At 39.0% G+C, this 288,358-nt stretch overlaps 1 non-coding gene and 1 pseudogene across 1 annotated transcript; both read right to left on the bottom strand.

Moving 5' to 3' along the window:
* Positions 1–124,746: 124,746 nt before the first annotated feature.
* LOC121972396 lies at positions 124,747–125,508 on the bottom strand (annotated as a pseudogene).
* A 138,658-nt stretch (positions 125,509–264,166) lies between these two features.
* Positions 264,167–264,272, bottom strand: LOC121973893. The gene has a single exon (XR_006109802.1). It is a non-coding gene; the product is annotated as a small nucleolar RNA R71 (small nucleolar RNA).
* Positions 264,273–288,358: the final 24,086 nt, after the last annotated feature.

Below are 288,358 nucleotides of genomic sequence, written 5' to 3'. Positions count from 1 at the left end.
TTGTAGGAAAAAGAAGGAGAAAAAAATATATTCGATACTTTACATATGGTGAGTGAGGTCACTACCACACAAAGTGCCCAAGAAGAGGAGAGCTCAAGAAATTGATGTACTTAAAGAAGTGGGAGAAGAAGAGAGCTTCAAGGGTAAGGGAGGTAAACCCTAACTTGAATTCAAGTTCAAATTCAAATTCCTCCATGCATGTTAGAAATAATATGAATTATTTGCCCATGCATATTTATGGTTTTAGATAAAATGATAGGAATAAAGTTAATATAGGTGATAACCCTATGAAATTATTTTCAAATGTTAAACCTAAAAGGAAACAACCTATCTTGCCTAAGGAGAAGAAGGTGGTTGAAAACCTAGGCATTAATCCCAAGAAGGGGAGACACATGCCTAGGAAGGGAAGTGTAGGAATGTCCATGATGGACATGTTGATTCTAGGGTTAGAACCCTAGAATTGAAAAATCAAGCCTTGAAGACAAATCTTGAGGAAATGGAGAAAGTCCTAGAGAGGTTCATTATTGGGCCTAAAGGACTTGACATGTATTTGGATGGTCAAATATCCAAAAATATCAAATTGGGTCCCTCCAAGATCAAAAGGAGGTCAAGTGCTAAGGTGACACATGACATTGGTAAAGGAGGAGTGACCAAGGACAAGGGAAAGTCATCCAAGGCCAATAAAAAGGAAAATGCTAGGGTGACATATAATTATGGCAAGGATGAGGTGCCCAAGGTTAAGTACAAGAAGAAATTAACCAAAGACAAGATGTCTAAGGTTAAGAAGGTGAGTTTTGTAGGCCAAGTGTCACTCGAGGTACACCAAAGTGGCCTAGCCATAGTGGATGAGTCACCTAGAGAGGTGGCTAAGACTAAGTGCTCTAGAAGATCAAGAGGTTTTTCTACAAGGTATAACTAGTAAATTTTATTTCCGCATCATGCTAGTTATTTATGGAAATAATACCAAATACAAGAGGCTTACGTTCTAGTATTTCGAATATGTTTTTTCGAAGTTGTGTTCTTTTGTTTCTTTCTTTTCCTTGTGATTTGATTGTTCTCTTTGGTTAACCTAAAGTTATTTTAGGAAATTAAATATTAGCTTTCTATTAAAGGTTTTGTCTAGTCGGTGGTGGTTGCTCCCATATCCAAGAAGGCCATGTGCCTCGCCACGTCAGTACTGGGAACCTTTCATGGAAATTAATATTTAATGGAATTAGTAACTTAAGGAGACTTGGGTCGAACGTGTTAAGTTCCGCAGGAGATCCAAGTCAAAAACCTAAAAGAACAAATAGGTTAAGTTTTGGATCAAACGTGTTAAGTTCCGCAGGCGATCCAAAATTTAATTTAAAAGAACACATGGTAGCTAGGAAAAGGTTCAGACCTTTGTACAAAATTTTTGTACAGTGGAACCTATAGGTTTTCCGAGTAGCAACCAACAATTGGTATCAGAGCTAGGGTTTTGCCTCTGTGTATTTGGTATTTAGTTTAATTATGCACATGTCATACATAATTTAGGCAGGATAATAGTAGGATGTGCTAACTTTGTGGATGCAGGATCCAACTATTATGGCTTTTAGTTAATTATGTGTGTGATTGGACCCTTGGACATGTCAAGGGCAATTTATATGTGTGTGCATGATTGTATTAAAATACAGTGGAGCTGTATTTAGTTTTATTAGGATTTTATTTTTGATCTAGATACATGTACATTCCTTTTATGGAATATAGGATCAAAATGTAAAATTCTATTTATGTCGTGGATCAAATCTTGCATGGCGTGGAACCTTTTGAGGACCAGAGGCGGTGGCCAATTATGGTAGCAGCTTGGGATGACAACACACGGAGGACAAGCAAAGATAAAAGCCATAATAGTTGAAAATTAGATTTTCTATTTATTGCTTTTATATTGTGCTGTGTGTGCATGTTAGTACACATGTTTAGTAGGCTAACATAGTTAAAATTCCTCATTTATAAATAACTAAGTGGGAGAGGGATTTTAAATAAATTCCATGGTCTCCATTATTGGTTTGTAAGTGATGCAAACAAGCTTGCGCGTTGGCTCTGAGTGCCTTCCTCCATAACGGATGAGCTTGTTTGCGGATCACTAGAACAGACTTCTATTTTTGGATGACTATAGGAAGTTAATTAAGAGCGTGTGATCTTCCCCAACGGAAGGGGCATAATCTTATTAATGGACTTAGTGTCAAGTAATGGTATACACTTAGACACATCTAATAATATCCTCCCAAATGCTATTATTTGTGTGACCAAATGATACCAACTATTATTTTTATTTGTCAAAAGTTAGGTTGACAAGATAATAAAATTAATGGGTTAAAACCCTCCTTTTACAAATGTTGAATTTGTATACGTCCACACTAACGTGGCATACAAAATTCACGGTGTTATGAGGTGTTGGTTAATTTAAAATAGTATTGTTTGAGGAATCAATATTATTCTAAATTTAGAGTTCTGACCAAAAGTTATTTGTGATTCTTAGGATGTCTTTCAACCCACTGTCCATCATACTTCAACAAAATAGACTTACTGGACCTAACTACATAGATTGGAAAAGAAACCTGGACATTGTTCTTACTGCTGAAAGCTATAAATTTGTACTGACTGAGCAGTGCCCTGATGCACCTACTGGTGAATCTACCCAAGAGGAGATTGAATATCATAGGAAATGGATAAAAGCAGATGAGATGGCGCGGTGTTACATTTTGGCTTCAATGTCAAATGTATTGCAACATCAGCATCAAGATTTACCAACAGCCTATGATATTATGAACAATCTCAAGGAACTCTTTGGTCATCAGGATAGGGCTTCTAGGCAAGAAGCCATGAGAAAGATAATGACAGCCACCATGCAAGAGGGTACTCCTGTGAAGGATCAGATCCTAAAGATGATGGTTTATCTGAACGAGATACAGATCCTTGGAGGAGAAATTGATGGGGAAACCCAGATCGATATGATCCTCCAAACGCTACCTAGAAGTTTTGAGCAGTTCCGCCTGAACTATAATATAAATAAGAGGATTTATTCATTAGCGGAACTACTGACAGAACTTCAAGCAGCAGAAGGATTATTTCGTCACAATGCTCAAATTCACTATGCTGAAAATGGTTCTACTTCTAAACCGAAAGGAAAGAAGAAGAAGAAACAAACTGGTTCAGCAAAGAAAGTGAATAAATCTCAGAGTACGGGATTTAAAGCTGGAATGAAGAAGCCGAAGGGCAAGTGCTTCATCTGTAAGCAGGCAGGACATTGGAAGGCGGACTGTCCTCGTAGGAACCAAAACAAAGGTATATCTCATACTCTAGTTGTTGAAACATGTTTAGCGGTGTTATCTACCAGCACCTGGTGTGTAGATACGGGAGCCACTGATCATGTCTGCAATTCCTTGCAGGGGTTCCAGGAAACCCGACGACTATCTGAAGGAGAAATTACCGTCTACATGGGCAATGCTACTAAGGTGGCAGCTGTTGCAGTGGGAGACGTCTACTTATCTTTTAGTAGAAATAGGAATTTGGTTTTAAGAAATTGTCTTTATGTACCCAGTTTTAGAAAGAATTTAATTTCAGTTTCTAAACTGTTTTTAGATGGATATTCAGTTTCTTTCAGTAACGATGTAGTTATTAAAAGAAATAAAGTGATTATCTGTTCTGGTACATTAGTTGGCAATTTGTATACTTTAAATCCAATTTCTTCCACAAAGCAAAACATGAAAATTTATAACTCATCTTCTAATTCTAATAAGAGAAAAGAACCTTCGCAAATGAACCAAGCATATCTTTGGCATCTAAGACTTGGTCATATTAATTTAAGTAGGATTCAGAGGCTTATAGCCGATGGACTTTTGAGTTCATTAGAGTTGGAAAATTTTCCAACTTGTGAATCTTGCTTAGAAGGTAAAATGACCAAGAGGCCGTTCAAGGCCAAGGGGTATAGAGCCGAAGAAGTGTTAGAGTTGGTTCACTCTGATTTGTGTGGTTCTATGTCTGTCCGGGCAAGAGGAGGTTTTGAATATTTTGTCTCTTTCATAGACGATTATTCAAGATATGGATACATTTACCTAATGCGCCAAAGTCCGAGTGCTTTGACAAGTTCAAAGAATACAAGGCTGATGTGGAGAAGCGATTAGGTAAAGTATCAAGACACTACGATCCGATCGTGGTGGCGAATACCTCTTAGAGAGTTTAGGAATTACTTATCGAAGGTTTCAATCCGCACCTGGAACACCCCAGCAGAATGGTGTAGCAGCAGAAGGAATAGGACTCTTATGGAAATGGTTAGATCGATGATGAGTTATTGAGAATTCAAATTCGTTTTGGGATATGCTCTGGAAACAGAAGCGACATTACGAACTTAGTACCTTCTAAATCAGTTTCTTCTACTCCCATAGAATTGTGGAATGGGCGAAAACCAGTCTAAGACATATTCGGTTGGGGTAGTCCGACATGTCTTTGAAACCAGATCTTGATAAGTTAGAATCTCGAGAAGTTCGTGTGTTTGTAGGATATCCCAAAGGCGAAAGGTGGTTTATTTTATAGTCCTAAAGACGAAGGTCATTGTTAGCACCAATGCCAGTTTTTAGAAGACTATATAATGGATCACAAGCCCGAGTAAAGTTGTTTTAGAAGAACTTAGAGAGGACATGTCTACTTCAGTACCAACAGGACAAGATGAAGTATCACAAGAGACTGCAACACGTGTCACACACGATACACAACCACAGATAATGCCTCGTCGTAGTGGGAGGGTTGTGAGGCACTGAAAGATTCATGTTTTGGGAGAGTCTTGGACTTGATCCTGGTAAACATGAATGGACATATGATGAAGCACTCCAAGATATAGATGCGATCTTGGCAAAAGGCAATGAATTCAAATAGAGTCCATGTACTCTAATAAGGTCCGTTGTAGAACCACACGTGGTGTAAAAGTCGTTGGATGCAAGTGGATCTACAAAGGAAAAGAGGGGACGGAAGGTAGAAACCTTCAAAGCTAGGCTTGTTGCGAAAGGGTACACTCAGAAGAGGAATCGATTATGAGGAAACCTTTTCACCGTAGCCATGCTTAAGTCTATCCGGATACTCTTATCCATTCTTTGCTCATATGGATTATGAGATTTGGCAAATGGATGTCAAGACTTTCCTTAATGGAAGTCTTGAAGAGAACATCCATATGAAGCAACGGAAGGATTTATTGAAAAGGCAAAGAGCATCTAGTATGCAAGCTCAATCGGTCCATTTATGGTCAGGCAAGCTTCAAGGTCTTGGAACATCCGGTTTAATGAAGTAATCCAGTCATATGGATTTATTCAAAGTCCAGATGAGTCTTGTGTATATAAGAAGTAGTAACGGAAGCGTGGTGGTATTTCTTGTACTATCGTAGATGATATTTTGTTAATTGACAACAATATCAAGGTATTATCGACGTAAGGGTATGGTTGTCCAAACAATTTGATATGAAGGACTTAGGAGAATGTGCACATTCTTGGGATCAAAGTTATAAGGGATCGCAAGAAAAGAATGTTGTGTCTATCCCAAGCTTCATATATAGATACAATCCTTGCTCGTTTTAGCATGCAAAGAAAGGTTTCTTACCTTTAGACATGGAGTAGCTCTATCTAAAGAGATGTCTCCAAAGACATCAAAGAGATAGAGGACATGAAAGCAGTTCCTTATGCTTGGTGTAGGAAGCCTAATGTATGCAATGCTATGTACGAGACACGATATCTGTTTTGCCGTGGGCATGGTCAGCAGATATCGGAGTAACCTGGACAAGGACATTGGATCGCGGTAAAGCATATATTAAAGTACCGAGAAGGACTAGAGATTATATGCTAGTTTACCAGCAGATGATCCGCTCCCTGTGGGTTATATGGATTGATTTCCAATCGGATAACAGGAAGTCTACATCAGGCTATGTGTTTACTTTAGGAGGTGGAGCCATTTCATGGAGGTGTGTTAAGCGAAATGCGTTTCGGACTCAACCATGGAAGCTGAGTGTAGCAGCCTCTGAGGCGGCTAAAGAAGCAGTATGGCTCAGGAACTTTCTAATGGACTTAGATGTGATTCTGGTTTGCCCAAAATCATCACAATTTATTGTGATAATAGCGGTGCAGTTGTTGCAAACTCGAAGGAACCACGAGCTCATAAGGCAAGTAAACATATAGGCGCAAGTACCACGATACGAGATATTGTGAAGCGAGGAGAAGTTGTCATCGCCAAGATTGCATCACGAATAACCTGGCGGATCCTTTCACTAAGGCCCTTCGTGAAAGCTTTCGCGGCATGTGGAGGAATGGGAATCGGATGTATGGTAGAAGATATGGCGACTTAGTCATTAGTATAAGTGGGAGATTGTTGGGTGTATCTCGAAAGCCTAAGCTTTGTAAACATTCATTATGAATAAAGAATCACATTTGGTCTAATTATCTACATTTGTTTGTAGTTGTTCATTTAATTTATATTGTAGATAACATAGTATGTGGTGTCACATACAGAAGATGATGTTATCAGTACCTTATAAATTATAAACAGTAGCTCACGACCAGAATGGAAAGGAACAAACCATTAGAAGGTCGTAGTGTAATTAGGTATTAGTTTATCTTGACTATATAATTACACTAGTACACTCAGAGTGTATTGAGTAGGACCATTTGAGGTCGTTTCTTTTATACTGACTTTATAGAGGAACAAAGACCTCGGTTATTATGTAAGTGTGTGCTCTTAATCCTAATATAATAACAAGCACATATATTTGATATTTATTTCTTTAATTTATCAATGGGTGAGATTTAGTTCGATGAATCAATAAGCCCGATAAATTGGGAAATGATATCACTTATAGTGTGTGTTGTTGATTATAGAAGGAAAGCGTGTCCTAGAGATACTAGGTTGATAATGTCCCCAAGAGGAGCTCATAAGGATTGTCATGTTAAACCCTGCAGGTGGACTTAGTCCGACATGACGATAAGGTTGAGTGGTACTACTCTTGGACTTAGACATTAATTAAATGAGTTGTCAGTAACTCACTTAATTAGTGGACATTCGATATCTTAAACACAGGGAGACTAACACACTCATAATAAGAAGGAGCCCAAAAATATAATTTGGGATTGGTGCGGTAGTTCAATGATAGTTCTCTAGTGGAATGAATTATCATTGATAAAATTAAGTTGTGTGTTCGGGGCGAACACGGGATGCTTAATTTTATCGGGAGACCAAAACCAATTCCTCCTCTCGGTCCCTATCGTAGCCTCTTATTATAGAGTTCTATACCCACCTATACCCACCTTCTATACCCACCCAATAGGGGCCGGCCAAGCTAGCTTGGGATCAAGCTAGGGCCGGCCTAGGTATGAGATTGGGTGGCCGGCCCTAGCTTGAACCCAAGCTAAGTAGGGCCGGCCAAATAAATTTAAAAGGAGATTTAATTTTAATTTTTATTATTATGTGGAAGATATATTTTAAAGAGAATTAAAATTAAAATATCACTCTTGTAAAAGATCTACAAAAGATTAAAGAAAGAGATTAGATCTCTTTCCTTATTTGTAGATTGGAGAGATGTTTTATTTTTATTTTTTTTTTAAATTATTCACATGTTGATAAAATTAAAATTATAGAAATTTCCTTTTATCAACCATGAAGAGATTTTAAAGAGAAATTTTATTTTTTAAAATTTCTGGAAACAAATTAGGAAGTTTTAATTGTTGATTAAAACTTGTCCTCTTTTGTTATCCAATGATGGCCGGCCACTTGAAATTAATTGGGGAAATTTTATTTTATTTCTCTCAATTAAATCATGTCAAGGAAATTAAGGAAAATTTATTGTAATTAAATTTCCTAATTTGCCTAGGCCAAGGAATATAAAAGAAGGGGTGAGGGTGCCTTCACAAGACACAACATCTATTATTCCTCTCCCTCTTTTGTTCCTTGGTGTGGCCGGCCAACCTCTCCCTCTCTTCCTCTTGTGGTGGCCGAACCCTACCCTTCTATTGGAGCTCTTGTGGTGGCCGGATACTACTCGGAGAAGAAGAAGAAGAAGGAGAGAAAGCTAGCATCTCTTGGAGCTTGGTTAGTATTTTGTTTTTCTTCCTTGGTGAAGCTTCCTCTTTGTTGGCCGAACCTAGCTAGGAGGAGAAGAAGGTGATTGGTGGTTTCTCATCTCGGAAGATCGTTGCCCACACAACGTCCGAGGTTAGAAGAGGAATACGGTAGAAGATCAAGAGGTTTTTCTACAAGGTATAACTAGTAAATTTTATTTCCGCATCATGCTAGTTATTTATGGAAATAATACCAAATACAAGAGGCTTACGTTCTAGTATTTCGAATATGTTTTTTCAAAGTTGTGTTCTTTTGTTTCTTTCTTTTCCTTGTGATTTGATTGTTCTCTTTGGTTAACCTAAAGTTATTTTAGGAAATTAAATATTAGCTTTCTATTAAAGGTTTTGTCTAGTCGGTGGTGGTTGCTCCCATATCCAAGAAGGCCATATGCCTCGCCACGTCAGTACTGGGAACCTTTCATGGAAATTAATATTTAATGGAATTAGTAACTTAAGGAGACTTGGGTCGAACGTGTTAAGTTCCGCAGGAGATCCAAGTCAAAAACCTAAAAGAACAAATAGGTTAAGTTTTGGATCAAACGTGTTAAGTTCCGCAGGCGATCCAAAATTTAATTTAAAAGAACACATGGTAGCTAGGAAAAGGTTCAGACCTTTGTACAAAATTTTTGTACAGTAGAACCTATAGGTTTTCCGAGTAGCAACCAACACTTCGTAGGTCTGATAGGGTACGTCGTCAGCCTAAGAGATACTCATTTCTCTTGTCTGACCATGATCATGTTATGCTCGTTGAGAATGAGCCTACTTCTTATCAGGAAGCTGTGATGAGACCAGATTCTGAGAAATAGCTAGAGGCTATGAGATCCGAGATGGAATCCATGTACACCAACCAAGTATGGACTTTGGTTGATCCACCTGAAGGCGTCAAACCCATTGGGTGTAAGTGGGTCTTTAAGAGAAAGACTGACATGGATGGACTTATCTATAAGGGTCGTTTGGTAGCTAAAGGTTTCAAGCAAATTCATGGTATTGACTATGATGAAGCCTTTTCTCCAATAGCGATGTTTAAGTCCATTCAGATCATGCTTGCTATTGCAGCATACGACGATTATAAGATCTGGCAGATGGATGTCAAAACCGCGTTTCTGAATAGAAACTTGCTCGAGGATGTGTACATGACACAACCTGAGGGTTTTGTAGATCCACAGCATACTGGTAGAGTATGCAAGCTGCATAAGTCCATTTATGGACTAAAGCAAGCTTCTCGGAGCTGGAATCTTTGATTTGATGATGCAATCAAATAGTTTGGTTTCATCAAAAATGAAGATGAACCCTGTGTCTACAAGAAGGTTGTTGGGAACACAGTTGTCTTCCTTGTATTGTATGTGGATGACATACTACTCATTGGAAATGACATCCCTTTGCTGCAGTCTGTAAAGACTTGGTTGGGGAATTATTTTCCAATGAAGGACTTAGGTGAAGTAGCCTGTATTCTAGGTATAAAGATCTATAGAGATAGATCTAAGAGATTTCTTGGCCTAAGTTAGAGTGCATATATTGACAAGGTATTACTACGATTTGCCATGCAGAATTCCAATAAAGTATTTCTACCGATGTCACATGGTATGAGTCTTTCGAAGACTCAAAGTCCCTCTTCTAGAGAGGAGAGAGACTGCATGGATAAGATCCCTTATGCTTCAGCCATAGGATCTATCATGTACGCCATGCTATGTACTCGTCCTAATGTCTCGTATGCTTTGAGCATGACGAGAAGATACTAGTCAGATCCAGGTGAGCGCCACTGGATAACGGTCAAGAATATTCTTAAATACTTAAGAAGGACTAAAGAATATTTCTTGATATATGGAGGCGATGATGAGCTAGCTGTAAAGGGTTACAGTGATACCAGCTTCCAAACTGACTAGGATGATTACAGATCACAGTCTGGGTTCGTGTTTTGCTTGAATGGTTGTGCTGTGAGCTGGAAGAGTTCGAAGCAGGACACAGTTGTTGATTCTACAACAGAGGCCGAGTATATTACTGCATCTGAAGCAACAAAGGAGGCAGTTTGGATCCGCAAGTTCATTACTGAGCTTGGGGTGATTCCTAGCATAGCCGATCCTATAGAGCTCTATTGTGACAACAATGGAGCAATTGCGCAGGCTAAGGAACCTCACTCACACTAGCGGACCAAACATATACTACGACGCTTACTGTTAGTTAGAGCCCTAGAGCCAATCATATGATGATCGTTGTATGGACTCGATGTATCATATGTTGGTGCGGGAAACATCCAACGATTGAACATAAGTTTTGATAATGGCAAAGGATTCAAAGTTAAGATGTGTGGTGATCTAATGGTCTGAATGAGATTGCAGGAAAGTCCTAAGTGTACTTAGGCAAAAGCCCTAACTGTGGTTAGGCAAGGTAAAAACCCTAGGGGGTGGTAACCCTAGGTCATAGGGGCCGGTAACCCTATGCGAAAAGTCTTGGTGGGTCGAGTGCTTCAGGAAAAAGTCCTAGGGGGGTAACCCTAGGTGGAAAGTCCTGGTGTCGCGAACCAGGTGAAAGAGTGGACCGGCCGGGAAGCGGAAGTCCAGCAGAAAGTTTGGAAGCATTGAGCGCCGAGCAAAAGTTCATTCGATCTGGAGGATCACAATGGTATCAGGTAAATCTCCTGAGTGGAGTAGGTGAGGACGCGTTCCCCGTAGAGGGAACAGTAGGCGTCGGGTTGACCTAGGGTTTCCGGTAGAAAATCCGAAGTCAGACCCAGACAGTCCGATGACTGTCAATCACTTGATTTACTATATTTTATGTGTGCTAAATTTGTCTTGCAGGGTATGTGTGTGTTTGGTGAACTAACATGCTTTGCAGGGACACATGAGCAACTCACACCTTGGATGAACAGTGTCCGAGGCGCCTCCATGGAGCTTGGAGGCGCCTCGGGTGCAAGCCGAAGCCAACTGTCGAGAGGAGCTGGAGGCGCCTTCATGGGGATTGAAGGCGCCTTGGACCGTGGCTTAGAGGCGCCTTGGAGTGGCATTGGAGGCGCCTTGAGGTGGATAATGAGCAGCGGTTAAAGCTTGATCGACAGCAGATTAATCGGGTTAAAACCTTGGGTTGGAAGTGCCTTGGAGCTTAATGAAGGCACCTTGAACACCCTTTATAAGGGTGTCTCGAAGCAGCAGCCAAAACATCTTCTTCCAATCGAACTTTCTGCTACAAGTTGCCTACGAGACGATCTCGAAGTGCTGCAACGACACCCCGACAACCCGGAGCTTCAGATTTAGTCTTTTGTTGTCGGTATAAGCTTTTATTACTACTTTGAATTGTACTTAGTTTGTAATAGTTTTTACGAACTACAGCTGTTGCCCAACGTAAACGCTCAACGAGCATGGGCCTTCGAGTAGGAGTCGAGATAGGCTCCGAACGAAGTAAATTCTCGTGTCTTCTGTGTGCTTGTGCATTTTACTATTTCCGCTGCGTTATTACTCGTGTTTTACGAATACGAAAAGAGTGAAAGCCACGAGCGCTATTCACCCCCCCCCTCTAGCGCTTCTCAATCCAACAATTGGTATCAGAGCGGGGTCACGTTGATTTGGTGCAACCACCAATTACGCAATTTTTTCGTGGTATTTTCAGTTTTTACGGAGTCAATTAGAATTAGCTTAATAGCTAGATTTCTAATTAATTTTTTGAATCAGATTTTTCTCGAGACTGGTGCAACACCACTCGAGGTCACAAATCTTTAACTCTATTTCTCGCACTACTAATCCAAGACCTTGTGAGATCTCGGAAAAAATTTAATTAATAAGGTTATTTGGAAAATAGCCTTATAGAATTTTTTCGGAATTTTTAGAAATTTTCTGGGAATTTTTCCGAGCTCGTAAGACGGGTTTTGAGGTGATCAATTTCGGGTTCGGATTAAAGCCTGTTTGGGATACCCGTTTAAGTGAGGAAATGTTTTATTATTAATTCAATTTCTTTTTCACTTTATTTCCCAAACGCCGAACCCGAGCCCTCCTTCCCCGATCTCCCCTCTCTTCCCTTCTTCCTTGTTCTCTCCCGGGCGAGTAGAAGCCGGTAGACCTCTGCGACCATCTTTATTCGCTAGAGGAGTACGTCATCGGAGCTCGACTGAAACCAACGGAATCTAGGTCATCTTCGGCCGAGGGATCTCTATTCCTCGTGTGTTTCTGCTCCTGACAAGCGGCAGCCCTTCTCTCTGCTCGGCGTTGCTGGCGCAGATCGGGTCTCGGAGCTAGCTACAACAACCCTTCTCTCCTCTGGTTTCTTACTTCCCGTCGACTTCGGCAAGCGGTAGGATCTCGTCTCCTCGCGTCAACAGCCGATGCCCCTGGATCGAGCTATCTTCGATCGCCGGCGTGAAGGGGAAATTAGGGTTCCACGGGTAAGTGATTGATCCTTCCTCTTTCCTGTTCTTTGATTTATGCCCTAGTTTCGAGTCTTCTTTGTCGATTCTTGCTCTATTCCTCTTTGACCGTCAGCGATTCCAGATCGTATCTTGGATCCCTCGTTTGTTGCTGCTGATTAAGACCTCGATCGAGTGGGGAAGAATTTCCAACAGGGAGGTCTTGCTGTGGTGTTCTGCAATCCAACAACGTCTCCTTCCGGCAGCAACCATCTATGGTTGAGGATGAATTGATTCCAATCTTGATCCGATCAGTGAGGTAAGATTAGGTAATCACTGCTTAATTTCTGTTGTGATCCGTTTGATTCCTGTGAGGATCTGTCTGTGGATTTCAATTTGTGTGCTGTGGATTGTTCTTGATCCAGTAGCTCACCTTCGTCTTGGCAGAACCTCCATCCAGCAACATCTTGGTTGACAGCAGCTCGATCCGGGCAAAGAGGAGGTTCTGTTCCATTCTATTGGGTTCTATGGATTGATGGGTTCCAGCAGTGATGATCTTCAGTGGTGGATTAATGGATGAGGGCTGTGAGATTTCTTGTTCTTGGTTCTGGTAACATTCCCACCTGCAATTTCCCCTAGTTCCAGTAGATCACCTTGTATTCCAGTGGCTGAATTGAGGTACGTATAGAGGTAGTTGATACATGATGTGAATGTATTGAATTAGGCTTATGTGTAGGTATTTGATCCGGGTTGTAGATTTTAGTATAATAGTGATTGCATGATCACGTGTAGGTTGTAATTAATGGTTGATTGTGATTAGATATAATTGTTTGAATTAATCTAATGGGGTAATTAGGGTTAGGGTAATTAACCCTAATTAACTGTTAGATTTAAATTAGGTAGGTTGAGATTGTGGATTAGGGTTTTACCCTAATTTAGTTTTAGAGATTTTATTTATCTATTCATATGGATTTAGCTAAATAAAATATATATATGTTGTTTGACGCAGGATTCTGATTCGAGATGGGCGTCTCGACCTTGGATTGTTTGACTTGTACCTTCTATTTGAGGCGGGTACCCTTTGACTTATCTTTTTGATAATGTCTTATGATATGTGTAGTTTATATATAACTACTAGTGGTAGATGGTAGATTTATCTCTTCCCTGGTCTTAGCTTAGTTGATACCTATCACATATTTTCTCTGTTAGTTGCTTTACTTTAGAACTGGATGCTTTTATCTTTTGCCATGTGTATATATGTTTATGGAGATGGATAGGTACATTTAGTGTTACTTTCCACTGGATTAGTTGCTGTAGGTACTTGTTATATGTTGTTAGATTTATGTTGCTTATATCTCTGTTATATATGCGTTTACCTTTTTGGCACCTACGCATATGGAGGAGGATATGTTCAGGTATGACATACTGTAGCCGCACGCACCATATTGCATGATTGCATGCTGGGCGATTGACGACTCCATTATTGTTGAGCTTGTCGGCCGGCTACATGAGGGCCTGCACACAGCGTGACCACTGCATGGGTAGTGGCACAGCACTCAGGGTGTGTATGGCAGGTTGCTCGGTGGTGCACCGCCGGGGTGCTCATGGGTAGCACAATACAGCGGGGTTGCAGTCGGGATCCCTCCCCGTCATTGTGTACCGGGAGATGAGAGCATTGCGCTCCCTCACTATGTTTGAGGCAGGAGGATAGGTGTACTCCGACAGCATCCCGTCCACTCGGTCACTCATCAGGGGTAGTGACGGCAGAGTGCACGGTTGTCATAGCCCTACCCACTCGGTCTCGCCATCGCGTGTGAGACGGCTGAGCATGACAGTAGGGGTGACCATGTCATTTGCATCATATGCACAGATTGCATTATTTATGATTGATGTATTTTGGTGATTGCATATGATTGACATGCATACAGGTTATTTGCTTTTGCTCTGACTATTTTTATCTGTGTATGTTCACAGTCAGTTGCACAAGCCTCACAGGTGAGTACAGTTTATTTCAGTTATGCATTTTCTTATTATTCTTGTTATAGACTGTACTTTATGCATATTGCTGGTTATTACAGTTTATTTCAGCTATGCATATCTGTTATTCTGTTAGGAGACTGTACCGTAGGTTGTACTGTTAGGAAACTGTACTGTAGGCTCTATGGTTTAGTGTACTGTACCATAGGATGTTACTGGTGGTTATATGTTGCTGTACATATCTATTGGATTACCTGCTGAGTTCTTTGAACTCACCCCGTTGTTACTATTTTTCAGGTTGAGGCCGTCGGGAGATATTCCAGTCGCTAGCCCCATTATCGCGAGGATTTCTTTGTCGGATTATATTTTGCTTTTGCATCTTATATACTTGTATTGTGGGTTTGTATTGTGGACATTGAACATTCGGGTTTGCTACTTTTGTTTTCCGCTGCAGATTTTCTCATTACTTCATGGATTTGTTTTCTTCGTTGTAGTGGAGTAGGATGTTTACATATATCTACGATGTGTCTTCCTTTATATAACTGCGTGGATTGAGTATATGTTGAATTGTGTGGAATGTTGATATAAACTGCGTGGTTTGTTTCTTATTTGTATTGTATTGTTCCGGCCGTGTGTGGCCGAGGTATAGATATATGTATTCTGGATTCATATTGTCACCCGTACAGGGGAGATGCTGCCGAAATTTCTTCGGACAGGGACTACCTGGGGCGTGACAGACCTAGTCTTGGAACATTCTTTATTTTTTTGTTGTTGCATATTACAAATGGCCCAACAGGAAGGTTTCAGCTCCGTTCGCCCCCCACTTTTCTCCGGAGAAGACTTCGGATATTGGAAGGGGCGAATGGAAACCTTCCTGAAGACGCAATTCGATACGTGGATGATGATCAAGACTGGACTACAACTCCCATCCGACGAAGACGGCAAGTCGACACCCTGCGAAAAATGGGAACCGACCACAATCAAGAAGGTGGAAGCTGATGCCAAAGTGACCTGCACCCTCCAGTGCGGACTGACCAAGGAGGAGCTCAATCGAGTTGGCCCGTTCACATCAGCAAAGGAACTCTGGGAGAAGCTGATCGAACTCCACGAGGGCACCTCCGACACTAAGGTAAGCAAGAGAGATCTGTTGCTTAATAAATTGTATAATCTAAAGATGCAGGAAGGTGAGACGGCGAGTTCACTGCACGCAAGAATTCAAGACATCCTCAACTCCCTCCACGGAATCGGGCAGAAGGTAGAAAATAGGGATATCATAAGGTACACTCTTAACTCGTTTCCAAGGAGTACATTGTGGGCATCAATGGTAGATGCCTACAAAGTCTCTAAGGATCTATCTTGTATTAAATTAGATAAATTGTAATCGGAATTCGAACTTCATGAGCAGACTAATGCATAGCCAACCGAGAAGGGGGTTTCTTTGGTTGCAGGTACCAGTCGAACACGAGAACCGAGATCACAACGAAGAACTGAACCAGAGTCGGAAGAAGAATCCGACTCAGATGATGAAGACGATGAATTAACAACCGAGCTCGTAAACCTCGTAAAGAAGCTCTACAAAAAGAAGAAGGGCTTCAACAAGAGAGATCTAAAGAAGGCAGTACAATCCAAGGAGGTTCAACCGAGTTCGAAGGGTAAGTTCGAGGTTATCTGCTATGGATGCAACCAGAAGGGGCACATCAAGGCCAACTGCCCAAGTCTGAAGGATGCAAAGAAGCGAAAGAAGAAGGCCCTGAAGGTGACGTGGGACGAATCCTTAGAAGAAGAAACCGACGACGAACTCGATCAGACGAGTCTCCTCGCACTGATGGCCCGTGACCAGATCGACGTGTCCGAGAGCGAGAGCGAGTCGGAGGCTGAGTCCAGCCACGGATCCGTATTCGTTTCCGAAGGGCCAGACCCCGCTATGAGTATTTCTAGACTTAATAATCTAGTTAATTATTTATTGCGAAAGCTAGCTAAATCAAACCTTAGAGTTAAGTCACTTCTAAAGGAAGTAGAAGTCCTTAAAGAAGTGACTAACTCCGAATCTTTGACTGAACTAGTTCAGACTGGAAACTCAATTCAAGTCCAAAAACTTGAAGAAGATAATTCCAGCCTGAAAACTCAAGTCAAGGATCTGGAGAAAACACTAGAATGGTTTTCTTTAGGTTCCAAGAATATTGACCTAATTTTTGGAACACAAAGAGCCGTTTACAATAGAACTGGTCTAGGATTTAAACCAAAGAATAGATATAAATCTTATTTATCTCTTGTACAAAGAGCAAATAGAAAAACAATCCAAGCATGGGTCCCCAAGTCTAAATTGATTAATCAAGTTGAACTTGGTCAATATTGGGTCCCGAAGGATCAAATACACTATCTCAATAAACTATATCGAGGCTATGATCCAGGGGGAGCAAAAAGAAAAACGATATTAATAAAACGAACATAATTTCAAACACAATTAAAAAACTTGAAATTAAATTAAAAATTTAAAATTAAATTGAAATTCAAAATTCAAAATTAAATTAAAATTCAAAATTTGAAATTAAATTAAAAATTTGAAATTAAATTAAAAATTTGAAATTAAATTAAAAATTTGAAATTAAATTAAAAATTAAAAATTCATTAAAAATTCAAAATTAAATTAAAAATTAAAAATTAAAAATTAAATTAAAATTCAAAATTCAAAATTCAATTCGAAATCAATTCAAATTCAATTTAAATCAAATAAAAAATAGAAGGAGGATCCAGAATAGCTGGCACCTCAACTAAACTACCTGACTGGGTAACCGAACTTAATCTACCCGAAATGGGTAAATAAGAGTAGACTACCCGACAGGGTAATTAAGGTTAGATTAAAAGGAGCTAGGTTTAACTTGACCCACGGTACTAGTGAAGTATTGGATGATAGTATGTTGGGGAAGCTTAATCATGGCATGTCTAGAAAGATATGACTTCGACCTGGTGCATTTGGCTAAGTGGAACTGACCGAAGCTACCCTTTATGGATCCTAACCAGTTAGACCAAGGTTTTGTATTAAGTTCAATGGGTAGGACTATTTGGAAAATCTCGAAGGCATGGTTACCTTAATGATGTCCTTGAGACTCACCATAGCCCAGAAGTTTATCCAAAGAACGCCTGCTTGTTGAACCCAAAGCTAAACCTGAATCTAACACAAAGTTAAACTAAACCCTTAAATTGAACCTCAATTCATCTCACAACAAATGTAGGATTACCTGATTGAAAATTTAGATCGGGTGAGATGACTAAGGAATAGAAATTTAAAAGAGAATCAAATTTGAAATTCAAATTGAAAATTAAATTCGTAATTAATAATATTTTAAAAATCTTTTAAAACTTAATTTCAAAATCTTTTAAAAATTATTTCAAAATTCTTTTAAAAAAAATCTTTTAAAACTTAATTTCAAAATCTTTTAAAAATTATTTCAAAATCTTTTAAAAAACTCTTAAAACTCAATTTCAAAATTATTTTAAAAATCTTTTAAAACTTAATTTCAAAATTAATTCAAAATCAATTTCATAATTATTTGAAAAATCTTTTAAAATTATTTAAAAATCTTTTAAAACTTAATTTCAAAATTATTTGAAAAATCTTTTAAAAATTATTTAAAACTCTTTTAAAACTTAATTTCAAAATTATTTGAAAATGTTTTTAAAAATCATTTTAAAAAAATCTTCTAAAACTTAATTTCAAAATTATTTGAAAAATCTTTTAAAAATTATTTAAAAATCTTTTAAAACATAATTTCAAAATTATTTAAAAAATCTTTTAAAAAAATCTTTTAAAACTTAATTTCAAAATTATTTTAAAATCTTTTAAAACATAATTTCAAAATTATTTGAAAAATCATTTAAAAATCATTTGAAAAATCTTTTAAAACATAATTTCTAAATTATTTTAAAAATCTTTTAAAAATTATTTAAAATCTTTTAAAACTTAATTTAAAAATTATTTGAATTTTTTTAAAAAATCTTTTTAAAAAAATCTTTTAAAATTTAATTTCAAAATTATTTGAAAAATCTTTTAAAAATTATTTTAAAAAACTTTTAAAACTGAATTTCAAAATTCTTTTAATCTTTTAAAACTTAATTTCAAAATTATTTTAAAAATATTTTAAAACTTAATTTCAAAATTATTTAAAAAATATTAAACTCAATTTCAAAATCATTTTAAAAAATATTTTAAAACTTAATTTTAAAATTATTTTCAAAATCCTTTAAAACTTAATTTCAAAATTATTTGAAAAATATTTTAAAAATCATTTTAAAAATATTTTAAAACTTAATTTCAAAATTATTTTAAAAATCTTTTAAAACTTAATTTCTAAATTTTTTCAAAATCAATTTCATAATTATTTGACAAAATCTTTTAAAAATCATTTTTTTTAAAAAAGCTTTTAAAACATAATTTCAAAATTATTTGAAAAATCTTTTAAAAATTATTATAAAAAACTTTTAAAACTGAATTTCAAAAATCTTTTAAAAATTATTTAAAAAATATTTTAAAACTTAATTTCAAAGTTATTTGAAAAATGTTTTAAAAACCATTTTAAAATATCTTTTAAAACTTAATTTCGAAATTATTTGAAAAATGTTTTAAAAATTATTTAAAAATCTTTTAAAACTTAATTTCAAAATTATTTAAAAAATCTTTTAAAAATTATTTAAAAATCTTTTAAAATTTAATTTCAAAATTATTTGGAAATTTTTTTAAAAAATCGTTAAAAAAAAAATTCTTTTAACACTTAATTTCAAAATTATTTGAAAAATCTTTTAAGTCATTTTAAAAAATCTTTTAAATCTTAATTTCAAAATTATTTGAAAAATCTTTTAAAAAAATCTTTTAAAACTTAATTTAAAAATTATTTGAAAAATATTTTAAAACTTAATCTGAAAAAGTCTTTTAAAATTATTTTTCAAATTTATTATTTTTTCAAATTAAAATTATTTTTCAAGTTATAATTATTTTTCAAAAAATTAATTAACTTAAAATATTCAGAATTTAATTAACCTAAACTTAAATTAACTTACCTAGTTCAATTCTAAATAAATAAATAAATAAATAAATAAATTTTAAAAAAAATAGCCCACGTGCCGCCTAAACGAAGGAGCCTCCCACACAAGGGAGGCACCCTCAACAGTGGCGGGAAATTTCCCGCCGACTTGGCAGAGGACTTTTTTGCAGATCCTTCTTCCTCTGCCGGGCCCTCCACATCAGCCGGGCCTTCATCTTCGGCACCACTTTCTGTCGAGGACAGAATCACTCGGCTCGAGATCCAGTCCTCTCAGACGCGACGAGCTGTGCTAGATAGCCATCGCTTCCTTCGATCTATGCGAACCGAGATAGCTGCTGGGTTCGCCTCTCTCCGAGGCGAAATACGGCGTCAGGGACAGCCTCAGTCGGCACCTGAGCAGCCTCTAGCCGATCCTCCAGCTGATGATCCGCCTGCTTGACTCCATCTTTTTAGATTATCTGGATATGTCACTCACTTTTTTGGATCTGGATATCTTACTCACCTTTTGGTTGTATCTTGGAGTGGTTATCTTATGTTTAGCTGACTTATGTGTTAATTCATTACTTATTTGTCACTTTTTCAAAATTATGAGTATAATTTCAAAACTACTTTTAAATTGTTCTTTTTAACATTCTAGGAAAAATAATGATTTTAAAATCCCCTTTTCTTAGAATTTTCAAAAAGTTGGACTTAGTTTAGGCTCTACCCTAGAAATCTTGTTTCCCTAGATTTAAGCCAGAGCATCTCACAAACACCTAGGTATACCTTGCTTGTGTTTGAAAAACATAGAACGGCGTGAGATGCATAGGGTACAGCCTGGACTCAAGAATGCTTACTTCTGTGCATCAATATGAGTCTGGGCGTTAAATACTTTATTAACAGTAATCAAGTCAAGTCTTCCAGCTCTAGTCAAATCTAACTGGACTAAATGACTTAACTGTTGGGGTGTATACTGAAAGCCTAAACTTTGTAAACATTCATTATGAATAAAGAATCACATTTGGTCAAATTGTCTATATTTAGTTGTAGTTGTTCAATTAATTTATACTGTAGATAACATAGTATGTGGTGTCACATGCAGAAGATGATGCTATCAGTACCTTATAAATTATAAACAGTAGCTCACGACCAAAATGGAAAGGAACAAACCATTAGAAGGTCGTAGTGTAATTAGGTATCAGTTTATCTTGACTGTATAATTACACTAGTACACTTAGAGTATATTGAGTAGGACCATTTGAGGTCGTTTCTTTTATACTGACTTTATAAAGAAACAAAGACCTCGGTTATTATGGAAGTGTGTGCTCTTAATCCTAATATAATAACAAGCACATATATTTGATATTTATTTATTTAATTTATCAGTGGGTGAGATTTAGTTCGATGAATCAATAAGCCCGATAAGTTGGGAAATGGTATCACTTATAGTGTGTGTTGTTGATTATAGAAGGAAACTGTGTCCTAGAGATACTAGGTTGATAATGTCCCCAAGAGGAGCTCATAAGGATTGTCATGTTAAACCCTGCAGGTGAACTTAGTCCGACATGACGATAAGGTTGAGTGGTACTACTCTTGAACTAAGATATTAATTAAATGAGTTGTCAGTAACTCACTTAATTAGTGGACATTCGATATCTTAAACACAGGGAGACTAACACACTCATAATAAGAAGGAGCCCAAAAATGTAATTTGGGATTGGTGCAGTAGTTCAATAATAGTTCTCTAGTGGAATGAATTATTATTGATAAAATTAAGTTGTGTGTTCGGGGCGAACACGGGATGCTTAATTTTATCGGGAGACCAAAACCAATTCCTCCTCTCGGTCCCTATCGTAGCCTCTTATTTATAGAGTACTATACCCACCTATACCCACTTTCTATACCCACCTAATGGGGGCCGGCCAAGCTAACTTGGGAACCAAGCTAGGGCCGACCTAGGTATAAATTGGGGTGGCCGGCCCTTGTCACGCCCCCAAAGGAGTCCTTACTGAAAAATTCCAGTAGCATCTCCCCTGTACGGGTGACAATCTGAGACATACATACATACAAAATACATCAGCCACATACGGCTGGAATATATATACACAACCACACAGTTATATAATCAGCCCACTAGGTTGGAACAGAAATAAACACAACGACGCAGTTATATAATATATATATTAATCAGCCCACACGGCTGAACTAAAATCAACACAGCGGAAATCACAAACAACGATCACAAAACACAAATCGACTGACTGCGAGTCGGCTCGGCTTGACACAATAATATCAAACCAAATACAAGAGAATACAAATACATAAACAAGTACAAAACTCACAATACAAATAACGTAAGAAATACCGAAATCGTAAGGTCGTCCTCGAATGTGACATGGGACTGGCGGACAGGATCTCCAGGCGACTCCATAACTCCTTTACCTGTTACCTGGTGAAATTACCAATATGCGGGGTGGTGAGTATAAAAACTCAGCGGGTAATAGACAGATAGTGCATGAGTATGGTAAAGAACTAGAGATGCAAAGGTATACAGTCTCGTATGGAAATAGCAGATACTACAGTGATATCATAATAAGTGTCCATACCTGAAACCATATCCTAGGCTAGTGGTAGAAGGTAAAGTGTAGCAAAGTCCTGCTACAGTACTGCTCATAACTACATGGTATCATGTGAGGTATATACATGTCAACAGTAAGTAGGCCAGTGTCTAAACACATATCACAGGTATAAATCTCAACCTATGTAAGCATAACAGCATAAATAAACAACAGCAGTATAATCTAGCAACAGCAGCATAGATAAGCAACAACAGCATAAGTAAACAACCAGCAGATATAATAACAACAGCGTATGTACGGATGGTCACCCCGCCCACCTCTCTGCACCACGACCCCTGTATGGTCGAGAGGCCGGATCGATGACAAACTGTACCACCCAAAGGCCGCCACTACTCTCGAGTGACCGGATGGACAGGTGCATAGTAGCTGAATAGCTACGTCTGCGACGGGGTCCCTGCTGCCGCAACTCCAGCCGCCACTACCCATAAGTGGCCGAGTGTGGCACGACAGGACAAGCGGCACGCTCCAGCTACCACTACCCATGAGCGGCCGAGCGTGCGGCTCTAGCCAACGATCCTCTCAACCACAAGGGAGACATGGTCGACGGCATGCATGCAATGACATGATGCGAATAATGCAACAGCCATCATATATATATAAACAGAAACAAGTGTGCTACATGAAGCCAGCATGCTCAGCAAGGTGTGTAAATAAACATCAATCAAAGCAGGTAAACATGGTATCAGGTGTCCATATATCCAATACCTTCTATCTAATGTCTGGTATCTGGTATCCAATACCTAGTACTATAGTATCTGCTAAATATCATCGATAGCAACAAGAGACTGTATAGAAACAGACATGAGTAGCTCAAAGATTAAGTGGAAGTATCAAGCGCAGGAAAAATAAGAGTGGAGTCAAGATAGATATAGCAACTATCTGAACATAAAGCTCATGCACTAGGATCAAAATACTAAAGAGATAAAGCAAGAAGTACCCGCCTTTATCCGCCAATCATGCTAAATAGTTCCATGTCGAAACGCTCGTCTCGAGTCAAAATCCTGCAAACCATATGATGTACATTTTAGCAAATTACCCATGCAACACTTAGGTAAACCCAAAGTCCAAACTAATAGAGGAAAAACCCTAATCGCATGATCATTATCCAAATAGATGATAAAATTATCCTTAATCCACCAATCAATCCCTTAATTCTCAACAATTAATCACTAAGCAAATCCCATCATAAACCCTTATAAATCCACTCATCCATCCAATAATCACTCAGATCAACATATCAAGCATCATACCCAACCTACACGGTTCATCCGCGTGATTCGATGAGGTTTAATCATGTCATCTACAAATCCAATGTAAAACTAAATTCAACTATGTAAAACTAATACACAACTTACCCTAGTTTGATCCACAATTACTTATAGAAGCAATCCCATCCATAATAGCAGGTAGAAGTGAAGCTCTCCTAATAACCCACAGCCGAGGGATTGTTACTGCCGGTACGTGGCTCAAGCTATGGATCACCCACAAACAATGCTGGTTGGATCCACAAATGGCTCTAAATCTGTGTTGGTTGGAGCTGTGAAGGCCAAGAATCAATTAAGCGTTACCAACCTGATATAGAGCATGCAACCAGATCCAACTAATCCAAACCTTGCAAGACTTGCCCCAAATTCAGATTCATACATACTTCAATACACTTACCTCCAATCCGATGAAGGTAACTCCCGGTTGCCAGACAACCTCCGTAACGGCGTGTGGCATTTGTGATGGGGCTGCGACATTCAGCACATCGGAATACCGCTGTGATGGCAAGCCAAGGCGGATGATAAGGTGGCACCACAGTTAGGGCACAGATTGGCCAAAGTAGCATGGTCCGATGATCGGAACTGCGATGTGCGGAAGTCCAGCGGCTCTCGTGCCGAGAAGAAGGAGGTGTGCTCGATTTAGGGCACCGGCGGTGTGAAGAGGGCGACGGCAACAGACAGGGACCGCGATGTCGATAGCTGCTAGCAATTGGGCGCTGGCCTCTCACGGATAGGGTTCCACGACAACGAGAGAGGGAGAGGAAGAAGGCGGCTTCCGGTGACGGCGACGATGTTCGGGTGCTGCGGCAAGATCGAGAGGTGAGCTGTGGCGGATGAGGATGAGTAGAAGAGAAGCAACAAAAACTGGAATTCAGGAGGCAGAGAAGAGGAGATCGGCGATCTGGCGGCAGGCGGCGACGTCCGGCATCAGGCTGCGGTGGCCGACGACAGCACGAGGAGGGTGATCGGGAGAAGGCGGCGCGTGAGAGGAAGGGGAGGAATCGGGAAGTGAGGTGGTCGGCGTGAACTTAGGGCACGGGTTAGGTATAGGTGAGGTTTTAAACTTAGGTTCAATCAATTAAACCCTAAGTTGGTTTCCTCAATCAACTCCCACTAAAGGGTATTTCAAACAGGCTTTCTCTAAACCCAATAATTGATCCCCTTAAAATACGTCATACGATCTCCGATTAAATCCCAAAAAATTCCTAAAAATTCTAATAAGATTATTTGTCAAATAACCTTATTATTTAATTATTATTTGGGCACCGTATTTTACATTCTCCCCCTCTAATAAAAATTTGATCCCCAAATTTACTGCTCAACTCAGGGATCCACATCTAAGTGTAACAATCCAACAACATACTCATATACAGCTCCATCTAAATATCCTTAACAAACCTCTAACTGCAAGGGATGACTCTGTGGGTTATGAGCTCATCCTGCTTCCGCTACTCTCACACTGTTGTCTAGCCAACTATGAGAAAATCAATCATCTCCAAAATCCACAACACCTAGTATCAGCAAATCCTCTAACATCCACATTAAGCCCTCAGTCTGTTCATCTATCTAAAGATGTAAAGCGGTTCTAAAATAGAATTTTATACTCATGGTCTGCTGTATAATCTGCCACTATCGTGATGTGAATCACGAATCTCCATCCAATTCAATTCTCAGAGATATACCCTGAGGTTCGGTAACCTCTCTACCATATAATCCTACTACTCGATCTAAAGAATCCATCCTACAAATCGATTGAAAGGAAAACAAATCTAGTCAACCAATCAATGATTTCCCAACACATCCTATCCTCTTTGTGTCTTGGCAATCACACAATAAAATCCATATCGAGGTGTTTTCCTATAGGAACTCCTCCTGGAAAAGAAGTGACTCAGGATCACACCTAACCCCCCACAGATATAAAGTATCTCGTAAGTGTTAAGAAACTAGCTCCACACTTTTCCACGTCAGTGGGGGTCATCTATCCAAATGTACCCTCAAGGTCATCCTACCAGGTACATACAGTCCATGGTCAAAGTCTCCATAGAATAGGATACATCGATCCTCTACAAACTAGTTAAGCCAGCAATGGTATGCAGCTAACTCAGTCAATTCTCCGTCTGTACAAGTCCTGAACTCAAACGTAACTTTTAGGTTATCTAACCAACACACATAACCCGAGGATCAGATTCTCTATAAAATAGAGTGAGTCGGTCTTCTACACCGTACTAATTAGGATAAATCAATCCTCTACTACCCAAGTCAAATAAGAGTAAATCGGTTCTCTACAAACCAAGGCAATACGAGTAAATTGGTTCTTTACGAACCGAAGCAATATGATATTTAGCAGATACTAATCACTACTAAACTAGTGATAACAGAAATTAATAACACTAGTGGTATGATAAAAGAAATCCTATGAGACTGTATTCCTTGATCTCTAGTAAGGTCAACTGTGATCAGTGACTGACCCAACACATGTGATGTATGCTACAAACAACTGGACATGTACTAACAAAAGCATACCAATACATAACATAACTAACATAACAACTATGCATGCACTAACAGAAATGTAAGATAACAATATGCAAACATACCTCCTATAGCTTGGAGAATCCTGTCGCTGCCTGGTCCCAAAACCCGAAAAGTCACATCGAGAAACCAAATCATGAAAACCAAACAAAAATAGACCTCATAAAACCTGAGGCTCTGATACCAATAAATTGTCACGCCCCCAAAGGAGTCCTTACCGAAAAATTCCGGCAGCATCTCCCCTGTACGGGTGACAATCTGAGACATACATACATACAAAATACATCAGCCACATACGGCTGGAATATATATACACAACCACACAGTTATATAATATATATATTAATCAGCCCACACGGCTGAACTAAAATCAACACAGCGGAAATCACAAACAACGATCACAAAACACAAATCAACTGACTGCGAGCCGACTCGGCTTGACACAATAATATCAAACCAAATACAAGAGAATACAAATACATAAACAAGTACAAAACCCACAATACAAATAACGTAAGAAATACCGAAATCGTAAGGTCGTCCTCGAATGTGACATGGGACTGGCGGACAGGATCTCTAGGCGACTCTATAACTCCTTTACCTGTTACCTAGTGAAATTACCAATATGCGGGGTGGTGAGTATAAAAACTCAGCGGGTAATAGACAGATAGTGCATGAGTATGGTAAAGAACTAGAGATGCAAAGGTATACAGTCTCGTATGGAAATAGCAGATACTACAGTGATATCATAATAAGTGTTCATACCTGAAACCATATCCTAGGCTAGTGGTAGAAGGTAAAGTGTAGCAAAGTCCTGCTACAGTACTGCTCATAACTACATGGTATCATGTGAGGTATATACATGTCAACAGTAAGTAGGCCAGTGTCTAAACACATATCACAGGTATAAATCTCAACCTATGTAAGCATAACAGCATAAATAAACAACAACAGTATAATCTAGCAATAGCAGCATAGATAAGCAACAACAGCATAAGTAAACAACCAGCAGATATAATAACAACAGCGTATGTACGGATGGTCACCCCGCTCACCTCTCTGCACCACGACCCCTGTATGGTCGAGAGGCCGGATCGATGACAAACTGTACCACCCAAAGGCCGCCACTACTCTGAGAGTGACCGAAGGCAAAGTAGTAGGAATAGCTCAGCTACGGGTGACTGTCCCCGGCATGACCTCTGCAGGCCTACCCATGAGTTGCCGAGTGTGGCACGACAGACGGCACGCCCAGCTACCACTACCCATGATGGCCGAGCGACCCTCTCAACCACAAGGGAGACATGGTCGACGACATGCAAGCAATGACATGATGCGAATAATGCAACAATCATCATATATATATAAATGTAAAAGTATGCTACATGAGTGTGAGAATGTAACATAAACAAAGAATCAAAGGGTGACATGGATATGGTGATCACCTTCTATCTAATGTCCGTATCCGTATCCAATACCTAGTACTATAGTATCGCTAAATATCATCGATAGCAACAAGAGATTGTATAGAAACAGACATGAAAGATTGAGTGGAAGTATCAAGCGCAGGAAAAATAAGAGTGGAGTCAAGATAGATACAGCAACTATCTGAACATAAAGCTCATGCACTAGGATCAAAATACTAAAGAGATAAAGCAAGAAGTACCCGCCTTTATCCGCCAATCATGCTAAATAGTTCTATGTCGAAACGCTTTTCTCGAGTCAAAATCCTGCAAACATATGATATACATTTTAGCAAATTACCCATGCAACACTTAGCTAAACCCAAAGTCCAAACTAATAGAGGAAAAACCCTAATCGCATGATCATTATCCAAATAGATGATAAACTCATCCTTAATCCACCAAACAATCCCTTAATTCTCAACAATTAATCACTAAGCAAATCCCATCATAAACCCTTATAAATCCACTCATCCATCCAATAATCACTCAGATCAACATATCAAGCATTATACCTAACCTACACGGTTCATCCGCGTGATCCGATGAGGTTTAATCATGTCATCTACAAATCCAATGTAAAACTAAATTCAACTATGTAAAACTAATACACAACTTACCCTAGTTTGATCCACAATTACTTATAGAAGCAATCCCATCCATAATAGCAGGTAGAAGTGAAGCTCTCCTAATAACCCACAGCCGAGGGATTGTTACTGCCGGTACGTGGCTCAAGCTATGGATCACCCACAAACAATGTTGGTTGGATCCACAAATGGCTCTAAATCTGTGTTGGTTGGAGCTGTGAAGGCCAAGAATCAATTAAGCGTTACCAACCTGATATAGAGCATGAAACCAGATCCAACTAATCCAAACCTTGCAAGACTTGCCCCAAATTCAGATTCATACATACTTCAATACACTTACCTCCAATCCGATGAAGGTAACTCCCGGTTGCCAGAAAACCTCCGTAACGGCGTGTGGCATTGGTGATGGGGCTGCGACATTCAGCACATCGGAATACCGCTGTGATGGCAAGCCAAGGCGGATGATAAGGTGACACCACAGTTAGGGCACAGATTGGCCAAAGTAGCATGGTCCGATGATTGGAACTGCGATGTGCGGAAGTCCAGCGGCTCTCGTGCCGAGAAGAAGGAGGTGTGCTCGATTTAGGGCACCGGCGGTGTGAAGATGGCGACGGCAACAGACAGGGACCGCGATGTCGATAGCTGCTAGCAATTGGGCGCTGGCCTCTCACGGATATGTTCGGGTGCTGCGGCAAGATCGAGAGGTGAGCTGTGGTGGATGAGGATGAGCAGAAGAGAAGCAACAAAGACTGGAATTCAGGAGGCAGAGAAGAGGAGATCGGCGATCTGGCGGCAGGCGGCGACGTCCGGCATCAGGCTGCGGTGGCCGACGACAGCACGAGGAGGGTGATCGGGAGAAGGCGGCGCGTGAGAGGAAGGGGAGGAATCGGGAAGTGAGGTGGTCGGCGTGAACTTAGGGCACGGGTTAGGTATAGGTGAGGTTTTAAACTTAGGTTCAATCAATTAAACCCTAAGTTGGTTTCCTCAATCAACTCCCACTAAAGGGTATTTCAAACAGGCTTTCTCTAAACCCAATAATTGATCCCCTTAAAATACGTCATACGAGCTCCGATTAAATCCCAGAAAATTCCTAAAAATTTATAAAAATTCTAATAAGATTATTTGTCAAATAACCTTATTATTTAATTATTATTTGGGCACCATATTTTACAGCCCTTACTTGAACCCAAGCTAGAGGGGCCGGCCAAATTAAATTAAAAAGAATTTTAATTTTAATTTTTATTATGTGGAAGATATAATTTATTAAAGAGAATTAAAATTAAATTATCTCTCTTGTAAAAAATCTACAAAAGATTAAAGAAAGAGATTAAATCTCTTTCCTTATTTATAGATTGGTGAGATATTTTATTTTCTCTTTAAAAATTATTCACATATTGTAAAATTAAAATTATGAAAATTTCTTTTTATCAACCATGAAGAGATTTTGAAGAGAAATTTAATTTTAAAATTTCCGGAAACAAATTAGGAAGTTTTAATTGTTGATTGAAACTTGTCTAATTTGATTTCATGATGTGGCCGGCCATTAGAATTTAATTGGGGAAATTTTATTTTATTTTTCTCAATTAAATCATGTCAAGGAAATTAAGGAAATTTAATTGTAATTAAATTTCCTAATTTGCCTAGGCGAAGGAATATAAAAGAAAGGGTGAGGGTGCCTTCATGACATACAACCTCTATTATTTCTCTCCCTCTTTTGTTCCTTGGTGTGGCCGCCCATCATCATCATCCTCTCCCTCTCTTCCTCTTGTGGTGGCCGAACCTCTCTCTCCCCTTGGAGTTCTTGTGGTGGCCGGATACTACTTGGAGAAGAAGAAGAAGAAGGAGAGAAAGCTTGCATCTCTTGGAGCTTGATTGGAGTTTTGATCTTCTTCCTTGGTGAAGCTTCCTTATTGTTGGCCGAACCTAGCTAGGAGGAGAAGAAGGTGGTTGGTGGTTTCTCATCTTGGAAGATCGTTGCCCACACAACGTCCAAGGTTAGAAGAGGAATACGGTAGAAGATCAAGAGGTCTTTCTAGAATGTATAACTAGTAATTTTTCTTTTCCGCATCATACTAGTTATTTATGGAAATAATACCAAATACAAAAGGCTTACGATTCTAGTATTTCGAATATATTTTTCAATGTTGTGTTCTTTTGTTTTATTTTTCCTTGTGATTTGATTGTTCCTTTCGGTTAACCTAAAGTTATTTTAGGAAATTAAATATTAGCTTTCTATAAAAGGTTTTGTCTAGTCAGTGGTGGTTGCTCCCATATCCAAGAAGGCTATGTGCCTCGCCACGTCAGTACTGGGAACCAATTATGGAAATTAATATTTAATGGAATTAATAACTTAAGGTGATTTGGGTCGAACGTGTTAAGTTCCGCAGGAGACCCAAGTCAAAACCTAAAAGAACGAATAGATTAAGTTTTGGATCAAACATGTTAAGTTCCGCAGGCGATCCAAAATTTAATTTAAAAGAACACATGGTAGCTAGGAAAAGGTTCAGACCTTTGTACAAAATTTTTGTACAGTGGAACCTCTAGGTTTTCTGAGTAGTAACCAACAATTGGTATCAGAGCTAGGGTTTAGCCTCTGTGTATTTGGTATTAGTTTAATTATGCACATGTCATACATAATTTAGGCAGGTTAATAGTAGGATATGCTAACTTTATGGATGCAGGATCCAACTATTATGGCTTTTAGTTATTATGTGTGTGATTGGACCCTTGGACATGTCAAGGGCATTTATTTGTGTGTGTGCATGATTGTATTAAAAATACAGCAGGAGCTGTATTTAGTTTTATTAGGATTTTATGTTTGATCTAGATACATGTACATTCCTTTTATGGAATATAGGATCAAAAATGTAAAATTCTATTTATGTCGCGGATCAAATCTTGCAAAGCGTGGAACCTTCTGAGGACCAGAGGCGCAGCGGAACAAGGAACAAGATGGATGCCCGGTGGCGGTGGCCAAATATGGCAGCAGCTTGGGATGACAACACACGGAGGACAACTATAAAAGCCATAATAGTTGAAAATTAGATTTTCTATTTATTGCTTTTATATTATGCTGTGTGTGCATGTTAGTATACATGACTAGTAGGCTAGCATAGTTAAAATTCCTCGTTTATAAATAACTAAGTGGGAGAGGGATTTTTAAATAAATCCCATGGTCTCCATTACTGGTTTGTAAGTGATGCAAACAAGCTTGCGCGTTGGCTCTGAGTGCCTTCCTCCATAACGGATGAGCTTGTTTGTGGATCACTAGAACAGACTTCCATTTTTGGATGACTATAGGAAGTTAATTAAGAGCGTGTGATCTTCCCCAACGGAAGGGGCATAATCTTATTAATGGACTTAGTGTCAAGTAATGGTATACACTTAGACACACCTAATAGTATCCTCCCCATCGGAGTCACTGCTATTATTTGTGTGACCAACAGATACCAACTATTAATTTTATTTGTCAAAAAGTTAGGTTGACAAGATAATAAAATTAATGGGTTAAAACCCTCCTTTTACAAATGTTGAATTTGTATACGTCCACACTAACGTGGCATACAAAATTCACGGTGTTTTGAGGTGTTGGTTAATTTAAAATAGTATTGTTTGAGGAATCAATATTATTCTAAATTTAGAGTTCTGACCAAAAATTATTTGTGATTCATAGGATGACTTTCAACCCACTGTCCATCATACTTCAACAGAATAGACTTACTGGACCAAACTACATAGATTGGAAAAGAAACCTGGACATTGTTCTTACTGCTGAAAGCTATAAATTTGTACTGACTGAACCTTGCCCTGAAGCACCTACTGGTGAATCTACTCAAGAGGAGATTGAATATCATAGGAAATGGGTAAAAGCTGATGAGATGGCGCGGTGTTACATTTTGGCTTCAATGTCAAATGTATTGCAACATCAGCATCAAGATTTACCAACAACTTATGATATTATGAACAATCTCAAGGAACTCTTTGGTCATCAGGATAGAGCTTCTAGGAAAGATGCCATGAGAAAGATAATGACAGCCACCATGCAAGAGGGTACTCCTACGAGGAATCATATCCTAAAAATGATGGATTATCTAAACGAAATACAGATCCTTGGAGGAGAAATTGATGGGGAAACCCAGATCGATATGATCCTCCAAACGCTACCTAGAAGTTTTGAGCAGTTTCGCCTGAACTATAATATGAATAAGAGAATTTATTCATTAGCGGAACTACTGACAGAACTTCAAGCAGCAGAAGGATTATTTCGTCACAATGCTCATATTCACTATGCTGAAAATGGTTCTACTTCTAAACCGAAAGGAAAGAAGAAGAAGAAACAAGCTGGTTCAGCAAAGAAAGTGAATAAATCTCAGAGTACGGGATTTAAAGCTGGAATGAAGAAGCCGAAGGGCAAGTGCTTCATCTGTAAGCAGGCAGGACATTGGAAGGCGGACTGTCCTCGTAGGAACCAAAACAAAGGTATATCTCATACTCTAGTTGTTGAAACATGTTTAGCGGTGTTATCTACCAGCACCTGGTGTGTAGATACGGAACTGATCATGTCTGCAATTCCTTGCAGGGTTCCAGGAAACCCGACGACTATCCGAAGGAGAAATTACCGTCTACATGGGCAATGCTACTAAGGTGGCATCTGGGAGACGTCTACTTATCTTTTAGTAAAAATAGGAATTTGGTTTTAAGAAATTGTCTTTATGTACCCAGTTTTAGAAAGAATTTAATTTCAGTTTCTAAACTGTTTATAGATGGATATTCAGTTTCTTTCAGTAACGATGTAGTTATTAAAAGAAATAAAGTGATTATCTGTTCTGGTGCATTAGTTGGCAATTTGTATATTTTAAATCCAATTTATTCCACAAAGCAAAACATGGAAATTTATAACTCATCTTCTAACTCTAATAAGAGAAAAGAACCTTCGGAAATGAACCAAGCATATCTTTGGCATCTAAGGCTTGGTCATATTAACTTAAGTAGGATTCAGAGGCTTATAGCCGATGGACTTTTGAGTTCATTAAAGTTGAAAAATTTTCCAACTTGTGAATCTTGCTTGGAAGGTAAAATGACCAAGAGGCCATTCAAGGCCAAGGGGTATAGAGCCAAAGAAGTGTTAGAATTGGTTCATTCTGATTTGTGTGGTCCTATGTCTGTCCAAGCAAGAGGTGGTTTTGAATATTTTATCTCTTTTATAGATGATTATTCAAGATACGGATATATTTACCTAATGCGCCGCAAGTCCGAGTGCTTTGATAAGTTCAAAGAATACAAGGCTGATGTGGAGAAACGATTAGGTAAAAGTATCAAGACACTACAATCTGATCGTGGTGGCGAATACCTCTTAGGAGAGTTTAGGAATTACTTATCAGAGGCCGGGATCCAATCCCAACTATCTGCACCTGGAACACCCCAACAGAATGGTGTAGCAGAACGAAGGAATATGACTCTTATTGAGATGGTTAGATCGATGATGAGTTATTCAGAATTACCAAATTCGTTTTGGGGATATGCTCTGGAAACAGCAGTATACGTTTTGAACTTAGTACCTTCTAAATCAGTTTCTTCTACTCCCATAGAATTGTGGAATGGGCGAAAACCCAGTCTAAGACATATTCGGATTTGGGGTAGTCCAGCACATGTGCTGAAACGAGATATTGACAAGGTTCGCGTGTTTGTGGGATATCCCAAAGGAACGAAAGGTGGTTTATTTTATAGTCCTAAAGACCAGAAGGTCATTGTTAGCACCAATGCCCAGTTTTTAGAAGAAGACTATATAATGGATCACAAGCCCAGTAGTAAAGTTGTTTTAGAAGAACTAAGAGAGGACACATCTACTTTAGTACCAACAGTACAAGATGAAGTACCATAAGAGACTGCAACACGTGATACACAACCACAGACAGTGCTTCGTCATAGTGGGAGGGTTGTGAGGCAGCCTGAGAGATTCATGTTTTTGGGAGAGTCTTCGGACTTGATCCCGGGTAAATATGAACCTGATCCCCGGACATATGACGAAGCACTCCAAGATATAGATGCAGCATCTTGGCAAAAGGCAATGAATTCTGAAATAGAGTCTATGTACTCTAATAAGGTCTGGGAGCTTGTAGAACCACCTGATGGTGTAAAAGCCGTTGGATGTAAGTGGATCTACAAAAGGAAAAGAGGGACAGACGGGAAGGTAGAAACCTTCAAAGCTAGGCTTGTTGCAAAAGGGTACACTCAGAAAGAGGGAATCGATTATGAGGAAACCTTTTCACCGGTAGCCATGCTTAAGTCTATCCGGATACTCTTATCCATTGCTGCTCATATGGATTATGAGATTTGGCAAATGGATGTCAAGACAGCTTTCCTTAATGGAAGTCTTGAAGAAAACATCCATATGAAGCAACCAGAAGGGTTCATTGAAAAAGGCAAAGAGCATCTAGTGTGCAAGCTTAATCGGTCCATTTATGGACTGAAGCAAGCTTCAAGATCTTGGAACATCCAATTTAATGAAGTAATCCAGTCATATGGATGAGTCTTGTGTATATAAGAAGTGTAACGGAAACGTGGTGGTATTTCTTGTACTATACGTAGATGATATTTTGTTAATTGGCAACAATGTCAAGGTATTATCAGACGTAAGGGTATGGTTGTCCAAACAATTTGATATGAAGGACTTAGGAGAGTGTGCACACATTCTTGGGATCAAAGTTATAAGAGATCGCAAGAAAAGAATGTTGTGTCTGTCCCAAGCTTCATACATAGATACAATCCTTGCTTGTTTTAGTATGCAGGATTCCAAGAAAGGTTTCTTACCTTTTAGGCATGGAATAACTCTATCTAAAGAGATGTCTCCAAAGACATCAAAGGAGATAGAAGATATGAAAGCGGTTCCTTATGCTTCGGCTGTAGGAAGCCTTATGTATGCAATGCTATGTACGAGACCTGATATCTATTTTGCCGTAGGCATGGTCAGTAGATATCAGAGTAACCCTGGACAAGGACATTGGACTGTGGTAAAGCATATATTAAAGTACCTGAGAAGGACTAGAGATTATATGCTAGTTTACCAAGCAGACGATTTGCTCCCTGTGGGTTACACGGATTCAGATTTCCAATCAGATAGGGACAGTAGTAAGTCTACATCAGGCTATGTGTTTACTTTAGGAGGTGGAGCCATTTCATGGAGGAGTGTTAAGCAGAAATGCGTTTCGGACTCAACCATGGAAGCTGATGAGGCAGCTAAAGAAGCAGTATGGCTCAGGAACTTTCTAATGGACTTAGATGTGATTCCTGGTTTGCCCAAAATCATCACAATTTATTGTGATAATAGCGGTGCAGTTGCAAACTCGAAGGAACCACGAGCTCATAAGGCAAGTAAACATATAGAGCGCAAGTACCACCTGATACGAGATATCGTGAAGCGAGGAGAAGTTGTCATCGCCAAGATTGCATCAGCGGATAACCTGGCAGATCCTTTCACTAAGGCCCTTCCAGCTAAAGCTTTCGATCGGCATGTGGAGGGAATGAGAATCAGATGTATGGTAGAAGATATGGCAGCTTAGTCATTAGTATAAGTGGGAGATTGTTGGAGTGTATACTGAAAGCCTAAGCTTTGTAAACATTCATTATGAATAAAGAATCACATTTGGTCAAATTGTCTACATTTAGTTGTAGTTGTTCAATTAATTTATACTGTAGATAACATAGTATGCGGTGTCACATGCAGAAGATGATGTTATCAGTACCTTATAAATTATAAACAGTAGCTCACGACCAAAATGGAAAGGAACAAACCATTAGAAGGTCGTAGTGTAATTAGGTATCAGTTTATCTTGACTGTATAATTACACTAGTACACTTAGAGTGTATTGAGTAGGACCATTTGAGGTCGTTTCTTTTATACTGACTTTATAAAGAAATAAAGACCTCGGTTATTATGGAAGTGTGTGCTCTTAATCCTAATATAATAACAAGCACATATATTTGATATTTATTTCTTTAATTTATCAGTGGGTGAGATTTAGTTCGATGAATCAATAAGCCCGATAAGTTGGAAAATGGTATCACTTATAGTGTGTATTGTTGATTATAGAAGGAAACTGTGTCCTAGAGATACTAGGTTGATAATGTCCCCAAGAGGAGCTCATAAGGATTGTCATGTTAAACCCTACAGGTGGACTTAGTCCGACATGACAATAAGGTTGAGTGGTACTACTCTTGGACTAAGATATTAATTAAATGAGTTGTCAGTAACTCACTTAATTAGTGGACATTCGATATCTTAAACACAGGGAGACTAACACACTCATAATAAGAAGGAGCCCAAAAATGTAATTTGGGATTGGTGTGGTAGTTCAATAATAGTTCTCTAGTGGAATGAATTATTATTGATAAAATTAAGTTGTGTGTTCGGGACGAACACGGGATGCTTAATTTTATCGGGAGACCAAAACCAATTCCTCCTCTCGGTCCCTATCGTAACCTCTTATTTATAGAGTACTATACCTACCTATACCCACTTTCTATACCCACCTAATGGGGGCCGGCCAAGCTAGTTTGGGAACCAAGCTAGGGCCGGCCTAGGTATAAATTGGGGTGGCCGACCCTAGCTTGAACCCAAGCTAGAGGGGCCGGCCAAATTAAATTAAAAAGAATTTTAATTTTAATTTTTATTATGTGGAAGATATAATTTATTAAAGTGAATTAAAATTAAATTATCTCTCTTGTAAAAAATCTACAAAAGATTAAAGAAAGAGATTAAATCTCTTTCCTTATTTGTAGATTGGTGAGATATTTTATTTTCTCTTTAAAAATTATTTACATATTGTAAAATTAAAATTATTGAAATTTCTTTTTATCAACCATGAAGAGATTTTGAAGAGAAATTTTAATTTTAAAATTTACGGAAACAAATTAGGAAGTTTTAATTGTTGATTGAAACTTGTCTAATTTGATTTCATGATGTGGCCGGCCATTAGAATTTAATTGGGGAAATTTTATTTTATTTTTCTCAATTAAATCATGTCAAGGAAATTAAGAAAATTTTATTGTAATTAAATTTCCTAATTTGCCTAGGCCAAGGAATATAAAAGAAAGGGTGAGGGTGCCTTCATGACATACAACCTCTATTATTTCTCTCCCTCTTTTGTTCCTTGGTGTGGCCGACCATCATCATCATCCTCTCCCTCTCTTCCTCTTGTGGTGGACGAACCTCTCTCTCCCCTTGGAGCTCTTGTGGTGGCCGGATACTACTTGGAGAAGAAGAAGAAGAAGGAGAGAAAGCTTGCATCTCTTGGAGCTTGGTTGGAGTTTTGATCTTCTTCCTTGGTGAAGCTTCCTTATTGTTGGCCGAACCTAGCTAGGAGGAGAAGAAGGTGGTTGGTGGTTTCTCATCTTGGAAGATCGTTGCCCACACAACGTCCGAGGTTAGAAGAGGAATACGGTAGAAGATCAAGAGGTCTTTCTAGAAGGTATAACTAGTAATTTTTCCTTTCCGCATCATACTAGTTATTTATGGAAATAATACCAAATACAAGAGGCTTACAATTCTAGTATTTCGAATATGTTTTTTGATGTTGTGTTCTTTTGTTTTATTTTTCCTTGTGATTTGATTGTTCTTTTCGGTTAACCTAAAGTTATTTTAGGAAATTAAATATTAGTTTTCTATAAAAGATTTTGTCTAGTCGGTGGTGGTTGCTCCCATATCCAAGAAGGCCATGTGCCTCGCCACGTCAGTACTGGGAACCAATTATGGAAATTAATATTTAATGGAATTAATAACTTAAGGTGATTTGGGTCGAACGTGTTAAGTTCCGCAGGAGACCCAAGTCAAAACCTAAAAGAACGAATAGATTAAGTTTTGGATCAAACATGTTAAGTTCCGCAGGCGATCCAAAATTTAATTTAAAAGAACACATGGTAGCTAGGAAAAGGTTCAGACCTTTGTACAAAATTTTTGTACAGTGGAACCTCTAGGTTTTCCGAATAGCAACCAACATTAACTTGACTAACCAAGTGAAAACTACTGCCCTCTAGGCAATCAGCAAGTAGCTAAAGGTTAGACAGTTAGTGAAGGAAATGGGGATATTAAGGTTAAGCATGCTTGTACTTTAGGGCTCTGATACCTGATCAAGACAAGTTAGATAATTTAAATGCTATTTATCTTGACTCATGCTTGGACTTAAGGACCAATTGAATAAATAACCTAAATTAAATTTTTAGCTACTCCCTCTTCGCCCTAAAAATTGACAAGTTCTTACTCCTAATTTTTCAAAAATAAGTATTATTTTATTCAAATTAAGCTAAGTATCTTTTCACTTAAGCTATATTTTCAAAATTCAATGTTTGCAAAAGGCTTAGCTAAGTGACTCATAAAGCAACTTTCAAATCTTCTCAAACTTAACCACCTTTATAAATTTTAACTCTTAGATTCATTCTATACTTAGATAAAAGTATTAAAAGCATATTTCTTTACTTGCAAAATTTAACTCATGGCTTTCAAAAAGATTGTTGCTAAGTAAAATGAGACTTCAAATTTCTTTAAACATAATTTGGCTTAAAAAATTCTTTAAAATCTAGCTAAGTTTTTTTCTAAATTTAATTAAGTAATTTTTTCTAAAAACAACTAAGTTTAAAAAGAAGCTAAAGTCACCCTTCAAAGTCATCCATATATTAGCCTTTTTAACTTAGGAGAAAAATATTCCTTTTTAAGTCCTCTTCTCCCTTAACTAACAATTTTTTTTCAGTAAAATTTAATTATAAGCTAAGTAATACACAAGCATTTTTTCTTTCAAAGACTAAATCTGTTTTTTCTAAAAACTTAAAACTTGCTTTCAATTGGCTTATTTTTTGATATATGGCAAAGGGGGAGAGTAGAAAATTCAAAAGTAAAAATTCAAAAAGGAAGCCCTATATTAAGGGGGAGCATCACAAAGTTTAAGTGTTGCTTTTATTAAGGGGGAGAGTAGGAAATTCAAAAGTAAAAATTCAACAAGGAAGCCCTGTATTAAGGGGAAGCGCCACAAAGTTTAAGTGTTAGCTTAAGTTTTTCTTTTATTTGAATTTATATACTTAAGCTTGCTCACTTAAAACCTTTTAATATATCTTATGCATTTGTTTTACTTAACTTTGAATTTCGGTTGCCATAATCAAAAAGGGGGAGATTGTTGGTGCGGGAAGCATCCGACGATCGAACCTAAGTTTTGATAATGGTAAAGGATTCAAAGTTATGATGTGTGGTGATCTAATGGTTTGAATGAGATTGCAGGAAAGTCCTAAGTGTACTTAGGCAAAAGCCCTAAGTATGGTTAGGCAAGGTAAAAACCCTAGGGGGTGGTAACCCTAGGTCATAGGGGGCGGTAACCCTATGCGGAAAGTCTTGGTGGGTTGAGTGCTTCAGGCAAAAGTCCTAAGGGGGGTAACCCTAGGTGGAAAGTCCTGGTGTCGCGAACCAGGTGAAAGACTAAACCAGTTGGGAAGCGGAAGTCCAGCAGAAAGTCCGGAAGCATCGAGCACCGAGCAAAAGACCAGTCGATCTGGAGGATCGCACTGGCATCAGGTAAATCTCCTGAGTGGAGTAGGTGAGGACGCGTTCCCCGTAGAGGGAACAGTAGGCGTCGGGTCGACATAGGGTTTTCGGTCGGAAATCCGAAGTCAGACCCGGACAGTCCGATGACTTTCAATCACTTGATTTACTATATTTTATATGTGCTAACTTTGTCTTGCAGGGTATGTGTGTGTTTGGTGAACTAACATGCTTTGCAGGGACAAATGAGCAACTCACACCTCGGATGAACAGTGTCCGAGGCGCCTCCATGGAGCTTGGAGGCGCCTCGAGTGCAAGCCGAAGCCAGCTGTCCATAGGAGCTGGTGGCGCCTTCATGGGGACTGAAGGCACCTTGGACCGTGGCTTGGAGGCACCTTGGAGTGGCATTGGAGGCGCCTTGAGGTGGATAATGAGCAGCGGTCAAAGCTTGATCGACAGCAGATTAATCGGGATAAAACCTTGGGTTGGAGGCGCCTTGGAGCTTAATGAAGGTGCCTTGAAGACCCTTTATAAGGGTGTCTCAAAGCAGCAGCCAAAACATCTTCTTCCAAGTGAACTTTCTGCTACAAGCTACCTACGAGACGATCCCGAAGTGCTGCAACGACACCCGACAACCCGGAGCTTCAGATTTAGTCTTTTGTTGTCGGTATAATCTTTTATTACTGCTTTGAATTGTACTTAGTTTGTTATAGTTTTTACGAACTATAGCTGTTGCCCAACGTAAACGCTCAACGAGCGTGGGCCTTCGAGTAGGAGTCGAGATAGGCTCCGAACGAAGTAAATTCTCGTGTCTTCTGTGTGCTTGTGCATTTTACTATTTCCGCTGCGTTATTACTCGTGTTTTACGAATACGAAAAGAGTGAAAGCCACGAGCGCTATTCACCCCCTCTAGCGCTTCTTGATCCAACATCATATTCCTATATATATTTATAAAGGTATTTCTTTATGGTTATTATACTTACTTGTATTGGTGCCAAATAACTAAGTATAATAGCGTCCTTGAGTAGAAGGTTCTTATCTATATCAATCGATTGGTTGAATTGATAGTGAGATGATATAGAGAACACTACTATTAATCATTCCTAGTCAAGTATTAATATTCAGGGACAATGTTAATGCGATGAGACTAGCATGTAGGTCAACTCGATGACTTGATCTCACAAGTCATGAATATAGAGATATCAAGTTGACACATGGGTATGCATTGGAGATTGTATACTGAATGACCCGCCATGACAAAGTATCATGGATCGTTATATGAGTGTCATATACTTTCTCATGTGACTATTAATATGACTATCAGTCCTTGGACTTGAAGTCACCATGGTTCCCTACATAAGGAGTTACATACTTTGGCTTCGTCAAACGTCACCCGTAACTAGGTGGACTATAAAGGTGATTACTGGGTATGTAACAAATTATGCGGAGGGATGTGAGTGATGTAGATGAGATCTATCCCTCCTATATGACGGGAGTGACATCATGATTCTTGATAGAGTGACACCACTAAGTGCATAACCATGCCCAAATGAGTCAATATGAGATATTGAGCTCATTTGTTTAGAGTGAGTTTACTTGGAATTCAAGATATAGATTGATTAGAGGATGACATGGTCTATGCCTCATTTGATCAATTTAGATGTCAAGGATAGAAGGACATTGTCACATATTGTGAGAGTCACAATTAGTAGTCACAAAGGTGATGTTGGATCTTAACATTCTTGTAACTTGGGTAGTAATGATGTATTGCTAGATACCGCTCATTACTTATGCTTCTAAATGGGTTTAGGAGCATTGTCAACGTTATAAGAACCTATAGGGTCACACACAAAGGGCAATTAGATGGAGAATAGTTTCATATGATGGACCAAGAGGATTAGGTTCATGTGATGAACCAAATTAGATTAAGAGTAATCCAAATTAGAGTAATTGAGTTGGACTCAATTTGATTCATGTGTTGAATGAGTCTAATTTAGATTATGACTCATTGAATCAATTTAATTAAATGAATAGAGATTCATTAAATCAAATTGACTTGAATCAATGGTTAGATTTGATCAACCATGGGAGATAAATGAGTCAAGTTTGTCTTGACTTGAGAGGGAAGATGAAGGGTCAAGTTTGACTTGACCAAATGTCATTTCATTGTGACATGGCATGGGGGCCGGCCAATGATAATGGTTCACATCATCAATGTAACGCCGCAAAAAAAAAAAAAAAAGAAAAAAAAAGAAAGAAGAGTGGTCAAGGCTTGAACCTTGAACCTCTTAACAAATGGCAAGCTTTAAGTGGTATGGAATAACTAATAGCCCAGGAGGAAGTGTTGTTAGAAAGGAAATGGAATTGGTGGTTAAAGGTAGGGAAGGTAACGGGACACCTTTTTCTTTCACCAAGAATAAATGAGAGTGATGAAGAGAGGAAGCAAGAGAATGACAAGTTATGTTCTTCCCCCCCTTCTTCCTTTTAATTAGAATAAATAGGAATAAAAAGGTAAGGGAAAGAAAAGTTCATTCTTTCTTCTTCCTTTCATTTAGAATAAATAGGAATATGAGGGCAAGGGAAATTGGTTTTCTCCTTCCTCCTTCTCCCTCCACCGAAACCCTAAGCTCCTTCTCTCCCATTTCCGAATTCAAGCTAAAGGTTCCTTCCTAGGAAAACTTCACAAAGAGAAGTCCTTAAGACATACTTCTTCTTACAAGCAAAAATAAGCAAAAGGGAGTTCTAGAAGCGAAAGTCTTCTTCTTCTTCTCCACCATGGGTACTTTTCTTAGTAAACCAAGCAAGAGGAGGTAAGTATCTCCCTCACCTGCAGTACAAGTAGTTTACGAGTGTTTTGTCTATGTTTTAATGTTGCTTAAAATCTAGGATTTGGTTTTTTGTAAGTTTTGGCCAAGACATGAAATAAGGTTTGAAGAGAGTTAAAAAACAAAAAAAATTTAACCATGCTTGCTTATGATTTCTCATGATGTGTAAACTATTATGTGATAAAGTTTCATGCTTAAAGTTGCTTAAAAGAACTTAGAATCATGCTTTATAAGTTTCGGCCAAGACTTGAAATTAGGGTTAGAAACTCATCTATGCTTGCTAAAAGTCTCACTTGCTATGCCATGTATTGTGTGATATTAGTCTAAAATTTCATGCTTAAAGTTGCTTAAGAGAAACCTAGAATCATGCTTTATAAGTTTCGGCCAATACTTGAAATTAGGGTTAGAAACTCATCTACGCTTGCTAAAAGTCTCACTTGCTATGCCATGTATTGTGTGATATTAGTCTAAAGTTTCATGCGTCAAGTTGCTTAAGAGAAACCTAGAATCATGCTTTATAAGTTTCGGCCACGACTTGAAATTAGGGTTAGAATCTCATCTATGCTTGCTAAAAGTCTCACTTGCTTGCCATGTATTGTGTGATATTAGTCTAAAGTTTTGTGCTTAAAGTTGCTTAAGAGAAACCTAGAATCATGCTTTATAAGTATCGGCCAAGACTTAAAATTAGGGTTAGAAACTCATCTATGCTTGCTAAAAGTCTCACTTGCTATGCCATGTATTGTGTGATATTAGTTTAAAGTTTCATGATTAAAGTTGCTTAAAAGAAACCTAGAATCATGCTTTATATGTTCGGCCAAGACTTAAATTTAGGGTTAGAAACTCATCTATGCTTAGTAAAAGTCTCACATGTTATGCTATGTATTGTGTGATATTAGTTTAAAGTCTCCATGTTTAATGATGCTCAAAAACCTAGGATTTACCCCTTGGTATATTTCGGCCAAGACAAGAAGTTAGGGTTATGAAGCCCATCTATGGTTGCTAAGTGTCTCACATGTTATACTAAGAATTACGAGATTTTAGTTTAATACTTTCCATGCTTAAAATAGCTTAAAACCTAAGACTATGCCTTGTGTATGTTTCGACCAAACCAAGAAACTAGGGTTAGAAGTCCTTTTATGTTTGCGAAAGGTCTCCCATGTTATGATAAGTACCATGTGATGCTAGTATGATGCTTTCCTTGTTTTAAAGTGGCTTAAGACCTAAGACCATGCCCCTTGGAAGTTTCGGCCAAGACATGAATTAGGGTTTGTAGAAAGTTCAAAACCCCAACTATGCATGATAATGACTCTCTATGATATGCTATGTGATATGTGAACTTTATGTCATCATGTTATGCTTATGCAAGGCTTATGTATGATGAAATGCCTAAGAGTTGCTTCCCTATAAGTTAGGATAAAGAGCACTCTTTATGATATGACAAGTAACATGATATGCTATTTTACTTTTGTATGGCTTGTACCGGACTACATGATAATAACTCCCTATGATATGCTATGTGATATGTGAACTTTATGTCACCATGTTATGCTTATGCAAGGCATATGTATGATGAAATGCCTAAGAGTTGCTTTCCTATAAGTTGGGATTAAGAGCACTCTTTTGTTGGAGTGTATACTAAAAGCCTAGCTTTTGTAAACATTTATTTTTGAAATAAAAGAATCACATTGGTCAATATTTGCATTTATTTGTTAAATGTAATTGTTCAATTAATTTATACAGTAGATAACATGGAGTGTGGTGTCATACTCAGAAGATCATGTTGTCGGTTCTCTATAAATTATAAACAAGTTGCTCACGACTAAGATGGAAAGGAACAAATCATCAGAATAGTTGTAGTGTAATTAAGTATTAGTTTATCTTGACTAATAAATTACACTGATACACTTTAAGTGTATTGAGTAGGACCATTTATGTTAGTTCTTTTTGTACTGACTTAGTAAAAGAACTAGACCTTAGTTATTATGGAAGTGTGTGCTCTTAATCCTAATATAATAACAAGCACATATATTTAATATTTATTTCTTTGACTTATCAAAGGGTGAGGTTTAGCTCGATAAATCAATATGCCCGATAAGTTGGGAAATGATATTACTTATAGTGTGTGTTGTTGATTATAGAAGGAATCTGCGTCCTAGTTATCTAGGTTGAGAATGTCCCCAAGAGGAGCTTATAAGGATTGCCATGTTAAACCTTGCAGGTGGACTTAGTTCGACATGACAATGAAGTTGTGAGATATCAGAAAATTTAAATAATAGGGTTATTTGAGAAATAGCCTTATAAAATTTTTCTGGAATTTATAGAGGTTTTCTGGGAATTTTTCGGAGCTCGTAAGACGGGTTTTGAGGGGACAGATTAACGGGTTCGGATTAAGCCTATTTGGGATACCTGTTTAAGAGAGGAAATGTTTGAATATATAAATTCCTTTATTTTCTATTTTCCTTTCCCAAATCACCGAACCACCCGACCCAAACCCTTCTTCCTCTCTTCCCCGACGCGAAACCCCTTTCTTCCTCTCCTTCTCTGATTTTCCCTTTGCTCGAAGCCGAACCCTTGGTTTCTCTCGCCTTCGTCGCCAATCTTGAGGAGCTCATCGCCGGATCTCGACGGAAACCAGCGGGCTCTAGGTCTTCATCGGCTGAGGAGTCTCTGTTCAATGGATCCGGCGGCCGATCATCGACAATACAGTGTTTAGGGCTACAAGGGTAAGTAATCCGAACCTTATTCCTTCTATTTCTCGGATTTGTGCCCTAGCTTCGAGTTCTTCCTCGATTCTGCGCTCTTTCTCTCTAATGGTCGGTGATCCTAGGTCAGATCTTGGATCCAATCTTCATTCTTGTTGATTTGGGGGCAGAAGAATCCCTGGTACGTTGCTTCATGGATCGGATTAGGCGACGTTTTCTGGAGACAACCGATTGAAGGTAAGGTGTCGTCGGATTTTGGTTGATTGGGTGCTGTTTTGTGTTGAATTGTGATTTCCTCATCTTGATCCGATCTAGGGAGGGGAGGTTCTGTGAAGGTGATCTTGGATCCCTTCTGTGTTGCTGCTGATTGAGGTCTCGGTTGAATTGGGGAAGAACTCCAGCAGAGGTTGCTGTGGGTTCTCTGATCCAGCAAGGAGACAACCTCTTACTGGGTTGACAACAAGGACTTGGATCAGTGAGGTGTTCTTGATTTCAGAAGCAGTCTATCCAGCCAGCTCAGTTGGTTTCCAGCAGCTCACTTTATTCTAGCAGAGGCTGTAAATTAAGTAAGGATTAGGTATGTTTCGATACATGATTAGTTGTAGATCATGTTTCGAATTTGGATATTGTTAGATGGTTATGTGTTAGATGATTAGGTATGATCCTGATACATATTGATAATTTATTCATCTTTAGATTGTGTATATTAATAAGGTTATATGGATTTTAGTTTGATTTGCTAATCTAATGGTTGATTAGGGATTAGGAAACTATCCCTAATTAACCGTTAGAAAGGTTGAGGGATATGATTTAGGGTTTATTCCTAAATTTCTATTTAGGATTTATTTAGCTATTTGTTTGTATTCTAGTTAAATAAAAGTAAATGTATTTGTTTACACAGGACTCTGATTCGAGACGGGCGTCTCGACTTTGTATTTGGACTGACTGTACCTTCTATTTGAGGCGGGTACCCTTTGACTTATCTTTTCGATATTGTCTTATGATATGTGTAGTTTATATATAATTACTAGTAGTAGATGGTAGATTTATCTCTTCCTTGGTCTTAGCTTAATTGATACCTATCACATGCTTCTACTGTTAGATGTTTTACATTAGTCTGGTTTACTTTTATCTCTTGCCATGTGTATATGTGTTCGTGGTTATGGTTACTTGTGGTGCTTATCTACCCATGATTAGTTGCTGGAGATACTGGTTATATATTGTTGGATTTATGTTGTTTATATCTTTGTTATATATGCGTTTATCTTTTGGCACCTACGCATATGGAGGAGGATATGTTCAGGTATGACATTCTGTAGCCGCATGCACCATATCGCATGATTGCATGCTGGGCGATTGACGACTCCATTATTGTTGAGCTCGTCGACCGGCTACATGAGGGCCTGCACACAACGTGTCCACTGCATGGGTAGTGACACAACACTCAGGGTGTGTATGGTAGGTTGCTCTGTCGAGGGCTTCGCTGGTACACTAATGGGTTAGTGTTACGCAGCGTGGTAGCAGGACAAGGATCTCTCCCCGTCATCGCGTACCGGGAGATGAGAGCATTGCACTCCCTCACTATGTTTAAGGTAGGAGGATAGGTGTACTCCGACAACATCCCGTCCACTCGATCACTCATCAGGAGTAGTGATGGCAGAGTGCACGGTGTCACAGCCCTACCCACTCGGTCTCACCATTGCGTGTGAGATGACAGACTGGCGTCAGGGGTGACCAGGGCATGTCATTTGCATCATACGCACAGATTGCATTCTTTGTGATGATGCATTTTAGTGATTTCATATGATTGACATGCATACAGGATACATGCTTTTGCTCTGACTATTTTTATCTGTGTATGTTCACAGTCAGTTGCACAAGCCTCGCAGGTGAGTATAGTTTATTTCAATTATGCATTTTCTTATTATTCTTGCTATAGACTGTACTTTATGCCTATTGTTGGTTATTATAGTTTATTTCAGCTATGCATATCTGTTATACTGTTAGGAGACTGTATCGTAGGTTGTACTGTTAGGAAACTGTACTATAGGCTCTATGGTTTAGTGTACTGTACCATAGGATGTTACTGGTGGTTATATGTTGCTGTACATATCTATTGGATTACCTGCTGAGTTCTTTGAACTCACCCCGTTGTTACTATTTTTCAGGTTGAGGCCGTCGGGAGATATTCCAATCGCTAGCCCCATTATCACGAGGATTTTCTTTGTCGGATTATATTTTGCTTTTGCATCTTATATACTTGTATTATGGGTTTGCTACTTTTGTTTTCCGCTGCGGATTTTCTCATTACTTCGTGGATTTGTTTTCTTCGTTGTAGTGGAGTAGGATGTTTACATATATCTTCGAGGATTCTATATCGTTCTTCCTTATTAAACTGCGTGGATTGATTATATGTTGAACTGTGTGAAATGTTGATATAAACTGTGTGATTTGTTTCTTATTTGTATTGTATTGTTCAGGCCGTGTGGGCCGATGTATAGATATATGTATTCTGGATTCATATTGTCACCCGTACAGGGGAGATGCTGCCGAAATTTCTTCGGACAGGGACTACCTGGGGCGTGACAATTTATTTGGTATCAGAGCAAAGTTTTGCGATACCTACTTGTCGAGTTTCGGATTTTCGATGCTTACTTTCGTGAGCATTTCTCGGTATTTTGGATTTGTACGGATTTTCATTGACTTACTCGTTTCGGAATTCCGAGGTATTTTGATGAGAAGCTATTGGTTTTATTTGGGGGCTAAGCAGTGACAGGATTTCTCCAGACGGCAAATAGGTAAATTAGGTAACTTTATAGTTTTTATACTTGTAGTGATATCTGGGTAACATTTTGCTTACAGATATGACACCTACACGTGTTCCGGTACCGAGACGTGGGCGACCACGTAAGAGGCTGATAGATTCCCCTGAGATAGAGTCTTCAGAGAGGTCTGCTAGGCTTGAGCCTGTCTGTCAGGGGTAGACTTCTCAGGACATTGTGGGTACGTCTGCTTATCAGACCCCGATAGTTCTGACTTCAAAGGTACCTACCTCAACTGTACCACTAGTGGTACCACCGTCGGTATGTTCAGCACCTCCCCCATCAGCTGTACCCGCAGAGTACCCGACACCCTCTCTAGCTGTGCCTGCTACCGCGTACTCGGCACCGCAGACACATGTGTCGATTACTACATATTCGGCACCAATACCGGTAGTACCGGCTATTTCTTACCCGGTACCACCCACTGTACCTTCAGTGGCCCCTACATATGTCTACTCAGTAGTTCCGCCAGCAGTACTACCCATAGGAGCAGTCCCAGTGGTTCTCCCCAGTGCTGCAGCGATTTCCACTGATATAGTTACAGCACGTGCACGGATCCCAGCCTTAGCAGAGTCAGCGAAGAGCCGATTCACATTATTCCACGGGGAGACTGATCCGAGCATAGTTCAGTCCTGGATTGAGACTATGGAGCGGACATTCTTTTACATGGCCTGCTCCGAGTGGGAGAAGGCCGAGCTGACTACTTACCACCTGCGAGATGGGGCAGAGATCTGGTGGGACACACAGCGCTCCATTATAGGCGACCAGCATATTACCTGGACGAGATTTAGGGAGGCATTCGAGAGTCAGTATTTTCCCCGAGCATATCAGATGACTCTTCAGTAGGATTTTCTTAGTATGCGGCAGAATAACCACTCAGTGATGGAGTATAATGCTGAATTTAATCGGTTGGCCAGATTCTGTCCTGAGTTAGTTGCCGATGACAGATCTCGTATGCTTCAGTTTGTCCAGGGACTGGATGGGCATCTTCAGCTGAAGATTTCTGGTTTTGGTACTTCATTATACACCGAGACACTGGATAGAGCTCTCATGATTGAGTCTACTCATCGGAGAGTGAATGCAGATAAGAAGAGGAAGCAGACTGATCGGACTTCCGGACAGAGCCAGCAACCACAGACTACTGAACAACAGCAGGGCAGTCGCACTCAGACGGGTCAGGGTACTTCTGGGTCATCTGGCCGACCCCAGAAGTCAGGAAGGTCTTCCTCAGGACGTTCCCAGTCTTCTTAGCAGAAACGGAAACAGTCCACCGATGACTCGCACTACACCCGATGCGGATCCCGAGATTACATCACCTCTGCATATACTCTGGGACAGTCAGTTTGCTATTATTGCAAACTACCTGGGCACATTAGCCGAGGCTGTTCGTTGAAGGCCCAGCATGTAGCTTCCGGAGTTTCTGTGTCGGGAGGACCACTTGGTCAGTCTGGGACTCAGCGAGGAGGGCCGAAAGCCCAATCTTCGCATTATCAACAGAGGACAGCTGCGGCAGCTGCTTATGGCATTCAGGGTCAGGAGCGTGCTGGCGTCCTTATGGAGTCCCAGAGTTCTATTTCGGGACCTCAGTATCTGACTCAGGAGCAGCATCAGTTGCAGCCTCAGCCATTGGCGCAGTATCAATTACAGCCCCAGCCACCAGTTCAGTATATACTGCAGCCCATTATCCCATCTCTGACTCAGTATCCAGTACCGACTCAGTGGCAGGCTCAGGCTCCTACACAGCAGCCTTTGGCAGTACTACCACCTCTACCACCGTCAGATACTGGACGAGTACACGCGGTCACCAGAGAGGATGCACAGCGGGCCGATGGATCCGTTTTCCATGGTATGATTTCACTTTATGCATTTTCTGCTGATATGTTAATTGATACAGGTAGTTCTCATTCTTTTATATCTTGTGCATTTATGAGAGAGATTAGTAGACTACCTTCTCATAGACCGTGGCGACTGACCGTTTCCTTACCATCTGGTGATACCTTGGATGTCACTCAGGAGGTCAGAGGTTGCCCGTTAGATTTTGGTAGCATTATACTCACTGTAGATTTGTTAGTACTAGAAATGGTCGAGTTCGACATTATCCTTGGCATGGATTGGCTGTCTGTATATCATGCCACAGTTGATTGCCAGAAGAGGGTTGTCACTTTTCGACCTCCGAACCAACCCTCTTGGGATTTCACTAGCATCAGAGACGATGGGATATCGACCATTTCTGCGATACAGGCGTAGAAACTACTATCACATGGATGTCAGGGATTCCTATTATCTTTGATTAGTACTGACGACAGTAGTAGTCCTCAGCTCTCAGACGTTCCGGTGGTCTAAGAGTATCCAGACATTTTTCCAGACGAGTTACCAGGTTTGCCTCCCCGAAGACAAGTGAAGTTTGCTATTAAGTTGATTCCAAGGACTGCACCAACATCAAAAGCTCCTTATCGTATGGCACCGAAAGAGTTGGACGAACTGAAGGTTCAACTCCAGGAGTTATTGGATAGGGGATTTATTCACCCTAGTGTATCTCCGTGGGGTTCTCCTGTACTATTCGTCAAGAAGAAGGATGGTACTCTGAGGTTGTGCATCGATTATAGGCAGCTGAATGCAGTGACTATCAGAAATAAGTACCCCTTGCCACGGATTGAGGATTTATTTGATCATCTTAGAGATACATTAGTGTATTCTAAGATCGATCTGCAGTCTGGATATCATCAGCTGAGAGTTAGAGATTCTGACATTCAGAAGACAACATTTCGTACCAGATACGGACATTACGAGTTTTTGGTAATGCCATTTGGGCTTACCAATGCTCCTGCAGTATTTATGGATCTGATGAACCATATCCGTATCTTTCTGGAGTATCTGGATCAGTTTGTGATTGTATTTATCGATGACATATTGATCTATTCACAATCCGAGGAGGAACACGCGCATCACCTTCGCATAGTCTTGGAGACTCTTCGACGACATCATCTGTATGCGAAGTTCAGCAAGTGTGCATTTTGGCTTCCCTCAGTTGGTTTTCTAGGACATGTGGTTTCTAGCCGAGGTATTTCAGTAGATCCTCAGAAGATCGAGGCTATCACCAGCTGGGAGCAGCCGAAGTCAGTCCAAGAGATTCGTAGTTTCTTGGGCTTGGCTGGATATTACCGACGATTCGTTGAGGGTTTCTCCAGCATTACTATGCCGTTGACACGTCTGACCCGGAAAGGCGTGAAGTTCACGTGGTCAAAGGCTTGTGATACCAGCTTCCAGGAGCTGAAGCGGAGATTAGTATCAGCACCAGTCTTGGTTTTACCTTCTGGTGATGACGAATTCGTACTTTACACAGACGCATCTCTTCAGGGCTTGGGCGCTGTTTTGATGCAGCATGGCAGGGTAGTCTCTTATGCTTCTCGTCAGTTGAAGGAGCATGAGAAAAACTACCCAGTACATGATTTAGAGCTAGCCGCTATTATCTTTGCTTTGAAGATTTGGCGACATCATCTTTATGGTATTACTTTTGAGTTTTACTGATCATAAGAGTCTCAAATATATTTTCACACAGAAGCAACTCAATCTCCGACAGAGGAGATGGATGGAGTTCCTGAAGGATTATGATTGTACTATTAGTTGCCATCCGAGTAAAGCTAATGTGGTTGCTGATGCACTTAGCAGGAAGTCCAGAGGGACTTTAGCTTGTCACCGAGTTTTAGTCATGGACTTGATTCAGGGATTCTCCGAGTTGGGCCTTGAGGAGCAGGGATGGATAGAGCAGGGTATTCTGGTTACCATGGTTGCTCAATCATCGATCAGGATGAGGATTCGAGAGGCCCAGGGCGGAGATCAGCATTTACAGTTCATTAGCAGCCAGATAGCTTCCGGACAGCAGACCGAGTTTACACGAGATGACGAGGGTATTGTTTATTTTCGAGGCAGATTATGTGTACCTCAGTCTCACCCGGTCATGGAGGAATTACTTTAGGAGGCTCATCGCTCTAGATTTGCTATCCACCCAGGTGGAACTCGTATGTATCGTGATTTGAGGCGTTCCTATTGGTGGAACGGTATGAAGAAAGACATCGCGGAGTTTGTTGCTAGATGTCTTATCTGTCAGCAGGTGAAGGCCGAGCATCAGAGACCTGCTGGATTATTTCAGAGGATCCCTATTCCAGAGTGGAAGTGGGAGCATATTACTATGGATTTCGTGGTGGGATTGCCTAGGACTCGACGAGGCCATGATGCGATTTGGGTAATCATTGACCGATTAACCAAATTCGCACATTTTATAGCGATCCGGAAGACAGATTCTTTGGATCGATTAGCAGAGTTATACTGTCGTGAGATTATTAGATTACATGGTGTTCCTTTGAGCATCATATCGGATAGAGACCCACGGTTCACGTCCCGATTCTGGAAGAGTCTGCAGCAGGCCTTGGGCACACAGCTTCGTTTCAGTACGGCATTCCATCCGCAGACAGATGGGCAGTCAGAGTAGACTATTCAGACTTTGGAGGATTTGCTGAGGTCTTGTGTTATGGACTTCGGGGGCAGCTGGGAGGACCACCTGCCATTGGTGGAGTTCGCCTACAACAGCAGCTATCATTCGACTATCCAGATGGCACCGTTTGAGGCGTTGTATGGTAGACCTTGTCGGACACCCACCCTCTGGGAGGAGGTTGGGGAGGTCCAGCTGCTAGGACCTCAGAGAACTCAGCAGGATGCAGAGTTTGTTCGTACTATCAGACGGAGGATGTCAGAGGCTCAGGACCGTCAGAAGAGTTATGCTGATCAGCGACGGAGACCCCTGGAGTTCTCTATTGCCGATCATGTATTTTTGAGAGTTTCACCCACGAAAGGGGTGAAGAGATTTGGTCTTTGAGGTAAGTTAGCTCCATGATATATTGGGCCATTCCAGATCTTGGAGAGGATTGGAGCAGTAGCTTACCGTCTGGCGCTAGCACCATCTTTAGCAGGCATTCACGATGTATTCCATGTATCTATGCTGAGGAGATACGTATCCGATCCTGCACATGTACTATCAGATATATCAGTTCCCATTCAGCCTGACGTTACTTATGAGGAGGTTCTTGTACGGATTCTAGACCATAGAGAGAGTCAGTTGCGGAACAAGACTGTCCGACTGGTTAAAGTCGGATGGCAGCATCATTCTGACGAGGAGGCTACTTGGGAGTTGGAGGATACAATCCGAGCTCGATACCCTCATCTTTTTACTTGAGGTATGTGGGTTAGAGTTTCTTTCAGCATTTATATTATTTGGTTATATTATAGTGTTTGTTGTTGGTTATAGCGAAATTTGGGGACCAAATTTTTATTAGTAGGGGAGAATGTGAGATATCAGAAAATTTAAATAATAGGGTTATTTGAGAAATAGCCTTATAAAATTTTTCTGGAATTTATAGAGGTTTTCTGGGAAATTTTCGGAGCTTGTAAGATGGGTTTTGAGGGGACGGATTAACGGGTTCGGATTAAGCTTGTTTGGGATACCTGTTTAAGAGAGGAAATGTTTGAATATATAAATTCCTTTATTTTCTATTTTCCTTTCCCAAATCGCTGAACCACCCGACCCGAACCCTTCTTCCTCTCTTCCCCGACGCGAAACCCTATTCTTCCTCTCCTTCTCTGATTTTCCCTTTGCTCGAAGACGAACCCTTGGTTTCTCTCGCGTTCGTCGCCAATCCTGAGGAGCTCATCACCAGATCTCGACGGAAACCAGCGGGTTCTAGGTCTTCATCGACTGAGGAGTCTCTGTTCAACGGATCCGGCGGCCGATCATCGGTAATACAGTGTTTAGGGCTTCAAGGGTAAGTAATCCGAACCTTATTCCTTCTATTTCTCAGATTTGTGCCCTAGCTTCGAGTTCTTCCCTGATTCTGCTCTCTTTCTCTCTAATGGTCGGCGATCCTAGGTCAGATCTTGGATCCAATATTCGTTCTTGTTGATTTGGGGACAGAAGAATCCCTGGTACGTTGCTTCATGGATCAGATTGGGTGACGTTTTCTGGAGACAACCGATTGAAGGTAAGGTGTCGTCGGATTTCGGTTGATTGGGTGCTGCTTTGTGTTGAATTGTGATTTCCTCATCTTGATCCGATCTAGGGAGGGGAGGTTCTGTGAAGGTGATCTTGGATCCCTTCTGTGTTGCTGCTGATTGAGGTCTCGGTTGAATTGGGGAAGAACTCCAGCAGAGGTTGCTGTGGGTTCTCTGATCCAGCAAGGAGACTACCTCTCACTGGGTTGACAACAAGGACTTGGATCAGTGAGGTGTTCTTGATTTCGGAAGCAGTCCATCCAGCCAGCTCAGTTGGTTTCCAGCAGCTCACTTTATTCCAGCAGAGGCTGTAAATTAAGTAAGGATTAGGTATGTTTCGATACATGATTAGTTGTAGATCATGTTTCGAATTTGGATATTGTTAGATGGTTATGTGTTAGATGATTAGGTATGATCCTGATACCTATTGATAATTTATTCATCTTTAGATTGTGTATATTAATAAGGTTATATGGATTTTAGTTTGATTTGCTAATCTAATGGTTGATTAGGGATTAGGAAACTATCCCTAATTAACCGTTAGAAAGGTTGAGGGATATGATTTAGGGTTTATTCCTAAATTTCTATTTAGGATTTATTTAGCTATTTGTTTGTATTCTAGCTAAATAAAAGTAAATGTATTTGTTTACACAGGACTCTGATTCGAGACGGGCGTCTCGACTTCGGATTTGGATTGACTGTACCTTCAATTTGAGGCGGGTACCCTTTGACTTATCTTTTCGATATTGTCTTATGATATGTGTAGTTTATATATAATTACTAGTAGTAGATGGTAGATTTATCTCTTCCTTGGTCTTAGCTTAATTGATACCTATTACATGCTTCTACTGTTAGATGTTTTACATTAGTCTGGTTTACTTTTATCTCTTGCCATGTGTATATGTGTTCGTGGTTATGGTTACTTGTGGTGCTTATCTACCCATGATTAGTTGCTGGAGATACTGGTTATATATTGTTGGATTCATGTTGTTTATATCTTTGTTATATATGCATTTATCTTTTGGCACCTACGCATATGGAGGAGGATATGTTCAGGTATGACATTCTGTAGCCGCATGCACCATATCGCATGATTACATTGTTGGGCGATTGACGACTCCATTATTGTTGAGTTTGTCGGCCGGCTACATGAGGGCCTGCACACAACGTGTCCACTGCATGGGTAGTGACACAACACTCAGGGTGTGTATGGTAGGTTGCTCTGTCGAGGGCTCCGCTGGTACACTCATAGGTTAGTGTTACACAGCGTGGTAGCAGGACAGGGATCCCTCCCCGTCATCGCGTACCGGGAGATGAGAGCATTGCGCTCCCTCACTATGTTTGAGGTAGGAGGATAGGTGTACTCCGACAGCATCCCGTCCACTCTGTCACTCATCAGGAGTAGTGATGACAGAGGTGCACGGTGTCACAGCCCTACCCACTCGGTCTCACCATTGCGTGTGAGATGGCAGACTGGCGTCAGGGGTGACCAGGGCATGTAATTTGCATCATACGCACAGATTGCATTCTTTGTGATGATGCATTTTGGTGATTGCATATGATTGACATGCATACAGGATACATGCTTTTGCTCTGACTATTTTTATCTATGTATGTTCACAGTCAGTTGCACAAGCCTCGCATGTGAGTATAGTTTATTTCAGTTATGCATTTTCTTATTATTCTTGCTATAGACTATACTTTATGCCTATTGCTGGTTATTACAGTTTATTTCAGCTATGCATATCTGTTATACTATTTGGAGACTGTACCGTAGGTTGTACTGTTAGGAAACTGTACTGTAGGCTCTATGGTTTAGTGTACTGTACCAATGGATGTTACTGGTGGTTATATGTTGTTGTACATATTTATTGGATTACCTGCTGAGTTTTTTGAACTCACCCCGTTGTTACTATTTTTCAGGTTGAGGCCGTCGGGAGATATTCCAGTCGCTAGCCCCATTATCACGAGGATTTTCTTTGTCGGATTATATTTTGCTTTTGCATCTTATATACTTATATTGTGGGTTTGTAGTGTGGGCATTGAACATTCGGGTTTGCTACTTTTGTTTTCTGCTACGGATTTTCTCATTACTTCATGGATTTGTTTTCTTCGTTGTAGTGGAGTAGGATGTTTACATATATCTTCGAGGATTCTATATCATTCTTCCTTATTAAACTGCGTGGATTGATTATATGTTGAACTATGTGAAATGTTGATATAAACTGCGTGGTTTGTTTCTTATTTGTATTGTATTGTTCCGGCCGTGTGGGCCGATTTATAGATATATGTATTCTGGATTCATATTGTCACCCGTACAGGGAAGATGCTGGCGAAATTTCTTCGAACACGGACTACCTGGGGCGTGACAGAAGTTGAGTGGTACTACTCTTGGAGCTAGATATTAATTAAATGAGTTGTCAGTAACTTATTTAATTAATGAACATTTGTTATCTTAAACATAGAGAGACTAACACACTCATGATAAGAAGGAGCCCATAATGTAATTTAGGATTGGTGTGGTAGTGCGGTAATAACTCTCTAGTGGAATGAGTTATTATCGATGAACTTGAGTTGTGTGTTCGGGGTGAGCACGGGATACTCAAGCTCATCGGAAGGCCAAAACCAATTTCTCCTCTAGGTCCCTATCGTAGCCTCATTATAGCCTCAAGTCCATCCAAATGTAAGACTCTTCTTGGTGTCCAAGAAGTGGGCCGGTCCAATGCTTGATGACCAAACAAGGGCCGACCACATCCTCTTCTATACGGGCCGACCCTTTGCTTGGTGACCAAGCATGAAGGGGCCGACCACAATATTCAAACAAGGAGGGTTGTTTATGAATTTTTAAAATCTTCTCTTTGTAGAAAACTATAAGTTTTAAAAGAGAGATTTTAATTTTAAAAACTTTCCTTATTTGAATTTGGCCACATGTTTGAATAGAGAGTTTTAAAAGTTTTAAAACTTTCCTTTTTTAACCATCCTCATGGTTTAAGAAAAAAAGGAAGATAAGTTTTAAAATTTAAATTTTCTATCATCATGTTAAAAAGGAAATTTTATAAGAGAAGTTTTAAATTTTAAAACATGATTTTAATTTTTTAGAACTTTCCTTTTTTAACTCCTACTTTAGAAAAGAGAGCTTGTAAATTTTATAAGAGGATTATTTCTTGTAAAATTAAAAAAAATATTTTTTCCTTATTCCTCTTGATGAGGTGGCCGGCCACCTTGCTTGGTGCCCAAGCAAGTGGCCAGCCATATTAAAAATAATAAAATCATCATCAATCAAAATTGGTGATTGATTCAATCAAGAGGAAAGAAAAGGAAAAATAAAAAGGGAAAAGGAAAAACTCTTGGATGATTTTATTTTTGTAAAAAATTTTTCCTTATTTGCCTTGGGCAAGTAATATAAAAGAAGGGGTGAGGGGGCTTCATGAGACATAACTCTTATTCTTTTGCTTGGATATCTCAAGTGGCCGACCCCTCTCTCCCTTGTCTTTTCCCTTTTGCTCTTTTCTCCTTGGTGGTGGTGGTGGTCGGATTTTAGAAGAAGAGGAGGAAGCTTTTGGGTGGTGTTCATCTTGGAGGATTGTCGCCCACACGATGTCCAAGGCGAGGCGAGGAATACGGCAGAAGATCTCGAGGTCATTAGCTTACAAAGAGAAGGTATAACTAGTAATTTTTTTCCGCATCATACTAGTTATTTTCTTTGTAAGAATTCTAAATACAAGAGGCAATTAGATCTAGTTTTTCGAATAAGTTTTTTTGAGTTTGTGTTTTCTTCTTTTTCGAATTTGTGATTCGATTGTTCCTTTTGGTTAACCTAGAGTTATTTAAGGAAATTAAATATTATCTTTCCTTAAAAGGCTTTGCCTAGGCGGTGGTGGTTGCTCCCATATCCAAGAAGGCCACGTGCCTCGCCATGCAGTCCTGGAAGTCAATTTTGGAAATTAATATTTAATGGAATTAATAACTTAGGTAGATTTGAATCAATAATGTTAAGTTCCGCTTGCGATTCAAATATAAACCATTAAGAACAGATAAGTTAAATTTGGAATCAATGATGTTAAGTTCTGTCTGCGATTCCTAATTTAACTTCTAAAGAACACAATAGGTTATTTAAGGAAAGGTTCGACACTTAAACAAAATTTTTTTTTACAGTGGAATCGGTACGTTTTCCTAGGACTAACCAACATCTTTATGATATGACAAGTAACATGATATGCTATTTTACTTTTGTATGGCTTGTACCGGACCCTAAGCAAGGTCCAGGGGATGGGCTCCTACGTCGCCCCTAGGTTGAAGCACGGGCCTAGTTCCCTAGTAGGTTCAGGATTAGCTACCTCGGATTTATTTAGGGATGCGCGCAAATCATGTATGTGGTACAATGCCGGACCCTCATGTTGAGATTTATGTTTAAGTACCTATATGATATATGTTTTCAAAAGAACATCTTGCATGTACTTATTTCATGCTATATGATTATTATGCTTCAGAAAGATGCTCTCTTGTGATATGTCTATGATGCCTAGATGAACATGCTACTACCTTATGCTTATGCTCTCGTATGCTAGCCTATATGATATATGTTTTCAAAAGAACATGTTGCATGTACTTATTTCATGCTATATGATTATTATGCTTCAGGAAGATGCTCTCTTGTGATAGGTCTATGATGCCTAGATCAACATGCTACTACCTTATGGTTATGCTCTAGTATGCTAGGTTTATGATTTGCCCAAATGAGTATGACACTACTTTATGCTAGTATGCAAGGTTAAATCTATATGTTGGTTAGATGAACATGTCACTACTCTATATTAATTCATGATGTACATTTTCTTTTGTGAGTAGTAAAGGATCTTACTAAGCCTATGTGCTTATAGTTTTACGTTTCCTTGTACTGCAGAAAAGGGTAAAGAATGGCTAAACTAAAGGGAGCAGCAGGAGGGGCAAAAGATGTGTGTGGCAGTAGCATGGTGGAAGAGATCTGTTTATATTTTGAACTTATGCATGCCCCAAGTTTTGCATGATTACTTGCTTTTCTACTTGATGCTTTTGATGGTTTACACTGAATGTGAAACTATACTCTCTCTTTTTATTATTTCCATGAAATCTTGAACCAATAGGCACTTGGTTTAGTTAAAGAATTGCTAAGAACCTTCTTATCATACTTGAATGTTAAGTAAAAAGTAACTAAACTATGCTTGAATTCTATGTTATGTTTCAGGGGCTAAATATTAAATCAAGTTACACACATGAATGCTAAGCATGCTCACATGTTTATTATGTTTACATGATTATATTGTTCTCTATGTATATTTTAAATTTAAATTCTTCCGCTGCAACGATCGCACATGTATGTATGTTCGCGTAGCGCCACCCTTGCTATTAGTAGGAGAAGGGTGGACGTTACAATCAAGGCTACATCAAGTGTGTACCACATCATGAGGGAGACCAAGAGTCATGACTCTTGGTATTACATGGAGGTTTAAAAGCCTCTAAAAGTGGTCGGCCACTTAATGGTGTGCATTAAGTATTTTTGTGTGCTAATTGAAGTCATCTTCTTCCTCCTCTCTTCTCTACTCTCCCTCTCCTCCTCCATTGCCGAGCCACCCAAGAGTGCTAGCACACTCTAAGTGGTTCTTCTCCACCTTTTGTCTGTGTGGATACTTGTAGAGGAGTGTTCACTTGACACTCTATGAGATCCGACAACTTTTGGACGAGCGAGATAAGAGAAGGGTTTCGCTACAAAGGTATACTTTCTTTTCATGTAGATCTAAGGTAGATCTAGTGTAGAAACATGTACATGATTTAATTTAAATATATCTTCGCATGGATCCGTGGCTAGAATTCGGGGTTTTCACAATGCAAAAAGCGGTTTTTGCCGCTCGAATTGCTAACACTTCCATCTCATTCGAGAGATCATCGATAGAGGAAATGTGAAGATTTGTAGAGTACCCACAGAGGCTAACGTCACTGATCCCTTGATCAAGTCTTTGGCACAGAGAAAGCATGATGGTCACACTAGGTCATTGGGCTTTAGAGCCTACACTGATTGGCACCAGTGCTAGTGGAAGATTGTTAGTTAGAGCCCTAGAACAAATCATATAATGATTGTTGTATGGACTCGATGTATCATATTCCTATATACTTATAAATACATTTCTTTATGGTTATTATACTTACTTGTATTGGTGCCAAATAACTAAGTATAATAGCGCCCTTGAGTAGAAGGTTCTCATTTATATCAATCGATTGGTTGAATTGATAGTGAGATGATCTAGAGAACACTACTCTTAATCATTCCTAGTTAAGTATTAACATTCAGGGACAATGTTAATGCGATGAGACTATCATGTAGGTCAACTCGATGACTTGATCTCACAAGTCATGGATATAGAGATATCAAGTTGACACATGGGTATGCATTGGAGAATGTATACTGAATGACCCACCATGAGAAAGTATCATTGATCGTTATATGAGTGTCATATACTTTCTCATGTGACTATTAGTATGACTATCAGTCCTTGGACCTGAAGTCACCATGGTTCCCTACATAAGGAGTTGCATACTTTGGTTTCGTCAAATGTCACTCGTAACTGGGTGGACTATAAAGTCGATTACTGGGTATTTTAAAGCTGAGTACTTAACTATGCTTTTTTTCTGTTTAAAAGCTAAAGTACTTAATTATCTTTTTATCTAAACCTCTTCAAAAGCTAAGTCCTTAACTATGCCTTTTATCAAAATTCTTTTTCAAAAGCTAGGTACTTGACAAAGTTTCTTAAAAATCTAAGAATTTAGCTAAGTTTTTTTTTTTTTAAAAAAAAAGGGGTGCTACTCTTCAGGGGGAGCTTCAAGTTAAACAGATTAAAAACTAATTTATTTTTACATAGTTCTCTCTACTTATATTCTTTTTGATTTATATCAAAGGGGGAGAGAATATTTAAAGTTAAGTTATGAAAGAATAAGGGGGAATTTTTTTTTATATAAAATGTTATATAAAATTTGTTTTACTTATGCTCTTACTCTTGCTTAAACTACTTTTATTACAGTTATGTTTTACTTAACTTCGAACTAGGTTGCCATAATCAAAAGGGGGGAAATTGTTGGTATAAGGAGCACCAGACGATCGAACCTGAGTTTTGATTATGTCAAAGGGTCCAAAGTTAAGTTGTCTTATGATCTAACAAGTTTGATTGCACTCGTAGGAAAGTCCTAAGTTGTCTTAGGCAAAAGTCTTAGTGGATTCTAGGTAGGTGGAAAACTCTAGGGGGTGGTAACCCTAGATCCTAGGGGGTGATAACCTTAGGTGGTGGAAACCCTAAGGGGTGGTAACCCTAGGTGGTGGAAAATCCTAAGGGGTGGTAACCTTGGGTCCTAGGGGGTGGTAACCCAAGGTGATGGAAAATCCTAAGGGGTGGTAACCTTAGGTCCTAGGGGGTGGTAACCCTAGGAGGAAAGTCCAGTCGATCTGGACGACCGATCTAGCAAATAGGTAAACTCTCCTGAGTAGAGTAGGTGAGGATATGTTCCCCGGTGAGGGAACAGTAGGCGTCGGTTCGGCCTAGGGTTTTCGGAGGTGAAATTCGAAATCAGAATCGGACAATCTGGTGACTATCAAATTCTTATCTTGTTTTATTTGTGCCAACTTTATTTTGTAGGATATGTTTTATATTTTGTACTAACATATTTTGTAGGGAGTGAAGAAGAACTAAAAGCCCGGATAAACAGTGTCCGAGGCACCCTCCATGGAGCTTGGAGGCGCCTCAGGTGCCTTGGCCAAAGTAGCATAGGAAATAGGCCGAGGGCACCCTCGATGGAGCTTAGAGGCACCCTGGACACTGGATGGAGAGTGCCCTCCATGGAGCTTGGAGGCACCCTGGGCACTGACCTGGAGGCACCCTCTATGGAGGTTAGAGGTGAAGGTGCTAGAATTCTGTTCTGTTTAAATTTCTCTGTACCAAAATTGTACACGTATAGAACTATTCCTAGCAACCTGCATGTTGGATCAGACATCTGTTTGATCAATCAAGCAAGTTCTTGATGAATCAAAGTACACCTTGATCGAAGTACAAGATCGTTGGCCTCTTGTGTTGGCATTCAAAATTGATACAAAGAAAACTAAACTAATTATACAGCGGAATCAAAGAACTAGTTGTACCTTTCTTTAAAGATAAAGACCTCTTGATGTTTTACGGTATTCCTCTCCTCTTCTTGGACGTCGTGTGGGTAACGATCTACCAAGACAACAACCACCCTTCCCTTCATTTCTTCCAAACCGTCGGCCACCAAGGAGAGCAAGAGCCGCTGGCCCCTAGCAAGGAAAAGAGGCGCCAACCCTTGTATGGAGGAGGAGGCACTGACCCTTGTATGGAGGAGGAGGCGCTGTTCCTAGGTGGAGGAGGTGTGGCCGACCCTATCAAGGAAGAGATGTGGTGGCGCCGAAAACAAAACAACACCAACCACCTCAAGGATGGGTGGATGAGAGGCTTTATATAGAGGCTACAACAGGGACCTAGAGGAGGAATTAGTTTAGACCTCCTGATGGGCTTGGGCTTCTTGTGTTTGGCCCGAACACCCAACTCAAGTCCATCAATAATAACCCATACCACTAAAGGGTTATTATAGAACTACCGTACTAATTTCATATTACAATATGGACTTCTTCTTATCATGAGTGCGTTAATCTCCTTGTGTTTAAGATATCGTATGTCCGTTAATTAATTGAGTTACTGACAACCCAATTAATTAACATCTGATTCCAAGAATAGTACCACCTAACTTTATTATCATGTCGGACTAAGTCTACCTGCAGGGTTTACATGATAATCCTTACGAGCTCCTTAAGGGGGACATCATTAGCCTAAATAATTAGGGCACATATTCCTTCTATAATCTACAACACATCATATAAACAATACTATCTCCCAACTCATCCGGCCTATTGATTTAATGAATAAATTTCACCCATTGATAAGTTAAAGAAATAAATACTAAGTATACGTGCTTGTTATTATATAGAGATTAAGAGGTCACACATCCATAATAACAGAGTTTCTGTTCTTTTATGTAGTCAGTACAAATTGAACAACCTCAAACGGTCCTGCTCAATACACACATAGTGTACTAGTGTAATTTTATAGTCAAGATAGACTAATACCAAATTACACTATAACTGTTCCAATGGTTTGTCCCAATCCATCTCGGTTGTGAGCTACTATTTATAATTTACAAGGAACCGATAACATGATCTTTTGTGTGGCACCATACACCATGTTATCTATAATATAAATTAAATGGACAACTACATTGACATATATAAAAATATAAAATACAAATATTTGACCAAAGTGTTTCTCATTTCAAAATATTTTAAAATAGATGTTCATACAAAAGCTAGGCTTATAATATACATCCCAACAATCTCCCACTTATACTAAAATACTATGCTGTCATAAATGATGTCATACATTTAATTATCATCCCCTCAACATGCTTATCAAAAACTATCGCCGGAAGGGCCTTAGTGAAAGAATCTGCCAGGTTATCTACTGATGTAATCTTGGCGACAACAACCTCTCCTCATTTTACGATGTCTCGTATCAGGTGGTACTTACGCTCAATGTGTTTACTTGCTTTATGGGCTCATGGTTCCTTCGAGTTTGCTACTGTACCATGTTGGTGCAATTTTCAGTAGGTCAAGGTTGACCTAGTTGATCAAGCGTAAACCTTGGTCATGGTTTTGATGTTTGACAATACAGAAAGACATGTAGACATGGACAATGCAGGTGCAGTTGTCCATGCGGAGAGATACTGATCAGGGTCTGATCAGGTTGGATGAAGAAGAGTCAAGTAGGTTAAGGTTGACCGGATACTTGACTGGGAAGTCCTAACTGGGATGTTAGGCAGTTCGGAAAGTCCTGGTGAGTGAAACCAGGCAGTTCGGAAAGTCCTGGTGAGTGAAACCAGGCAGTTCGGAAAGTCCTGGTGAGTGAAGCCAGGCAGTTCGGAAAGTCCTGGTGAGTGAAACCAGGCAGTTCGGAAAGTCCTGGTGAGTGAAGCCAGGCAGTCGGGAAATCCTGGTGAGTAAAGCCAGGTGAAAATCCTAGTGAGTGAAGCTAGGTGAAAGTGAAAGTCCTGGTGAGTGAAGCCAGGCAGGGGAAAGACCTAGTGAGTGAAGCTAGGCAGTTTGGAAGTCCTGGTGAGTGAAGCCAGGCAGATGGAAAGTCCTGGTGAGTGAAGCCAGGCAGTTGGAAAGTCCTGGTGAGTGAAGCCAGGCAGTTGGAAAGTCCTGGTGAGTGAAGCCAGGCAAGGGAAATCCAGATAGGTCAAGGTTGACCAGACATCTGGTGAAAAGTCCAAGCAGGGAGCTTGGCACGAGAAAAGTCCAAGTATGGAGACTTGGCACGGAAAAGTCCAAGCAGGGAGCTTGGCACGGGAGAAGTCCAAGTATGGAAGCTTGGCATGGGAAGTCAGAGAGGGCTCGGTAGCTCGGTAGCTCGGTAGCTCATTCTCTGGACCGGACGAAGTCGGAGAGGGCTCGGCAGCTCGTTCTCCGGACTAGGTCAGAGAGGGCTCGGTAGCTCGGTAGCTCGGTAGCTCGTCTGACCGGTCAGGTGAGAGGCTCGGCAGCTCGTTCTCCGGACTAGGTCAGAGAGGGCTCGGTAGCTCGGTAGCTCGGCTGATCGGTCTGGTGACCGATCAGTAACCAAACAGAATGCTTCTGTGGATTATCTGATCGGTCTGGAGACCGATCAGAAAGCAAACAGAAGAAGAAGAAGGAGAAAGGCTGATCGGTCCAGGGACCGATCAGACTCCTCCTGGACCGATCAGGACATAGCCTGATCGGTCCAGGCTTAGCCTGATCGGTCCCCAAGACCGATCAGAACACTCCTGGACCGATCAGGAGTGTGCCTGATCGGTCCAGGCCCTAGCCGTTGCGACACAACGGCTAGTTTATGTGTCTTCTTCTTCGCAGGATATATATCGAGGTCTAGGGCCTCTACAAAAATAGTTTTTGCTCTTCCTCCTTACTGCGATTTGAGCTTTGCTGAGCTCTCGGTTTGCTGAAGCTTCGCGTGAGCTTCGTGCTGGTTTTCTAGCTGCTGGAGCCGTGAAGCTGCTGCTTCATCAACGGACTCCGACGAGAAGGCAAGCAAGTGTGTTTACAATTTCTATTGTTCGTGTTTGCTTCCTCTATTGTTGTACTCCTCTGTTTTGCTGTTGCAAAGACTTTGTGGTGAGGTTTCTCCACCCAGAAGGAGTTCATATTAGCCGGTTATCCGGGGTTTCATCCACCGACGGATTGATAGGCTTCGTCCACCTTACGGACACGCCGAGGAGTAGGAGTTTCATCTCCGAACCTCGTTACATCGCTGCGTCTAAGGTTTGATCTTCTCGTTCTCGTTTCTATTATTGTATTTCCGCTGCGCTAACCTGATTTGTAGAAAGAAACGAACGATTTGGGACGGCTATTCACACCCCCCCTCTCTAGCCGCGATCATCGATCCTAACAAGTGGTATCAGAGCGAGGTCGCTCTTCGTTGGATTAACATCCAGGGGAGCACAAGCTAGAGAATGGATGGACTTGGAGAAGACATCACGATTCCACCCTTCTACGATCGCGACGACTTCGCTTTTTGGAAGGTAAGGATGAAGTACTTTCTTATGACTAACCTAGTTCATTGGAGTTGTGTGCAAGTAGGGTTTACCCATCCGGTGGATAAAGACGGAAAAACCCTAGAGAAGAAAAAGTGGACGAAGGAGAAAATCCACCAATCCACAATCAACGATGAGGTAATGAAAATTCTTGAATTTTCATTACCTAATGACATTTTGTGTAAGGTAGGTGGATATAACAATGCCAAGGAGTTGTGGAACAACTTGGCCAAGCTCCATGAGGGAAGCTCCATTTCAAGTCATGAAGAGGAGTCAAGTGAGCCAAGTAGCTCACATCATGGAGGCATGGATTTAGAAGTTGAGGGCTACTCAACATCTAAAGAAGAAGAGGAGGAGAGTTCCTCTTCAAGATCGGAGCAAGAAGAAGAAGCTTCTATCTCCGGAAGGGATGAAGAAGAGAGCTCACATCCATCCTCAACCCTAGGTAACTCAATCCATTTAATTTCAAATAAATTACACATAATGTGCTTTGAGTGTAGGGAATTTGGGCATTACAAGAGTAAGTGTCCAAAGAGGGTTAGGAAGACTCCACCGGCGCCAAAGGTCAAGGAAGCCGGAGTCTCGATACGCAAGGGCAAGGAGCACGTGGTGTGCTTCCAATGCAAGCAAAGGGGACACTATAGGAGTCAATGTCCGAGGGGGAGGCAACCTCACAAGGACAAGAGACCGAGCATGTCAATAGGGGGAGCTAAGGCAAACCCTAAGGTAACATTTAAGTCTCATTCTTGCAATTCTAATAAGACACATGCTAGTAGTTTTATTGCAATTGCTAATAATGATAAGCATGTTAATTATAGGAATCAATATATGTGCTTAGGTGCTAAACATGTTAGCTTGAATAAGGACAACTCTAGAAATGTCAACCCTAGGATTAACTCATCTAAGGTTAAGGGAAACCTAGATAGGAATCCCAAAACTACTAGACATATGCCTAGGAGTACCTCAAAGAACAATGACAAATTAAAACTTGAGGTATTAGAAAAGGAGAATCAAGTCTTGAGGTCAAGACTTGACACTTTAGAAAAGACCCTTAAAAATTTAGAGAAGTCAAATATAGGGTCTAAGGGGCAAAAACCAAAGCCCAAGGACATGAAAGGTTTGGGTCACAAACCTAAGTCCCAAGTGGTCAAGCCCACTTATCACAATGTTCCATTAGATTATGGAACAAAATCTAGGGCAAGGAAGACCATCACCAAGGTCACAAGGGGAGTCACCCCTAGAGTTGATCTTGATGAGTCCCAAATGACCAAGGCTTCAAAGCCTAGGAGGGTCATTAGAAGGGTTGCTAGAGAAGTCATCCCTAGTGAATACTTAGTGAACCCAATGAGCTCCAATAGGTATTGGGTTCCTAGGAGCGTGATTTCATCACGCTAGATGAGTTAGGGTGTGCCAACCTTACTTGAATAGGTAGTTAACCTAATCATTGCAAAAGGTGGCACTTTAGGAATTTTTAAGGTGTAATCAAGCCTTGGAAATGAAATGGAAAATTATTCCTAAGGTGTTTAGGATGTGCCAATCACAATTGAAGAGTTTTCTAGGGTCAATCTAATTGGCACATAGTGATCTAAAAATCCTTAGTATATGATTTTAGGTCTGATACACTTAGGAATATGGATTTTATGGCAAAATGATCAAAAATGGCAACTAAGGCTAGAGTTAGGTATTTTCTATACCTTTACATATTATTTGCCATGTATTGTTTGCCATATGCCATGTCATGACATCATATTTATTTTATGATCATTTAAAATGTCATGATAATGCTTAGGTTAGTTAAATGTCATGCTTTATTTAAGTTTCATACGTTATGCCATGACATCATGACATTGGCACATGTTTTCATTTATGATACAATTATATGCCATGTCATCATCTTGCGCATTAATGATCAATGAAATTGATTTAAGGACTAAAACACAATTTGATATGGAGATCAAATTGTTATTTAGAAAAATGCATGAGAACTTAGCCTAAGATGACCTAAACACATATCTCACATCAAAATTGACTTGGATGTGTTTGATACACCTTAGATGTGTGTGAGATATTAGGATCATGAGTTAGGATCAAGGTGCATAGTTCTTGTACCTAGATGAGCCTAATTCGAAATTGGGGATCATAGGAAAAGCCTTTGTACAAGTCATGTACATTTAGCCCTAAGATTATGATCCTAAATTGAAGGGTTTAAAATCATTTCAAAATTTATTTGAAAAACCTTGATGAAGCTTTTCTAGTGATAGCATTCATCATTGAACAAGGTGATACAAAGATGAGTTAACTTTGAGCTATTTCAAAGACTTGTGAACTTTGTATCAAGATTGAAAAATGGAAGCTATTTTCATAGAAAACTATTTTTCCTTGATAGTATATGTTATGAGGAATGTATCCTCAAAGTTTTATAATTTCTGGAATTTTCTGGAATTTTGTAGGGGTTTCTGAATTTCGGAAGGAAATGTGGACCGATCAGAAGGGAGTCTGATCGGTCCAGGCAGTTGTGGATCGATCACTGTGACTGATCCAGGGAAGACCTGATCGGTCTGGTGACCGATCAGGGCGTGCCAGTTTCGACTGTGCTGTCTGAAATTTCTGAAATTTTAGCAATAAAGTTGGAGTTTTGGATTTCTAAAGGGTTGAAACTCACCAAGACATTCTTGGTGCAATGGTCATGGGGGAGTTGACCTTTAGGGGGAGTTTTACCTATTGGTCAAGGGGAGTTGACCTTTAGGGGGAGTTGTCATGAGTGATATGGGATTATCACTAAATTGACTATTGACATTAGTATCAAGGGGGAAATTAAGAGTTTCAATGAAAGGTATGGGACTTTCATTAGGAAGAAACTCTTGACCTTGATTCACTCTTTTTGATGTGTGTCAAAAGGGGGAGAATGGAGAATGTCTAGAGAATGTTCAAGGAAGAACATTGGAGTTAGTGGGAGAGTTTGTTAATCACAACGAGTGAAGTTGTGAACAACGGTAACTTACTCTTCAGGGGGAGAGTTTGTTGATGTGTGCTAATAGGGGGAGAATGAAGGGTTTAAGTTAGGCCTTCATTATCTAAGAAGGAGGTTGTCTTCTTAGAAGGAGAATGTAAGGTTGTAACTTATGTTTCATTACCTAGTGGCATGAAGAAAGTTGAGGCTATTGGATTGGCCTAACTTAAAGTTATTGTCAAACATCAAAAAGGGGGAGATTGTTGGTGCAATTTCCAGTAGGTCAAGGTTGACCTAGTTGACCAAGCGTAAACCTTGGTCATGGTTTCGATGTTTGACAATACAGAAAGACATGTAGACATGGACAATGCAGGTGCAGTTGTCCATGCGGAGAGATACTGATCAGGGTCTGATCAGGTTGGATGAAGAAGAGTCAAGTAGGTCAAGGTTGACCAGATACTTGACTAGGAAGTCCTAACTGGGATGTTAGGCAGTTCGGAAAGTCCTGGTGAGTGAAACCAGGCCCTAGTGAGTGAAACAAACAGCCTGAAAGTCCCGTGAGTGAAGCCAGCCTGAAAGTCCCGTGAGTGAAACCAAAGTGTTCGAAAGTCCAGTGAGTGAAGCCGAGCAGTGGTGAGCTAGGCAGTTGAAAGTCCCGTGAGTGAAGCTGGGCAATGAAATCGTGAGTAAAGCCTGTGAAAATCCTAGTGAGTGAAGCTAGGTGAAAGTGAAAGTCCCGGTGAGTGCAGGCAGGGAAAGACCTAGTGAGTGAAGCTAGGCATTGAAGTCCCGTGAGTGAAGGCAGATGGAAAGTCCTGGTGAGTGAAGCCAGCTGGGAAAGTCCCGTGAGTGAAGCTTGGAAAGTCCCGGTGAGTGAAGCCAGGCAAGGGAAATCCAGATAGGTCAAGGTTGACCAGACATCTGGTGAAAAGTCCAAGCAGGGAGCTTGGCACGAGAAAAGTCCAAGTATGGAGACTTGGCACGGAAAAGTCCAAGCAGGGAGCTTGGCACGGGAGAAGTCCAAGTATGGAAGCTTGGCATGGGAAGTCAGAGAGGGCTCGGTAGCTCGGTAGCTCGGTAGCTCGTAGCACGGCAGCTCGCTCTTCGGACTAGGTCAGAGAGGGCTCGGTAGCTTGTTCTCTGGACCGGATGGAGTCGGAGAGGGCTCGGTAGCTCGGTAGCTCGGTAGCTCATTCTCTGGACCGGACGAAGTCGGAGAGGACTCTGCAGCTCGTTCTCCGGACTAGGTCAGAGAGGGCTCGGTAGCTCGGTATCTCGGTAGCTCGGTAGCTCGGTAGCTCGGCTGATCGGTCTGGTGACCGATCAGTAACCAAACAGAATGCTTCTGTGGATTATTTGATCGGTCTGGAGATCGATCAGAAAGCAAACAGAAGAAGAAGAAGGAGAAAGGCTGATCGGTCCAGGGACCGATCAGACTCCTCCTGGACCGATCAGGACATAGCCTGATCGGTCCAGGCTTAGCCTGATCGGTCCCCAAGACCGATCAGAACACTCCTAGACTGATCAGGAGTGTGCCTGATCGGTCCAGGCCCTAGCCGTTGCGACACAACGGCTAGTTTATGTGTCTTCTTCTTCGCAGGATATATATCGAGGTCTAGGGCCTCTACAAAAAAAAGTCCTTGCTCTTCCTCCTTACTGGGATTTGAGCTTTGCTGAGCTCTCGGTTTGCTGAAGCTTCGCGTGAGCTTCGTGCTGGTTTTCTAGCTGTTGGAGCCGTGAAGCTGCTGCTTCATCAACGGACTCCGACGAGAAGGCAAGCAAGTGTGTTTACAATTTCTATTGTTCGTGTTTGCTTCCTCTATTGTTGTACTCCTCTGTTTTGCTGTTGCAAAGACTTTGTGGTGAGGTTTCTCCACCCATAAGGAGTTCATATTAGCCGGTTATCCGGGGTTTCATCCACCGACGGATTGATAGGCTTCGTCCACCTTACGGACACGCTGAGGAGTAGGAGTTTCATCTCCGAACCTCGTTACATCGCTGCGTCTAAGGTTTGATCTTCTCGTTCTCGTTTCTATTATTGTATTTCCGCTGCGCTAACCTGATTTGTAGAAAGAAACGAACGATTTGGGACAGTTATTCACACCCCCCCTCTCTAGCCGCGATCATCGATCCTAACATACCACTGTTGTCATAATAAATTATGATAACTTTGGGCAAACCAAGAGTCACATCTAAGTCCATCAAAAAAATTTTGAGCCATACAACTTCTTTGGCTGCCTCAGAGCCTGCTACATACTTAGCTTCCATGGTAGAGTCTGAAACATATTTCTGCTTAACACTCCTCCATGTTATGGCTCGACCTCCCAAAGTAAACACATACCCCAAGGTTGATTTACTACTGTCCCTATCTGATTGGAAGTCCGAATCTGTGTAACCCACAAGGAGCAAATCATCTGCCTAATAAACCAGCATATAATCTCTAGTTCTTTTCAGTTACTTTAATATATGTTTTACGGCAGTCCAATGTCCTTGTCCTGTGTTACTTTGATATCTGCTAACCATGCCCACGGTAAAATCGATATCTGGTCTCATACATAACATCACATACAATAGACTTCCTACAACCGAAGCATAAGGAACTATCTTCATCTCCTCTATCTCCTTTGGTGTCTTAGGACACAATTCTTTAGATAAAGGTACTCCATGCCGAAAAGGTAGAAAACCTTTCTTGGAGTTTTGCATGCTAAAACGAGCTAGGATAGTATCGATGTATGAAGCTTGGGATAAGCATAACATCCTTTTCTTGCGATTCCTTATTACTTTGATCCCAAGAATTAGTCCACATTCTCCCAAGTCCTTCATATCAAACTGCTTGGACATCCATACCCTTACATCTGACAACACTTTGACATTGTTGCCAATGAGCAAAATGTCATCTACGTATAGTACAAGAAATACCACCACATTTCCGTCACTTTTCTTGTATACACAAGACTCATCTGGATACTAAATGAATCCATGAGACTGGATCACTTCATTAAACTGGATGTTCCAAGTGTTAGTTAGAGCTCTAGAGCCAATCATATGATGATTGTTGTACGGACTTGATGTATCATATTTCTATATATTTATAAAGACATTTCTTTATGGTTATTATACTTACTTGTATTGGTGTCAAATAACTAAGTATAATAGCGTCCTTGAGTAGAAGGTTCTTATCTATATCAATCGATTGGTTGAATCGATAGTAAGATGATATAGAGAACACTACTCTTAATCATTCCTAGTCAAGTATTAACATTCAAGGACAATGTTAATGCTACGAGACTAGCATGTGGGTCAACTCGATGACATGATCTCACAAGTCATGGATATAGAGATATCAAGTTGACACATGGATATGCATTGGAGAATGTATACTGAATGACCCGTCATGAGAAAGTATCATGGATCACAATATGAGTGTCATATACTTTCTCATGTGACTATTAGTATGAATATCAGTCCTTGGACCTGAAGTCACCATAGTTCCCTACATAAGGAGTTGCATACTTTGGCTTCGTTAAACGTCACCCGCAACTGGGTGGACTATATAGGCGATTACTGGGTATGTAACAAATTATACGGAGGGATGTGAGTGATGTAGATGGGATCTATCCCTCCTATATGACGGGAGTGACATCATTATTCTTGATAGAGTGAGATCACTAAGTGCATGGCCATTCCCAAATGAGTCAATATGAGATATTGAGCTCATTTGATTAGAGTGAGTACTTGGAGTTCAAGATATAGATTGATTAGAGGATGACACGGTCTATGCCTCAAATTGATCAATCTAGATGTCAAGGATAGAAGGACATTGTCACATATTGTGAGAGTCACAATTATTAGTCACAAGGTGATGTTGGATCTCAACATTCTTGTAACTTGGGTAGTAATGATGTATTGCTAGATACCGCTCATTACTTATGTTTCTAAATGGATTTAGAAACATTGCCAACGTTATAAGAACCTATAGGGTCACACACAAAGGGCAATTAGATGGAGATTAGGTTCATATGATGAACCTAGAGGATTAGGTTCATGTAATGAACCAAATTGGATCAAGAGCAATCGAAATTAAACTAATTGAGTTGAACTCAATTTGATTCATATGTCCAATGAGTCTAATTTAGATTATGACTCATTAAATCAATTTAGTTTAATGAATAGAGATTCATTAAATCAAATTGGCTTGAATCAATGGTTAGATTTGATCAACCATGGGAGAATTTAAGTTAAGTTTGACTTGACTTGAGAGGGAAGATGAAGAGTCAAGTTTGACTTGACCTTGACTTAACCAAATGCCATGTCATGGTGACTTGGCATAGGGCCGGCCAATGATGGTGTTCCACATCATCAAGGCATCTTTACTTGGTCAAGATTGACTTGACCAAGTGCCACCTCATGAGGGAAACCAAGAGTCTTGACTCTTGAGATTCCATGGAGGTTACACACCTCATTGAAGTGGCCGACCACTTTTAGTGTGGGAATGAATTGATTTTTATTCAAGGCATCATCTTCCTCCTCCTCTCTTCTTCTCTCCCTCACTTCCTCCATTGCTGAGAGTCCTTGGGATGCTAGCACACTCTAAGGTTTCTTCTCCATCTCTTGTTCGTGTGGATACTTCTAGAGGTGTGTACACTTGAACACACTTGAGATCCGACGGACCTTGGACGAGCGGGATTTGTGAAGGGCTTCGCTTCAAAGGTATACTCACTTTCTTGTAGATCTAGTGTAGATCTAGGATAGGAAACATGCACATGAAAAATTTTATATGTCTTCGCACGAATCCGTGGCAAGATTTGGGGTTTCCGCAACGCAAAAAGTGATTTTTGCGGCCCAAAAGTCCCAGTAGTGGTATCAGAGCCATGTGCGAAGCATGTACTTGTTTCATTTGTATTTTTATGTAAAATATTAGATCTGTAAGTTTCTGTAAATTTTCTATTTTTTTGTATTTTATGGGTATTTTTCTCGTAGAGGCGAAGCAACAAGTGTTTGGACACTTGTAGGCTTCGACTACCGAGAAAAACCTTCCGAATCGGCAAGGTCTCGCCCAAATTGTTTTGGGACAGCGGCTCAAGGCACTGTAAGATTGTAAATGGATACTCGTGTGACTCATTTCGCGAGAAGGGGCGCTGCCCCTAACCCCGCAAGGGGCATTGTCTAGCAGTCGCGCCCGAAAATCGCTAAACGGGATCGTCGGAAAGTTACGACTCATAAAATCGTAAAATTAGTAGTAAAATAATAGAAATTTATGAAAATTACATAATTTAGAATTATGTAAAATTTTTGTGAAGGTCATGGCCCAAGAACCCAATTTGATTGGACAAATGTATTGTAATTCATAATATGGCCTGCATGCCATTTTTGGATTGTGCGTGTTGTATTTGATATGCGACCTGCGTGTCGTGCCTCCTCTATTTTTATATTCCTGCTGTAACATAGTTTTAGACTCGAATGTAACTTGAGTTTCACCTTTTTGTAATGTACAAAATGAAGTGGTGGAAGGTCCACTCGAGAAGGGACGACGAGGAGGGTGCAAGCAACACATGGTGGTCAAAGGGAGGAGCTTGAAGAAGCTGTTGACCCTACCGTCCTATCTTCTCATTGGCTTGAGAAGATCGTAATAGGGCCATGACCTAATCAAAATTTAATTAATTGCTTGTGTATGTGATGCATGATAATGTAGAGTAATTAATTAGTGCCATAATGCGTATAAGATACGAATCCACCATAAGATTAGATCTAAATCAACTCAACTTGAAATGCCTACCAAGTTTTGATACCCATCACTACCTCGATCACATGTTGTTGTTGAATCTGCCAAAGTAGAGCAATGCATATTATCTTGGTAGGGTGCGGAGGGACAATCTTGGTCCCCCCTATCAAGGCTTGGGTGAGTACAAACTCAATTAGATTGAGTATAACTAGTTAACTCAATTGGATCGGATATAACTATAGACATTTTTCCAACCGTTGGATGATAGGATGAAAATCACATTTATACTAAATCTTGGACGATTTAGCCAAAACTAACTCAAGTTTTAATGTAAATGAGATTTTTTATCCTATAAACAAGAGTTGCATAGAGATGTAATTGATAAATTCGTTATCTACCGATCATACTAAGTCTTGGGCGATGTAGCCAAAGCTAACTCAAGGCATAGTATGATGTGGATCTTGTCCCACAAGAATTATAGCTAGTTGGAAGAATCTAGTAAGTGTGGTTTGACCATATCTATGACTTGATTCTACAAAAGTTCTATAATTCAGTGGGAGCATCATTTAATTAAGGGCCTAATTAAATGCTAGTTGGAATATGATATTTATTTTCTGCATTATTTCTGTTGGAGATTGCCATGTTGACAAACACGAACACCTTCTCTCTGCATTCTGTCCTTGATAAGGACAAGCTCAAAGGAGCTAATTTCCTGGACTAGTACAAGAATCTGAGAATCGTTCTCACACAAGAACGAAAACTGTACGTCATGGAGCAGCCCATTCCCGAGGCACTTCCTGCCACTGCCATGCGAGGTGACCGAGATGCTTATCAGAAGCATTAAGATGACGCATTAGATGTGTCATGCCTCATGCTCGCAACCATAAACTCTGAGCTTCAGAAGCAACATGAGTTGATGGGTGCTTATGATATGATTGAACATCTTCGTTAACTATATCAAGGACAAGCGAGGCACGAGAGATTCGAGATCTCTAAGGCACTGTTTCAGTACGAGATGCAAGATGGGACTCCCGTAGGACCCTATGTGCTCAAGATGATTGGGTACATAGAAAACCTACAGAGGTTGGGATTCCCACTTGGCTAAGAGCTGGCCACTGGCTTGGTCTTGCAATTCTTGCCAGAGAGCTATAGTCAATTCGTCATGAACTACAACATGAACGAAATTGATAAGCCACTACCCGAGCTGCTTAGCATGTTAAGAACTGCTGAGCTCAACCTTAAGAAGGTTAAGCCCAACTCCATTTTGATGGTATAAAAGCATAAGGGCAAGGGTAAGCCTAAAGGCAAAGGAAAGTCTCAAGCCAAGGGCAAAGGCAAGGCACTGAAACCCAAAGGAGGGGTTGCCAAGGATGCTACCTGCTTCCACTACGGTCAAACCGAGCACTGGAAGAGAAACTGCAAAGTTACCTGGAAGATTTTAAGAAGAAGAGAAGTGAGACTTCTACTTCAGGTATATATGTTATAGAAGTTAATCTCTCTATTTCTTCATCATGGGTATTAGATACCAGATGTGCTTCTCACTTTTGTACTAATATGCAGGCGTTGAGAAATAGCAGGGCATTGACTAAGGGCGAGGTGGACCTATGAGTAGGCAATGGTACACGGGTTGCTGCTGTTGCTGTAGGGACTTACTTTCTATCTCTGCCCTCTCGGCTTGTACTAGAATTAGATGAATGTTGTTATGTGCTTGCTCTTACTAAGAACATAATTTCAGTTTCCTGTTTGGACAAGAAAGGCTTTTCGTTTATCATAAAGAACAAATGTTGTTCCGTCTATTTAAATAATATGTTCTATTGTAGTGCACCTCTGATGAACGGACTCTATATTCTAAACTTAGAGAACCCCATCTATAACATAAATACCAAAAGGTTCAAATTAAATAAAATGAACCAAACTTATCTCTGGCATTGTCGCTTAGGTCATATAAATGACAAACGCTTATCCCAACTCCATAAAGATGGTTTGCTGGACTCATTTGATTTTGAATCATATGAGACATGCGAGTCATGCCTACTAGGCAAGATGACCAAGACTCCCTTTAGTTGACACAGCGAAAGAGCGACTGACTTGTTAGGACTTATACATAGTGATGTATGTGGTCCTTTCAATGTCGCTTTCAGAGGTCATTATAGGTACTTCATTACATTTACTGATGACTTCAGTAGATATGGTTATGTGTATTTGATGACACATAAGTCAGAATCCTTTGAAAAGTTCAAAGCATTCAAGAATGAAGTACAAAACCAGCTTGGCAAGAGTATTAAGATACTTCGATCAGATCGAGGTGGTGAATACCTTAGCCACGAGTTTCGTGACTATCTAGCTGAGTGTGGGATTCTATCCCAACTTAGTCCTCTTGGAACACCATAGTGGAATGATGTATTCGAAAGGAGGAATCGTACCCTATTAGATATGGTGCGATCTATGATGAATCACACAGATCTTTCTATTTATCTTTGGGGCTATGCTCTAGACACAACAACCTTCATACTTAACCGTGTTCCATCCAAGGCTGTGATAAAGACACCAATAGGATATGGACTGGGAGAGATGCCCAAGTGTCTTTTATGAGGATTTAGGGTTGTGAGGCTTATGTTCGACATCAAGTCTTGGACAAACTAGGACCCAAATCCGATAAGTGCTATTTCATAGGATATCCCAAGGAAACGAAGGGATATTACTTCTACATTCCCAGTCAACACAAAGTAGTTGTGGCTAAGACTGGGGTATTTCTAGAAAGAGACTTTGTTTCTAGAAAAGCTAGTGGGAGTACGTTCAATTTTGAAGAAGTTCAAGATATGGACCATAGCACTGAAGCCTTGATGGAAGCTGAACTGGATCCACAAAGAGTTGTGGATGATGAGATTGTTCCACAAGGAGTTGAGGAACAACAACCAGTTCAAGTAGACCTACCTCTTTGTAGGTTTGATAGGGTACGTCGTCAGCCTGAGAGATATTCATTTCTCTTGTCTGACCATGATGATGTTATGCTCGTTGAGAATGAGCCTACCTCCTATCAGGAAGCTGTGATGAGACCAGATTCTGAGAAATGGCTAGAGGCCATGAGATCCGAGATGGAATCCATGTACACTAACCAAGTATGGACTTTGGTTGATCCACCAGAAGGGGTTAAACCCATTAGGTGTAAGTGGGTCTTTAAGAGAAAGACTGACATGGATGGACTTATATATAAGGGTCGTCTGGTAGCTAAAGGTTGCAAGCAAATTCATGGTATTGATGTGAAACTTTTTCTCCAGTAGTGATGTTTAAGTCCATTCGGATCATGCTTACTATTGCAGCATACCACGATTATGAGATCTTGCAGATGGATGTCAAAACCATGTTTCTGAATGAAAACTTGCTCGAGGATGTGTACATGACACAACCTGAGGGTTTTGTAGATCCACAACATACTGGTAGAGTATGCAAGCTGCATAAGTCCATTTATGGACTAAAGCAAGCTTCTCAGAGCTGGAATCTTCGATTCGATGATGCAATCAAATAGTTTAGTTTCATCAAGAATGAAGATGAACCCTGTGTCTACAAGAAGGTTGTTGAGAACATAGTTGTCTTCCTTGTATTGTATGTGGATGACATACTACTCATTGGGAATGACATTCCTTTATTGCAGTCTGTCAAGACTTGGCTGTGGAATTGTTTCTCAATGAAGGACTTAGGTGAAGCAGCCTGCATCCTAGGCATAAAGATCTATAGAGATAGATCTAAGAGATTGCTTGGCCTAAGTTAGAGTACATATGTTGACAAGGTATTACTACGGTTTGCCATGCAGAATTCCAAGAAAGGATTTCTGCCGATGTCACATGGTGTGAGTCTTTCGAAGACTTAAAGTCCCTCTTCTAGAGAGGAGAGAGACCGCATGGATAAGACCCCTTATGCTTCAGCCATAGGATTTATCATGTACTCCATGCTATGTACTCGTCCTGATGTTTCATATGACTTGAGCATGACAAGCAGATACCAGTCAGATCTAGGTGAGTGTCACTGGATAGCGGTCAAGAATATTCTTAAGTACTTGAGAAGGACTAAAGAATATTTCTTGATATATGGAGGCGATGATGAGCTAGCTGTAAAGGGTTACAGTGATGTCAGCTTCCAAACTGACCAGGATGACTATAGATCGCAGTCTGGGTTCGTGTTTTGGTTGAATGGTGGTGCTGTGAGCTGGAAGAGTTCGAAGCAGGACACAGTTACTGATTGTATAACAGAGGCCGAGTATATTGCTGCATCAGAGGCAGCAAAGGAGGCAGTTTGGATCCGCAAGTTCATTACTGAGCTTGGGGTGGTTCCTAGCATAACATATCCTATTGAGCTCTATTATGACAATAATGGAGCAATTACGCAGGCTAAGGAACCTCGCTCACACCAACAGACCAAACACATACTACGTCGCTTCCATCTCATTCGAGAGATCATCGATAGAAGAGATGTGAAGATTTGCATAGTACCCAAGAAGCTAACATCGCTGATCCCTTGACCAAGTCTTTGGCATAGAGAAAGCATGATGGTCACACTAGGTCATTGGGCCTTAGAGCCTACACTGATTGGCACTAGTGCTAGTGGGAGATTGTTAGTTAGAGCCCTAGAGCCAATCATATGATGATTGTTGTATGGACTCGATGTATCATATTCCTATATATTTATAAAGGCATTTCTTTATGGTTATTATACTTACTTGTATTGGTGCCAAATAACTAAGTATAATAGCGTCCTTGAGTAGAAGGTTCTTATCTATATCAATCGATTGGTTAAATCGATAGTGAGATGATATAGAGAACACTACTCTTAATCATTCCTAGTCAAGTATTAACATTCAGGGACAATATTAATGCGACGAGACTAGCATGTAGGTCAATTCGATGACTTGATCTCACAAGTCATGGATATAGAGATATCAAGTTGATAAATGGGTATGCATTGGAGAATGTATACTGAATGGCCCGTCATGAGAAAGGATCATGGATCGTTATATGAGTGTCATATACTTTTTCATGTGACTATTAGTATGACTATCAGTCCTTGGACCTGAAGTCACCATAGTTCCCTACATAAGGAGTTGCATGCTTTGGCTTCGTCAAACGTCACCCGTAACTAGGTGTCTATAAAGGCGATTACTGGGTATGTAACAAATTATGCGGAAGGATGTGAGTGATGTAGATGGGATCTATCCCTCCTATATGACAGGAGTGACATCATTATTCTTGATAGAGTGAGATCACTAAGTGCATGGCCATGCCCAAATGAGTCAATATGGGATATTGAGCTCATTTGATTAGAGTGAGTCTACTTGGAGTTCAAGCTATAGATTGATTAGAGGATGACACTGTCTATGCCTCAAATTGATCAATCTAGATGTCAAGGATAGAAGGACATTGTCACATATTGTGAGTCACAATTAGTATTCATAAGGTATTGTTGGACCCCGTGGTAGTTTTGATGTGATCAACCAAGTTGGTTAGGTCCTGCTTTGTGTTTGATCCCTGTGTCTGAGTGTGTAGGAGCTTAGGAGCACAGGAAGTCGAGCGGAAGACGCAGCTAGCGAGAAGGACGACACGGGAAGGGAGCCGACGGGCTTGGTGCGTCCGAAGAACGAGAGAGCTGTGGAAGAGTACTCCGGTGGAGCGAGAAGAATGTGCACGACGTTCGAGGGACGAGAAGCAGGACGGAAGACTGCTCGAGGAGAAGGCCGGGAATTGGGTTCGGGTGAGCCCTATTTCGGTTGGCCGAAATCACCCAAAAGAACGGAGCGTCAGAACCTGAAGAGAGCAAGCTGGAATTCGAGCTGCTAGCTTGGAGGCGCCTCCATCAGGCTTGGAGGCGCCTCCATCTTGAAGGCGCCTTCAACAGGTCAAACTGACCGTTTCGAGTTGCTGATAAAGTTTTATCCGCTCACCCGTTGGAGGTGCCTTGGACCCCTATTAGAGGCGCCTTGGACCCTCGAGATCAGATTTCCAGAGGCTATTTAAAGGCCCCTGGAGCTAGGAATTCATAACAACTTCTACATTCAACTCTGTAAGCATTTCCTAGCAGTAGTTCTGAGCCATTAGAGTGTAAAAGGCTTCTCCGCCATTAGCAAAGGAGAATTTTCTTAGTGTGCTTTCTTACTGCCCTGGATTAACAACCCTCTTGGTTGTAACCAGGTTAAATTCAGTTTCTGTTTTTATTTCTGCCTTTATTTTATTTACTATTGCATTAATTGAGTTGAACGATCGAGGAGGGTAGTTTTATTTTTGTTTATAGCAATTCACCCCCCTCTTGCCGGCCTCCGCTGCACCAACAATTGGTATCAGAGCTAGATCGCCTCAGAAGGACTAACCGCCAACTGAAGCACTACGATCAAGACGATGGCCGGAGCGAACATTCATCCCCCGAAGTTCGACGGAGATTTCGCTACGTGGAAGTGAAAAATGGAGGTATTCTTTAAAACAGACTTTGATATTTTAATTACTATGAAATATGGTTTTGTAGCTCCTAAAGATAAAGAAGAAAACACGTGGAGCAAGAAGGAGCAAGCCGATTTCGTCGCCAACGGAAAAGCTGAATTCCACCTCCTCAGCGTTCTGCCACCTCAGGAGGTAAGTCGGATCGGAAGCTACGACTCAGCGAAAGATCTCTGGGAGAAATTCCTGGAGCTTCACGAAGGTACCTCTGAAGCGAAGCTGGCGCGACGCAACATCCTCCTGACACAACTAACAAACCTCCGGATGAACAACGGCGAGAAGGTAGCGCAACTCCAAGCGAGAATCAAGGAGCTGATAACGCAACTAACGAACCTTGGAGAAGAAGTAACCAACCGGGATTCCATCCGATACGCGCTCAATGCCTTCCCGAGGACTTCAGAATGGGCGTCCTTAGTAGATGCTTACTACATCTCTAAGGACTTTGAGGTAAGTAGTTTAGAAAACTTGTTTTCAACTTTTGAACTTCACGAGTCTCGACTTGCAGAAAAACCAGTAGAGAAGTCGAACCTCAACGTTGCCCTACGAGCTGAAAAGGACGATCCCGACTCCGAAGCGTCAATGGACGAAAACGAAGCTGTGTTAATGGTAAGACATTTTAATAAGTTTTTTAAATCTAACAAGTTTAGATCGTAGTCAAGTAAACATCATCAAAAAGGAAGGACAGTCCGGTGCTACAATTGTAATGAAGAAGGGCACATCAAGGATGATTGCCCAAAATTGAAGAGCCAACAGAAAAATAAGGAAAGAAGCAAGAAGCCAGCTCGACCCAAGCACAAAAACCTGAAGGCGACATGGGACGACTCTTCATCCTCCGAGTCAGAAGTCGAAGAATTCTCAGGATTAGCTCTACTAGCTAACCATTAGCTAGAAGAAACGTCTTGCTCAGAGATGAGCATCGATGAAGGGGGAGGAACATCAGAAGAAGAAAGCAGTAGTGAAGGGGGAGCGTCACCAGATCAAGTAAGTAAGGTACACAATCTAACCCCGTCTCAGTCTTTTCAATTTATTAAATCGCTTTCTAAAGACTTATTCGAATTAGAAAAAGAAAATAAAGAATTGAAAATGAAATTAGCAAAAGCATGTCCACTTGAAATGTACAATAGTATAAAATCAGAAAATGATAAATTAAAATTAGAAATTGTAAAATTGAAATCTGATGCATGCTTAAATAAATTTCCTAAATCAAAATTAAGAACTTATGGAAAATTAAATTGGTACATTAGAAAATACCAGGGTCAACTTAGAAAATTGCCAAAAAATCATGTACCCCCTAAGTTTTTGACCAACCCTGCAGGAAGGAACCTTTATTGGGTTCCAAAATCTTTGTTAGTTTAAATTTCACTTTTAGTTAAAAGCTTACAGTGAGAAAATTAAACATTGAAATTCTTTATGGAAGCTTTGTCTAAGGAAGTGGTTGTTGCTCCAATAACCAAGAAGGCCTAGTGCCTCGCCACGACCTGGAAGTTGAAATATTGAAATAAAATGTTTAATTAACTTTCTGAAAAAGCATTAAAAACTAGAATTAAATAATGCTTTGAAAGTTTATCAAATATTTTTTAAATAAACAAAAATATCTTTTTTTTAGAAAATTTTCTTGAAAATTCTAACTTAAAATTTTTTTTGTTGGAAATTTTTCCTGGAGAAATTCTAAAAAACTTCATTTTAGAATTTTTTTTTGAACATTCAAAAAAATAAAAATTTACTTAGAATTTTTTTAATTAATTGACTTAGAATTTTTTTGGAAAATTCAGTTTAACTTAGAAATTTTTTTTGTAAAATTCTAAAAATTTATTTTTCCTTAGAAAATTTTTCTAAATCCAATTTAACTTAGAAATTTTTTTTTCTAAAAATTCATTTTTGCTCAGAATTTTTTCTACCTTAATAATTTGTTTAATATTCTCTATTATTGGTACCCCATTTTTGCTATGATCAAAGGGGGAGAGAAAGGTACAAGTTTAGGGGGAGTTAGGAAAATTAAAAATTAATTTTTTTTTCTAAACTGTGTTGTAATTTTATTTATTGTAAATTTATGCTTAAATATGTTAGTTTAGTAATTTTTATTTTAAATTATTTTTGTGTGTCTGTTTTCTACCCTAACTTGAACTTGGGTTGATGCACATCAAAAAGGGGGAGATTGTTGGACCCCGTGGTAGTTTTGATGTGATCAACCAAGTTGGTTAGGTCCTGCTTTGTGTTTGATCCCTGTGTCTGAGTGTGCAGGAGCTTAGGAGCACAGGAAGTCGAGCGGAAGACACAGCTAGCGAGAAGGACGGCACGGGAAGGGAGCCGACGGGCTCGGTGCGTCCGAAGGATGAGAGAGCTGCGGAAGAGTACTCCGGTGGAGCGAGAAGAACGTGCGCGGCGTTCGAGGGACGAGAAGCCGGACGGAAGACTGCTTGAGGAGAAGGCCGAGAATTGAGTTCGGGTGAGCCCTATTTCGGTTGGCCGAAATCACCCAAAAGAATGGAGCGTCGGAAGCTGAAGAAAGCAAGCTGGAATTCGAGCTGCCAGCTTGGAGGCACCTCCATCAGGCTTGGAGGCGCCTCCAGCTTGAAGGTGCCTTTAGCCTTGTTGAAGGCGCCTTCAACAGGTCAAACTGACCGTTTCGAGCTGTGGATAATGTTTTATCCGCTCACCCCTTGGAGGCGCCTTGGACCTCTATTAGAGGTGCTTTGGACCCTCGAGATCAGATTTCCAGAGGCTATTTAAAGGCCCCTGGAGCTAGGAATTCATAACAACTTCTACATTCAACTCTGTAAGCATTTCCTAGCAGTAGTTCTGAGCAATTATAGTGTAAAAGGCTTCTTCGCCTTCAGCAAAGGAAAATTTTCTTAGTGTGCTTTCTTTCTGTCCTAGATTAACAACCCTCTTGGTTGTAACCAGGTTAAATTCGGTTTATGCTTTTATTTTTGCCTTTATTTTATTTACTATTGCATTAATTGAGTTGAAAGATCGAGGAGGGTAGTTTTATTTTTGTTTACAGTAATTCACCCCCCCTCTTGCCGGCCTCCGCTGCACCAACAATAAGGTGATGTTGGATCTCAATATTCTTGTGACTTGGGTAGTAATGATGTGTTGCTAGATACTGCTCATTACTTATGTTTCTAAATGGGTTTAGGAACATTGCCAACGTTACAAGAACCTATAGGGTCACACACAAAGGGAAATTAGATGGAGATTAGGTTCATTTGATGAACCTAGAAGATTAGGTTCATGTGATGAACCAAATTGAATCAAGAGTAATCCAAATTAAACTAATTGAGTTGGACTCAATTTGATTCATGTGTCAAATGAGTCTAATTTAGATTATGACTCATTAAATCAATTTAGTTTAATGAATATAGATTCATTAAATCAAATTGGCTTGAATCAATGGTTAGATTTGATCAACCATGGGAGCATTTAAGTTAAGTTTGACTTGACTTGAGAGGGAAGATGAAGAGTTAAGTTTGACTTGACCTTGACTTGAACAAATGCCATGTCATGGTGACTTGGCATAGGGTCGGCCAATGATGGTGTTCCACATCATCAAGGCTTCTTTACTTGGTCAAGATTGACTTGACCAAGTGCCACCTCATGAGGGAAACCAAGAGTCTTGATTCTTGAGATTCCATGGAGGTTACACACCTCATTGAAGTGGTCGACCACTTTTAGTGTGGGAATGAATTGATTTTCATTCAAGGCATCATCTTCTTCCTCCTCTCTTCTTCTCTCCCTCTCTTCCTCCATTGCCGAGAGTCCTTGGGGTGCTAGGACACTCTAAGATTTCTTCATATCTTGTTCGTGTGGATACTTCTAGAGGTGTGTACACTTGAACACACTTGAGATCCGATGGACCTTGGACGAGTGGGATTTGTGAAGGACTTCACTTCAAAGGTATACTCACTTTCTTGTAGATCTAGTGTAGATCTAGGATAGGAAACATGTACATGAAAAATTTTATATGTCTTCGCACGGATCCGTGGCAAGACTTTGGGGTTTCCGTAACGCAAAAAGTGGTTTTTGCGGCCCGAAAGTCCCAACACCTGTAACACCCACTAAGCTTTTAAGAATAAATATGAGAATGATGAATTTTCCTTAGAAAAATAATAAGAAGTGAGTTGAAGTAAAAAGAAATAAAATGAAATAAAAAGAAGTGATGGTCAAGGATTGAACCTTGAACCTCTTATATTATAATTCATAGAATTAATTAGTAGAAACCAATTGGGATAGAGAGAAGATATTGATAGCAAAGGATGGAAACTCATGATAAAGGTGAGAATAAAAGATAGCCAAAAGAAAACAAGAAAAGAGCAAGAGAAAGGCAACTTGCCTTCCTCCCTTTCTCTCCCTCTTCCTCTTTGATCTTGCCAAAATTTTAAAGAGGAGTTAAAAGGATTCATTCCCCCTTATTTTATCATGAAGGGTGAGAATAAATGGAAAATAAGATAAATAAAATAAAAATAGAGAAAAAGGCTAAGGGAGAAGGAAAGCAAAAATCAAGTTTGCTACCTCTTCCCCCTTAACATAAAAGGGAGCAAGAAAAGAGAAAATTATTTTTCTCTCATTTTCTTTCACTCATCCTCTCCCTCACCGAGAACACCACAGTTCCCTCTCCTCCATCTTCGGCCCCAAAGCCAAGTTTGTCCCTAAGAAAGCCTAAGATACAAGGAGGACTTAGCAAAGGAATCAAGGGAAAGGAACTAGAAGAAGAGACTATTTCTTCTTCACTATACCTTAGATCCACAAGCGAAAAGGATGTAAGCTTCCCCTTACCTGTGGTACAAGGCGTTTTATGTACTTTTCGGATTTTATAAGGATTTTAAAACCTAGAAACAAGTTTGAGAAAATTCGGCCAAGAGGAGCTTTCAAAATCTAATGATGTTTAACTAGTCTTCACTATATGATAGATTTTTCTATGCTATGTAGAGGGGTTCTTCTTCATGCTTTTATACCTATATGATGCTTGATCAGAGGAGTACTGAACCCTAGAATTTCGGCCAAAAATATTCTTAAGAGGCTAGGGAAATTTATTGTTTTACCCAACTAGTACAAGGTTCTCCCTATGAAATATTAAGGATTATGTATTGGTTTTTCTTCCTTAGAAGATATTTGAAACTAAAAGAAAACCCACTCATATGTTTCGGCCAAGGAAGGGTTTAGGATTAGGAAGGCCTTTAAATTTAAATAACCATGCTCATGCTATAGAATACAAAGATCTTAAAGGATTTGTATGCTTGAATATTGCTAGAATTTCATGAACTCCTTCTTAGGGTTTTTCGGCCATGATGAGATGGATAGCTTAGAAAGCTTAAACAAAATTTTAAAATGCTCAAGACCTCTGCACTGTTTAGATATGAAAGTTTTTTAATGCCCTCATGCTTAATTAGGGTGCAGAAAAATTAGTAGCATAACATATATCATGTTTGACCACAAGGGGTCCTAGTTTACTCATGAACCAATTTGTATATATGTTTCTTAGTAACTTTTGCCATGAAACTTACTTAGATTTTTCATGCTTTAGGCCACTCAAAAACCTAGCTAAAGAATGGTAGGTTTCGGCCATGGAAAAAAAAAATAAAAGAAAAAGAGAAAAAGAAACCTAGAAAGCCTAAGACACAATTCATATGTATACTCATTAGGCTTGTCTTTACACATGCTATGAAACTCGTATGACTTCACATGTTTTTTTTTTATGTTATTGAAGCAAGTTTAAGCACTGATGAGTTTCGGCCAAGTAGGGTTTAAATGACCTAGAGGCCTTAGAATTTAAACCAAAGGTGTTAAAATGCTTCTTATGAAAATATGATAACCTATTGATTGTGTCACATGCTTGTATAATTTTTCCATGATCTAAAATGACTATTGTAATTCTCGGCCATGGAGGGTTAGACACCCTAGGGACCCTAGGACTTAAATTAAATATTCTCATGTCACCCTACATGAAATGTGATAAGTAGAAAGCCAAGGTTCAATTGCTATATGTTGTTTTATGACCTAAAATGATGCTAGGGTATGTTTCGGCCATAACTATTGTATGATGCTTTGTATGAATTTATACATAATGTTAGTCCAAGTTCACATGCTTGTATGCTTGTTTGTAGCCCTAATGAGAACTTGTTAAATTTCGGCCATGACATATGTTAAGGGCTTAAAGAACTTAGGAACTAATTCAAATATGTCAAATGTGTTTACCTTATTTCTTGGTAAAAATGTTATAAATATGATTTCAAGTTGTCTATGTTTTTATGTCATATGGAACCTTGTTTCACACCTTAAGGTTTCGGCCACATGAAATTAGGGACTTGAAGAACTTAGAAACTAAGTTAATCATGTTTATAATGCTTCCTATGAAAATGTTATGATGATAATTTAGGTATCACATGCTTGGATGTTGTGTTTAGCCTAAATTGAGCTCTAAAGGGTTTCAGCCACAAGGGTTTAGGAAGCTTAGAACCAAGATAAATATGATACCATGTTTCCTATGATAGGATAATCACAAGATACACCCTTATGCTTAATATGTATGCTTGTGATTTATGACTTATGATATGATATGCATGCTTTTATGATATGATATGCTTTGTGCTTAAAATATGCATGCTTTTATGATAAGCTATGTGGATAAAATATGCATGCTTGATGATATGCTTTATGCTTAAGATATGCATGTTTTTATGATCTATGCCTAAGTGATGCATATTGTTATGACATGATGTATGCCTAAGTGATGCATACCTTTATGATATGATGTATGCCTAAGTGATGCATACCTTTATGACATGATGTATGCCTAAGTGATGCATACCTTTATGATATGATGTATGCCTAAGTGATGCATACTTTTATGACATGATGTATGCCTAAGTGATGCATACTTTTATGATGTGTGCCTAAGTGATGCATGCTTTTATGATACATGATATGTATGACATGTACTTTACTTTATGTGTGAGTGGCTTGTACCAAGGGTGGGCTCCATAAGCGCCCCGGGGACTAAGGACCTCGTTAGGGATGGGCTCCTAAGTGCCCCTAGGACTAAGGGCCTAGTATGTTTGCCTCGTAGGGTTCAAGACTTGCTACCTTGGATCTACAAGGTTGCGCGCAATATATAAGTGGTACATAGCCGGGATCCCCCTTATGTTGAGATTATTTTCAAGTATATATACATATAAAAGAGAATGGTTTTAAAGATCATGAGACATACACATGTTTTTCGGATACATGTTTTCCAAAATCATATTGCATACACCTTTTGATTATGCTATGTTTCATGCTATGCTCTTGATTATGATATGCCATGATAAGGTATGTTTATGTTATGTTCATGCTATACCTTATAGACATGTTTCGGCCATGGATATGTTGATGCTTGATATATATAGATTTCGGCCATGGATTTGATGATGCCTTGATGTACATATTCGGCCATAGTTATGATGCTTTGATATACATGTTTCGGCCATGCTTTGATATACCATGATACTTGTTTGTTATGCTATGTCTAGCTATGTTTTATGCAATGCACTATGTATATGTTTCGGCCATGATGATGTTTGATATGCCATGACTAGTTGTGATTATATTATGATGCATGATAAGCTTGAATAGAATGCTATGTTATGCCATGATTAGCTGAGATTATGACTTGTTGATACATTCTTGATTATGTGCTGATTGTTGGCTTTAGTGAGTAGGAAAGGAACTTACTGAGCCATGAGTGCTCATAGCTTACTTTCCTTGTACCACAGATAAAGGAAAAAGCTGGATGAGTTAAAGAAGCAGCAGGAGGGGCAACAAAGATGTGTGTGGCGGTGGCTAGGCAACTAATTAAGAACCTGCTTTAAAACCTTTAAGAACTATGCTTTGGTTTTGTGAAATGTAATACAATATGAGTGTCTTGATACTAAGTTTTTATTTATTTCGTTATCATGTTATGAAACCATGTTAGTGTAGTTCGGTTTTAATTAAGTTAAGAAAAATAAATTTTAAGTCTTCTGCTGTAGTACGTACGTAGAGTTTCGTAGCCCCGTTCCTTAGGGTTAGCAGGGAGGGCGGGCATTACAACACCAAGATCTCGAAACTTGCTTCAGTCCATAAATGGACCAATTGTGCTTACATACAAGATGCTCTTTGCCCTTCTCAGTTAATCCCTCTGGTTGCTTCATATAGATATTTTCTTTAAGACTTCTATTAAGGAAAGCTGTCTAGACATCCATTTTTCAAACCTCATAATCCATATGAGCAACAATAGATAAAAGAGTTTGGATAGACTTAAGAATGACTATTGGCGAAAAGGTTTCCTCATAATCAATGCCCTCTTTCTGAGTATATCCCTTCGCAACAAGCCTCTCTTTAAAGGTTTCCACCTTCTCGTCTGTTCCTCTTTTCTTTTTGTAGACCCATTTACATCCAATAGTTTTAACACCGTTTGGTAGTTCTACAAGCTCCCAGACCTGATTAGAATGCATAGATTATATTTCAGAGTTCATTGCACTTTGCCAAAATGTTGCATCTTTATCATGGAGTGCTTCATCATATGTCCAGGGATCAGCTACATGTTCACTAGGGATCAAGTCCGAAGACTCTCCCAAAAATATGAATCTTTCAAGTTGTTTAACAACCCTCCCACTACGACGAGGCACTACCTGTAATTATGCATCATTTGTGACACGTGTTGCAGTTTCTTGTGGTATCTCATCTTGTACTGTTGGTACTAAAGTAGAAGTGTCCTCTCTTATTTCCTTAAAAACAATTTTACTCATGGGCTTGTGGTTCATTACATAGTCCTCTTCTAAAAATTAAGCATTGGTGCTAACAATGACCTTCTGATCTTCAGGACTATAAAACAAACCACCTTTCGTTCCTCTAGGATATCTCACGAACAAGCGAACTTCTATACGTGATTCCAACTTCTCAGCATCTCCCTTCAGCACATGTGCTGGACTACCCCAAATCCGAATGTGTTTCAAAATAGGCTTACGCTCATTCCACAATTCTGTGGGAGTAGAGGGTACTGACTTAGAAGGTACCAAGTTCAGAATGTACGTCACCATTTCCAGAGCATATCCACAAAATAAATTTGATAATTCTGAATAACTCATCATTGATCTAACCATTTCCATAAGAGTCCTATGCCTTCGTTCCACCAGACCATTCTGTTGGGGTGTACCAGGTGCAGACAATTGAGATTGAATCACGACCTCCGATAAGTAACTCCTAAACTATCCTAAGAGGTACTCTCCACCACGATCAGACCGTAGTGTCTTAATACTTTTACTATGATGTTTCTCCACATCAGTCTTGCACTCTTTGAACTTATCAAAGCACTCAGGCTTACGGCAAATCAAGTAAATATACCCATATCTCGAATAGTCGTCTATAAAAAAGATAAAATATTCGAAACCACCTCTTGCCTGGATAGTCATAGGCCCACACAAATCAGAATGAACTAATTCCAACACTTCTTTTGTAACGCCCACCCTTCTTACCCAACCAAAGGTGGCGCTACGTTCTTATACTACTTACGTACATGCTTTAGTTATAACAGTGGAAGAATAAAAACTTTAAAGAATTTAATTTATTAAGCATAATATCACATATTCTGATTTGTTCAAATGTGCATATGTTGATTCTATAACTAATCATATTAATTTGTCCGGATCGTTCTTTGCCGAGCCACTACCACACACATCACTATCTGCACATTCTTTTCATTACATTCGTACTCTCATTGCCCTTACTTTATCTAGGCTTTCTAGGGGTGTTACAAACTCCCCTACTTATTGAAAGTTCGTCCCCGAACTTAGAATAACAATTTCAGCATATCGGGTTCATCCGTGAACTCGAGGTATTCGCCAAAATATTCTACATCCTCGGGATCGTATTCGAATGGGATATAGTCCATTTCTACAAGATTTTAAAGATTCATTATTCCTCTTATGTTATAGCCTAAGGTTCTTGTATCTAGGCTACCATTCATGCATCCTACTTATCATCATGCACTATTCTCTAGGGTATAGCTTAAGGTATCCTTCCTAGGCTACCATTCATGTATCTTAGAGTATCATACTATTTTGCATACAAATAAATTATGCAACTGTACTTACTTGGAGTGGCAGGAAGGAGCTTGATGTGTGTGTAGTGAGCTGGCAAAACTTCGCTCTGATACCACCTGTAATGCCCACCCTTCTTACCCAACCAAAGGTGGCGCTACGTTCTTATACTACTTACGTACATGCTTTAGTTATAACAGCGGAAGAATAAAAACTTTAAAGAATTTAATTTATTAAGCATAATATCACATATTCTGATTTGTTCAAATGTGCATATGTTGATTCTATAACTAATCATATTAATTTGTCCGGATCGTTCTTTGCCGAGCCACCACCACACACATCACTATCTGCACATTCTTTTCATTACATTCGTACTCTCATTGCCCTTACTTTATCTAGGCTTTCTAGGGGTGTTACATCTTTGGCTCTATGCTCCTTTGCTTTAAAAGGCCTCTTGGTCATTTTTCCTTCCAAGAAAGACTCGCAGGTCGGAAAGTTTTCCACTACCAATGAACCCAAAGGTCTATCGGCTATTAACCTTTGAATCCTACTCAAGTTAATATGACCCAACCTTAGATGCCAAAGATATGTTTGGTTTATTTATGAAGGTTGCTTTCTCTTATTAGAATTAGAAGATGTGTTATTAATTTCCATTTGTTGCATCATGGGAGTTATTGGATTAAGAGTATACAAATTTCCAACCAACTCACCAGAACAGATAACCACCCTATTTTTCTTGACAACCACTTTGTCATCAAAAGAAAGAGAATATCCATCCATAAATAGTTTAGAAATTGAAATCAAGTTCTTTCTAAAACATGGTATGTAAAGACAATTTTTCAAAATCAAAGTTTTATTCCTATCAAAAGATAAATAAACATCTCCCACTGCAACAGTCGCCACTCTCATAGCATTGCCCATGTAGACAGTGATCTCCCCTTCATGTAGCTTTTCCGGAACCCCTACAATGAATTGCAGACATGATCAGTGGCTCCCGTATCTATACACCAGGTACCGATAGATAACACCGCTAAACATGTTTCAACAACTAATGAATAAGATATACCTTTATTGTTCTCTTTTTTGCGAGGGCAGTGCACCTTCCAATGTTCAGACTGCTTGCATGTGAAGCACTTGCCCTTCGGCTTCTTCACACCTGCCTACGACCCAGTCCCTTTAGGTCGAATAACTTTCTTTTCTAAACCAACATGTTTCTTCTTCTTCTTTCTACCTTTTGGCTTAGAGGCAGAAACGTTTTCAGCAATGTAAACTTGAGAACTTTAACGAAATAGCCCTTCTGCCACTTGGAGTTCTGTCAGAAGTTTCGCTAATTAATAAATCCTTTTGTTTATATTGTAGTTCAGGTGGAACTGCTCAAAACTCTTGGGCAACATTTGGAGAATAATATCGACCTGGGTTTCCCCATCGATTTCAACTCGAAGGACTTCCATCTCATTGAAATGAGGCATCATCTTGAGGATAAGATCCCTTACGGGCGTCCCCTCAGTCATGGTGGTCATCATTAAGTTTCTCATTGCCTCCTAACTGGCAGCCCGATTCTGGTGTCCGAAGAGTTTTTTGAGATTGAGCATCAAGTCATAGGCAGTGGGTATGGCCTGATGTTGATGTTGCAGCACATTTGGCATAGAAGTCAAAATGTTGCATTGCGCCATCTCATCTGCCTTGATCCATTTTCTATATCTCTCTATCTCCTCTTCACTAGAATCCTTATCAGGCACGCTAGGACAGACCTCAAGAAGTACGAACTTGTATTCTTCAACAGTTAAGACAATGTACAAGTTCCGTTTCCAATCAATATAATTTGAACCAGTAAGTTTGTTTTCTTTTAAAATAACGGCAAGAGGATTGAAAGCCATTTTGAAATCCTGAGAATCACAAAATAAAATATTTGGTCAAAACTTTAGAATTTAAAATAATATTGATTCCTCAAACAATAAAATTTAAATTCACCAACACTTCAAAACACCGTGAATTTCGTATGCCACGATAGTGTGGACGTATACTAATTCAAACATTTGTAAGAGGAGGATTTACCCATTATTTTATTTTCTTGTCAACCAAACTTTAAGGTTCATCTTCGGTCACACAAATAATAGTAGTGACTCCGATGGGGAGGATACTATTAAATATGCCTAAGTATATACCATTACTTGATACTTAGTCCATTAATTAGGATTGTGCCCCTTCAGATGGAGAATATCACACAAACCTAAATAATTTCCTATAATCATCCATAGAGGAAGTTTGATCTAGTGATCCACAAACAAACTCATTCGATATGGAGGAAGGCTCTTAAAGCCAATGCACAAGTTTGAATGCATCACTTACAAACCAGTAATGGAGATAGTGGAATTTATTTAAATAATCCCTCTCCCACTTAGCTATTTAAATTGAGGAATTTTAAGATGCACATAGCATCACAACACATAAAAATAGCATATAAAGGCAATAAATATGAAAATAAAATTTTCAACTATTATGGCCTCATCCAACGCTGTCCTCCAATATGCCGCCAATGGATCAAGTCGTCGCGTCTATCTCGTTTCCTTCTTCGTCACGCCTCCGGTCCTCAAAATAGCACCACGCATAGCAAGGATACAAGCTGCAACAAAAAGAAATAAAATGTACATTTATCGATCTTATATTCCATAAAGGAATTTACATGTAATCTATATTAAACAAAATGTAAAAAAAATAATATGGCAACCGGCCCTATTTAATTATTACAATCATGCACACACAACACAACCTCGACATGCCCGAGGGTTCAAATCACACACAAACACTAAAAATCCATAATAGTTTGACTTAGGATGCCTGGAACCACAGAGTTAATCTTTCTTGCACATCCTACTATTATCCGGCCTAAACTTATATATGAGCAGTGCATAATTTAACCGAAAACCAATCACATAGAACCAGAAAACTCGCTCTAATACCACTTAAAGGTGCAGGAATTTTGTTCTGTTTAAATTTCCCTGTACAAAAATTGTACAAGTACTGAACTATTTCTAGCAACCCGCATGTTCGATCAGACATGTGTTTGATCAATCAACCAAATTCTTGACGAATAAAAGTACACCTTGATCGAAGTATAAGATCGTTGGCCTCTTGTGTTGGTATTCAAAATCAATACAAAGAAAACTAAACTAATTACATAGCAGAATCAAAGAACAAGTTGTACCTTTCTTCGTAGCTAAAGACCTCTTAATCTTTCTGCTATATTCCTCTCCTCCTCTTGTATGCCATGTGAGCGACGATCTACCAAGACAACAACCATCCTTCCCTTCGTTTCTTCCAAACCATTGGCCACAAAGGAGAGCAAGAGCCGCCAGCCCCTAGCAAGGAGAAGAGGCACCAACCCTTGTATGGAGGAGGAGGCACCGACCCTAGGTGGAGGATGTGTGGTTGGCCCTAGCAAGGAAGAGATGTGGTGGCGCAGAAAACAAAACAACACCAACCACCTCAAGGATGGGTGGATGCGAGGCTTTATATAGAGGATACAACAGGGACCTCGAAGAGGAATTGGTTTAGGCCTCCTAATGGGCTTGGGCTTCCTATGCTCGGCCCGAACACTCAACTCAAGTCCATCAATAATAACCCATACCACTAAAGGGTTATTATTGAACTACTGCACCAATCCCATATTACAATATGAGCTTCTTCTTATCATGAGTGCGTTAATCTCCCTGTGTTTAAGATATCGTATGCCCGTTAATTAATTGAGTTACTGACAACCCAATTAATTAACATCTGATTCCAAGAGTAGTACCACTCAACTTTATTATCATGTCGTACTAAGACCACCTGCAGGATTTACATGATAATCCTTATGAGCTCCTTAAGGGGCCATCATCAGCCTAAATTGTAATGACCCCACCCTTCTCCCTACTAGTCTGTGAGGGTGGGACGCTATTGGACTACTAACTTTACTTAACTAGAGTTACTCACATGTAAACATCAATACTTAAAACTCTAAAAAAATGAGAAACATGCAATTAGTAACAACTGGAACATAATTAACTCATCTTGTCATTCTACTCAAACATATGTTCACAGCTAAAATATATCAATCAGCATATGCATGCAACAGTGATACAACTCAATTAGCGGAACTAATGTGCATAGCAAATAGAAGGAAGAATTCTAAAACATAAAATATTCGATAAGAAAATCCAGCAACATGAAAGAATAGTTCCAACATTCTGAATACAAAATCTTAATGAATTTTTAAACTAAATCCCAAGGCTTCCATAGTCTAGACATCACACATCCATCCACACCTCTTTGTCGCCTTCCTTCGCTATAACTTTTCCTTTCCTTTATCTGCAGTAAGAGGAAAATGTAACTATAAGCAAAATGCTTAGTAAGCGCTATCTAACTCACAAAACTCGAATATGCATGTGAATAGGAAGAAATCTAAAAACTGAATGCTTTAAAAGAAATACTACACATGCTCATCTAATAATAAAGGAATCACACATACTGAAATGCTAAACATGTATAGTTACTCATCTAATAGTAAATAACAGTAAGCAAAACTAAACAACATGTTAGCATAAAAGAAACTAAACTTGCTGATTTTTAAACTTATGTAAAACTTATTTCACTTGTTCAAAAACTTATACTTTTATACTTCAAAATAATAATCTCTTGGGCCCAGGCTTAGTACCATTGCGCGCTCCCTAATAGAAACTGAGGTAGCGAGCCATCAGTCCTACGAGGGTAAAGACCTTGGTCTTACCAGGGCCGAGACCTCGGAAATGGTCACCTGAATTTGTTTAACGACAACATCGAAAGTCGGGTACTAACCTTCTCAAGTAAAATACTTATACTTGTTAATACATCTAATAAAAGGATGCCTCATACAAAACTAAATCTGTAGTGCTGAAACAAATCTAAAACTGAAATACTGGAATAAAATCTAAAACATGTAGCACTTAAACAGATTTAGAAAACTAAAATGCTTGAATAAAATCCAAGACTGTAGTGCTCAAATAGAAAATCTAAAACTGCAAGGGAAAAACCTAGTAACTAAAATAAAACTACTGATTACTCCCAAAACTAAGGTTGTTCATGCCAAAAGCATAGCATAATCAAAACTAAAACCTGCTAAAACTCAAAATCCATGTAAACCTGTTCAAAGCTCATACTTTTACAGAGCAACAGAAATCAAATTTTGTTGAAGCTATCTGCAGTACCACGGCAAGGGAGCAAAAGAAACCAAAATGCTATGTTAGTTAGAGCCCTAGAGCCAATCATTTGATGATTGTTGTATGGACTCATTGTATCATATTCTTGTATATAAATAAAGGTATTTGTTTATGGTTATTATTCTTTCTTGTATTGGTGCCAAATAACTAAGTATAATAGCGTCCTTGAGTAGAAGGTTCTTACCTATATCAATCGGTTAGTTGAATCGATAGTGAGATGATATAGGGAACACTACTCTTAATCATTCCTAGTCAAGTATTAACATTCAGGGACAATGTTAATGCGACGAGACTAGCATGTAGGTCAACTCAATGACTTGATCTCACAAATCATGGATATGGAGATATCAAGTTGACACATGGGTATGCATTGGAGAATGTATACTGAATGACCCGCCATGAGAAAGTATCATGGATCGTTATATGAGTGACATATACTTTCTCATGTGGCTATTAGTATGACTACTAGTCCTTGGACCTGAAGTCACCAAGGTTCCCTACATAAAGAGTTACGTACTTTGGCTTCGTTAAACGTCACCCGTAACTGGGTGGATTATAAAGGCGATTACTGGGTATGTAAGAAATTATGTAGAGGGATGTGAGTGATGTAGATGAGATCTATCCCTCCTATATGACGGGAGTGACATTGATATTCTTGATAGAGTGAGACCACGAAGTGTATGGTCATGCCCAAATGAGTCAATATGAGATATTGAGCTCATTTGATTGAGTGAGTCTACTTGGAGTTCAAGATTTAGATTGATTAGAGGATGACACGGTATATGCCTCATATTGATCAATCTAGATGTCAAGGATAGAAGGACAATGTCATATATTGTGAGGAGTCACAATTAGTAGTCACAAGGTGATGTTGGATCTCAACATTCTTATAACTTGGGTAGTAATGATGTGTTGCTAGATACCGCTCATTACTTATGCTTCTAAATAGGTTTGGAGCATTGCCAACGTTATAAGAACCTATAGGATCACACACAAAGGGAAATTAGATGGAGATTAGGTTCATTTGATGAACCTAAAAGATTAGGTCCATGTGATGAACCAAATTGGATTAAGAGTAATCCAAATTGAGTTAATTGAGTTGGACTCAATTTGGTTCATGTGTTAAGTGAGTCTAATTTGGACTTAGACTCATTTAATTAATTTAATTCAATGAATAGAGATTCATTAAATTAAAATTGACTTGAACCAATGGTCAGATTAGATCAACCAAGGGAGAGAGAAGTGGTCAAGTTTGACTTGACTTGAGAGGAAGATGAAGGGTCAAGTATGACTTGACCATTTGCCACCTCATTGGTGGTTGGCATTAAGTGGCTAAAGGTGATGTGCCATATCATCAAGGCTAGCACATGTGTGTGCCACCTCATGAGGGAGATCAAGAGTTTTTGACTCTTGAAATCCCATGGAGTATATAACCTCCCATGAATAGTGGCCGGCCACTTAATGGTGAAAAGGAGTTTCATTTTGTGTGGTAACTCCATCTTCTTCTTCCTCTCAAGGCTTCTTCTCTCCCTCTCCTCCTCCTTGCCGTGACCATCAAAGGTGCTAGCACACCTTTTGTGTGGTTTTCTCCATCTCTTGCTTGTGTGGATACACATAGAGGAGTATCTACTTTGATACTCTCGAGATCCGGTGAACCTAGGACGAGCGGGTTTACGCGAAGGGCATTGCATCAAGGGTAAACTCTTCTCTTTTGTAGATCTAGTGTAGATCTAGGTTAGAAAACTCATACTCGAAGTTTTACGAAATTTTATTCTTCGCACGGATCCGGTGGCCGATGTTGGGTTTTTCAGGTCGCGAAAACTGCTTTTCGCGTCGCGGAAACCCCGAAACTCCCTAGCCAACGGATCCATGAAAAGAAAAAATTTCGAAAAATTATGAGTACGAGTTTACCTAGATCTACAATTAGATTTACAAGGGAAAAAGGTTATACCTTTGAAGCGAAGCCCTTCGCGTTCCCGCTCGTCCAACGGCTTGCCGGATCTCGAAGTTGTCAACGTAGACAACTCTCTATACGTGTCCACACGAACAACTCAATGGAGAGAGAGCCTTAGAGTGTGATAGCACTCCAAAGGGTCTCGGCAATAGTAGAGGAAGAGAGGGAGAGGAAGAGCTTGAGGATGAGGATGAAGTGAATTGCCTTGAATGAGAAAAATGAATTCTCATTCACAAAAAAAGTGGCCGGCCACTTTCCCAAAGTGTAACCCCCATTTTTGCATTAAGTGTGGCCATTAAGAGATTTGTAACCACCATGAGGTGGCACACACATGTGCTAAACATGATGATGTGGCACCTCATCATTGGCCACTTAATGCCAACTCACCAATGAGGTGACATAAAGTCAAGTCAAACTTGACTCTTCATCTTCCTCTCAAGTCAAGTATAACTTGACTTAATCTCTCTCATGGTTGATCTAATCCCACCATTTAATTCAAGCCAATTTAATATAATGAATCTAATTTATTTAATTAAATTGATTCAATGAGTCGTAATCTAAATTAGACTCATTGAACACAAGAATCAACTTAAGTCCAACTTAATTAGATCAATTAGGATTACTCTTAATCCAATTTGATTCATCAAATGAATCTAATCCTCTTGGTTCATCATATGAACCTAATCTCCATCTAATTGTCCTTAGTGTGTGACCCTATAGGTTCTTGTAACATTGGCAATGCCCCTAAACCCATTTAAGAGCATAAGTAATGAGCGGTATCTAGCAACACATCATTACTACCCAAGTTACAAGAATGTTGAGATCCAACATCACCTTGTGACTACTAATTGTGACTCCTCACAATATACGACAAGTGCTCTTCTATCCTAGACATCTAGATTGATCAATGTGAGGCATAAACTGTATCATCCTCTGATCAATCTAAATCTTGAACTCCAAGTAGACTCACTAAATCAAATGAGCTCAATATCTCATATTGACTCATTTGGGCATGGCCATGCACTTCGTGGTCTCACTCTATCAAGAATATTGATGTCACTCCCATCATATAGGAGGGATAGATCCCATCTACATCACTCACATCCCTCCGCATAATTTGTTACATACCCAGTAATCGCCTTTATAGTCCACCCAGTTACGGGTGACGTTTGACGAAACCAAAGTACATAACTCCTTATGTAGGGAACCATGGTGACTTCAGGTCTAAGGACTAGTAGTCATACTAATACCCACTGAGAAAGTATATGACACTCATATAACGATCCATGATACTTTCTCATGGCGGGTCATTAAGTATACATTCTCTAATGCATACCCATGTGCCAACTTGATATCTCCATATCCATGACTTGTGAGATCAAGTCATCGAGTTGACCTACATGCTAGTCTTATTGCATTAACATTGTCCCTGAATGTTAATACTCGACTAGGAATGATTAAGAGTAGTGTTCCCTATATCATCTCACTATCGATTCAACCAATCGATTGATATAGGTAAGAACCTTCTACTCAAGGACGTTATTATACTTAGTTTATTTGGCACCAATACAAGTAAGTATAATAACCAAAAACCAAATGCCTTTATTTATATAGAATATGATACAACAAGTCCAAAATACAATCATCAAATGATTGACTCTAGGGCTCTAGCTAACAATCTCCTACTAGCACTAGTGCCAATCAGTGTAGGCTCTAAGCCCCAATGACCTAGTGTGACCATCATGCTTCCTCTGTGCCAAAGCCTTGGTCAAGGGATCTGCGATGTTAGCCTCTGTAGGTACTCTGCAAATCTTCACATCTCCTCTCTCGATGATCTCTCGAATGAGATGGAAGCGTCATAGTATGTGTTTGGTCCGCTGGTGTGAGCGAGGTTCCTTCGCCTGTGCTATAGCTCCATTGTTGTCACAATAGAGTTCAATAGGGTCAGCAATACTAGGAACCACTCCAAGTTTAGTGATGAACTTACGGATCCAAACTGTCTCCTTTGCAGTCTCTGATGCAGCAATGTACTCGGCCTCTATCGTAGAATCAACTACTGTGTCCTGCTTCGAACTCTTCCAGCTTACAGCACCAGCATTTATGCAAAACATGAACCCTGATTGCGATCGATAATCATCCTGGTCGGTCTGGAAGCTGGCATCACTGTAACCCTTTACAGCTAGCTCATCATTGCCTCCATATATCAAGAAATAATCTTTAGTCCTTCTTAAGTACTTAAGAATATTCTTGACCACTATCTAGTGACTTTCACCTGAATTTGACTGGTATCTACTCGTCATGCTCAAAGCATACGAGACATCAGGACGAGTACATAGCATGCCGTACATGATAGATCCTATGGCTGAGGCATAAAGGATCTGATCCATGCAGTCTCTCTCCTCTCTAGAAGAGGGACCTTGAGTCTTCGAAAGACTCACGCCATGTGACATCGACAGAAATCCCTTCTTAGAGTTCTGCATGGCAAACCGTAGGAGTACCTTGTCAATATATGTACTCTGACTTAGGCCAAGCAATCTCTTAGATCTATCTCTATAGATCTGTATGCCTAGAATGCGAGATGCTTCACCTAAGTCCTTTATTGAGAAACAACTCCCTATCCAGGTCTTGATTGACTGAAGCAAAGGGATGTCTTTCCCAATGAGTAGTATGTCATCCACATACAATATGAGGAAGATAACTATATCCCCTACAACCTTCTTATTGACACAAGGTTCATCTTCATTCTTGATGAAACCAAACTATTTGATTGCATCATCGAATCGAAGATTCCAGCCTCGAGAAGCTTGCTTTAGTCCATAAATGGACCTATGCAGCTTACATATTCTGCTAGTATGCTGTGGATCTACAAAACCCTCAGGTTGTGTCATGTACACATCCTCGAGCAGGTTTCCATTCAGAAACGCGGTTTTGACATCCATCTGCCATATCTCATAGTCATGGTATGCTGCAATAGCAAGCATGATCTGAATGAACTTAAATATCGCTACTGGAGAAAAGGTTTCATCATAGTCAATACCATGAATTTGCTTGAAACCTTTAGCTACCAAGCGACCCTTATAGATAAGTCCATCCATGTCAATCTTTCTCTTAAAGACCCACGTACACCCAATGGGTTTTACCCCTTCAGGTGGATCAACCAAAGTCCATACTTGGTTGGTGTACATGGATTCCATCTCGGATCTCATGGCCTCTAGCCATTTCTCGGAATCTGGTCTCATCACAGCTTCCTGATAGGTGGTAGTAGGCTCATCCTCTATGAGCACAACGTCATCATGGTCAGACAAGAGAAATGAGTATCTCTCAGGCTGACGACGTACCCTATCAGACCTGCGAAGAGGTATGTCTACTTGAACTGGTTGTTGTTCCTCAACTCCTTGTGGAACAACATCATCCACAACACTTTGTGGTTCCAGTTCAACTTCCATCGAGGCTTCAGTGCTACTGTTCGCATCTTGAACTTCTTCAAGATCGAATGTACTCCCACTAGTCTTTCTAGAAACAAAGTCCCTTTCTAGAAAGACTCCAGTCTTTGCCACAACTACCTTGTGCTGACTAGGAATGTAGAAGTAATATCCCTTAGTTTCTTTGGGATATCCAATGAAATAGCACTTGTCAGATTTGGGTCCTAACTTGTCTGAGATTTGACGTCGAACGTAAGCCTCACAACCCCAAATCCTCATGAAAGACACCTGGGCATCTCTCCCAGTCCATATCCTATATGGTGTCTTTATCACAACCTTGGATGGAACTCAGTTGAGTATAAAAGCTGCCGTGTCTAGAGCATAGCTCCAAAGGTATGTCGGAAGATCTGTGTGACTCATCATAGATCATACCATATCTAATAGGGTATGATTCCTCCTTTCGGATACACCATTCCACTGCGGTGTTCCAGGAGGAGTGAGTTGGGATAGAATCCCACACTCAGCTAGATAGTCACGAAACTCATGGCTATGGTATTCTCCACCTCGATCTGATTGAAGTATCTTAATACTCTTGCCAAGATGGTTCTGTACTTCATTCTTGAATTCTTTGAACTTTTCAAAGGATTCAGACTTATGTGTCATCAAGTACACATAACCATATCTACTGAAGTCATTAGTAAATGTGATGAAGTACCTATAACCGCTTCTAGCAGCGACATTGAAAGGGCCACATACATCACTATGTATAAGAGCTTACAAGTTAGTTGCTCTCCCACTGTGTCCACTAAAAGGAGTCTTGGTCATCTTGCCTAGTAGGCATGACTCGCATGTCTCATATGATTCAAAAATCAAATGAGTCCAGCAAACCATCTTTATGGAGCTGGGATAAGCGTTTGTCATTTATATGACCTAAGCGATAGTGCCAGAGATAGGTTGGGTTCATGTCATTTGACTTGAACATCTTGGTACTTATGTTATAGATAGGGCTCTCAAGGTCTAGAATATAGAGTCCGTTCATCAGAGGTGCACTACAATAGAACATATCTTTTAAATAAACAGAACAACATTTGTCCTTAATTATAAAAGAGAACCCTTTCTTATCCAAACAAGATATTGATATAATGTTCTTAGTTAAGTCAGGCACATAACAACATTCATCTAATTCTAGTACAAGCCCAGAGGGTAGAGAGAGATAGTAAGTTGCTACAGCAACAGCAACAACCCGTGCTCCATTGTCTACTCGTAGGTCTATCTCGCCCTTCGTCAATGCTCTACTATTTCTCAGCACTTGTACATTAGTACAAATGTGAGAAGCACATCCGGTATCTAATACCCACGATGAAGAAATAGAGAGGTTAACTTTTATAACATTTATACCTGAAGTAGAAATCTTATTTCTCTTCTTCTTAAGATCTTCTAGGTATCCTATGCAGTTCCTCTTCCAGTGCCCTGCTTGTCCTTGATATAGTTGACGAAGATGTTCAACCTATTAGTTAGAGCCCTAGAGCCAATCATTTGATGATTGTATGGACTCATGTATATCATATTCTTGTATATATATTAAGGCATTTGGTTTTTTGGTTATTATGCTTATTTGTATTAGTGCCAGATAAAATAAGTATAGTAACGTCCTTGAGTAGAAGGTTCTTACCTATATCAATCGATAGTGAGATGATATAGGGAACACTACTCTAAATCATTCCTAGTCGAGTATTAACATTCAGGGACAATGTTAATACAATAAGACTAGCATGTAGGTCAGCTCGATGACTTGATCTCACAAGTCATGGATATAGAGATATCAAGCTGACACATGGGTATGCATTAGAGAATGTATACTGAATGACCCGCCATGAGAAAGTATCATGGATCGTTATATGAGTGTCATATACTTTCTCATGTGGCTATTAGTATGACTATTAGTCCTTTGACCTGAAGTCACCATGGATCCCTACATAAGGAGTTATGTACTTTGGTTTCGTCAAACGTCACCCGTAACAGGGTGGACTATAAAGGCGATTACTGGGTATGTAACAAATTATGCAGAGGGATGTGAGTGATGTAGATGAGATCTATCCCCCCCATATGACGGAACGACATCAATATTCTTGATAGAGTTAGACCACGAAGTGCATGACCATGCCCAAATGAGTCAACATTAGATGTTGAGCTCATTTGATCGAGTGAGTCTACTTGGAGTTCAAGATTTAGATTGATTAGAGGATGACACGGTCTATGCCTCACATTGATCAATCTAGATGTCTAGGATAGAAGGACAATGTCACATATTGTGAGGAGTCACAATTAGTAGTCACAAGGTGATGTTGGATCTCGACATTTCTTGTAACTTGGGTAGTAATGATGTGTTGCTAGATACCGCTCATTACTTATGCTCCTAAATGGGTTTAGGGCAGTGCCAACATTACAAGAACCTATAGGGTCACACACTTAGGACATTTAGATGGAGATTTGGTTCATATGATGAACCAAGAGGATTAAATTCATTTGATGAATCAAATTGGATTAAGAGTAATCCAAATTGGGCTAATTGAGTTAGACTCAAGTTGATTCATGTATTTAATGAGTCTAATTTAGATTATGACTCATTAGATCAATTTAATTTAATGAATTAGATTCAATATATTAAGTTGGCTTGAATCAAATGGTTAGATTAGATCAACCATGAGAGAGATTGAGTCAAGTTTGACTTGACTAGAGAGGAAGAGTCAAGTTTGACTTGACTCTTTGCCACATCATGAGTGAGGTGGCAAGATGTGGACCAATAGTGTTGTTCCACATCATCTTGTTTTGCCACCTCATGGAGGTTACAAGCCTCCATTGCATTTAATGTGGGTTGGCCTTACATTAAATGAGTGGAGGTTACTCATTTGCCACATCATTGTGAGGTGGCAAGATGTGGACCAATGGTAATGGTCCACATCTTCATGATGTGCCACATCATAGGAGTTACACAACACCTCTTAATGGCTTCACATTAATTGTGATTAATGTGGAATGGGAGTTACACTCCATGGAGTGGCCGACCACACAAAAGTGGTGAATGAAATTTGATTTTATTCAAGGCATTACTTCTTCTTCTTCTTACTCAAGAGAGCTCTCTCCCTTTCCTCCTCTTGCCGTGACCACACAAGGTGCTAGCACACCTTTTGTGTGTTTTCTCCACCTACGTGTTCATGTGGATACTTCTAGAGGAGTATCTATTTTGATACTCTAGAGATCTGGCAATTCCTTGGACAAGCGAGAACGCGAAAGGGCACGCTTCGAAGGTATAACTCTCATCTAGTGTAGATCTAGAGTCCGCTTTTCGCGGCCCGAAAAACCCAACACAACCATATCATAAACGCCCATTAACTCGTGTTGCTTTTGAAGCTCAGAGTTCATGGTCGCGAGCATTAGACAGGACACATCTAATGCGTCATCTTGATGCTTCTTGTAAGCATCTCGGTCAGCTCGCGTGGCAGTGGCAGGAGGAGCCTCCGGAATGGGCTGCTCAAGAACGTACAGTTTACGTTCTTGGGTGAGAACTATTCTCAGGTTCCTGTACCAGTCCAGGAAATTTGCTCCATTGAGCTTGTCCTTCTCAAGGGCAGAACGCAGGGAGAAAGAGTTCGTATTCGACGTCATGGTAATCTACAACAGAAATTAAAGCAGAAAGTAAATATCATATTCCTTTTTATCATTTAATTAGGCCTTTAACTAAATGATGCTCCCACTGAATTATATAATTTTTTGTAGAATCAAGTGAGTGATGTGGTCAAACCACACTTACTAGATTCTAACCAACTAGTTATAATTCGTGTGGGACAAGATCCACATCATACTACGCCTTGAGTTAGCTTTGGTTAAATCGCCCAAGACTTAGTATGATCGGTAGGTAACAATTTACCAATTACATCTCTATGCAACTCTTGTTTATAGGATCATTATTCGCAGTTATATTAAAACTTGAGTTAACTTTGGCTAATATGCCCAAGAATTAATATAAAAGTGATTATGTCCTATATTCCAACCGTTGGAAATATGCTTATAGTTTTACTCGATCCAACCGAGTTAACTAGTTAATCAATCTAATTGAGTTGTACTCACCCATGCATTGATAGACGGGACCAAGATTGTCCCTCCGTACCCTACCAAGATAATATGTGTTGCTCTGCTTTGGCAGATTCAACAACACATGTGATCGAGGTAGTGATAGGTATCACGGCATGGTAGGCATTGTAGAGTTGACGCGATTTAGATCTAATCTAATCGACGATGTGTATCATATACTCGATTTAGATCTAATCTAATCGTAGAGGAGGTGCATCATGTGCGCGACTTAGATCTAATCTAATCGTCGAGATGTATCATATACGCGATTGATCGAATCGAATCGTTAAGGCGCTAATTAATTACTTTACTAGCATGCATCAAATACACACACACAAGCAATTAATTATACTATTTGTGATTAGTCATGGCCCTACTACGATCTTCTCAAGCCAATGAGAAGATCGGATGGTCAACCTAGGGTCAACAGCTTCTCAAGCTCCTCCCTTTGACCACCTTGTGTTGCTTGCGCCCTCCTCGTAACTCCGTCTCGAGTGGACCTTCCACCGCTCCAATTTTGTACATTACAATTTTGAAACTCGAGTTACATTCAAGTCTAAACTAATTTACAACAAGAATAAATGGAGAAAGGCACGACGCGCAGGTCGCGTATCAAGTATACAACACACACAACACAATTGACGGCGCGCAGGCCGTAATATGAATTACAACACATTTCCAATCAGATTGGGTCTTTTTGGGCCATGAATATCATAAAATAATAAAAATAATACATAATTCTAAATTATGTATTTTCTATAATTTTATGTAATTTTTCCTACAATTTTTACAATTTTTACGAGTAAAAATTCCTGACGGTCTCGTTTAGCGATTTTCAGACGCAATCGCGGAACGAATCCCCTTGCGGGGCCAGGGGCAGCGCCCCTACCCGCGATCTAACCATCTCGAGTGTCCCTAAGCGATCCTACAATGCCTTAGCCCGCTGTCCTAAAAAGTTTTTGGGGCGAAACCTTGCCATTTCGGAAAAATCTTCTCGGTAGTCGAAGCCTACAAGTGTCGAAACACTTGTGCTTCGCTTCTACGAGAAAAATACCCATAAAAACCATAAAAACCATAAAATTATAGAACCTATATTTTTCATAAAAAATCAAATTTAATTTGTACTCGCTTCGAACGTGTCTCTGATACCATTGTTGGGTTTTTCGGGCCGCAAAAGCTGCTTTTCGCGTCGCAGAAACCCCGAAACTCTCTAGCCAACGGATCCGTGCAAAGAAAAAATTTCGAAAAACTACGAGTACGAGTTTACCTAGATCTACACTTAGATCTACAAGGGAAAAAGGTTATACCTTCGAAGCGAAGCCCTTCACGTTCTCGCTCGTCCAACGGCTTGCCGGATCTTGAAGTTGTCAACGTAGACAACTCTCTATACGTGTCCACATGAACAACTCAATGGAGAGAGAGCCTTAGAGTGTGCTAGCACTCCAAAGCATCTCGGCAATAGTAAAGGAAGAGAGGGAGAGGGAGAGCTTGAGGAAGAGGATGAAGTGAATTGCCTTGAATGAGAAAAATGAATTCTCATTCACAACAAAAATGGCCGGCCACTTTCCCAAAGTGTAACCCCCATTTTTGCATTAAGTGTGGCCATTTAGAGATTTGTAACCTCTATGAGGTGGCACACACATGTGCTAAACATGATGATGTGACACCTCATCATTGGCCACTTAATGCCAACTCACCAATGAGGTTGCATAAAGTCAAGTCAAACTTGACTTAATCTCTCTCATGGTTGATCTAATCCAACCATTTAATTCAAGCCAATTTAATATAATGAATCTACTTCATTTAATTAAATTGATTCAATGAGTCATAATCTAAATTAGACTCATTGAACACATGAATCAACTTGAGTTCAACTCAATTAGTTCAATTAGGATTACTCTTAATCCAATTTGATTCATCAAATGAATCTAATCCTCTTGGTTCATCATATGAACCTAATTTCCATCTAATTGTCCTTAGTGTGTGACCCTATAGGTTCTTGTAACTTTGGCAATGCCTCTAAACCCATTTAAGAGCATAAGTAATGAGCGGTATCTAGCAACACATCATTACTACCCAAGTTACAAGAATGTTGAGATCCAACATCACCTTGTGACTACTAATTGTGACTCCTCACAATATATGACAAGTGTCCTTCTATCCTAGACATCTAGATTGATCAATGTGAGGCATAGACCATGTCATCCTCTGATCAATCTAAATCCTGAACTCCAAGTAGACTCACTAAATCAAATGAGCTCAATATCTCATATTGACTCATTTGGGTATGGCCATATACTTCGTGGTCTCACTCTATCAAGAATATTGATGTCGCTCCCGTCATATAGGAGGGATAGATCCCACCTACATCACTCACATCCCTCCGCATACTTTGTTACATACCCAATAATCGCCTTTATAGTCCACCCAGTTACGGGTGACGTTTGACGAAACCAAAGTACATAACTCCTTATGTAGGGAACCATTGTGACTTCAGGTCTAAGGACTAGTAGTCATACTAATACCCACATGATAAAGTATATGACACTCATATAATGATCCATGATACTTTCTCATGGTGAGTCATTCAGTATACATTCTCTAATGCATTCCCATGTGTCAACTTGATATCTCTATATCCATGACTTGTGAGATCAAGTCATCGAGTTGACCTATATGCTAGTCTTATTGCATTAACATTGTCCCTGAATGTTAATACTCGACTAGGAATGATTAAGATTAGTGTTCCCTATATCATCTCACTATCGATTTAACCAATCGATTGATATAGGTAAGAACCTTCTACTCAAGGACGTTATTATACTTAGTTTATTTGGCACCAATACAAGTAAGTATAATAACCAAAAACCAAATGCCTTTATTTATATAGAATATGATACAACAAGTCCAAAATACAATCATCAAATGATTGACTCTAGGTGTAACACCCACAAAACTATAAGATAAGTATATGGGTGTTATTTGCTTTAGAGCATAAAAGTAAGAAGAATAAAAAAAAAAAGAAATAAGAGAAATAAAAAGAAGAGGTGAAGGTTTGAACCTTGAACCTCTCACAAAGGATAGAAATAAAATTTATGTATGATAACCACTAGGATAATGAATAACATATGAATGGAAAATGATGGGAATTGTAGTTAAAAGTGAGGATATAATTAAGTGAGGGAACAAGAGAAAATCAAGTAGCTTTCTTCCTCTTGTTTACCTCTTGGTTAAGGAAAAGGAGTAAGCAAAAGACAAGTTGTCTTTTCTATTTTTTTTTCTCTTTATTTTCGTGGGGATTAAGAGAGTGAAGATGAGGAGAATTAAGGGAGGTGAATGAGGACATATTCTCATTAGAAAAGTATATACATGAATTAAGGAGAAAGGGAAGCAAAGTTCATATTTGTTTCTTCCACCCACTTTGCATAAAAAGGAAAGAAAGAAAAGGATTTCATTTTCTTTCTTCTTCCTCACCATTGCCGAAACTAGAGCCCTTCTCCCTCATCACCACAAGCCAAGATTAGGTTTTCTCCCTAAGAGAAAACTAAATTACAAGAAGGAGCCTCCAAGGTGTACCCTTCCAAGCAAGAGAAATCAAAAGGAGTGCTAAAAGAAGAAGCTCTTCTTCCTCTTCACCAAGGGTACCATTTCCTTAAGGATTAACAAGTGAACACTAGGTAAGCTTCCCCTCACCTGTGGTACAATAGCTCATATGATTTTCCATGAAGATAGATTGCTTAAAAACCTAGGGTTGCTTTATGGAAATTTCGGCCAAGACAAAAGGAAGAGTCTAAGAAATTTTAAACTAGATAGGCTTATTATTTTTCTTGTGACATGTATCTTATGTAGGGGGTTAATCTAATGTTTCCATGCTAGAATGACTAATTAGAACTTAGATCCATGAACCTTAGACTCTTGGCCAAGCATGAACAAGAGGACTAGGTAAGCTAAAGACTCAAACTAAACATGCTCCCTTGTTCTTGTGTTATGTACCCTATGATAATGGTGTTGTTAACCTTTTCTCTCACTTGTATGTTGATTGAAACTCTATTTTCATGCTCATGAATATTCGGCCATGGAAGAACTAAAGGCCTAGGAGAGCTTTAAACCTAAAACTAAGCATGCTATGATTTTTCCTAAGACAAGATATGAAGCTAAAATATTATGCCATGATTGTATGTTGGTTTTAAATTCTATTCCATGCTTATGAAGGTTCGGCCATGTTGAGATTTGAGGCCTAGGAAAGTTTAAACCAAGTCTAAGATGCTCATGACCTTCTTGATGAAATGTTATGAAACTAGTTTGATGTTCCTATGGTTGCTTGTTACATAGAAATTTGGTTACATGTAACTTTCGGCCACACTAAGTTTTAGGGCTAGGATGCTTAGATTTTTAAACTAAGTTTTACTCATGTTGTTTCTTGTAATGATGCCATGAAAATTGTATAGGGTTTCCATGCTTTTAAGCTACATGAAAAACATTTCCATGCTCACATGTTTCGGCCACCATGGGTTTAAAGGCCTAGGGGAAATTTAGAACCCAACTTAGATATGCTCATGATGTTTCTTGTGATAAATGCTATGAAATGAAGTTGTGGTTTCCTTGCTCTTATGCCACTAGAAACCTAGTTTCCATGCTTACATGTTTCGGCCACTATTGGTTTAAAGGCCTAGGGAAATTTAGAACCCAACTTAGATATGCTCATGATGTTTCTTATGATAAATGCTATGAAATGTAGTTGTGGTTCCCTTGCTCTTATGCCACTAGAAACCTAGTTTCCATGTTTAATGTGTTTCGGCCACCTTGAGTTAATGGGTTTAGGAAGTTTGGAACTTGAACCAAATGTGCTTATGATGTTCCTCATAAAATGTGTAGAATATTGGCTTAAGGTTCAACATTTTCATGCTACATGTAACCTAGAATAAGACTTGCTAGGGTTCGACCATGATAAGGTTAGAAGCTTAGGGAACTTAGAACCCAAATTAAACATGCTCAAGTTGTTCCTTATGAAATATGATGTGACATGAGTTTAGGGTTTACATGTTTGCATGTTGCTTAGAAATTATTTGCTCTTCATGAAGGTTTCAGCCATGAAAGAATTAGGAACCTAGGAGGGCTTAAAAATTTAGGTTAACATGCTTATGATCTTTCTTATGATAGGATGTGAAGTTATCATGAGTTCTTATGTTTGTATGTTGTCTAGAGTTCATGTCCCTACTCTTGACTTTCGGCCATAAAAGGTTTAGTGACCTAGATGTACCTCACATGCTATGTTATGAATTAGGAGATGTTATTTAAATGATTCCATGTATGATTATGTCTTTCTATGATAAGTGATATGTTCATTATGTATGCTTATGACCCATGCATGTGCTATGTGCCCAATTATGCATGCTTTATGATATGATAAATGACATGTCCATTATGTACGTTTATGATCCATGCATGTGCTGTGTGCCCAAATATGCATGCCTTATGATGTGATAAATGACATGTTCATTATGTATGCTTATGATCCATGCATGTGCTGTGTGCCTAAATATGCATATTTTATGATATGTTAAGAAATAAGATATGTATGAAATGATAAGAACTATGATATGTATGACATGCTACTTTACTTTATGTATGGCTTGTACCAAGGGTGGGCTCCATAAGCGCCCCGGGGTCGATGGACTAAGAAACGGGCCTCGTTAGGGATGGACTCCTAAGTGCCCCTAGGTCGATGGACTAAGAAACGGGCCTAGTATGTATGCCTTGCAGGATTCAAGACTTACTACCTTGGACCTACATAGGACGCGCGCATTTATGTATGTGGTACAAGCCGGGGCTCTAATCATGTTGAGATTATGTTTAAGTATATATATTATAAGTTTTCAAAAGACATGTTGCATAAGTTTCATGATACATGTTTAGGAACTCACCTTGCATATACTTTATGAATATGCCATGATAATTGTGATGATGTTATGCTATGTCTGGATACATTTGATGTTCATGCTAGAATATGCTATGATACTTTATGATGATTATGTTACGACATGCCATGATATGCTGCTTGATATGATAAATTGTTTCTATGCATTTTGACTTGTGTTTTTGATATGCTATACGTTTTTGTGAGTAGGAAAGGAACTAACTGAGCCATGAGTGCTCACAGCTTACTTTCTTGTACCACAGATAAAGGCAAGGAATGGATGTACTAGGGGAGCAGCAGGAGGGGCTAGAAGGATGTGTGTGGTAGTGGCTTGGCTAAAAGGGAAAGACCTGCTTTTGTTAATAAAGAAATATGCCATGTTTATGTTATTTCATTATGACTCCATGACATTAATTATGTGTTTGGGTATTATGACTCAAAAATCACGATAAGTATGCTATGTGGTTTTATATGTCCATAGTGATTTTAAAGTAAGGAAAAGTTTTTAAATTCTCTAAGTAAGAATTCCGCTGTATTAAGTAAGTATGTATGTCCAAGTAACCCCCGTCGCCTTAGCAGGAGGGGCAGGGCGTTACACTAGGGCTCTAGCTAACAGGCGGGGGTTTCGGGGTTTCCGCAACGCAAAAAATGGTTTTTACGGCCCGAAAAATCCAACAGTGGTATCAGAGCTACGTGAGAAGCGAGTTTGAGTTTTAATTTGTATTTTTATGAAAATTATAGATCTGTAAATTTCTGTGAATTTATGATTTTTATAGTTTTTATGGGTATTTTTCTCGTAGAAGTGAAGCACAAGTGTTTAGACACTTGTAGGCTTCGACTACCGAGAAGATTTTTCCATAATGGCAAGGTTTCGCCCCAAATCATTTTGTGACAGCGGACTAAGGTGCTGTAGGATCACTTAGGAACACTCGCGATGGTTATATCGTGGGTAGGGGTGCTGCCCCTGACCCCGTAAGGGGATTCGTTCCGCGATTGCGCCTGAAAATCGCTAAACGGGACCGCCAGGAATTTTTACTCATAAAAATTGTAATAAAATTACAGAAATTTATAGAAATTGCATAATTTAGAATTATGTATTATTTTGTGATGGTCATGGCCCAAAAGACCTAATTAGATTGAAAAATTATGTTGTAATTCATAATATGGTCTGCGTGCCATTTTGTGTTTGTGCGTGTTGTACTTGATTCACGACCTGCGCGTCGTGCCTTCCTTTGTTTTATATTTCCTGTTGTAAATTAGTTTAGACTTGAATGTAACTCAAGTTTCACTTTTGTAATGTACAAAATGGAGCGGTGGAAGGTCCACTCGAGATGGAGTTATGAGGAGGGCGCGAACAGCACAAGGTGGTCAAGGAAGGAGCTTGAGAAGCTATTGACCTTAGGTTGACCATCCGATCTTCTCATTGGCTTGAGAAGATCGTAGTAGGGCCATGACTAATCACAAAATATTTAATTAATTACTTGTGTGTGTCTAGTTGATGCATGCTAGAATAAGTAATTAATTAGCGCCTTAACGATTTGATTCGATCAATCGCGTATATGATACACCTCGACGATTAGATTAGATCTAAATTGCGTACATGATGATCCCTAACGATTAGATTAGATCTAAATCAAGTATATAATACACCTTGTCGATTAGATTAGATCTTAATCACGACAACTCGTAATGCCTACCATGCCGTGATACCTATCACTACCTCGATCACATGTAGTTGTTGAATCTGCCAAAGCAGAGCAACACATATTATCTTGGTAGCGTACGGAGGGACAATCTTGGTCCCGCCTATCAACGCATGGGTGAGTAAAACTCAATTAGATTGAGTAACTAGTTAACTCAATTGGATCGAGTTTAACTATAGGCATTTTCTAATGGTTGGTAGATAGGTCAAAATCACGTTTATATTAACTCTTGGGCGTATTAGCCAAAGCTAACTCGAGTTTTAATATAAATGCGGATCTTGATCCTATAAATAAGAGTTGCATAGAGATGTAATTGGTAATTAGTTACCTACCGATCATACTAAGTCTTGGGCGATTTAGCCAAAGCTAATTCAAGGCGTAGTATGATGTGAATCTTGTCTCACACGAATTATAGATAGTTGGTTAGAATCTAGTTAGTGTGGTTTGACCACATCACTCACTAGATTCTACAAAAATTCTATAATTCAGTGGGAGCATCATTTAATTAAAGGCCTAATTAGATGATTAATAGAATATGATATTTATTTTTCTGCATTTTCTATTGTAGATAACCATGACGTAAAATACAAACTCTTTCTCTCTGTGTTCCGTCCTTAAGAAGGACAAGCTCAACGGAGCTAATTGTAACGCCCGCCCTTCCTGCTAGTAGGGCGGGGTTACTATATGGGGAACATACATGCATATGAAAATTTCTTTTCTAAAGCAGCAGAAGTACTTATTTATATATTTTTGTATACCTCTAAGTGAATGAGGTCATGAAGTCAATTTCTATCATAAACATGAACAAGTGTCAAGTAATCATGCAAAACATTAACATAAGATAGACATAGTTCATATCATGTATAAATTAATATAAGCAGGTCTTTTTCTTAGCCGAGCCACTACCACACACATCTCTTGCCTCTCCTGCTGCTCCCTTAGTTCACCCATCCTTTGCCTTATCTGCGGTACAAGGAAAAGTAAACTATAAGCACATAGGCTTAGTAAGATCCTTTCCTACTCACAAAAATCATATATCATAGCATAATCACATAAGCATATAGCATGTAGACATAATCATCTAAAACATCATATCATGTAAAAGAGCATCATAACATATCATAACATTCTACAAACAAAACATCATATCATATCATATCATAAAAGAGCATCATGTCATGTTATATCATATCGTAAAAGAGTATCATGTCATATCATATCATGTCATAAAAGAGCATCATATCATATCATAAAATATCATAAAAGAGCATCATGTCATATTATATCATATCATAAAAGAGTATCATGTCATATCATATCATGTCATAAAAGAGCATCATATCATATCATACAATATCATAAAAGAGCATCATGTCAATCATATCATATCATAAAAGAGTATCATGTCATATCATATCATGTCAAAAAAGAGCATCATATCATATAATAAAATATCATAAAAGAGCATCATGTCATATTATATCATATCGTAAAAGAGTATCATGTCATATCATATCATATCGTAAAAGAGTATCATGTCATATTATATCATTTCAAAAAAGAGCATCATATCATATCATACAATGTCATAAAAGAGCATCATGTCAATCATATCATATCATAAGAGTATATGCAAGATGTCTTTCAAAAACATGCATCATGTCATGTGCAAGATGTCTTTAAAACAATATCATATAATACTTAAACATAATCTCAACATGAGGGGGCCCGGCTGTGTACCACATATCATAAATGCGCGCAATCCCTAGGACGGGGTAGCTAGCCCCGAACCTACTAGGGAACTAGGCCTGTTTCATAGACCATCGACCTAGGGGCGTACTAAGGAGCCCATCCCTTTTTACTAGGCCCGTTTCATAGACCATCGACCTAGGGGCATTTAGGAGCCCATCCCTGGTATAATCCATACAAAATAAAATAGCATATCATGGTTCATGTCATAACATAACATATCATATCTTGTCATATCATGAAGAGTGCTCTTAGTCCCAACAAGAAGGGAAGCAACTCTTAGGCCTTTACTTGTCATATCATAAAGAGTGCTCTTAGTCCCAACTAATAGGGAAGCAACTCTTAGGCCTTTGCTTGTCATATCATAAAGCATGCATACTTGAGCATATAACACATCATAACAGACATTATCATGCATGGTTCATAAGCATACATAAATGAGCATATTACTTGTCATATCATAAAGCATGCATACTTGAGCATATAGCACATCATAAGAGACATTATCATGCATGGTTCATAAGCATACATAAATGAGCATATTACTTGTCATATCATGAAGCATGCATACTTGAGCATATAGCACATCATAAGAGACATTAACATGTATGGTTCATAAGCATACATAAATGAGTATATAACATATCATATGGAAACATAATCATGCATGGAATCATTAACTAACATCTCTTAATTCATATCATAGCATGTGAGGCACATAATGAATCATAATTGGATCTCAATCACCAAATTACATAGGGAGGCCGAAACATGCAAGGTATTACCCTAGGGTACAAGCAACATAAAAGCATATGAACCCTAAATCAATTTCATAACATTTATCATAAAGAATATCATAAGCATATTTAGTTAGGTTCTAAGCTTCCTAGGTCTTTTAATCTAGTTATGGCTGAAACTTGTAAAGCATGAACCTAGGTTACAAGTGACATAAAAGCATATGAACCCTAAACCAATTTCATATCCTATACTATAAGGAACATCATGAGCATGTTTTGTTTAGGTTCTAAGCTTCCTAGGTATTTCAATCTTGTTATGGCCGAATATTAAGGAGCATGAAACTAGGTTCTAAACAACATACAAGCATAAGAATATCATGTTAACTTCATATCATATCATAAGGAAAGTCATGAGCATGTTAAATCAAATTTTTAAGTTTTCCTAGGCCCTTAATCCCATCATGGCCGAAAGTTCAAGGAGTATGAAACTAAGCTCTAAACAACATACAAGCATAAGAATATCATGTTAACTTCATATCTTATCCTAAGAAAGTCATGAGCATGTTAAATCAAATTTTTAGCTTTCCTAGGCCTTTAATCTCATCATTGCTGAAAGTTCAAGGAGCATGAAACTAAACTCTAAACAACATACAAGCATAAGAATATCATGTTAATTTCATATCATATCATAAGGAAAGTCATAAGCATGTTAAGTCAAATTTTAAGCTTTCCTAGGTCTTTAATTCCATCATGGCCGAAAGTTCAAGGAGCATGAAATTAAGCTCTAAACAACATACAAGCATAAGAATATCATGTTAACTTCATATCTTATCCTAAGAAAGTCATGAGCATGTTAAATCAAATTTTTAGCTTTCCTAGGCCTTAAATCTCATCATGGCCGAAATTTCAAGGAGCATGCAACTAAACTCTAAACAACGTACAAGCATAAGAATATCATGTTAATTTCATATCATATCATAAGGAAAGTCATAAGCATGTTAACTCAAATTTTAAGCTTTCCTAGGTCTTTAATTCCATCATGGCCGAAAGTTCAAGGAGCATGAAATTAATCTCTAAACAACATATAAGCATAAGAATCTCATGTTAACTTTATATCATATCATAAGGAAAGTCATAAGCATGTTAAATCAAGTTTTAAGCTTTCCTAGGTCTTTAATTCCATCATGGCCGAAAGTTCAAGGAGTAACCCTAGGTTTTTAAGCAATCTAACCTCACGGAAAAACACATGAACTACTTGTACCACAGGTGAGGGGATACTTACAAATTTCTTGCTTAGTTTTTCTTAAAATAAGGTACTCTTGTGAAGAGGAAGAAGAAGCTTCTCTTCCTAGTTCTCCCTTTTCTTCTCTTGCTTGTAAGGAGTAGATCTTGAGAACTCCTTCTTGTGAATTAGTTTTCTTAGCAAGAAAACCTTAGCTTGGATTTCAGAAATGAGAGAGGGAGGGGTTTAGGTCTCGGTGGAGGAGGAAGAAAGAGAAAGAAGGAGGAGGAGGAAGAAAGAGAAAGAAGGAGGAGGAAGAAGAAGGAGGAAGAAGTAGCCAAACTTTCTCTCCTTTCTCTTCTCATTCCTATTTATTCTCAATGAGGATAAAACATGTCCCAATTCATCCCCATGACTCCTCTATTCTCTCACCCTCTTCATTCCCACGAAAATAGAGAGAAGAAAGAAAAAAAAACAACTTGTCTTTTGCTTGCTTCTTCTCTTAACCAAGAGGAAGAGGAGGAAAGCCACTTGATTTTCTCTTGCTCACTTTCTTAATCATACTCTTACTTTTAACTACAATTTCTATTCCTTGTTATTCATATATCATTCATTACTCTAGTGGTTATTATACACAAATCTATTATGAGAGATTCATGGTTCAAGCCTTAATTTCTCTTTCTTTTTATTTATTTTTGATTCTATTTCCATTTCCCTTTTTTTCTAAAATAGAATACCCATATGTATAGCTCAAATATTTCATGGGTGTTACACTAATTTCCTGGACTGGTACAGATATCTAAGAATAGTTCTCACTCAGGAAAGAAAACTGTACGTCCTGGAGCTGCCCATTCCCGAGGCACCTCCTGCCACTGCCACCCAAGCTGATCGTGATGCTTATAAGAAGCATCAAGATGACGCATTAGATGTGTCATGTCTTATGCTCGCAACCATAAACTCTGAGCTTCAGAAGCAACATGAGTTGATGACTACTTATTATATGGTTGAACATCTTCGTCAACTGTATCAAGGACAAGCAGGGCACTGGAAGAGGAATTGCACAGGATACTTGGAAGATCTTAAGAAGAAGAGAAATAAGATTTCTACTTCAGGTATACATGTTATAGAAGTCAACCTCTCTATTTCTTCATCGTGGGTATTAGATACCGGATGTGCTTCTCACATTTGTACTAATGTACAAGCGCTGAGAAATAGCAGAGCATTGACGAAGGACGAGAGCAGAGCATTGACGAAGGGCGAGATAGACCTACGAGTAGGCAATAGAGCACGGGTTGCTGCTGTTGCTGTAGGAACTTATTCTCTATCTCTGCCCTCTGGGCTTGTACTAGAATTGGATGATTGTTGTTATGTGCCTGCTTTAACTAAGAACATTATATCAGTTTCTTGTTTGGACAAGAAAGGTTTTTCATTTATTATAAAGAACAAATATTGTTCAGTTTATTAAATGAAATGTTCTATTGTAGTGCACCTCTGATAAACAGACTCTATATTCTAGACCTTGAGAACCTTATCTATAACATTAGTACCAAGAGGTTTAAGTTAAATGACATGATCAAATCTATCTCTGGCAATATCGCTTAGGTCATATAAATGACAAACGCTTATCCCAGCTCCATAAAGATGGTTTGCTGGACTCATTTGATTTTGAATCATATGAGACATGCGAGTCATGCCTTCTAGGCAAGATGACCAAGACTCCCTTTAGTGGACACAGTGAGAGAGCGACTAACTTGTTAGGTTTTATACATAGTGATGTATGTGGCCCTTTCAATGTCACTGCTAGAGGTGGTTATAGGTACTTCATTACATTTACCGATGACTTCAGTAGATATGGTTATGTGTACCTGATGACACATAAGTCAGAATCATTTGAAAAGTTCAAAGAATTCAAGAATGAAGTACAAAACCATCTTGACAAAAGTATTAAGATACTTCGATCAGATCGAGGTGGAGAATACCTTAGCCATGATTTTCGTGACTATCTAGCTGAGTGTGGGATCCTATCCCAACTCACTCCTCCTGGAAGACCACAGTGGAATGGTGTATCCAAAAGGAGGAATCGTACCTTATTAGATATGGTACGATCTATGATGAGTCACACAGATCTTCCTATGTATCTTTGGGGCTATGCTCTAGACATAGCAGCCTTCATTCTCAACCGAGTTCCATCTAAGGCTATAATAAAGACACCATATAGGATATGTACTGGGAGAGATGCGCAGGTGTCTTTTATGAGGATTTGGGGTTGTGAGGCTTACGTTAGACGTCAAGTCTCGGATAAATTAGGACCCAAATCCGACAAGTGCTATTTCTTTGGATATCCCAATGAAACGAAGGGATATTACTTCTACATTCCCAGTCAACACAAGGTAGTTGTGGCTAAGACTGGGGTATTTCTAGAAAGGGACTTTGTTTCTAGAAAGACTAGTGGGAGTACGTTCGATCTTGAAGAAGTTCAAGATGTGGACCATAGCACTGAAGCCTTGATGGAAGGTGAACTGGAACCACAAAGTGTTGTGGATGATGTTGTTCCACAAGGAGTTAAGGAACCACAACTAATTCAAGTAGACATACCTCTTCGTAGGTCTGATAGGGTATGACGTCAGCCTAAGAGATACTCATTTCTCTTATCTGACTATGATGACGTTGTGCTCATAGAGGATGAGCCCACCTCCTATCAGGAAGCTGTGAAGAGACTAGATTCCGAGAAATGGCTAGAGCCCATGAGATTCGAGATGGAATCCATGTACACTAACCAAGTATGGACTTTGGTTGATCCACCTGAAGGGGTCAAACCCATTGAGTGTAAGTGGTTCTTTAAGAGAAACACTGACATGGATAGACTTATCTATAAGGGTCGCTTGGTAGCTAAAGGTTTCAAGCAGATTCATGCTATTGACTATGATGAAACCTTTTCTCTAGTAGCGATGTTTAAGTCCATTCGGATCATGCTTGCTATTGCAATATACCATGACTATGAGATATGGCAGATGGATGTCAAAACTGTGTTTCTGAATGGAAACCTGCTCGAGGATGTGTACATGACACAACCTGAGGGTTTTGTAGATCCATAGCATACTAGCAGAGTATGCAAGCTACATAGGTCCATTTATGGACTAAAGCAAGCTTCTAGGAGCTGGAATCTTCGATTCGATGATGTAATCAAATAGTTTGGTTTCATCAAGAATGAAGATGAACCTTGTGTCTACAAGAAGGTTGTAGGAAAAACAGTTGTCTTCCTTATTATATGTGGATGACATACTACTCATTGGGAAAGACATCCCTTTACTGCAGTCTGTCAAGACTTGGCTAGGTACTTGTTTCTCAATGAAGGACTTAGGTGAAGCATCCCGCATTCTAGGCATACAGATCTATAGAGATAGATCTAAGAGGTTGCTTGGCCTATGTCGGAGTACATATATTGACAAGGTACTCCTACCGTTTGCCATGCAGAACTCCAAGAAGGGATTTCTGTCGATGTCACATAGCGTGAGTCTTTCAAAAACTCAAAGTCCCTCTTCTAGAGAGGAGAGAGACCGCATGGATCAGATCCCTTATGCCTCAGCCATAGGATCTATCATATACGCCATGCTATGCACTCGTCCTGATGTCTCGTATGCTTTAGGCATGACGAGCAGATACCACTCAGATCCAGCTGAAAGTCACTGGATAGCGGTCAAGAATATTCTTAAGTACTTAAGAAGGACTAAAGAATATTTCTTGATATATGGAGGCGATGACGAGCTAGCTGTAAAGGGATACAATGATATCAGCTTCCAGACCGACCAGGATGATTATCGATCATAGTCAGGGTTTGTGTTTTGCATAAATGGTGGTGCTGTGAGCTGGAAGAGTTCGAAGCAAGACACAGTAGCTGATTCTACGACAGAGGCCGATTATATTGCTGCATCAGAAGCAGCAAAGGAGGCAGTTTGGATCCGCAAGTTCATTACCGAGCTTGGGGTGGTTCCTACCATAGCTGATCCCATAGAGCTCTATTGTGACAACAATGGAGCAATAGCACAGGCTAAGGAACCTCGCTCACACCAGCGGACCAAACACATACTATAGCTCTTCCATCTCATTCGAGAGATTATCGAGAGAGGAGATGTGAAGATTTGCAGAGTACCCACAGAGGCTAACATCGCAGATCCCTTGACCAAGGCTTTGGCACAGAGAAAGCATGATGGTCACAATAGGTTATTAGGCCTTAAAGCCTATACTGATTGGCACTAGTGCTAGTGGGAGATTGTTAGTTAGAGCCCTAGAGCCAATCATTTGATGATTGTTGTATGGACTCATTGTATCATATTCTTGTATATAAATAAAGGCATTTGTTTATGGTTATTATGTTTACTTGTATTGGTGCCAAATAACTAAGTATAATAGAGTCGTTGAGTAGAAGGTTCTTACCTATATCAATCGGTTAGTTGAATCGATAGTGAGATGATATAGGGAACACTACTCTTAATCATTCCTAGTCAAGTATTAACATTCAGGGACAATGTTAATGCGATGAGACTAGCATGTAGGTCAACTCGATGACTTGATCTCACAAGTCATGGATATGGAGATATCAAGTTGACACATGGGTATGCATTGGAGAATGTATACTGAATGACCCGCCATGAGATAGTATCATGGATCGTTATATGAGTGTCATATACTTTCTCATGTAGCTATTAGTATGACTACTAGTACTTGGACCTGAAGTCATCATGGTTCCCTACATAAGGAGTTACGTACTTTGGCTTCGTCAAATGTCACCCGTAATTGGGTGGTCTTTAAAGGCGATTACTGAGTATGTAACAAATTATACAGAGGGATATGAGTGATGTAGATGGGATCTATCCCTCCTATATGACAGGAGTGACATCGATATTCTTGATAAAGTGAGACCATGAAGTGCATGGCCATGCCCAAATGAGTCAATATGAGATATTGAGCTCATTTGATTGAGTGAGTCTACTTAGAGTTCAAGATTTAGATTGATTAGAGGATGACACGGTCTATGCCTCATATTGATCAATCTAGATGTCAAGGATAGAAGGACAATGTCATATATTGTGAGCAGTCACAATTAGTAGTCACAAGGTGATGTTGAATCATTACAACAAAAATATTAAAAGGCAACCGTTAAAAACCGTTGTCGTATGCCCTTTAAAACCGTTGTAATTGGCAGTGTTGTTAAAAGTGGCGGGCTACGATAACGGTTTTAAACCGTTGTCTTTGAATGAAAAGACAACGGTTTAAAATCGTTGTTAATTAGAGCATTTTTCTGCAAGTTACAATTGTTTTTGGGGCTACGACAATGATTTTTAACCGTTGTCTTTGAGGGTGATAGACAACAATAATGATTTTAAACCGTTGTCTTTTAAATTATTATCTTTTAATACCAATATATCATATTTCAATTTAAATATATAATAAAGAATCATAATCAAGAAAGAATATTCCCACATCAATATCATTCAAAATGTTAGTTATACAAGAATTACAATCATAAAAGAAGAAACATATCTCATGTTCAAATAAAATTTTTCCCAATACAAATAAATAAATAAACTCTATTTACAACTAATGAACAATAGCCAAAAGACTAGAAACTTTTAATGGTGGTTCATGCCATGTAGGATTGCACTTAATTATTATCAACCCAAGTCCCATCACAATCTTCAACTTGTAGGATTTCATTGGACTCCTCTTTCTCACTTGCTTATTTTTTCATACCAACCTTTTCCAATATGAAGTTGGTGCCGAAGACTTGATAAGGTGCTTGGATGAGAATGTGAAGGGAGACGAGGAGGCAAGCCAAGCCAAACTTGAGGGAAAAGGTCACCCTGTCTGTGTCCTCTCTGGCAAACTCCCACACTTCCATTATCAATTTCCTCATTGGTATCATGGCTTTACCATTATGATCCTTGGTAGACTTCTTCATGCTTTTTGATTGTGGTTTTGCGTTTGGCGGCAAGCAAATGTCGATCTGAATACTGCTACCTTTCTTTCTGTTTATTGTAGTTCTACATGTAAGAAAACAACATTGATAGCACAGGTATAGAAGAAAATTTAAAAAATAAAAGTCTATCTATATATCTTACCTGAAGAATAGGGTGATTGTTGATGTATATGAAGCTAGCTCTTTGTTGGTGCTGAAATGAGTGAATGGAGAGATCGACATCAGAGAGCATTTAAAGAGAATTGGTAGATGAGATCATGGTAGTGCATCATTATTCTATTGATTGACAACAGTTCAAGGGAAAATCTAATATGTAAATATAGTTATATAAAGAAGCTATTGTAAAACTTACTTGAGTCAAATTGCTAACTTGGATATTGAACCTTTGAATGACTGCAATAATGTTCCTCTTTGGCACTATAGTTTCTTCAATAAGGCTACTTGTTATATATCTATTTAAATACATACTTTAAAATTTAAACAATGTTAAATAAGATCCAATACTGCATTATAAACCAAAAATTATAACAAGTATGAGGTCAAAAAAACATTGAACACAAACATAAATCTTAAATGAGTTTTATATGCTAAATAAACTCCATCAAGAAGCTACTACTTGATTAAAGTATAAAGTTTCTAGTCTTAGTGAAAGTGCAGGCTCAACTTGCAACTTTAATCAACTTATTCAAGTAATAGCGGATACAACTTAATCAAGGGCTTCATTAAATTCCCACTAGCGGGTGATTCTTAATCAACAATTATTATCTCAAAGGAGGGATAAGGGATTCTCGGATAAATCTGTTGTAGCATTGCAGAAACTAAGCTCTGATAGGTCTTGTTCCACCATCAAGTTTTTGGAAACAAAATAAAACCATTAGTGTGTTTAAGAAAATAAAGATTTCTAATCTACTTATCTGTCAAGCACCCAAGAGGTATGAGCTTCATCAAGACTAATAATCTGTGAATAAAGTCAATAGGAGATGAAGGACTAAGATTAAGGGCACTTTCAAAGAGAAACAATTATAATGTCAAGCAGAGGGAAAAAGATAGAATTAAGTATTCAAATTATACAGTAGCCCAGCACAAGTGACACAATTGACTCTTCTGAGACAATTAAGATATTAACAGACTTATTTTGCACTCATTTCTATCTCAAGAATATTCCATTAAGAGAGAAAAAGTTAAACTAGATGCAAACTAACCTTTCCATTCGGCATTGCAAGTATTTCTTCGATCTGCTCGATCTCTACGACCGGAAAAATGAGAAGGCAATTAGAAATAATCATAAGAAATTGGATACATAAAGGAGTATAAAGGAATCTGACAATGTTTACTCGCATTGGAAGAATAAATTATATCATTGGATTATAGCACCAGAAAAACATGCTAATTACATCAATTTTCAATCTCTAAAGTCAACACAAGGATGTGCTTACCAACCTGGAAACATAGGTATCAATTCAAAATTAAATTATGAAAAATAAAATAAATGGGGGAAAAATTGATATATGCCAAATATGATCCAATTGATTTAAATTATGTTCTCGGTATCAATTAACCGGATGAGTAAATTGATTATAATCCATTGATATATCATAAGTAGTGATATTTTTTGATATGTGATGTTTTAATGATTAATATTAAATTCCTATTATCCAAATAAGTAAATATAAGTTTTTAAACTAAAGTGTAGTAGGAAAAAAAAACATATTGCAAAAGCTCTAGGAAAGTGTCTACTTTAGAACTTGTATATGAATAGAGAGGCATGCAATCACAAATGAAAGGACAACAGTCAGTTCTATCTCATTTACTTGTGTAGTGCCTGGCCATAATTGAATTATCATGAAAACCTCAAGATCATTCAAGAAGCACACAAGATAAACAAGTCTTACCAACCACATCATTACAGAAAATGGAGCTTTTGCCATAAAATGGTGCATGCAGAGTCAATTTACATCATGAAGGGAGATAAACAGCATTAATTAGCATCCTTTAAATCCACTACTAAAAGGAGATGTTTGATGTTTTTCCCATGAGTGGGACAAGTGAAACAGGAGAACAACAAAGAAAGCACATAGCATATGGTAAGGAACAAAGAACCTGAACATCACTTCCTACCACCACCTCTTAACAAGACACTCAGCAAGTAGAACTACCACATCATGGGGATTGATCCACCAGCAGCCACAATCTGCTACTCCAGCTATCATACAAAATTTTAGTATAAGATTCATGGCATTACCAAGAATACCTCCAACCAAAGCTACATGATCATTACCTTAAATAAAGTTTCCAACTTGTTCTTCACTAGAAAATACTCCTGCTTAAGTTGTTGGAGACATGTGAGGCATCTACACAAACAAATTTTTTGACAGCAAGTCACTAGATGATTCAAATTGAGTGACCATGAAGACAAACTAACCCTTCGTGGTCCATTTCCTCGCAGTAATTGCAGAAGGCCATGCAAACATTTTTAACCCTTTGGGCACCAATGCTGCAAGGCGAAGGAAAAAAAGGGATTTTGAATCAGTTGCAAGTATCATCTTGTTACTAGCTAGTTTCCATGAGCAAAATTCAAATCTTGAGGATCTAAAGCATATCTGCTTTAAAAATGAACAAGGAGGAAGAAAACAAAGAACGAAAACCTGGCACTACTGCCTTTGAATTGGTGAACATGGGCATCCACTTTCTTAAAGTCCACAACCTGCTGATCTCTTGAAAAAGTGTGCAAAATCCAGAAGGGTAAATCCAAAGACCAAGCCATATGTAATGAATGGAACAAGAGTAGGGTTTCAAAGCAGATCACTCACATGGTCCTGGTCTTCTTCGTACGTCATGGAAGAGCGGATATGTGAAGTCAAGATATCTCCTTTGTAGGTTAGTCGACCTGTTATTTAGCCGTCCTTGGGGGGGGGGGTGTCCGCTTGCGTCCTGGCCTCCGTTGCGCACACTCCCATGATCCAGACCCTCGCTGTAACCCTGCGATCGCTCTTCCCGGCTGCTGTTGGTCCTGCGCGACTCTGATGAGCGAGAGATTGTGAGAAAAGAGGGACGGAGATGCTTAGGGATTGAGAAGGTAAAGGGGGGAATGCGGCGGCAAAAAACTTTCGGGGAGAGGGAAAGATAAAAAGCGGCGGCAAAAATTAGCGAAGGGGAAAAATGGAGAAGGAAAAAAACACCGGTATTCAATATCATTTAATAGACAACGGTTTTCAAAAATCATTGTAGTAATTCCAGAAAAGTGCACAAAGACAACAATTTTCAAAAACTGTTGTTGTAGCCTTTAAAAACCGTTGTCGTAGCTCCAAAAAAACATAAATAGACAACGGTTTTTAGAAGCCGTTGTTGTAGGCCAAAAAAACTGCTAAAAGACAATGGTTTTTGTTAAACCAGTTGTTAAAAGGCAAAACAACAACGATTTGGTATAAAATTGTTGTCGTTTCAGTGTTGTTAAATGAGGATTTTGTTGTAGTGGATCTCAACATTCTTATAACTTGGGTAGTAATGATGTGTTGCTAGATACCGCTCATTACTTATGCTTCTAAATGGGTTTAGGAGCATTGCCAACGTTATAAGAACCTATAGGGTCACACACAAAGGGCAATTAGATGGACATTAGGTTCATTTGATGAACCTAAAAGATTAGGTCTATGTGATGAACCAAATTGGATTAAGAGTAATCCAAATTGAGCTAATTGAGTTGGACTCAATTTGGTTCATGTGTTAAGTGAGTCTAATTTGGACTTAGACTCATTTAATTAATTTAATTCAATGAATAGAGATTCATTAAATTAAAATTAACTTGAACCAATGGTTAGATTAGATCAACCAAGGGAGAGAGAAGTGGTCAAGTTTGACTTGACTTGACTTGAGAGGAAGATGAAGGGTCAAGTTTGACTTGACCATTTGCCACCTCATTGGTGAGTTGACATTAAGTGGCTAATGATGATGTGCCACATCATTAAGGCTAGCACATGTGTGTGCCACCTCATGAGGAAGATCAAGAGTTTTTGACTCTTGAAATCCCATGGAGTATATAACCTCCCATGAATAGTGGCCGACCACTTAATGGTGAAAAGGAGTTTCATTTTGTGTGGTAACTCCATCTTCTTCTTCCTCTCAAGGTTTCTTCTCTCCCTCTCCTCCTCCTTGCCGTGACCATCAAAGGTGTAGCACATCTTTTGTATGGTTTTCTCCATCTCTTGCTTGTGTGGATACACATAGAGGAGTATCTACTTTGATACTCTCGAGATCCGGCGAACCTAGGACGAGCGGGATTACGCGAAGGGCTTCTCATCAAGGGTAAACTCTTCTCCTTTGTAGATCTAGTGTAGATCTAGGTTAGAAAACTCATACTCAAAGTTTTACGAAATTTTATTCTTCGCACGGATCCGGTGCCGGGGGGTTTCGGGGTTTCCGCAACGCAATGGTTTTTGCGGCCCGAAAATCCCAACATGCTACACATAGCCATTCAAAAATAAACAATTTGTTCATCTCCAAATCTAAACATTCTGAATTAAGTTTCATGGCAGCAAGTTTCAAAAAAAAAAAACCACAACCATTCCTCGTGTTCTGTACCACGGCAAGGAAACCAAAAGGGACCAAAAATGCAACTAGTAAGGAAAATTGCTACTGAAAACCTAAAACCATAATTGTTCTTCATGTTCAGTGCCACGGCAACAAAAACCGAAAATTGCTAGATTTCATATGTATCGATCCTGCTCATCAAGGTCACAAATAGCTAATCTAACTCAAAAACTGAAATACTAAATTTAAAGCCTCGAGAAACAACCACAAACAAATATATTTCCTTTCTTTGAGATTCACGGAAGCAACATCAAATACATTGCTCCCTACATCATGCTTTGGACAAACAAGAAGAAACAACCTCAAAAAGCTACTCCTACCGCAGGTGAGAAGCACTTACCTTGGTTCTTAGACTCACAACCGTGAAGAGAAGCTTCTAGGGTTTCAGAGAGCTTGAAAATCCAACCTTTCCTTCGTGCCTACGGATTCCCTCGACGAGAAGGTCTCTATTCCGTGAAGAGCTCACGGGATTTGCCCTTCGCCGGCCACCAGAGACGAAGCCCTAGCTTCGGCTTCGTCTTCCACCCAAGCACCGCTGCCGCACGCGAGACAAAGGAGAGGAAGGGGTTTAGGTCACGGCCAAAATTATCCCTAAGTTCTCTCTTAATCTCCCTTTATAACTAGAGTACTCTGTTATCTACTATTGCTTAAATTAATTTCACTATCTATTTTATCAGCACAACCCTGCTGGGTTCTTGGTCATCGCGCTTCATTTAAGTCTTGGATCGGTCAGAGGTCGCGGGTTCGAACCTCGGCCGAACCTCTTTATTTTTTTGCAACTTCTTTCTTTTGGTAAAAATATCAAATAAACTCCAAAAATTACATAAAAATACTCTAAAAATTTCTAAAATTCTCTAGAATATTTCTAAAGCATTTCTAAATATTTTCAAGCACTATTAGGACTCGAAATGAGGAAATTTGGGTTGTTACAATTCCCCATACCTTATAAAAAGTTCGTCCTCGAACTTAGAATAATTCTGGATATTTCTGTCTCATGCTGTCCTCACGCTCCCAAGTAACTTCCTCGTGCTTCTGGTTCTGCCAGATGACCTTCACTAGTGGTACTTCTTTGTTCCTTAGTTTCTTAACTTCTCTGTCCACTATTTGTGTAGGTTTGCTCTCATAGCTAAGATCCTCCTGGATCTGCACTGACTGAGACTGAATCACCTGATTAGGGTCATGGAGACACTTCTTTAGCATGGAGACATGAAATACATTGTGTATTGCTGACATGTCCTATGGTAAGTCCAGCTTGTAAGCTACTTTCCCAATCCTCTCTGTGATCGGATAGGGTCCTACGTAGCGGGGATTTAACTTGCCCTTTTTGCCAAATCTCATCACCCCCTTCATAGGTGCAACTTTGAGAAAAACTGAATCCCCCACTTGGAATTCAAGTGGCCTACGCTGTGTGTCAGCATAACTTTTCTGCCTACTCTGGGTAGTCTTAATTCTCTGTCTGATCTTCTGAATAGCCTGAGTGGTTTCATCTATCATTTCAGTCTGCCTACCTATTTCTGATTCCATCTCTTTTCTTTCTCCAGTCTCCAGCCAGCATATGGGTGATTTACACTTCCGGTCATACAATGTCTCATAAGGTGCCATCTTGACAGTGGCCTGGTAGCTATTGTTGTAGGCGAATTCAGCTAAGTACAGATACTTGCACCAACTGCCTTTAAAATCTAATGCACAAGCCCTGAGCATGTCTTCTAAAATCTGATTTACTCGCTCTGTCTGTCCATCAGTCTAGGGATGGAAGGCTGTGCTGAACCTGAGTTTGGTGCCTAATGTATTTTGAACACACTCCTAAAAATGAGAGGTGAAGCGCCCATCTCTATAAGAAATTATAGACTTCGGGACTCCATGAAGTCTGATCACTTCCTTAACATATAGCTGTGCCAACTGCTCTATAGAGTGGGACACCTTGATGGCTAGAAAATGGGCAGACTTGGTCAATCTGTCCACTATCACCCATATCACATCATATCCATTAGTAGTTCTTAGAAGACCTGTTATAAAGTCCATGGATATTTCTTCCCACTTCCACTCTGGTATTGAGAGAGGCTGTAGAACTCCTCCGGGTCTCTGGTGCTCTTCTTTGACCCTCTGACATGTCAGGCAGGTACTGATATATTTTACAACATCTCTTTTGAGTCCAGACCACCAGAATCTCTGCTTCAAATCTTGATACATCTTGGTGGAATCAGGATGCATAGAGTACGGTGTACTTTGATCTTCTTCTAGAATCTTCCTTCTCAATTCCTCATCATTGGGAACACAAAGGCGGCTCCCTTGATAAAGAACTCCACTGTCTGATACCCGAAACTTTGGATTTTCTTCTTTTTGTATCCCTTGTTTGATCTTCTGGATATCTGGATCTTCACTTTTCTTTCTCTGTATATCCTCAAGCAGGGTTGACTCTAAGGTCAATGCAGAGAGTTGCCCATAAACAATTTCAACTCCAAAATCTAACAGTTCCTTCTGCAGTGGCAGTGCTAATGATGACAAGTGCATCAGAGTTGCACTGGACTTTCGACTTAGTGCATCTGCCACTTTGTTAGCTTTACCTGGGTGGTAGAGGATTTCACAGTCATAATCTTTAACCAACTCTAGCCACCTGTACTGTCTCATGTTTAAATCTTTCTAAGTAAAGAAATACTTCAAGCTCTGATGGTCGGTGAAGATTCTACACTGGACTCCATACAAATAATGTCGCCAGAGTTTTAGTGAAAAAACCACAGCTGTCAGCTCAAGATCATGAGTGAGGTAGTTCTTCTCATAGTCTTTGAGTTGTCTGGAAACATAAGCTATAATTTTCCCTTCCTGCATGAGAACAGCTCCGAGGCCCATCTTGGAAGCATCACTGTATATGTCAAAACTCTTGTCACTCTCTGGAACAGTCAGAATGGGAGCACTAGTCAGTCTTTTCTTCAATACTTGCAAGCTTTGCTCACATTTGTTTGACCATTCAAACTTCTTGTTCTTTTTAGTGAGAGCTATTAGTGGAGAGGCTATCCTGGAAAAGTCCTCCACGAACTTTCTGTAATACCCAGATAAACCAAGGAAACTTCTGATATCCCTAGCGTTCTTGGGTCTACACCAGTTGTTGACCGCTTCTATTTTGGCAGGATCCACTTGGATACCTTATTTAGAAATGATGTGACCTAGAAACGCCACCTGCTCTAACCAGAACTCGTACTTTGAGAATTTAGCATAAAGCTGCTTTTGCTGAAGGGTTTGTAGTACTATTCTCAAGTGCGTGTCATGCTCCTCTGGGGCTCTTGAATAGATCAGAATGTCGTCGATGAACACGATGACAAATTTGTCAAGGTATTCTCTGAACACTCTGTTCATTAAGTCCATGAAGACTGCAGGTGCATTTGTCACACCAAAAGGCATGATTACAAACTCGTAGTGTCCATATCTAGTCCTGAAAGTTGTTCTGAGTATATCACCTTCTTTCACTTTCAACTGATGGTACCCAGAGCGCAGGTCTATCTTAGAGAACACCGTTGCCCCCTTTAACTGATCAAATAAATCATCTATTCTGGGAAGAGGGTACTTGTTCTTAATTGTCACTTTGTTCAACGCTCTATAATCTATTCACATCCGCATAGATCCATCTTTCTTCTTGACGAACAACACTGGAGCTCCCCATGGTGAATGACTAGGGCGAATGAACCTTTGTCAAGCAGCTCCTGAAGTTGTTCTTGTAGCTCTTTCAGTTCTGCTGGAGACATCCGATACGGAGATTTTGAAATAGTACCGGTACCAGGAACCAACTTAATTTCAAACTCCACTTCTCTGTTGGGAGGTGGTCCAGGTAGCTCTTCTGGAAATACCTCTGGATACTCACAGACTACCCGAACATCTTCCTTGACTGAGCTGAGGTCCGTCCAGAGTTGCAGGCATGTAGTGTAACTGAGACTTGTTCCCATATTGCACTGCCTGTTACTGAGGTGCTTTGAGCTTGTTAGGACATGCCTTAGCCAGGTGTCCTTCTTGACCACACGAATAACATCCAGTCATACCCAAAAGACAGGCTCCTGGATGTAGTCTTCCACATTTGGGACAGGGAGGGAGTTTAGCCTTCTTGTCTGTTGGACCTCCCTTTTGGCTACCTCCTATATTCTATCACTTCCTCTTGTTATCTTTGCCCTTCCAGTTCTGCTTACTTGTCTGGGGTTTCCGACTCCCTGTTGCCTTGTCCTCTATCTTGACTGGCTTGAATTTCATTTGTTGTGCCTTGATGTTGTTCAGATAGTGCTCAGCGACTAATGCCCTGCTGACCAGCTCTTCACCAGTCTGTGGTCGGTGAGTTCCACTACTCACGTTAAGTGCTATTTCTGGCCTCAGCATTCGGAGCATCAATCTGACTCGTTCTTTCTCTATACTTACTAGCTCTGGGCAGAGACGAGCTAGCCTATTGAATCTCTTTACTGCTTCTTCCACTGATAGGTCACCTTGTTTGAATTCTATAAACTCCTCATAATGTTTATTGGTAACCGTTGGCAGAAGAATTCTTCGTAAAACTCTGTCTCGAAGTCAGCCCAGCTCATCTGATTGACTACTCTCTTGCTCTTAACTCTCTCCCACCACAAACGAGCATCTCCAGATAGGTAGAAAGAGGCACACTTGACCTTCTCGACTTCTGGCTAGTCAAGAAGCTCCATGATGCTCTCCAGTGTCTTAAACCAAGCCTAAGCATCCCAGGGCTCAGTCGTGCCTGAGAAACTCTCTGGCTTCAGCTTCAGCCACTGTATCAGATATGCTTCTTGTCTTTTAGGTGTTGTGGCGATTTTTAGGGCGGCTGGTGGAACTTCAGTCACCACTGGGGTCTCCACATTGATAGTTGGAGGAGTGGGAGTGACTAGTTGCCGATTAGCCATAAGATTAACGATCACTTGTTGCTGCTCTGCCACTTGTCTCTGGAGTTGAGCAACAACTTCAGAGAGATCAGGTTCAATTGTTCTGGGCTCTTCGTTCTCCTGTGCTGGGTCCTCAGTACGGGCGGTATGGGGATGCCCTCTTCTTAACATCTTATTATGCAGAAAGAGGAAAAAGCCTGAAATCATCCCTATTCTTTCTAGACATATATATACAAGCATAGAAAAACAAAACAAGAACTTTTATCTCACTCAAGCACATATAAGCAAATATTTCTAAGGATTTCTCTATACTACAAATAAGGAAAGGCATACTAAATAAAAATTTAAGTACTTTCTTACTTGAAGACGGCAAGGCTGATGTTGATGTGTGTGTGATGCTAGAGAATGAGAATTGCTTTGATACCAACTTGTAACGACCCCACCCTCCTCCCTACTAGTCTGTGAGGGTGGGACGCTACTGGACTACTAACTTTACTTAACTAGAGTTACTCACATGTAAACATCAAAACTTAAAACTCTCAAAAATGAGAAATATGCAATTAGTAACAACTGAAACATAATTAACTCATCTTGTCATTCTACTCAAGCATATGTTCACAACTAAAATATATCAATCAGTATATGCATGCAACAGTGATACAACTCAATTAGCGGAACTAATGTGCATAGCAAATAGAAGGAAGAATTCTAAAACATAAAATATTCGATAAGAAAATCCAGCAACATGAAAGAATAGTTCCAACATTCTGAATACAAAATTTTAATGAATTTTTAAACTAAATCCCAAGGATTCCATAGTCCAGACATCATACATCCATCCACACCTCCTTGTCGCCTTCCTTCACTATAACTTTTCCTTTCCTTTATCTGCAGTAAGAGGAAAATGCAACTATAAGCAGAATGCTTAGTAAGCGCTATCTAACTCACAAAACTCGAATATGCATGTGAATAGGAAGAAATCTAAAAACTGAATGCTTTAAAAGAAATACTACACATGCTCATCTAATAATAAAGGAATCAAACATACTGAAATGCTAAACATGTATAGCTGCTCATCTAATAGTAAATATATTGGGTTTTTTGGGCCGCGAAAACCACTTTTTCGCGTCGCGGAAACCCCGAAACCCCAAGCCACCGGATCCGTGCGAAGTAAAATAAAACAAAATACGAGTACGAGTTTACTAAAGCCTAGATCTACACTAGGAGAAGAGCCTTTACCCTTGATGCGCGCCCTTCGCGAATCCCGCTCGTCTAAGGTGCCGGATCTCAAGATTGTCAAAGTAGATAATCCTCTAGAAGTATCCACACGAACAAACTAGGTGGAGAAACCTAACACAAAGGTGTGCTAGCACCTTGGTAAGGTTCGACCAAGGTAGGATGAGAGGGAGAGAAGCAAGAGCTCTAGGAGGAAGAAGATAGAATGAATGCCTTGAAATGAAATCAAAATTCCATTCATCACAAAAGTGGCCGGCCACTACATGGAATTGTAACCTCCATTCATATTTAATGTGGCCATTAAAGAGGGGATTTGTAACCTCCATTAGGTGGCACACACATGTGCTAACTATGATGATGTGGCATATCATCATTGGCCACTTAATGCCAACTCACAAATGAGGTGGCAAATGGTCAAGTCAAACTTGACCTTTCATCTTCCTTCTCAAGTCAAGTCAAACTTGACCAAATCTCTCTCATGGTTGATCTAATCTAACCATTTGATTCAAACCAATTTAATATAATGAATCTAATTCATTTAATTAAATTGATTAAATGAGTCATAATCTAGATTAGACTCATTGATCACATGAATCAACTTGAGTCCAACTCAATTAGCCCAATTAGGATTACTCTTAATCCAATTTGATTCATCACATGAATCTAATCCTCTTGGTTCATCATATGAACCTAATCTCCATCTAATTGTCCTTAGTGTGTGACCCTATAGGTTCTTGTAATGTTGGCAATGCCCCTAAACCCATTTAGGAGCATAAGTAATGAGCGGTATCTAGCAACACATCATTACTACCCAAGTTACAAGAATGTTGAGATCCAACATCACCTTGTGACTACTAATTGTGACTCCTCACAAAATATGACAAGTGTCCTTCTATCCTAGACATCTAGATTGATCAATGTGAGGCATAGACCGTGTCATCCTCTGACCAATCTAAATCTTGATCTCCAAGTAGACTCACTAAATCAAATGAGCTCAATATCTCATATTGACTCATTTGGGCATGGCCATGCACTTCGTGGTCTCACTCTATCAAGAATATTGATGTCACTCCCGTCATATAGGAGGGATAATGTTGGTTGCTACTCAGAAAACTTAGAGGTTCCATTGTACAAAAATTTTGTACATAGGTCTGAACTTTTTCCTAGCTAGCATGTGTTCTTTTAAATTAAATTTTGGATCGCCTGCGGAACTTAACACGTTTGATCCAAAACTTAATCTATTTGTTCTTTTAGGTTTAGACTTGGATCTCCTACGGAACTTAACACGTTTGATCCAAATCACCTAAGTTATTAATTCCATTAAATATTAATTTCCATAATTGGTTCCCAGTACTGACATGGCGAGACACATGACCTTCTTGGATATGGGAGCAACCACCACCGACTAGACAAAACCTTTTATGGAAAGTTAATATTTAATTTCCTAAAATAACTTTAGGTTAATCGAAAGGAACAATCAAATCACAAGGAAAAGAAATTAACATAAGAACACTACATCGAAAATAAATTCAAAACACTAGAATCGTAAGCCTCTTGTATTTGGTATTATTTCCAAAAATAACTAGTATGATGCGGAAAGGAAAAATTACTAGTTATACCTTCTAGAAAGACCTCTTGATCTTCTACCGTATTCCTCTTCTAACCTCGGACGTTGTGTGGGCAACGATCTTCCGAGATGAGAAATCACCAACACACCTTCTTCTCCTCCTTGCTAGGTTCGGCCAAATCAAGAGCTTCACCAAGGATGAAGAGAAAACACCAACCAATACTCCAAGGGATACAAGCTTTCTCTCCTTCTTCTTCTTCTTCTCCAAATAGTATCCGACCACCACAAAAGCTCCAAGCAATGGAAGAGTTTCGGCCACCACAAAGAGGAAGAGAGGGAGAGAGGTTGGCCGGCCACAACACCAAGGAAAAGTGGGAGAGAATAATCGAGGTTGTAACCCATGAAGGCACCCCCACCCCTTCTTTTATATTCCTTGGCTTTGGCAAATAAGGAAATTTATTTATAATAAAATTTCCTTAACTTTCCTTGACAACAATTAATTAAGAAAAATTAAATAAAATTTCTTAATCAATTAATCATGGTCGGCCACCTCATGGAGAGCAAATAAGATAATTTTTAATCAACAATTAAAACTTCCTTATTTGTTTTTGGAAATTTTAAAAAATAAAATTTTCCTTTAAAATCCCTTCATGGTTGATAAAAGAAATTTCTATAATTTTAATTTTTTATCATGTGAATAATTTTCAAAGAGAAAAAAATAAAATATCTTTCCAATCTACAAATAAGGAAAGAGATCTAATCTCTTTCTTTAATCTTTTGTAGATCCTTTTAAAAGAGATATTTTAATTTTAATTCTCTTTAATAAATTATATCTTCCACATAATAAAAATTAAAATTAAAACTCCTTTTAATTTAATGGGGGCCGGCCACCTAAGCTTGGGTTCAAGCTAGGGCCGACCACCCATGAACCAAGGCTTGGCCGGCCCTAGCTTGAACCACATGCTAGCTTGGCCGACCCCTATATCATGGGTACGAAGGTGGGTATAGGAGGGTATAGTACTCTATAAATAAGAGGCTACGATAGGGACGGAGAGGAGGAATTGGTTTTGGTCTCCCGATAAAATTAAGCATCCCGTGTTCGCCCCGAACACACAACTTAATTTTATCAATAATAATTCATTCCACTAGAGAACTATTATTGAACTACCGCACCAATCCCAAATTACATTTTTGGGCTCCTTCTTATTATGAGTGTGTTAGTCTCCCTGTGTTTAAGATATCGAATGTCCACTAATTAAGTGAGTTACTGATAACTCATTTAATTAATATCTTCATCCAAGAATAGTACCACTCAACCTTATCGTCATGTCGGACTAAGTCCACCTGCAGGGTTTAACATGACAATCTTTATGAGCTCATCTTAGGGACATTATCAACCTAGATTACTAGGACACACTTTCCTTCTATAATCAACAACACACACTATAAGTGATATCATTTCCCAACTTATCGGGCTTATTGATTTATCGAACTAAATCTCACCCATTGATAAATTAAAGAAATAAATATCAAATATATGTGCTTGTTATTATATTAGGATTAAGGGCACACACTTCTATAATAACTGAGGTATTTGTTCCTTTATAAAGTCAGTATAAAAGAAACAACCTCAAATGGTCCTACTCAATACACTCTAAGTATACTAGTGTAATTATATAGTCAAGATAAACTAATTCCTAATTACACTATGACCTTCCAATGGTTTGTTCCTTTCCATTTTGGTCGTGAGCTATTGTTTATAATTTATAAGGTACTGATAACATCATCTTCTGTATGTAGCACCACATACTATGTTATCTACAATATAAATTAATTGAACAACTACAACTAAATGTAGACAATTTGACCAAATGTGATTCTTTATTCAAAATAAATGTTTACAAAAGCTTAGGCTTTCAGTATACACTCCAACAATCTCCCACTTATACTAATGACTAAGCTGCCATATCTTCTACCATACATCTGATTCCCATTCCCTCCACATTCCGATCGAAAGCTTTCGCCGGAAGGGCCTTAGTGAAAGGATCTGCCAGGTTATCCGCTGATGCAATCTTGGCGATGACAACTTCTCCTCGCTTCATGATATCTCTTATCAGGTGGTACTTGTGCTCTATATGTTTACTTGCCTTATGAGCTCGTGGTTTCTTTGAGTTTGCAACTGCACCGCTATTATCACAATAAATTGTGATGATTTTGGGCAAACCAGGAATCAGATCTAAGTCCATTAGAAAGTTCCTGAGCCATACTACTTCTTTAGCTGCCTCAGAGGCTGCTACATACTCAGCTTCCATGGTTGAGTCCGAAACGCATTTCTACTTAACACTCCTCCATGAAATGGCTCCACCTCCTAAAGTAAACACATAGCCTGATGTAGACTTACTGTTGTCCCTATCTGATTAGAAATCTGAATTCGTGTAACCCACAGGGAGCAAATCGTCTGCTTGGTAAACTAGCATATAATCTCTAGTCCTTCTCAGGTACTTTAATATATGCTTTACCGCAGTCCAATGTCCTTGTCCAGGGTTACTCTGATATCTGCTGACCATGCCCACGACAAAACAAATATCAGGTCTCGTACATAGCATTGCATACATAAGGCTTCCTACAGCCGAAGCATAAGGAACTGCTTTCATGTCTTCTATCTCCTTTGATGTTTGTGGAGACATCTCATTAGATAGAGCTATTCCATGCCTAAAAGGTAAGAAACCTTTCTTGGAATCCTGCATGCTAAAACGAGCAAGTACTGTATCTATATATGAAGCTTGGGAGAGACACAACATTCTTTTCTTACGATCCCTTATAACTTTGATCCCAAGAATGTGTGCACAATCTCCTAAGTCCTTCATATCAAATTGTTTGGACAACCATACCCTTACGTCTGATAATACCTTGACATTGTTGCCAATTAACAAAATATCATCTACGTATAGTACAAGAAATACCACCACGTTTCCGTTACACTTCTTGTATACACAAGACTCATCCTGACTCTGAATAAATCCATATGACTGGATTACTTCATTAAACCAGATGTTCCAAGACCTAGAAGCTTGCTTCAGTCCATAAATGGACCGATTGAGCTTACACACTAGATGCTCTTTGCCTTTTTCAATAAACCCTTCTGGTTGCTTCATATGGATGTTCTCTTCAAGACTTCCATTAAGGAAAGCTGTCTTGACATCCATTTGCCAAATCTCATAATCCATATGAGCAGCAATGGATAAGAGTATCCGGATAGACTTAAGCATGACTACCGGTGAAAAGGTCTCCTCATAATCGATTCCCTCTTTCTGAGTGTACCCTTTCGCAACAAGCCTAGCTTTGAAGGTTTCTACCTTCCCGTCTGTCCCTCTTTTCCTTTTGTAGATCCACTTGCATCCAACGGCTTTTACACCATCAGGTGGTTCTACAAGCTCTTAGACCTTATTAGAGTACATAGACTCTATTTCAGAATTCATTGCCTTTTGCCATGATGCTGCATCTATATCTTGGAGTGCTTCGTCATATGTTCGGGGATCAGGTTCATGTTTACCCGAGATCAAGTCTGAAGACTCTCCCAAAAACATGAATCTTTCAGGCTATCTTACAACCCTCCCACTACGACGAGGCACTGTCTGTGGTTGTGTATCATGTGTGACACATGTTGCAGTCTCTTGTGGTACTTCATCTTGTACTGTTGGTACTGAAGTAGACGTGTCCTCTCTAAGTTCTTCTAAAACAACTTTGCTACTGGGCTTGTGATCCATTATATAGTTTTCTTCTAAAAACTGGGTATTGGTGCTAACAATGACCTTCTGGTCTTTAGGACTATAAAATAAACCACCTTTCGTTCCTCTGGGATACCCCACAAACACATGAACTTCTGTATGAGATTCTAACTTATCAGCATCTGGTTTCAGCACATGTGTTGGACTACCCCAAATCCGAATATGTCTTAGACTGGGCTTTCGCCCATTCCACAATTCTGTGGGAGTAGTAGAAACTGATTTAGAAGGTACTAAGTTCAAAATGTACACTGCTATTTCCAGAGCGTATCCCCAAAACGAATTTGGTAATTCTGAATAACTCATCATCGATCTAACCATTTCCATAAGAGTCCTATTCCTTCTTTCTGCCACACCATTCTGTTGGGGTGTACCAGGTGCGGACAGTTGGGATTGAATCCTGGCCTCTGATAAGTAATTCCTAAACTCTCCTAAGAGGTATTCGCCACCACGATCAGACCGTAGTGTCTTGATACTTTTACCTAGTCATTTCTCCACATCAGCCTTGTACTCTTTGAACTTATCAAAGCACTCGGACTTTCGGCACATTAGGTAAATGTATCCGTATCTTGAATAATCGTCTATGAAAGAGACAAAATATTCAAAACCACCTCTTGCCTGGACAGACATAGGACCACACAAATTAGAGTGAACCAATTCTAACACTTCTTTGGCTCTATACCCCTTGGCCTTAAAAGGCCTCTTAGTCATTTTACCTTCCAAGCAAGATTCACAAGTTGGAAAATTTTCCAACTCTAATGAACCCAAAAGTCCATCGGCTATAAGCCTCTGAATCCTACTTAAGTTAATATGACCAAGCCTTAGATGCCAAAGATATGCTTGGTTCATTTCCGAAGGTTCTTTTCTCTTATTTGAGTTAGAAGATGAGTTATAAATTTTCATGTTTTGCTTTGTGGGAGAAATAGGATTTGAAGTATACAAATTGCCAACTAATGCACCAGAATAGATAATCACTTTATTTTTCTTAATAACTACATCGTTACTAAAAGAAACTGAATATCCATCTAAAAACAGTTTAGAAACTGAAATTAAATTCTTTCTAAAACTGGGTACATAAAGACAATTTCTTAAAACCAAATTTTTTTCTACTAAAAGATACGTAGACGTCTTCCACTGCAACAGCTGCCACCTTAGTAGCATTGCCCATGTAGATGGTAATCTCTCCTTTAGATAGTCGTCGGGTTTCCTGAAACCCCTGCAAGGAATTGCAGACATGATCAGTGGCTCCAGGTGCTGGTAGATAACACCGCTAAACATGTTTCAACAACTAGAGTATGAGATATACCTTTGTTGTTCTGATTCCTACGAGGACAGTCCGCCTTCCAATGCCCTGACTGCTTGCAGATGAAGCACTTGCCCTTCGGCTTCTTCATTCCAGCTTTAGGTCCCGTACTCTAGATTTATTCACTTTCTTTGCTGAACCAACTTGTTTCTTCTTCTTCTTTCCTTTCGGTTTAGAAGTAGAACCATTTTCAGCATAGTGAATATGAGAATTGTGACGAAACAAACCTTCTACTGCCTGAAGTTCTGTCAGTAGTTCCGCCAATGAATATACCCTTTTATTCATATTGTAATTCAGGCGGAATTGCTCAAAACTTCTAGGTAGTGTTTGGAGGATCATATCGATCTGGGTTTCCCCATCAATTTCTCCTCCAAGGATCTGTATCTCATTCAGATAAGCCATCATCTTTAGGATATGATCCCTCACAAGAGTACCCTCTTGCATGGTGGCTGTCATTATCTTTCTCATGGGTTCTTGTCTAGAAGCCCGATCCTGATGACCAAAGAGTTCCTTAAGATTGTTCATAAGCTGTTGGTAAATCTTGATGCTGATGTTGCAATACATTTGACATTGAAGCCAAAATGTAACACCGCGCCATCTCATCTGCCTTTACCCATTTCCTATGATATTCAATCTCCTCTTGGGTAGATTCACCAGTGGGTGCATCAGGACAAGGCTCAGTCAATACAAACTTATAGCTTTCAGAAGTAAAAACAATGTCCAAGTTCCTTTTCCAATCTATGTAGTTAGGACCAGTAAGTCTATTCTGTTGTAGTATGATGGACAGTGGGTTGAAAGTCATCCTAAGAATCACAAATAACTTTTGGTCAGAACTCTAAATTTAGAATAATATTGATTCCTCAAACAATACTATTTTAAATTAACCAACACCTCAAACCACCGTGAATTTTGTATGCCACGATAGTGTGGACGTATACAAATTCAACATTTGTAAAAGGAGGGTTTTAACCCATTTAATTTTATTATCTTGTCAACCTAACTTTTTGACAAATAAAATTAATAGTTGGTATCCTTTGGTCACACAAATAATAGCAGTGACTCCGATGGGGAGGATACTATTAGTTGTGCCTAAGTGCATACCATTACTTGACACTAAGTCCATTAATAAGATTGTGCCCCTTCCGATGGGGAAGATCACACGCTCTTAATTAACTTCCTATAGTCATCCCAAATGGAAGTTTGTTCTAGTGATCCACAAACAAGCTCATCCGATATGGAGGAAGGCACTCAGAGCGAACGCGCAAGCTTGTTTGCATCACTTAAAACCAGTAATGGAGACCATGGGTTTTACTTAAAAATCCCTCTCCCACTTAGTTATTTATAAATGAGGAATTTTAACTATGCTAGCCTACTAAACATGTATACTAACATACACACATAGCACAATATAAAAGCAATAAATAGAAAATCTAATTTTCAACTATTATGACTTTTATCTATGGTTGTCCTCCGTGTGTTGTCATCCCAAGCTGCTGCCATATTTGGCCACCACCACCAGGTCTAGCTGTCGCATCCATCTTACTCCTTATTCCGCTGCGCCTCTGGTCCTCAGAAGGTTCCACGCTTTGCAAGATTCGATCCGCGACATAAATAGAATTTTACAATTTTGATCTTATATTCCATAAAAGGAATGTACATGTATCTAGATCAAAAATAAAATCCTAATAAAACTAAATACAGCTTCTGCTGTATTTTATAATACAATCATGCACATACATATAAATGCCCTTGACATGTCCAAGGGTCCAATCACACACATAAAACTATAAGCCATAATAGTTGGATCCTGCATCCACAAAGTTAGCACATCCTACTATTATCATGCCTAAATTATGTATGACATGTGCATAATTAAACTAATACCAAATATACAGAGGCAAAACCCTAGCTCTGATACCAATTGTTGGTCGCTACTCGGAAAACCTAGAGGTTCCACTGTACAAAAATTTTGTACAAAGGTCTGAACTTTTTCCTAGCTACCCTGTGTTCTTTTAAATTAATTTTTGGATCGCCTGCGGAACTTAACACGTTTGATCAAAAACTTAATCTATTTGTTCTTTTAGGTTTAGACTTGGATCTCCTGCGGAACTTAACACGTTTGATCCAAATCACCTAAGTTATTAATTCCATTAAATATTAATTTCCATAATTTGTTCCCAGTACTGACGTGGCGAGGCACATGGCCTTCTTGGATATGGGAGCAACCACCACCAACCAGACAAAACCTTTTATGGAAAGTTAATATTTAATTTCCTAAAATAACTTTAGGTTAACCGAAAGTAACAATCAAATCACAAGGAAAAGAAATAAAATAAGAACACTACATCGAAAATAAATTCGAAACACTAGAATCGTAAGCCTCTTGTATTTGGTATTATTTCCAAAAATAACTAGTATGATGCGGAAAGGAAAAATTACTAGTTATACCTTCTAGAAAGACCTCTTGATCTTCTACCATATTCCTCTTCTAACCTCGGACGTTGTGTGGGCAACGATCTTCCGAGATGAGAAATCACCAACACACCTTCTTCTCCTCCTTGCTAGGTTCGGCCAAATCAAGAGCTTCACCAAGGATGAAGAGAAAACACCAACCAATACTCCAAGGGATACAAGCTTTCTCTCCTTCTTCTTCTTCTTCTCCAAGTAGTATCCGGCCACCACAAAAGCTCCAAGCAATGGAAGAGTTTCGGCCACCACAAAGAGGAAGAGAGGGAGAGAGGTTGGCCGGCCACAACACCAAGGAAAAGAGGGAGAGAATAATCGAGGTTGTAACCCATGAAGACACCCCCACCCCTTCTTTTATATTCCTTGGCTTTGGCAAATAAGGAAATTTATTTATAATAAAATTTCCTTAACTTTCCTTAACAACAATTAATTAAGAAAAATTAAATAAAATTTATTAATCAATTAATCATGGCCGGCCACCTAATGGAGAGCAAATAAGACAATTTTTAATCAACAATTAAAACTTCTTTATTTGTCTTTGGAAATTTTAAAAAATAAAATTTCCCTTTAAAATCCCTTCATGGTTGATAAAAGAAATTTCTATAATTTTAATTTTTTATCATGTGAATAATTTTCAAAGAGAAAAAATAAAATATCTTTCCAATCTACAAATAAGGAAAGAGATCTAATATCTTTCTTTAATCTTTTATAGATCCTTGTAAAAGAGATATTTTAATTTTAATTCTCTTTAATAAATTATATCTTCCACATAATAAAAATTAAAATTAAAACTCCTTTTAATTTAATGGGGGCCGGCCACCTAAGCTTGGGTTCAAGCTAGGGCCGGCCACCCATGAACCAAGGCTTGGCCGGCCCTAGCTTGAACCACAAGCTAGCTTGGCCGACCCCTATATCATGGGTACGAAGGTGGGTATAGGAGGGTATAGTACTCTATAAATAAGAGGCTACGATAGGGACTGAGAGGAGGAATTGGTTTTGGTCTCCCGATAAAATTAAGCATTCCATGTTCGCCCCGAACACACAACTTAATTTTATCAATAATAATTCATTCCACTAGAGAACTATTATTGAACTACCGCACCAATCCCAAATTACATTTTTGGGCTCCTTATTATGAGTGTGTTAGTCTCCCTGTGTTTAAGATATCGAATGTCCACTAATTAAGTGAGTTACTGACAACTCATTTAATTAATATCTTCATCCATGAATAGTACCACTCAACCTTATCGTCATGTCGGACTAAGTCCACTTGCAGGGTTTAACATGACAATCTTTATGAGCTCATCTTAGGGACATTATCAACCTAGATTACTAGGACATAATTTCCTTCTATAATCAATAACACACACTATAAGTGATATCATTTCCCAACTTATCGGGCTTATTGATTTATCGAACTAAATCTCACCCATTGATAAATTAAAGAAATAAATATCAAATATATGTGCTTGTTATTATATTAGGATTAAGGGCACACACTTCCATAATAACTGAGGTATTTGTTCCTTTATAAAGTCAGTATAAAAGAAACAACCTCAAATGGTTCTACTCAATACACTCTAAGTGTACTAGTGTAATTATATAGTCAAGATAAACTAATTCCTAATTACACTATGACCTTCCAATGGTTTGTTCCTTTCCATTTTGGTCGTGAGCTACTATTTATAATTTATAAGGTACTGATAACATCATCTTCTGTATGTAGAACCACATACTATGTTATCTACAATATAAATTAATTGAACAACTACAACTAAATGTAGACAATTTGACCAAATGTGCTTCTTTATTCAAAATAAATGTTTACAAAAGCTTAGGCTTTCAGTATACACTCCAACAGATAGATCCCATCTACATCACTCACATTCCATTGCATAATTCGTTACGTACCCAGTAATCGCCTTTATAGTCCACCCAGTTATGGGTGACGTTTGACGAAACCAAAGTACATAACTCCTTATGTAGGGATCCATGGTGACTTCAGGTCCAAGGACTAGTAGTCATACTAATAGCCACATGAGAAAGTATATGACACTCATATAACGATCCATGATACTTTCTCATGGCGGGTCATTCAGTATACATTCTCCAATGCATACCCATGTGTCAACTTGATATCTCTATATCCATGACTTGTGAGATCAAGTTATCGAGTTGACCTACATGCTAGTCTTATTGCATTAACATTGTCCCTGAATGTTAATACTCAACTTGGAATGATTAAGAGTAGTGTTCCCTATATCATCTCACTATCGGTTCAACTAACTGATTGATATAGGTGAGAACCTTTTACTCAAGGACGTTATTATACTTAGTTTATTTGGCACCAATACAAGTAAGTATAATAACAAAAAACAAATACCTTTATTTATATAAGAATATGATACAATAAGTCCATAATAAAATCATCAAATGATTGGCTCTAGGGCTCTATCTAACAAAATAACAGTAAGCAAAATTAAACAACATGCTAGCATAAAAGAAATTAAACTTGCTGATTTTTAAACTTATGTGAAACTTATTTCACTTGTTCAAAAACTTATACTTTTATACTTCAAAATAATAATCTCTTGGGCCTAGGCTTAGTACCATTGCACGCTCCCTAATAGAAACTGAGGTAGTGAGCCACCAGTCCTACGAGGGTAAAGACCTTGGTCTTACCAGGGCCGAGACCTCGGAAACGGTCACCTCGATTTGTTTAACGACAACCTCGGATGTCGGGTACTAGTCTTCTCAAGTAAAATACTTATACTTGTTAATACTTCTAATAAAATGATGCCTCATATAAAACTGAATCTGTAGTGCTGAAACAAATCTAAAATTGAAATGCTGGAATAAAATCTAAAACATGCAGCGCTTAAACTGATTTAGAAAACTAAAATACTTGAATAAAATCCAAGACTGTAGTTCTCGAATAGAAAAATCTAAAACTGCAAGGGAAAAACCTAGTAACCAAAATAAAACTACTGATTACTCCCAAAACTAAGGTCGTTCATGTCAAAAGCATAGCACAATCAAAACTAAAACCTGCTGAAACTCAAAATCCATGTAAACCTGTTCAAAGCTCATACTTTTCCAGAGCAACAAAAATCAAATTTTGTTGAAGCTATCTGCAGTACCACAGTGTAACGCCTGAAAATTCTCAAATTATTTTTAGAAATATTCTATAATTTTCTGGAATTTTTAGATATTTTTCCAGAATTTTTCGAGTAGCGGAAGCAGCAAAAATAATTAGAACCGCAAAATAGCTTAGGCGGGAATCGAACCCGAGACCTATGGTTTACGGATAAGTTTAGTAACCGGTGAACCCAGCAGGGCCGTGCTGAAAGAAAGAGGAACCAATTATATTTATATTGGAGTTGGGTTCAATAATCCACTTAATATAAATTAAGAACTTAAGATGAGTTTGGTTTAATTTGGTTCGGCAGCCCTATCCTCACAAACCTCACGCCACTTTTCTCCAAACCCTCACCGACGCCAACCTCTCTTCTCCTTCCTCTCTCGGCGCCAACCACCAAGGAGCCTAAGTTTCCACCCTTAGGGCCCTAGGAGCACCTTCCGGCGATAACTCCGACACGAGGATGCTCTCCTTCGCGAAGGGTACGCTTAGACGCGAGAAGATCGTCGAGGAGTCGTCTCCACCGGAATTTCTAGCGAAAGGAACCGTAAGAAAATTATCAAAAGAGGTAAGAAACCCCTCACCTGCAGTATAATAGCTCCGTTTGGTTTTCTACGCATTAGTTATAGCTATATGCAGGTTTTTCGGCACATAGGGTGTGTTTAAACCCTCCTCGAGGATTAGGGATCTAGTTGAGCACCTCTAGACGGGCCGGACACGTTGGTCTCCTTTAGTTGGAGATTCTAGACGTTGTCGGGTGCCTAGAGGTGATCTCCCTATTAGAGGAGAGAGTTGGAGCACACCAAGTGTTCGGTAAAATGTTAGTGTAGTTAAATACCACCTCAGTTATGTTTAATAGCTCAGTTAAATGCATTAGGAGTATTTAAAATAGTACATTAGTTTAGTTCAGTTTATGGGACTACGGTCCAATGGGTGGGCTCCCACAGTCGCCTCTAGGTTCAGATAACCTAGCTCTAGGTTCAGATAACCTAGAAACAACAAGTTAAAACAGTTAGCTATATTCAGTATTTTATTTTCAGTGGCACTATACTAGATCAGATATCCATTGGGTTGGACTCCCACAGTCGTCCCTAGGTTTAGATAACCTAGTTAACCCTACTAAATTTGGGACTTGCAAACCCGGGTCTAGTTAGGGATGCGCGCACAGCAAGTACAGTTGCCGGGCCCAAACAACATGATTACTATTTTCACTTATTATGATATTAGCTTTCAAACTCTTAATCTAATCCAGTGATTATAGTTTAAGATCAGTTTTAGCGCAGTTCAGTTTCAGTTCAGTATCATGCTCCAGTTTAGTTTTTCCCTGTGAATATGCATGATAACTTTATGTGCAGTTGTTATACATGTTTTTATGTTCAGGTTTAGATATGCCATGATTGTATGCTTATATGCCATGCCATGCTAGTTTACTCAGTATATCCAGCATATGTTTTAAACAGCATGATTTAAAATCATATTTGCATCGTTGCATGTTTTTGTGAGGTAGATGATTTCTTACTAAGCTTTAAGCTTACAGATACTATTTTTCCTTATACTGCAGATAAAGGTAAAGGAAAGATGGATTAGCAGAGGGTGCTAGAGGAAAATGCAAAGGATGATGTGTGTTGAAGGAACCTGGAATAAAGATCCTAGGGATCTAGTTTTATTTTACTACGTATTAGAACTTGTAGCAAGTCTAGTTATTAAAGTCTTGTTCTCTTTTCTCTTATGCTTCGCATTCTAGTATGGTTAATGGTATGAATTAGTGAACATGCATTATATTATGTTTTGAACGTTGCCAGTGTATGATAGAATAGTTATTAGTATATGTTTAGAGTGGTTGCAGGGGGTTTTGGCACGATTAAGTGTCGAAATCAGCATTTCTGATTTCGTATCAGGAAATCAGACGCTGGATCGGTCTGCCGACCGATCCAGTAGCGTACCAGGCTTCTGGATCGGTCAGCACGATACAGTAGCGCACCCAGGGGTTTCGGGTGCCTGGATCGGTCGGCCGACCGATCCAGCCACACCTGGATCGGTCTGCCGACCGATCCAGCCACACATGGATCGATCTGCCCGACTGATCCAGTTGGGAACCGAATGCCCCATAGCTTCGATCGATCTGCGGATCGATCGGTAGGTCTGTAGCTCAGTTGGGAGGTTCAGTTTCCCCTCCTTAGCATATGTACATCAGCAAAGAAGGTCTTTAGACCTTTCTTAGTAATTGTATCCGTCATTAGTAGAGTAAAATTTTAGTTAGCCCAGCTTTCCGCACAGCATTTAGCACAGCATAATGTAGCGATCGGCCTTACAGCTTAGTAGTAGAAGGCGGGTCGTTACAGAGTGGTATCAGAGCAGTGTTCCATACTTCCTACACACACATCAGCATTGTACCTGCAGCTTCCAAGTAAGAATACCTCTACTCTCTTTATTGTTCTTGCTTTCTAGTTACAGTTCATGTTTATATGCCTACTGCTTGTTAGCGTGTGATAGCTTTTAAACATGATATCAGTAGTTATATAACTGTAATTACTTTAGTTATGTTATGTTCTCTATGTCTTTAGAAATGGCACGAGGACGCCCAGCTAGAAGGGCACTAGCTACTGAGCCCCAGCAAGAGGCAGGCAGTGCCTGCTCAGTTACAGAAGCAGCTAGCTGAACAACAACAAGAAATAGCCACCTTAAAGGCTAATCAGTATACCCCACAACACCCCGAACCGAATTTGACTACTCCTAGTCTTGGAGGTTCCACCACCACAAAGATTCAAGATCAAGAACAAGAAAGGAAGCCTATCCGATCCAGTGGCAGCGACCGAGAACTTCTCAGGCACTAGCGAACCATGGGATGCACAAGCCTGGTTCAAAACACTGGAGAGCACGATGGAGCTTCTGGACTGGCCAGAACACGAGAAGGTGAAGTGTGCCTCCTTCTGCCTGACAGGAGACGCACGCATGTGGTGGGAGAGAATCAGAATGAAGCGCCCAGTGAACCAGATGTCATGGGCTAACTTCGAGAAGGAGTTCTTCGAGGAGTTCTTCCACACACGGGTTACGAACCGCCACTACGATGAGTTCACTGATTTCGTCAGGGCAACCTTCCAGTTGAGGAAGCCGTGAAGAAATTCAACAGGATGGCTCGTCTGTGCCCAGAGCTAGTCAGCACAGAGAAGGAACGAATCCGGTTGATGCTCAAGATGCTGAGGCCAGAGATAGCAGTGAACGTGGTTGGTGGCATACATAGGCCACAAACCACAGAGGAGCTAGTGAGCAGTGCCTTGACCACGGAGCATTACCAGAACAGCATAAAGCAGCAAAAGCAAGTCTCCTCAGAGTCCAAAGGCCAAGGAAACTCTCACACTCAAAAACAGCAAGGCCACAGCTCTAACTGGAAAGGGAACTCCAACAGCAAGCGCAAATCAGGGAGTAACCCAAAAGGAGGACCATCTAGCAAGGGACCCAGTTATCCAAAATGTGCTACTTGTGGGAAATTCTACCCAGGGGTTTGTCGCAAGGGCACACGAGGATGCTTCGAATGTGGACAAGAAGGGCACATGGCCCAACAAGACCGGTCTTCCTCACCACAAGCAGATTCTGCAGCTAGCCACCATTATATCGAGCCGCCTAGAAGGTCCACTTATCGCCAGGCGATTAGAAGCCCTCCACTATGGCGAATGCGAGGATCTACTCACTCACCGGAGAGGACGTAGCCAATGCCTCGGCTTGTTACAGTCTTAGCATTTTTCAGCAAGTAGCAACTGTATTATTTGATACTGGGGCAACCCATTCCTATATAGCTAGGGTGTTCGCCGTAAAGTCAGCAATAGCTCCAGAGGTACTCAGTGGTCGGTTTCCGACGACACTACCTTCGGGAGAAGTTATGCCCACGACTGCTCAGTGCTACCATTATAGCGCATGGGAGCTCTTTTGTGATCCGATCCCGCTAGAAATGACCGACTACGACGTCATCCTTGGAATGGATTTCCGATCGATACGTGCTTCCATAGAGTGCCATAAACAGAAAGTCGTGTTCCAACCCGAAGCAGAAGCACAGTTCGAGTACATCGGAGAACCAAAGAGAAAAGTCAGAAAATTTCTCTCAGCTATGAAGGCACTGAAGTTGATGGATTCAGGATGTACGGGGTACCTAGCACATGTAGTCAATACCAGCCAGGACAGGAACCAACAGCTAGCAGAGGTCCGAGTTGTATGTGACTACCCAGCAGTCTTCCCTGAAGAGTTACCAGGCTTAGCACCAGACAGGGAGATCGACTTTGAGATAGAGCTCATTCCCGGTACAAATCCTATCTCCAAAGCGCCTTATCGCATGGCTCCAGCAGAACTGAAGGAACTTCAGGAGCAATTACAGGAGCTGCTCGACAAGGTTTTCATACGCCCGAGTCACTCGCCATGGGGAGCACCTGTGTTGTTCGTGAAGAAGAAGGATGGAAGCATGCGACTGTGCATAGACTACAGATCACTGAACCAGGTCACAATCAAGAACAGGTATCCCCTTCCCCGAATCGATGACCTGTTCGACCAGCTGAAGGGAGCAGCAGTGTTATCTAAGATTAACCTCAGATCAGGATATCACCAAGTCAGAGTCAAGGAGGGTGATATACCGAAGACAGCATTCAGGACCAGATACGGACATTACGAGTTCGTAGTCATGCCTTTTGGCGTGGCAAATGCTCCAGCTACTTTCATGGACCCATGAACAGAGTATTCAGAGAATACTTAGACAAGTTTGTCATCGTATTCATTGATGACATTCTTATCTATTCAGGCACTCAGGAGGACCATGCAGAGCATCTGAAGACAGTTTTGCAGATCCTTCAGCAGAACCAGCTGTACGCCAAATTCACGAAGTGTGAATTTTGGCTAGACCAGGTAGCCTTTCTCGGTCACATCATCTCCAAGGATGGTGTTATGGTAGATCCCAGCAAGATAGAAGCAGTAAGTAACTGAAGACCAGTGAAATCAGAAGCTTTCGGGATTAGCACGCTACTACAGGAAATTCGGAGAGGACTTCTCCAGATAGCCTCCCACCGATGCTCCTCACCGTAAAGAACAAGAAATTTCAAAGGGATGAGGATCGTGAGTGAGCTAAAAGGAGATTGACCAGGCTCCCATTTTGGCTCTACAGCATAACACAGCAGCTTCGACATCTATAGTGATGCCTCTAAGTTGGGACTAGGAGCAGTACTGATGCAAAACGGCAAGGTGATCGCCTATGCCTCCAGACAACTCAAGGATTATGAGAAGAATTATCCTACTCATGACCTTGAGCTTGCAGCAGTAGTGTTCGCCCTCAAAATTTGGAGACATTACTTATATGGAGCTCAGTGCAGAGTGTATACAGATCATCAGAGTCTGAAGTACTTCTTCACTCAGAAGGATCTGAATATGCGACAGCGCAGATGGTTAGAGTTGGTCAAAGACTACAATATAGACATCCTCTACCATCCAGGGAAAGCCAATAAGGTAGCAGACGCACTCAGCAGAAAGTCCAGTGCTACCTTATTATCTCTTACAGCCATGTCACCACCCCTACAGAAGGAGATCGTAGATTTCGGTCTCGAACTCATCGTTGGACAGCTCTCTACTATGACCTTAGAGCCTACCTTGCTTGGTGATATTCAGTCAGCTCAGGATCAGGACCCTGAAATTTAGAAAATCAAGCAAGGACTAACAGAATCAGAAAGTAGAGAATTCAGAGTGTCCGATAGCGGGGTGTTGTATTTTGGTGACAGACTCTGTGTTCCAGATCAGGAGGAGCTACGGAGACAGATTTTAGATGAGGCTCACAGGACTCCCTACAGGTTCCACCAAAATGTATCAAGACCGAAGAAATGCTTTTGGTGGCCCGGATGAAGCGAGACATCGCCAGATATGTTAGCATCTGCCTCACCTGTCAGAGGGAGAACATCAGCGACCAGGAGGAGTTCTGCAGCCTATACAAATTCCAGAATGGAAGTGGGAGGATATCTCTATGGACTTCATAGTGGGACTACCCGAACCACGAATGGTTTTGATGCCATCGTCGACAGGTTGACTAAATCAGCCCACTTTTTAGCTATCAAGATATCCTACTCCATGGAGAAGCTAGCTCAATTGTATCTCCAGGAGATCGCCAGACTTCATGGAGTCCCACGTACCATTATTTCAGACAGAGACAGAGGTTTACATCACACTTCGGGAGTGTGTACAATCAAGATTGGGCACGGTTAAAGTTCAAGACAAGATTCCATCCGCATGATGGTCGGATGCAGCGAGTAAATTAGGTACTTGAAGATATGCTCCGAGCGTGTGCCCTAGACTTCAAGGGAAGTTGGTGCAAATATCCGAGCTTAGCAGAATTTGCATACAACAACAGCTATCAGGCCACTATCGGCATGGCACCTTACGAGGCTCTCTATGGGCGGAGGTGTAGATCTCCAATCTGCTGGTATGAGAGTGGTGAACAGAAAGAACTAGAACTTCAGACAGATCTAGTAGCAGATACCACAGCAGCTATACAGCAGATCCGCCAGAGGATAGAGACAGCTCAGAGCCGCCAGAAATGCTTAGAGTTTTCAGTTGGGGATTCAGTGTTCCTCAGAGTAGCTCCCATGAAGGGAGTAATGCGTTTTGGGAAGAAGGGCAAACTTAGTCCCAGATATGTGGGACCATACCTTATCAGCAGAAGAGTGGGCAAGGTAGCATATGAGCTAGAGCTACCCCAGGAAATGTCAGCTGTCCACAATGTATTTCATGTCTCTATGCTGAAGAAGCATACCCCAGATGCCACCCAGGTGATTGAGCCCCAGTCGGTACAGATCCGCGAAGACCTCAGCTATGATAGTCGGCCTATTCAGATAATAGACCGAGCAGTTAAGAAATTGCGGAACAAGGAAGTACCATTAGTCAAAGTTATTTGGCACAGTCACACAGCAGAAGAGGCAACTTGGGAGACAGAAGTACCCAGAATTATTCTAAGTTCGAGGATGAACTTTTTATAAGGTATGGGGAGTTGTAACGCCCGAAAATTCTCAAATTATTTTTAGAAATATTCTATGATTTTTCTGGAATTTTTAGATATTTTTCCGGAATTTTCCGAGTAGCGGAAGCAGCAAAAATAATTAGAACCGCAAAATAGCTTAGGCAGGAATCGAACCCGAGACCTATGGTTTACGGATAAGTTTAGTAACCGGTGAACCCAGCAGGGCCGTGCTGAAAGAAAGAGGAACCAATTATATATATATTGGAGTTGGGTTCAATAATCCACTTAATATAAATTAAGAACTTAAGATGGGTTTGGTTTAATTTGGTTCGGCAGCCCTATCCTCACAAACCTCACGCCACTTTTCTCCAAACCCTCACCGACGCCAACCTCTCTTCTCCTTCCTCTCTTGGCGCCAACCACCAAGGAGCCTAAGGTTCCACCCTTAGGGCCCTAGGAGCACCTTCCGGCGATAACTCCGACACGAGGACGCTCTCCTTCGCGAAGGGTACGCTTAGACGCGAGAAGATCGTCGAGGAGTCGTCTCCACCGGAAGTTCTAGCGAAAGGAACCGTAAGAAAATTAGCAAAAGAGGTAAGAAACCCCTCACCTGCAGTATAATAGCTCCGCTTGGTTTTCTACGCATTAGTTATAGCTATATGCAGGTTTTTCGGCACATAGGGTGTGTTTAAACCCTCCTCGAGGATTAGGGATCTAGTTGAGCACCTCTAGACGGGCCGGACATGTTGGTCTCCTATAGTTAGAGATTCTAGACGTTGTCGGGTGCCTAGAGGTGATCTCCCTATTAGAGGAGAGAGTTGGAGCACACCAAGTGTTCGGTAAAATGTTAGTGTAGTTAAATACCACCTCAGTTATGTTTAATAGCTCAGTTAAATGCATTAGGAGCATTTAAAACAGCACATTAGTTTAGTTCAGTTTATGGGACTACGGTCCAATGGGTGGGCTCCCACAGTCGCCTCTAGGTTCAGATAACCTAGCTCTAGGTTCAGATAACCTAGAAAAGCAAGAAAGTAAAAATTAGCTATATTCAGTATTTTATTTTCGCAGTGGCATGGATTCGATATCCATTGGGTTGGACTCCAAACGTCCCTAGGTTTAGATAACCTAGTTAACCCTACTAAATTCGACTTGCAAACCCGGTCTAGTTAGGGATGCGCACATAACAAGTACGGCCCAAACAACATGATTACTATTTTCACTTATTATGATATTAGCTTTCAAACTCTTAATCTAATCCAGTGATTATAGTTTAAGATCAGTTTTAGCGCAGTTCAGTTTCAGTTCAGTATCATGCTCCAGTTTAGTTTTTCCCTGTGAATATGCATGATAACTTTATGTGCAGTTGTTATACATGTTTTTATGTTCAGGTTTAGATATGCCATGATTGTATGCTTATATGCCATTCCATGCTAGTTTACTCAGTATATCCAGCATATGTTTTAAACAGCATGATTTAAAATCATATTTGCATCGTTGCATGTTTTTGTGAGGTAGATGGTTTCTTACTAAGCTTTAAGCTTACAGATACTATTTTTCCTTATACTGCAGATAAAGGTAAAGGAAAGATGGACTAGCAGAGGGAGCTGGAGGATAATGCAAAGGATGATGTGTGTGGAAGGAACCTGGAATAAAGATCCTAGGGATCTAGTTTTATTTTACTACGCATTAGAACTTGTAGCAAGTCTAGTTATTAAAGTCTTGTTCTCTTTTCTCTTATGCTTCGCATTCTAGTATGGTTAATGGTATGAATTAGTGAACATGCATTATATTATGTTTTGAACGTTGCCAGTGTATGATAGAATAGTTATTAGTATATGTTTAGAGTGGTTGCAGGGGGTTTTGGCACGATTAAGTGTCGAAATCAGCATTTCTGATTTCGTATCAGGAAATCAGACGCTGGATCGGTCTGCCGACCGATCCAGTAGCGTACCAGGCTTCTGGATCGGTCAGACAGATACAGTATGCTACTGTATCCTCCTGGATCGGTCAGCCGACCGATCCAGCATGATACAGTAGCGTTCCAGGGGTTTCGTGTGCCTGGATCGGTCTGCCGACCGATCCAGCCACACATGGATCGGTCTGCCCGACCGATCCAGTTGGGAACCGAATGCCCCATAGCTTCGATCGATCTGCGGATCGATCGGCAGGTCTGTAGCTCAGTTGGGAGGTTCAGTTTCCCCTCCTTAGCATATGTACATCAGCAAAGAAGGTCTTTAGACCTTTCTTAGTAATTGTATCCGTCATTAGTAGAGTAAAATTTTAGTTAGCCCAGCTTTCCGCACAGCATTTAGCACAGCATAATGTAGCGATCGGCCTTACAGCTTAGTAGTAGAAGGCGGGTCGTTACACACAGCAAGGGAGCAAAAGAAACCAAAATGCTACACATAGCCATTCAATACTAAACAATTTGTTCATCTCCAAATCTAAACATTCTGAATTAAGTTTCATGGCAGCAAGTTTCAAAAACAAACCAAAACCACAACCATTCCTCCTATTCTATACCACGGCAAGGAAACCAAAAGGGACCAAAAATGCAACTAGTAAGGAAAATTTCTACTGAAAACCTAAAACCATAATTGTTCTTCATGTTCAGTGCCACGGCAACAAAAACCGAAAATTGCTAGATTTCATATGTACCGATCCTGCTCATCAAGGTCACAAACAACTAATCTAACTCAAAAACTGAAATACTAAATTCAAAGCCTCGAGAAACAACCACAAACAAATCTATTTCCTTTCTTTGAGATTCACGGTAGCAACATCAAATACATTGCTCCCTACATCATGCTTTGGACAAACAAGAAGAAACAACCTCCAAAAGCTACTCCTACCGTAGGTGAGAAGCACTTACCTTGGTTCTTGGACTCACAACCGAGAAGAGAAGCTTCTAGGGTTTCAGAGAGCTTGAAAATCCAACCTTTCCTTCGTGCCTACGGATTCCCTCGACGAGAAGGTCTCTATTCTGTGAAGAGCTCATGGGATTTGCCCTTCGCCGGGCACCGGAGACAAAGCCCTAGCTTCGGCTTTGTCTTCCGCCCGAGCACCGCTGCCGCACGCGAGACAAAGGAGAGGAAGGGGTTTAGTTCATGACCAAAATTATCCCTAAGTTCTCTCTTAATCTCCCTTTATAACTAAAGTAGTTTGTTATCTACTATTGCTTAAATTAATTTCGCTATCTATTTTATCAGCACGGCCCTGCTGGGTTCTTGGTCATCGCGCTTCGTTTAAGTCTTGGATCGGGTCAGAGGTCGCGGGGTCGAACCTCGGCCGAACCTCTTTATTTTTTTGCAACTTCTTTCTTTTGGTAAAAATACGAAACGAACACCAAAAATTGCATAAAAATATTCTAAAAATTTCTAAAATTCTCTAGAATATTTCTAAAGCATTTCTAAATATTTTCAAGTACAATTAGGACTCAAAATGAGGAAATTTGGGTTGTTACATAAATAATTAGGACACAGATTCCTTTTATAATCAATAACACACCATATAAACAATAATGTCTCCCAACTCATTGGACTTATTGATTTAACAAATAAATCTCACCCGTTGATATGTTAAAAAATAAATACTAAGTATATGTTCTTGTTATTATATAAGGATTAAGAGGACGCACATCCATAATAATAGAGGTTTTGTTCTTTTATGTATTCAGTACAAATTGAACAACCTCATGTTGGGTGCTACTCGGAATTCTATTCTGTTTCCCCTGTACGAAAATTTATACAAGCACAGAACTTTTTCTAGCAACCCATGTGCTTTCCAGAAGTTAAACTTGGATTGCAAACGAAACTCAACATTGTTAATCCAAGTTCAAATCATGTGTTCATCAGAAGTTAAACCATATTACAGAAGTTGATTAAATATCTATTTCAAGGATTGGCTTCCAGATTGTTGGCGAGGCACTCGACCTTCTTGGGTATGGGATCATCCATCACTTCCTAGACAAAGTCTTTCAAAGAAATTAAATATTTAAACTCCTTACAGTAACCCCTAGGTTTAACTATAGAGACCTCAATGGAAACACAACATCGTTGGCCTCTTGTGTTGGTATTTCAGAATCTATACAAAAGAAAAATAAACTAGTACACAACGAAAACAATTAAATAGTTATACCTTTCTTTGTAGCTTAAAGACCTCTTGATCTTCCGCTGTATTCCTCTCCTCCTCTTGGACGTCATGTGGGCGACAATCTACAAAGACAACACCACCTGAACCACTTACCTCCAAGACTTTCGGCCACCAAGGGATGCTAGAATAGGGAGCCTCCTTCTCTTCTTCTTCTCCTCCAAGTAATCGGCCATAAGAAGATGGAGCTTCTTGATGTCGTCGACCCTTGGTAAAGGAAATAAGGGGAGAATAGAAAGGGAAGAGGGTTGGCCAAGACAAGGATTAAAAGAAGAGACTTAGGTTGTGTTCTACCATAAGGCACGATCTACCTCTGTTTTATAATCCTTGGTGAATGCAAAAAAGGAAAGATTTAAAATTTAAACCTTCCTATTATGTGTGGTCAGCCCTTATCAATTAAGGAAAAATTTTAAATTAAAATCTCTCTTTTAAACTATTGTGGATGGCTACAAAAAAGGAAAGATTTTAAAATTAAAATATATCTTTTAAATCCCTTTGTAGATGGCTATAAAAGGAAAGTTTTAAAAATTTAAATCTCTCTTTTAAATCCCTTGGAGGAAGGCTATAAAAGGAATGATTTTAAATTTAAAATCTCTCTTTTAAATCCCTTGGAGGATGGCTATAAAAGGAAAGATTTAAAAAAAAATTAAAACTCCCTTTTAATTCCCTTGTGACCGGCCCCTTGCTTGGGCACCAAGCAAGGCTTGGATGACCACCTCTTCAGCTCCAAGCAAAGCTTGGTCGACCCTTGCTTGGGCACCAAGCAAGGATGTGGCTGGCCTATTACTTGGGTAAGAAGTCGACTTGGTTGGATACGAGGCTTTATACATAGAAGCTACAACAGGGACCTAGAGGAGGAATTGACTTTGGACTCCTGATAAGCTTGAGCTTCCTATGTTCGACCCAATAATATCTCATACCACTAAAGAGTTATTATTGAACCATCGCATCAATCCCATATTATATGGGCCCTTCTTATCATGAGTGTGTTAATCTCGTGTTTAAGATATCGAATGCCCATTAACAATGATCGACAACTCACTTAACTAATCTAGCTCTAGCTCAACTTCATTGTCGAACCAAGTCCACCGTAGGGTTTATATGACGATCTTATGAGCTCCTCGGGACATCATCATCATCAACAACACACCATATAAATAATATTATTTCCCAACTTATCGAGCCGAATTTAATGAATAAATCTCACCCTTTGATAAATTAAAGAAATAAATACTAAGTACATGTGCTTGTTATTATAATAACAGAGGTTCTATTATTTTATGCAGTTAGTATAAAAGGAACAACCTCAAATAGTCCTGCTCAATACACACATAGTGTACTAGTGTAATTTTATAATCAAGATAAACAAATACCAAATTACACTACAACCATTCCAATGTTTTGTCCCAATCCATCTTGGTTGTGAGCTACTATTTATAATTTATAAGAAACTGATAATATGATCTTCTGTGTGACACCACACACCATGTTATCTACAATATAAATTAAATGGATAACAAGATTTAACTAAATGCAGACATTTGACCAATATGATTCTCATTTCAAAATAAATGTTTATACAAAAGCTAGACTTTTAGTATATATTCTAACAATCTCCCACTTATACTAAAAGACTATGCTGCCATATATGCTACCATATATCTGATCCCCATCCCCTCATCATGTCTATCAAAAGCTCTCGCCGGAAGGGCCTTAGTGAAAAAATCTACCAGGTTATCTTTTGATGCAATCTTGGCGACAACAACTTCTCCTCGCTTTACGATGTCTCATATCAGGTGGTACTTGTGCTCAATATGTTTACTTTGTTAGGATATATACTAAAAGTCTAGCTTTTAGTAAATTTTTATTTTGAAATAAGAATCACATTAGTCAAATGTCTATATTTATGTTAAATTTAGTTGTCCTTTTCATTTATATTATAGATAATATGGTGTGTGGTGCCATACATAAGAACATGTTATCAATTCCTTATAAATTATAAATAGTAGCTCACAACTAAGATGGAATGGGGCAAACCATTGGAATGGTTGTAGTGTAATTTGGTATTAGTTTATATTAACTATAAAATTACACAAGTACACTATGTGTGTATTGAGCAGAAACATTTGAGGTTGTTTCTTTTTATTCTGACTATATAAAAGAACAAAACCTCTGTTATTATGGATGTGCATACTCTTAATCTCGATATAATAACAAACACATATACTTAGTATGCATTTCTTTAATTTATGAATGGGTGAGATTTAGTTCGTTAAATCAATAGGCCCGATAAGTTGGGAAATAATATTATTTATATGGTGTGTTGTTGATTATAGAATGAAACTGTGTCCTAGTAATCTAGGTTGATGATGTTCCCTTGAGGAGCTCATAAGGATTGTCATGTAAACCCTGTAGGTGGACCTAGTCCAACATGACAATGAAGTTGAGTGGTACTACTCTTGGAGTTAGATATTAATTAAGTGAGTTGTCAGTAACTTATTTAATTAGTGGGCATTCGATATCTTAAACATAGGGAGATTAATGCGCTCATGATAAGAAGGATCCCATAATGTAATTTGGGATTGGTGCGGTAGTTCAATAATAACTCTTTAGTGGTATGAGTTATTATTGATGAACTTGAGCTGGGTGTTCGGGGCGAACACAGGAAGCTCAAGCTCATTGAGAGACCAAAATCAATTTCTCCTCTCGATCCCTGTTGTAGCCTCTATAAAGCCTTGTATCCACCAAGTCCACTTCTTACCCAAGTAATGGGTCGGACACATCCTTGCTTAGAGCAACGGGGCCGACCAAGCATTTGCTTGGAGCCCAAGAAGTGGCCAGCCAAGCCATGCTTGGTGTCCAAGCATGGGGCCGACCACACCATTAGAATTAAAGGGAGATTTTTTTTTGTTAAAATATTTCCTTTTGTAGCCATTCATGAAGGGATTTAAAAGAGAATTTTAATTTTAAAATTTCCTTTTATAGTCATCCTCATGGTTTTAAAAGAGAGTTTTAAAATTTTAAAATTTTTTCTTTTATAACTATCTACAAAAGAGTAAAGGGAGATTTTAATTTTGTTAAAATCTTTTCTTATTTGTAGTTATCTATAATGTTTAAAAGAGTGATTTTAATTTTTGATAAAACTTTCCTTTTTTGTAACCATGATTTAAAAAGAGAAGTTTTAATTAATCTTTCTTTTTTTTTGTAGTTGTCTACATGTTTTAAAAGAGAGAGATTAATTTTAAAACTTTCCTTTATTGCCATGTACAATAGAAAATTTAGAAAAGAGAGATTTTAATTGTTGTTAAAATTTCCTTTTTTAAGGGGAGGCCACAAATAAGGAATTTTTAATTATGTTTAAAACTTTCCTTTTTTGTTATAACCAAGGATTATAATAGAGAAGGAGAGGGTGCCTCATGAGATACACAACCTAAGCCTTGCCCCCTCTCCCCTCTTCCTTGTGGCCGACCCTCTCCCTTCATCTTCTTTCTTTGTTTTCTTTCCCATAAGGGTCGGCGGCATCAAGGATTGGTAAAACCTTGTGGCCAGTTGCTTGGAGAGGAAGAAGAAGAAGAAGAGGAGAAGCACTTGGTGGTCGGTTGCTTGGAGAAGAAGACAAGGAAATTTCCTATTTTGGCATCCCTTGGTGGCTCGAGAGTCTTGGAGGAAAAGAAGTGGTTCGGGTGGAATTCATCTTGGTAGATCGTCGCCCACATGACGTCTAAGAGGAGCAGAGTGTTAGAGTGTATACTAAAAGCCTAGCCTTTTGTAAACATATTATTGTGAAATAAAGAATCACATTGGTCAAATGTCTACATTTATATACTAAGTGTAAATGTTCAATTAATTTATAATAGATAACATGGTGTGTGGTGTCACACACAGAAGATCATGTTATCAATTTCTTATAAATTATAAATAGTAGCTCACGACTAAAATGGAAAGGAACAAACCATTAGAATAGTCGTAGTATAATTTGGTATTAGTTTATCTTAACTATAAAATTACACTAGTACACTCTGAGTGTATTGAGCTGAACCATTTAAGGTAAGTTCTTTTTATACTGATAGAATAAAAGAACAAGACCTTTGTTATTATGGAAGTATGTTCTCATAATCCTGATATAATAACAAACACATATATCTAGTATTTATTTATTTGACTTATCAATGGGTGAAATTTAGTTCGATAAATCAAGAGGCCCGATAAGTTGGGAAATGATATTATTTATAGTGTGTGTTGTTGATTCTAGAAGGAAATTGTGCCCTAATAATCCAGGTTGATGATGTCCCCAAGAGGAGCTCATAAGAATTGTCATGTAAACCCTGCATGTGGACTTAGTCTAACATGATGATAAGGTTGAGTGGTACTACTCTTGGAGCTAGATATTAATTAAGTGAGTTGTCAGTAACTCATTTAATTAGTGGGCATTCTATATCTTAAACACAGGGAGACTAACACACTTATGATAAGAAGGAGCCCAAAATGTAATTTGAGATTGGTGCGGTAGTTCGGTAATAATTCTTTAGTGGTATGAATTATTTTTGATGAAATTAAGTTAGGTGTTTGGGGCGAACACGGGAAGCTTAATTTCATTGGGAGACCAAAACTAATTCATCCTCTCGGTCCTTATCGTAGCCTCTTATTTATAAAGTGTTATACCCACCTATACCCACCTTCCTACCCAACCTTGGGTGGCCGACCAAGCAAGCTTGGAGTCCAAGCTTGGGCCGGCCAAGCCATAGGTTGAGTTAAGTATAGGTGGTCGGCCCTAGCTTGGAGCCTAAGCTTGGTGTGGCCGGCCATGTAAAGAATAAAAGGGATTTTATTTAAAATCTTTCCATATGTGGATACCATGGTTTTAAAAGAAAGTTTAAAATTTAAATATTTCCTTTTATAGCTTTCTACAAAAGATTAAGTGAAAGGTTTGATATCTTTCCTTATTTATAGATAAAAGGAAGTTTTTAATTTTTAATAAAACTTTCCTTTTTTTTAATCATCTTGATGATATAAAAGAGAGTTTTAAAATTAAATCTTTCCTATTAGAGTTTCTACAAAAGATTAAGAAAAGATTTGATATCTTTCCTCATTTGTAGATTGAGAAAAAAATTTTAATTTTAAAGATAACTTTCCTTTTTGGAAATCGTCTACATGTTTTAATAGAGAGATATTACTTTATAAAATTTATTTTTATAACTAACCATGAAGGGAAAAATTATTAGAAAAATTTTTATTTTAAAAATTTTCAGAAACAAATAAGGAAGTTTCAATTTTGTGTTTAAAACATACCTTATTTGGAGCATGATGGTGTGGCCGACAATAGCATGGGTTAAAAGGAATTTTTAATTAAATTTTCCTTATTAATCAATGACAAGGAATATAAGGAGATTTTAATTATAATTAAATTTCCTTATTTGCCAAGACCAAGGAATATAAAAGAGAGGGTAGAGGTGTCTCACCTCACAACATATCTTCTATAGTTTCTCCACTCTTCCTTAGTGTGTGGTTGGCCCTATTCTTCTCCTCTTCTCTTATTCTTTAGTGGCCAGTTCATCCCTCTCTTGGAGCTCTTGTTGGTGGCCGGTTCTTGCTAGGAGAAGAAGGACAGAAAAGAGGCTTTTGCTCTTGCATCCCTTGGAGCTTGAAGGTTGGTGGCCGAAACTTGAAAGAAGGAAGTTGTCTTGGTGGTTCTCATCTCGGTAGATCATTGCCCACACAACGTCAGAGATAAGAAGAGGAATACGGTAGAAAATCAAGATGTTGTTGTTTACAAAGAAAGGTATAACTAGTAATTCTATTCCGTATCATACTAGTTTTCTTTGTATGGATTTTGAAATACCAAACATAAGAGGCATATGATTCTAGGATTCAAATTTGTGATTCGAGTTTGTGTTTTTTGTTTTTCGAATTTGTGATTCGATTGTTCTATTTGGTTAAACCTAGGGTTATATAAGGAAATTAAATATTAAATTTCTTTAAAAGGCTTTGTCTTGGCGGTGGTCGATGATCCCATACCCAAGAAGGCCTAGTTCCTCGCCATGCAGTCCTGGAAGCCAATTTTAGAAATTAATATTTAATTGAATTTGTAACATGGGTGGATTTAGATCAATAATGTTAAGCATCTTTTATGATCCAAGTCTAAACCACCAAGAACAGATAAGGTAAATTTGGAATAAATAATGTTAAGTTCCGTTTGCGATTTCTAATTTAATTTCTAAAGAACACAATAGGTTGTTAGTATAGATTCAGGACTTGTACAGAATTTTTGTACAGAGGAACCGGTATAATATTCCTCAAAGCAACCAACAATTGGTATCAGAGCTAAGATTTGCCTCTATTTGTTTGGTTTTCAATTTAATTATGCACATGTCATACATAATTTAAGCAGGATAATAGTAGGTTGTGTTAACTTTGTGGTTACAGGCTCAAACTATTATGGCTTATAGATAATGTGTGTGATTGGACCCTTGGACATGTCAAGGAAATTTTTGTGTGTGCATGATTGTATGTATTAAATACAATAGGAGCTATATTAGTTTTAAGGATTTTACATTTTTGTTTTGATCTAGATTACATGTACATTCCTTTGTGGAATATAGGATCGATATATGTAAAATTCTATTTTTTTCGCGGATCGTATCCTTGCAAGGCGTGGTACTTTTTGTGGACCAGAGGCGCAGTGGAAAAAGAAGCAAGATAGATGCGACGACTAGACACGATTGCGGTGGCTAAAGATGGCAGCAGCTTGGGTTGGTAGTGCACGAAAGACAGTGATGGAAAAAGCCATAATAGTTGGAAAATTAATTTTCATATTTATTACTTTTATTTACTGTGATGTATGTGTGCTTGCATAGTTAAAATTTCTCACTCTAAATAACTAAGTGGGAGAGATATTAGTAAATAAATTCCACGGTCTCCATTACTGGTTTGTAAGTGATGCGACAAACTTGCGTGTTGGCTCTGAGTGCCTCCCTCCCCATCGGATTAGTTTGTTTGTAGATCATTAGATCAAACTTCCTCTATGGATGGTTTTAGGAAATTATTTAGGAGCGTGTGATCTTCTCCATCTGAAGGAGCACAATCCTATTTAATGGACTAAGTATCAAGTAATGGTATACACTTAGGCATATTTAATAGTATCCTCCCCATCAGAGTCACTGCTATTATTTGTGCGACCGAAGAAAAAACCAACTATTAATTTTATTTGTCATGAAGTTAGGTTGACAAGAATAAAATTAATGGGTAAAACCTCCTCTTACAAATGTTTGATTTTGTATACGTCCACACTATCGTGGCATGCAAATTTCACTTTGTTTGAGGTGTTGGTAAATTTAAACAATATTGTTTGAGGAATCAATATTATTCTAAATTTAGAGTCTTGACCAAAGTTTATTTTGTGATTCTTAGGATGACTTTCAACCCATTGGCCATTATACTAAAAGAGAATAAACTTACTGGTCCCAATTACATAGATTGGAAAAGAAATTTGAACATTATCGTAACTGCTAAAGGCTATAAGTTTGTATTGTTAAAGGTATGCCCTAATGTGCCTAATAGTAATTCTAGTGAAGAGGAGATTAAGTATCATAAGAAATGGGCCAAGGCAGATGAGATGGCGCGGAGTAACATTTGGCTTTTATATCAAATGTGCTGCAACATCAGCATCAGACCATGCCTACTGACCATGACATGATGTACAATCTCAAGGAACTCTTCGAACACTAGAATCAGGCTGACAGGCAAGACTGTATGATCTCTTGGTACTGGACTAAAAGCATAAATGAAGAAGCCGAAAGGCAAGTGCTTCATTTGCAATCAGTCTAGACATTTGTAGCCGGACTGTTCTCGTAGGAAGAGAACAATATAGGTATATCTTATTTTTTAGTAGTTGAACCATATTTAGTGGTGTTATCTGTAACGCCCCGCCCCTCCTGCTAAGGCGACGGGGGTTACTTACCATACTTATCAACTTAATAACTTATTACAGCGGAAGTCTTACTTGTAAATTTTTGAAACATAGAATCCATATGTCATACTTTACATTATTTCAAGACATAAAGGAATTAACATGATAAAATGTCATGGAGTTACAATCATAAAATAAATATCAACTAAGCACAATTCATATTTAATGAAAGCAGGTCTTTTCTTCTTTAGTCAATCACTACCCCACACATTTTGCTAGCCCCTCCTGCTGCTCCCCTAGTTCATCCAACCTTTGCCCTTATCTGTGGTACAAGAAAGTAAGCTGTGAGTACTCATGGCTCAGTAAGTTCCTTTCCTACTCACAAAATCCGTATAGCATGTCAACAATCACAAAGCATATATCAAAGCATAAAGCATCATAGCATATCATACATGATCATCATACGTATCATTAGCACAATCATAGATATCATGGCATAATCATGGCATAAACACAAGGTAGCATGGCATAACATAACATGACCATCATACTCATCATGGCATATTCATAAAGTATATGCAAGGTGAACTTTTAAAACATGCATCATGTCTTGTTTAAAATGTATAGTATAGATACTTAAACATAATCTCAACATAAGAGGGGATCCCGGCTTGTACCACGTACATAAATGCGTGCGTCCTAGTAGGTCCAAGGTAGAAAGTCTTGAACCCTACAAGGCATATACTAGGCCCGTTTCTTAGTCCATTGACCTAGGGGCACTTAGGAGCCCATCCCTAACGAGGCCCGTTTCTTAGTCCATCGACCCCGGGGCGCTTATGGAGCCCACCCTTGGTACAAGCCTTAAAAGTAAAATAGCATGTCATATTTACATAGTCCATATTACTCATGTCATATTCATGTCATGAAGAGTGCTCTTGATCCCACTTATAGGGAAGCAACTCTTTTAGGCATAGCTTAAAGCATGTATATTTGAACACACAGCATATCATGATTTTGAGCACACAGCATATCATGAACACATGCATAATTAAGCATACAACCTATCATGAATTTAAGCACACAGCATATCATGAATTTGAGCACATAGCATATCATGAGTTTAGGCACATAGCATATCATGAATTTGAGCACATAGCATATCATGAGTTTAAGCACACAGCATATCATGGACTTGAGCACATAGCATATCGTGAGTTTAGGCACATAGCATATCATGAATTTGAGCACATAGCATATCATGAGTTTAAGCACACAGCATATCATGAACTTGAGCACATAGCATATCATGAAATTGAGCACACAGCATATCATGAAAATAAGCACATAGCATATCATGAAATTTAGCACACAGCATATCATGAAAATGAGCACATAACATATCATGAAATCAAGCACACATCATGTCATGAATATGACCTAACATATATAAATGAACATCACAGCATGTCATACTCTCCACATATCATAAAGCATTGCATATGAAGTTCATGGAAGAACATAATTAGGTCTCTAACCCTAGTAACAAGTGGTGGCCGAAACATGTAGAGATGGTTTAGGTTATCAAGCAACAAAAGAACATGTGAACCCTAAACATCTATCATTTCTTATGACATAAGAGGCATCTTAAGCATGTTAGGTATAGGTTCCAAGCTTTCTAGGTCCCTTTTCATAACCTGGCCGAAACTCATTAAGCCTCCTTTTGGGTTATTAACAACATATAAGCATGAACAACCCTAACAATTTTCATATCATATTCCATAAGAAACCACTTGAGCATATTTGATTTAGGTTCCAAGTTCTCTAAGCCTTTAACCCTAACATGGCCGAAACCCTAGCAACATGTTTCTAGGTTACAAGCAACATGAAAAGGTTGATCTTCATACTAACATATCAATACATATCATGAGAATCACCATAAGTACTTTTAGTCTAAGTTTCAAGCTTCTCAAGCCTTTTAACCTAATGTGGCCGAAGCTTGTAAGCATGGGAATTAAGTTTCTAGTGGCATATTAGCATGAAGACCATAAGAACTTTCCTAGCATTCATTTCAAAGAATAACATGGACCACTTAGTTTAGAAATTTAAGCATCCTAGGTCTTAAAAACAATTGTGGCCGAATGCTAAAGAACAAGGATTCAAGTTTCAAGCAACATGTGAACATTAATTTATTTCATATCTCTTCATCAAGTAGATCATAAGTATCTTAGACTTGATTTAAACTTTCCTAGGGTTCAAGTCTTAAAATGGCCGAATCATCATATACATAAGAAATATTGTTCAACTTAACCTAAGATCATGGCATGTCATATTAGCTTCATATCTTGTCTTATGAGAATCATAGCATGCTTAAATTTTTAGGTTAAAGCCCTTCTAGGCCCCCAACTCTATCATGGCTGAATGTACATGAATATGGAATCCAGTTTAAATTGACATACAAGGTGTAAAAACATTAACAACATCATTTATCATGAGGTACACATCATAAGAATAAGGGAACATGCTTGGTTTAGGTTTAGAGCTCTTTTAGTTCTTTTGTTCCTTCTATGCTGAAAATCTAAGTTCATAGATTTATGTTCTAACCAAACATTCTAGCATGAAAATATTAGTTTAACCCTCCAACCATAAGGTACATAACATAAGCAACATCATGAATATATCTTAGTTGGTTTTCAAGGTTCTTTAAACTCTTTCTTTTTGTTTGGCCGAAACCCTCATGAAACAACCATAGTTTTTAAGAAATATTTTTACATAACAATCACATAGCTATTGTACCATAGGTGAGGGGAACTTACATCCTTTCGCTTGTGGTTTTTCTTAAGGAGGAAAGTGTTCTAGTTGTTAAGGAAGGAAGAAGGTTCTTCTTCTTGTGCCTCCTTTGATTTCCTTTGCTTGGGAGGGCTAGAACTTGAAGATTTATTTTTGGAAATTAGCTTCCTTGGAGAAGAACTTGACTTAGTGCTCGGATCAAAGAGTGGGAGGATCTCCTAGTCTCGGTGAAGAAAAGAAAGGGAGGAAGGAGGAGGAAGAATGAGGAAAATGAGAGATTTACTTCTCATTTTTCTATTTATTCATCATGAGAGGAATTTATGCCTTCATTAATCTTTCCCTTAATTCATCCATTACTCCTCTCTTGATTCCCACGAAAATGAGGAGAGGGAAGGGTGAGGAAGACAACTTGCCTTCTTCTTGTTCCTTCTCTTAACCAAGAGGGTGAAGAGGTGAGCAATTTGGTTTTCTCTTGCTCTTTGCTTTATTTTTTTTTCTTCTCTCCTTTAACTAACATTTTTATTCCTTCCTATGCATATGTTACTCTCTATCCTAGTGGTGATCATGCCATTAATCTTTCCCTATTATTGGTAGGAGGTTCGAGGTTCAATCCTTGGCCTCCACCTCTTACCTCTTATTTTTATTTTGTTTCTTACTCTTCTTTTTCTCTTATCCTTTTTATTTATTTCCATGCTCTTAATGAGAATAATACTCATGTATTTATAAAAATTCGTGGGTGCTACTGTACCCCATACCTCATAGAAAGTTCGTCCTCGAACTTAGGATAGCGATATCAAGTGGTGCCGGACTTCCTACTGAGTGCATCGGCTACCTTGTTTGCTTTTCCCGGATGATAAAAGATTTCACAATCGTAGTCCTTGACTAGCTCGAGCCATCTGCGTTGTCTCATATTTAGGTCTTTCTGCATGAAGAAATACCTCAGGCTCTGATGGTCTGTATAAATTTTGCACTGGGCTCCATATAAATAATGCCTCCATGTTTTCAGTGCGAAGACCACCGCTGCCAGTTCTAAATCGTGAATGGGATAATTCCTTTCATGCTCTTTGAGTTGTCTAGAGGCATAGGCGATGACTCTGCCATCTTGCATGAGTACCGCTCCAAGCCCTAGTAAGGAAGCATCGCTATACATATCAAAGCCTTTGTTACTTTCCGGAAGAGTAAGGATCGGAGCACTGGTCAGTCTCCGTTTTAATTTCGTAAAACTCTTCTCGCAGTCATCTGTCCATTCATACTTTTTGTTTTTCTTGGTAAGACCCGTCATAGGGGCTGCAATTTTAGAAAAACCTTCTACGGACTTCCTGTAGTAGCCTGCTAATCCCAGAAAACTTCTGATTTTGCTGGCATTCTTTGGTCTGTCCCAGTTACTTACAGCTTCAATCTTGCTTGGGTCTACCATGACTCCATCTTTGGAAATGACATGACCCAAGAATACTACTCGATCTAGCCAGAACTCGCACTTGGAGAATTTTGCATACAGTTGTTTTTCTCGGAGAATCTGTAGTACTATGTTCAGATGTTCAGCATGTTCCTCCTGGGTTCTTGAGTAGATGAGGATATTGTCAATGAAGACGATCACACATTTATCAAGGTATGCTGTAAATACCCGATTCATCAAATCCATGAATATCACAGGGGCATTTGTTACTCCGAAGGGCATAGCCACGAACTCATAGTGTCCGTATCTTGTTCGGAAGGCTGTCTTGGGTATATCATCTTGTTTCACCTTCACTTGATGATAGCCGGATCTTAGGTCAATCTTCGAGAAGACAGTTGCTCCCTTCAATTGGTCGAACAAATCGTCGATCCGTGGAAGAGGGTATCTGTTCTTAATTGTTGCGTTGTTCAGCGCTCGATAGTCTATACACATTCGCATAGACCCATCCTTCTTTTTCACAAACAGTACCGGAGCTCCCCATGGAGAGTGACTAGGGCGAATAAGTCCCTTGTCGAGTAACTCCTGTAGCTGTTCTTGAAGTTCCTTTAATTCGGTTGGTGCCATCCGGTAAGGTGCTTTAGAGATTGGTTTAGTACCCGGAACTAGTTAAATTGTAAATTCTATTTCTCTATCGGGTGCTAATCCTGGTAGTTCATCAGGAAATACTTCCGGATAGTTGCATACTACTCTGACCTCTTCTAGCTTCTGGCTCCCTGTTTGTCTTGCATCAATCACGTGTGCTAGAAATCCAGCACACCCTTCGTCTAACATTCTCTGTGCCTTTTTAGCTGATAAGAATCCTGCAATTTCCTTCCCAGATTCTCCGATGAATTCAAACATTGGTTCAGCTTCAGGTCAGAAAACTACCTTCTTCTTACGGCACTCGATTGAGGCACCGTACTTGCTCAGGAAATCCATGCCTAATATAATGTCATAGTCCCGCATATTGAGTATTATCAGATCACTGTAAAGTTCCCTATCTGCGATTCGAATAGGTACAACCCACAGCATATGATCTGATGGCATAACTTCTCCGGATAGTAGGGTTGTTAAGAACGTGATATCCAGTGTCTAGGGTGGTATGTCTAGTCTCTTGGTAAACGATGCCGAGACGAACGAGTGTGTCGCCCCCGTATCGAATAATACTAAAGCATACTGATTGAAAATAGGCAGCTGACCTATAACGACGGTAGAGGCGTTTGCCACATCCTCCTTAGTGAGCGAGAAAACCCTGGCATCCGTTGTAGTTGGTGGAGCTTCCAATCTTCCTTGGTTGATGGAAGTCCCTTCTATTGTACCTTGCATTTGATGTAGTTGTGAGGGAACACTCCTGTTCAAGTTATTCTGCTGGGGTGGTGCTTGAACCCGGTTGGTGCAGTCTCTGGCAAGATGTCCTTCCCCTCCACAATTATAGCACCTCCTTGAACCCTTGTGACATACTCCGGAATGCAGCTTTCCGTAAATAGTGCACTGGGGGTATCTCGGTTGCTTATTCGTTGGGCCAACTTTAGCATTGTCCCATTGCTTCCTTTTTCCGGTAGAGGTCCCCTTCCAGTTTGTTTTGCTGCCTGAGGATCTCTGTCCGTCTGTTCGGGACTGGCTCTTATTCTCGTTCATTGCTTTCTGATAGTGCTCCGTGATCAGGGCACTGTTGATTAGTTCCTCTGTAGTCTGTGGTCTATTAACTCCGCCAGCTACGTTCAGTTCTATCTCAGGTCGGAGCATTTTCAGCATCAGTCTGACCCTTTCCCTTTCCGTACGAACCAACTATGGACATAAGCGTGCCAATCGGTTGAAGCGTTTCACTGCCTCGTTCACTGATAGATCACCTTGCCGAAATTCGGTGAATTCGTCATAGTATCAGTTCGTTACTTGCATATGGAAGAATTCCTCAAGGAACTCTGTCTCGAAGTCTGTCTAGGTCATTAGATTAATCTGTCTCTTTGCCTTCACTCTTTCCCACCACATCCTTGTGTCTCCAGAAAAGCAGAATGATACACATTTGATTTTTTCCGACACGGGACAGTCCAGCAATTCTACTATACTTTCCACTGTCTTGAACCAGGCCTGGGCGTCCCATGGTTCGCAAGTACATGAGAAATTCTCCGGCTTCAGCCGTAGCCACTGTATCAAGTAGGTCTCCTGTCGGACCACCGGAATTGGGGCTATCGGTGGTACTGGTGCAACTACTGGAATAACTGGCGCTGCGTTCTGATTCACTGGCGGGGTGGCAGGATTTCCTTGCTGACCCATTAAAGTTATGATCAATTGTTGTTGCTCCGCGATCTGACGCTGGGATCAGTAACTACCTGGGTCAGATCCGGTGGAGTCGCTGTCTCGTCAGCTCGAGCAGTGCGTCTCCTAGCCATGCTTATCTTCATTTAATGACAATAAATTATCATTATTTCTATCCAATTTAACATAAGGTCGTTATCATTCTTACTCTACCAAGATGCATTCCTATCCTAAACTTGTGACTATCATAATCAAACAGAATAATTAAACATGCATAATATTAAAGCATCATAATAAAAGAATTTAACTTAAACATATAAATTCTTACTTGGAGCGGCAGGAGGAAGTCTTGACATGTGTGTAGTGAGAGGCTAACTTGGCTCTGATACCATACTGTAACGCCCCGCCCCTCCTGATAAGGCGACGGGGGTTACTTACCATACTTATCAACTTAATAACTTATTACAGCGGAAGTCTTACTTGTAAATTTTTGAAACATAGAATCCATATGTCATACTTTACATTATTTCAAGACATATAGGAATTAACATGATAAAATGTCATGGAGTTACAATCATAAAATAAATATCAACTAAGCACAATTCATATTTAATGAAAGCAGGTCTTTTCTTCTTTAGCCAGTCACTACCCCACACATCTTGCTAGCCCCTCCTGCTGCTCCCCTAGTTCATCCAACCTTTGCCCTTATCTGTGGTACAAGAAAGTAAGCTGTGAGTACTCATGGCTCAGTAAGTTCCTTTCCTACTCACAAAATCCGTATAGCATGTCAACAATCACAAAGCATATATCAAAGCATAAAGCATCATAGCATATCATACATGATCATCATACGTATCATGAGCACAATCATAGATATCATGGCATAATCATGACATAAACACAAGGTAGCATGACATAACATAACATGATCATCATACTCATCATGGCATATTCATAAAGTATATGCAAGGTGAACTTTTAAAACATGCATCATGTCTTGTTTAAAACGTATAGTATAGATACTTAAACATAATCTCAACATAAGAGGGGATCCCGGCTTGTACCACGTACATAAATGCGCGCGTCCTAGTAGGTCCAAGGTAGCAAGTCTTGAACCCTACAAGGCATATACTAGGCCCGTTTCTTAGTCCATCGACTTAGGGGCACTTAGGAGCCCATCCCTAACGAGGCCCGTTTCTTAGTCCATCGACCCCGAGGCGCTTATGGTGCCCACCCTTGGTACAAGCCTTAAAAGTAAAATAGCATGTCATATTTACATAGTTCATATTACTCATGTCATATTCATGTCATGAAGAGTGCTCTTGATCCCACTTATAGGGAAGCAACTCTTTCAGGCATAGCTTAAAGCATGTATATTTGAACACACAGCATATCATGATTTTGAGCACACAGCATATCATGAACACATGCATAATTAAGCATACAACCTATCATGAATTTAAGCACACAGCATATCATGAATTTGAGCACATAGCATATCATGAGTTTAGGCACATAGCATATCATGAGTTTAAGCACACAGTATATCATGGACTTGAGCACATAGCATATCGTGAGTTTAGGCACATAGCATATCATGAATTTGAGCACATAGCATATCATGAGTTTAAACACACAGCATATCATGAACTTGAGCACCTAGAATATCATGAAATTGAGCACACAACATATCATGAAAATAAGCACATAACATATCATGAAATTTAGCACACAGCATATCATGAAAATGAGCACATAACATATCATGAAATCAAGCACACAGCATGTCATGAATAGGACCTAACATATATAAATGAACATCACAGCATGTCATACTCTCCACATATCATAAAACATTGCATATGAAGTTCATGGAAGAACACAATTAGGTCTTTAACCCTAGTAACAAGTGGTGGCCGAAACATGTAGAGATGGTTTAGGTTATCAAGCAACAAAAGAACATGTGAACCCTAAACATCTATCATTTCTTATGACATAAGAGGCATCTTAAGCATGTTAGGTATAGGTTCCAAGCTTTCTAGGTCCCTTTTCATAACCTGGCCGAAACTCATTAAGCCTCCTTTTGGGTTATTAACAACATATAAGCATGAACAACCCTAACAATTTTCATATCATATTCCATAAGAAACCACTTGAGCATATTTGATTTAGGTTCCAAGTTCTCTAAGCCTTTAACCCTAACATGACCGAAACCCTAGCAACATGTTTCTAGGTTACAAGCAACATGAAAAGGTTGATCTTCATACTAACATATCAATACATATCATGAGAATCACCATAAGTACTTTTAGTCTAAGTTTCAAGATTCTCAAGCCTTTTAACCTAATGTGGCCGAATCTTGTAAGCATGGGAATTAAGCTTCTAGTGGCATATTAGCATGAAGACCATAAGAACTTTCCTAGCATTCATTTCAAAGAATAACATGGACCACTTAGTTTAGAAATTTAAGCATCCTAGGCCTTAAAGACAATTGTGGCCGAATGCTAAAGAACAAGGATTCAAGTTTCAAGCAACATGTGAACATTAATTTATTTCATATCTCTTCATCAAGTAGATCATAAGTATCTTAGACTTGATTTAAACTTTCCTAGGGTTCAAGTCTTAAAATGGCCGAACCATCATATACATAAGAAATATTGTTCAACTTAACCTAAGATCATGGCATGTCATATTAGCTTCATATCTTGTCTTATGAGAATCATAGCATGCTTAAATTTTTAGGTTAAAGCCCTTCTAGGCCCCCAACTCTATCATGGCCGAATGTACATGAATATGGAATCTAGTTTAAATTGACATACAAGGTGTAAAAACATTAACAACACCATTTATCATGAGGTACACATCATAAGAATAAGGGAACATGCTTGGTTTAGGTTTAGAGCTCTTCTAGTTCTTTTGTTCCTTCTATGCCGAAAATCTAAGTTCATAGATTTATGTTCTAACCAAACATTCTAGCATGAAAATATTAGTTTAACCCTCCTACCATAAGGTACATAACATAAGCAACATCATGAACATATCTTAGTTGGTTTTCAAGGTTCTTTAAACTCTTTCTTTTTGTTTGGCCGAAACCCTCATGAAACAACCATAGGTTTTTAAGAAATATTTTTACATAACAATCACATAGCTATTGTACCACAGGTGAGGGGAACTTACATCCTTTCGCTTGTGGTTTTTCTTAAGGAGGAAAGTGTTCTAGTTGTTAAGGAAGGAAGAAGGTTCTTCTTCTTGTGCCTCCTTTGATTTCCTTTGCTTGGGAGGGCTAGAACTTGAAGATTTCTTTTTGGAAATTAGCTTCCTTGGAGAAGAACTTGACTTAGTGCTCGGATCAAAGAGTGGGAGGATCTCCTAGTCTCGGTGAAGAAAAGAAAGGGAGGAAGGAGGAGGAAGAATGAGGAAAATGAGAGATTTACTTCTCATTTTTCTATTTATTCATCATGAGAGGAATTTATGCCTTCATTAATCTTTCCCTTAATTCATCCATTACTCCTCTCTTGATTCCCATGAAAATGAGGAGAGGGAAGGGTGAGGAAGACAACTTGCCTTCTTCTTGTTCCTTCTCTTAACCAAGAGGGTGAAGAGGTGAGCAATTTGGTTTTCTCTTGCTCTTTGCTTTATTTTTTTTTCTTCTCTCCTTTAACTAACATTTTTATTCCTTCCTATGCATATGTTACTCTCTATCCTAGTGGTGATCATGCCATTAATCTTTCCCTATTATTGGTGGGAGGTTCGAGGTTCAATCCTTGGCCTCCACCTCTTACCTCTTATTTTTATTTTGTTTCTTACTCTTCTTTTTCTCTTATCCTTTTTATTTATTTCCATGCTCTTAATGAGAATAATACTCATGTATTTATAAAATTTCGTGGGTGTTACATTATCTACTGGTACCTGGCGTGTAGATATGATAACCACTGATCATGTCTGGAAATCATTCCAGGGGTTCCAGGAAACCTGACAACTACACGAAAGAGAAATCACTGTTTACATGGGCAATGCTACAGAAGTAGCAGTTGTTGCAGTGAGAGATGTTTATAGGAATAAAATATTGGTTTAAGAAATTGTCTTTACGTACCAAGTTTTAGAAAGAACTTGATTTCAGTTTCTAAACAATACAAGGATAGATATTCTGTCTATTTATGATAGCAAAGGTGTTATCAAGATAAATAGGGAAGTTATTTGTTCTGATAGGTTCATTGGCAATTTTTATAATCTAAATCCAATAACTCCCATGATGCAACAAATGAAAATTAATAACACATCTTCTAAGTCTAATAAGAGAAAGGAGCCTTCGAAAATTAACCAAACATATCTTAGACATCTAAGTCTTGGTCATATTAACTTGAGTAGGATTCAAAAGACTCTTGGGTTCATTAGTGTTGGAAAACTTTCCAACTTGCGAATCTTGCTTGAAAGAAAAAATGACCAAGAGACCTTTATAAAGCCAAGGGGTATAGAGTCAAAGATGTGTTAGAACTGGTTCATTCTGATTTGTGTGGTCCTATGTCTATCCAGGCAAGAGGTGGTTTCGAATATTTTATCTCTTTTATAGACAATTATTTGAGATATTGATACATTTACTTGATGCGCCGCAAGTCTGAATAATTTAATAAGTTGAAAGAGTACAAGGCTGATGTGGAGAAACGTCATGATAAAAGTATCAAGACACTACAGTCTGATCGTGGTGGCGAATACCTCTTTGGAGAGCTTAGGAATTACTTATCAGAGGCTGGGATTCAATCCCAATTATTTTCACCTAGTATACCCCAATAAGATGGTGTGACAGAACGAAGGAATATGACTCTTATGGAAATGGTTAGTTCGATGATGAGTTATTCAGAATTACCAAATACGTTTTGAGGATATGCTCTGGAAACAGTAGTGTACATTCTGAACATGGTACCTTCTAAATCAGTACCCTTTACTCCCATGGAATTGTTGAATGGGTGTAAGCCTAGTCTTAGTCATATCTAGATATGGGGTAGTCCAGCACATGTGCTGAAGGGAGATACTGACAAGTTGGAATCATGTACAAAAGTTTGTCTGTTTGTGGGAGATCCTAAGGGAACGAAAGATGGTTTGTTTTATAATCCTAAAAATTAGAAGATCATTGTAAGCACCAATGCTCAATTTTTAGAAGAAGATTATGTAATAAATCATAGGCCCATGAATGAAATTGTTTTAGAAGAAATTATAGAGGACACGTCTATTTTAATACCAACAGTACAAGATGAAATATCACAAGAAACTACAACACATATCACAAATGATACACAACAACAGACAGTGCCTCATCGTAGTGGGAGGGTTTTAAGGCAACCTGAGAGATTCATGTTTTTGGAAGAGTCGTCGGACTTGGTCCCAAGTAAACATGAACCTGATCCCCGAACATATGACGAAACACTCCAAGATATAGATGTAGAATCTTGGCAAAGAGCAATGAATTCAGAAATAGAATATATGTATTCTAACAAAGTCAGGGAGCTAGTAGAAGCATCAAATAGTGTAAAAGCTATTGGATGTAAATGGATCTACAAAAGGAAAAGAGGGACAGACAGGAAGGTGGAAACCTTCAAAGCAAGACTTGTTGCGAAGGGGTATACTCAGGAAGAGGAAATCAATTATGAGGAAACTTTTTCGCCAGTAGCTATGCTTAAGTCTATCCGGATACTCTTATCTATTGCCGCTCATATGGATTATGAGGTTTGGCAAATGGATGTCAAGACAACTTTCCTTAACAGAAGTCTTGAAGAAAACATCCATATGTAGCAACCAGAAGGGTTTATTTCAAAGGGCAAAGAACATCTAGTATGTAAGCTCAGTCGGTCTATTTATAGACTGAAGCAAGCTTCAAGGTCTTGGAACATCCGATTTAATGAAGTAATCCAGTTATATGGATTTATTTAGTGTCCGGATGAGTCTTGTGTATACAAGAAGTATGATGGAAACGTGGTAGTATTTCTTGTACTATACGTAGATTACATTTTTGATAGTTGGAAACAATATCAAAGTGTTGTCAGAAGTAAGGATATGGTAGTCCAAGAAAGACGATATGAAGGACTTAGGATAATGCATACATATTCTTGGGATCAAAGTAATAAGGGATCGCAAGGAAAAGATGCTGTGTTTGTCCCAAGCTTCATATATCGATAAAATTCCTGCTCGATTTAGTATACAAGACTCCAAGAAATGATTTCTACCTTTTAGGCATGGGGTAGCTTTATCTAAAGAGATGTCTCCGAAGACATCAAAGGAGATAGAGGACATAAAGGTAGTTCCTTATGCTTCAGTTGTAGGAAGCCTAATGTATGTTATGTTGTGCACGAGACCGGAAGTCTATTTCGCCATAGACATGGTTAGCAGATATCAAAGTAACCCTGGACAAGGACATTGGACTGCTGTAAAGCATATATTGAAGTACCTGAGAAGAACTAGAGATTATATGCTGGTTTACCAAGCAGATGATTTGCTCCCTGTGGGTTACACGGATTCTGACTTCCAATCAAATAAGGATAAATAGTAAGTCAACCTCGGGGTTTGTGTTTACTTTAGGAGGTAGAACCATTACAATGAAGGAGTGTTAAGCAGAGATGCTTTTTCAGACTCCACCATAGAAGCTAAGTATGTGGAAGCCTCTGAGGAAGTCATAAAAGTTGTATAGCATAGAAACTTCATGATGGACTTAGATGTGATTCCTGGTTTGCCTAAAATTATTACAGTGTATTGTAATAATAAATGATGGAGTAGTAAACTCAAAGGAACCACGAGCCCATAAAATAAGTAAACACATAGAACAGAAGTACCACCCAATATGAGACATTATATAACGAGGAGAAGTTGTTGTTGCCTAGATTGCATTAGATGATAACCGGAAGATCCTTTCTCTAAGGCCTTTAAGGCAAGAGCTTTTGATGGGCATGATGAAGGAATAGGAATCAGATGTATGGCAGTATTTATGATAGTATAGTCTTTTAGTATAAGTGGGAAATTGTTAGAGTGTATACTAAAAGCCTAGCCTTTTGTAAACATATTATTGTGAAATAAAGAATCACATTGGTGAAATGTCTACATTTATATGCTAAGTGTAGTTGTTCAATTAATTTATATTATAGATAACATGGTGTGTGGTGTCACATGCAGAAGATCATGTTATCAATTTCTTATAAATTATAAACAGTAGCTCACGACTAAAATGGAAAGGAATAAACCATTGGAATAGTCATAGTACAATTTGGTATTAGTTTATCTTAACTATAAAATTACACTAGTACACTCTAAGTGTATTGAGCAGGACCATTTAAGGTAAGTTCTTTTTATACTGACTGAATAAAAGAATAAGACCTTTGTTATTATGGAGGTGCATGCTCTTAATTCTGATATAATAACAAACACATATATCTAGTATTTATTTCTTTGACTTATCAATGAGTGAGATTTAGTTCGATAAATCAAGAGGCCTGATAAGTTGGGAAATGATATTATTTATAGTGTGTGTTGTTGATTATAGAAGAAAACTGTGTCTTAGTAATCTAGGTTGATGATGTCCCCAAGAGGAGCTTATAAGGATTGTCATGTAAACTCTGCAGGTGGACTTAGTCCGACATGACGATAAGGTTGAGTGGTACTACTCTTGGAGCTAGATATTAATTAAGTGAGTTGTCAGTAATGTTGGGACCGAAATGTAGCTAGAGGGCTGGGGGGGTGAATAGGTCTTCGCGATCTTGTTCTATTCATTGGCGAAAAAAATAAGAAACAACAACTGCAATGCTAACACAAGGGATTTACTTGGTATCCACCTCAAGAAGAGGTGACTAATCCAAGGATCCACACACTCACGCACCTTCCACTATGAAATCACTCCTTTACGGTAACTACCGAAGGTGGATAAGCCTTACAACACTCTCAATACAAGAGGAAATCAAAGGAAGACAAATACAAGAAATATCTTACAAGATATGCAATGAAAACCCTAACCCTAGCTTCTTCTTCTTGTTGTAGATCCGCCTCTTGACTTGGAAATGTCTCCAAGAACCTTCAAGATCTGGCGGTGAGAGCTCTGTGGAGAAGCTGTGGAATCACTGTGATCGCCCGTGGAGAAGAGAGGAAGTAGTGCGGAGAAGAACGCTCGCCAATGGCTTTATCTGCGCCAACGATCGAATCTCAATCGATTGGATTGCTCCCAATCGATTGGGGAGGCTTTGAATTGATCAACTGATCGATCCAGAGCACCTCTGTGTTCTCTGGGAATTGCCTGGATCGATCGACCGATCGATCCAGGGCTTATCGCGTGAAATCGCAGCTCTCAATCAATCAGCCAATCGATTGGAGGCTCCCAATCGATTAACCGATCGATTGGGAGACATTTTGTATGAACGACGATTTCCCCCAATCTATCCACTGATCAATTGGGAGGATTTCCTTTTGCGGAACTCACCCAATCGATCAACCGTCGATTGGGCATGAGCCAATCAATCGGTTGATCGATCCAGCCCATGTGAGACTTGCCAAATCAAGTCCAAACGCCCCTTAAACCAGCATACGATCAACCATAACCTGTTGGTATATCATGCCTAGCATCTGGTCACTCTTGACCTGCTAGGACTCCCTCACGAAGTGTCCAGTCAATCTCTTTGACCCACTTGGACTTTTTCTCATCGTGCCAAGTGTCCAATCCTCCATGATCCACTTGGACTTCCACCAGATGTCTGGTCAGCCTTGACCCATCTGGATTTCCTCGTGCCTAGCTTCACTCACCAGGTCTTTCCATTACCCAGCTTCACTCACCGGGAATTTCCCAACTACCTGCCTTCACTCACCAAGACTTCTAACTGCCTAGCTTCACTCACTAGGACTTTCCTTAAACCTAGCTTTACTCACTAGGTCTTTCCATCTGTCTGACTTTACTCACCTAGACTTTCACCTAGCTTTACTCACTAGGATTTTTCTTTCTGCCTAGCTTCACTCACTAGGACTTTTCACCTGGCTTCACTCACCAGGATTTTCCAACTGCCTAACTTCACTCACTAGGACTTCCCAGTCAAGTATCCGGTCAATCTTGACCTACTTGACTCTTCTTCAAACTCAGACTGGTCAAACCCTAACTAGAGGGGAATTGCTCCAACAATCTCCCCAATCGGATGATTACACTTGTAATCTCCACATATTATCTGTATTGTCAAACATCAAAACTCAAACATAGAGACTCAAGCTTGAGCCAACTCAAGCTTCGTCAACCAGGTCAACCTTGACCCAGGGATATTGCACCAACAATCTTCCCCTTTTTGATGTTTGACAATACCTTTAAGTTATGCTAATCCCATAGCCTCAATTTCCTTCATGCCAATGTATGAATGAGGGTTTTCTTCATTCTCCCCCTTTCCTAGAGGGCAAACTCCCTCTTTAGGTAATGAAGGCCTAACTTCACCACACATTCTTGCCCTATTGGTATACATCAAAAAATCTCTTACTGAAGAGTAACTCACTGTTGTTCACAACTTCACTCATTGTGTTCAACACGATAATGAAAGTCTCATACCCTTCATTATCTTTTAATGCTAACCCTTGAGCATTAACTAATTCAACAAAGAATGTCCCATACCCTTCATTCATCATCAATGCTCATCCTTGCGCACGAACACCCAAACAATGAAGATATCCACTCCTCATTGTATTCAAAATTCTCAACCTTGAGCATTTACGCTAAGGAAGGTTAACCACCTTCCAAGGTGTATGAAAAATAGATTTTAATGTCCTTAAAGAGTAACACCCCTTAAAGACATGCACGTAACTTCTGTCATTGCACCAACAATGACTTGGAATCCCTAAACATATAGGAAATCCAAATTTAGAAGTTTTGAGGTTCAAAAATTCAATATTGAAACCAAACCTCAACCTAAACCTCTACTTAGTCTTCCTTAACCAATCCATCCTTGTTTTCATCATGAGAACTCCCCCTAAATGTATACAAATGCGTTTTGAGGGGTAAGGAGGGGTTATATAGACAAAAAAAATGCTGAACTCTAGCTTACCCAGCCAAAATCAACATTTCAATCGATTGGAGTTGGGTCCCAATCGATTGAACCCAGCTGAATCGATCCACTAATCAATTCAGACTGTATGGATCAATCCAGCGAGCTTCTACTTGTGAGAAATGCCTTCTCAATCGATCGCCGGATCGATTGAGGCACTCCAATCGATCGGGTGATCGATTGAAGCTCTAAAAATGCTGAAATTCACTTTCAGTCAATTTCAGAAACTCCCCAAAATTTCTACAAAATTCAAAAAATCATGAAAATTCATGTAGACATTCCATAGTGCATATACTATCAAGAAAAAAATAGTTTTCTATGAAAATACTTTCTATTTTCCAAGATTGACACAAACTTGAAAACTTGTAAAAACTTTAATATTTTCTTCTAGTTTGTCTAACTTTTCAATGATGATTACTATCAAAAGATAGTCTTCATCAAGGTTTTCTAAAAGCATTTTAAAACCTTTTTCAAAACCAATATCCAACCATGTTCTTTGGGCTCAATGCACATGACTTGTACATTAGTTTTTCCAATGTTTGGAAAACACATAACTAGTATTGTTTTGATGAACTTAAAACTCAAAAGAATGCACTTAATCAACACCTTGAGTTTTGTTCATCATCCTAACATCTCACTTGTATCTAATGTGTACGAAACCACATACAAGCCACCTTATAGTTCTTTAGTGAGATGTAAAATTTGGTTTTGCCCTAATCTAGGGATCATGCATATCTATCTAGGTATTTTGAGGTTAGGAACATCCACCAAGGATGTTACTTGTTAATGAATGTCATTTGTCCTTAGTTTGCAAGGAATTAAAATAATTCATGATGTGTTATGGCATACATCAAAGATAAATAATTTTCAAAAGAAAATTTCCTATGACTACATGATGTATGTGTTGTTGGGTTTTTCGGGCCGCGAAAACTGCTTTTCGCGTCATGGAAACCCCGAATCACCCAAAGCCGTAGATCCGTGCAAAGGAAAAACCGAACGAAAATACGAGTACGAGTTTCAAAACTTTAGATATACTCCTAGATCTATGTGTTAAGAAGTATACCTTGAAGCGTGCCCTTTTGCGTTCCCGCTCGTCCAAGGAGTTGCCGGATCTCTAGACCGTCAAGCGTCGGTCCTCTAGAAGTATCCACACGGACACGTAGGTGGAGAAAACCTCACACAAAGGTGTGCTAGCACCTTGGTAAGATTCGGCCAAGCAAGGAGGAGAGGGAGAGGAAGAGCTTCAAGAGGAAGAAGGAAGAAGATACACCCACTTGAATGAAAATGAATTCTCATTCAAACTCAAAGTGGCCGGCCACTCTCTATGGTGAAAACTCCCAAATTAATTGCATTAATTGCAATTAATATGAAGCCATTAAAGAGAATGGCTTTGTAACTTCCATGAGGTGGCACCCATGATGATGTGGAGTAACATCATTGGTCCACATCAATGCCAACTCACCAATGAGGTGGCATAAAGTCAAGTCAAACTTGACATTTAATCTTCCTCTCAAATCAAGTCAAACTTGACCAAATCTCTTCCATGGTTGATGGAATCCAACCATTTGATTCAAGCCAACTTAATATAATGAATCTAATTCATTTAATTAAATTGATTCAATGAGTCAAAATCTAAATTAGACTCATTGAACACATGAATCAACTTGAGTCAAACTCAAGTTAGCCCAATTAGGATTACTCTTAATCCAATTTGATTCATCAAATGAATCTAATCCTCTTGGTTCATCATATGAACCTAATCTCCATCTAATTGTCCTAAGTGTGTGACCCTATAGGTTCTTGTAACGTTGGCAATGCCCTAAACTCATTTAGGAGCATAAGTAATGAGCGGTATCTAGCAACACATCATTACTACCCAAGTTACAAGAATGTCGAGATCCGACATCACCTTGTGACTACTAATTGTGACTCCTCACAATATGTGACATTGTCCTTCTATCCTAGACATCTAGATTGATCAATATGAGGCATAGACCGTGTCATCCTCTAATCAATCTAAATCTTGAACTCCAAGTAGACTCACTCGATCAAATGAGCTCAACATCTCATGTTGACTCATTTGGGCATGACCATGCACTTAGTGGTCTCACTCTATCAAGAATACCGATGTCGCTCCCGTCATATGGGAGGGATAGATCCCATCTACATCACTCACATCCCTCTACATAATTCGTTATATACCCAGTAATCACCTTTATAGTCCACCCAGTTACGGGTGACGTTTGACGAAACCAAAGTACATAACTCCTTATGTAGGGATCCATGGTGACTTCAGGTCTAAGGACTAATAGTCATACTAATAGCCACATGAGAAAGTATATGACACTCATATAACGATCCATGATACTTTCTCATGGCGGGTCATTCAGTATACATTCTCCAATATATACCCATGTGTCAGCTTGATATCTCTATATCCATGACTTGTGAGATCAAGTCATCGAGCTGACCTACATGCTAGTCTTGTTGCATTAACAATGTCCCTGAATGTTAATACTCGACTAGGAATGATTTAGAGCAGTGTTCCCTATATCATCTCACTATCAATTCAACTAATCGATTGATATAGGTATGCACCTTTCTACTCAAGGACGCTATTATACTTAGTCTATTTGGCACTAATACAAATAAGTATAATAACTAAACAAATGCTTTTATTGATATACAAGAATATGATACAATGAGTCCCTACAATCATCAAATGATTAGCTCTAGGGCTCTAACTAACAATCTCCCACTAGCACTAGTGCGAATCAGTATAGGCTCTAAGGCCTAATGACCTAGTGTGACCATCATGCTTCCTCTGTGCCAAAGCCTTGGTCAAGGGATCTACGATGTTAGCCTCTGTAGGAACTCTACAAATCTTCACATCTCCTCTATCGATAATCTCTCGAATGAGATGGAAGCGCCGTAGTATATATTTGGTCCGCTGGTGTGAGCGAGGTTCCTTCGCCTGTGCTATAGCTCCATTGTTGTCACAATAGAGCTCAATGGGGTCAGCAATGCTAGGAACCACCCCAAGTTCAGTGATGAACTTACGGATCCAAACTGCCTCCTTTGCTGCCTCTGATGCAGCAATGTACTCGGCTTCTGTTGTAGAATCAGCTACTGTACCACCATTAATGCAAAATACGAACCCCGACTGCGATCTATAGTCATCCTGGTCGGTCTGGAAGCTAGCGTCACTGTAACCCTTTACAGCTAGTTCTTCATTGCCTCCATATATCAAGAAATATTCTTTAGTCCTTCGTAAGTACTTAAGAATATTCTTGACCGCTATCCAGTGACTTTCACCTGGATCTGACTGGTATCTGCTCGTCATGCTCAAAGCATACGAGACATCAGGTCGAGTACATAGCATGCCGTACATGATCGATCCTATGGCTGAGGCGTAAGGGATCTGATCCATGCGATCTCTCTCCTCTTTAGAAGTGGGACCTTGAGTCTTCGAAAGACTCACGCCATGTGACATCGGCAGAAATCCCTTCTTGGAAATCTGCATGGCAAACCGAAGGAGTACCTTGTCAATGTATGTACTCTGACTTAGGCCAAGCAATCTCTTAGATCTATCTCTATAGATCAGTATCCCTAGAATGCGGGATGCCTCACCTAAGATCTTCATTGAGAAGCAACTCCCTAGCCAGGTCTTGACAGACTGAAGCATAGGGATGTCCTTCCCAATGAGCAGTATGTCATCCACATACAATATGAGGAAGACAACTATGTCCCCTACAACCTTCTTGTAGACACAAGGCTCATCTTCGTTCTTGATGAAACCAAACTGTTTGATCGCGTCATCGAATCGAAGATTCCAGCTCCGAGAAGCTTGCTTTAGTCCATAAATGGACCTATGCAGCTTGCATACTCTGCTAGTATGCTGTGGATCTACAAAACCCTCAGGTTGTGTCATGTACCCATCCTCGAGTAGGTTTCCATTCAGAAATGCGATTTTGACATCCATCTGCCATATCTCATAGTCATGGTAGGCTGCAATAGCAAGTATGATCCGAATAGACTTAAACATCGCCACTGGAGAAAAGGTTTCATCATAGTCAATACCATGAATCTGCTTGAAACCTTTAGCTACCAAGCAACCCTTATAGATAAGTCCATCCATGTTAGTCTTTCTCTTAAAGACCCACTTACACCCAATGGGTTTTACCCCTTCAGGTGAATCAACCAAAGTCCATACTTGGTTGGTGTACATGGATTCCATTTCGGATCTCATGGCTTCTAGCCATTTCTCAGAATCTGGTCTCATCACAGCTTCCTGATAGGTGGTAGGCTCATCCTCTATGAGCATAACGTCATCATGGTCAGACAAGAGAAATGAGTATCTCTCAGGCTGATGACGTACCCTATCAGACCTGCGAAGAGGTATGTCTACTTGAACTGGTTGTTGTTCCTCAACTCTTTGTGGAACAATATCATCCACAACACATTGTGATTCCAGTTCAATTTCCATCAAGGCTTCAGTGCTAGTATTCGCATCTTGAACTTCTTCAAGATCGAACATGCTCCCACTAGTCTTTCTAGAAACAAAGTCCCTTTCTAAAAAGACCCCAGTCTTTGCCACAACTACCTTGTGCTGACTGGGAATGTAGAAGTAATATCCCTTAGTTTCCTTGGGATATCCGATGAAATAGCACTTGTCGGATTTGGGTCCTAATTTGTCTGAGACTTGACGTCAAACGTAAGCCTCACAACCCAAATCCTCATGAAAGACACCTGGGCATCTCTCCCAGTCCATATCCTATATGGTGTCTTTATCACGGCCTTGGATGGAACTCGGTTGAGAATGAAAGCTGCCGTGTCTAGAGCATATCTCCATAGATATGTCGGAAGATCTGTGTGACTCATCATAGATCGTACCATATCTAATAGGGTACGATTCCTACTTTCGGATACACTATTCCACTGTGGTGTTCCAGGAGGAGTGAGTTGGGATAGAACCCCATACTCAGCTAAATAGTCACGAAACTCATGGCTTAAGTATTCACCACCTCGATCTGATCGAAGTATTTTAATACTCTTGCCAAGCTGGTTCTGTACTTCATTCTTGAATTCTTTGAACTTTTCAAAGGATTTAGACTTATGTGTCATCAAGTACACATAACCGTATCTACTGAAGTCATCAGTAAATGTGATGAAGTATCTATAACCGCCTCTAGCAGCGACATTGAAATGGCCACATACATCACTATGTATGAGTCCTAACAAATCAGTCGCTCTTTCGCTGTGCCCACTAAAGGGAGTCTTGGTCATCTTGCCTCGTAGGCATGACTCGAATATCTCATATGATTCAAAATCAAATGAGTCCAGCAAACCATCCTTATGGAGCTGGGATAAGCGCTTGTCATTTATATAACTTAAGCGACAGTGCCAAAGGTAGGTTTGGTTCATATCATTCGATTTGAACCTCTTGGTACTAACGTTATAGATAGGGCTCTCAAGGTCTAGAATATAGAGTCCGTTTATTAGAGGTGCACTACAATAGAACATATCGTTTAAATAGAAGGAACAACATTTGTTCTTTATTATAAACGAGAATCCTTTCTTGTCCAAACAAGAAACTGATATAATGTTCTTAGTCAATGCAGGCACATAACAACAATCGTCTAACTCTAGTATAAGCCCAGAGGGCAGAGATAGAAAATAAGTTCCTACAGCAACAGCAGCAACCCGTGCTCCATTGCCTACTCGTAGGTCTATCTCGCCCTTTGTCAATGCTATGCTATTTCTCAGTGCTTGTACATTAGTACAAATGTGCGAAGCACATCCGATATCTAATACCCACGACGATGAAATAGAGAGGTTGACTTCTATAACATTTATACCTGAAGTAGAAATCTTATTTCTCTTCTTGTTAAGATCTTCCAGGTATCCTGTGAAGTTCCTCTTCCAGTGCCCTACTTGTCCTTGATATAGTTGACGAAGATGTTCAACCATATCGTAAGCACACATCAACTCATGTTGCTCCTGAAGCTCAGAGTTCATGGTTGCGAGCATTAGACAGGACACATCTAATGTGTAATACCCACTAAGCTTGTAAGATAAATATATGAATGTGGGATTTTGCCTTAGAAAAATAATAGGAAGTGAGTTGAAGCAAAAAGAAATAAAATGAAATAAAAAGAAGTGAAGGTCAAGGATTGAACCTTGAACCTCTTATATTATTCATAGAATTAATTAGTAGAAACAAATTGGGATAGAGAGAAGATGTTGATAGAAAAGGAGGGAAATTCATGATAAGGGTGAGAGTAAAAGCTAGCCAAAAGAAGACAAGAAAAGAGCAAGAGAAAGGCAACTTGCCTTCCTCCCTTTCTCTCCCTCTTCCTCTTTGCTTTTGCCGAAAATTTAAAGAGGGAATTAAGAGGATTCAATCCCCCTTATTTCATCATGAATGATGAGAATAAATTAGAAAATAAAATAAATAAAAGAAAAAAAAAGGCTAAGGGAGAAGGAAAGCAAAAATCAATTTTGCTACATCTTCCCCCTTAACATAAAAGGGAGAAAGAAAAGAGAAGTTTATTTTTCTCTCATTTTCTCTCATTCTTCCTCTCCCTCACCGAAACCATCAGTCCCCTCTCCTCCATCTTCGGCCCCAAGGCCAAGGTTTTTCCCCTAAGAAAGCCTAAGATACAAGGAGGACTTAGCAAGGGAATCAAGGGAAAGGAACTAGAAGAAGAGGCTACTTCTTCCATTACTATACCTTAGATCCACAAGCGAAAAGGATGTAAGCTTCCCCTCACCTGTAGTACAAGGCTTTTTTATGTGATTTTCAGATTTTATGAGGATTAGAAAACCTAGGAAAGAATTTAAGAAAATTCGGCTATAGAAAGGGTTTTCAAATCTAGGAAGGTTTAAACAAGTCTTTATTTCATGATATGTTTTCTATGCTATGTAGGAAGGATTTTCTTCATGTTTTTAATACCTAATTGATGCTTGATCAGAGGAGTGCCTAACCCTAGAATTTTGGCCAAAAATATTTTAAGGAGGTTAGGGAAAACATTGTGTAACCAAACTAGTACAAGATTCCCTCCATGAACTACTAAGGGTCTTTTATTGGTTTTCTTGCTTGAAAGTTACTTGGAACCAAAAGAAATCCATTTATATGTTTCGGCCAAGAAAAGGGCTCAGGGTTAGGAAGACCTTTAAATTTAAGTAACCATGTTTGTATGATAGAATATAGAGTTCTCTTAAAGAATTGCATGTTGAACATTGCTAGAAATTCATGAACTCTTATTTTAGATTTTCGGCCATGATAAGGTGGATAGTTTAGAAAAGCTTGAACAAAATTCTAATATGCTCAAGACCTCTGTGATATTATGATATGAAAGTTGTTTAATGCTCTCATGTTTAATTGGAGTATAGAAAATTAGTTACATGATATATGACATGTAAGATCACAAGGGTCCTAGCTTGTTTATGAACCAACTTTGTATATGATGTTCTTAGTAATTTTTGCCATGAAACTTACTTAGGTTTTCCATGCTTTAGGCCACTTAAAACCTAGTTTATAGATTGGTAGGTTTCGGCCATGAGGAAAAATAAAAGGAAAAGGGAAAGAAACCAAGGAAGCCTAAGACACAATTCACATGTATGTTTATTATGCTTGTCTTTATACATGCTATGAAACTTGTATGATTTCTTATGCTTTTAGGCTATTTGAAGCAAGTTTATATACTGTTGAGTTTCGGCCAAGTAGGGTTTAAAAGACCTAGAGGCCTTAGAAATGAAACCAAAGGTGTTAAAAATGTTTCTTATGGAAATATGATAATGTGTTGATTGTGTCACATGCTTGTACAATTTTTCCATGACCTATATGGACCATTGTATGTTTAGGCCATGAAGGGATAGATGCCCTAGAAACCCTAGAACAAAAATTAAATATGCTTATGTCACTCTACATGAAATATGATAAGTAGAAAGACAAAGTTCCTATGCTATATGTTGTTTAATGACCTAATTGAAGCTAGGGTAAGTTTCGGCCATACATATTGTATAATGTCTTGTTATGAATTTATACATGATGTTAGTTCATGTTCACATGATTGTATATTTGTTTTTAGCCCTAATGAACACTTGTTAAAAGTTTGACCATGACATATGTTAAGGGCTTGAAGGACTTAGGAACTAGCTCAATACGCTTACTATGTTACTTGGAAAAAATGCTATAAATGTGATTTAAGGTTTCCATGCTTTCATGACATTTGGGACCTTGTTTCACACCTGATAGGGTTCAGCCACATGAAGTTTAGGGACTTGGAGAACTTTGAAACCAAGTAAATCATACTTATAATGCTTCCTATGAAATTGATGTAATGATAATTTAGGTTCCACATGCTTGGAGGTTATTTCTACCTAAATTGAGATCTAAGGGGGTTCAGCCATGATAAGAACCCAAGGGATTAGGAAGCTTAGAACCCAAGTTAACTATGTTACCATGTTCTTATGATAGTATAATCACATGATACACCCTTATGCTTAAATATGTATGCTTGTGATTTATACTTTCTATGATATGATATGTGTTTAGAAATATGCATGCTTTGATGATATGTTATGTGCTTAGAATATGCATGCTTGATGATATGCTATATGCTTAGAATATGCATGCTTTTATGATATGCTATGTGGATAGAAATGTGCATGCTTTGATGATATGCTATGTGCCTAAAATATGCATGCTTTTATGACATGATGTATGCCTAAGTGATGCATACTTTTTATGACATGATGTATGCCTAAGTGATGCATACTTTTATGACATGATGTATGCCTAAGTGATGCATACTTTTATATGATGTTTGCCTAAGTGATGCATACTTTTATGACATGATGTATGCCTAAGTGATGCATACTTTTATATGATGTATGCCTAAGTGATGCATGCTTGTATGATGTATGATATATATAAGTATGACATGTATTTTACTTTGAATGGCTTGTACCAAAAGGGTGGGCTCCTTATGCGCCCCTAGGTCGAATTACGGGCCTAGTAAAGGGTGGGCTCCTTACGTGCCCCTAGGTCGAGCTACGGGCCTAGTTTCCTAGTAGGTTCAAGACTAGCTACCTTGGATCTACTTAGGATGCGCGCATCATGTATGTATGTGGTACTAAGCCGGGGCCCTGAATATGTTGATATTATGTTCAAGTATATGTATGTAAGAAGAAATGGTTTTAAAGATCATGAGACATACACATGTTTTTTCGGATACATGTTTTCAAAATCATATTGCATATAATTTATGATCATGTTGTGATGATGCTTTGATTTATGATATGCCATGATTAGATATGATTATGTTATGTTTCATGCTATGCCTTAAGAGCTTGATATGCCATGTCACCTTATGATGATACTATGATATGCCATGATTAGATATGCTTAGGTTATGTTTCATGCTATGCGTTAAGAACTTGATATGCTACGCTACCTTAAGATGATACTATGATATGCCATGATTAGATATGATTATGTTATGTTTCATGCTATGCTGTAAGAGATAATATGCCATGACTAGTTATGATGTTGCTATGTTGCATGATATGCTTAAAGAGTATGATATGTTATGCCATGACTAGTTGAGATTATGTTATGTTGAGACATTCTTTTATTATGTGATGATTTTTGGTTTTAGTGAGTAGGAAAGGAACTTACTGAGCCATGAGTGCTAATAGCTTACTTTCCTTGTACCACAGATAAAGGAAAAAGCTGGATGAGCTAAAGGAGCAGCAGGAGAGGCAAGGAGATGTGTGTGGCGGTGGCTAGGCAACCAAATAAGAACCTGCTTTAAGAACCTTTTAAGAATTACGCTTTGGTTTCATAAATTGTAGTACTATATGGTTGACTTGATGTTATGTTTTATTTATCTTGTTATGATGTTATGGAAACCATATTAGTGTAGTTCGGTTTTTATTAAACTAAGAAAATGTTTTTAAGTCTTCCGCTGTAGTATGTACGTAGAGTATCGTAGCCCCGTCCCTTAGGGTTAGCAGGGAGGGCGGGCATTACAGGTTGGTATCAGAGCCAGGTTATTGCCAGCTCACTACACACATCAAGCCTCCGACCTGCCGCTCCAAGTAAGAATGCTTATGTTTAATTTTCTTGTTATATGTTTATGTTTGATTTTCTTGTCATATGCTTATGCTTAATTTTCATGATTATATAACTTATGCTTTATTTTCTTTCTTGTTATATTGTCTATGCTTTATTTTCGTTACTACATTGCTTATGCTTTATTTCCTTATGTTACATTGTTTGTCATTATATTCCTTATTTTTCCTTATGTTGTTTATGCTTTAGTTTCATGTTTTACTTGCTTATGTTTGGTGCTTTATTCTATGCTTTTATTTATAAATTAGATTAGGATTACATATTGGTAGGTTAGGAATAATACCAGAACAAATAGATAGAAACAAAACAGTAAGTTAGATTGGCTAAAAACGATAACCTCTTACATTAGTCTATTTGTCCTTATTTAGATAAACATGGTTAGGACACGAAATGCCCGAACCGGAGGGACAGTGACTCCACCAGACCTGACGCAGGTAGTCGCAGACCTCCAACATCAGATCGCTGAGCAACAACAGTTGATCACTACCTTAATGGGTCAGCAAGGCAACCCAGTTACCCCACCAGCAAATCAGAATGCACTACCAGTTATACCTACAGCCGCGCCAGTGCCCCCGGCAGCCCCTACTCCGATGGTCCGACAAGAGGCCTATCTAATTCAGTGGCAAAGGCTTAAGCCGGAAGCATTCTCGGGAAACTGTGAACCATGGGATGCGCAAGCCTGGCTCAAAACCGTGGAGAACATAATGGAATTATTGGATTGGCCTGAACACGAGAAGGTCAAATGCGCGTCGTTCTGTCTTACCGGAGATGCCCGGATGTGGTGGGACAGAGTAAGGCGAAAAGACAAATAAACCAAATGCAGTGGACAGATTTTGAGACAGAGTTCTTAGAGGAATTTTTCCATATGCAAGTGACCAACAAGCACTATGACGAGTTCACTGAGTTCCGGCAAGGTGATCTGTCAGTTAATGAAGCCGTCAAGAGGTTCAACCGCCTAGCCCGACTGTGCCCAGAACTGGTCTGAACTGAAAAAGAAAGGGTCCGGTTAATGTTAAAGATGCTCCGACCCTAGATAGCTCTGAACGTAGCCGGCGGAGTTAATAGACCGCAGACTGCAGAGGAGCTAGTCAGCAGCGCTCTGATTACCGAGCACTATCAGGAAGCAATGAACAAGGGCAAAAACCAAGCACTGACCGGAGGACAAAAATCGCACAATACCAGAACCGACTGGAAAGGAAACTCAGGGGGAAAGAGGAAACAGTGGAATAAACCAAAAGGTGGTCTGACAAATAAGCAAACCAAGTACCCTCAGTGTGCCACATGTGGGAAGATGCATTCTGGAGTATGTCTTCTGAGCACCAGAAAGTGCTACAACTGTGGAAAGGAAGGTCATTTGATAAGAGATTGCCCTACTCAGCCTCAGGCACCACCTTCGCAGAACTTCCAGAACAGGAGTGCCCTCGCACAGCTCCACCAGATGCAAGCTGCCATAGAAGGGACTTCAATCAGCCAAGGAAGATTGGAGGCCCCTCCCACTATGACCAATGCCAGAGTCTACTCTCTCGCTCAGGATGACGTGGCGAACGCCTCTACTGTTGTCACAGGTCAGCTATCTAATTTCAGTCAGTATGCTAGAATTTTTATTCAATACTGAAAGCAAACTAATGAGGGAATCCATCGAGAAACTGAAACATGTTTCGTGTCCATTAGTTGAAACCATGTCCGGACGACTCTCTACCCTCACCATAACACCAACGTTATTCGAGAACATGTTAGAGAAGCAAACCAGAGACCCGAACCTTCAAAGAATTAAACAAGAGACCGCAGAAGGAAAGAATGACGGGTTCCGTATCGCAGACGATGGAATATTATACCTCAGGGATCGATTATGTATTCCAGAGGATCCAGAGTTGCGAAAGAAGATACTGGAAGAAGCCCATACAACGCCTTATGCAATGCACCCGGGTTCCACTAAGATGTACCAGGACCTGAAAAAGAAATTTTGGTGGTCCGGTATAAAAAGAGAAGTGGCTCAGTACGTCAGTACTTGTCTGATGTGCCAAAGGGTAAAAGCTGAACACCAGAGACCCGGCGGATTATTTTCAAATTCCAGAATGGAAATGGGAAGAAATCTCCATGGATTTCATTTCAGGTCTACCCAGGACGACAAACGGATATGATGCTATATGGGTGATCGTGGACAGATTGACGAAGTCTGCACACTTTTTGGCGATCAAGATGACTTATTCAATTGAACAACTAGCTCAACTATATGTTAAGGAAATCGTCAGATTACATGGTATCCCTAAGACCATTATTTCTGATAGAGACGGACGTTTTGTCTCGCACTTTTGGGAGTGCGTTCAGAAGGCCCTCAGCACGATGTTGTTGTTTAGTACAGCCTTCAACCCACAGACTGATGGGCAGACTGAAAGAGTAAATCAAATATTGGAGGATATGTTAAGAGCTTGTGCCCTGGACTTCAAGGGGAGCTGGTGCCGATATTTATACCTGGCAGAATTCGCCTACAATAATAGCTACCAAGCTACTATTGGAATGGCACCTTATGAAGCTCTTTATGGGAGGAAGTGTAGATCCCCTATATGCTGGTATGAGAGCGGTGAAAAGAAGGAGATGGGATTCCGAACAAAGCTTATCGATGACACCACCCGAGCAATACAGAAGATCCGCCAACGAATAGAAACTGCTCAGAGTCGGCAGAAGAATTATGCCGATAAACGGCGCAGGTCACTAGAATTCAACATTGGAGACTTGGTATTCCTTAAAGTATCTCCCATGAAAGGGATAATGAGGTTTGGAAAGAGGAGCAAGCTAAGCCCAAGATATGTAGGACCGTACCGGATTTTAGAAAGAGTGGGCCAAGTCGCATACAGACTGGAACTACCTTCAGATATGGCAGCCATTCACAATGTGTTCCATGTATCAATGCTCAAGAAATGTACTCCCAGCACAGATCAAGTGATTGAGCCTCAGTCGGTACAGGTGCAGGAAGACCTGAGTTACGAAAGTAAACCCATCCAGATTCTGGACCAAGAAATCAAGAGGTTAAGGAACAAAGAAATACCCTTAGTAAAGGTCTTGTGGCGGAATCAACGATTTGAGGAAGCCACCTGGGAACGCGAGGACGATATGAAACAAAAGTACCCGGAGCTATTTTAAAGTTCGAGGACGAACTTTTTATGAGGTACGGGGTACTGTAATACCCACTAAGCTTGTAAGATAAATATATGAATGTGGGATTTTGCCTTAGAAAAATAATAGGAAGTGAGTTGAAGCAAAAAGAAATAAAATGAAGTGACGGTCAAGGATTGAACCTTGAACCTCTTATATTATTCATAGAATTAATTAGTAGAAACCAATTGGGATAGAGAGAAGATGTTGATAGAAAAGGAGGGAAATTCATGATAAGGGTGAGAGTAAAAGCTAGCCAAAAGAAGACAAGAAAAGAGCAAGAGAAAGGCAACTTGCCTTCCTCCCTTTCTCTCCCTCTTCCTCTTTGCTTTTGCTGAAAATTTAAAGAGGGAATTAAGAGGATTCAATCCCCCTTATTTCATCATGAATGATGAGAATAAATTAGAAAATAAAATAAATAAAAGAAGAAAAAAAAAGGCTAAGGGAGAAGGAAAGCAAAAATCAATTTTGCTACCTCTTCCCCCTTAACATAAAAGGGAGCAAGAAAAGAGAAGTTTATTTTTCTCTCATTTTCTCTCATTCTTCGTCTCCCTTACCGAAACCATCAGTCCCCTATCCTCCATCTTCGGCCCCAAAGCCAAGGTTTTTCCCCTAAGAAAGCCTAAGATACAAGGAGGACTTAGCAAGGGAATCAAGGGAAAGGAACTAGAAGAAGAGGCTACTTCTTCCATCACTATACCTTAGATCCACAAGAGAAAAGGATGTAAGCTTCCCCTCACCTGTGGTACAAGGCTTTTTTATGTGATTTTCGGATTTTATGAGGATTAGAAAACCTAGGAAAGAATTTAAGAAAATTCAGCTATAGAAAGGGTTTTCAAATCTAGGAAGGTTTAAACAAGTCTTTATTTCATGATATGTTTTCTATGCTATGTAGGAAGGATTTTCTTCATGTTTTTATACCTAATTGATGCTTGATCAGAGGAGTGTCTAACCCTAGAATTTCGGCCAAAAATATTTTAAGGAGGTTAGGGAAAACATTGTGTAACCAAACAAGTAGAAGATTCCCTCCATGAACTACTAAGGGTCTTTTATTGGTTTTCTTGCTTGAAAGTTACTTGGAACCAAAAGAAATCCATTTATATGTTTCGGCCAAGAAAAGGGATTAGGGTTAGGAAGACCTTTAAATTTAAGTAACTATGTTTGTATGATAGAATATAGAGTTCTCTTAAAGAATTGCATGTTGAACATTGCTAGAAATTCATGAACTCTTATTTTAGATTTTCGGCCATGATAAGATGGATAGTTTAGAAAAGCTTGAACAAAATTCTAATATGCTCAAGACCTCTGTGATATTATGATATGAAAGTTGTTTAATACTCTCATGTTTAATTGGAGTATAGAAAATTAGTTACATGATATATGACATGTAAGATCACAAGGGTCCTAGCTTGTTTATGAACCAACTTTGTATATGATGTTCTTAGTAATTTTTGCCATGAAACTTACTTAGGTTTTCCATGCTTTAGGCCACTCAAAACCTAGTATAGAGATTGGTAGGTTTCGGCCATGAGGAAAAATAAAAGGAAAAGGGAAAGAAACCTAGGAAGCCTAAGACACAATTCACATGTATGTTTATTATGCTTGTCTTTATACATGCTATGAAACTTGTATGATTTCTTATGCTTTTAGGCTATTTGAAGCAAGTTTATATACTGTTGAGTTTCGGCCAAGTAGGGTTTAAAAGACCTAGAGGCCTTAGAAATGAAACCAAAGGTGTTAAAAATGCTTCTTATGGAAATATGATAATGTGTTGATTGTGTCACATGCTTGTACAATTTTTCCATGACCTAAATGGACCATTGTATGTTTCGGCAATGAAGGGATAGATGCCCTAGAAACCCTAGAACAAAAATTAAATATGCTTATGTCACTCTACATGAAATATGATAAGTAGAAAGACAAAGTTCCTATGCTATATGTTGTTTAATGACCTAATTGAGGCTAGGGTAAGTTTCGGCCATACATATTGTATAATGTCTTGTTATGAATTTATACATGATGTTAGTTTAAGTTCACAAGATTGTATATTTGTTTTTAGCCCTAATGAACAGTTGTTAAAAGTTTGACCATGACATATGTTATGGGCTTGAAGGACTTAGGAACTAGCTCAATATGCTTACTATGTTACTTGGAAAAAAATGCTATAAATGTGGTTTAAGGTTTCCATGCTTTCATGACATTTGGGACCTTGTTTCACACCTGATAGGGTTCGGCCACATGAAGTTTAGGGACTTGGAGAACTTAGAAACCAAGTAAATCATACTTATAATGCTTCCTATGAAATTGTTGTAATTATAATTTAGGTTCCACATGCTTGGAGATTATTTCTACCTAAATTGAGATCTAAGGGGGTTCAGCCATGATAAGAACCCAAGGGATTAGGAAGCTTAGAACCCAAGTTAACTATGTTACCATGTTTCTTATGATAGTATAATCACATGATACACCCTTATGCTTAAATATGTATGCTTGTGATTTATACTTTCTATGATATGATATGTGTTTAGAAATATGCATGCTTTGATGATATGTTATGTGCTTAGAATATGCATGCTTGATGATATGCTATATGCTTAGAATATGCATGCTTTTATGATATGCTATGTGGATAGAAATGTGCATGCTTTGATGATATGCTATATGCCTAAAATATGCATGCTTTTATGACATGATGTATGCCTAAGTGATGCATACTTTTTATGACATGATGTATGCCTAAGTGATGCATACTTTTATGACATGATGTATGCCTAAGTGATGCATACTTTTATGACATGATGTATGCCTAAGTGATGCATACTTTTATGACATGATGTATGCCTAAGTGATGCATACTTTTATATGATGTATGCCTAAGTGATGCATGCTTGTATGATGTATGATATGTATAAGTATGACATGTATTTTACTTTGAATGGCTTGTACCAAAAGGGTGGGCTCCTTATGCGCCCCTAGGTCGAATTACGGGCCTAGTAAAGGGTGGGCTCCTTACGTGCCCCTAGGTCGAGCTACGGGCCTAGTTTCCTAGTAGGTTCAAGACTAGCTACCTTGGATCTACTTAGGATGCGCATTATGTATGTATGTGGTACTAAGCCGGGGCCCTGAATATGTTGATATTATGTTCAAGTATATGTATGTAAGAAGAAATGGTTTTAAAGATCATGAGACATACACATGTTTTTTCGGATACATGTTTTCAAAATCATATTGCATATAATTTATGATCATGTTGTGATGATGCTATGATTTATGATATGCCATGATTAGATATGATTATGTTATGTTTCATGCTATGCCTTAAGAGCTTGATATGCCATGTCACCTTATGATGATATTATGATATGCCATGATTAGATATGCTTAGGTTATGTTTCATGCTATGCGTTAAGAACTTGATATGCTACGCTATCTTAAGATGATACTATGATATGCCATGATTCGATATGATTATGTTATGTTTCATGCTATGCTGTAAGAGATAATATGCCATGACTAGTTATGATGTTGCTATGTTGCATGATATGCTTAAAGAGTATGATATGTTATGCCATGACTAGTTGAGATTATGTTATGTTGAGACATTCTTTGATTATGTGATGATTTTTGGTTTTAGTGAGTAGGAAAGGAACTTACTGAGCCATGAGTGCTCATAGCTTACTTTCCTTGTACCACAGATAAAGGAAAAAGCTGGATGAGCTAAAGGAGCAGCAGGAGAGGCAAGGAGATGTGTGTGGCGGTGGCTAGGCAACCAAATAAGAACCTGCTTTAAGAACCTTTTAAGAATTACGCTTTGGTTTTGTAAATTGTAGTACTATATGGTTGACTTGATGTTATGTTTTATTTATCTTGTTATCATGTTATGGAAACCATATTAGTGTAGTTCGGTTTTTATTAAACTAAGAAAATGTTTTTAAGTCTTCCGCTGTAGTATGTACGTAGAGTATCGTAGCCTCGTCCTTTAGGGTTAGCAGGGAGGGCGGGCGTTACATAATGCGTCATCTTGATGCTTCTTATAAGCATCCCGGTCAGCTCGTGTGGCAGTGGCAGGAGGAGCCTCCGGAATGGGCTGCTCCAGAACGTACAGTTTACGTTCCTGAGTGAGAACTATTCTCAGGTTCCTGTACCAGTCCAGGAAATTTGCTCCGTTGAGCTTGTCCTTCTTAAGGACAGAACGCAGGGAGAAAGAGTTCGTATTCGACGTCATGGTTATCTACAACAGAAAATTTGCAGAAATAAATATCATATTCTTTTAAAATCATTTAATTAGGCCTTTAATTAAATGATGCTCCTACTGAATTCTATAATTCTTGTGGGACAAGATCCACATCATACTAACCCTTGAGTTAGCTTTGGCTAATACGCCCAAGGCTTAGTATGATTGGTAGGTAACGATTACCAATTACATCTCTATGCAACTGTTGCTTATAAAATCAATATCCACATTTATATTAAAACTCGAGTTAGCTTTGGCTAATACGCCTGAGAGTTAATATAGATGTGATTTTGACCCATCTTTTCCAACTGTTGGAAGAATGCCTATAGTTGACTCGATCTAACCGAGCAACTAGGAATACTCAATCTAATTGAGTTTGTATTCACCCATGCGTCGATAGGCGGGACCAAGATTGTCCCTCCGTACCCTACCAAGATAATATGTATTGCTCTGCTTTGGCAGATTCAACAATACATATGATCGAGGTAGTGATAGGTATCACGGCACGGTTAGGCATTTAGAGTTGGTTCGATCGAGATCTAATCTAATCGAAAAGGATGCATCTTGTGCACGACTTAGATCTAATCTAATCACAAGGGTGCATCATGTGCACGACTTAGATCTAATCTAATCGTAAGACACTAATTAATTAATTACTTATTAAACATGCATCATATACATAAGCAATTAACTAATTAATCTATTTGTGATTTAGTCATGGCCCTACTACGATCTTCTCAAGCCAATGAGAAGATCGAATGGTCAACCTAGGGTCAACAGCTTCTCCAAGCTCCTCCCTTTGACCACCTTGTGTTGCTCGTGCCCGCCTCGGAACTCCGTCTCGTGTGGACCCTCCACCGCTCCAATTTGTACATTACAATTTGAAACTCGAGTTACATTCGAGTCTAAATCTAATTTACAACAAGAATATAAGAGAAAGGCACAACGCGCAGGTCGCGGAAAAATAAAAACATACAACACGTGCAAACACATAACGGCACGCAGGCCGTATTATGAATTACAACACAACACAATCCAATGAAATTGGGTTTTTGGGCCATGACTATCACAAAATTAATATATAATTCAAAATTATATATTTTCATAATTTTCTATAATTTTAAAATTAATTTTTATAATTTTTACGAGTAAAATTTCCCGGCGGTCCCGTTTAGCAGTTTCGGGCGCAATCGCGGAACGGATCCCCTTGTGGGGCCAGGGGCAGTGCCCCTACCCGCGATCTAACCATCGCGAGGGTTCCTTTGCGATCCAACAGCGCCTAAACTCTCTGTCCCAAAACAATTTGGGACGAAACCTTTGAGAAGAATTTTTCCGGCGGTCCCGATTAGCGATTTCGGGCGCAATCGCGAAACAAATCCCCTTGCGGGGTTAGGGGGAGTGCCCCTACCCACGATCTAACCATCGTGAGTTGCTCCTAAGCGATCCTACAGCGCCTTCGCTCGCTGTCCCAAACGGATTTGGGTCGAAACATCACCGTTTTGGAAAAAATCTTCCCAGTAGTCGAAGCCTACAAGCATCCAAACAGTTGTGCTTCGATTACTCGAGAAAAATACTCATAAAACCCCAAAAACCATAATTTTACAGAAAATTATAGAAACTTTAGTTTTCATAAAACCAAAAATTAAACTTGTACAAGACTTGCATGTGGCTCTGATACCACTGTTGGGTTCTTCGAGCCGCGAAAACCGCTTTTCGCGTCGCGGAAACCCCGAATCACCCAAAGCCGTAGATCCGTGCAAAGGAAAAACCAAACGAAAATACGAGTACGAGTTTCAAAACTTTAGATCTACTCCTAGATCTATGTGTTAAGAAGTATACCTTGAAGCGTGCCCTTTTGCGTTCCCGCTCGTCCAAGGAGTTGTCAGATCTCTAGACCGTCAAGTGTCGGTCCTCTAGAAGTATCCACACGGACACGTAGGTGGAGAAAACCTCACACAAAGGTGTGCTAGCACCTTGGTAAGATTCGGCCAAGCAAGGAGGAGAGGGAGAGGAAGAGCTTCAAGAGGAAGAAGGAAGAAGATACACCCACTTGAATGAAAATGAATTCTCATTCAAACTCAAAGTGGCCGGCCACTCTCTATGGTGAAAACTCCCAAATTAATTGCATTAATTGCAATTAATATGAAGCCATTAAAGAGAATGGCTTTGTAACTTCCATGAGGTGGCACCCATAATGATGTGGAGTAACATCATTAGTCCACATCAATTCCAACTCACCAATGAGGTGGCATAAAGTCAAGTCAAACTTGACTTTTAATCTTCCTCTCAAATCAAGTCAAACTTGACCAAATCTCTTCCATGGTTGATCGAAACCAACCATTTGATTCAAGCCAACTTAATATAATGAATCTAATTCATTTAATTAAATTGATTCAATGAGTCAAAATCTAAATTAGACTCATTGAACACATGAATCAACTTGAGTCAAACTCAAGTTAGCCCAATTAGGATTACTCTTAATCCAATTTGATTCATCAAATGAATCTAATCCTCTTGGTTCATCATATGAACCTAATCTCCATCTAATTGTCCTAAGTGTGTGACCCTATAGGTTCTTGTAACGTTGGCAATGCCCTAAACACATATAGGAGCATAAGTAATGAGCGGTATCTAGAAACACATCATTACTACCCAAGTTACAAGAATGTCGAGATCCGACATCACCTTGTGACTACTAATTGTGACTCCTCACAATATGTGACATTGTCCTTCTATCCTAGACATCTAGATTGATCAATATGAGGCATAGACCGTGTCATCCTCTAATCAATCTAAATCTTGAACTCCAAGTAGACTCACTCGATCAAATGAGCTCAACATCTCATGTTGACTCATTTGGGCATGGCCATGCACTTCGTGGTCTAACTCTATCAAGAATACCGATGTCGCTCCCGTCATATGGGAGGGATAGATCCCATCTACATCACTCACATCCCTCTGCATAATTCGTTATATACCCAGTAATTGCCTTTATAGTCCAGCCAGTTACGGGTGACGTTTGACGAAACCAAAGTACATAACTCCTTATGTAGGGATCCATGGTGACTTCAGGTCTAAGGACTAATAGTCATACTAATAGCCACATGAGAAAGTATATGACACTCATATAACGATCCATGATACTTTCTCATGGCGGGTCATTCAGTATACATTCTCCAATGTATACCCATGTGTCAACTTGATATCTCTATATCCATGACTTGTGAGATCAAGTCATCGAGCTGACCTACATGCTAGTCTTGTTGCATTAACATTGTCCCTGAATGTTAATACTCGACTAGGAATGATTTAGAGCAGTGTTCCCTATATCATCTCACTATCGATTCAACTAATCGATTGATATAGGTATGAACCTTTCTACTCAAGGACGCTATTATACTTAGTCTATTTGGCACTAATACAAATAAGTATAATAACCAAACAAATGCCTTTATTGATATACAAGAATATGATACAATGAGTCCATACAATCATCAAATGATTGGCTCTAGGGCTCTAACTAACATGTGTGACATGACATAGTATTTTTATATTTTTCATAATAAGGCATGAGTGCAAGAATAAATATGATGCCATGACATATGATGGGCAAACAAAGCATGACAACTTAGCATAAATAAAATACGTAGAATGTCTATCTAAGTATCCTTAAACCTTAGCTAACTTAAAGTTTAAACCTAGAGCTAACATAGCTAACTTAATTTTTCAACTATTATGACTTCTTCCATCACTGTCCTCCGTGTGCTGCCAACCCTAGCTACTGCCATCTTTAGCCGCCGCAATTGGGTCTAGTCGTCACATCTATCTTGCTTCTTATTCCGCTATGCCTCTGGTCCTCAATTAGTACTACATCTCGTAAGGATACGATCCGCGATAAAAATAGAATTTTACATTTATCGATCCTATATTCCACAAGGGAATGTACATGTAATCTAGATCGAAACAAAAATGTAAAATCCTAAAACAAATATAGCTCCTGCTGTATTTAATACATACAATCATACACACACATAAAATACCCTCGATAAGTCCGAGAGTCCAATCACACACAATCACAATAAGCCATAATAGTTGGAGCCTGCAACCACAGAGTTAGCATATGCAACTATTATCCTACCTAAATTATGTATGCCATGTGCATAATTAAACTGAAAACCAAACATACAGAGACAACCCCTAGCTCTGATACCAATTGTTGGTTACTACTCAGAATATCGTACTGATTCCCCTATACAAAAATTTTGTACAAGTCCCGAACCTTTCCTAACAACCTATTGTGTTCTTTAGAAATTAAATTTGGAATCGCAAATCGAGCTTAACATTATTGATTCCAAATTCAACTTATCTGTTCTTAGAGGTTTAGACTTGGATCGCAAACGATGCTTAACATTATTAATCCAAATCCACCCATGTTACAAATTTGATTAAATATTTATTTCAGAGATTGGCTTCCAGGTTAAACTTGGTGAGGCACTAGGCCTTCTTGGGTATGAGATCATCCACCGCTTCCTAGATAAAGTCATTCAACAAAATTCAATATTTAATCTCCTTATAGTAACCATAGGTTTAACCACTAAGAACAATCGAATCACAAGATCGAAAAACAAAAGAAACTCAAAATTGAAACATAAATTAGATAGCCTAGAATCGTTAGCCTCTTGTGTTTTGTATTTCAAGTTCTAAACAAAAGAATAAACTAGTTATACCTTTTGTAGCTTATGTTGGGACCGAAAATGTAGCTAGAGGGGGGTGGGGGGTGAATAGCTCAATTCTTCCTTCGTGCTTGACGTTGCTTGTTTCTTTAAAGATATGCAGCGGAAATACAAGAAACAACTACAACAATGCTAACAAATGGATTTTACTAGGTATCCACCTCACAATAGGTGACTAGTCTAAGGATCCACACACACACACACACCTCCACTAATAAACACTCCTTTTCGATAACTACCGGAGGCGGAGAAGCCCTATAAGACTCTCAATACAGAAAGAAAGGAAAGGGAACAAAAGTATAAGCAAAGCTTACAATGAATACAAGAAACCCTAACCCTAGCTTTCTTCTTCTTGTTTTTGATCCGCCTCTTGACTTGGAAGAACCTCCAAGAACCTTCAAGAACTGGCGATCTGGAGCTTAGAGAGAGCTTTGGAGTTACTGTCGAGGATCTGGAGTGAACCGTGCAAAGTCTCGGAAGAACTCCCCCAAGGAAGACGCACACCAACGACCTTTATCTATGCCAACGGTCGGATCCCGATCGATTGGATTGCTCCCAATCGATCGGGGAGGCTTTGGATCGATCGGCCGATCGATCCAGAGCACCTTTGTGCTCTCAGGAATTGCCTGGATCGATCGGCTGATCGATCCAGGGTTTATCGCGTAACATCACTATCTCCCAATCGATCCACTGATCGATTGGGAGCTCTGGATCGATCGACCGATCGATCCAGAGGCGTTTTGTGCGCTCTGTGACTTGCCCACTCGAGGCTTGTCTCGGGGACCTTCCCAATCGATCGGCTAATTGATTGGGCATCAGCCAATCGATCGGCTGATCGATCCAGAGGTTGGTTTTTGCCCAAAACCAAGTCCCAAGCCCCCAAACCAACATCCGGTCTATCCATGACCTGTTGGTTCATCATGCCGAGCATCCGGTCACCCTTGACCTTCTAGGACTCCCTTACCAAGTGTCTGGTCAATCCCTTTGACTCACTTGGACTTTTCTCCTTTTGCCAATTATGCGGTCAATCCCTTTGACCTACTTGGACTTTTCTCCTCGTGCCAAGTATCCGTTCAATCCCTTTGACCTACTTGGACTTTCCAACACCAGATGTCTGATCAGCCTTAATGCATCTAGATTTCTCCCGTACATGGCTTCACTCACCAGGACTTCCCTTCTTCCTAGCTTCACTCACTAGGACTTCTCTTCTGCCTGGCTTCACTCACCAGGTCTTTCACCTAGCTTCACTCACTAGGATTTTCACTTGGCTTCACTCACCAGGATTTTCCTTCTGCCTAACATCCCAGTTTGGACTTCCCAGTCAAGTATCTGGTCAACTTTGACCTACTTGACTCTTCTTCAACCAACCTGATCAGACCCTGATCAGAGGGGAATTGTACCAAACAATCTCCCCAAATGAACAACTGCACCTGCACTTGTTCATATCATCGAAGTCTTGTATTGTCAAACATTGAAACCTAAACAAAGACTCAAGCTTTGTCAACCAGGTCAACCTTGACCTGAGGGATATTACACCAACAATCTCCCCCTTTTTGATGTTTGACAATACGTCATTTAAGTTAGGCTAATTCCCATAGCCTCAACTTCCTTCATGCCACTGGGTAATGAAAGCGTAAGTTAAACCCTACATTCTCCCATTAAGAAGGCAAACTCCCTCTTAGATAATGAAGGCCTAACTTAAACCCTACATTCTCCCCCTATTAGCACACATCACAAACATTCCCCATCTGTGGGCACACATCAAAACAAACTCTCCTCCTAAAGAGTTACTCACCGTTGTTCATAACTTCACTCGTTGTGATCAACTCGATAATGAAAGTCCCATACCTTTCATTTTCCTTTAACCCTACATTCTTCCCCCAATGTAGGCAAATGCCCAACCTTGATCATTTTTAACTTAAACAATGGAGATATCCACTCTCCATTGTAAACAAATGCTCAACCTTGAGCATTTCTATGACAGAAGGTTAACCACCTTCCAAGGTGTATGAAAAATAATTTTCATGTCCTTAAAGAGTAACTCCCCCTAAAGACTTGATCGTACCTTCTGTCATTGCACCAACAATGACTTGGAATCCCTAAACCTTTAGGAAACCCAAATTAGAAGTTTTGAGATTCAAAAATTCAATATTGAAACCAAACCTCAACCTAAACTTCAATTTAGTCTTCCTCAACCAATCCATCCTTGTTTTCAACATGAAAACACCCTTTTTATGTATACAAATGTATTTTGATGGGTTTGGAATGGTTACCTAGACTAACCATGGTTCAAAATTGTTGAAATCAGGCTTTCCCAGCCAAAATCAGCAGCTTCGATCGATTGGAGTTGGGTCCCAATCGATCGGACCATGCTGAATCGATCCACTGATCGATTTAGGAGGATTGGATAGATCAATGGATCGATCCAGGAATCTTCTATTTGTGAGAAGCTTGCTCTCAATCGATCTCCCGATCGATTGAGACCCTTCAATCGATTGTGGTCTGATAGTTGCTGAAATTTCATTTCAGTCAACTTCAAAAACCCCTAGAAAATTCTACAAAATTCTAAAAATCATAAAAATTCGTGTAGACATTTCTTAGGGTATATACTATCAAGGAAAAATAGTTTTCTAAGAAGATACATCATATTTTCAAAGATTGACACAAACTTGAAAACTTGTAAAAACTTTAGTGTTTTCTTCAAGTTTGTGTTCAACCATTCAATGATGATTACTATCAAAAGATAGCCTTCATCAAGGTTTTCCAAAGTATATTTAAAATCATTTTCAAAACCAATATGCCACCATGTTCCTTGGGCTTGATGCACATGACTTGTACATTAGCTTTCCCAATGATGGGAAAATACATAACTATGTGTTTTGATGAACTTAAAACTCAAAAGAATGCACTAAATCAATATCTTGAGTTTTGTTCATCATCCTAACATCTCACTTGTATCTAATGTGTACTAAAACACATACACGTCACCTTATGGGTCTTTGTGAGATGTAAAAATTTGGTTTTGCCCTAATCTAGGGATCATGCATATCTATCGAGGCATTTTATGGATATTGAACATCCACCTAGGATGTCATTTATTGATATCACCTGTTGATAAATGTCATTTGTCCTTAATTTTAAAGAAATAAACATAATGCATGATAATGTTATGGCATACATCAAAAAAAATAATTTTCAAAAGAAAATTTCCTATAACTACATGATGTATATATGTCATGACATGGTATTTTTGTGTTTTTCATAATAAAATATCAATGCAAAAATAAACATGATGTCATGGCATATAATGGGCAAACAATTATGGCAAGGTTTAGCATAAATAAAATACCTAGATTACATATCTAAGTGTCCTTAAACCTTAGCTAAGTTAAAAATTAAACCTAGATTGCCCTCTAAACGTTCCAAGAAAATGCCAAAACCTAAATTGGCATTTCTAGTTCTCTTAATTAACTTATGCCAATTGAAATTAAGCTTATTCCTCAAGTGTTGGCATATTTCATTTTTCCACAAGAGTATCACTAAGAAAATACCAAAATCTCAACTTGGTATTTCCTTATGTTTTCCCAATATGTGTCATTTTTAAAATAAAATCAATACTTCTCAAATTTTGGCACATTTACTCTTTCAAAGAGTAAATCATAAATCCATTTCATTTCCAAAGGTTAATAATAACCTTGAAAATGCTCCTTGAGTGTCAACTTCTTCATGAGTAGGTTAACTACCCTTTCACTTAGAGTTGACACTCTCTAACCCATCTATGGGTAGAGAAGATGCTCCTAGGAACCCAAAACCTATTGGTGCTCTTTGGATGCTCTAGGTACTCACTAGGGATAACTTCCCTAGATACCTTTATAGTGACCTTGTTTGTGACTTTCTTAGACTTCTTAGAAGTCTTAGTCACGTTTGTTGTAAAAATACTCTTATGAATAACCTTCCTAGTATTCTTGACTTGATCACTAGACCTAGGGTTGGTTCCATAACTATATGGAACCCTATGGTAAGAAATTACATCCTTTTTGGTTTTAGGTTTGTATCCCAAACCCTTATGACCATTTGATGACTTTGATACTTCTAGACCTAGGTATTGACTCTTGGACCCTTGTGTCATATTTGTTATTTTTCGAAGAGTCCTCTCTAATTTGTCAAGTCTTGATCTCAAGACTTGATTTTCCTTCCTTAATTCTTCAACCTTAGGTTTTTCACTAAAACCTTGATTTTTCTTCTTCTTAGGCAAATACCTAGAATCCTTAGGGTTCTTGCCTAAATTCCTATCTACCTTTCTAAACCTAGGTTGAGAGGTTTTAGCATGACAAGCTACATGCTTTTCCTTAACTTTATCATGCCTCCTATTTTCATGGTAAATAGCATTAAAATGATATAAACTTGAACTAGCATGCTTTTTACCATAATTTAAAGAGGTAGGCTCAATAAAAGTTACCTTTCTTTTTACCTTGGAGGATTCCCCTTTAATTGAGGTTTCTCCTTGAGCCTTGACCACCTTCTTCCTGTTAGGGCACTGACTTCGGTAATGACCCTTTTGATTCCAAGAGAAGCACACAATGTGCTCCTTGCTCTTCTTTGTATTGGGGATGGTCTCATTGGGCTTCTCCTTGCCCTTTTGTGCGACTTGGCCCTTCTTCTTGGCCAATTTAAGACATTTACTCTTGTAATGCCCATGTTCCCTACATTCAAAGCATATGATATGATTTTTATTATTAATTGACACACTTATACCTTCATGTGTAGGGATGGCACTTTCTCCTTTGGATCCGGAGGTAGAGGCTTCCTCTTGATCCGCAAATGATTTTCCTCCCATTGATTTAGCTTGACTTGTGGAGGTGGAAGCTTCTTCCTCCACTTCTTCTCTTGACCCGGATGTAGAAGTTTCTCCTTCTTCTTGATCCAGCGTCACCAAAGATTGCTCCCCCTCAATCCTAGAGGTGGAGGCTTCTCCATCTTCATCTTGTATATGGAACAAGGAGTATGCTCCCTCCTTGCCCTTTTCATTGTATTCCTCTGAAGATGAACCTTCTTGGACTTCTTCTTTGGAAGTTGAGCATCTCTCAACTTCGGAGTCCTCCTCTTGGTCATGCTCCAATGAGTCGCCCTCTTTGGATTCCTCTTGATTCGATACAGTGGAGGGTTCTTCATGGAGCTTAGCCAACTTGCTCCAAAGCTCTTTGGCATCTTCATATTGTCCAATTTTACATAGAATTATGCTAGGCAATAAATTAACCAATAATTTGGTTACCTTGTCATTTGCTTCACACCTTTGGACTTGTTCTGGGCTCTATTTGCTCCTCTTGAGAACTTTTCCCTTTGAATTTCTTGGAGTCTCGAAGCCTTCCATTAGAGCAAACCATTGCTCTATCTCCACCATCAAGAAATTTTTGATCCTTGATCTCCAAAGATTGAAGCTTGTCATTGTGAATGGTGGAGGCACCCGTGTGTCAAATCCAAGTCCATCTTGGAATTGCATCTTGAAGTTGAGCTTCTTGAATTCTTTGACTTTGATGAATTTGCTCCAACTTCTTCACCCTCTAGCTTTGCTGGTTTTGTTTGCCCCTTCCGACGATGATTCCAGTGAAGAGCGACCTCGCTCTGATACCACTTATTGGGACCGAAAATGTAGCTAGAGGGGGGGGGGGGTGAATAGCTCGATTCTTCCTTCGTGCTTGACGTTGCTTGTTTCTTCAAAGATATGCAGCGGAAATACAAGAAATAACTACAACAATGCTAACAAATGGATTTTACTTGGTATCCACCTCATAATAGGTGACTAGTCCAAGTATCCATACACACACACACACCTCCACTAATAAACACTCCTTTTCGGTAACTACCAAAGGCGGAGAAGCCCTACAAGACTCTCGATACAGAAAGAAAGGAAAGGGAACAAAAGTATAAGCAAAGCTTACAATGAATAAAAGAAACCCTAACCCTAGCTTTCTTCTTCTTGCTTTTGATCCGCCTCTTGACTTGGAAGAACCTCCAAGAACCTTCAAGAACTAGCGATCTGGAGCTTAGAGAGAGCAGTGGAGTTGCTGTCGAGGATCTAGAGTGAATCGTGCAAAGTCTCGGAAGAACTCCCTTAAGGAAGACGCACGCCAACGACCTTTATCTATGCCAACGGTCGGATCCCAGTCGATTGGATTGCTCCCAATCGATCGAGGAGGTTTTGGATTGATCTGCCGATCGATCCAGAGCGCCTTTGTGCTCTCAGGAATTGCCTGGATCGATCGGCTGATCGATCCAGGGCTTATCGCACAACATCGCTATCTCCCAATCGATCCACTGATCGATTGGGAGCTCTGGATCGATTGGCCGATCGATTCAGAGGCGTTCTGTGCGCTCTGCGACTTGCCCACTCGAGGCTTGTCGCGGGGACCTTCCCAATTGATCGGCCGATCGATTGGGCATCAGCCAATCGATCGGCTGATCGATCCAGAGGTTGGTTTTTGCCTAAAACCAAGTCCTATGCCCCCAAACCAACATCCGGTCTATCCATGACCAGTTGGTTCATCATGCCCAGCATTCGGTCACCCATGACTTGCTAGGACTCCCTCACCAAGTGTCTGGTCAATCCCTTTGACCCACTTGGACTTTTCTCCTTTTGCCAAGTATCCGGTCAATCCCTTTGACCTACTTGGACTTTTCTCCTCGTGCCAAGTATCCGGTCAATCCCTTTGACCTACTTGGACTTTCCAACACTAGATGTCTGATCAGCCTTGATCCATCTGGATTTCTCCCGTGCCTGGCTTCACTCACCAAGACTTCCCTTCTGCCTAGCTTAACTTACTAGGACTTCTCTTCTGCCTGACTTCACTCACTAGGTCTTTCACCTAGCTTCACTCACTAGGATTTTCACCTGGCTTCTCTCACCAGGATTTTCCTTCTGCCTAACATCCCAGTTAGGACTTCCCAGTCAAGTATCTGGTCAACATTGACCTACTTGACTCTTCTTAAACCAACCTGATCAGACCCTGATCAGAGGGGAATTGCACCAAACAATCTCCCCAAATGAACAACTGCACCTGCACTTGTCCATATCATCGAAGTCTTGCATTGTCAAACATCGAAACCCAAACCAATACTCAAGCTTGGTCAATTAGGTCAACCTTGACCTGAGGGATATTGCACCAACAGCTTATAGACCTCACGATCTTCTATCGTATTCCTCTTCTTATTTTGGACGTCGTGTGGGCGATGATCTACCGAGATGAGAATCCACCCAAGCCTCCTTCTCCTTGCAAATTTCGGCCACCAACAATCTCCTAGAGATGAAGTGTAACGCTCGCCCTCCCACTGCTCAAGGAGGGACGGGGTTACTTACGTACATACGTGCATACATATAAAAGAAATCATGGCAGCGGAAATAGTTATAAATTTTTTCTACACTAACTACAGTAAACATCATGCTTCTCATATTGAATATGTATACATACTGATGTTCATGCATTTAACTTAATTAGTATCAACTACTTGAAACATGATTCATGATACCATAAGCATACTAACATGAAATAAGGAGAACATAAGTGCATACTATCCATACTAGTGCATGTAGCATCAAAGCATAATGACAACACATGGTTCATACGCAACTTAAAAACATATAAACATAAAGCAGTTTTGTTTTCTTCCACCATGCCACTGCCACACACACACTTGCCCTTCCTGTTGCTCCTCTTAATTTAGCCATTCCTTTCCTTTTTCTGCAGTACATGGAAACATAAAAAGACTATAAGCCCATGGGCTTAGTAAGTTCCTTTCCTACACACAAAAACCATGATTCATACATGAACATAAAGTGATAACATGTACATTAGGTAAGTCATAACATAACATGTGAGAACATAACATAAAGTCATATCATATCATGTGAGAGCATGATCATAAAATCATATCATATCTTGTGAAGGCATAAACATAAAATCATATTATATCATGTGAAAGCATAAACATAAAATCATATCATATCATGTGAACATCATAAACATAAATTCATATCATATCATGTGAACATCATAAACATATCTCAAGAGCATTTTTAAAGAAGCATAAAGTAAAACATATAACATGAACTTGTAGATGCAAGATGTTCTTTTGAAAACATGTGACATGAGATGAGTATATGCAGGATGTCCTTTTGAAAACATATATCATATACATACTTAAACATAATCTCAACATGAGGGCCCGTCTGGTACCACATACATACATGAGTGCGCGCTTCCTAAATAGATCCAAAGTAGCAAATCTTGAACCTACTAGGAACTAAGCCCGTTTCATAGACCATCGATCTTGGGGCAACTTAGGAGCCCATCCCTTTTACTAGGCCCGTTTCATAGACCATCGACCTAGGGGTGCTTATGGAGCCCACCCTTGGTACAAGCCATACAAAGTAAAATAGCATGTCATATCAAGTCATATCATAACATATCATGTTCTTGTCATATCATAACATTTCATGTTCTTGTCATATCATGAAGTGTGCTCTTGATTCCATCTCAATGGAAGCATCTCTTAGGCTTTTCCTCTTACATAAGCCTTTCATAAACATATCATAATAGCATGAGGTGCACATAACATAAAACATATCATAAGGAATCATAACATGATGTCATAAGTGCACATACATAAAGCATATCATAAGGAATCATAACATGATGTCATAAGTGCACATACATAAAGCATATAACATACAACATGGTGACCTAAATTTCATAGCACATCATAAGAAGTCATTATCATGCATGGTTGGGGTTTTGATCTTCCTACAAACCCTAATTCATTGTTGGCCAAAACCTAAAGGTGAGGTTCCAACTTTTTAATACAACATATAGCATGAAACTTAACAACATATAAGAAATCATATATCGCAAGGAAGCATAAATAAGCATGGTTAGGTTTCAAAACTTTGCTCTAAGTCTCAATTTCAATCTTGGCTGAAACCTAAATGTGAGGTATTTAAACTTTTAAATACAACATGAAATATGAAACTTAAACCAACCATATGATAATGATTATACATCATAAGGAAGCATATACAAGCATGATTAGATCTCAAAACCTTACCCTATACTAAGTTCCCAACTTGGTCGAAACATCAAGGTAGGGTTTCTAAACTTTTAACATCACATGGAGCATAAAACTCTTAACTAACTGTTGGGTTTTTCGGGCTGCGAAAACCGCTTTTCGCGTCGCGGAAGCCCCGAATCACCCAAAGCCGTAGGATCCGTGCAAGGAAAAATTTTGAAAACACGAGTACGAGTTATAAACTACGATCTACAGTAGATCTATAAAAGAAAACACTTTATACCTTTGATGCGTGCCCTCGCAAAATTCCCGCTCGTCCAAGGTATGTGTCGGATCTCCAAAGTATCAAGGTAGATACTTCTCTAGTGATATCCACACGAACAAGGAGTGTCTCTCACACTCAAAGGATGGAGAAGAGAGCCCCAAGTGTGCTGGCACTTTATAGGGCTCTCGGGTAGGATTTAAAAGGAAGAAAAGAAAGGATGCAAAAGGAATGTCTTACACTCAAGAAGTAGTATCCCTCCTTTGTGACCTTCACTCTTCCTTTGCTCTTGGAACTCACTCAACCACCTTCATCTTCCCTTGGAACCCACGGCAACCACAAGAGAAGAGGAGGAAGATGATGGAATAATTACCACACATCAATTACACTAAATGAAAACCTTCTCATCCTTTAGTGTGGCCGGCCACACACTCATAACTCCCTCATTTAATGTGACCGGCCACATTAAATGGAATGGGAGGTGTTGTAACCTCCATGAGGTGGCACACCTCATGAGGTGGAGATGATGTGGCAAGGTTAGTCATGCCATGTAGGATGAGTCAACCTTATGATGTGGCAATACATCAAGTCAAACTTGATGTTTCAACTTCTACTTGGTCAAGTCAAACTTGACCAATTGTCTTCCTTGTTGAGTTAAATCCAACCTTTGACTCAAGTCAATTTTAATTTAATGAATTTAAATTCATTAATATAAATTGACTCAATGAATCAAATCTAAATTAGACTCATTCAACAATTGAATCTAATTGAGTCTAACTCAATAAGTCTAATTTGAATCCAATTGGTTCATCATATGAACCCAATCCAATTGGTTCATCATATGAACCCAATCTCCATCCACTTGTTCTTTGTGTGTGACCCAATAGGTTCTTGTAACGTTGGCAATGTTTCTAAACTCCTTTAGAAACATAAGCAATGAGCGGCATCTAGCAATACATCATTGCTACCCAAGTTACAAGAAATGTTGAGATCCAACATCACCTTGTGACTATTAATTGTGACTCCTCACAATATATGACGAGTGTCCTTCTATCCTAGACATCTAGATTGATCAATGTGAGGCATAGACCGTGTCATCCTCTGACCAATCTAAATCTTGAACTCCAAGTAGACTCACTCAAACAAATGAGCTCAATATCTCATATTGACTCATTTGGGTATGGCCATACACTTCGTGGTCTTACTCTATCAAGAATATCGATGTCACTCCCGTCATATAGGAGGGATAGATCCCATCTATATCACTCACATCCCTCTGCATAATTCGTTACATACCCAGTAATCGCCTTTATAGTCCACCCAGTTACGGGTGACGTTTGACGAAACCAAAGTACATAACTCCTTATGTAGGGATCCATGGTGACTTCAGGTCTAAGGACTAATAGTCATACTAATAGCCACATGAGAAAGTATATGACACTCATATAACGATCCATGATACTTTCTTATGGCGGGTCATTCAGTATACATTCTCTAATGCATACCCATGTGTCAGCTTGATATCTCTATATCCATGACTTGTGAGATCAAGTCATCGAGCTGACCTACATGCTAGTCTTATTGTATTAACATTGTCCCTGAATGTTAATACTCGACTAGGAATGATTTAGAGTAGTGTTCCCTATATCATCTCACTATCGATTCAACTAATCGATTGATATAGGTATGAACCTTCTACTCAAGGACGCTATTATACTTAGTTTATTTGGCACTAATACAAATAAGTATAATAACCAAACAAATGCCTTTATTAATATACAAGAATATGATACAATGAGTCCATACAATCATCAAATGATTGGCTCTAGGGCTCTAACTAACAATCTCCCACTAGCACTAGTGCCAATCAGTATAGGCTCTAAGGCCTAATGACCTAGTGTGACCATCATGCTTTCTCTGTGCCAAAGCCTTGGTCAAGGGATCTGCGATGTTACCCTCTGTAGGTACTCTGCAAATCTTCACATCTCCTCTATCGATAATCTCTCGAATGAGATGAAAGCGCCGTAGTATGTGCTTGGTCCGCTGGTGTGAGTGAGGTTCCTTCGCCTGTGCTATAGCTCCATTGTTGTCACAATAGAGCTCAACTGGGTCAGCGATGCTAGGAACCACCCCAAGTTCAGTAATGAACTTGCGGATCCAAACTGCCTCCTTTGCTGCCTCTAATGCAGCAATATACTCGGCCTCTGTTGTAGAATCAGCTACTGTGTCCTGCTTTGAACTCTTCCAGCTCACAACACCACCATTTAAGCAAAACACGAACCCCGACTGCGATCTATAGTCATCCTGGTCGGTCTGGAAGCTAGCATCACTGTAACCCTTTACAGCTAGCTCATCATTGCCTCCATATATCAAGAAATATTCTTTAGTCCTTCTTAAGTACTTAAGAATATTCTTGACCGCTATCCAGTGACTTTCACCTGGATCTGACTAGTATCTGCTCGTCATGCTCAAAGCATACGAGACATCAGGTCGAGTACATAGCATGGCGTACATGATCGATCCTATGGCTGAGGCATATGGGATCTGATCCATACGGTCTCCCTCCTCTCTAGAAGAGGGACCTTGAGTCTTCGGAAGACTCACGCCATGTGACATCGGCAGAAATCCCTTCTTGGAGTTCTGCATGACAAACCGAAGGAGTACCTTGTCAATGTATGTACTCTGACTTAGGCCAAGCAATCTCTTAGATCTATCCCTATAGATCTGTATCCCTAGAATGCGGGATGCCTCACCTAAGTCCTTCATTGAGAAGCAACTCCCTAGCCAGGTCTTGACAGACTAAAGCATAGGGATGTCCTTCCCAATGAGAAGTATGTCATCCACATACAATATGACGAAGACAACTATATCTCCTACAACCTTCTTGTAGATACAAGGCTCATCTTCATTCTTGATGAAACCAAACTGTTTGATTGCATCATCGAAATGAAGATTCCAGCTCTGAGAAGCTTGTTTTAGTCCATAAATGGACCTATGCAGCTTGCATACTCTGCTAGTATTCTGTGGATCTACAAAACCCTCAGGTTGTGTCATGTACACATCCTTGAGTAGGTTTCCATTCAGAAACGCGGTTTTGACATCCATCTGCCATATCTCATAGTCATGGTAGGCTGCAATAGCAAGCATGATCCGAATGGACTTAAACATCGCTACTGGAGAAAAGGTTTCATCATAGTCAATACCATGAATCTACTTGAAACCTTTAGCTACCAAGCGACCCTTATAGATAAGTCCATCCATGTCAGTCTTTCTCTTAAAGACCCACTTGCACCCTATGGGTTTTACCCCTTCAGGTGGATCAACTAAAGTCCATACTTGGTTGGTGTACATGGATTCCATTTCGGATCTCATGGCCTCTAGCCATTTCTCGGAATCTGGTCTCATCACAGCTTCCTGATAGGTGGTAGGCTCATCCTCTATGAGCATAACGTCATCATGGTCAGACAAGAGAAATGAGTATCTCTCAGGCTGACGACGTACCCTATCAGACCTGCGAAGGGGTATGTCTACTTGAACCGGTTGTTGTTCCTCAACTCCTTGTGGAACATCATCCACAACACTTTGTGGTTCCAGTTCAACTTCCATCGAGGCTTCAGTGCTAGTATTCGCATCTTGAACTTCTTCAAGATCGAACGTGCTCCCACTAGTCTTTCTAGAAACAAAGTCCCTTTTTAGAAAGACCCAGTCTTTGCCACAACTACCTTGTGCTGACTGGGAATGTAGAAGAAATATCCCTTAGTTTCCTTGGGATATCCAATGAAAACACAATTGTCGGATTTGGGTCCTAATTTGTCTGAGACTTGACGTCTAACGTAAGTCTCACAACCCCAAATCCTCATGAAAGACACCTGGGCATCTCTCCCAGTCCATATCCTATATGGTGTCTTTATCACGGCCTTTGATGGAACTCGGTTGAGTATGAAAGCTGCCATGTCTAGAGCATATCCCCATAGACATGTCGGAAGATCTGTGTGACTCATCATAGATCGTACCATATCTAATAAGGTACGATTCCTCCGTTCGGATACACCATTCCACTGTGGTGTTCCAGGAGGAGTGAGTTGGGATAGAATTCCACACTCAGCTAGATAGTCACGGAACTCATGGCTAAGGTATTCTCCACCTCGATTGGATCGAAGTATCTTAATACTCTTGACAAGTTGGTTCTGTACTTCATTCTTGAATTCTTTGAACTTTTCAAAGGATTCAGACTTATGTGTCATTAAGTACACATATCCGTATCTACTGAAGTCATCAGTAAATGTGATGAAGTACCTATAACCGCCTCTAGCAGTGACATTGAAAGGGCCACATACATCACTATGTATGAGTCCTAACAAATCAGTCGCTCTCTCGTTGTGCCCACTAAAAGGAGTCTTGGTCATCTTGCCTCGTAGGCATGACTCGCACACTTCATATGATTCAAAATCAAATGAGTCCAGCATACCAACCTTATGGAGCTGGGATAAGCGCTTGTCATTTATATGACCTAAGCGACAGTGCCAGAGGTAGGTTTGGTTCATGTCATTTGACTTGAACCTCTTGGTATTTATGTTATAGATAGGGCTCTCAAGGTCTAGAATATAGAGTCCATTTATTAGAGGTGCACTACAATAGAACATATCATTTAAATAGACAGAACAATATTTGTTCTTTATTATAAACGAGAATTCTTTCTTGTCCAAACAAGAAACTGAAATTATGTTCTTAGTCAAGGCAGGCACATAACAACAATCATCTAATTCTAGTACAAGCCCAGAGGGAAGAGATAGATGATAAGTTCCTACAGCAATAGCAGCAACTCGTGCTCCATTGCCTACTCGTAGGTCTATCTCACCCTTCGTCAATGCCCTGCTATTTCTCAGCACTTGTACATTAGTACAAATGTGCGAAGCACATCCGGTATCTAATACCCACGATGAAGAAATAGAGAGGTTGACTTCTATAACATGTATACCTAAAGTAAAAATCTTATTTCTCTTCTTCGTAAGATCTTCCAGGTATTCTTTGGAGTTCCTCTTCCAGTGCCTTGCTTGTCCTTGATATAGGTGACAATGATGTTCAACCATATGGTAAGCGCTCATCAACTCATGTTCCTTCTGAAGCTCTGAGTTCATGGTTGCGAGCATAAGACATGACACATCTAATGCGTCATCTTGATGCTTCTTGTAAGCATCCCGGTCAGCTCGCGTGGCAGTGGCAAGAGGAGCCTCCGGAATGGGCTGCTCCAGAACGTACAGTTTACGTTCCTGAGTGAGAACTATTCTCAGGTTCCTGTACCAGTCCAGAAAATTTGCTCCGTTGAGCTTGTCCTTCTTAAGGACAGAACGCAGGGAGAAAAAGTTCGTATTCGACGTCATGGTTATCTACAACAGAAAATTTGCAGAAATAAATATCATATTATTTTAAAATCATTTAATTAGGCCTTTAATTAAATGATGATCCCACTAAATTATATAATTCTTGTGGGACAAGATCCACATCATACTAACCCTTGAGTTAGCTTTGGCTAATACGCCCAAGGCTTAGTATGATCGTTAGGTAACGATTACCAATTACATCTCTATGCAACTCTTGTTTATAAAATCAATATCCACATTTATATTAAAACTCGAGTTAGCTTTGGCTAATACGCCCGAGAGTTAATATAGATGTGATTTTGACTTATCATTCCAACTATTGGAAGAATGCCTATAGTTAACTCGATCCAACCGAGTAACTAGGAATACTCAATCTAATTGAGTTTGTATTCACCCATGCGTTGATAGGCGGGACCAAGATTGTCCCTCCGTACCCTACCAAGATAATATGTATTGCTCTGCTTTGGCAGATTCAACAATACATGTGATCGAGGTAGTGATAGGTATCACGGCACGGTTAGACATTTAGAGTTGGTTCGATCAAGATCTAATCTAATCGAAAAGGATGCATCTTGTGCACGACTTAGATCTAATCTAATAGCAAGGGTGCATCATGTGCACGACTTAGATCTAATCTAATCGTAAGGCACTAATTAATTAATTACTTATTAAACATGCATCATATACATAAGCAATTAACTAATTAATCTATTTGTGATTTAGTCATGGCCCTACTACGATCTTCTCAAGCCAATGAGAAGATCGAATGGTCAACCTAGGGTCAACAGCTTCTCCAAGCTCCTCCCTTTGACCACCTTGTGTTGCTCGTGCCCGCCTCGGAACTCCGTCTCGTGTGGACCCTCCACCGCTCCAATTTGTATATTACAATTTGAAACTCGAGTTAAATTCGAGTCTAAATCTAATTTACAACAAGAATATAAGAGAAAGGTACGACGCGCAGGTCGCGGAAAAATAAAAACATACAACACGCACAAACACATAACGGCACGCAGGCCGTATTATGAATTACAACACAATCCAATCATATTGGGTTTTTGTGCCATGACTATCACAAAATTAATATATAATTCAAAATTATACATTTTCATAATTTTCTATAATTTTAAAATTAATTTTACAATTTTTACGAGTAAAATTTACCGGCGGTCCCGTTTAGCGGTTTCGGGCGCAATCGCGGAACGGATCCCCTTGCGGGGGCCAGGGGCAGCGCCCCTACCCGCGATCTAACCATCGCGAGGGTTCCTTCGCGATCCAACAGCGCCCAAACTCGCTGTCCCAAAACGATTTGGGTCGAGACATTGCCGTTTCGGAAAAATCTTCCCGGCAAGTTCGTTTTTAGCGATTTCGGGTGCAATCGCGGAGCAAATCCCCTTGCGGGGTTAGGGGAAGTACCCCTAACCACGATCTAACCATCGTGAGTTGCTCCTTTGTGATCTAATGGCACCTAAGCCCGCTGTCCCAAACGGATTTGGGGCAAAACTAAGCCGTTTTGGAAAAATCTTTCCGGTAGCCGAAGCCTACAAGTGCCGAGACACTTGTGCTTCGCTTCTACGGAAAAATTACCCATAAAAACTATAAAAATCATAATTTTAAAGAAAATTACAGAAACTTTAGTTTTCATAAAACCAAAAATTAAACTCGTACAAGCCTTGCACGTGGCTCTGATACCACTGTTGGATTTTTCGGGCCGCGAAAACCGCTTTTTGCGTCGCGGAAACCCCGAATCACCCAAAGCCGTAGGATCCGTGCAAGGAAAAATTTTGAAAACACGAGTACGAGTTATAAACTACGATCTACAGTAGATCTACAAAAGAAAACACTTTATACTTTTGATGCGTGCCCTCGCAAAATTCCCGCTCGTCCAAGGTATGTGTCGGATCTCCAAAGTATCAAGGTAGATACTTCTCTAGTGATATCCACACGAACAAGGAGTGTCTCTCACACTCAAAGGATGGAGAAGAGAGCCCCAAGTGTGCTAGCACTTTATAGGGCTCTCGGGTAGGATTTAAAAGGAAGAAAAGAAAGGATGCAAAAGGAATGTCTTACACTCAAGAAGTAGTATCCCTCCTTTGTGACCTTCACTCTTCCTTTGCTCTTGGAACTCACTCAACCACCTTCATCTTCCCTTGGAACCCACGGCAACCACAAGAGAAGAGGAGGAAGAAGATGGAATAATTACCACACATCAATTACACTAAATGAAAACCTTCTCATCCTTTAGTGTGGCCGGCCACACACTCATAACTCCCTCATTTAATGTGGCCGACCACATTAAATGGAATGGGAGGTGTTGTAACCTCCATGAGGTGGCACACCTCATGAGGTGGAGATGATATGGCAAGGTTAGTCATGCCATGTAGGATGAGTCAACCTTATGATGTGGCAATACATCAAGTCAAACTTGATGTTTCAACTTCTACTTGGTCAAGTCAAACTTAACCAATTGTCTTCCTTGTTGAGTTAAATCCAACCTTTGACTCAAGTCAATTTTAATTTAATGAATTTAAATTCATTAATATAAATTGACTCAATGAATCAAATCTAAATTAGACTCATTCAACAATTGAATCCAATTGAGTCTAACTCAATAAGTCTAATTTGAATCCAATTGGTTCATCATATGAACCCAATCCAATTGGTTCATCATATGAACCCAATCTCCATCCACTTGTTCTTTGTGTGTGACCCAATAGGTTCTTGTAACGTTGGCAATGTTTCTAAACTCCTTTAGAAATATAAGCAATGAGCGACATCTAGCAATACATCATTGCTACCCAAGTTACAAGAAATGTTAAGATCCAACATCACCTTGTGACTATTAATTGTGACTCCTCACAATATATGACAAGTGTCCTTCTATCCTAGACATCTAGATTGATCAATGTGAGGCATAGACCGTGTCATCCTCTGACCAATCTAAATCTTGAACTCCAAGTAGACTCACTCAAACAAATGAGCTCAATATCTCATATTGACTTATTTGGGTATGGCCATACACTTCGTGGTCTTACTCTATCAAGAATATCGATGTCACTCCCGTCATATAGGAGGGATAGATCCCGTCATACCCACGTGTCAGCTTGATATCTCTATATCCATGACTTGTGAGATCAAGTCATCGAGCTGACCTACATGCTAGTCTTATTGTATTAACATTGTCCCTGAATGTTAATACTCGACTAGGAATGATTTAGAGTAGTGTTCCCTATATCATCTCACTATCGATTCAACTAATCGATTGATATAGGTATGAACCTTGTACTCAAGGACGCTATTATACTTAGTCTATTTGGCACTAATACAAATAAGTATAATAACCAAGCAAATGCCTTTATTAATATACAAGAATATGATACAATGAGTCCATACAATCATTAAATGATTGGCTCTAGGGATTTAACTAACACTAACAACATATAAGAGATCATGTATCATGAAGGAGCATAACAAGCATGTTTTCATTTCAAATTTTTTCCCTAGACCTTGTATCTTAACTTGGCCGAAACTTTAAGGTAGGGTTTCTAGGTTTTTCAAGTAACATAAGCCATGGATATTTAACCTAACATAGCATAAGAAAGCATACATCATGAGGAAGCATCAAACAAGTATAGTTAGGTCAACAATTTTTCTCTAAACCTTTAATTCAACCTTGGTCGAAACCTAAGGGTAGGGTTTCTAGGGTTTTCATGCAACATAAGACATGGAATTTCAATCTAACATTGCATAGAAAATCATACATCATGAGGAAGCATAAACAAGTATAGTTAGGTCTCAAAATCTTGCCCTAGACCTTGTGTTCATCTTTGGCCGAAACCTAAGGAAAGGTTCTAGGTTTTGTTTATACATCATGAAGCATGAGAACTTATCTAGCAACATATAATAGATCATGTATCATGAAGGAGCATAAATAAGCATGTTTTCATTTCAAATTTTTTTGCTCTAAGCCTTGTATTCTATTTTGGCCGAAACCTAAGGTAAGGATCTAGGTTTCATTTATACATCATGTAGCATAATTTGTAACTTGACAACCATAATTGACCACAACTTCTTGTCTTAGCCAAAACTTGCAAGGAGATCCCTAAGTCCCTTTTTTTTTTTTTACAAAACGTAAAGCGTACAACAACTATTATACTGCAGGTGAGAGGATACTTTCATCTCTTGCTAAATTCCCTAGGAGAAGAAATCCTTGGTTTTGAAGTTTTCCCTAGAGGGCAAATCTTCTTGCTTGGTTCGGCAATGGTGAGGAAGAGGAGGGTGGTTTCGGTGGAGAGAGGAGGAGGGAGAAAGAGAGAGCAAAAATGAAGATTCTTATTCATTTTCCCCTTTTATTCCAATTGAGAGAAAGAAGGAAACATGAATTTTTCCTTCCCTCTTCTTTTACTCATCCTTAACGAAGGGAGAAAGTAAAAACTCTCTTTTCATTGTGAGAAGAGGAAGAAAACTTGGACTTCTCCTCCTTAGTGAAGAGAGCCTCTACTTTCCTTACCTTTAACAACAATTTCCCTCTTTTTCATATCAGCACACCCTTGCTGGGGCTACTGGTTATGACATGGAACCACTTACTTAGAGGTCCAAGGTTCAATCCTTGGTAATGCCTCTTTTTTTTTTTTTATCTAAAGAAGAATCCACATAAGGCCCATACTATATCATGTATAAATCTATTTGAATTATTAAGGCTTATTTTAATAATGCATAAATCTATATTAATCATGCATAAATCTACATGAATTATTAGAGACCCTAGGGGTGTTATAGTCCCCCATACCTCATAAAAGTTCGTCTTCGAACTTAAAATAACTCCGGGTAACTAAGGTGGCCTAGAACTTCCTGCTGAGTGCGTCAGCCACTTTGTTCGATTTTCCCGGATGGTAGAAGATCTCGCAGTCATAGTCCTTGACTAGCTCAAGCCATCTACGTTGTCTCATGTTTAGGTCCTTCTGTGTGAAGAAATATTTTAGGCTCTGGTTGTCTGTATAAATCTTACATTGTGCTCCATATAGATAATGCCTCCATATCTTGAGAGCAAAGACCACGGCTGCTAGCTCTAAATCATGAGTAGGGTAATTTCTTTCATGTTCTTTGAGTTGCCTAGAGGCATAAGCAATGACCTTGCCGTTCTACATGAGTACAGCTCTGAGTCCTAATCTGGAGGCGTCGCTGTACATATCGAATCCTTCGTTGCCTTCTGGAAGAGTGAGAATTGGAGCACTGGTCAGTCTCCTTTTCAATTCTGTGAAACTCTTCTCGCAATCATCTGTCCATTCGTACTTCTTATTTTTTCGGGTGAGAGCTGTCATAGGGGCTGCAATTCTGGAGTAACCCTCTACAACTTCCGGTAATAGCCTGCTAGCCCGAGAAAACTTCTGATCTCACTGGCATTCTTTGGCCTGTTCCAGTTACTTACCGCTTCAATTTTGATTGGGTCTACCATCACTCCATCCTTGGAGATAACATGACCCAAAAATGATACTCGATCGATCCAGAACTCGCATTTGGAAAATTTCGCATACAGCTGCTTCTCTTGAAGAATCCGCAAAACTATGTTCAGGTGTTCGGCATGCTCCGCTTGGTTTCTCGAATAGATGAGGATATCGTCGATGAAGACGATCACAAACGTGTCGAGAATTGCTGAGAATACCCGATTCATCAGGTCCATAAACAGAGCAGGAGCATTCGTCACTCCAAACGGCATTACTATAAACTCAAAATGTCCGTATCTTGTTCGGAAAGCCGCCTTCGGTATATCATCCTGTTTCACTTTTACTTGATGATAGCCAGACCTTAGGTCAATCTTAGAAAAGACGGTGGCACCCTTCAACTGGTCAAATAGGTCGTCAATCCATGGTAGAGGGTATCAGTTCTTGATCGTCACTTTGTTTAGTGCTCGGTAGTCTATGCACATTCGCATAGACCCATCTTTCTTTTTCACGAACAGTACCGGAGCTCCCCATGGAGAGTGACTAGGGCGAATAAGTCCCTTGTCGAGTAACTCCCGTAGCTGTTCCTGAAGTTCCTTCAATTTAGCTGGCGCCATTCGGTATGGTGCTTTAGAGATCGATTTTGTACCAGGAATCACTTCGATCTCAAATTCAATTTTTTTATCGGGGGCCAGCCCTGGCAGTTCATCGGGGAATACTTCTGGGTAATTGCATACAACTCTGACATCTTCCAACTTCAGTTCCTCTGCCTGACTTGTATCAACCACATGTGCTAGAAACCCAGTGCATCCGTTGCCCAACATCTTCCGTGCCTTTAAGGCTGATAAGAATTTCTTAATTTCTTTCCTTGTCTCTCCGATAAATTCAAAGGTTGGTTCTGCTTCAGGCCGGAAAATTACTTTCCTCTTACGGCATTCTATCGAAGCACCGTACTTGCTCAGGAAGTACATGCCCAATATAATATCATAATCTTGCATGTCAAGCACTATCAGGTCACAGTAGAGTTCTCTGTCTGCGATTCTGATGAGCGCGGCTCGCATCATATGGGTAGATGGCATTACTTCTCTTGATGGTAGGGTCGTTAAGAACTTGAAATTTAAGGCTTGGGGTGGCATGTCTATCTTTCTTATGAACAGGGTAGAGACGAATGAGTGCGTTGCCCCAGTATCAAATAATACAGTAGCATGCTGACTGAAAATAAATATCTGACCTGTGATAATGGTAGAAGCATTCGCCACATCTTCCTTGGTGAGGGAGAAAATTCTGGCATTTATCGTAACTGGCGGGGCCTCCAATCTCCCTTGGCTTATCTGAGGACCCTCTATTGCAGCTTACATCAGGTGTAGCTGTGGGGGAGCACCTCTGTTCTGGACATACTACTGAGGAGGTGTCTGACTCTGAGTGGGACAGTTTCTGGCCATATGTCCTTATAATCCATAGTTGTAGCACTTATTTGTGCCTACACGATATTTTCCTGGATGTTTCTTCCCGTATGTGGTACACTGAGGGAATGTAGGTTGCTTGCTTGCTGGACCACCTTTAGTGTCGTTCCATTGCTTTCTCTTGCCACTGTGGTTTCCTTTCCAGTTGGCTTTGGTGCTTTGAGATTTTTGTCCTCCCGGCTGGGCTTGACTTTTGCCCTCGTTCAGCGCCTTCAAGTAGTGTTCAGTGATCAGGGCACTGCTGATTAACTCTTCGGCAGTCTGCAGTCTATTAACTCCGCTGGCCACATTCAGAGCTATCTCGGGTCTGAGCATCTTTAGCATAAGTCTGACCCTTTCTCTTTCTGTGCTGACCAATTCTGGGCATAGGCGCACTAGACGGTTGAATTTCTTCACAGCTTCATTAACTGAGAGGTCACCTTGTCATAACTCGGTGAACTCGTCATAGTGCTTGTTGGTTATACGCATGTGAAAGAATTCCTCGAAGAATTCAGTCTTGAAGTCTGTCTATCTCATTTGATTCACTTGTCTCTTTGCTTTGACTCGGTTCCACCACATTCTGGCATCGCCCGTAAGGCAGAACGATGTACATTTGACTTTCTTGTGTTCGGACCAATCCAATAGCTCAACTATGCTCTCCACGGTCTTGAACCAGACTTGGGCGTCCCATTGCTCACAGTTACCAGAGAAGGCTTCCGGCTTCAGTCTCTGCCATTGAATTAGATACGCCTTCTGATGAACCACTGGAGCTGGGCCTACCGGTGGTGCAGGTGCCGGTGGCACTGGTGCAGCTGCAGGTATAACTGGCATCGTATTCTGATTTCCTGGTGGGGTAGCAGGATTCCCCTGCTGATTCATCAGAGTGTTTATTATTTGCTGCTATTCTGTGACTTGACGCTGAAGTTCAGTGACTACATGCATCAGATCAGGTGGAGGTACTGCCTTATCGGTTCTTGTATTGCGTCTTCTAGCCATGCTTATCTTCAGGAATGACAACAAGGTGTTGGATCGAGACAGCGCTAGAGGGGGGGGTGAATAGTGCTCACGGCTATTTTGTTCGATTCATAAAACACTCGAGTAAAGACGCAGTGGAATAAAAACAAACAACACAAAGACACAGGTCAATTTTACTTCGTTCGGAGCCTAAGGTGACTCCTACTCGAAGGCCCGTGATCCTTGATCGGTTCCGGTGGGCAATAACTATAAGTTCGAAAGTATACAAAAGATGATTTACAAGTAATGCAGTAAGTAATCTTATACCGACAATGGAAAATACTAAATTGAAGCTTCGGGTTGTCGGTGTCGAGTTGCAGCACTTCGGGACGAGTTCGTTAGCAGCTAAATGCAGAGGGAAGACTTGAATCTTGTTGTGTTGAGCTGCTGGTCGAATCCTCTTTATAAACAGTGTTCAAGGCGCCTAAAACAAGCTCCAAGGCGCCTTAAATGAGAATTTTATCCCGATCTACTCGCTGGGATAATCCTTTGACTGCCGCGACCTGAAGGCGCCTTAAACCCTTTCAAGGCGCCTCCAAGCTGTCTAAGGTGCCTTCAACCCATCCAAGGCGCCTTAAGCCTGCTCTTCGCGCCAGCTCAAGATTTTGAACCCGAGGCGCCTCCAAGTCCCATGGAGGCGCCTCGGACACTGTTCATCCGAGGTAAATCTTCGTTATTTTGTACTTGCAAGATATGTTAGTCTCAAACAACATCCTGCAACACAAGGTTAGCACAAAATAACAATATGGATAATAAAGAATGTTTAAGACAGTCTCTGGACTGTTCGGGTCTGACTTCGGATTTCTGACCGGAAACCCTAGGTCGACCCGACGCCTACTGATCCCTCTACGGGGAACGCGTCCTCACCTACTCCACTCAGTAGATTTACCTGCTACCAGTGTGATCCTCCAGATCGCCTAGACTTTTGCTCAGCACTCGACACTTCCAGACTTTCTGCTGGACGTCCGCTTCCCGGCCAGTCCAGTCTTTCACCTGGTTCGCGACACCAGGACTTTCCACCTAGGGTTACCACCCCCTAGGACTTTTACCTGAAGCCATCGACCTGCCAAGACTTTCCCATAGGGTTACCGCCCCCTATGACCTAGGGTTACCACCCCCTAGGGTTTATCCCTTTGCCTAACCGCAGCTAGGACTTTCCTAAAATTCTCAAGTAGACTTGTTAGAATACAAAACATCTTAAGTTTGAATTCTTTGCCATTATCAAAACACGAGTTCGATCGTCGGATGCTTCCCGCACCAACAATCTCCCCCTTTTTGATTATGGCAACTCAAATTCAAAGTTAAGTAAACAAACGAACAGATAACCATTTAACACAGGAAAATTTGCTAATTATAGGTGAACACATTAACCAAAGCCAATTTGCTAAACTATATGCTGCCCCTTAGCTATTGCTCCCCCTTAACTAATGTTCCCCTTTTATTATTGAATTTTGCTACTCTCCCCCTTTGCCATATATCAAAAATAATAGACTTTTGAATAACTTAGATACTTAACATTCAGTTCTTATTTATAGTTAAGTGAAAAGATGTATCTTTTTGATAGATTTTAAAGGCTAGGAGAAAAGTAATCTTTGAGGGTAAATAAAAAGAACTCTGCAGGTATTTACAATGTTAGATTTCAAATTTAGCTAGGTTCAGCAAGGATTTGATCATTAAGTTTTTAGCTTAGATCTTTAGAAGTAGTAAACTTTAAGTTTGAACAATATTTAAAGTTGGTTAAGGTTATTCATTAAAATTCAGTTGGTCCTTAAGTCCAAGCATGAGTTATAATCAGTAGATTAATTTACTAGGTATCAGAGCCCTAAAGATTAAAACATGCTTAAGCAGAAAACTGAGTGTCCTTTTACCAACTGTCTAACCTTTAGCTCCTTGCTGACTGCCTATAGGGCAACAGCTTTCACATGGTTAGTCAAGTCAAGTTGATTTGGTCCAGTTAGATTTGACTAGAGCTGGAAGACTCAACTTGATTAATGTATATTGCGTATTTAACGCCCAGACTCATATCGATGCACAGATATAAGCAGTCTTGAGTCCAGGCTGTACCCTATGCATCTCACGCCGTTCTATGTCTTTCAAATACAATCAAGGTAAACCTAGGTGTTTGTGAGATGCTCTGGCTTAATTCTAGGGGAACATGATTTCTAGGGGAAACCTTAAGCTAATTCCAGAATTTTGAAAAATCTAGGAAATTGGGAATTTTGAAAATTATTTTTCCTAGTATCTGAAAAATGATAAGTAAATCCAGAATTTTGAAAAATCTAGGAAATTGGGAATTTTGAAAATTATTTTTCCTAGTATCTGAAAAATGATAAGTAAATCCAGAATTTTGAAAAATCTAGGAAATTGGGAATTTTGAAAATTATTTTTCCTAGTATCTGAAAATGATAAGTAAATCTAGAATTTTGAAAAATCTAGGAAATTGGGAATTTTGAAAATTATTTTTCCTAGAATTTGAAAAAAAAATAAGACAACAAAATGAGACACCTACTCTACCCAACACATTCCTATTTGCCTTCTAAGACACTGAACTCAAGTTCAGGTAAGGGTTTTGTAAAGATGTCAGCTAGGTTTGATTTGGACTCAACGTGGTTGAGTGTAATTTCACATTTAGCTACATGATCCCTTACGAAGTGGTGTTTTACCTCTATGTGTTTAGTTCTGGAGTGGTGAATAGGATTCTTGGTGAGATTAATTGAGCTGATATTATCAATAAAGATTTGTGTATTTTTATACTCTAGTTGATAGTCTTTTAACGTATGCATCATCCACAACAGTTGAGATGCACATTCTCCTAGAGCTATGTATTCAGCTTCTGTGGTGGATAGAGCAACACAATGTTGCTTTCTGCTTGACCAACTTACTAGGCACTGACTTAGAATCTGGCAGCTACCACTTGTACTTTTTCTGTCTAACTTGCACCCGGCATAGTCTGAATCAGAATAGCCATAAAGGTCAAAGGTGCAAGTTCTTGGATACCAAAGTCCTACATTTAGAGTTCCTTTAATATACCTAAGTATTCTTTTAATGTATGATAGGTGTGACTCTTTTGCACATGATTGGTATCTTGTGCACATACCTACTGCAAACAATATGTCGGGTCGACTTGCAGTTAGGTAAAGTAAGCTACCTATGACACTCCTATAGTATTTTGGGTCAACTGGTTTTCCTTCAGGGTCAGAGTCAATGTTTATGTTGGTTGCCATTGGAGTATTTATAATTTTTGAATTATCCATACAGAATTTTTAATTAACTCCTTAGCATATTTAGTTTGATAAATGTAGATTCCATCTTTAGTTTGTTTAATTTGTAAGCCTAAGAAGAAATTAAGTTCTCCAACCATACTCATTTCAAATTCACTTTCCATTAATTTGACAAATTCTTTTAAGAATTTTGAATTAGTTGTGCCAAAGATTATGTCGTCAACATAGATTTGGGCTATAAAGATGTCTTTTTCTATAGTTTTCACGAACAAAGTCGGATCGATTTGTCCTTGGTTAAAGTCTTTGGATATTAAGTAATTAGATAATCTTTCATACCATGCTCTAGGGGCTTGTTTTAGTTCATATAGTGCCTTTTTTAATTTAAATACGTAATTAGGGTAGTCTATGTCTTCAAACCCTGGAGGTTGGCTTACGTAGACCTCTTCCTTGATAAAACCATTTAAAAAGGCTGACTTAACGTCCATTTGGTACAATTTGAACCCTTTATTTGCTGCATAGGCTAATAACATCCTAATGGACTCGAGTCTAGCTACCGGAGCATAGGTTTCATCATAGTCTAAGCCTTCGACTTGACTAAACCCTTTGGCTACTAACCTAGCTTTGTTTCTTATTATATCACCGTGATCATCCAACTTGTTCCTAAAATCCCATTTGGTGTCTATTATTGATTTATCTATGGGTGTAGGTACAAGGTCCCAGACTTTGTTTCTCTCAAATTGTGCTAATTCTTCCTGCATTGCAATGATTCAGTCTGGATCAAGCAGGGCTTCTTCTATAGTCTTAGGTTCAGTTTTAGAAATAAGGGCAATTTGACTAAGGTTTCTATAGGATGATCTAGTTCTAACTCCTAGGTTTAGGTCACCCAAAATTTGGTCAGGTGGGTGAGAGGTACTTACTCTAGTTGGTCTTATCTGTGGGTCAGAAACTGGTTCTTCTGACTCATTAAGATTAGGTTGGATTTCATCATCGTCTATAGCTCTTGGATTAATGTCAATATTTTCATTTATATAAGGTAAGCTGTTTTCTTCATCAAATATTACATTAGTTGTTTCTTCAACTTTCAAGGTATTTTGATTATATACTCTAAAGGCCTTACTGGTAGGGGAGTATCCTAAGAATATTCCTTGGTTAGACTTGGGTGTAAATTTTCCTAAGTAATCTTTAGTATTTAAAATGTGAACTTTACACCCAAATACTTTTAGATAGTTTAGATTGGGAATTTTATGATAGTAGAGTTCATATGGTGTTTTATTGTGAAATTTATTAATTAAAATTCTGTTTTGAATATAATTTGCAGTATTTATTGCTTCAGCCCAAAATTGATGATTTAAGTGATATTCGTTTAACATAGTCCTAGCGGCTTCTTGTAATGTTCTATTTTTACGTTCTACTAGACCATTTTGTTGGGGGGTTCTAGGACATGAAAATTTATGTTGGTATCCATTTATTTTACAAAATTGGGTAAACCTATGATTTTCAAATTCCCCTCCGTGATCACTTCTTATTCTTTTAATTTTAGTATCTTTTTCATTTTCCGTTAAGTTGCAAAAATTACTAAATATTTCATAGGTTTCATCTTTTGTTTTTAGAAATTTTACCCAAGTGTACCTAGAGTAGTCATCAATTATTACTAAGCAATATTGGTTCTTGCTTAGTGATTTGGCTCCATGTGAATCAAATAGATCAAGGTGAAGGAGCTCAAGTATGGTGTTGGATCTTTCTAGGTTGGTTGACTTGTGGGTTGACTTGGTTTGTTTTCCTTTTTGACATGCATCACAGACTGAGTTTTCAATAAATTTTAATTTGGGCAAACCTCTAACTAGACCATTTTGACTCATTTTTGAAATGAGTCTAGTGTGAGTGTGACCCAGCCTTCTGTGCCACAGTTGGGTTTCCTCTTGTTGTGTCAGGAGACACTTTATTGAGGATATTGATAAGTCAATTGTGTAGACGTTATTTTTTCCAAGTCCTTTAAGTTTAGTTTCCGGGTTTTCAATATTTTTAACTAGACATCCAGATTTATCAAAATTGACTAGGTATCCGCTGTCATACAATTGACTTATACTTAGTAAATTAAAGTTAAAATTTTCAACCAATAAAACATTTCGAATAATGAAATCGGAACTAAGTTCAATATTACCTTTTCCGATTACTTTAAGTTTACCGTCGTTGCCGAATGCAACTGATCCTAGACTCTTGTACTTGAGTTTGGTAAACTTCAACTTATCTCCAGTCATATGTCTGGAGCATCCACTATCTAATATCCATTGATCCAATTCCTACACATGAAGTAGTTGAATTGGTTTCTTTTTAATGGATTTAAAGATAGCGTGATTGAAGTAGACTCCTAGGATTTTCTATTTTATTCTATTGTATTCAAGGTAATTTATCAAACACTTAAACCTATGGTTACTAACGTTTTGAAATTCAAGTTTTTAGAACAATTTTAAAATTTAAGTTTTTAAAACAATTTTGAAATTAAAGTTTTTAAAACAATTTTGAAATTTAAGTTTTTAAAACAATTTTGAAATTTAAATTTTTAAAACAATTTTAAAATTTAGATTTTTAAAATAATTTTGAAATTTAGATTTTTAAAATAATTTTGAACTTTAAGTTTTTAAAACAATTTTGAAATTTAAATTTTTAAAATAATTTTAAAATTTAAGTTTTTAAAACAATTTTGAAATTTAGATTTTTAAAATAATTTTGAAATTTAGATTTTTAAAATAATTTTGAACTTTAAGTTTTAAAAACAATTTAATTAATTTAATTTTAATTTCTTAGTCATCTCACCCGATCTTGATTATCAATCAGGGAATCCTATAATTGTTGTGAGATGAATTATTATTGAATTTAAAGGTCTGGTTTAACTTTGTGTTAGATTCAGGTTTAGCTTTGGGTTCAACAAATAAGCATTCTTTGGATAAACTTCTGGGCTATGGTGAGTCACACGGAGCTCATTAAAGTAACCATGTCTTCGAGGTTTCCAAATAGTCCTACCCATTGAACTTAATACTAATCCTTGGTCTAACTAGTTAGGATCCATTTAAGGGTAGCTTCGGTCAGTTCCACTTGACCAAATGCACCAGGTCGAAGCCATATCTTCCTAGACATGCGATGCCCAAGTTTCCCTAACGTACTATCATCCAAAAACTTCACCGGTACTGTGGTTCAAGTTAAACTCGGCCCTTTTTAAACTAGCCTTAATTACCCTGCCGGGTAATCTACTCTTGTTTTACCCATTTCGGGTAAATTAGATTCAGTTACCCTGTCGGGTAGTTCAGTTGGAGGTGCCAGCTAGTTTGGATCCACCATCTATTTTTGAATTTTGAATTTAATTTCAAATTTTGAATTTTGATTTTGAATTTTGAATTTAAAATTTAAAATTTAATTTCGAATTTTTAATTTTGACTTTGAATTTTGAATTTTGAATTTAAAATTTAATTTCGAATTTTTAATTTTGATTTTGAATTTTGAATTTAGAATTTAAATTTTAAAATTTTTAATTTTTAATTTTTAATTTTAAATTTTGAATTTTGAATTTTAAATTTTAAATTTTGAATTTTAAATTTTAAATTTTGAATTTTGAATTTTGAATTTAAAATTTAATTTTGAATTTTTATTTTTGATTTTGAATTTTGAATTTAGAATTTAAAATTTAATTTCGAATTTTTAATTTTTAATTTTGAATTTAGAATTTAGAATTTAAAATTTCGAATTTTTAATTTTAAATTTTGAATTTTGAATTTAGAATTTAAAATTTAATTTCGAATTTTTAATTTAAAATTTTTAAGATCGTTTTCCTTTTAGCTTTCCCTGGATCATAGCCTCGATTTGGTCTATGAGGTAGTGTATTTGATCCTTCGGAACCCAGTATTGGCGAAGTCCAACTTGATTGATCAATTTAGACTTGGGGACCCATGCTTGGACTAATTTACTACCTTGTTTGTTTATTAAGGATAAATAAGATCTATATTTCTTTTTTCTTTTATATCCCAGCCCAGTTTTGTTGTAGACGGCTCTTTGTGTTCCAAGAATTAGGTCCAATTTCTTGGATCCCAGAGAAAACCGTTCTAAAGTATTTTTTAAATCTTTTACCTGATTTTTCAAACTAGAGTTTTCTTCCTCAAGTTTTTGAACTTGAGTACAATTTCCAGTTTGAACTTGATCAGGTAAAGAATTAGTGTTTGTCACTTCTTTAAGGACGGCTACTTCCTTTAGAAGTGATTTAATCCTATGGTTTGATTTAGCTAGTTTGCGAAGTAAGTAATTAACTAAATTATTAAGCCTTGGAATGCTTACAGTGGAGTCTGGACCTTCTGAAACGGATGCGGATCCGTGGCTTTGCTCGGACTCGGCTTCTGACTCGCTCTCGATGATCTGGTCCCAGGCCATCAGTGCGAGTAGACTTGTTTGATCAAGTTCATCGTCATCGTCCTCTGAAGAAGATTCGTCCCAGGTTGCTTTCAGGGCCTTCTTTCTTCTTTGCTTTTTGGCCTCCTTTTGGTTGGGACAGTTGACTTTGATATGCCCCTTCTAGTTGCACCCGTAACAAGTGACTTCGAACTTTACCTTTGAGTTCGGTTGGGCCTCCCTGGACTGAACTGCCTTCTTCAGATCTTTCTTGTTGAAGCCCTTCTTCTTCTTGTAGAGCATCTTCACAAGATTCACGAGTTCGCTGGTCAGTTCATCCTCTGAATCTTCTGAGTCGGGTTCTTCTTCTGATTCTGATTCAATTTTTCGCCGTACTCTTGATTCCCGTGTTCGACTTGTACCTGCAACCAAAGCAATACCCTTCTCGGATGGCTGTGCATGAGTTTATTCATGAAGTTCAAATTTAGAAAATAACTCGTCTAACTTTAAAGAAGATAAGTCTTTGGAGACCTTGTAGGCATCTACCATTGATGCCCACAATGTACTCCTTGGAAACGAATTTAATGCGTACCTTATGACATCCCGGTTTTCGACTCTCTGTCCAATTGCATGAAGAGAGTTAAGAATGTCTTGGATGCGTGCGTGAAGCTGGCTCGCCGTCTCACCTTCCTACATTTTTAAATTATACAATTTATTAAATAATAAATCTCTTTTACTTACTTTTGTGTCCGTGGTGCCCTCGTGGAGTTCAATCAGCTTTTCCCAGAGTTCCTTCGCTGTTGAAAAGGGACCGACTCTGTTGAGCTCCTCCTTGGTAAGACCACACTGGATGGTGCAGGTAGCTTTGGCATCGGCTTCCACCTTTTTTATGAAGGCTGGCTCCCAGTTCTCACAGGATGTAGGCTTACTGTCTGTATCAGTTGGTAGTTGAAGTCCTGTCTTAACTATCATCCAGGTGTCGAACTGGATCTTCAGATATATCTCCATTCGCCCCTTCCAATATCCGAAGTCTTCTCCGGAAAATAGTGGGGGAGGAACAGTGCTATATCCTTCTTGTTGAGTCATTTTAGACCTAAATAAGCAAAAACAAAAAGATCTATTCCAAGACTGTGTCTTGGATTAGTAGTGCAGGAGGAAAGTAGAAAAATAACGAGCTCAAGTGGTATTGACCAACTTTGAGCAACACTGATTAAAAAAAATTAGAACTTTAGCTAATTAGCTAATTTCTAATTGACTCCGAAACAAAATACCACGAAAAAAAACTGTTTTGAATGGTGGTTGCACCAATTCAAAACAACCCCGCTCTAATACCAATTGTTGGATCGAGACCGCGCTAGAGGGGGGGTGAATAGTGCTCACGGCTATTTTGTTCGATTCGTAAAACACTTGAGTAAAGACGCAGCGAAATAAAAACAAACAACACAAAGACACAGGTCAATTTTACTTCGTTCGGAGCTTAAGGCGGCTCCTACTCGAAGGCCCGTGATCCTTGATCACTTCCGGTGGGCAACAACTATAAGTTCGAAAGTATACAAAAGATGATTTACAAGTAATGCAGTAAGTAATCTTATACCGACAATGGAAACTACTAAATTGAAGCTTCGGGTTGTCGGTGTCGAGTTGCAGCACTTCGGGACGAGTTCGTTAGCAGCTAAATGCAGAGGGAAGACTTGAATCTTGTTGTGTTGAGCTGCTGGTCGAATCCTCTTTATAAATAGTGTTCAAGGTGCCTTAATCAAGCTCAAAGGCGCCTTTAATGAGAATTTTATCCCGATCTGCTCGCTGGGATAATCCTTTGACTGCCACGACCTGAAGGCGCCTTAAACCCTTTCAAGGCACCTCCAAACTGTCTAAGGCGCCATCAACCCATCCAAGGCGCCTTAAGCCTGCTCTTCGTGCTAGCTCAGGATTTTGAACCCGAGGCGCCTCCAAGTCCCATGGAGGCGCCTCGGACACTGTTCATCCGAGGTAAATCTTCGTTATTTTGTACCTGCAAGATATGTTAGTCCCAAACAACATCCTGCAACACAAGGTTAGCACAAAATAACAATATGGATAATAAAGAATGTTTAAGACAGTCTCTGGACTGTCCGGGTCTGACTTCGGATTTCCGACCGGAAACCCTAGGTCGACCCGACACCTCCTGCACCCTCTACGGGGAACGCGTCCTCACCTACTCCACTCAGGAGATTTACCTGCTGCCAGTGCGATCCTCCAGATCGCCTGGACTTTTGCTTAGCACTCGACGCTTCCGGACTTTCTGCTGGACATCCGCTTCCCGGCCAGTCCAGTCTTTCACCTAGTTCGCGACACCAGGACTTTCCACCTAGGGTTACCACCCCCTAGGACTTTTTCCTGATGCCATCGACCTGCCAAGACTTTCCCATAGGGTTACCGCCCCCTATGACCTAGGGTTACCACCCCCTAGGATTTATCCCTTTGCCTAACCGCAGCTAGGACTTTACTGAAATCCTCAAGTAGACTTGTTAGAATACAAAACATCTTAGCTTTGAATTCTTTGTCATTATCAAAACACGAGTTCGATCGTCGGATGCTTCCCGCACCAACACAAGGCTATTATAAGTTATTATTATTCCTAATCTAGCATCATGCATACTTAAACTAAAACTTTAACCTATCGAATAATAAAAAAAATGGAGTAGACATGCATACTTAAATTAAAGCATTCCTTATCATACATAAAAAAAAAGAAGTAATAGCGTAGGCATAGAAATTCTTACTTGGAGCGGCAGGATGTAGGCTTGATGTGTTTGTAGTGGAAAGGCAGACCTGCTCTGATACCAAACAGTAACGCCCGCTCTCCCACTGCTCAAGGAGCGATGGGGTTACTTACTTACTTACGTGCATACATATAAAAGAAATCATGGCAGCGAAAATAGTTATAAATTTTTTCTACACTAACTACAGTAAACATCATGCTTCTCATATTGAATATGTAGACATACTGATGTTCATGCATTTAACCTAATTAGTATCAACTACTTGAAACATGATTCATGATACCATAAACATACTAACATGAAATAAGGAGAACATAAGTGCATACTATCCATACTAGTGCAAGTACCATCAAAGCATAATGACAACACATGGTTCATACGCAACTTAAAAACATATAAACATAAAGCAGTTTTGTTTTCTTCCACCATGGCACTGCCACACACACACTTGCCCCTCCTGTTGCTCCTCTTAATTTAGCCATTCCTTTCCTTTTTCTGCAGTACAAGGAAACATAAAAAGACTATAAGCCCATGGGCTTAGTAAGTTCCTTTCCTACTCACAAAAACCATGATTCATACATGAACATAAAGTGATAACATGTACATTTGGTAAGTCATAACATAACATGTGAGAGCATAACATAAAGTCATAGCATATCATGTGAGAGCATGATCATAAAATCATATCATATCATGTGAAGGTATAAACATAAAATCATATTATATCATGTGAACATCATAAACATAAAATCATATCATATCATGTGAACATCATAAACATATCTCAAGAGCATCTTTAAAGTAGCATAAAGGAAAACATATAACATGAACTTGTAGATGCAAGATGTTCTTTTGAAAACATGTGACATGAGATGAGTATATGCAGGATTTCCTTTTGAAAACATATATCATATACATACTTAAACATAATCTCAACATGAGGGCCCGGCTTGTAGCACATACATACATGAGTGCGCGCATCCTAAATAGATCCAAGGTAGCAAATCTTGAACCTACTAGGAACTAGGCCTGTTTCATAGACCATTGACCTAAGGGCAACTTAGGAGCCCATCCCTTTTACTAGGCCTGTTTCATAGACCATCGACCTAGGGGCGCTTATGGAGCCCACCCTTGGTACAAGCCATACAAAGTAAAATAGCATGTCATATTATAACATATCATGTTCTTGTCATATCATAACATTTCATGTTCTTTTCATATCATGAAGAGTGCTCTTGATCCCATCTCAAGGGAAGCATCTCTTAGGCTTTTCCTCTTACATAAGCCTTTCATAAACATATCATAATAGCATGAGGTGCACATAACATAAAACATATCATAAGGAATCATAACATGATGTCATAAGTGCACATACATAAAGCATATCATAAGGAATCATAACATGATGTCATAAGTGCACATATATAAAACATATAACATACAACATGGTGACCTAAATTTCATAGCACATCATAAGAAGTCATTATCATGCATGGTTGGGGTTTTGATCTTCCTACAAACCCTAATTCATTGTTGGTCGAAACCTAAAGGTGAGGTTCCAACTTTTTAATACAATATATAGCATGAAACTAAACAACATATAAGAAATCATATATCACAAGGAAGCATAAATAAGCATGGTTAGGTTTCAAAACTTTGCTCTAAGTCTCAATTTCAATCTTGGCCGAAACCTAAATGTGAGGTATTTAAACTTTTAAATACAATATGAAACATGAAACTTAAACCAACCATATGATAATGATTATACATCATAAGGAAGCATATACAAGCATGATTAGATCTCAAAACCTTGCCCTAGACCTTATTTCCCAACTTGGCCGAAACATCAAGGTAGGGTTTCTAAACTTTTAACACCACATGGAGCATAAAACTCTTAACTAACAACATATAAGAGATCATGTATCATGAAGGAGCATAACAAGCATGTTTTCATTTCAAATTTTTGCCCTAGACCTTGTGTCTTAACTTGGCCGAAACTTTAAGGTAGGGTTTTTAGGTTTTTCAAGTAACATAAGCCATGGATATTTAACCTGACATAGCATAAGAAAGCATATATCATGAGGAAGCATCAAACAAGTATAGTTAGGTCAACAATTTTTCTTTAAACCTTTAATTCAACCTTGGCCGAAACCTAAGGGTAGGGTTTCTAGGGTTTTCATGCAACATAAGACATGGAATTTCAATCTAACATTGCATAGAAAATCATACATCATGAGGAAGCATAAACAAGTATAGTTAGGTCTCAAAATCTTGCCCTAGACCTTGTGTTCATCTTTGGCCGAAACCTAAGGAAAGGTTCTTGGTTTTGTTTATACATCATGTAGCATGAGAACTTATCTAGCAACATATAATAGATCATGTATCATGAAGGAGCATAAATAAGCATGTTTTCATTTCAAATTTTTTTGCTCTAAGCCTTGTATTATATCTTGGCCAAAACCTAAGGTAAGGATCTAGGTTTCATTTATAAATCATGTAGCATAATTTGTAACTTGACAACTATAAGTGACCACAACTTCTTGTCTTAGCCGAAACTTGCAAGGAGATCCCTAAGTCCCTTTTTTTTTTTTTACAAAACGTAAAGCGTACAACAACTATTGTACTGCAGGTGAGAGGATACTTACATCTCTTGCTAAATTCCCTAGGAGAAGAAATCCTTGGTTGTGAAGTTTTCCCTAGAGGGCAAATCTTCTTGCTTGGTTCGGCAATGGTGAGGAAGAGGAGGAGGGAGAAAGAGAGAGCAAAAATGAAGATTCTCATTCATTTTCCCCTTTTATTCCAATTGTGAGAAAGAAGGAAACATGAATTTTTTCCTTCCCTCTTCTTTTACTCATCCTTAAAGAAGGGAGAAAGTAAAAACTCTCTTTTCATTGTGAGAAGAGAAAGGAAACTTGGACTTCTCCTCCTTGGTGAAGAGAGCCTCCACTTTCCTTACCTTTAACAACAATTTCCCTCTTTTTCATATCAGCACACCCCTGCTGGGGCTACTGGTTATGACATGGAACCACTTACTGAGAGGTCCAAGGTTCAATCATTGGTCATGCCTCTTTTTTTTTTCTAAAGAAGAATCCACATAAGGCCCATACTATATCATGTATAAATCTATTTGAATTATTAAGGCTTATTTTAATCATGCATAAATCTATATTAATCATGCATAAATCTACATGAATTATTAGAGACCCTAGGGGTGTTACCTGAAGAACTTCGACCACCAACCAAGCTCCAAGGGATGCTAAGAAACAATGCCTCCTATCTCTCTTTCTTCTCCATGCAAAATCCTGCCACCAAAAATCTCTCCAAGACTAGATGCTGTCGGCCACTAAAGAAGAAGAGAAGAGGAAGAGCAATGGAAGAGGGTCGGCCACACCAAGGAAGAGAGGAGAGGAATAATAGATGTGTTGATTCAAGGGGCAACCCCTCTCTCTCTTTTATAATCCTTGGTCATGGAAAATAAGGAAAGTTTTGTACATAATTAAAACTTCCTTATTTTCTTTGCCAATGGCTAATAAGGAAAATTTAATTAAAACTTCCTTTTAGTCTTTCAATGGTCAACCCCTACATGTCCTCCAAATAAACACATAATTAAAACTTCCTAATTTGTTTTCGAAAATTTTTAAAATAAAAAATTTTCTTTTAAAATTTCCTTCATGGTTGGTTATAAAAGAAAACTTTTATAAATTAAAATCTCTCTTTTAAAACATGTAGATGATTACAATTAAGGAAAGTTTTCTCCAAAAATTAAAATCTTCCTTTTAACTACAAATAAGGAAAGATATCAAACTTTTCTCTTAATCCTTTGTAGAAACTATAAAAGGAAAGATTTAATTTAAAACTCTCTTTTGAAATCATGGCTTCCACATAAGGACAAATTTTAAAATTAAAATCTCCTTTTAATTTATTGTGGGCAGCCACCTAAGCTTGGGTTCCAAGCTAGGGCCGGCCACCACTTGAACCCATCTAGCCTTGGTTTGGCTGGCCCTAGTTTAGGCTCCAAGCTAGACTTGGACGACCACCTTAAGGTGGGTAAGCAGTTGGGTTAGGTGGATATAAGACTTTATTAATAAGAGGCTACGATAGGGACCAAGAGGAGGAATTGGTTTTGGTCTCCCGATGAATTTGAGCTTCCCGTGTTCGCCCCGAACACCCAACTCGAGTTCATCAATAATAACTCATACCACAAAAGAGTTATTATTGAACTACCACACCAATCACATATTACTATATGGGCTTCTTCTTTTCATGAGTGTGTTATTCTCCCTGTGTTTAAGATATCGGATTCCCACTAATTAAATGAGTTACTGACAACTTACTTAATTAATATCTAACTCCAAGAGTAGTACCACTCAATCTTATTGTCATGTCGAACTAAGTCCACCTACAAGGTTTACATGACAATCTTATGAGCTTCTCAAGGGGATATCATCAACCAAGATTACTAGGACATAGTTTCATTGTATAATCAACAACACACCATATAAATAATATCATTTCCCAACTTATCGGGCCTATTGATTTATCGAACTAAATCACACCCTTTGATAAATTAAAGATATAAATATTAAGTATACGTGCTTGTTATTATATCATGATTAAGAGTACACACTTCCATAATAATAGAGGTCTTGTTTTTTTAAAGAGATAGTATAAAAAGAAATTACCTAAAATGGTCCTGCTCAATACACTGAAAGTGTACTAGTGTAATTTTATAATCAAGATAAACTAATACCAAATTACATTACGACTATTCCAATGGTTTGTTCCTATCCATCTTAGTCGTGAGCTACAATTTATAACTTATAAGGAATTGATAACATGATCTTCTGTGTGTGACACCACACACCATGTTATCTACAATATAAATTAATTGAACAATTACACTTAGCAAATACATGTAGACATTTGACCAATGTGATTCTTTATTTCAAAGTAATGTTTACAAAAGGCTAGACTTTTAGTATACACTCTAACAATCTCCCACTTATACTAAAAGACTATGCTGCCATAAACACTGCCATACATCTGATTCTCATTCCTTCAACATGCCGATCAAAAGATTTTGTCGGAAGGGCCATAGTGAAAGGATCTGCCAGGTTATCTGCTGATGCAATCTTGGCGATAACAACTTCTCCTCACTTTACGATGTCTCGTATTAAGTGGTACTTGCGCTCTATGTGTTTACTCACCTTATGGGCTCATGGTTCCTTCGAGTTTGCTACTACACCGCTATTATCACAATAAATTATGATGATTTTGGGCAAACCAGGAATCATATCTAAGTCCATTAGGAAGTTCCTAAGCCATACAACTTCTTTGGCTGCCTCAGAGGCTGCCACATACTCAGCATCCATGGTCGAGTCTGAAACGCATTTCTGCTTAACACTCCTCCAAGCAATTGCTCCACCTCCTAAAGTGAATCTAAGAATTATAATGAAATATATCGCTATTCTTCTTTTTGCCATTCGACTTAGAAGTAGAAACATTTTTAGCAAAGTGAATCTATGAAGTATAACGAAATATACTTTCTGCTGCCTGAAGTTCTGTCAGAAGTTCCATCAACGTATAAGCATTTTTGTTCATGTTATAGTTTAGGCGAAAACTGCTCAAAACTTCTAGGTAGCGTTTGGAGAATAATATCGATCTGGGTTTCTCCATCGATTTCAGCTCCAAGGATCTGTATTTCGTTCAAATAAGCCATCATCTTTAGGATATGATTTCTTACGGGTGCCCCCTCTGACATGGTGGCTGTCATTAATTTTCTCATTGCCTCTTGCCTGGCAACCCGATTCTGGTGTCCGAAGAGTTCTTTGAGATTGTTCATCATATCATAAGCAGTTGGTAAGTCCTGATGCTGATGTTGTAGCACATTTGACATTGAAGCCAAAATGTAACACCGCGCCATCTCATCTGCTTTTACCCTTTTCTTATGATACTCAACCTCCTCTTCACTAGAATCACTATTAGGTGCATCAGGGCAGGTCTCTAACAGTACAAACTTATAGCCTTCAGCAATTAGGACAATGCCCAAGTTTCTTTTCCAATCTATGTAGTTGGGACCAGGAAGTTTGTTCTCTTTCAGTATAATAGCCAGTGGGTTGAAAGTCATCCTAAGAATCACAAAATAAACTTTTGGTCAAGACTCTAAATTTAGAATAATATTGATTCCTTAAACAATATTATTTAAATTTACCAACACCTCAAAACATCATGAATTTTGCATTCCACGTTAGTGTGGACGTATACAAAATCAAACATTTGTAGAGGAGAGTCTTACTCATTAATTTTATTATCTTGTCATCCTAACTTTATGACAAATAAAATTAATAGTTGGTATTCCTTTGGTCACACAAATAATAGCAATGACTCCATTGGGGAGGATACTATTAAATGTGCCTAAGTGTATACCATTACTTGATACTTAGTCCATTAAATAGGATTGTGCCCCTTCAGTTTGAGAAGATCACACACTCCTAAATAATTTCCTATAACCATCCATAAAGGAAGTTTGATCTAGTGATCTGCAAACAAACTCATTCGTTGTGGAGGGAGGCACTTAGAGCCAACACGCAAGTTTGTTGCATCACTTACAAACCAGTAATGGAGACCATGGAATTTATTTACTAATCCCTCTCCCACTTAGTTATTTAAGGTGAGAAATTTTAACATGCACACACAGATCACAGCAAATAAAGCAATAAATATAGAAATACAATTTTCCAACTATTATGGTCTTTTCCATCACTGTCCTCCGTGTGCTGCCAACCATAGCTGCTGCCATCTTTAGCCACCGCAATCGGGTCTAGTCACCGCATCTATCTTGCTTCTTTTTTTGCTACGCCTCTGGTCCACAAATAGTACCACACCTCGCAAGGATACGATCCGCGACAAAAATAGAATTTTACATATATCGATCCTATATTCCACAAAGGAATGTACATGTAATCTAGATCGAAACAAAAATTTTAAATCCTAAAACTAATACAGCTCCTGTTGTATTTAATACATACAATCATGCACACAAATAAAATTCCCTTGACATGTCCAAGGGTTCAATCACACACAATCTCTATAAGCCATAATAGTTGGAACCTACAACCACAGAGTTAACATATCCTACTATTATCCTGCCTAAATTATGTATGACATGTGCATAATTAATCTGAAAACCAAACACACAAAGGCAACCCCTATCTCTGATACCAATTGTTGGTTGCTACTAGAAATATCATACTGATTCCCTTGTACAAAAATTTTATACAAATCCTGAACTATTCCTAACAACCTATTGTGTTCTTTAGAAATTAAATTTGGAATCATAAACAGAACTTAACATTATTGATTCCAAATTCAACTTATCTGTTCTTAGTGGTTTAGACTTGGATCGCAAATAATGCTTAACATTATTGATCCAAATCCACCCATGTTACAAATTCAATTAAATATTAATTTCAGAGATTGACTTCCAGGTTAAACATGGCGAGGCACTAGGCCTTCTTGGGTATGGGAGCATCCACCACTTCCTAGACAAAGCCTTTCAACGAAATTTAATATTTAATTTCCTTATAGTAACCCTAGGTTTAACCAAAAAGAACAATCGAATCACAAATTCGAAAAACAAAAGAAAAACAAAATCGAAAACATAAATTCGATAACCTAGATTCATTAGCCTCTTGTGTTTGGTATTTCAAGATCTAAATAAAAGGATGAACTAGTTATGATGCGAAAACTAATAACTAGTTATACCTTTTATAGCTTCTAGAGCTCACGATCTTTTGCTATATTCCTCTTCTTATCTCGAACGTCGTGTGGGCGGCGATCAACCGAGATGAGAATCCAACCAAGCTTCCATCTTCTTCCAAGCAAGTTTCGGCCATCACAAGAACTCCAAGAGAAGATGAGGTTCGGCCACCACCACTAAGCTCCAAGGGATGCTAGAAACAAAGTCTCCTTTCTCTCCTTCTTCTCCAACCAAGATCTGGCCACCATAAGAAGTCCAAGAGAAGATGAGGTTCGACCACAAGAAGAAGAGAAGGAAAGGAAGAGGACCGGCCACACCAAGGAAGAAAAGAGAGAGGAATAGATGATAGGTTATTCTAAGGTGAGGCACCTTTTGTAACACCCATAGGATCCCTAACAATTTTATATGAATTTTTCCTATGATTAGAATAGGCTTTATGTAGATTTTTTTTCAAAAATAAAAGTAAATAGAACCAAAAAGAGGCATAACCAAGGTTTGAACCTTGAACCTCTTGTTAAGTGGGTGCAAGTGATAACCAGTGGCCCCAGCAGGGGTGTGCTGTTAAGAAGAGAAGGGAAATTGTAGTTAAGGGTGGTGAAAGTGAAGACCCTTAACTTAGAAGGAAAAGTTTGAGTTTCCTTCTTTCTTCTCAATGAGAAGATGGTTTTTCCTTCTTCCTTCATTTTTACATAAATAAGAGAAAGGAAAGGAAAACTTCATTTTTTCTCCTTTCTTCCTCCTCCTTCCTTCTCCCACCGAAATTCCCAAGCCATTTCTTCATTTGCCGAAACCAAGCTAAAGGGGGGTCTTCTTCCTAGGCAAACTTCTTAACAAGGGTATTGTTCTTTAGCGAAAGGATATAAGTATTTCCTCACCTGCAGTACAAGTAGCTTTCGTATGCTTTATGCTTAAAGGTTACTTGAAAAACCTAGGATCTTACCTTTAGGTTTTGTCCAAGAATAGAGAAAAGGTTTAGAGAAAAGTTTTGAAACCTAACTATGCTTGTTCATGATCTCTATTGATGTATGATCTCCTATATGATGTTAGTTTAAGTTTTGATGATTTATATTGCTTGAAAAACCTAGAACCTTACCTTTAGGTTTCGGCCAAGAATAGAGAAAAGGTTTAGAGAAAATTTTTTAGACCTAAATTATGTTTCTTATGCTTTCCCATGATGTATGATCTTCTATATATTGTTAGGTTAAGTTTCCATGCCTTATATTGCTTTAAAAACCTAAAGCATTACCTTTGGGTTTCAGCCAAAGAAATGAAAAAAAAAGGTTATAAAAAGTCTTTAGACCTAAATTATGTTTGCTTATGTTCCTCATGATGTATGATCTTCTAGATAGTGTTAGTTTAAGTTTCCATGCCTTATGTTGCATAAAAAAAAATTAGAATTATAATATTGCTTTATGGTAGCATACGAATTTTATACCTAGATGACGGTTAAAGGAATACTACTTTATGTTAAATGCGTGATTCATGTTTTGTGAGTAGGAAAGAATCTTACTAAGCCTATGGCTTACAGTTTAATTTCCCTTGTACTGCAGAGAAAGGAAAAGAATGGTTAAACTAAAAGGGGAGCAGCAGGAAGGGCAAGGATGTGTGTGGCAATGGCATGGTGTAATAGATCTGCTTTATGCTTATATGTTTTAAAACTTTACATGTGATCCTATTTTGCTACATGATGCTTTTGATGGTGCATACTCATTATGAACTTTTGTTTCCATGTTCCATGTTAGTATGCTTTATGATAATGGACATGCTTATATGATAACATGAAATATGATAAAATGATTATTAGTTTTCATTTATTTACTTCCACTGCCATGTACGCATACATATGTATGTATGTTTATGTTTTATGTTTCAAGTAACCCCGTCCTTTGTAAGCAGCTGAGGGGCGGGCGTTACACCTCTACCCTCTCTTTTATATTCCTTGGTCTTGACAAATAAGGAAAATTTAAATAAAACCTTCCTTATCGTCTTTGCCAATGAAAGGAAAATTTAATTAAAATTTCCTTTCTTGTTTCTATTTGGCCGACCACCTCAACATTCTCCACACAAGGAAAGTTTTAAACAAAAATTAAAACTTCCTAATTTGTTTCCGAAAATTTTTAAAATAAAAAATTCTCTTTAAAAAATTCCCTTCATGGTTGGTTATAAAAGGAAACTTTTATAAATTAAAATCTCTCTATTAAAACATGTGAATGATTTACAAAAAGAAAAGTTTTCTCTAAAATTAAAATCTTCCTTTTAACTACAAATAAGGAAAGATACCAAATCTTTCTCTTAATCTTTTGTAAAAACTATAAAATGAAAATTTTAAATTTTAAAACTCTCTTTTAAAATCATGAGGATGGTTAAAAAAGGAATGTTTTATCAAAAATTAAAATCTTTCTTTTAACTACAAATAAGGAAAGATATCAAACCTTTCTGTTAATCTTTTGTAGAAAACTATAAAAGAAAATATTTAAATTTTAAACTCTCTTTTAAAACCATGGATTCCACATAAGAAAATATTTTAAAAATAAAATCCTTTTAATTTATTTTGGCCGGCCACCTAAGCTTGGGTTCAAGCTAGGGCCGGCCACCAACTTACCTTGGTGTGGCCGTCCCTAGCTTGGGCTCCAAGCTAGGCTTGGCCGGCCATCTTAAGGTGGATAAGAAGGTGGGTCTGGGTGGGTATAAGACTTTATAAATAAGAGGCTACGACAGGGACCGAGAGGAGGAATTAGTTTTGGTCTCCCGATGAACTTGAGCTTCCCGTATTTACCCTGAACACCCAACTCGAGTTCATCAATAATAACTCATACCACAAAAGAGTTATTATTGAACTACCGCACCAATCCCATATTACTATATGAGCTCCTTTTTATCATGAGTGTGTTATTCTCCCTGTGTTTAAGATATCGGATGTCCACTAATTAAATGAGTTACTGACAACTCACTTAATTAATATCTAACTCCAAGAGTAGTACCACTCAACCTTATTGTCATGTCGAACTAAGTCCACCTACAGGGTTTACATGACAATTCTTATGAGCTCCTCAAGGAGACATCATCAACCTAGATTATTAGGACATAGTTTTATTCTATAATCAATAATACAACATATAAATAATATCATTTCCCAACTTATCGGGCCTATTGATTTATCGAACTAAATCGCACACTTTTATCAATTAAAGAAATAAATATTAAGTATACGTGTTTGTTATTATATCATGATTAAGAGTACACACTTGCATAATAATAGAGGTCTTATTCTTTTAAAGAGTCAGTATAAAAAGAAACTAGCTCAAATGGTCCTGCTAAATACACTTAAAGTGTACTAGTGTAATTTTATAATCAAGATAAACTAATACCAAATTACACTACGACTATTCCAATGGTTTGTTCCTATCCATCATAGTCATGAGCTATAATTTATAACTTATAAGAAACTGATAACATGATCTTCTGTGTGTGACACCACACACCATGTTATATACAATATAAATTAATTGAACAACTACACTTAGATATAAATGTAGACATTTGACCAATGTGATTCTTTATTTCAAAGTAAATGTTTACAAAAAGCTAGGCTTTTAGTATACACTCTAACATCTCTTGCTCATGCTCTTGTGTTCTCTCGCCTTTTGTGTTGCAACACGCTGAGATTTGTTCTTCATTTCTTATAGACAACATTTAAAGTAACATTTTCATTTGTTTTATTATACTTAATTTTTTTAGATTCATTTTATGTAAGTTTTTTTTATCTCTAGAGGCTATCCAAAAAGGATAAATTAGAAATAAAAATCATATTTTATAACTACTATGTGTGTTTATATTTTTTGTTTGATTGATTAACTGCTTGCATGCTTAACTGTTAACTAAATAAATTGCATGCTTATATTATCTTATCTTATATGATTGAATCAATCTAAGTAAATTTTATTTTCATTGTACTACTCTGATTGATTTAACTATTTTTAAATATCTACCTATTTAAAAAATTTTAACGCTATTCACTTCCTGCTTTTAGCATTGAATTTGATCCGATAATATTTACATTTCATTGTTAGTAATTATAGTGACCTTGTTAAGCTCATATTAAAACTAGTATAAATTGGTATATAGATGAATAATTTTATTTACCCCTAGCTATTGGACCACGGATCCCATCAAACACAGTCCCCTTGGTTGGGTCTAGTGGCTAGTGTTAGTTAGAGCCCTAGAGCCAATCATATGATGATTGTTGTATGGACTCGATGTATCATATTCCTATATGTTTATAAAGTCATTTTTTTATGGTTATTATACTTACCTGTATTGGTGCCAAATAATTATGTATAATATCGTCCTTGAGTAGAAGGTTCTTATCTATATCAATCGATTGGTTGAATCGATAGTGAGATGATATAGAGAATACTACTCTTAATCATTCCTAGTCAAGTATTAACATTCAAGGACAATGTTAATGCGCTATGATTAGCATATAGGTCAACTCGATGACTTGATCTCACAAGTCATGGATATAGAGATATCAAGTTGACACATGTGTATGCATTGGAGAAAGTATACTGAATGACCCGCCATGAGAAAATATCATGGATTATTATATGAGTGTCATATACTTTCTCATGTGACTATTAGTATAACTATTAGTCCTTGGACCTGAAGTAACCATAGTTCCCTACATAAGGAGTTGCATACTTTGGCCTCGTCAAACATCACCCGTAACTTGGTGGACTATAAAGGCGATTATTGGGTATGCAACAAATTATGCGGAGGGATGTGAATGATGTAGATGAGATCTATCCCTCCTATATGACGGGAGAGACATTATGATTCTTGATAGAGTGAGACCACTAAGTACATGGCCATGCCCAAGTGGGTCAATATGAGATATTGAGCTCATTTGATTAGAGTGAGTCTACTTGGAGTTCAAGATATAGATTGATTAGAGGATGACATGGTCTATGCCTCAATTGATCAATCTAGATGTCAAGGATAGAAGGACATTGTCATATATTGTGAGAGTCACAATTAGTAGTCACAAGGTGATGTTGGATCTCAACATTCTTGTAACTTGGGTAGTAATGATGTGTTGCTAGATACCACTCATTACTTATGTTTCTAAATGGGTTTAGGAACATTGCCAACGTTACAAGAACTTATAGGGTCACACACAAAGGGCAATTAGATGGAGATTAGGTTCATTTGATGAACCTAGAGGTTTAGGTTCATGTGATGAACCAAATTGGATTAAGAGTAATCCAAATTAAACTAATTAAGTTGGACTCAATTTGATTCATGTGTCCAATGAGTTTAATTTAGATTATGATTCATTGAGTCAATTTAATTCAATGAATAGAGATTCATTAAATGAAAATTGACTTGAATCAAAGGTTGGATGTGTTCAACCATGGGAGATAAGAGGTCAAGTTTGACTTGACTAGAGAGGGAAGATGAAGGGTCAAGTTTGACTTGACCATTTGCCTCCTCATTTGTGACATGGCATGGGGCTGGCCAATGATGGTGTTCCACATCATCAAAGCTAGCTCAAGAGTGTGCCACCTCATGAGGAAAACCATGAGCCATGACTCTTGGTCTTCCATGAGTGGCCGACCACTTAAAGAGGAGAGGGGTTACAAGTGTGTGAATAATTTTTTGTGTGCTCATTCAAGTGATCTTCCTCCTCCTTTCTTCTTCCCTCTCCCTCTCATCCTTGCCATGACTTTTAAGGGTGCTAGTACAATCTTAGTTTGTTCTCTCCATCTCTAGTTCGTGTGGATACTTCTAGAGGTGTGTCCGCTTGAACACACTTGAGATCCGAAGAACTTTGGACGAGCGGGATTTGCGAAGGGCTTCGCTTCAAAGGTATATCCCTTGACATGTAGATCTTAAGTAGATCTAGAGTAGAAAAACTAAGTACATGGAAAAAATTTATCTTCGCACGAATCCAATGGCTAAGAACTTCGGGGTTTCTGCAACGCAAAAAGCGATTTTTACGGCCCGAAAGTTCTAACAGTGGTATCAGAGCCACGTGCGAAGCATGTACTTGATTTTATTTTAATTTTTATGAAAAATTACAGATCTGTAAGTTTACAATTTTTATGGTTTTGATGAGTATTTTTCTCGTAGAGGCAAAGCAACGAGTGCTAGGACACTTGTAGGCTTCGACTACCGAGAAAAATTTTCTGAAACGGCAAGTTCTCGCCCAAACTGTTTTGGGACATCAGCTTAAGATGTTGTTAGATCATAGTAGGACACTCGTGATACTCATTTCATGAGAAGGGGTGCTGCCCCTAGCCCCGCAAGGGGCATTGTCTCGCGATCACGCCCGAAAATCGCTAAACGGGACCGCCAGGAAATTATAAATTATAAAATTGTGAAAACATTAGTAAAATTACATAAATTTATGTAAAATACATAATTTAGAATTATGTATGATTTTGTGATGGTCAAGGCCCAAAAACCCAATTTGATTAGACAAAGTGTGTTGTAATTCATAATATGGCTTACGTGCCATTTTTGTATGTTGTGTGTGTTGTATTTGTTATATGCGACCTGCGCATCATACCTCTCCTTTTATATTTCTATTGTAAAATAGTTTTAGACTCGAGTGTAACTCGAGTTTCATATTTGTAATGTACAAAAATGGAGCGGTGGAAGGTCCACTCGAGAAGGAACGACGAGGAGGGTGCGAGCAACACATGGCGGTCAAAGGGAGGAGCTTGAAAAAGCTGTTGACCCTAGGTTGACCGTCCGATCTTCTCATTGGCTTGAGAAGATTGTAGTAGGGCCATGACCTAATCAAAATTTAATTATTCATTGCTTGTGTGTATGTGATGCATGCTAGTGTAGGATAATTAGTGCCTTGATGCGTATATGATACACATTAACAATTAGATTAGATCTTAATCAAATCAACTCTAAATGCCTACCAAGTTCTGATACCCATCACTACCTCAATCATTTGTTGTTGTTGAATCTACCAAAGCAGAGGAATGCATATTATCTTGTAGGGTGCAGAGGGGCAATCTTGGTCCCGCCTATCAAAGCTTGGGAGAGTACAAACTTAATTAGATTGAGTATAACTAGTTAACTCAATTGGATTGGGCATAACTATAGGCATTTTTCAATGGTTGGAAGATAGGACAAAATCACATTTATATTAAATTTTGGGTGATTTAGCCAAAGCTAACTGAAGTTTTAATATAAGTGAGGATCTTGATCCTATAAACAAGAGTTGCATAGAGATATAATTGGTAATTAGTTACCTACCGATCATACTAAGTCTTGGGCGATTTAGCCAAAGCTAACTCAAGGCGTAGTATAATGTGGATCTTGTTCCACAAGAATTATAGCTAGTTGGAAGAATCTAGTAAGTGTGGTTTGACCACATCTATGACTTGATTCTACAAAAGGTTCTATAATTCAGTGGGAGCATCATTTAATTAAAGGCCTAATTAAATGCTATTTGGAATATGATATTTATTTTTTGCATTATTTCTGTTGTAGATTGCCATGTCGACAAATACGAACACCTTCTCCCTGCGTTATGTCCTTGACAAGGACAAGCTCAATGGAGCTAATTTCCTGGACTGGTACAGGAATCTGAGAATTATTCTCACTCAAGAGAGAAAAATGTACGTCCTGGAGCAGCCCATTCCGGAGGCATCTCCTGCCACTGCCACGCGAGCTGATCGAGATGCTTACAAGATGCATTAAGATGACGCATTAGAAGTGTCATGCCTCATGCTCACAACCATGAACTCAGAGCTTCAGAAGCAACATGAGTTGATGGGAACTTATGATATGGTTGAACATCTTCGTCAACTATAACAAGGACAAGCAAGGCACGAGATATTCGAGATCTCCAAGGCACTGTTTTAGTGCAAGATGCAAGATGGGACTCCCGTAGGTCCATATGTGCTCAAGATGATTGGGTACATAGAAAACCTACAGAGGTTGGGATTCCCACTTGGCGAAGAGCTGGCCACAGACTTGATCTTGCAATCCTTGGCAGAGAGCTACAGTCAATTTGTCATGAATTACAACATGAACGAAATTGATAAGCCACTGCCCAAGCTGCTAAGTATGTTGAGAACTACTGAGCTAAACCTTAAGAAGGTAAAACCCAACCCCATTTTGATGGTGCAAAAGCATAAAGGCAAGGGCAAGCCTAAAGGTAAGGGAAAGTAACAAGCCAAGGGCAAAGGCAAGGCACTGAAACCTAAAGGAGGGGTTGGCAAGGATGCTACCTACATCCACTGTGATCAGACCAGACACTTGAAGAGGAACTGCAAAGTATAGCTGGAAGATCTCAAGAAGAAGAGAAGAAAGACTTCTACTTCAGGTATATATGTTATAGAAGTCAATCTATTTATTTCTGCATCATGACTATTGGATATTAGATGTGCTTCTCACATTTGTACTAATGTGCAGGCACTGAGAAATAGCAGGGCATTGACAAGGGCGAGGTGGACCTACGAGTTGGCAATGGAGCACGGGATGCTGCTGTTGCTGTAGGGACTTACTATCTATCTCTACCCTCTAGGCTTGTACTAGAATTAGATGAATGTTGTTATATGCCTGCTCTTACCAAGAACATCATTTCAGTTCCTTATTTAGACAAGAAAGGTTTTTCGTTTATAATAAAGAACAAAATGTTGTTCCGTTTATTTAAACGATATGTTCTATTCTAGTTCACCTCTGATCAACGGACTCTACATTCTAGACTTAGAGAACCCCATCTATAACATAAGTACCAAAAGGTTCAAGTCAAATGAAATGAACCAAACCTATCTCTGGCATTGCCGCTTAGGTCATATAAATGACAAACGCTTATCCCAGCTCCATAAATATGGTTTGCTGGACTCATTTGATTTTGAATCATATGAGACATGCGAGTCATGCCTATTGGGCAAGATAACCAAGACTCTCTTTAGTGGAGACAGCGAGAGAGCGACTGACTTGCTAGGACTTATACATAGTGATGTATGTGGCCCTTTCAATGTCACTGCCAGAGGTGGTTATAGGAACTTCCTTACATTTACTGATGACTTCAGTAGATATGGTTATGTGTATTTGATGACGCATAAGTCTGAATCCTTTGAAAAGTTCAATGCATTCAAGAATGAAGTACAAAACCAGCTTGGCAAAAGTATTAAGATACTTCGATCAGATCGAGGTGGTGAATACCTTAGCCATGAGTTTCATGACTATCTAGCTGAGTGTGGAATTCTATCCCAACTCACTCCTTCTGGAACACCACAGTGGAATGGTGTATCTGAAAGGAGAAATCGTACCCTATTAGATATGGTGCGATCTATGATGAGTCACACGGATCTTCCTATATCTCTTTGGGGCTATGCTTTAGATACAGCAACCTTCATACTTAACCATGTTCCATCCAAGGCTGTGATAAAGACACCATATAGGATATGGACTGGGAGAGATGCCCAGGTGTCTTTTATAAGGATTTGGGGTTGTGAGACTTACGTTCGACATCAAGTTTCGGACAAATTGAGACCCAAATCTGATATGTGCTATTTTATAGGATATCCCAAGGAAATGAAGGGATATTACTTCTACATTCCCAATCAACACAAAGTAGTTGTGGCTAAAGCTGGGATATTTCTAGAAAGGGATTTGTTTCTAGAAAAACTAGTGGGAGTACGTTCAATCTTGAAGAAGATCAGGATATGGACCATGGCACTGAAGCCTTGATGGAAGTTAAACTGGAACACAAAGTGTTTTGAATGATGAGATTGTTCCACAAGGAGTTGAGGAACAACAACCAGTTCAAGTAGACCTACCTCTTCGCAGGTCTAATAGGGTACGTCGTTAGCCTGAGAGATACTCATTTCTCTTGTCTGACCATGATGACGTTATGCTCGTTGAGAATGAGCCTAACTCCTATCAGGAAGCTGTGATGAGCCCAGATTCTGAGAAATGTCTAGAGGTCATGAGATCCGAGATGGAATCCATGTACACCAACCAAGTATGGACTTTGGTTGATCCACCTGAACGGGTCAAACCCATTGGGTGTATGTGGGTCTTTAAGAGAAAGACTGAAATGGATGGACTTATATATAAGGGTCATCTGGTAGCTAAAGGTTTCAAGCAAATTCATGGTATTGATTATGATGAAACTTTTTCTCCAGTAGCGATGTTTAAGTTCATTCGGATCATGCTTGCTATTGCAGCATACCACAATTATGAGATCTGGCAGATGGATGTCAAAACCGCATTTCTGAATGGAAACTTGCTCGATAATGTGTACATGACACAACCTGAGGGTTTTGTAGATCCACAACATATTAGCAGAGTATGCAAGCTGCGTAAGTCCATTTATGGACTAAAGCAATCTTCTTGGAGTTGGAATCTTCGATTCGATGATGCAATCAAACAGTTTGATTTCATCAAGAATGAAGATGAACCCTATGTCTACAAGAAGGTTGTTAGGAGCACAGTTGTCTTCCTTGTATTGTATGTGGATAACATACTACTCATTGGGAATGACATACCTTTGCTACAGTCTGTAAAGACTTAGCTAGGGAATTATTTCTCAATGAAGGACTTAGGTGAAGTAGCCAGTATTCTAAGCATAAAGATCTATAGAGATAGATCTAAGAGATTGCTTGACTTAAGTCAAAGTATATATATTGACAAGGTATTACTACGGTTTGCCATTCAGAATTTCAAGAAAGGATTTCTACCAATGTCACATTGTGTGAGTCTTTTGAATACTCAAGGTCCCTCTTCTAGAGAGGAGAGAGACCGCATGGATAAGATCCCTTATGCTTCAACCATAGGATCTATTATGTACGCCATGCTATGTACTCGTCCTGATGTTTCGTATGCTTTGAGCATGACAAGCAGATACCAGTCAGATCCGGGTGAAGGTCACTGGATAGCAGTCAAGAATATTCTTAAGTACTTAAGAAGGACTAAAGAATATTTATTGATATTTGGAGGCGATGGCGAGCTAGCTGTAAAGGGTTACAGTGATGCCAGCTTCCAAACTGACCAGGATAATTATAGATCGTAGTCTGGGTTTGTGTTTTTCTTGAATGGAGGTGTTGTGAGCTGGAAGAGTTCGAAGCAGGACACAGTTGCTGATTCTATAACAGAGGCCGAGTATATTGCTGCATCAGAAGTAGCAAAGGAGGTAGTTTGGATCCGTAAGTTCATTACTGAGCTTGGGGTGGTTCCTAGCATAGCAGATCCTATAGAGCTCTATTGTGACAACAATGGAGCAATTGCGCAGGCTAAGGAACCTCGCTCACACCAGCGGACCAACCACATACTACGACGCTTCCATCTCATTTGAGAGATCATCGATAGAGGAGATATGAAGATTTGTAGAGTACCCATAGAGGCTAACGTCGCTGATCCCATAACTGATTGGCACTAGTGCTAGTGGGAAATTGTAAATTAAAGCCCTAGAGCCAATCATATGATGATTGTTGTATGGACTCGATGTATCATATTCCTATATATTTATAAAAGCATTCTTTATGGTTATTATACTTACCTGTATTGGTGCCAAATAACTAAGTATAATATCATCCTTGAGTAGAAAGTTCTTATCTATATCAATTGATTGGTTGAATAGATAGTGAGATGATATAGAGAACACTACTCTTAATCATTCCTAGTCAAGTATTAACATTCAGGAACAATGTTAATGCACTAAGACTAGCATGTAGGTTAACTCGATGACTTGATCTCACAAGTCATGGATATAGATATATCAAGTTGACACATGGGTATGCATTGGAGAATGTATACTGAATGACCCGCCATGAGAAAATATTATGGATCATTATATGAGTATCATATACTTTCTCATGTGACTATTAGTATAACTATTAGTCCTTGGATCTGAAGTCACCATAGTTCCCTACATAAGAAGTTGCATACTTTGGCTTCGTCAAACGTCACCCGTAACTGGGTGGACTATAAAGGCGATGTTAGCTAGAGCCCTAGAGCCAATCATTTGATGATTGTATTTTGGACTTGTTGTATCATATTCTATATAAATAAAGGTATTTGGTTTTTGGTTATTATATTTACTTGTATTGGTGCCAAATAAACTAAGTATAATAACGTCCTTGAGTAGAAGGTTCTTACTTATATCAATCGATTGGTTGAATCGATAGTGAGATGATATAGGGAACACTACTCTTAATCATTCCTAGTCAAGTATTAACATTCAGGGACAATGTTAATGCAATAAGACTAGCATGTAGGTCAACTCGATGACTTGATCTCACAAGTCATGGATATAGAGATATCAAGTTGACACATGGGTATGCATTGGAGAATGTATACTGAATGACCCGCCATGAGAAAGTATCATGGATTGTTATAGAGTGTCATATACTTTCTCATGTGGCTATTAGTATGACTACTAGTCCTTAGACCTGAAGTCACCATGGATCCCTACATAAGGAGTTATGTACTTTAGTTTCGTCAAATGTCACCCGTAACTGGGTGGACTATAAAGGTGATTACTGGGTATGTAACAAATTATGCGAAGGGATGTGAGTGATGTAGATGAGATCTATCCCTCCTATATGACGGGAGTGACATCGATATTCTTGTTAGAGTGAGACCACGAAGTGCATGGCCATGCCCAAATGAGTCAATATGAGATATTGAGCTCATTTGATTAAGTGAGTCTACTTGGAGTTCAAGATTTAGATTGGTCAGAGGATGACACGGTCTATGCCTCAAATTGATCAATCTAAATGTCTAGGATAGAAGGACACATGTCATATATTGTGAGAGTCACAATTAGTAGTCACAAGGTGATGTTGGATCTCAACATTCTTGTAACTTGGGTAGTAATGATGTATTGCTAGATACCGCTCATTACTTATGCTTCTAAATGAGTTTAGGGGCATTTCCAACGTTACAAGAACCTATTGGGTCACACAAAAAGAACAAGTGGATGGAGATTAGGTTCATATGATGAACGAAGAGGATTAGATTCATGTGATGAATCAAATTGGATTAAGAGTAATCCTAATTGGGCTAATTGAGTTGGACCCAAGTTGATTCATGTCTTCAATGAGTCTAATTTATATTATGACTCATTGAATCAATTTAATTAAATGAATTAGATTCATTATATTAAATTAGCTTGAATTAAATGGTTGGATTAGATCATTCATGAAAGAGATTAAGTCAAGTTTGACTTGACTTGAGAGGAAGAGGAAGAGTCAAGTTTTACTTGACTTTATGCCACATCATTTGTGACTTGGCATTAGGAGAACTAATGATGATGTGCCACATCATCACATGTGTAACCTCATGGAGGTTACAACTATTCTCTTTAATGGCCTCCACATTAATTGTGATTAATGTGAAGGGGGTTACAACACTTGTAGTGGCCGGCCACTTGATGGAAAAAGAGAAGTTTTCTTTTGGTGAGTAACTCTCATTCAAGTCATCTTCCTCGTCCTAAGCTCTCGTCTTGCTCCTTCTCTTCTCTTGGTCATGGGTTTCAAGCAAGGGAGAAGAAAGGAGAGTGAATCTAATCCAAGAAGAAAGGTTAGTGAAAGTCACATAGAGCTTTTTGAGGAGTGTGTTCTCTTCTTTTCTTTTCTTCTTCTTTTCATTCCCATCCGAGAGCCCTAGAAAGTGCTAGCACACTTGTGGTGCTCTCTTCTCCATCCTTGTGTGTTAGAGAACACATCTTGTTCATGTGGATACTTCTAGAGGATTGTCTACGTTGACAATCTTGAGATCCGGTGTATCTTGGACTTGCGGATTACGAAGGGCTTTGCTTCAAAGGTATAACCTTTTTCCCTTGTAGATCTAAGTGTAGATTATGGTAAACTCATACTCGTAGTTTTTCAAAAAATTTTGGCGATTACTGGGTATGTAACAAATTATGTGGAGGGATGTAAATGATGTAGATGGGATCTATCCCTCCTATATGACGGGAGAGACATCATGATTCTTGATAGAGTGAGACCACTAAGTGCATGGCCATGCCCAAGTGAGTCAATATGAGATATTGAGCTCATTTGATTAGAGTGAATCTACTTGGAGTTCAAGATATAGATTGATTAGAGGATGACACGGTCTATGCCTCAATTGATCAATCTAGATGTCAAGGATAGAAGGACATTGTCATATATTGTGAGAGTCACAATTAGTAGTCACAAGGTGATGTTGGATCTTAACATTCTTGTAACTTGGGTAGTAATGATGTGTTGTTAGATACCGCTCATTACCTATGTTTCTAAATGGGTTTAGGAACATTGCCAACGTTACAAGAACCTATAGGGTCACACACAAAGGGCAATTAGATGGAGATTAGGTTCATTTGATGAACCTAGAGGATTAGGTTCATTTGATGAACCTAGAGGATTAGGTTCATGTGATGAACCAAATTGGATTAAGAGTAATCCAAATTAAACTAATTGAGTTAGACTCAATTTGATTCATGTGTTCAATGAGTCTAATTTAGATTATGATTCATTGAGTTAATTTAATTCAATGAATAGAGATTCATTAAATCAAAATTGACTTGAATCAAAGGTTGGATTTGTTCAACCATGGGTGATAAGAGGTCAAGTTTGACTTGACTTGAGAGGGAAGATGAAGGGTCAAGTTTGACTTGACCATTTGCCTCCTCATTTGTGACATGGCATGGGGCCGACCAATGATGGTGGTCCACATCATCTAAGCTAGCTCAAGTGTATGCCACCTCATGAGGAAAACCAAGAGCCATGACTCTTGGTCTTCCATCAGTGGTCGGCCACTTAAGAGGAGAGGAGTTACAATTGTGTGTATAATTTTTGGTGTGCTCATTCAAGTGATCTTCCTCCTCCTCTCTTCTTCCTTCTCCCTCTCATCCTTGCCGTGACTTCTAAGGGTGCTAGGACACTCTTAGTTTTTTTCTCTCCATCTCTTGTTCGTGTGGATACTTCTAGAGGTGTGTCCGCTTGAACACACTTGAGATCCGAAGAACCTTGGACGAGTGGGATTTACGAAGGGCTTCGCTTCAAAGGTATATCCCTTGACATGTAGATCTAAAGTAGATCTAGAGTAGAAAAACTAAGTACATGAAAAAATTTTATCTTCGTACGAATCCAATGGCTAAGAACTTCGAGGTTTCTGCAACGCAAAAAATGGTTTTTGCGGGCCGAAAGTTCTAATAGCTAGTACATGAGGTGTTGCCATCATGAGGTCTAGGGTTCGAATCTCGGCAAAGCCGAGGTAAATGGCTTCTTTATGTGCTAGTCACTATTCCAAAGGCTAGTAGCCGCCCATGATTTACCTCCTTCGTGTTGGCCCTGTGACAGGTCTTCATGCTAAACGTTCGCTCCACGACCTGTCCAGACTTCCACCTGGTCTGCAACCACCAGGATTTTCACCTAGAGTCCCCAACTCTAGGATTTCTCCCAAATTACTCGATCCGCCAACACTTCGCCCAATCCCTTAGATCAAGACTTCGTACCTAACCGTAGTTAGGACTTTCCACCTGCCTAGAGTCCACTAGGACTTTTACCTAAGACAACTTAGGACTTTCCTGTAAGATCATTCACACTTGTTAGACAACCAGTAACCTTAACTTTGAACTCTTTACCATAATCAAAACACAGGTTCTATTATCTGATGCTCCTTGCACCAACAATTTCTCCCTTTTTGATTATGACAACCTATTTCAAAGTTAAGTAAAACAAAAATTAATATAACATTAGGATTTAGAGCATAAGCATAAGTTAAACAATTTGACAAAAAAAATCTTTATGCTCCCCCTTAAAAACTTATATGTTTAACTTAACATTAATCTTTCTCTCCCCCTTTGATATATATCAAAAAGATATAAAGTCAGAGAGAAAATTAATTTATAAAGATAGTTATCAACACCGTCGACATGAAAGAAAATACTGAATTCTTAATATGAGTTCCTGAATTTATTTGCAAACAAACAGCTACTAGACTATGCGGAAAGGTAAACCAAAGTAGGTCTTCGGGTTGTAATGCCATGGTCTCGAGCTGGCTCATGGTCATTGCCTCCTGCCTCATTCATCTTATTTCCTAAAAAAAATAAAGTGATAATCTATGAGTCGAGAGACTCAACATATTTTGAACCGTGTTATGCAATAGGTAGCGCCCATAATCTAGTGTACTATAGGGTACTCGAGCTAGGTAACTTAGGACTTACTTATTGGCATATTATGGGCATGAGCACAAGCATTGACATAGGCATACAAACATACGCATACGCATAAGCATGTAAATAACTAAGCATGTAAATGACTCAGCATGTAATAGACATAATGATGAACATGCGAATAAACATAGGCATAAGCATACTTACATGACATAAACATATATACTATAGATGAACAGAAACATAAGCATAAGCATGTAAATAAGTAAGCATGAGATAGACATACTCATGAGCATGTATAAACATAGGTGATCCTGTCTGAGAGCTTACGAGATGAAGCACTAGGCGACGATGGGTGATGGCGGGTTCTGATACCGATGAACAAGAGAGGATCCAAGAAAACCACAATGAACCTCACTCACACTTGAGGATAAGATAACTAATCTGAGAAAACCAAAGCGGATCTTATGAATGATACCTCACAAAAGGGAATGCCGGTGAGATGGCTCCAAGGATCAGAAGAAACTTGACAATCTGATGGATGAAGCGATCTCGTGATCCTGCACATAATGAGACTAACTGACAAAGCATTAGTGACCTAAGACCGGGGTAGGAATCCCTGGCTAGGCCCTCCGACACTCAAGTTAGCCTCTGGTGAGAAGAAGAAATAATGTGGAAGAAGATGAAAATTAAGGTTTGAGTTGTGTAAGAATGATTACCTCCTTGGCCAGTGGAAAGGTTCCCTTTTTATACCACCTCACTTGACCTCCAAAGTCATGAGATGGACCCCGGTTTGTTAGAGTTTGCTATGAGATGATGTAAGCATCACTTGTGAAAATAGTTCAAGGAATCTTTTTCATACCCCAGATGTACCTTCTTTGTCGTTTAGCATACCTGTATAAACCTCTAGAAGATATTTCCCACCGAATTAGTTAAACCCTCATATAATTACAAAGTATTTCCATATAATTTATGTGCTAGAGTTTATGAGTAGTTAAACGGTGTAAGACTCATCGGCCTCTTTCGCTCGGTCAGTCTCCACCTGCTGAGCATATCGTGCCTTGTCTGCTATAGGGCTAATGCTTCTCTTGCTCGACCGGTTGTTCCTGCTCGGCCTATCCTGGTCGGCCGAACCTAGATACTCGATCGATCTCTTTCGCTCGGTCGGCCTCCACCTGCTAAGCATACCGTGCCTTGTCTGCTATAGGGCTGATGTGCGTAGATTTTATATACTTTTATGCATGTTTTGACGCACATTTACATACTTTGAGCATGCTTTATCTATGCAGTTTTGTACTTCCAGTCTTCCTTTTAGCATATTTACTCTTTTTGTTCAGAGATATGCTTTTGTGCATTTTCTGTACACAAGAGTCAAATTCAGTGAAGATTCTGCATTCTTGGATAAAACTTATGAGCTAAGCAAGCGAGAAAGCACCTGGCCGTATACCAGACACGACCCTGCATTGGTAGGGAGCTCTGGCCATGTGGAGTTCAGAGGCCGTGTGACAGCAACAGCAAAGGAAGAAGTCCAGGCCATGTGAACCTCACACGGCCATGTCAAGTTTTGAAGCAAATCAGAGTTCAATCCTTACATGGCCGTGTAAGGTTTCCAAAGACTAAGAAGGCCCTGGCCGTTTGCACCACATGGTCGTGCAGGGTTCCCAGAGCTTAAAAGTGTTCTGGCCTTGTGGACCACACGACCGTGCCAAGTTTCCAAAAGCTGGGGCAGTCCAGGCCGTGTGGATCTACACGGCTGTGCTTGGAGGTCTTGAAGAGAGTTGTCCATGGCTATGTACCACACACGACCGTGTATAGATGGTAGAGAGGGGAAAGGCTCTGGCCGTGTGGACCTCACACGACCATGCCTCGGGGCCGTGTGGCGCCCAAAAGCTTCCCTCTATTTAAGGCCTCCTTGGAGATTTGAAAGGGGATCTTCTCCCCTTTGGGAGAAAGCAAGATTTGGTGGATTCCTCCCATTCTTGGGAGGATTTTTGGGCAATCTAAAGGGAGATCTTGGCGAATTCGACTCCGGAAGCGAGGATTGGATCCGAAGATGGAGCTATATTGTAGATAAGTTTTCTTTCTTTCCTCTTCTTGGATTGGGATTGAAGAATGCTTGTAATCTTCTTATGTTTGGTCGTCTTCCTTCGTTTTATGGAGTAGATCTTGTTGTTCTAGGATGGAGGGAGTATTTGTGAGATAAATTGATGTAAACTCTTGTGGATTTACCATTTCTTGGTTTCTATGATGTTGCCTTGTTTGTATCGATTGGATCTTGAATGATTAATTGTGATTAGGGCTTAATTCTCATTCTTAATTGATCGTTTGGATATCTTATAGACTTTGTAGGGATAAACCCTCACTCGATTTTCCGAGGGATCCACGTGACAGGTGCAAGCCCGTGTAAGGACGTTTGGGGGATAATCTTGAAGGGGAAATGAGAATATTCAAGAGGGTAGGATAGATTTTATGATTCAATCCTTGTATCTTTATGGGTTAAGAAGCTATGAACTTCTATGTTGATATCCGAGGGAAGCATAGTGATAGGTGCAATCCTATGTAAGGACAACATAGGTTCATATCTAATTGATTACATTTAGGTACATTTTTCAGTCCTAAGCCGGTGATCTATTGCAAGAGAGAACCGACAACCTTCTACAATTATTAGACAATTGAAAAATAAGAATTGGTAAACCATATACATTCAAGAGATCTTACAAAGAAACCAAAACTACTAGAACCTCCCTTTATCATAACTCAAACCCCCAAATTCTTGTTTGTTATTCTTTCATTTTAGATTTGTTTTTCATCCCTAGCATTTGAAACCAATTGATTAGTTGTTTAGCTAATTCGCTTTGAGATATTTCTAGTGCTTATTCCAGTCCCTGTGGATACGATAATCTTTTATATTACTTGCGACATTTTCGTACACTTGCGGAACATAACAAGTTTTTGGCGCCATTGCCGGGGACTGCGCTATAACATTGGAGATTATCAAATGAGTTAGACTAAACATAACTTTTCTTTCATTCTTTTGATTTGCATAGTTATAACTAATTGTTAGAATTCTGTTTTCATAAGTTTTTCCTTTCTTGAATAACATTCTTGACAATTCTTTTTGTTGCAATTTTAATTCTAATTCTAACTTTGTATTCTTGATTTCTAGCACTCTAATCTAACTTTTCTCTGTTGTCTCTTTTGATCTAGTTTCTTTCTTCTTTTCTTTTGTAAATATATCTTGCAATGTTTAGCATATGAATTATTCTAGATATTTTTCTTTTTTCTTTTATCTTTTCTTTCTTGTTTTCATTATGCACTTTCTTTCTTGCAATTTAAATTCTACATTTGCTTTCTTGCTTTTCATATTGCATTTTATTTCTTGTCTTTGATTCTTGATAATTTTATTTTTCTTCTTGAATATCCATGAGCACTAACATGTTAAGCAGGCCCATGAGAAATTTTTCTACACCCTTTTCTGCAAGATTTTTATCTCCCATTGTGCAACCTCAAATTGAAGCAGAAAGTTTCCAACTAGACCCAGAGATAATTTTCATGATACAAGGTCACAAATTTAGAGGAGAAGTATCAGAAAGTCCTTATCTACATCTTGAAACATTTTTAGAGATTTGTTATTTGGTGAAATGTGAAGGAGTATCAGTAGATGCTGTCGATTGATGGCATTTCCTTTCAGTATCAAGGATAAAGCAAGGACTTGGCTATATTCTCTCTGTCCTCAAAGCATCACAAATTGGGAACAATTGGAGAAGCAATTTCTGAATCATTTTTTCCCGCTAAGTAGAATAGTGTATATGAGGAATTGCATAACAAATTTTGCTCAGGCATATGGAGAATCATTATTTGAAGCATGGGATAGATTCAAGAGTCTTCAAAGACAGTGCCCTCATCATGGTTTTGAAAAATGGTTGATTTTGCACATATTCTATTGGGGAATTTCTTTCTTAGACAAGAGTTTATTAGATTCATCAGCTGGAGGTTCTTTTATGGACAAAAGTGTAGATGAAGCTTATTCATTAATTGATCAAGTGACATTGAACCTCCATGAATGGTCAAACAAAAGTTGGATGGAATTTTCCTCAGATATTCAAGAAGTACAAGCCATAAATGTAAGAGAGCCTGTCAAACAAAATGGAATTCAACCACCTAAAAATGTTGAAATTCACAAGTCACAGAGTGAGGAGTTCAAACATTTGGGGGCAAAGCTTGATAGTATTGTTTCAAAATGATTTAATGAAGATCCCCCTCCTACACAGTCAAGATCCAATGAAAAGTGTGATGATGTTGGGTTGAGAAGTGGCAAAAATCATGAAGAACTTCTGAAAAATGACATGTTTAGAATTGAGGAGAAGAATAATAAAAGATCACAAGAACTCAGTTCCATTTCTCTATGAAGTTCCCAAAGACCACAAGTACCTTTCCCTCAATGATTAATCACACCAACATTAGATAAGCAAGTTGGACATCCTCCAAAAGCTCAAAGGGAATTTGGGAAAAAGGAAGTTCAGTCTTTTCCAGGACCTTCACTAAGGGTTCCTTTTCCACAAAGGTTAGTAGGGGTAAATGAAAATAAAGACTTCGGCAAATCCTGTGACACTAATATGGTTGAGTGCAGATTTTTGTATGTATATGAAGATGAGGATTTTTCAGATGAGGATTTTATTGATAATGCAGTGGTAAATAAGTTTTCAGATCTACCTCAAAATTTTATAGAGTGTTATAGTGACATTGAATTTTCAGATGATGAATGTGATGTGGTAGATCAACTTAAAACTGCAAGTGAAGTTATTGATCCTCTTGTTATTATTTCTCCTATTGAGGACATATTTGTTGGTTTATTTTTTGATGTATGTGTTGATGATGATGATATGGAAGAATGTGTTGGGAGCTGTGTTGTGGAAGTAGCATCTGAAGGATCACCACCTTTGTCAACACAAGCCTTAGAGGTTTTAAGAATTGATCATGTTGTGGAACAATGTGTAGGGACTTATGCAGAGCTAGCAGAATCTCGAGAATCACCATCATTGATATCATCAACACCTGAGTTAGAGCCAGAACCATCATTTGATTCAGAGGAAGTCACATCTACGTGTTTAGAAATTTTAGATTTCACATGGGCTAATAATTGGAAGCTCAATCTGAACCATCTTCGACCACCTAAAAAAATTTCCAAGAAGATGAAGATGGAGGAAGTTATACTTTACTTTGTAGCTCCTTTGATGAAAGCTCTCTCCATAATAAGAGCCCTTGGTAGGAGGGTTCTAAAATATCTTACCCCTCCAAGAGCAAGACTTCGATGAATCTAATGAGGTGGTCGAGCTAATGACCTTAAACAAGCGCTTCTTGGGAGGCAACACAAGTTCATTTTCCTTATTTTCTTTTATGTCTTTAGTTCTTTCTTTATAATAAACATTGTTGGAACCCCAAGGTTGGTTTTGGTGTGATCAACAAGTTAAGTTAGGTTCTGTTATTTTCTAACCTTGTGTCTAAGTGTGCAGGAGCTTAGGAGCACAGGTATTCGAGCGGAAGACGCAGCTAGCGAGAAGGACGACACGCGGTGCGTCCGAGGGACGAGGCGCTGCGGAAGAGTACACCGGCGGACAAGAAGGAAGTGCGCGCGATGGTTCCGAGGTACGAAAGCCGGAGCGGAAGATTGCTCGGGGAGCAACAGACGCAGCTAGCGCGAAGGTCGGCACGGGGTGCGATCGAGGGACGAAGTCTGCGGATGAGTACGTTGGTGGACGAGAAGGGACACGCGGCAATTCCGAGGGACGAGAAGCCGGAGGGAAGCACGCTCGAGAAGACCGGAAGATGGGTTCGGGTGAGCCCTATTCCGGATGTCAGAAATCACCCAATCAAGCGGATCCGGAGCAGAAGACTACGACCGAGACGGGGACTTAACGGAGAAGTGGTCCCGGACAAAAAGTCAACTGCAGTTGACTTTTTGCTCCGGGCGCCCGGAGTTGTCCGGGGCGCCCGGAATGCTTCCGGGCGCCCGGACCCTGATTTTGACCAAGATCGCGATTTACGTGATCTGAACGTTGGGGGATAAAACTTTATCCCCCCAGGGCGCCCGGAACCCTTCCAGGCGCCCCGACCAAGGCTATAAACATAGCCTTGGTCCAGAAGCTCTTCATCAGTTCAGAAATTGTAAACAACACTTCTGTGCTTCCACTGTTTAGATTAGCTTCTGTCTTTCTGTGCTTACACTGCTGTAAACGAGGCTTCTCCGCCTGAAGGAGCTCTTAGTGCGATATTCATCCTTGGATTAACAACCTCCCCGGTTGTAACCAAGTCAAATTCGGTGCCTCGTTTTTATGCTTTATTTTCTGCTTAAGCTATTTTTTATGTGTTAGCTTAATCGTACGAGAAAGGGTTGTGTTTGATTTTTCAGGGCTATTCAACCCCCCCTTCTACCCGGCCGCATCGGTCCTATAAGTGGTATCAGAGCTGAGGCGCTTCAGGAGGACTAACCGCCGAACGAAGCAATAAGATGGCCGGATCCAACATCCACGCACCAAAATTCGAAGGGGACTTCGCTAGCTGGAAAAATCGAATGGAGGTATTTCTTGAAACAGATTATGATTTATTACTAACAATGGAATTTGGCTATGAAGCACCAGAGGGCAAAGCAAGAAATCAATGGTCAAAGAAGGAGCAGGCTGACCACGTGGCAAACAAGAAAGCAGAATTCCATCTGCTAAGTGTACTTCCAACACAAGAAGTCAATCGAGTCGGTACCTACAACTCGGCAAAGGAGCTTTGGGAGAAATTCCTTGAGTTACACGAAGGAACATCCGAAGCCAAACTTGCAAGACGGGATTTACTTCGTAACCAGCTTACAAACCTCCGATTTGAAGAAGGTGAAACAATTGCACATCTACACTCGAGGATTCAGGAACTCATCACTCGACTTACGAATCTCAGAGAAGAGGTAAGTAACCGAGATTCGCTAAGGTATGCCCTAAATTCCTTTCCTAGAAACTCAAAATGGGCATCACTAGTAGATGCCTTTTACATTTCAAAAGATCTAGAAAAAATTTCATTAGACGAATTCTTTTCATCTTTTGAAGTGCATGAGTTAAGATGTGCAGGTCCGAAGGAGCCCAAGAATAATGTCGCTCTTAAAGCTTCGAAAGACGAACCTGAGTCAGAATCTTCTCTCGACGACGAGGACATGGTAATGATGGTAAGACGATTTAAAAATATTTGTAAATCTAGGAAATCTAACCATCCGCAGGGAAGAAAGAAAAGAACCATCCGCTGCTACCATTGCGATGAAGAAGGGCACGTCAAAGACAATTGCCCTAAACTGAAGAACAAAGGGAAGGACAAGGGTAAGAAGCCTATCCAAAAGCGCAAGGCCCTAAAAGCGACGTGGGACGATACGTCGTCGGAATCGGAAGTCGAGGAGTTCTCCGGGCTCGCGTTAATGGCGAGTCATCAAGACGACGACTGCGAGTCAAGCTCTTCCGAAATGAGCATCGAAAGCATCGATGAAGGGGGAGCCACGTCCGAAGAGAGCAGCAGTTCAGGGGGAGAAACCGACAACGAGATCGACAAGGTAAGTGAGGTACGATCTCTTCCTCCTGATAAAATGTTTAAATTCATTAAAATTTTAACAAAAGATTGCTGCAAATTAGAAAATGAAAATAAAGATTTAAAAGCAATATTAGCTACATCTTGTCCGTTAGAAATGCTAGATAAATCAAATTTAGAAAATGAAAAATTAAAATTAGAAATTCAAAATTTAAAAATTCAAGTAGAAAACTTGAAAAACTCTGCTTGCTCATCTAAAACCAATTTTAGAAGGTTCAATAATTTGAATTGGTATTATAGATATCACCAGGGACAAATTAAAAATATCTCTAGAAAATATGTCCCTAAAAAATTTTTAGTTAACCCAGTAGGTTGGAACCTTTATTGGGTTCCTAAATCTTGCTTAGTGTAAATTTTAAATCAAAGTTAGCGCTTTAAGTGAGAAAATTAAACAAAAATTTCTTTATGGGCTTTGACTAGAAAGTGGTTGTTGCTCCAATAACCAAGAAGGCCTAGTGCCTCGCCACTGTCTGGAAGCCAAATATTGAAATAAATGTTTAATTAATAAAACATTAATCCTAGAATTATTTAATGCTTTAAAAAGTTATTCAAACATGTTTCAAAATTTTGACATAAATTTTTTTAAATAATTAATTGTTTTTAAAATTCTATTTTCAAAAATAATTTTTACTTAGAGTGTTTAGAAAAATTTTCAAAAATTTATTTTTCCTAAGTTAAAATTTTACTTAGAGTTTTTTTTACTTTTATTGATTCAAAAATATTTTTCAAAATATTTAATTAAGTTTTATTGATTGCAAAATTCTTTTTTTAACTTAGAATCTTTTGACTTAGAATTTTTTTTAGGTAGCTTTTCAAAATTTTCTAAGTCTTTAACCCTTAGATGTTTTTTTGGAACCCCATTTTTTTGTGATCAAAGGGGGAGAAGGATAAGTATTAGTCTAGGGGGAGGTAGCCTAAAACTATTTTTTTCTATCTTTGTGCACTAAATTGTAAATTTAGTTAGTTTATTTTTTTTGTCTAGTTAACCCTAGCTTAACTTGGGTTGATAACACCAAAAAGGGGGAGATTGTTGGAACCCCAAGGTTGGTTTTGGTGTGATCAACAAGTTAAGTTAGGTTCTGTTGTTTTCTAACCTTGTGTCTAAGTGTGCAGGAGCTTAGGAGCACAGGTATTCGAGCGGAAGACGCAGCTAGCGAGAAGGACGGCATGCGGTGCGTCCGAGGGACGAGGCACACCAAAAAGGGGGAGATTGTTGGAACCCCAAGGTTGGTTTTGGTGTGATCAACAAGTTAAGTTAGGTTCTGTTGTTTTCTAACCTTGTGTCTAAGTGTGCAGGAGCTTAGGAGCACAGGTATTCGAGCGGAAGACGCAGCTAGAAGGCACGTGATGCGTCCGAGGGACGAGGCACTGCGGCACCGTGGGACGAGAAGGAAGTGCGCGATGGTTCCGAGGTACGAAGCCGGAGCGGAAGATTGCTCGGGAGCAAGAGACGCTAGCACGAAGGTCGACAAGGGTGCGATCGAGGGACAAGTCTCGGATGAGTACGTGGACGAGAAGGACACGCGCGGCAATCCGAGGAGAAGCCGGAAGGAAGCACGCTCGAGAAGACCGGAAGATGGGTTCGGTGAGCCCTATTCCGGATGTCAGAAATCACCCAATCAAGCGGATCCGGAGCAGAAGACTCGGACCGAGACGGGGACTTAACGGAGAAGTGGTCCCGGACAAAAAGTCAACCACAGTTGACTTTTTGCTCCGGGCGCCCGGACCCTGATTTTGACCAAGATCGCGATTTACGTGATCTGAACGTTGGGGGATAAAACTTTATCCCCCCCAGGGCGCCCGGAACCCTTCCAGGCGCCCCGACCAAGGCTATAAATATAGCCTTGGTCCAGAAGCTCTTCATCAGTTCAGAAATTGTAAACAACACTTGTGTGCTTCCACTGTTTAGATTAGCTTCTGTCTTTCTGTGCTTACACTGCTGTAAACGAGGCTTCTCCGCCTGAAGGAGCTCTTAGTGCGATCTTCATCCTTGGATTAACAACCTCCCCGGTTGTAACCAAGTCAAATTCGGTGCCTCGTTTTTATGCTTTATTTTCTGCTTAATCTATTTTTTATGTGTTAGCTTAATCGTACGAGAAAGGGTTGTGTTTGATTTTTCAGGGCTATTCAACCCCCCCTTCTACCCGGCCGCATCGGTCCTACAGTTTCCTCTACTTAATTTTTCTTGTCTATCTTATTTTTTATAGAATTCAAAGTTGTGGAGGAATGTGAGCATTGAATAGAGGAGTATTTTTAAAACATGAATGTCAACCATTTGGAGCTCATCACTTGGTAACTTCTCTAAATTTCATAAATCTTCTCCATGTTGTTTTTAGTTTTCATTGGGACAATGAAAAGTTTATGTCTGGGGGGATGCATTAGATTTAGTTTAGTTTTTGCATAATAATTTTTTTTTTTTTGCTAGTTGCATCATTCATCATATCATGATTGTTTGTTCCTTAATGCAAAATACTGGCACATTTATTATCTAGATTCATGATGTTATAAATGATGCTAGTAGTAAGCTTTATGTACTTCTTTTCTCTATCTTGGGTAGCATGAAATAAACTAAGAATCATATGGAGATGAGCTTTAGTCTTGGCTTGACCTTAAGAATCTTATTTTCACTACACTTTGACTTGATACTTGAATGGTTGATATCATTGAAATAGTCATGATTCCTCTTGTTTGCTTAGTACTTGGTTTCCATGGTGATTTTTCAAACTTCATTTTGGTTACTGGATGAGGCTCAACTCATTCAAGCTCATTTGGAAAAATCAAAATATCCCAACATTTGTGCTAAAAGTACACTTGTGACATAAGATTTGCACAATGCAAATGTTTATGAAAAAAATTGAAAAAAAAGTGAATATGGGATCTAAAAAATAGTTGTCGTGAGTGGAATCTAGCAAGTCACCCCTTTGAGACCGAGTTAGGTTACTGGGGAAATGACTGCTTAGTTTCTCTTGAGATTGAGCACACCTTTGAGACCTTGGGTTGATTGAGAAATATGAACCAAGTGAGTGGCAAGTAAGTGCCTATCACTGGTTACTTGTCTCTCACCGGAAATATTAGGAATTCAAATTTGATGACGACTTGACTAGGACATAGATTGAAACTTGAAGGGTTTTTGAGTTACTTTTATACTGTGCACAGGATGCTTAAGCTTGAGCCATACTTGATTTGTTTCCATGATTATGCTTGTTATTGGAACTCTTTGATAGAGTTAGGAAAGTACATTAGGGTTTATGAATGCGTTGTAGAACATATGAATTTAGATTGCAGCATTTTGCTTGAGGACAAGCAAAGGTTTAAGTCTGGGGGTGTGATGTGCGTAGATTTTATATACTTTTATGCATGTTTTGATGCACATTTACATACTTTGAGCATGCTTAATCTATGCATTTTTATACTTCCAGTCTTCCTTTTAGCATATTTACTCTTTTTGTTCGGAGATCTGCTTTTGTACATTTTCTGTACACAGGAGTCAAATTCGGTGAAGATTCTGCATTCTTGGATAAAACTTATGAGCTAAGCAAGCGAGAAAGCACCTGGCCGTGCACCAGACACGACCCTGCATTGGTAGGGAGCTCTGGCCGTGTGGAGTTCAGAGGCCGTGTGACAGGAACAGCAAAGGAAGAAGTCCAAGCCGTGTGAACCTCACACGGCCGTGTTAAGTTTTGAAGCAAATCAGAGTTCAATCCTTACATGGCCGTGTGGATCTAAATGGTCATGTAAGGTTTCCAGAGAATAAGAAGGCCCTGGCCGTGTCCACCATACGGCCTTGCAGGGTTCCCAGAGCTTAAAAGTGTTTTGGCCGTGTGCACCACACGGCCGTGCCATGTTTCCAGAAGCTGGGGTACCGACACGGCCGTGCTTGGAGGTCTTGAAGAGAGTTGTCCACGGCCGTGTACCACACATGGCCGTGTATAGTTGGCAGAGAAGGGAAAGGCTCTGGCCGTGTGAACCTCACACGGCCATGCCTCTGGGCCGTGTGGCCCCCAAAAGCTTTCCTCTATTTAAGGCCTCCTTGGAGATTTGGAAGGGGATCTTCTCCCCTTTGGGAGAAAGCAATTTGGTGCATTCCTCCCATTCTTGGGAGGATTTTTGGGCAATCTAAAGGGAGATCTTGGCGAATTCAACTCCGGAAGCGAGGATTGGATCCGAAGATGGAGCTATATTGTAGATAAGTTTTCTTTCTTTCCTCTTCTTGGATTGGGATTGAAGAATGCTTGTAATCTTCTTATCTTTGGTCTTCTTTGTTCATTTTATGGAGTAGATCTTGTTGTTCTATGATGGAGGGAGTATTTGTGAGATAAATTGATGTAAACTCTTGTGGATTTGCCATTTCTTGGTTTCTATGATGTTGCCTAGTTTGTATCGATTGGATCTTGAATGATTAATTGTGATTAGGGCTTAATTCTCATTCTTGATTGATCGTTTGGATATCTTATAGACTTTGTAGGGATAAACCCTCACTTGATTTTTTGAGGGATCCACGTGACAGGTGCAAGCCAGTGTAAGGATGTTTGGGGGATAATCTTGAAGGGGAAATGAGAATATTCAAGAGGGTAGGATAGATTTTATGATTCAATCCTTGTATCTTTATAGGTTAAGAAGCTATGAACTTCTATGTTGATATCCGAGGGAAGCATGGTAATAGGTACAATCCTGTGTAAGGACAACATAGGTTCATATCTAATTGATTACATTTAGGTATATTTTTCAGTCCTAAGCTGGTGATCTATTGCAAGAGAGAACCGGCAACCTTCTACAATTATTAGACAATTGAGAAATAAGAATTGGTAAACCATATACATTCAAGAGATCTTACAAAGAAACCAAAACTCCTAGAACCTCCCTTTATCATAACTCAAACCCCCAAATTCTTGTTTGTTAGTCTTTCATTTTAGATTTGTTTTTCATCCTTAGCATTTTAAATCAATTGATTAGTTGTTTAGCTAATTCGTTTTGAGATATTTCTACTGCTTATTCTAGTCCCTGTGGATACGGTAATCTTTTATATTACTGGCGACATTTCCGTACACTTGCGGAACGTAACAAGGGCTAAATACCTCTTCTGCTCGACCGGCTGTTTCGGCTCGGCCTGTCTCGGCCTGTCGAACCTAGATACTCGCTCGATCTATTTCGCTCGGTCGGTCTTCACATGTCGGGCATATTGTGCCATGTTTGCTGTGGGGATAAATGCTTCGTCTGCTCGACCAGCTGTTCCAACTCGGCCTGTCTCAGCCTGTCGAACCTGTTAGTTAGAGCCCTAGAGCTAATCATTTGATGATTGTTGTATGGACTCATTGTATCATATTCTGGTATATAAATAAAGGCATTTGTTTTTGATTATTATACTTACTTGTATTGGTACCAAATAACTAAGTATAATAGCGTCCTTCAGTAGAAGGTTCTTACCTATATCAATCGATTGGTTGAATCGATAGTGAGATGATATAGGGAACACTACTCTTAATCATTCCTAGTCAAGTATTAACATTCAGGGACAATGTTAATGACATAAGACTAGCATGTAGGCCAACTCGATGACTTGATCTCACAAGTCATGGATATAGAGATATCAAATTGACACATGGGTATGCATTGGAGAATGTATACTGAATGACCCGCTATGAGAAAGTATCATGGATCGTTATATGAGTGTCATATACTTTCTCATGTGGCTATTAGTATGACTACTAGTCCTTGGACCTGAAGTCACCATGGTTCCCTACATGAGGAGTTACGTACTTTGGCTTCGTCAAACGTCACCCGTAATTGGGTGGACTATAAAGGCGATTACCGAGTATATAATAAATTATGCAGAGGGATGTGAGTGATGTATATGGGATCTATCCCTCCTATATGAAGGGAGTGACATCGTTATTCTTGATAGAGTGAGACCACGAAGTGCATAGCCATGCCCAAATGAGTCAATATGAGATATTGAGCTCATTTGATTGAGTGAGTCTACTTGGGATTCAAGATTTAGATTGATTAGAGGATGACACGGTCTATGCCTCACATTGATCAATCTAGATGTCTAGGATAGAAGAACACTTGTCATATATTGTGAGGAGTCACAATTAGTAGTCACAAGGTGATGTTGGATCTCAACATTCTTATAACTTGGGTAGTAATGATGTGTTGCTAGATACCGCTCATTACTTATTCTTCTAAATGGGTTTAGGAGCATTGCCAACGTTATAAAAACCTATAGCGTCACACACATAGGGCAATTAGATGGGGAATAGGTTCATTTGATGAACCTAAAGGATTAGGTTCATGTGATGAACCAAATTAGATTAAGAGTAATCCAAATTAGACTAATTGAGTTGGACTCAATTTGGTTCATGTGTTAAGTGAGTCTAATTTAGACTTAGACTTATTTAATTAATTTAATTCAATGAATAGAGATTCATTAAATTAAAATTGACTTGAACCAATGGTTAGATTAGATCAACCAAGGGAGACTCTATTCATTAAATTAAAATTGACTTGAACCAATAGTTAGATTAGATCAACCAAGGGAGAGAAGTGGTCAAGTTTGACTTGACTTAAGTAGGAAGATGAAGAGTCAAGTTTTGACTTGACTTTGACTTGACCAATGCCACATCATCAAGGCTTCTTCATTTAGTCATGTTTGATTTGACCAAATGCCACCTCATGGAGGAGATCAAGAGACTTGACTCTTGATATTCCATGGGGGTTACAAGCCATGAAGTGGCCGACCACTTTTAGTGTAGAATGGATTGATTTTCATTTAAGGCAATTCATTTCTTCTTCTTCGTCTCAAGGTTTCTTCTCTCCCTCTTCTCCTCCTTGCCGTGACCATTAAAGGTGCTAGCACACCTTTTGTGTGGTTTTCTCCATCTCTTGCTTGTGTGGATACACATAGAGGAGTATCTACATTGATACTCTCGAGATCCGGCGAACCTAGGACGAGCGGGATTATGCGAAGGGCTTCACATCAAGGGTAACCACTTTATCTTGTAGATCTATAGTAGATCTAGGCTTGGAAACATGTATATGAAATTTTATTTTTCGCACGGATCCAGTGGCGGGGGATTTCGGGGTTTCCGCAACGCAAAAAATGGTTTTTGCGGCCCGAAAAACCCAACAGTGGTATCAGAGCCATGTGCGAAGCGAGTATGAGTTTTAATTTGTATTTTTATGAAAATTACAGATCTGTAAATTTCTGTGAATTTATGTTTTTATAGTTTTTATGTGTATTTTCTCGTAGAAGCGAAGCACAACTGTTTAGACACTTGTATGCTTTGACTACCGAGAAGTTTTTTCCAAAATGGCAAGGTTTCGCCCCAAATCATTTTGGGACAGCGGACTTAGGAATACTCGCGATGGTTATATCGCGGGTAGGGGCACTGCTCCTGACCCCGCAAGGGGCTTCGTTCCGCGATTGCGCCCGAAAATCGCTAAACGGGACCGTCGGGAATTTTTACTCATAAAAATTGTAAAAATTGTAATAAAAATTATAGAAATTTATAGAAATTGCATAATTTATAATTATGTATTATTTTTTGATGGTCATGGCCCAAAAGACCCAATTAGATTGAAAAATTGTGTTGTAATTTATAATATGGCCTGCGTTCCATTTTGTGTTTGTGCGTGTTGTACTTGATTCGTGACCTGCGCGTCGCGCCTTCTTCTATTTTATATTTCCTGTTGTAAACTAGTTTAGACTTGAATGTAACTCGAGTTTCACTTTTGTTATGTACAAAATGGAGCGGTGGAAAGTCCACTCGAGACGGAGTTACGAGGAGGGCCCGAGCAACACAAGGTGGTCAAAGGGAGGAGCTTGAGAAGTTGTTGACCTTAGGTTGACCATTCGATCTTCTCATTGGCTTGAGAAGATCGTAGTAGGGTCATGACTAATCACAAAACATTTAATTAATTTCTTGTGTGTGTATATGTGATGCATGCTAGAATAAGTAATTAATTAGCGCCTTAACGAATAGATTAGATCAAAATCGCGTACATGATGCACCCTAACGATTAAATTAGATCTAAATCGAGTATATGATACACCTCGTCGATTAGATTAGATCTCAATCGCGTCAACTCGTATTGCCTACCATGTCGTGATACCTATCACTACCTCGATCACATGTAGTTGTTGAATCTACCAATGCAGAGCAACACATATTATCATGGTAGGGTACGGAGGGACAATCTTGGTCCCGCCTATCAACGCATGGGTGAGTAAAACTCAATTAAATTGAGTACAACTAGTTAAAACAAGTTTAACTGTAGGCATTTATCCAATAGTTGGAAGATAGGACAAAATCATGTTTATATTAACTCTTGGGCGTATTAGCCAAAGCTAACTCGAGTTTTAATATAAATGCGGATCTTGATCCTATAAACAAGAGTTGCATAGAGATGTTGTAACGCCCACCCTCCCTGCTAACCCTAAGGGACGGGGCTACGATACTCTACGTACGTACTACAGCGGAAGACTTAAAATTTATTTTTCTTAACTTAATTAAAACCGAACTACACTAACATGGATTCATAACATGATAACGAAATAAATAAAAACTTAGTATCAAGTCACTCATATTGTATTACATTTCACAAAACCAAAGCATAGTTCTTAAAGGTTTTAAAGCAGGTTCTTAATTAGTTGCCTAGCCACCGCCACACACATCTTTGTTGCCCCTCCTGCTGCTCCTTTAACTATTGCGCGCAACCTTGTAGGTCCAAGGTAGCAAGTCTTGAACCCTACGAGGCAAACATACTAGGCCCTTAGTCCTAGGGGCACTTAGGAGCCCATCCCTAACGAGGTCCTTAGTCCCCGGGGCGCTTATGGAGCCCACCCTTGGTACAAGCCACTCACATATAAAGTAAAGTACATGTCATACATATCATGTATCATAAAAGCATGCATCACTTAGGCACACATCATATCATAAAAGTATGCATCACTTAGGCATACATCATGTCATAAAAGTATGCATCACTTAGGCATACATCATATCATAAAGGTATGCATCACTTAGGCATACATCATGTCATAAAGGTATGCATCACTTAGGCATACATCATATCATAAAGGTATGCATCACTTAGGCATACATCATGTCATATCAATATGCATCACTTAGGCATAGATCATAAAAACATGCATATCTTAAGCATAAAGCATATCGTCAAGCATGCATGATTTAACCACATATCATATCATGAAAGCATGCATATTTTAAGCACTAAACATAGCATCAAGCATGCATAATTTAACCACATATCATAACATAAGCATGCATAATTTAAGCACAAAGCATATCATATCATAAAAGCATGCATATCATATCATAAGTCATAAATCACAAGCATACATATTAAGCATAAGGGTGTATCTTGTGATTATCCTATCATAGGAAACATGGTATCATATTTATCTTGGTTTTAAGCTTCCTAAACCCTTGTGGCCGAAACCCTTTAGAGCTCAATTTAGGTTAAACACAACATCCAAGCATGTGGCACCTAAATTATCATCATAACATTTTCATAGGAAGCATTATAAACATGATTAACTTAGTTTCTAAATTCCTCAAGTCCCTAATTTCATATGGCCGAAATCTTAAGGTGTGAAACAAGGTTCAATATGACATAAAAGCATGGACAACTTTAGATCATATTTATAACATTTTTACCAAGGAACAAGGTAAACACATTTGACACATTTGAATTAGTTCCTAAGTTCTTTAAGCCCTTAACATATGTCATGGCCGAAATTTAACAAGTTCTCATTAGGGCTACAAACAAGCATACAAGCATGTGAAGTTGGACTAACATTATGTATAAATTCATACAAGGCATCATCCAATAGTTATGGCCGAAACAAACCCTAGCATCATTTTAGGTCATAAAACAACATATAGTAATTGAACCTTGGCTTTCTACTTATCATATTTCATGTAGGGTAACATGAGCATATTTAATTTAAGTCCTAGGGTTTCTAGGGCATCTAAACCTTCATGACCGAGACTCACAATGGTCCATTTAGATCATGGAAAAATTATACAAGTATGTGACAAAATCAATACATTATCCTATTTACATAAGAAGTACTTTTAACACATTTGGTTTTATTTCTAAGGCCTCTAGGTCTTTTAAACCCTACTTGGCTAAAACTCACAGAATATAAACTTGCTTCAAATAGCCTAAAAGCATGAGAATTTATACAAGTTTCATAGCATGTATAAAGACAAGCATAATGAGTATACATATGAATTGTGTCTTAGGCTTTCTAGGTTTCTTTTTCTCTTTTTCTTTTATTTTTTTCTCATGGCCGAAACCTACCATTCTTTAGCTAGGTTTTTAAGTGGCCTAAAGCATGAAAAACCTAAGTAAGTTTCATGGCAAAAGTTACTAAGAAACATATATACAAATTGGTTCATGAATAAGCTAGGACCCCATGTGGTTATACATGTTATATGTCATCCACTAATTTTTCTACACCCTAACTAAGCATGAGGGCATTGAACAACTTTCATATCTAAATAGCACAGAGGTCTTGAGCATATTAAAATCTTGTTTAAGCTTTTCTAAGCTATCCATCTCATCATGGCCGAAAAACCCTAAGAAGGAGTTCATGGAATTCTAGCAATATTCAAGCATACAAATCCTTTAAGATCTTTCTATTCTATCACATGAGCATGGTTATTTAAATTTAAAAGTCTTTCTAACCCTAAACCCTTTCTTGGCCGAAACATATGAGTGGTTTTCTTTTAGTTTCAAATATCTTCTAAGGAAGAAACACTAATACATAACCCTTAATATTTCATAGGGAGAACCTTGTACTAGTTGGGTGAAACAATAAATTTCCCTAGCCTCTTAAGAATATTTTTGGCCGAAATTCTAGGGTTCAGTACTCCTCTGATCAAGCATCATATAGGTATAAAATCATGAAGAAGAACCCCTTTACATAGCATAGAAAAATCTATCATGTAGTGAAGACTAGTTTAAACACCATTAGATTTTGGAAGCTCTTCTTGGCCGAATTTTCTCAAACTTGTTTCTAGGTTTTAAAATCTTCATAAAATCTGAAAAACACATAAAAGACTTGTACCACAGGTGAGGGGAAGCTTACATCCTTTTTCGCTTGTGGATCTAAGGTATGGTGAAGAAGAAGTAGCCTCTTCTTCTAGTTCCTTTCCCTTGGTTCCTTTGCTAAGTTCTCCTTGTATCCTAGGCTTCCTTAGGGAAAAACATTGCTTTGGGGCTGAAGATGGAGGAGAGGGGACTGTGGTGTTCTCGGTGAGGGAGAGGATGAATGAGAGAAAATGAGAGAAAAATAGTTTTCTCTTTTCTTGCTCCCTTTTATGTTAAGGGGGAAGAGGTAGCAAACTTAGTTTTTGCTTTCCTTCTCCCTTAGCCCTTTTTCTCTATTTTATTTTATTTTTATTTGTTTATTTATCCTCATCATTCATGGTGAAATAAGGGGGAATGAATCCCCTTAATTAACTTCTTTTATTTTCGGCAAAATCAAAGAGGAAGAGGGAGAGGAAGGGAGGAAGGCAAGTTGCCTTTCTCTTGCTCTTTACTTGTTTCCTTTTGGCTAGGTTTTACTCTTACCTTTATCATGAGTTTCCCTCCTTTGCTATCAACATATTATTCCTATCCCAACTGGTTATTACCCATTAATTCTATGAAATGTAATATAAGAGGTTCAAGGTTCAATCCTTGACCTCTCCCTATTTTTATTTCTTTTTATTTCCTTTTTGGTTCAACTCACTTCCTATTATTTTTCTAAGGCAAAATCCCACATTCATATATTTATCTTACAAGCTTAGTGGGTATTACAGTACCCCGTACCTCATAAAAAGTTCGTCCTCGAACTTTAAAATAGCTCCGGGTACTTTTGTTTCATATCGTCCTCGCGTTCCCAGGTGACTTCTTCAAATCGTTGATTCCGCCACAAGACTTTTACTAAGGGTATTTCTTTGTTCCTTAACCTCTTGATTTCTCGGTCCAGAATCTGGATGGGTTTACTTTCGTAACTTAAGTCCTCCTGAACCTGTACCGACTGCGGCTCAATTACTTGATCTGTGCTGGGAGTACACTTCTTGAGCATCGATACATGGAACACATTGTGAATGGCTGCCATGTCTGGAGGTAGTTCCAGTCTATATGCGACTTGGCCCACTCTTTCTAAAATCCGGTACGGTCCTACATATCGGGGGCTTAACTTGCTCTTCTTTCCGAACCTCATTATCCCTTTCATGGGGGATACTTTAAGGAATACTAAGTTTCCGATGTTGAATTCTAGCGGCCTGCGCCGTTTATCGGCATAATTCTTCTGCCGACTCTGAGCAGTTTCTATTCGTTGACGGATCTTTTATATAGCTCGGGTGGTGTCATCAATAAGTTCCGTTCGGAACCCCATTTCCTTCTTTTCACCACTTTCATACCAGCATATAGGAGATCTACACTTCCTCCCATATAGAGCTTCGTAAGGTGCCATTCCAATAGTAGCTTGGTAGCCATTATTGTAGGCGAATTCTGCCAGGTATAAATATCGACACCAGCTCCCCTTGAAATCCAGGGCACAAGCTCTTAACATATCTTCCAATACTTGATTTACTCTATCAGTCTGCCCATCAGTTTATGGGTGGAAGGCTGTGCTAAACAACAACTTTGTGCCGAGGGCCTTCTGAACGCACTCCCAAAAGTGCGAGATAAAACGTCCGTCTCTATCAGAAATAATGGTCTTAGGGATACCATATAATCTGACAATTTCCTTAATATATAGTTGAGCTAGTTGTTCAATTGAATAAGTCATCTTGATCATCAAAAAGTGTGCAGACTTCGTCAGTCTGTCCACGATCACCCATATAGCATCATACCCGTTTGTCGTCTTGGGTAGACCTGAAATGAAATCCATGGAGATTTCTTCCCATTTCCATTCTGGAATTTGGACAGGTTGTAATAATCCGCCGGGTCTCTGGTGTTCAGCTTTTACCCTTTGGCACGTCAGACAAGTACTGACGTACTGAGCCACTTCTCTTTTCATACCGGACCACCAAAATTTCTTTTTCAGGTCCTGGTACATCTTAGTGGAACCCGGGTGCATTGCATAAGGCGTTGTATGGGCTTCTTCCAGTATCTTCTTTCGCAACTCTGGATCCTCTGGAATACATAATCAATCCCTGAGGTATAATATTCCATCGTCTGCGATACGGAACCTGTCATTCTTTCCTTCTGCGGTCTCTTGTTTAATTCTTTGAAGGCTCGGGTCTTTGGTTTGCTTCTCTAACATGTTCTCGAATAATGTTGGTGTTAAGGTGAGGGTAGAGAGTCGTCCGGACATGGTTTCAACTAATGGACACGAAACATGTTTCAGTTTCTCGATGGATTCCCTTATTAGTTCGCTTTCAGCATTGAATAAAAATTCTAGTATACTGACTGAAATTAGATATCTGACCTGTGACGATAGTAGAGGCGGTTGCCACGTCATCCTGAGCGAGAGAGTAGACTCTGGCATTGGTCATAGTGGGAGGGGCCTCTAATCTTCCTTGGCTGATCGAAGTCCCTTTTATGGCAGCTTGCATTTGGTGAAGCTGTGCAGGGGCACTCATGTTCTGGAAGTTCTACGAAGGTAGTGCCTGAGACTGAGTAGGGCAATTTCTCGCCAAATGACCTTCCCCTCCGCAGTTGTAGCACTTTTTGGTGCTCAAAAGACATACTCCCGAATGCATCTTCCCACATGTGGCACACTGAGGGTACTTAGTCTGTTTATTGGCCGGACCACCTTTTGTTTTATTCCACTGTTTCCTCTTTCCACTTGAGTTTCCTTTCCAGTCAGTTCTGGTACTGTGCGATTTTTGTCCTCCGGTCAGTGCTTGGTTCTTGCCCTTATTCATTGCTTCCTGATAGTGCTCGGTAATCAGGGCGCTGCTGACTAGTTCCTCTGCAGTCTGCGATCTATTAACTCCGCCGGCTACGTTCAGAGCTATCTCGGGTCGGAGCATCTTTAACATTAACTGGACCCTTTCTTTTTCGGTTCGGACCAGTTCTGGGCACAGTCGGGCTAGGCGGTTGAACCTCTTAACGGCTTCGTTAACCGACAGATCACCTTGCCGGAACTTAGTGAACTCGTCATAGTGCTTGTTGGTCACTCGCATATGGAAGAATTCCTCTAATAACTCTGTCTCAAAATCTGTCCACTGCATTTGGTTGATTTGTCTTTTCGCCTTTACTCTGTCCCACCACATCTGGGCTGTTAGAGTGTATACTAAAAGCCTAGCTTTTGGTATAAACATTTATCTAGAAATAAGAATCACATTGGTCAAATGTCTATATTTATGATAAATGTAGTTGTTCAATTAATTTATATTGTAGATAACATGGTGTGTGGTGTCACACACAGAAGATCATGTTATCAGTACCTTATAAATTATAAACAATAGCTCACGACCATAATGGAAAGGAATAAACCATTGGAAGGTCGTAGTGTAATTAGGTATTTGTTTATCTTAACTATATAATTACACTAGTACACTTAGAGTGTATTGAGTAGGACCATTAGAGGTCGTTTCTTTTATACTGACTTTATAAAGAAACAAAGACCTCAGTTATTATGGAAGTGTGTGCTCTTAATCCTAATATAATAACAAGCACATATATTTGATATTTATTTCTTTAATTTATCAATGGGTGAGATTTAGTTCGATGAATCAATAAGCCCGATAAGTTGGGAAATGATATCACTTATAGTGTGTGTTGTTGATTATAGAAGGAAACTGTGTCCTAGTGATCTAGGTTGAGAATGCCCCCAAGAGGAGCTCATAAGGATTGTCATGTTAAACCCTGCAGATGGACTTAGTCCGACATGACGATGAAGTTGAGTGGTACTACTCTTGGAGCTAGATATTAATTAAGTGAGTTGTCAGTAACTTACTTAATTAGTGGACATTTGTTATCTTAAACAGAGGGAGACTAACACACTCATAATAAGAAGGAGCCCAAAAATGTAATTTGGGATTGGTGCGGTAGTTCAATAATAGTTCTTTAGTGGAATGAATTATTATTGATGAAATTAAGTTGTGTGTTCGGGGCGAACATGGGATGCTTAATTTCATCGGGAGACCAAAACCAATTCCTCCTCTCGGTCCCTATCGTAGCCTCTAGTATATAGAGATTTATACCCACCACATACCCACCTTCTTTCCCATCCAATGGGGCCAGCCAAGCTAGCTTGGAACCCAAGCTAGGGCCGGCCAAGTCCAAGTGGATGAGCCATGTAGGTGGCCGGCCAAAGCTTGAGTCCCAAGCTTAGGTGGCCGGCCACTAGAATATTAAAAAGGATTTTTATTAAAATTATTTCTTATGTGAATATCATGATTTTAAAAGAGAGTTTAAAAAATTAAAAATTTCCTTTTATAACTTTCTACAAAAGATTAAGAGAAGAGATTAATCTCTTTCCTTATTTGTACATTAAAAGGATGGTTTTAATTTTTGGTAAAAACTTTCCTTATTTGTAAATCATCTACATGTTTAAAAGAGAGTTTAAAATTTGAAATCTTTCCTTATTTGTTGATTAAAGGAGGATTTTAAATTTTAAGAAAACTTTCAATTTTAATCATGTTCATGATTTAAAAGAGAGTTTAAAATTAAATATTCTCTTTTATAAGTTTCTACAAAAGATTAAGAAAAGATTTGATATCTTTCCTTATTTGTAGATTAAAAGAGATTTTAATTTTTAGAGATAATTTTTTTTTATCCACATGTTTAAAAGAAATATTTTAATTTATAAAATTTCCTTTTTATTAACCACCATGAAGGGAAAAATTATTTGAGAAATTTTTATAAATTTCCGAAAGCAAATTAGGAAGTTTTAATTCTTGTGTGAATTAAAATTTCCTTGATTTGTGGAATGGTGTGGCCGGCCATTGTATTTGTAAAAAGGAAATTATTTTTAATTAAATAAAATTTTCTTTTTCATGGCAAAATAATTAAGGAAGTTTTTAATTAAATTTCCTTATTTGCCAAGACCAAGGATTATAAAAGAGGGGGTAGAGAAGGCTTCATGGTGAACAACTCTATCCTATTCTTCCTCTCTTTTCCTCCTTGGTGGCCGGGCCTAGCTTCTTTCTCTTCTCTTCTTCTTGTGGCCGGCGGCAATCCCTCTTGGAGCTCTTGATGGTGGCCGGTTCTAGCTAGGAGAAGAAAGAGAGAAAGGAGGTTTTGTTTCTTGCATCCCTTGGAGCTTGGTGGTGGTGGCCGGACCTCTACTTCTCTTGGAGAATTTTGGTGGCCGAAACCTAGAAGGAAGAAGAAGGTGCTTGGTGGTTCTCATCTCGGAAGATCGTTGCCCACACAACGTCCGAGGTTAGAAGAGGAATACGGTAGAAGATCAAGAGGTCTTTCTAAAAGGTATAACTAGTAATTTTTCTTTCCGCATCATGCTAGTTATTTATGGAAATAATACCAAATACAAGAGGCTTACGATTCTAGTATTTCGAATATGTTTTTCGAAGTTGTGTTCTTTTGTTTTATTTTTCCTTGTAATTTGATTGTTCTTTTTAGTTAACCTAAAGTTATTTTAGGAAATTAAATATTAGATTTCTATAAAAGGTTTTGTCTAGTCGGTGGTGGTTGCTCCCATATCCAAGAAGGTCATGTGCCTCGCCACGTCAGTACTGGGAACCAATTATGGAAATTAATATTTAATGGAATTAATAACTTAAGGTGATTTGGGTCGAACGTGTTAAGTTCCGCAGGAGATCCAAGTCAAAACCTAAAAGAACAAATAGATTAAGTTTTGGATCAAACGTGTTAAGTTCCGCAGGCGATCCAAAATTTAATTTAAAAGAACACATGGTAGCTAGGAAAAGGTTCAGACCTTTGTACAAAATTTTTGTACAGTGGAACCTCTAGGCTTTCCGAGTAGCAACCAACATGGGCATCTCCGGTAAGACAGAACGACGCGCATTTGACCTTCTCGTGTTCAGGCCAATCCAATAATTCCATTATGTTCTCCACGGTTTTGAGCCAGGCTTGCCCATCCCATGGTTCACAGTTTCCCGAGAATGCTTCCGGCTTAAGCCTTTGCCACTGAATCAGATAGGCCTCTAGTCGGACTATCGGAGTAGGGGATGCCGGGGGCACTGGTGCAGCTGTAGGTACAACAGGTAGTGGATTCACCGGTGGGGTGACTGGGTTGCCTTGCTGACCCATCAAGGTAGTGATCAGCTGCTGTTGCTCTATGATCTGATGCTGGAGGTCTGCGACTACCTGTGTCAGATCTGGTGGAGTCACTGTTCCTCCGGTTCGGGCATTGCGTGTCCTAACCATGTTTATTTAAATACGGACAAACAGACTAGTGTAAGTGGTTATCGTTTTTAGCCAATCTAACCTATTGTTTTTGTTTCTATCTATTTGTTCTGGTATTATTCCTAACCTACCAATATGTAATCCTAATCTAAATTATAACTAAAAGCATAGAATAAAGCATCAAACATAAGCAAGTAAAACATTAAATTAAAGCATAAACAACATAAGGAAAAATAAGGAATATAATGACAACAATGTAACATAAAGAAATAAAGCATAAGCAATGTAGTAAAGAAATAAAGCATAGGCAATATAACAAAAAAAATCAAACATAAGAATATAACAAGCAAATTTAGCATAAACATTCTTACTTGGAGAGGCAGGTAGGAGGCTTGATGTGTGTGTAGTGAGCTGGCAATAAACTTTGGCTCTGATACCAACCTGTAACGCCCGCCCTCCCTGCTAACCCTAAGGGACGGGGCTACGATACTCTACGTACGTACTACAGCGGAAGACTTAAAATTTATTTTTCTTAACTTAATTAAAACCGAACTACACTAACATGGTTTCATAACATGATAACGAAATAAATAAAAACTTAGTATCAAGTCACTCATAATACATCTTTGTTGCCCCTCCTGCTGCTCCTTTAACTCATCCAGCTTTTTCCTTTATATGTGGTACAAGGAAAGTAAGCTATGAGCACTCATGGCTCAGTAAGTTCCTTTCCTACTCACTAAAGCCAACAATCAGCACATAATCAAGAATGTATCAACAAGTCATAATCTCAGCTAATCATAGCATAACATAGCATTCTATTCAAGCTTATCATGCATCATAATATAATCACAACTAGTCATGGCATATCAAACATCATCATGGCCGAAACATATACATAGTGCATTGCATAAAACATAGCTAGACATAGCATAACAAACAAGTATCATGGTATATCAAAGCATGGCCGAAACATGTATATCAAAGCATCATAACTATGGCCGAATATGTACATCAAGGCATCATCAAATCCATGGCCGAAATCTATATATATCAAGCATCAACATATCCATGGCCGAAACATGTCTATAAGGTATAGCATGAACATAACATAAACATACCTTATCATGGCATATCATAATCAAGAGCATAGCATGAAACATAGCATAATCAAAAAGTGTATGCAATATGATTTTGGAAAACATGTATCCGAAAAACATGTGTATGTCTCATGATCTTTAAAACCATTCTCTTTTATATGTATATATACTTGAAAATAATCTCAACATAAGGGGGATCCCGGCTATGTACCACTTACATATTGCGCGCAACCTTGTAGGTCCAAGGTAGCAAGTCTTGAACCCTACGAGGCAAACATACTAGGCCCTTAGTCCTAGGGGCACTTAGGAGCCCATCCCTAACGAGGTCCTTAGTCCCCGGGGCGCTTATGGAGCCCACCCTTGGTACAAGCCACTCACATATAAAGTAAAGTACATGTCATACATATCATGTATCATAAAAGCATGCATCACTTAGGCACACATCATATCATAAAAGTATGCATCACTTAGGCATACATCATGTCATAAAAGTATGCATCACTTAGGCATACATCATATCATAAAGGTATGCATCACTTAGGCATACATCATGTCATAAAGGTATGCATCACTTAGGCATACATCATATCATAAAGGTATGCATCACTTAGGCATACATCATGTCATATCAATATGCATCACTTAGGCATAGATCATAAAAACATGCATATCTTAAGCATAAAGCATATCGTCAAGCATGCATGATTTAACCACATATCATATCATGAAAGCATGCATATTTTAAGCACTAAACATAGTATCAAGCATGCATAATTTAACCACATATCATAACATAAGCATGCATAATTTAAGCACAAAGCATATCATATCATAAAAGCATGCATATCATATCATAAGTCATAAATCACAAGCATACATATTAAGCATAAGGGTGTATCTTGTGATTATCCTATCATAGGAAACATGGTATCATATTTATCTTGGTTTTAAGCTTCCTAAACCCTTGTGGCCGAAACCCTTTAGAGCTCAATTTAGGTTAAACACAACATCCAAGCATGTGGCACCTAAATTATCATCATAACATTTTCATAGGAAGCATTATAAACATGATTAACTTAGTTTCTAAATTCCTCAAGTCCCTAATTTCATATGGCCGAAACCTTAAGGTGTGAAACAAGGTTCCATATGACATAAAAGCATGGACAACTTTAAATCATATTTATAACATTTTTACCAAGGAACAAGGTAAACACATTTGACACATTTGAATTAGTTCCTAAGTTCTTTAAGCCCTTAACATATGTCATGGCCGAAATTTAACAAGTTCTCATTAGGGCTACAAACAAGCATACAAGCATGTGAACTTGGACTAACATTATGTATAAATTCATACAAGGCATCATCCAATAGTTATGGCCGAAACAAACCCTAGCATCATTTTAGGTCATAAAACAACATATAGTAATTGAACCTTGGCTTTCTACTTATCATATTTCATGTAGGGTGACATGAGCATATTTAATTTGAGTCCTAGGGTTTCTAGGGCATCTAAACCTTCATGACCGAGACTCACAATGGTCCATTTAGATCATGGAAAAATTATACAAGTATGTGACAAAATCAATACATTATCCTATTTACATAAGAAGTACTTTTAACACATTTGGTTTCATTTCTAAGGCCTCTAGGTCTTTTAAACCCTACTTGGCCGAAACTCACAGAATATAAACTTGCTTCAAATAGCCTAAAAGCATGAGAATTTATACAAGTTTCATAGCACGTATAAAGACAAGCATAATGAGTATACATATGAATCGTGTCTTAGGCTTTCTAGGTTTCTTTTTCTCTTTTTCTTTTATTTTTTTCTCATGGCCGAAACCTACCATTCTTTAGCTAGGTTTTTAAGTGGCCTAAAGCATGAAAAACCTAAGTAAGTTTCATGGCAAAAGTTACTAAGAAACATATATACAAATTGGTTCATGAATAAGCTAGGACCCCTTGTGGTTATACATGTTATATGTCA

This window comes from Zingiber officinale, chromosome 4A (assembly GCF_018446385.1).
Source record: "Zingiber officinale cultivar Zhangliang chromosome 4A, Zo_v1.1, whole genome shotgun sequence".
In the NCBI taxonomy this organism is placed as follows: domain Eukaryota; kingdom Viridiplantae; phylum Streptophyta; class Magnoliopsida; order Zingiberales; family Zingiberaceae; genus Zingiber; species Zingiber officinale.
Note: the sequence above shows the minus strand (reverse complement) of the source record. Positions and strands in the feature narration are given on the sequence as shown.